The 288358-nt window shown below is 38.8% G+C and overlaps 1 protein-coding gene and 1 non-coding gene across 4 annotated transcripts; one reads left to right on the forward strand and one right to left on the reverse strand.

Annotated features, from left to right (window-relative positions):
* The first annotated feature begins 1549 nt into the window (after nucleotides 1-1549).
* On the forward strand, nucleotides 1550-157787 carry UBE3D (ubiquitin protein ligase E3D). 3 transcript variants are annotated; one of them, XM_066358963.1, is made up of 10 exons: nucleotides 1550-1700; nucleotides 9182-9378; nucleotides 13643-13733; nucleotides 33870-34095; nucleotides 40117-40186; nucleotides 49245-49314; nucleotides 50275-50383; nucleotides 54773-54936; nucleotides 99374-99512; nucleotides 157192-157787. In XM_066358963.1, the coding sequence occupies exons 1-10, from the start codon at nucleotides 1627-1629 to the stop codon at nucleotides 157210-157212; spliced, it is 1161 nt and encodes a 386-aa protein (XP_066215060.1). In that variant the 5' UTR covers nucleotides 1550-1626; the 3' UTR covers nucleotides 157213-157787. The 3 variants fall into 3 exon arrangements, with proteins under 3 accessions (XP_066215060.1, XP_066215058.1, XP_066215059.1); XM_066358961.1 differs by lacking the exon at nucleotides 157192-157787 and adding an exon at nucleotides 151556-151641; XM_066358962.1 differs by lacking the exon at nucleotides 157192-157787 and having other exon boundaries at nucleotides 99374-99542.
* A 72968-nt stretch (nucleotides 157788-230755) lies between these two features.
* On the reverse strand, nucleotides 230756-230862 carry LOC136390240 (U6 spliceosomal RNA). The gene has a single exon (XR_010748670.1). It is a non-coding gene; the product is annotated as a U6 spliceosomal RNA (small nuclear RNA).
* Between the last annotated feature and the right edge of the window lie 57496 nt (nucleotides 230863-288358).

Raw genomic sequence — 288358 nt, forward strand, 5'->3', positions numbered from 1 at the left:
CTATTGTGATGGATACAGGGATTTGTGAAGCAATATAATACACTTAAAACTCCAAATATCAATTTGAGAAAAATTGTCTTAAACTAGTGGTTTTATTATTTATTTGGAAAAATCTTTAGGTGAATGTTTGGTGTATAGTAATTATGACTCTGAAATGATAAAGTTGTTCTATCAAAAAATATACAATTTTCGGCGCTGGCCGGTTTGCTCAGTGGTAGAGCGTTGGCCTGGCGTGCAGAAGTCCCGGGTTCGATTCCCGGCTAGGGCACACAAGAGAAGCGCCCATCTGCTTCTCCACCCCTCCCCCTCTCCTTCCTCTCTGTCTCTCTCTTGCCCTCCCGCAGCGGAGGCTCCATTGGAGTGAAGATGGCCCGGGCGCTGGGGATGGCTCTGTGGCCTCTGCCTCAGGCGCTAGAGTGGCTCTGGTCGCAACATAGCGACGCCCGGATGGGCAGAGCATCGCCCCTGGTGGACCGGGTGGATCCCGGTCGGGCTCATGCGGGAGTCTGTCTGACTGCCTCTCCCAGTTTCCAGCTTCAGAAAAATACAAAAAAACAAAACAAAACAAAAACAAAAAACAAAAAAAATACACAACAACATACAATTTTCTGCGATCAATACAAGCATTCACTGTTTCTGTTTTTAAAAATTAACAGTCTCTTGTTTTTAAAAAATTCTTCTTATAATGCTCCTGTGGCCTTATATTTTAATATTTTCCATTATAAGTTATTACAGTATACTAGATTTTTTTACTGTGTCAAACTTTCCAAAATTACCTTCTGGTAGTAATGTGATTAGGACTCTTCTGGGTCAGCTTTTACTTCTGCAAAAGTGAATAGTGAAAATGTAAACATGGAATCATTCTCATCTCCCTTTTTTCAAAGGTTATAGGGATGGTTAACCCAGCAATCCATTTTACTGGTCTCACCCACACTCTATTCTGCATAGGGGACAGAACACTTGTTACATTTTTACAACTATTAACATGTTGGAACGATCGTGTCTAGCTTGAGAAGCAATGCCAAGTCAATTCTGGATATCTGTGGCCTCAGACAGAGAGGAGCCACCGATGGACCGACAGACCATAGTTCATAAAAATGAGATCATCGTTTATACCAAAACAAAACAAAACCCAGAAACAAGATAAAGTGGATTTGAGGTGGAGACTTTTCTCGGGACTCCAGGGTACCGTGTCTGCCTGTATTTTCGCTCTCTCCACCATCTGCTCTTCCAGCCTCATCCCTATCCACGCTAAACAAAGGAATGAACGCCCCGTCTGGTTCTTAAGGTCATTTCCAGGGACACTAACATCAGGTTACGCCCAAAAGAAGCAGAGTGGGAGGACAGTTTGGCTTCTGCCCGCCCATCCACTACAGCGCTCAGACTCAAAACAGGATTTGAAATTGCTCACGCCCCCCAAGGCCCAGATCCAGCCCTCGAGGCGGCGCGCTCTCCGTCCGGGAGGGGGCGCTGTGGGCTGGCTGGCTGTTTCAACCCGGCTGTCAGACCCGGGAACCCGCGCCGCCGCCACTGCCGTTTGCGCTGCTGTCTCAGGGCGCACGTGCAGAGAGCTGCTCCTGGGTCTGAGGGCTCAGGTTGGCCTGAACCTCTAGCTGGGCGCCCACCATGGCAGCGGCGGCGGAACTGCGCGTGTTCCTGGAGGTGCGGAGGCGGCTGCAGAGCGCGCTGCTGATCGTGGGGTAAGGCCAGGGGTGGGAGTGGGCGCCTAGGTGCAGTGCCTCGCTCGCTTTTCTGCTACCCGGAAAGCCTCCGCCTCCCTAGGAAAGATCGATTTTTTTTTTTTTTTTTTTTTTTTTTTTTTTTTTGCGCGTCGCCTTGGTTTTTCCTACTGGGGTGCCCCCTGTCCTATAGTCCGCCCTGGCCAATCTCGGCATCACCTGGGGGCTTTTTAGCAATGCAGTCTCAGCCCCACAACAGTCTTGCTGAATCAGAACTTACGTTTTAACATGCTTCCCAGGATTCAGATGCACATTCAAGTTTGAGGAACACATGTAAAAACACCGGTTGCAGTGCCCGGCGTTTCCCAACAAAACAGTGCAAAGGGGGGAAAAAAAAATGCTTTGTCTACCTCTTTTTGGGATCCTCGTTATAGGGACAGTTCCAAAGTGAGAGCTTCCTGCTTTGTAAATAAAGTCAGAGTTCCTCCCCAAACTGTTCTGAACAGAGAAACTGACTCAGCTGTGGAAAACGTGTGTTTAGTAACTAACAAAGGTTGCAGACTTATTGAAGTTCATGCTTTTATTCATATTCTGAGTCCCAATGAGAAGTCTGCAAACGTTTAACTTGTTATTCACTACGGAAACAAGAAACTGTTAGGAAAAGTGTTCTCTCTTTCTGTTTTGTAGTATGCGATCCCTTCCCCTGTGACCGTTTCCAGTAGAATAAATGTTAAGAATCCTAATATTTATTGCACAGCGCCACTCTGAGGAAGATTGATGGTTACTTAACTTTTACTGTTTTCCTTAAATTGGCCAGGTATCTGGTGTGGCCCTTTAGGATTCGGCATGAGAACTGAATTCAAATGCTAGCTTCTTCGCAAAGGTAGAATCATTTAATCGGAATTTTTTCAATTGTAAAATGGGGATGTTTATTTCTCATCTTTCTGTCTCTCAAACAGTGAGTTCAGATAAGTATCTCCAATTCCATTCCACTTTGTAGTGTTCTTAGGAACCGGTACTATACACAAAACAACCTCCTTACTTCTCATGAAGGGGGCCTTCAGGGTTCCTCTACGTTACTCTCCCTTGTTTATATGCAAATGAAGACGCCTAACTTTGCTGGACTACTGGGTTGTCCTGGTGGTTTTGACAGTCAAGCTTTCTCACAAGTCATTTCCCCCTATTCTAAAAGCAACCACTGTTCTGACTTAATTCAACAAAGGGTAGTTTTGCCGCTTCTTAAGCTATGAACAAATGGATTCATACAGTATGTGCTTTTATTGGTTTCTGACTTTTCCTTCAGCAGTGTTTCTGAGATTCGTGTTTCATCTCTGCCATTGCGTGTGTAAGTAATCCATTCCTTTTTTCTAGCTGAGTAGTTTTCCACTGCATGCTTATTATGAATAAAGCTGCCATAACATCGTTGTGTGTCTTTTTGTGGACATACGTTTTCATTTCTTGTGTGTAATTACCCAGGAGTGGAATTGCTGGATCATAGGGTAGATAGGGGCCTTACTTTATGAGAAACCCCCAAACAGCTCTCCAGAGTGGTTGTACCATTTTACTCTCACCAGGAAAACACGAGACTTCCAATGGCTTCACGTTCTTGTCTGCATTTAGTGTCAGGTATCTTATTGAAGTTATTCTAGTGGTATTTCATTGTCATTTTACTCTGCATTTCCCTGATTAACACTGTGGAGCACCTTTTTATTTGCTTTTTGGTTATTTATGTACGTTTCTTTGTAAATATCTTATAAATTTTTGGATTGAAAAGTCAGGTTGTTTGTCTTATTGTTGAATTTAAAGCAGTGGTTTTCAACATTTTTAGATTTGGGGACTGGTGAAAATAGAATTATTTGAGGGACCGCTACGGAAGAAATCACCCTGAGCATAAGCGAATTTGACTAAGATCATTGGGTCTGTAATCTTCATACACCATCAGGTGGTTAACACTTTCGCGGACATGCACGAAATTGCTTTCGGGGTCCATGGACCAGCAGTGTTTTTCACACCCAGCAAGATGTGACACCTGAAAGGAGATAAGTGAAAGTGAATTCAGAAAAAAAAAACAAAAACAAGTTATAAAAGGTGCCAACAATTAGAATTTCAAAAACTTTGTTTTGGATTGATAACAAACTTGTAAGTTGCTATCACACCTGAATATTATTACTGTAGATTTCCTGCAAATAAGTACATTTTCCTACATAACCGTCTTGCAGCCCTCAAAATTGGTAAATCTGTGACTATCATCTTCTACTCAAGTCTTATTCAAGTTTTGCCAAATGTCTACATAATATCTGTAATAGGGAAAGAATCCAGGTCAAAATCATGCATTGCATTTCATTGCCACATTTCTTTAGTCTTTTAAAACCTGGAATAGTTCCTCAGTTTACCCTCGACTTTCATCATCCTGACACTTTTGAAGATGACAGTTCAATTATTTTGTAAAATAGCCTTTATTTGGATTTGTCTCATGTTTCCTCAAAATTAGATTCAGGGTATATAGCAGGGGTCCCCAAACTTTTTACACAGGGGGCCAGTTCACTGTCCCTCAGACCGTTGGAGGGCCGGCCTATAAAAAAAACTATGAACAAATCCCTATGCACACTGCACATATCTTATTTTAAAGTAAAACAAAACAAAACGGGAACACACAAATACAATATTTAAAATGAAGAACAAGTAAATTTAAATCAACAAACTGACCAGTATTTCAATGGGAACTATGCTCCTCTCACTGACCACCAATGAAAGAGGTGCCCCTTCCAGAAGTGCGGCGGGGGCCGGATAAATGGCCTCAGGGGGCCGCATGTGGCCTGCGGGCCGTAGTTTGGGGACCCCTGGTATATAGCTTTGGCAGGAATATCTCAGAAATGATGCTGTGTTCTCATTACGTCCTATCAGATGGTGTGTGATTGTGATTTCTTCAGTTAAAGTTCACATTGAGTACTTAAACCATGTCTGCTAGACTTCTCTACCATCAAGTTACTCTTTTTCTCTTCAAAATCAGTAACTATTAATTGAAGGGTTCCTTTGCTACTGTACATTACCCTGTTCCTCATCAGACTTTTATTTTACTCATTCATTTATTTACATCAGTGTGGACCCATAGTCCTGTTTTTTCCATGGGTTACTTTTTTAATCAAATTATGCCAGATGTGGCCAGTGCTGGTCCCTTCCAGATGATTTCTCTGTCTTTTTTGAGATGTCCCTTTCATTTATTGATTTCTTCTTTGTTGTACAGCAAGCTATTCTAGGCTCAGGTCATGTTTTTCCTGTTCCAGCACTGCACGTAGTTATTTTTCCCAGGAACCCTGTTTTATTTTGTTTTTGTTCATTTGTTTGTAAGTGGGAAATGAACTTTACAAACCAAGATCTAGGCACAGAGTGTGCTGTTTACTATTGGGGTGTCATTTCTTCCAAGCCCATAGTGAACAGAACTAGATTATGTTTGTGTGATGTATATGTGATGTTCATGTATGAATGTATGTGTGTATGTATTTGTATCGATATCACATACACATCTCTATATACTTTTTAAAGATTTTTTAAAATTTATTGATTTTAGAGGAGTGAAAGAATGGCAGGGGTCGGGGGAGGTGTGGGAAACATCAAATCATAGTTACTTCTCATTTGTGCCTTGACCGGGTAAGCCCAGGGTTTTTAAACCGGGACATCAGCATTCCAGGTCAATGCTTTATCCACTCCACCACCACAGGTCAGGATGTACATCCATATTTATTACTGTATCTGTTTATATACCTTAAAAACCATGACTTCACATTGATATTTCCAGTTCTAGTCTACCACCATGGGTCCATTCTGGTTTTCTCCCTTTCTCTCTTTTTGTGACTCTTCTCTCATAATGACAGTCCTGGCTTTCAGTTTCCTCGGGATATATCACACACGTGCGCACACACGTGTGTATGGTCAGTTTCCATCTATGTAACTAATATTCCACTATCATCCTTTGCCACTTTCCTCCCACTCAGTGTTGATACTCTCCATCTGCTTGTGCTGCTTGGCTGTTTGTGTCTCCTCAAGATTCGTTATGTTGACACCCTAATCCCCAAAGTGATGATATTTGGAGATGTAAGAGCCACCATGATAGGAACCATGCCTTTATGAGAGGAGACACCAAAGCTTCCTCTCTCTGCCCTTGGAGGATACAGTGAGAAGGTGGCCATCTGAAAGCCAGGAAGAGGGTCCTCAATAAGGACCAAATTTATGGACACTTCGGTCTTGGACTTCCCCGCCTCCAGAATGATGAGAAATAACTGTTGTTTAAGCTCCTAGTCTATGGTATTTTGGTAGAGCAGCCTGAGCTAAGACAGACTTTGAAGCCCCATGCTGAGCTGCCCCCCCCTCCTCAGATTTTCTCGTCACCCCTCTTGGGATGTGACATTCCTGCAGGTGGCCTTCTCAGCTCAGAGGCTGTATGGGGGATGTCCTCTCCACCCTCCTGGGTTTCTCAAATGCCCCCCAGGCCACTGTGGCTCTCCCACCTTGCATAGATGGCTGCCTTGCCGGGCCTGATGTAGTTGGCTGAATTTTTCAGAAAAAGTTAGACTCATAGTAGGCCGGAGATGGGGGGGACATGGGGGCTTAGGAACTCCAATCCCTTAGGGCTCTTCTGAGTACCAACTGGAAATTTGAAAATCCAATTTGAAAATCATTGAAGTAGCAGAGTGGACAAATTGTGTATCTTTAGAGCAGTGATTGGCTATGGCCCACGGGCCAGGTCTAATCTGCCGCCAGTTTTCATTCAGCCTGCGAGGAAAGAATGGGTTTTACATTTTTTACAGGGTTGTTAAAAAAGAAAAGCACAAAGTAGAATATGAAACAGAGACAATCTATGGCCTGTAAAACCTGAAATATTTACAATCTGGCTTTTATATAAAAAGTTTTCTGACCTGTGCGTTAGACGATAATTATTTCTTGAATAATATTTCTTAAAACTAAACTTTTGACTCGGGAAAAGATTCAGGCTTTTGATGTTCTGTATTGTCAATCAAGTGTAGATCCATATACTTTGAAAAGGACCTAGCCAGATGTGGTCTTAAGATTTTCTAAGGCAAATTAAAAAGCCTAACCAAGATTCACATCTCAACACATAGTATGGCCCCTGTACACACATGTACAGACGACACTCGTGTGGTTGGCCTGCATTCTGAAATTAGGTGACACGAAGTGGATGGCCAGCACCTGCTGTCTGCCTTTAAAGAGGGAGTCAGGGTGTTCTGCACCTGTTCTAATGCTAAGCACATTTCAGCTTCATAGGACGATCACCTCTATGTGTTTGTTCCCCTCTATACTTTTGGTGCCTGGACTGGGTTTTATTCTTTACTCTTTTTTTTTTTTTTCTGTATTTTTCTGAAGCCAGAAACAGGGAGAGACAGACAGACTCCCGCATGCGCCCGACCGGGATCCACCCAGCACGCCCACCAGGGAGCAACGCTCTGCCCACCAGGGGGCGATGCTCTGCCCCTCCGGGGCGTCGCTCTGTTGCGACCAGAGCCACTCTAGCGCCTGGGGCAGTGGCCGAGGAGCCGTCCCCAGCGCCTGGGCCATCTTTGCTCCAGTGGAGCCTCGGCTGTGGGAGGGGAAGAAAGAGACAGAGAGGAAGGAGAGGGGGAGGGGTGGAGAAGCAGATGGGCACTTCTCCTGTGTGCCCTGGCCGGGAATCGAACCCGGGACTTCTGCACGCCAGGCCGACGCTCTACCACTGAGCCAACCGGCCAGGGCCGGGTTTTACTCTTTATTGCTTAGACTAAGGGATTTGTGCTTGTAGTCAACGGGATTAATAAATCCTTATAAATTATATATATATGTGTATATATGTATATATATATATAATGGTTTTTTTTTATTTCTTTCAGTGAGAGAGAGAGAAAGGGAGGGAGAGAGAGGAATGGAGGAAGAAAGAGAAAGAGAGAAAAGCATACATTTGTGTTTTACTTCATTGTGCCTTAGATGTGCCTTTGGTTGCTTCCTGTATGTGCCCCAGCCAGGGATCGAACTCGGAACCTTGGTGTCTTGGGATGACGCTTTAACCAACTAAGCTAACCAGCCAGGGCATAAGTCTTTTTATACCTGGTATTCATACTCACTAGATTTTCTTTCTTTTTTTTAACAGAGACAGAGAGAGGGATAGATAGGGACAGACAGACAGGAACGGAGAGAGATGAGAAGCTTCAATCATTAGTTTTTCTTGCGACTTAGTTGTTCATTGATTGCTTTCTCATATGTGCCTTGACCATGGGCCTTCAGCAGACCGAGTAACCCCTTGCTCAAGCCAGCGATCTTGGGTACGGGTGAGCTTTGCTCAAACCAGATGAGCCCGCACTCAAATTGGCGACCTCGGGGTCTCAAACCTGGTCCTCCGTATCTCAGTCCGACGCTCTATCCACTGCGCCACCGCCTGGTCAGGCCTCACTAGATTTTCTTAATGAATTATTTTTATTTTTAATATTTACAAGAAAGTTTTTTTTCTCCTTATAGCTTTCATTTCACATAATCCTGGTCTCCTTATCAAAATCCTGTGTATCAAGTAACAATACTTGAATTTACTGTAAGTAAAACATTGTAATGTTGGTCTCAGAAGCAAGAATATTTCACTTATCTCAACCATTCTTTATTCAAATAACAATTAGTGCTTAATCTATGATAGCCACTACGCCCTTTCATGTGCTTCTACGTACTCTGTATTTGTCAGGAGTGTGTAAATGTAATTTTCATTGATCTCTTTATCATTCCTGTTTACTTACCTGCCTCCTACTTAGGGTTGCTGGCAGAGAAAATATATTGTTAATTGTTACATTCCCAGTACCTAGCACATTATAGAACTCAGCAAAGGATGGTTTAAGTGAGTGAGTGAGTGGATAAACCCAAAGATGAGTAAACCACTGTCTTAGGTTGCCTTGTTGAATTCTATTTCCGAAAATATTTCAAAGAACAAGTGCATGACATTTGACAGGCCAGTGTTGGATTGTGCTAGTTGGAAGAAGCTGCACTTGGAGAGACTTGCGGGATGAAATAGGGGCTCAGGGAGTGGAACGGCAGGCTGTGCAAACATTGTATTTGGGAGCAACCCAGGAAGTCCAGGCTCCAGTAGATGGAGGAAGCTTTAGGATAAAAAAGAGAGTTGGGACTCAGAGTTATTACAAGGGGAAAAACGCACATTTTAGAGCACATCATTACCATAAAAAAAGGAAACAAGAATGAAATACATGTCCCAAAGAACTTTCATGTTACAGTAACAGTGGTAAGTACTTTAGGACCTGTTCTAAATCTAGTATAGACTAGTTTTGTTTTTATTTCTTTCCTTTAACACTGTTTTTGTTTTTGTTTTTACCGTTGGTTCACTTACTTTTCTGGGACAGTTGACTTCAGGGCCCTTACTGAAAAGGAACCAGAGAGATCCGTGGCCCTGTCTGTTTCTTTTACGATGTGGTTTTCAGCAATGAGAAGTAACTTTTTTGTGTTTTATTTTTAATTACCAGAGAGCCAAAAGAAGGAGGTATGCCCATGGATGTGTCCGTAACTGCATCCTCGTTCCAGGCCCGAACGCCTGCAGGCTGCACAGAGATCCGGCTTCCAGCAGAGGTCAGGCTTGTGCCTCCCTCCAGCCGGGGGCTGCAGTACGTGGCTGGGGACGGACTCCACCTGCGGCTGCAGGCCAGGGCCCAGTGCAGCACAAGTAAGGAATCCTAGCGCTCCTGTTTCTGCGTGTATGTTTTCACTGTAAAACAAAAGCGATATCATTCTTGACGATGTTGAACTTTACCCAGGTGAAAATGACTGCTCATCCGCGGCATGGAAAGATCTGGGGGTCCAGAAGATAGGGTTTCTTGCTAGCCATTTATCAATTGTGTGCGTGCAGCTGAACGTGTCACTTAACGTTTCTGAGGCTTTGCTTCTTCGGGGATTTTTTATTGTTTTGTATCCCCCTAATAGATTATGTGTTTTTTTTTAGAACAGTTTTAATCTCTCAGCAAAATTGAGCAGAGAGTACAAAGATTTCCCATATACCCCTGCTTTGTCTCTCTGCTAGTAAAATTACCTGGCTCACAGAACTGATATGAAGATTAATTAGATCAGATAGTTTGTGCAAGACCTAGTTTATTTTAAAGCATGACATACAAGTTCATTAATTCAGTGAACATTATACTATGGGCTAGGGCATTGATCTAGGTTCCAGGAACATCGAAGTGAACAGTCTGCCTCATGGAGCTTATATTCTAACGAGTGGGAATAGATAATGACTGGAGTAATTACTTGGATACAGAGAAAAGGGCTATGGCTAAGTAAAGCAGAATAATGCGATAAGGAGTGAGGGGTTACGTGGAGAGTGGTCAGAGAAGGCCCTTCGGAGGAGGTAATATTTGATCAGAGAACTGAATGATGGAAATGATCTAAATAAAACAGTACAAATACCTTTTTTTTTTTTACAATTTATTTATTGATTTTAGAATGTAAGAGAAGAAACATCAGTCTGTTTCTGTTGTGCCCTGACCAGGGATTGAACCGGCAACCTTTTGCGTATTGGAATATGCTTTAACCAGCTGAGCCATCTGGCCAGGGCAGAACAGTACAAATAAAGATTCTGAAATTGAGGGGCTTTTTTGTTTTTTGTTTTTTAATTTACTGATTTGAGAGAGAGAAAGAGAGAAAGGCTAGGGGGCTGGGAGTGGGAAGCATCATCTCGTAGTTGCTTTTCACATGTTCTTTGACCGGGCAAGCCCAGGGTTTTGAACCAGCGACCTCAGCGGTCCAGGTTGACGTTTTGTTCACTGCACGACCACAGGTCAGGCATGAAATTGAATTTGATGCTGTAATGACGGTTGTTGAGGCCAGACAGGTTCTCACTGGATTTGGGCAGACGGTAGAGGAATTGTGGAGGCCACAAACAGGCCATTCCTGTTTAATTGGGTCTCACAACAACGGAGGAGCAAACTGGCAGAGGAAAACCACTCCTCATGGCAGCAAGCGAATGAACAGCAAAACTGACCCCTCACGGTGGCTGGCAAATGATCTGTATTTTGCCATTCACCCTGAGAGCAAGCACCCACCAGCCTTATGTAGACTGTACACTCCAATAAGGCAAAGTACAAACGGGCAAGCCTAACACAGCTGTTTTCCCAGATGATGCATAATGTTATTTTGATTGTTGCTATGCCTCTCATATCTCCAGTATTTTATTACTGCCACGTTGATTTGGTAAGATAGAAGTATTTCTCAGAATAATTTTTTGAATAAAATTATTGGTTTATTGCATCTTACCATGTAAGTAATAATACTTTAGAGGATTAAAAATATGTAAAAAGGGAAACAGAGGCTGTAACCGGCTGATGCTATGCTCAGTGTCAGAGAAGAATTGTATGATAATTCTGGCTGTATGAGACTTCACTGCTGCCTTATTTTTACTAAGCCTTTCACCTGAGTTGCATGGAGCCTGGAGGTGGGGTCAGCCGGATTGTTTTGAAGGGTCATTTAAGAGATGGGAGTATAGTTCCGATCCTCAGAATCTCTTTGCTGGCTTTTCAAAGGAAAGAGAAAGTAGAGGGAATTTCTTTCCTTATTAGCTGGAGAGTAATTTTGCTCAAGTCCTGGATTAATGAACAACTAGACTAGTCTGAGTTGAGTAGAGTTGGTTTTAGGTATAAGAGGTAGGGAAGAAGAATGCCATGGAGCTTAAACAGCATAAAGTAAACACTCGCCATGACTGTTGGAATATTCATGAATAAAGAATCGGTCACCAGGATGGGAAACACACTAACAGACTCCCTGAATATACCTAATAGTAGGCAGAGGAAGTGGTGTTTTGGGGAAGGAGTCCTGAGAGTCTGGCCCCTGTCACGTTGTCCCCTTCTCTTTAGCAGCGATGAACAATAACAGTCACCACAGCAGGAAGTTTTTGTCTGTCCGGAACTTGGGGAAAGGAAGGCATGAGAAGCCACAGTGGGGTGTTTTCTGATCCGCTGCTAGTTTTCTGGGAGCGCGATTTTAGATCCCATACTGAGGAGATACAGAGATCTCCCAGAGGCAGGATTGGTTTATTGATTACCCGTATTCTGTGACAGTCAATATACAAATAGCAAAACTTGAACTGTTTAAAACGTTTTTCATTCTGCAAACATTATTGTTCAGTTTTGACTGGAAGAAGAAATAAATTGACGGCTATGTATTGGTTTGCTTATTTTTTGCATTCATTGGTCTCCTGTTTCTTTACATTTTTAAAACATACTTTACTCAAATATCTAAAAAGGAAAGCTTCCAAAGGCCTGTCCTGTAGTGTGTGAAAGGGGTATGCAAAGTAGACTCCTCAGTACTTAACTGCTTTCGTGCTTTCCACATAATAGGTGCTGAATGAATAAATATCAGATGCATTCTGATGTAAATTCGAATCAGACTATATTGTGGCAAGTGAGTTTTGAAATATAGGCATTTACCATTCATTTGTGACTCAGGTTTTTTTGAAGAGTTCACTTTTTCATTCTAAGAACTTTCTTCTGAGGACTATAGTAAACATATTGTTTTAATATTTTGAATATAACCTAGATCAGATCATGACCCTTGACATGAGAGGTAAAATCGGATGCAGCACAAGCACTGGATTTGTTCCCAGGAGGCAGTGCCATTCTAGGATTCTCCTGTATACAGATTTCTGACTTCTGCTTGAGCCAGAGTATCATGCCGGGTGACCAGCAGAGGGCAGTGTTTCACTGAAAATTTGTTTACTGATTCTGAAAAGAGTATTTTGAACATCTTACCCAGGTCTAGTTAGTAATACAATACATACAAAGTAACATAAACCAAATTTAAATTTCTTGATTTAATAGACATGACCTCACTTCTTTAGACATTTTAAATAAATGCATATTTCTCTTTGGGTTTTTTTTGGGGGGTGGGGATGAAAATTTTTTCTTAATGAATAAAATGAAGGAAACTGAAAACATACTACCTTATGCTGCACTTCACATAATATGAGGAGTATATGTTTTTCCACAACTTTAATCAGAAATTGAGTTTTGCTCTTAGAAGATTGAATTATTCTAGGAGCCATTCTATTCTCAGGAACCTGTCCAATAAAGACCAGTTTCAAGATACATTTTGTTTGTACATACTGGTAATATGCCGGAGTGGACATAAATCTTGTTTAAGTCAAATTAAACTTAAATTTAAGAGCTTTATTTACCTATTTACCAGCAGTCACACTGATGATAAACTACCTCAGACGTTGCAGAAGAAAGCTAGGGATGGTGAAACTCTGTGGAGTGAGCTCATGTGGAAGAAATAGCCTCGTTCCTCATTGTTCTATTTTTTCTTTTATTATTATTATTATTTTTTTTTAGTGAGAGAGAGAGAGAGAGAGTGACAGATAGGCAGAAAGGGAGAGAGATGAGAAGCTTCAGTTCCTTTTGCCGTACCTTAACTATTGATTGCTTTTTCACATTTGCCTTGAGAGGGATCCAGCAGAGCAAATGACCCCTTACTCAAGCCAGTGACCTTGGATTCAAGCCAGCGACCTTTGGGCTCAAGCCAGTGACTGTGGGGTCACATCTATGGTCCCCGCGCTCAAGCTAGTGACCCCATGCTCAAGCTGGTGAGCCCACACTCAAGCCAGCGACCTCAAGGTTTTGAACCTGGGTCCTCTGCGTCCTAGGTCAGACCTGTCCCTCATCTTTATCGTTGGTATTTATGGAATAAGAGAAATAACCCAACAGTATATTACATGAATAATCTAGGAAAATACCTACCTCTTAAAACACTTAGCAAACTCTATTGCTTTTGAAAACACTTCACAATCTTGACTTCTGGTTGAGTCATTAGATAATACTAATTACATGTGTGCTTCTGGATTTATTGATGATAATTTGTTGTGACTATTAATTTCTTTAGAGATATGTGTTAACATATTTGTCCTAAATCTCTAAGGTTTCTGTTTCATTGCTTTTCTTTAGAACTGATTCCATTGTTTAATCAAAGCTCACAAGCTCAAGACTGTTGCACATTTTATTGCCAATCCTGTGGTGAAGTCATAATAAGGGACAGGTAAGGAATGCATTTAACACTGATGAATTCTGTGCCTCGCAGTGGTTCTCTCTTTTCTATCAGAATTTTTGAGGTAATTGCCAAGGGAACAGTATATGACCTTAAAATGAGAGCCAGCTTAGCGTCTCTTTGAACACCATCAACCATAAAACTCTCCAGCAGTCACAGAGCAGGGAGGTCTTCTCAAGGTGACAGAAGGGAACAATAGGATGCTGGCTTTGAGGGAGGAAGGAAGACTTTGGGGGAAGAGTCTGCTGATCACTGAAGCGTCTCTCTTTTGAAAGGAGACATGGGACCTATTGATGTTTTATCCATCGTGTTGGTAAATGAGGTTTTCAACAGTAAGTGAAATTTCAAAATAACAGAAGCTTTTGCAGCACAACTTTTTACTTGAACTATTTCTATCTGTGCCTTTCTAAAATCCATTTCCTATTTCCCTGCTTATTAAAACAGAATATAGAGAACACAGATTAACCTTTTCTTGATGATTATGTCAACCTTATAACCTGTTCTTGCGATGTGCTGTGATTACCCCACTGAGATGGCAAGGGCTCTCTGCTGTCCCCTTTGTATTCCCAAGTTGTCTGTTAATTACTTTCCCATCTGCTCCCTTGTTTCCTGGGCACAGAGCCTTCCTTCTGAATTTTCAGCTTCTGATCACTCATAAGCTGGAAAGACAGATGAAAACCTTATTCTTGTTAACAATATTAGGAAAAAAAAAAGAACCTGGAGTTCTTTGTTCGGTGCCTTTCCTCTGAGACAGGTGCCTGAGACTTAACGTGAATGGATCCTTTTCCACATCGGAACCCTGCTCTGCTTCCAGGCTTCTGTCGCAGGGCCTGCCACCCCTCTGTCTGCGTCCTCCAGGTAGAGCTGTTGATGTCATCTTGGGTTCCTCCCTGTCCCCCATGGACAGCCGGTCACCGGGGACTTGTGCTACTTCCTTCCCCTCCTTTCTCACGAGTCCACTTCCCTTGTCCCAGTGCGCCACCTCAGGCCTGCCTGCTGTCTCCTCACCTGATAGCACTCGCTCCAGCTCCTTGCTGCTCGGCCTTCCTGTAGGCCAGTGGTCGGCAAACTGCGGCTCGCGGGCCACATGCGGCTCTTTGGCCCCTTGAGTGTGTCTCTTCCACAAAATACCACGTGTGGGCGCTACCTCGATAAGGAATGTACCTACCTATACAGTTTAAGTTTAAAAAATGTGGCTCTCAGAAGAAATTTTAATCGTTGTACTGTTGATATTTGGCTCTGCTGACTAATGAGTTTGCTGACCACTGCGTCTAGGTTCACCCTCTGCTGATCATGTTCTTACTACTGAGTGATTATTTTCAAATGCAGCTGGCTCCTGTTCAGACCCAATCATACCTTTCAAGGTAAATTCCGGAAGACTTAGCATACCGTGCTCAGTCCCTTCTGAGCTTGCTTCCATCCACGTTTCCACCCCCTTGTGTTTCAGCCATGCTTCCTGAGCCTCCTTCCTGGCCCCCCAAAACAACACACCCTTATGTACACACATTCTGAGCACAGCTCTAGTGATCAGCCTGCCTGCCCCGGCCTCCATGCTTTTCTCCACCCTGGCTGGCTCAGCGAAAGCTACTCCTTCTCTCGGAAGGCACCCGGGACCCTTATCTCCCTCTGTTAGCTCCTAAATTCAGCTGATAGGGATCTACGGCTGAGAACCGTCCCTGAACACTGGGTTGGTTTAGGTGCTCCTCCTGAGGTTTATTTGCCTGTCTTCATGATTACACTACAGGCTCTGGGGTTGGGGATAGTCTTATCGACCCCTATACCCCTTATCTCTACTCATATTCAGAAGGCAGTGTAGTGTAGCGTAGTGGTTCATAGTGCAGACTCGGAAGCCAGACAGTCTGGGTTTGCATCCACCATTATTAGATATGACCTTGGGCAAGTCAAGTTACTTAACCGCTCCATGCCTCAGTTTCCTTATTACAAATACGTAGGTAACAATAGGTTTCCACTCCATAAGGTTGTTGAGAGGATCGAATGAGTTTGTTTATAACCAAGTCTGGCACATGGTAAGCGTTCAGTATGTGGTACCATCATCATCACCGTCATTTCCAGCATCGGGCACAGTGCCTGGTGAATAGTGCACTTTCAATAAATTCTTGCTGGGTTGAATTGAATAAATGTTAGAGTGTTTATTTTGGCCTTTTGCCATCCGTGCTTGCTTTATGATTCCTGGCAGTGTCCCAGGTAGATGAGAAAACAGAAAGTTAACCTTCGTGGAAGCGGGGAGGTTGTGAATGGAGCATCCTCCAAATGGTTACCTTGGGAAAGAAATGAGGTGACTCAGTCTACAGAGGAGAGGAGACTGTCCTTGATCAGCTTACTGGGGGGCTGAGTTCCCGCAGGGTGCACACTCTGTGACAGACTCGCTTTAGCCTGAGAGCTCCAGAGGACCCTGGTGTACCTTGTGGTTTAACCAAGAAAGTGTTCCTTCTCTCGAGTCTAGTTCAGGCTTTGGTTTAATTCTCATGTCAAGTTTCTGAAACATACATGCCTGTTCAACAGTGAGGTGACCTAGTGGTCACAGTGGGAACAAGAGAGATTCAGTCGAACAGTATTTCCTGGTGTTGCTTACAGTAAACGATGTTTTTGTTTGTTACTGGCTAATGTTTGTGTCTCGTTGGAGAAGGATGATGGATATGCAAAACCTTTCCCTGTAGCCCCCATTTTCCTACTCAGGAATCCTGTGCTCCATTTTGTATTGGTCCTTTTTATAGTCATTGTACTGAGAAGGAGAAGGGCTTAGAGGCTAAACTGAAAGAAAGTATTCACCCTCCCTAATCCTGAACACTAGGAGGCCGTATGGTGTAGAGGGGAGAGCGGGACCGGGCTTTGAACTCCAGTTCACCACTTAGTAGCTGGGAAGCCTGTCTGTATCACTTCAGCTGTTCTTCTTTTATTAAAAAATTAAATTTATTGGGGTAACATTGGTTAAGAACATGTTTCAAGTGTGCAGTTCTACATATAATACATCATCTGTATATTGCAGTGTATGCTCATCACCCATAGTCTAATCTGCTTCTGTCACTGTGTGTTTGACCCTCTTTACCTCTTCATCCTTCCCCACCCCCTTTCCCTCTAGTTACTTTCATATACCATACTGTGTCTGTGTCTACGAGTTTGTTCATGTCTTGCTTTCTGATTTACATCCCATGTATGAGTGAAATCATGTGGTTCTTGTCCTTTTGCACCTGACTTCTGTCACTTAACATGATAGTATCAAGAATCATCCATGTTGTCACAAATGGTAGCATGTCATCCTTTCTTATGGCTGAGTAGTATTCCATTGTATCTATGTACCACATTTTCTTTATCAAATCATCTGTTCAAGGACACTTAGGTTGTTTCGATGTCTTGGCTACCATGACTAATGCTGTAATAAACATGGAGTACATTTATCTTTAGAAATATATATATATTTCTAATATATATATATTTGGGGTAGGTACCCAGAAGTCAGCTTTTTCTTAAGTAGGCATAAGGCCAATTTTCTAAACTTATGAAGAGAATTAAAGGCTGCAAAACATAGACTATTAATGCTCAACAAACTCTTTTTCATTGGTTCTATAGACTTCTTCCACTCCCTTTCCCATAATTGGTCTTATTAGCAAACTAGCAAATTACTTTGTTTAGTGTTTCAAACCTTTTGATTCCGTACTCTGTATTTTTTAGGTGTGCCAGGGAAATGACCTACCTTTCTCCCTTTTTCTTTCTGAGAAGATAAACAGTGGACTCGACTTAGCCCTTGCCTCACTTTAACAAGGTTACACAAAAGCCGTTTCTGTCACACATGTGTGTGCGTATGTGGTATGTGCAGACCTTTTGAGCAACGCAGAGAGATTTTAGTAGGCGATTGAAGACTTAGCTTACAGTTCACTCTGAGGCAGTATGTCCAGTGACTTTGCTTTATGGAAGAACATGTTGACCGTGTACATTAAGCCCTATGGTCTTCCCATTTCTCCCTCAGTTCTCTGTTTTACACAATTGATAAGGGCATCTTCTGTTCTCATTAAGTAGAAAATAAAACCAAAGGTATTTCAAAAGAGGCTTCTGTGTGCTATAATCAAAATCAACTAAATGTGGACATCTATACCAAGAAGGCACCTTCTGAATGTGTTGCTTTATCTGCACTGGAAGCACCTCCAATAGGAGCAGGGGAGCAGACTTGAGATCTGCTTACGGACTAGCCTTATTATCTGGGAACAAGTCACTGGAATTCTCTGGGCCTCAGTTTTCTTATCTGTAAAATGAGGAGGATAAACCTATGAGTCTTGCCAGCATGAAAATTCTCCTAGTGAACCTCATGAAGTTGCACCTAGGTTCTGTGGTTCATGTAATTTGGATACTGCAAGACTAATGCTGTGCCTTTTTTTTAATCGAACAAATTATAGAAGTAAGGTGCAGAGGACCGTTTAACCTATTAAGATTCATTAATGGCTTTTAGTACTTATTAGTACCAGCCATGTGAAATCTAAGTACAGTAGTCTTTTTTTCTTAATTTAGGATTACATGTTCTTAGCCATTTGTTTTGGTTATTTGAAAACAAATACGGCCTTATTTCCTTGCAATAAAATTTTTTGGTTTGCATTTTTATTAGTGCAGCTGAGTTTTTCTATAAAAATTGTTCTAACATGTACAGGTTTTTATTATACTCTTTCTGAGACTAATAGGCTTTAATATCAAGCAACAAGAATAACAAAATTTACTTCTTTGTGAACAGTCTCAGAAACAGCTACATAAATGGTCATTGTGCTTGGAATTTATGTCTTCTAGAAATAAGTTCATATCAGACTTGAATTACATCAGTTGGCCAGAATTTCAGCATATGCCTTTTGATTTCCAGTCCATTCGAGAGGTCTCCTGAGGTATCTGGACAGTCTTCCCGTTCCACCTGCACCAGCAGAGAGCTAGGTGGCAGCCCAGCAACTCATTCGGCATTGAAACTGAAAGGAAACACACAGAATGGACTTAGGGGGAAACATAAAGAGATGGCAGACTATCCAACCAGTTGATTTGTCTCATTGACAGACCAGCTGTAATTGTAGTCTGAAAGTACCTACTCCCATGGATATAGTCACTTCTCTATGACTGAGAATAAAGAAGTGAAAAAAAAAAAAGAGCATAGACACAAACTGTATTTATTGGTAGTATTTTGCAAACTTTGGGAATAAAATGACTATACTTTTATGGATCTAATTATGCTCTGTACATAATGATAATAAAATGCAAAGTTAGGTTCATAGGATTTGGAGCTTACCAGTTGGATAATGCCAGCTAAATTTATCGGAATTCCAGCAGCCATATTTTGAGCTTTAGCTATTTGATGTTATTCTTAAAATTCTTAATGTTCATTTGGTTATATTTCAATCTGTAAAAGTTCTATGTTGTTACCATTGTTATTCTCACTGATTAATGGTTGATTTTAGCATTTAAGGGCATTTCATTTTCTTGTCTGTATGTTTAAGTTTTAATTAAACATAAATCAGTTTTGATTAAAATCGTCTAAATTATTTTCCCCAAAAGCTTATGCTTAAGATGCATTAAAAATAACTAGAAAATTTTAATTTATTATAAACATGTTGTTCATCTTAGAATCTTAAGCTGACAGAAAATCCAAGAGCTCATTCCACTCTTTTTCTGAGCCTCCAGAGGTCTTACCGTAAAACAACAGTGGGAAAACATGGTGTCTATTTTATTGTGAAAGTTCTCCTAGGAAGTAGGTCAGATCCGAGTTTCGGTTTTCAATAGATATACTTTCAATAGAGCTGTGATTAAAATACATGTTTTGTTCTTAAAGGTTTTACGTTTTTTCAAAACATCAGAAAAATCTCTGCTGTACACGCACTTTCATCTTTGTAATGACGTGTGATTTAGGTACTTTCTTGCTCCTGAAGTCCTAGGTTGGTTAAGATATATCATAGCTTTTATTCACTGTGATATGGGGTCAAGTTAAGTTTAGCACATGACATTTTTGTAGTAACATACATCAAGTTCCCTGGGTCTCTGTGTATCTCGGCGCAATTTCATTTCTGTGATCGTGTATGAGATTTTCACACTGCTGTCTTTTGTAATGTATAGAGGATCTGTTTATTGGGACACCATGCAGTATGTCAAGAGACAGAGAATCTTAGTGATGGAGAAGATCTATATGCCCACTACATACTGGCATTTTTGTTTGTCTTCTTCCTCTTCTTTGTAAAAATTCAAATCTAGCCTATCGCTTTTCTGCTTAGAATTCCGTAAGGCATCCCACCTATCTGTAGAACCAAATCCCTGCCCCCTAGGTTGGCATGAACACCCCACACAGTGTGCCTCTGTCCCACCTTCCCGGTCTCCTTTACTGATGTTCCGCTCTGCCAGGGGAGGTAATATATTCCAAGGGAAAGAGTTTAGTTTTAGAGCCAGAAAGACTTAGGATAAGATCCTGCCTTCATTCATCACCTCAGGTTCTGTGAACTTGCACAGATTAGTTAACATTTCTGAGCCCACCTTTCCTACTCTGTAACAGAGGAGTGCGAATTCCTATCTCGCAGAGTTGTAGTAAGCATTACATGGAAAAGATGTGTAGAGCCTACCAGGGATCTTAAGTTTAAACGTTAGGACTCACCACCACAGTTCACATTTCTTGCCAGCAGGTCTGCATCAGGAGTTCCTCTCAGCAGGGGTCCAGCAACAGTTCAAACAAGTGACAGCTCATATCTCACCTGTATGGGGCCTCTAGACTCGCTGTGTGACATGATTCCAGGTACAGAACTCAAGATCCACATCAGGCGGGTTCGAGAGCTACCGTGAGAAGAAGCCTAATAGCCATTATCTTCTGTAACAATGCTTTGGCATAGTTCTCCACAAAGGACTACATTTGGGGAAGTGCAAAGCGTGGCATTCTCATCTGATTTTTACAGCTCACTCATATATCCTCCCAGTCCAGATGTAGTTTACCAGTCAGGGATCATTTTTACCATAAGCAATGTTGCCTAGCAATATAATTGATGCCTGCCATCTACTTAGTTTCCAGAGTCACAGCTAGGTGGTTAAACCAAAAGTCAGATTCTCAAGAAGCAAAGGAAAAGACTTGTTAACCCTTTCATCTCAGTGGGCAACAGACCCAGCCAGGTGCCTCACATATTAAAGTTATCAAATATCCTTGTTCATTCCTTTAACATACATATATTTAAGAGCTTACACTGTGAGCCGGGCATTGTGCCCAACACTAGGAATGCAGTGGTAATTTAAACAGATATGAATGGTGTCATCTTCATATTGTTTCTTCTACCCAGTGATGCCCTTAATTTCTTCCATTGCCTAGAGAACTCTTATTTATCCATGAGAGGTCAGCTCAGGTGTTACCTCTTCTCTGAAGTCCATGTATATTCTACTCCCTATTGCTTCATATATATTGCCCTGAATCATGGGTTGCTTTTGTGAATCCATGAACGGATCCCCTATGAACAATTTTGCATGCACATAAGAATGTTTGAAGGGGCTAGAAAGCTTTCATCAAATTTTCAGAAGAGTCTGAGCTGTTCTCTCCCCTTTTACCCTATAAAAATTTAGGACCACTACCCTGTTACGAGCATTTATTATATTATAGTATGGTTTTGTTTATAAGTCTGTATCTCCTACTAGAACAAGAGTACCTTGAGAGGAGAGACTATGTATTAATATCTTTTGTCAGCAGAATGCCTAATTCATAGTACACTTTTAGAAAATGTATGTTGAAAGAATTGCTTCTTAATATTTTTAACAGGCTCAGCAACCTGAATAATGCTAGTGGTGCAGCATTTCCTAATTTGAAAGGGAACTTTCTTCTTTATAATAAACTAAAGTCAGCCATTCCTGTTCTTAGCTCTGTTCTCTTGACTTCTAAGTTGAATGTCTTCCATTTTGTAATTGCCCTTTTATGAGCCTCATAGTTGATCTAGGAATCAAAGAAAAGGGGAAATCATTAAAAAGGTTACGTTTGCATCTGAAATACCTTAAATTAAAACATATAAATGTGCACTACTTTATTAGTATTTTGCTATGGAACCACTATATTTTTGTTGAATAGACTCCACTATTGTATAGGTTTTCCACTTAAGCCATCCAAAATTCATCATCTGCAATTTCACTCTTTAGAGTGAAATGAAAAGTTAGGTACTGTTAAAGCAATCTGATATCAGAATTCGTGTAGATTTTTATTTTTTCCTCCCTTTCCCCAGTGTTCTATAGTTAGTTACGTCTCCCACATCCCACTAGTAATTTTTTTTTCACAACTGGTTTTCATCTAGTCTGAAATCTTTAGTTTTCAGAGGAAGAGCAACAACCCATATCTCGTTGGATTACATTCTACTTAATTAATTTGTGTAACTAAGGAGCATGTGTAAGTGGCATAAACAGGTCGGTGATCAAGCACAGCTGACTTTTTTTTTTTTTGTATTTTTCTGAAGCTGGAAACGGGGAGAGACAGACAGACTCCCGCATGCGCCCGACTGGGATCTACCCGGCACGCCCACTAGGGGCGACGCCCTGCCCACCAGGGGGCGATGCTTTGCCCCTCCGGGGCGTCGCTCTGCCCCGACCAGAGCCACTCTAGCACCTGGGGCAGAGGCCAAGGAGCCATCCCCAGCGCCCGGGCCATCTTTTGCTCCATTGGAGCCTTGGCTGCGGGAGGGGAAGAGAGAGACAGAGAGGAAGGAGGGGAGGGGGTAGAGAAGCAAATGGGCACTTCTCCTATGTGCCCTGGCCAGGAATCAAACCCGGGTCCCCCGCACGCCAGGCCGACGCTCTACCGCTGAGCCAACCGGCCAGGGCTTACAGCTGACTCTTAGTAAGCACATGGTTCAATGGCTAGGGGCAGGAAGTGTGTAAGTATTCAGGGTGCTTTAAGCATTCATGGTGCTCGTAGACAGTAGAAGAAACACGAGCATGTTACTCAGTATGAATTATTTTGAAATTTCCTCATTATTCTGCTCTCATTTCTTTTCTCCATAGATAACTGGTCTTTCTAATTTAGAGTAGAATGGAAGTAAACCATCTTTGGCTTTCTTCTTGGTAGTCTCCGTTAACTATTGTTGCCCAAAAATACATGAGACCACTTAAAAAAACTGGTGGCTAATATAAAGGACTACTTAATTATAAGGATGTTCTAAGTATAAAAACTAATGAGAGTGGAGCTTAATTTATTTCCCCTTGAGTGTAGCCTGAACTTTATGACTCACTCCCAAGGAATAGAGTAAGCAAAGGAAGAAATAGTAGCTTTATTTGTGGAGAAATCTAGCAGAGACTGTCTTAACCAAGTGATCAAGATTAACATCACCAGTGATGAATCATATTGATAGGGTATGCCCTCTGCTATGATATGATAAGAAGGGAATTTTACTTCTGTGGTATGCTTTCTCCAAACCTATAACCTCAGTGTAATCTTGAGAAAATATCAGGCAAACTCAAATTGAGGGATATGCTACAAAACACCAAACCAGTACTCTTTAAAAATCTCAAGGTCCTTGTGCCTGACTAGTGGTGGTGCGTTGGATAGAGCATTGATCTGGGATGCTGAGGTCCCAGGTTTGAAACTCCAAGGTAGCCAGTTTGGGTGCAGGCTCATCTGATTTGAGTGTGGGTTCACAAGCTTGAGTGCAGGGTCGCCAGCTTGAGCGTGCAATCATGGACATGATTCTATGGTCGCTGGCTTGAGCTCAGCTCAGAGGTCACTGGCTTGAACAAGGGGTCACTAGCTCAGCCTGAGGCCTGCCCCCTGCCCCACCCTGGTCAAGGCACATGAGAAGCAATCAATGAACAATTAAAGTGCCGCTATTTTGAGTTAATTCTTCTCATCTCTCTCCCATCCTGTCTCTGTCTCTCTCTTTCTCTCAAAATGAAATAAAAATGTCAAGATCCTGGGAAATAAGGGAGACTGAGAAATTGTCATGGGTCAGAGGAGACTAGGGAAACATGATGACTAAATTTAGTGTGTTGTCATGAATTGGATCCGGAAACAGAGAAGAGGAATTAGAGGCAGCGCTAGGGAAATCCAGATAAAGTTAGTAGTTTCAACAGATCTTCCATGTTTATGTAAGATGTTGATGTTAGGGAGAGCTGGCTGAGATGTATATGAAAGTTATCTGTACTTTTTTTTAACTTCTGTACACTAAAATTACCAAAGAAAAAGATTTATAAAAATGATAGTGGGAGAAAACATAAAATAAAGGGTTAGGTGATTTGAAATTTAAGACATGTAAACCAAATTAAAAGGCAATAATAATGAAAAAATATTTGTCATAGGTGATATAAAAAGACTAATATTTGTAATATAGAATATAATTTTGCAAATTAATAAGGATATACTAATATCTAATTGGAAAACAGTCATTGATCACAATTCACAGAGGAAACACAGTATTCAATAAGTATAAATGCCAATTCAATCCGTTAGTAATTAAAGAATTGGCAATTAAAGCAGTATTGAAAACATTTTCACCTTTTTTTTCTGTGACAGAGACAGAGAGAGGTAGAGAGAGGGATAGATAGGGACAGACAGAAAGGAAGGAAGAGAGATAAAAAGCATCAATTCTTTGTTGCGGCACCTTAGTTGTTCATTGAATGCTTTCTCATATGTGCCTTGACCCGGTTTTGGGGGGCTACAGCAGAGCGAGTGACCCTTTGCTCAAGCCAGCGACCCTGGGCTCAAGCTGGTGAGCCTTGCTCAAACCAGATGAGCCCATGCTCACTCTGGCAACCAGGGGGTTTCAAACCTGGGTCCTCTGTGTCCCAGTCCAACGCTATATCTACTGCACCACCTCCTGGTCAGGCAACATTTTAACCCTTTACATGAAAAAAATGATACTATTCAATTTTGAAGAAGGTAGTGGAAGAATTATAGATTGGTATAGCCTTTCTGGAAAGCAGATTGCCAATACAGGTATTGGGTTTAAAAGTATGCATGTTATTTGTGCTTGTAATCTCATATAAGATTATTTTCCCAAGATATGTATGTATACAAACTTTCTGATGAAATATTCATCACAAAGTTGTTGATAATGAGAAACTCAAAACCTAAATATCTAACAGTGAGGGAATAATCTAAAGAGTTTTACCTTTCCTATGGAATAGAAGTCATTAAGAATTATGATATAACGCCCTGGCTGGTTGGCTCAGTGGTAGAGCGTTTGCCTGGCGTGCAGGAGTCCCGGGTTCGATTCCTGGCCAGGGCACACAGGAGAAGCACCCATCTGCTTCTCTACCCCTCCCCCTCTCCTTCCTCTCTGTCTCTTCCCCTCCTGCAGCCAAAGCTCCATTGGAGCAAAGTTGGCCCGGGCGCTGAGGATGGCTCCATGGCCTCTGCCTCAGGCTAGAATGGCCCTGGTTGCAAGAGAGCAATACCCCAGATGGGCAGAGCATCGCCCCCTGGTGGGCATGCCAGGTGGATCCCGGTTGGGCACATGCAGGAGTCTGTCGACTGCCTCCCCGTTTCCAACTTCAGAAAAATACAAAAAAAAAAAAAAAAAGAATTATGCTATAACTTAATAGCCCGACCTATGGTGGCACAGTGGATAAAGCATTTACCTGGAACAGTGAGGTCACCAGTTCGAAATCCTGGGCTTGCCTTGTCAAGGCACATGTGAGAATTGATGTTTCCTGTTCCTTTCCTCATTCTCTTCTCTCTCTAAAAATGAATAAATAAAGTATAAAAAATAAAATAAAAGATATGACTAAATAAAACAATGAAATCAACATAGTTTGTATACAGTGTGTCCGTAAAGTCATGGTGCACTTTTGACTGGTCACAGGAAAGCAACGAAAGACGATAGAAATGTGAAATCTGCACCAAATAAAAGGAAAATTCTCCCAGTTTCATACCTATTCAGTGCAGGTCGATGTGAGCTCACGCACAGATTTTTTAGGGCTCCTTAGGTAGCTATCCCGTATAGCCTCTACAGACTTGGCACTGACTTATGGCCTACCTGAATGGGGTTTCTCCACCAAACTGCCAGTTTCCTTCAACTGCTTATCCCACCGAGTAATGTTATTCCTATGTGGTGGCGCTTTGTTATAAACACGCTGATATTTACATTGCACTTTGGTCGCAGATTCGAATTGAGCAAGCCACAGAACACACTGAACTTTCCTCTGTACCATCCACATCTCGACTGGCATGGCCGTGGCTGCTCCACTGTATACATGGTGTTACGTCATCATCTGCGCATGCACACATGCTGCCACATCATCCTACAGAAACTGGGAGGGTTTTCCTTTTATTTGGTGCAGATTTTACATTTCTATCGTCTTTTGTTGCTTTCCTGTGACCAGTCAAAAGTGCACCATGACTACATGGACACACTGTATATCCTCTGATCCTGTACTTTGTATGCATGTACACAGCTATATCTCTTGACATAGTAAATATACCATCATGTACAAAGCATTTATTTATCTTTGGATGGTAAGGAAAGGATTTTTGTTTTCTTTATTTTTTAAAATTTTATTTGGAAAATTAACAGGGTGACATTGTTCAATAAGAGTACATAAGTTTCAGGTGAACATTTCTATAGCATTTGAACTGTTGATTATGTTGTATACCCTTCACCCAAAGTCAAATCATTTTCTGTCACCTTATATTTGTCCCTCTTTATACCCTCCCCCACCCCTTCCCCTCCCTATTCACTGAAGTCCCCTTCCCTCCCTTCTACATTCCCTTCCCCCGGTAACCACTTCACTTTTATCTATGTCCATAGTCTCAGTTTTATATCCCACCTATGTGTGAAATCATATAGTTCTTAGCTTTTTCTGATTTACTTATTTCACTTAGTATAATGTTCTCAAGGTCCATCCATGTTGTTGTAAAAGTCACTATGTCATCATTTCCTATGGCTGAGTAGTATTCCATTGTATATATATGTACCACATCTTCTTTATCCAATCCTCTGTGGAGGGACACTTTGGTTGTTTCCATGTCTTGGCCACCGTCAATAATGCTGCGATAAACATGGGAGTGCATGTGTCTTTATGTACAAATGTTTTCAAGATTTTGGGTTAGATACCTAGTAGAGGATTTGCTGGGTCATATGGTAATTCTATTTTTAAGTTTTTGAGGAACCATCATATTTTCTTTCATAACAGTTGTACTAATTTGCTTTTCCACCAGCAGTGAATGAGGGTTCCTTTTTTCCACAGCCTCTCTAACACTTATTACTATCTGTCTTGTTTATAATAGCCAACCTAATGGGTGTGAGGTGATACCTCATTTTGATTTGCATTTCTTGAATAGCTATTGAAGATGAGCATCTTTTCATGTATCTGTTGGCCATTTCCATGTCCTCTTGGGAGAAGTGTCTGTTCAGATCTTCTCTACATTTTTTAATTGGATTGTTTGCTTGTTTGTTGCTGAGCTTTGTGCATTCTTTATATTATATTTTGGATATTGACCCTTTATTGGAGATATTGTTTATGAATATTTCTCATTTAGTTGGCTGCCTTTTTGTATTGTTATCAGTTTTTTTGTTTTGTTTTGTTTGCTGTGCAGAAACTATTTAGTTTGATATACTTCCATTTATTTATTTTTGCCTTTACTTCTATTTTATTTAGGGGCAAATTCATAAATTGTTTTCTATAGCCAAGGTCTAGAAGCTTAGTACCTATGTTTTCTTCTATGTAATTTATACTTTCAGGTATTATATTTAGGTCTTTGATCCATTTTGAATTAAATTTTGTGCAGGGGGACAAACTGTAGTCAAGTTTCATTCTTTTGCATGTAGTTTTTTAATTTTCCCAGCACCATTTATTGACGAGGCTTTCTTTTCTCTATTGTATATTTTTGGCTCCTTTGTTGAAGATGATTTGACCATATATATGTAGTTTTATTTCTGGGTTCTCAATTCTGTTCCACTGGTCTGTATGTTTTTCTGCCAATACCATGCTGTTTTGATGATCATGGCTCTACAGTATAATTTGAAATTAGGTGCTGTAATACCTCCAGCTTAATTCTTTCTCCTCAGGATTGCTTTTGCTATTCAGGGTTTTGTATAGTTCCATAGAAACCTGGTGATTTTTTGTTTATTTCTTTAAAGAATGACATTGGGATTTTTATTGGGGTTGCATTAAATTTGTATATTGCTTTGGGTAATGTGGCCATTTTAATTAGGTTCTCAGTCCATGAAAATGGAATATTTTTCCATTTTATTGTGTCTTTTTCAATTTCTTTTGGTAATGTTTTGTAGTTTTCAGTATATAGGTCCTTTACATCCTCTGTTAAGTTTGTTCCTAAGTACTTTATTTTGTTGTTGTTGTAGTTGTAGAAGAAATTGTTTTGTTTTTGTTTTTTAGTTCATTTTTCAAAGTTTATCATTGGCGTATAGAAAAGCAGTAGACTTTTGTATATTGATTTTTTATCCTGCCACTTTACTGTATTGGTTTATTGTTTCTAAGAGCTTCTTGGTGGAATCTTTGGGGGTTTTTATATACAGGATCATATCATCTGCAAAAAGTGATACCTTTACTTCTTTCCTGATATGAATGCCTTTTATTTCTTTCTCTTGCCTGATTTCTCTGGCTTTACTTTCCAGAACTATGTTAAATAAGAGTGGAGAGAGTGGGCAGCCTTGTCTTGTTCCTGATTTTAAAGGAAAAGCCTTCATTTTTTCACCATTTAGTATGATATTAGCTGATGGCTTGTCATATATGGCCTTTGTTATGCTGAGGTACTTTCCTTCTATTCTGATTTTATTGAGTGTTTTAAACATAAAGGAATATTGTATCTTACCGAATGCCCTTTCTGCATCTATTGATAGGATCATATGGGTTTTTTTCTTTGTTTTGTTCATGTGGTGTATTATGTTGATCAATTTGCATATGTTGAACCATCCTTGTGCTCCTGGAATTAATCCCACTTGATTGTGATGTATTATCTTTTTAATGTGTTGTATTCAATTTGCTAGTATTTTATGTAGGACTTTTGAATCTGTATTTATTAGAGATATTGGTCTGTAGTTTTCTTTTTTGTGTTGTGTTTGTCAGGTGTTGGTACAAGGGTTATGTTGACCTCATAAAATATGTTGGGGAATATTGCTTCTTCTTCTGTTTTTCAGAAGACTGAGAAGGATAGGTACCAACTCTTCTTTGAATGTTTGGTAGAATTCACGAGTGTAACCATCTGGTCTTGGCCTTTTTGGGATGGGAGGTTTTTGATAGTTGTTTCTATTTCCTCCCTGCTTATAGGTCTATTTTTGGTTTCCACTTCTGCGTGGCTCAGTCTAGGAAGATTGTATAGTTCTAGGAATTTATCCATTCATTCTAGGTTGTTGTATTTGGTAGCATATACTCTTTCATAATATTCTACTATGGTCTTTTGTATGTCTATTATGTCTGGTGATTTCTCCTCTTACATTTTGGATTTTGTTTATATGAGTCCTTCCTCTTTTTTCCTTAGTGAGTCTAACCTGTGGTTTGTTGACTTTATTGATTTTTTCAGAGAACCAGGTCTTTGTTGTATTAATTTTTTCTATAGTTTTTTTGTTCTTTATTTCATTTAATTCTGTCCTAATTTTTACTATTTTGTTTCTTCTGCTGACTTTGGGTTGCCTTTGTTCTTTGTTTCCTTAAGGTGTGATGTTATGTTGTTTCCTTGGGATCTCCCTTGTTTCTTGATATAAGCCTGTAATGATATAAACTTCTCTCTTATTACTGCTTTTGCTGCATCCCGGAAATTTTGATATGTTGTGTTGTCATTTTTATTTGACTGTATATATTTTTTTATCTCTGATTTTATTTCTTTTTTGACCCAGTCACTTTTTAGAAGAATGTTGTTTAATTTCCACATTTTTTGTGGGTTTCTTTCCTTCCTTTTACAGTTGAATTCTAATTTCAAAGCTTTATGATTAGAAAATATGCTTGGTTTAACTTCAGTCTTCCTGAATTTGTTGATGTTAGTTTTTTGGCTCAATAGGTGGTCTATCCTTGAGACTGTTCCATGCCCACTTGAGAAGAATGTATAATCTGATGTTTTGGGATGAAATGTTCTATAAATGTCTATTATATTCATTTGATCTGGAATGTCATTTAAGGCTGATATTTCTTTATTTATTTATGTGTGAATGACTTATCTAAACCATCAATGGTGTGTTGAGATCTCCAAGTATGACTGTATAATCTGACGTTTTGGGATGAAATGTCTTATAAATTTCTATTATGTCCATTTGGTCCAGAGTGTCATTTAGGGCTGATATTTCTTTTTTTAAACTTCAATACAGTTATAGATATTGTTTAATTCTTGAAATTGGTAGATTATTTTTGCTTTAAATGAAAGCAGTAACAGTCTTAGGAGCCTATAAGATGGAACTCAGAGGAAAATTCAGATAAGAGAGTGTTAGTTTATATTGATCAAAATGTCAATCCACAACAAAGGTACATTATAAACTTCTATGAACCAGATACAATCTCATTAAAAAAAAACATAAAGCAAAACTCCTATAATCAAAAGAAATATACAAATCCATATATGAGTGGAGATTTAAAACTTTCATCCCTGTATTTGACAAATCCAGGAAACCTGAAAAAGCTATAGAGAAATTGAATAAAGGGGGAAAATTTAACAATAAAGGGGAAAAGTGGGGATGCCTAAAGTTTCACCCGAACAAGACAAAATCACCTTCTAAAGTGCCCCTGCTTCCTTCTGAGACTGTTCGGGAGAGAGCAGCACCACGTTCCATCCTCAACCTAGCTAGCCTAAGATTTTGTTCTGGAATTAAATCACACTCTCAGTCTAGGACCTTTGCACCAGCTTTCTGTGAGCTTAAAACAGCCTGGCCCTTGTAGGGCTGATATTTCTTTATTGATTTTCTGTTCGGTGATCTATCTAAAGCCATCAGTGTGTGTTAAAATCTCCAAGTATGATCATGGTTTTGTCTGCTTCTATTTTTAGATCAGTTAGTAGATGTCTTATATATTTTGGTGCTCCCTGGTTTGGTGCATATGTATTAAGAAGTGTCATTTCTTCTTGATACAGTGTCCCCTTTATTATTATAACACTAACTTAATAAGTTCTGATAACCAACTGCCATTGGACCAGCCACCCTTTATCATTATGAAATGTCCATCTTTGTCTGGTTACCTTTGTTGCCTTGAAGTCAGCATTGTCAGATATGAGTATAGGTACGTCTACTTTTCTTTGTATATTATTTACTTGGAGAATCATTTTCTAACCTTTCACTTTGAATCTACCTTTGCCCTTGCAGCTTGGATGTGTCTCTTGGAGGGAGTGTACAGTTGGATTTTGCTTTTTGATCCAATCTGCTACTCTGTGCCTCTTTATTGGTGAGTTCAGTCCATTTACATTTAGGGTAATTACTGACACTTGAGAATTTCCTATAACCATTTTATGTTTTGTTTTCTGGTCACTCTGTGTCTTATTTGGTTCTTCTGTGTTTCTGTCAGTTTATTTATTTATTTTTTGGTGGTATTCCATACTTCTTTCCCCTGTTTTTTCTTTTTTTAAGCTATGTGTTTCAGTAGTGGCTTTTTGGTGGGTGGTTACTATTAGGTTGTTAAAAGAAAAGTGTTCATATGTGCAAGAGCCTTTTGTATTGTGAGTGCTTCTTCACTACATCTTCCTTTGCTACTGCAGATCTTTATCTTTTCCCCTTTTATGTTATTGTTGTCACAGGTTATCCTTGTTTTATTGTGACCTTGCTGGAGCTTTTACTTGTAGTTTTGATTTGTTTTGTTCTTTGTATCTGGTTGAATAATTCCCTTGAGTATTTCTTGCAGTGTGGTTTTTCTGGTGATAAATTCTCCCGGATATAGTATTCTTGGCTGGTAATTCCTCTTTCAGTACTTTGAATGTTTGCGTCCACTGTCTTCTGGCTTGTTGAGTTTCTGCTGAGAAGTCCAATGATAACCTAATGAGATTTCCTTTTTATGTTATGGTTTTCTTCTCTCTAGCTGCCTTGAAAATTCTTTCTTTGTCATTGATTTTTGACAATTTTATTATGATATGCCTTGGAGAATGTCTGTTTGGGTCATGGTAACTCAGTGTTCTGTTTGCTTCTTGGATTTGAGGCTCTAAGTTTTTCCATGGGCTTGGGAAATTCTCATCAATTATTTGTTTGAATAGGCTCTCTAGTCCCTTCTCTCTCTTCTTCTTCTTCTAATATACCCATTATTCTTATATTGTTCTTTCTTATGGAGTTAGACAATTCTTGTAGACCTCTCTGAGTTTTTTTTTAAATTTGTGAGTCTCTCTCCTCTTTTCTCTGTAGCATCTCTAGTTGCCTGTATTTGATATCACTGATTCTTTGTTCTGTCTGGCTTGTTCTATTAGTTAAACTTGGTACCTCAGTTTTCAATTCATGTATTGAATTCTTAATCTCTGTTTTTAAAGTTTCAGCCTCCTTGATGAGTTTTTTTTTCTGAGTTCATTAAGTTACCTATTGGTGTCTTCTCCCATCTTCTTGAGTATTTTCAGAACTTCAGTTTTGAATTCTCTGTTATTTAACTCCTAGGTTTCCATGTGATTGAGATTTTTTTCTGGAGGTTTTTCACTTTCATTCCAAACTATATCTCTGTCTTGTGTAGCCATGGTGTTCAATTTCTTTTTCCTTGATTGCATTTGAGAGTGGTATTGTTAAGAACCCTAACAAAAAAGCAAGCAAACAAAAAAAACTAAAATAATGAAAAGTTATAAAAAATACAATAAAAATATAAAAATTTAAAAAATGACAAGTATAGAAGAACAACCACAGAAATAAACATCAAAAGCAAAGAAAAAATAAAAATAAAACACCCACAAAGAAAATTAGAATAGAAATATAAAAATAAAAAAATAAAATTTAAAAATGAAAAATAAAAAAGATAAGGAGGAGGCCTGACCTGTGGTGGCACAGTGGATAAAGCGTCGACCTGGAAATGCTGAGGTCGCCGGTTCGAAACCCTGGGCTTGCCTGGTCAAGGCACATATGGGAGTTGATGCTTTCAGCTCCTCCCCACCTTCTCTCTCTGTCTCTCTCTCCTCTCTCTCTCTCTCTCTCTCCCTTTCTCCTCTCTAAAATGAATAAATAAAAAAATTAATAAAAAAAAGATAAGGAGGAAATATAGGAAGAAAGGGGGGGGAAGGGAAAATAAATTATAAATTTTGGTTTTGAGAGGTTTCTTTCAGTGGCTGTCGCTGTATTACAACTTACAGCTCTGAAGTCCCTGGGCTGTCTGCTGAGATGTTGCTGTTCCAGTGATGTAGGTGGGGCCTCAGTCACGTTTGTTGGTAGGGCATATTGTGAGGGCTTTACAATTTGACAATGACAGTCTCAGGCTTCCAGGCACTTCCTTTCCACGTCTCAATAGATCTGGAAATCAGACGTGGAGCATCTCTATTCTTTGGTGGAGAGAGCAGCTCTGGAGAGCCATCTGTGGGGGTTTGTTTTAGCCACTCTCCGTACTGTGATGTGAGGAAGGTGGGATCCGGGAGGTTGAGGGCCACACTCTAGCTTTCTCTGTCTCTGCTGAGTGCATGCTGCAGGCAGACCACAGGAACACTGGCAGTTACTTGTGTTCTGGATGCTTTAGTTTATCTCCCCATCTGTCCCTCTGTTTCACCGCTCCTCTCGGTAGAAGGAGACCCAGTTACTTTGAGTTCCCCTCTCCATACCCCTCAGACAAAATCCTGACAGCCTGAGCTTCTCTCCTCCCAGTAGTCCAGCAGAGGTAAAAACCTAGTCACTCCAGATTTGTCTCCTTTCCTCTCCAAAGCCCACCGTGATTGTGTTTTATCTTCCACCCCCCTTTTACCCCATCCCACTTTTAGTCCATTCAGTGCATGGATCTTTCAGGCATGCCTGCAAGCCCAGCTGGATGGAGTTTCTTTGCTGTGTTATAGTTGTTCGATTTGTTGACATTTCAAGGGGAGGGATCAGGAGTGGCTCTCGTGCTGCATTATTCTGACATCAATCCTTGTTTTCTTTATATCTCTGTATTTTCAAAATAGTCTTTAGTGAGTATATATACTTTTGTAATCTAGAGAAGGAAATAAATACTGCAAGCAATGTGGTTTGTTAGGTTTTTTAAAAATCTTTCATGCTGATTTAATTAAGAAAATGTCACATTTCTATTCTATAAAAAAAAATTTTTTTTTCCTTTTGCTACTAGGAAACTCCGCAGGGTGCTCCCATTGCCAAGTGAGAACTGGGGAGCTCTAGTTGGAGAATGGTGCTGTCATCCAGACCCATTTGCTGATAAGCCACTTCATCCACAAGAGAATGACTGTTTTATTGGAGACTCTTTCTTCTTGTTGAATATAAAAAGTGATATGTGGCAGCCTCATCCAGCTCTAGTGGAGACTCACTGTCTTTCTTCTGAGGACCATTTTAAATTGGTAAAATATCTTTTCAGGTGCTAATTTAGAGGTTGGCTTAGAAACTGGTGCTCCAATCATTTCTTAATTCAGAGCATGTTACATACACTGTTCTATAGACCAAAATCCATTATTTTCAATTGCCTCTATTCTCTAGCTCTGCTCTATTGCTATAGGAAGAGCATATTGCCTTCAAGCAGAACATCCCACAGAGGCTGAAGGAAGATGGGGAAGAGGACCTCGTCATGCACAGAATTGAGAATGTTACCATTTCACAAACCAAAATGCCCTGCTTTCTTGTTTTAGTACGATATTCCATAATCCATGTACATTTTATTCTCAAAGTCTGATTTAAATTAAAAGTGTCCTCTTGCTCCAGGATAGCTACTACACAGGATAGCTGTCATCTAGACTTCTGCTCATGTCATAAAAGCAGATACCATCAAAGAAAAAGGAAAGCGAGGGTCCCACGCCTGGAAATGAGCTTGTGCTGCAAGCTCTATGTTGGTGTGGACGTGAGGTCACGTGGCTATTGCTAACGAAGTTGCTTCAGGGAGAAGGCAATTTCCTCTCCCTGCAGAGAACAAGTGGTTTACCTTATTTTAAAAGAAAATCAATGGCATTGACTTGGCCCTGGTGAGAAATCATTCTTCTGATGGCCAATCAATACAGATGTGATTTAAAAAGTAGGATCATTGCCAGGGAATTTTCAATTTAACATCTGATTATTGGCAGGAACAAAAGCAATGTATGCTAAATTTTATTTAGGGCTCATTTAATTTTTGTAATGAAAACTATGCCACTTCAGGAAATATGCAGCATTTGGGCAGCTCTTACGTTGTAAAATAGTTTATAGAACTATTTTCCCTTTTGAGGGAGATTAAGGAAGTTTATCAAATAATGAGGTTAAGCTGTTATCATAATTATTTACATGCCTCATCTCACCATAAACACAAATCCTTTTGCCTAAATGTGGTATATTTTAAATTATACTATGTTAGCATTCTATAATTTTATAAGATAAATGGTAAGAAGTTATTAAAAGTCTGTTATTATTTTTATATGGTTATATTGAAATTATATTTTAATTTAAAGCTATATACTAATACTATGCTGTTTTATCTTTCATTTTTATGATTAAGCTATACTTAAAAATATTTGGAGAGCGTTAGTGGAAGAGGAGTGGAGAAAGATTAAGAGAAACCATTAATTTCACTTTTTAGATGAATTCTGCACTCTATTATTGAAATACTCTTCACATTTATGTATTTATCGTTATAGGATACCATTTACAAGAATTTCTCTTAATTGTGAACACCTATTTGTTAAAGGAAGACCCTTCATATTCAGACTCTATGGTTTTCAGTATCAGGGATACTGGGAAATTACTATCAGGACAAGTTGCTGTTGTCAAGATTGTTTTCAAGTTAGCTTTGATGGACATTTCACTTTAATTGTATATTGCAGCAGTTGAAAGAGTATGCCTGCGACCAAAATAGTAACATAAATTTGGAGGGACTGCTTGAACAGTGCTCTCAAGGGTCCTATGGGAACAAGGCTGCTCTGTGCTATTGAAAACCTATTTCTCAGATCACCCAGTCTAGCCATCCAGCAGAGTTTTGAAATGTCACATGGTGACACAGTGTCTGTCCTAATGGTATCTCTTGGGAAACATTTTTTTTTTGGTGAGGCAATATCAAGGGTCCTTAGAAATTGAAACAATACAAAGGAAAATAAAAACGAGGACAGGAGACTAATCACCCCTGAGCAGCAGTGCCATTTCAGATATATTGATTTAATTAGCCCACAACAATGTCTTTGATGTTTGCTCTGTAGAGTTCCCACACTGTTAGACTATTTTCATTGCGCAACTTGCTTTAGACTTTTCTTTAAGCATGGGTCAAGAAAAATGTATTTCAAAGCAGAGTTTTTCTTGAAACAAAATTAAAATTTTCATAATTTTATAAAAAATCTGAACTTAAAAACAGCACAAACACACATATGATCCATGACACTTCTTCCCTTCAGCATCCTTGTGGAGTGCACAGTATGTTATTTGTGCTTCTGTTGATGCCGCAGTAATACATACCTTTTGTTTTCAGAAGATATCTGTTGAAGATGCCCGGTTTTGCATTGGTTTATCTCTTGTGCTATTTTTTCGTGTCTACAAACATAAAAACTTTGCATCTTCTAATAGGGTGATGAGGATGGCACCTCAGCCTTTTATAAGATTCATAAAATTATTCTCGAAAGTATAGCCACATTTATGAATTCATCCTATTTTTTAAGGAACAGATAAAATTGAACTTTAGTTATATTATAGCTGGCAATTATGACAACCAGCTTAACTTTTTAGTCTTTCTTGGGGTACTTAGCAATAATTTATTGATACTGCTAATTTGTTTTCTTAAGTCCATAAGGATGTCTTTTTAATTTTTCTTAGAATAATGTGTTGGACTTTGTAAACATTCACAAATGAAAACAATAGAATTATAAACTTCAGTATAGCAAATACCTTGATTCAGAAAGTATGCTTTTCTTGTCCCTTTTCTTATTTTTTATTTTCAGTGCTTTAAAGCAAAGCTCAGACATTATATCATTTCATCCTTATATGGTCTTCTTTTTTTTTTTTTCTGAAGTGAGAAGCGGAGCAGTAGAGAGACAGAATCCCACAGTGCTCTACCGGGATCCACCCAGCAAGCCCACTAGGGGCCAATGCTCTGCCCATCTGGACTGTTGCTCTGTTGCAACTGGAGTCATTCTAGCACCTGAGGTGGAGGCCATTGGAGCCATTCTCAGCACCCAGGCCAACTTTGCTCCAATGGAGCCTTGGCTGTGGGAGGAGAAGAGAGAGAAAGGAGAGGGGAAGGATGAAGAAGCAGATGGGTGCTTTTCCTGTGTGCCCTGACCGGGAAATTGAACCAGGGACATCCGCATGCTGGGCTGACGCTCTATTGCTGAGCCAACCGGCCAGGGCCTATATTGTTTTTCTTTTTTACATAACCACAGTGTCATTTTCACATCTGACAAAATTAACAGTGATTATTTGGTGATACAGTACAGCCTATATACAAATGTTCCTGGTTGTATTGAAAGTATATTTTACTGTCAATTTGTTTCAATCAAAATCCACACATTTGGTTGAGGGCATTTGCATTTTTTGGTCAGATTTTAAAATCCTGACTACCAGTGTCTTAGAAGTAAAATCTCATCTTAAAAGCATACTGACAAAACCCACATTTCCTGCTTCATTGAAAGGCAGTGGAAAATGAGCTATAAATAAATGAAATACGTAACAGAATACCTGATGAAAAATTTTCTGCTTCACATAGAAAAATCCCTTTTTACTCAGACATTGCTACTCTGATACCCTGTTTTTAGTAAAGCCCTTAGTTTTCGGCAAGGCTTAATGAGGTTGGTCTGACTTAACTTGTACAAAGTAGGATCCTTTATAAAGTGTCTTTAGTGCCAGTGTGAAGTCCTATAGATAGATTTTACTGTAAGAAAGCATGGAACTGCCAAAATGTCAAACGTTACAGCTGAGCACTCGCGGTGTCTGAGCTGTCTTCTCCCTGTGACCTGCCTGAACCTGAGCAAATTGGCACCTGCCTTGGTTTCTAGGTCTGTGGCTTTTGACTTTTTATGACTTCTAACTAAACTAAGAAACATTTTTTATATCAAGATTTAATCACACACACACACACACACACATCAAATAAAAGGTTCTTGAAGCAGTACTTACCCTATGTTTGAAACATTATATTTTCTTTTTTTTTTAATTCAGAGTATATCCTACTGAATTGATTTCTTGAATTGGTTTAGAAAATACTTGGCATAGAGCTTAGAAGCATAAGCTTTAGTATCTAAGGAACCAGGATTCAAATACTACCAGTATTCGTGGTTACTAGCAGCACATCCGTGGAGCTTAGTTTAATATGCTTCATATACAGTTTTTCAGGAGACAATTAAGTCAAGGGAAATATAATTGTAGTACATCCTTATACTAATCTGTTAAGAATTATTCCTTAAATTAATACATATGTTATCCTACATCAGAAAGTCACTATTTTCTCACTTCGACCAACACTCTATTAATGGTTTCCCAAGAGAGATGGCCTCAAGTGGCCAGGGCTGTGGACTGTCTTCTTCCCACCCACTTTTATATGACTTCTGCCATGTTGCAGAATATCTGGGTGAGAGAAATACTGTATGGCTTTAACAAGGGTATTACTATGGATTTGAAAAGAGATTTTTTTTTTTTTTTTACATTTTTCTTTTTAGCCGGTGGGAAGGACAGACAGGGACAGATAGGAAAGGAGAAAGATGAGAAGCATCAACTTTTAGTTGTGGCACCTTAGTTGTTTATTGATTGCTCTCGCATATGTGCCTTGACTGGGGAGCTTCAGCCAAGCCAGTGACCCCTTGCTTAAGCCAGCGACCTTTGGGCTCAAGCCAGTGGCCATGGGGTCATGACTATGTTCCCACGCTCAAGCTGGTGAGCCTGTGCTCAAGCCAGCAACTTTGGAGTTTCGAACCTGGGTGCTCAGTGTCCCAGGATGATACTCTATCCACTGCACTACAGCCTGGTTAGGCAGTTTTTTTATATTTTTAATATACAATGACTATCCAGTAAGTAAATAGTAAATGGCAAAAAATTGGTCCCTTTATGGAAGGTATGGATTTTCTGCCCATTTCTTAAAAGATGTGTTCCCAAGCATATTATATTTATGTAACAGCCATCTTAGTAGTTACTATGTACCCAGAACACTGCTTCATAATACTCTTTTTTAAATCCTAATAAACAACTCTGTGAGTTAAACACTACTATTAACTCCATTTAAGAGATGAAGAAACCAACACAGGATAGTTAACTTGCTCAAGGCTGGTAAAGAGTAGAGTTGGGATTTGAATTCAGCAAGTCTGGTCCTAGATTTTGGGCTCTTAACCACTTTGCTATTGCTTATAACATAACCTCTACAACAAATTACAAATTAGGAAGATTGTTTTATTTGTATGTGTGTGTGCGCGTGTGTGTGTGTGTGTGTGTGTGTGTGTGTGTGTGGTATAATTGACATATTACTTTCAGGTGTACTATATAATGACTTGATATTTGTATATATTGCAAAATGATCACCACTATAAGTCTCATTACCATCCATCACAATACAGTTACAGTTTTTTTTCTTGTCATAAGTACTTTTAAGATTAATTCTCTTTGCAACTTACAAATACGCAATACAATATTATTAACTATAGTCATCTTGCTGTACATTACATCCCCAGAACTTATCATATCACTGGAAGTTTGGACCTTTTGACTCCCTTCACTCATTTTTGCCTAACTCCCTAACCCCACTGATAACCACCATCATTCTTTGTGTCTCAAAGAACATCTTTTTGTTTGCTTAATGATTAGGTGAGTGCTAGCTATTTTAATCTGTATCCCAAATAATGAACGTGGGTCTTTGAAATTTAAGAATGTTTCAGGAATTTGCCCTGACACACTATTATCTTTTCTGTTACAGGGCATATCTTAAATGGAAAAATAAAACTTTGTGAATGGGTTAGATATTTTTAACTTCTGATAGGCATTTATGAATTATAGATTACTTTTGCATAAGTGGCACTGGACTAAGAGTCAAAAATGAGTTCAAGTTCTGATTCTTCTGTTTTCTAGACACATGAGCTGAGGCGGGTCACCTACGCTTTCTGCCTTTGTTGCTCACCATCCAATTATAAATTGTTAGGATATTTGGAGGTGCGATGAAGTGCTTCTTGTTCAAATTATTTGGACACATTTAGAGTATCAAGCAGTGGCTAGATTTGGGAAAAAATTAGTCTGTTCATTATTCTGTGTTAAACTTAAGAAAAATTATTTCTGTGCATGAGAATTATGCATACAAGCTAAATGTATTCCTAGAATTTAGGAGAGGGCAAAATAAAATGTAAAGTTCAAAGTGTACCCTAGAGACTATGTTAAAATTATCTATTCCTTTTAAGAAAAGCTGAATGACATTTAAATGACATTTTTCTCTTCTACAGAAACCAAAAGCAAATACCAAAGTAATTTGTAAGCGTTGCAAGGTAATGTTGGGAGAGACCATGTCATCAGGTAAGAAAAAGCCAAAAGCCAAAATGGTTGTTTGTTTGTAAAAAACTAAACAAAGCAAAAAAACCCCAATAGATTTTATAGGAAATATATTTGAAGAATAGAAGACTAATATATATTATAGAATCAATACTTTTAAAAATAGAAATCAACCAGCATCTTCTAATATGCTAAGAACTGTGTATTTTGACCTTTTTAAGTACATGGTATTGAGTTTTAAGCATTAAGAAGTTGGATCATTTTTAACATTTCATATTCTCTTTGTAGATATAAAGTAATTATATTAACTTTGTACGTGCATCTGTCTTAAAGAAGTTTAGGGCTTTTTTTTCTTACTACAACTCCTCAGTCAGAAGAGTTGGTTGCCAGAGGTGATGGAAAAGTTGCTTTTCTTGGCTCTCCTCTGCCTTGGGGCTATATTTGGAGGGCAAGGCTAGGAGAAAGCCTGTTGAAATGAAAGAAAACACATTCTGAGTTTTGTCCTCTGTTCCTTGTTCTTCCCAGTTTCTCCCAGTACTCTTAATTATATGTTATACTACTTTAAAATGTAATAATGAAAATCTCGATCATTAAAATGTATTACTATTTAAAGAGATAGTTTAAAAATATCTGGAGAGCTTCAACATACTGTGTTAGCATTGTGGGCTTGACTGATTGTTTTTAATATAATTAATTAGAAGACATGATTTAAATGAAGCTATTGTACTTAAGGTTATGTTTTGTTCTTTTAAATAATCAGAATCTTATAAGTAGTTACCTCCTAGGAGAATGAAAGCAAGCCCCTTAAGCAACAACTTAGAAAATTTAAGTTGAGTTAATTTTTAAAGATTCTTTTCACTCCTCCGTGAAGTCTAGATAAAATGTCTGTTAAGGAATAAAAAAGATACATCTGCAAAGTCAAAGGGGAGTAGAGAGAAGATAACGGTGATGTAAACAAGAGGTGTAGGCAAACGTTTTTCGAAGCTGTAAAGCTGAGAGACACAGAGGGGAATGAACTTGGCAGTGTGGGAGGAGCTGTAGCCTAGGTCTGCAGAAGATCATTTGGGTGAGGAATGAGCCAGTATTCACTGTAGAACTCTAGAACTGTTCACAATTTGGGGCAGCAAAATAGAGAAAACAGGCTGAGACAAAAGGCTGGAAGCAGGATGATTAATTCAAAGTTTATATATGGAGCTCTAAGACTCTTGCATCTTCTCCTCCATTTGTAACTTGGTTATACTTCAAGCTAGGAGATTGGAAAACCATTTCTTGGAATAATGAAAGAGTACCAACCACAGAACAGATTTGCAAACATTGTTTCTTAGGGATCATTCCACATAATGAGCTTATAGTCAGTCATCTTATAGTCCCCAAGCTTTGTACCTAAACCCAAAAGCTTCTTAGTGTTTTATTACCTTATACTTAAATATGTATGGATTGCTGGGAATCAACAAATATTTGAAGGAACCTCCAACATGAAAGAGACCAAAGTAAATAAACAATCAAGTAAGCATAGTAAAGGTGCTGAGAAGAAACAAATATTGTATAAAATAAAAGAAACTCTTAAGAAAAAGAATAATAAATATCCTTGGAGAATGACATAATACTGCTTCCATAATTCAGAGGATGTGGAGTTAAAGTTGTAATGGCTTAGAAAACTAATTCTTCCTATATGAAGAAGTGATTTCTCTCAAACCATTTTGTCAAATAAAATTAAGGAGCTAGGAAATCAGAACCAATTGACAAAGATTAAAACTTGGGAGAGGATTCATGAAAAAAATATCATGTAAGTTTTCTAAGGATTGGGATATTGTCTCTCATTTACCACTGTAACCTCAGCATTTAGAATACTATCTGCCACATGATGGCTATCTGGTAATATTTGTTGACTGAATGACTGAAGTGAGCCTTTTAGTAAACCAAGCATCTTGATATTAAGAATTTGAGAAAGAGAGAATAAAAATAGTAGGGTATAGGAAATTATCAAAGAATGAAAATACCAAAAACACATTACAAGGCTATTTTCCCAGAGCTAGGGCTTAAGTTTTTTGATAGAAAGGGTCCACTAAGTGTCAACTATAACTAATGGAGGGATGGCAGGGAAAATGCTCAAAGCCACATCACTGGGCAATTTCTGAACACCAAGCATACGTTTCCAGAGAGAAAAAAAGCAGGAAATGGACAAAGGATTATTGAATTAGAATGGCATTGAACTTAACAATATTGAAAGCTAAAAACCAGTGAAGCAATACCTTCATAATTTAGAAGGATAAAGATTTTCAACCCAGAATTTGATACACAGACTCACCATCAACCAAGTGTGAGGATAACAGCTACATTTCTGGAAATAACAAGATTTTAAAATATAGATCACAAAGGTATATTTTTCTTAGTAATCTAGCATAGGATATTTCACCAGAACTAGGGATTTAAACTCAAAAGAGAGGACACAGGATTTGGGAAACAGATTATCCAACACAGGAGAGCATGATAAGGCAGTCTCAGGGAGGTGCAGCAGGCCAGAGAATAACAGCCTGGAATGAATCAAGAGGAGAGAAGAGGCCCTGGCTGGTTGGCTCAGTGGTAGAGCGTCGGCCTGGCGTGCAGGAGTCCCGGGTTTGATTCCCGGCCAGGGCACACAGGAGAAGCGCCCATCTGCTTCTCCACCCCTCCCCTTCTCCTTCCTCTCTGTCTCTCTCTTCCCCTTCAGCATCCAAGGCTCCATTGGAGCAAAGTTGGCCCGGGCGCTGAAGATGGCTCTGTGGCCTCTGCCTCAGGTGCTAGAATGGCTCTGGTTGCAGCAGAGCGACGCCCCAGATGGACAGAGCATCGCCCTGGTGGGCGTGCCGGGTGGATTCCGGTCGGGCGCATGTGGGAGTCTGTCTGACTGCCTCCCCGTTTCCAACTTTAGAAAACTACAAAAAAAAGAGAGAAGATCGCAGTAAAGATGTTTTCAGTTATAAAGTGAAACTTGTAGATTTTTTTATTTGTTTGACCACATAGAACAAATTAATCTTGAGACAAATCACTTCATCATATGGAAAGAATTAGCTAAAGGTGCTCGGAAGAATAAACACATGGAAAAGGAAGCGGTGTGCACTGCAGGAAAACTGGAGATGGATCAAGAAAGGAAACATTGCCATGATACCATTACAGTCACAATAATGTAAACACTGAATATCGATTTAACCAAAAAATCTTTATGATGTAATATATAACTATATTAGAAGGTCAATATATGTTGAGTGTGTGTGAGGTGATATAAGAGCTGCATTCACATTTACTCTCAAATTAAATGAATAGGACTCCACTTCTGAAAGTAGTGGCATAAAGAAAAATGGACTGTTTCATTCTGAAGAAAACAATTCCAAGACTATAAGTTACAAAAAAAAAAATTGTCAAGGACAATCACTGGAAGACCAAAATGAAGCAATGAGTTGAGAAGTGTTTAGTTATGAGAAACTGCTGCTACTTTTCCTTAGAATGGCAAATTTGTGTCTTTGTTGTTGAGGGCTTTGCCATTTTTTCCTTCCCCAGCTTGGGCAGGAAAAACTCATAGATTTATTGTTTATAGGAGGTAATTTTGGTTCAGGGTAGACAAAGGAGAAACTAGAAATTAAAGAAGAAAAATTTGGGAGCAACATGGCCACAGAAGGGCTGAGATGTTAACTTCTTTGCGCAGCTCTGGCTGACTGCTAAACTGTAGCTGTGCACAGTAGATGCCAGAGACTCCGATAAGAATGGAAAGCTTGGGGAGCCCTGCAAATTTGCCATGTCTTGGATTGCATTCTGCAATCCACACACACCTTGAGCAGCAGAAGGTGGACGCTATACTGGCTTGAGATACTTGAGCAGAACTTCTTCCCAAATTTGCTGACAGCTGAAGCATGCAGGTAAAGTAAATACTCTGGGGAACCAGGCTAAACAAAATAAAACTGAGCAGAGCCATTAGTGGATACACACTGTGGGAAGATGTATTTCACAGTGTGAGTCCAGGCTAGTTAATTGACTGCTGTATCTATAAACCAAAAACTCTTAAAGGAACAAAAAAACAACCCAGATTTACTACAAGGTGTTACATACAATGCCTTACTTCCATCTGAAAATTGTACACATGGAAAGAGAACAGAGTGATTCAAACTGAAGGAAATGAACAACTCAATAAAGGTGCTGAATAAACACAAATACTAGATTTAGCAGACAAAGATATTAGCAGCCATTATAAATATGGCAAAGAATTTAAAAAGTCTCTTGAGAGCTAATGGCAAATCTCAACAATTTGGAAACTTAAAGACCAATTGGTAATTGAAGAGCTGAAAAGTATAGTTAATGGTACAGACAAATTAACTAGATTAGGTTATATATTTAAGGTGACAAATGAAAAAAAAATCATTGAAGTAGATCAGTGATTTTTCAACCTGCTTCATCTCATGGCACACATAGACTAATTACTAAAATTCTGCAGGACACCAAAAATTATATTTTTTCCAGTCTGATAAAAAATAGGTTTAATTTTCATTCATTCATAGCTGATGGCTGTTATTTGTGTTGGCTGTTGTCATTTTTATTGTCTGACAATCTAAGAGAAAAGAGGTCAGTACCCCTAACTAAATAGTCAGGTATTGTGAGTTTTCAAATTTTTTTACAGAACAGTGGTATAAAATAACTGAATAGCTTAATAGAAATTAACCATCTCAAAGAACAGATAGAAAAAAGTATAAAGCAAAATATAGAACCTCAGATATTTGTGGGGCAATATTGTTTTTCAATAAATGTGTAATCGGAATCTCAGAAGGTGAGAAAAACGAAGGTTGGGGGAAGATTTGTAGGAAAAAATGGCTAAAATCTTGGCAAATTTGGTGAGTAATATTAACTTTCAGATCCAGGTATTGCAATGAATCTCAGATAGGATAAACAAAAGAAACGGTTCACTCAGGCATATATTTTAGTCAAACTGATAAAAGCTAAAGAGCAAAAGAAAATATTTCAAGGAGTAAGAACAAAACAAAACATCACATATAGGGATTTTGTGATATATTTGAGGCGGACTGACAGAAATAATAGCCAGAGGCACTAAAATGAGATATTCAAAATGCTTGGGATGGTGGGGGACACCTGTCCACTAGCAATTCTATATCCAGCAAAACTATCCTTCAAAAAGGAAGACAAAATGATGACATTTTCATGTAACTGGATGGAAATAATGCTTACTAGCAGACCTTCTGTACAAAAAAAATGCTAAGGAAATTTCTTCAGGCTAAAGTAAAAAAAGATACCAGATGGTAATTGGAATCCACAGGAAGAAATGAGGAACAAGAGAAATAGAAAATATGTGGGTAAATTACCACAAAAGCAAACTCAAAAGAGTTTGGCACAAAATTGAAACCTCTTTTCCCTGCAACTTGCCAGATCTCCAAAATTAGAACTTTTATTTTGATTGCTTTGGGAAATAAGACAGAATCAAAGACTACACAAGATTGAAACCTTGTAAGGGGCCATACCTTCACAATGAGGGTGAATCAAAAGTGGAGCAGCCTTGTAGAATTACAGACTACAGACAACTATCAATACTTTGGAACTATAAGGAACTTTAGGTCTTGAAGTTGGTTATTCTGCCTTGTACTAAACGTAACATCACGCGCCTGGCAAAATAAAAAATGATCATATCTGAAAGATGTATCTTCATTGTAAAATGCATCTTATTCTCACAAGTATTTTGTCAAGTGCAGTGTTCACCATATAACCAAACATAAATAATAAGCAAACAAGTAAACTAGACTTCCATCAATAAGAAATAACAAAAATAGCAAACAATACTTCTCTTATTGGAAGTATCAGATGTAAACTGTGAAACAATCATGCTTACTGTATTTAATAGTATAAAAGACAGGTTTGAATATATCAAAAGGAAACTATAAGATTTGGAAAAGATTCACAATAGTATTTTAAAAATTTTTTCCATTGATTTGTGAGAGAGAGGAAGGAGAGGTGAAAGAGCAAGGGAAGTATCAACTTGTTGCTCCACTTAGTTGTGGACTCATTAATTGCTTCTCGTTACATGCCTGACCAGGGATTGAACCCACAGCCTCAGCAGCACATAGGGACGACACTCCATCTTCTGTGCCACTCAGCCAGTGTCCCCAGTAGAATTTTTTTTCTTTTTTTTAAGTGAGAGAAGGGGAGTTAGTGAGACAGACTCCACACATATGCCCTGACCAGGATCCACCAGGCAACACCTGTCTGGGGCTGATGTTTGAATCAACCAAGCTATTTTTAGTGTCTGAGGCCAACATTTGGACAAACCAAGCTATTCTTAGTGCCTGGGCCAACACCTTAACCAATTGAGCTACCGGCTGCAGGGGGGTGGGGAGGAGAGAAGGAGAAGAAAAGCAGATGGTCAATTCTTGGGTGCCCATACCGGGAATCTAACTTGAGATGTTCATTTGCCTGGCTGATGCTTTATCCACTGAGCCAACTGGCCAGGGCCACAAAATAGGATTTTTTAAAAATATAATTGAAATGTAAATTTCAGTGGGTGGTTTAATGGCAGACTAGGTACAATTTGGAGAAAACATTAATGAACAGAAGATAGATGAGCAAAGATATGTATAATCCAGCACAGACACAAGAAGCCAAAAAATGTAGAAGAGAAAGACATAAAACATACACTGAGTAGATCTAACCTGTTTAATCAGACTTCTAGACAAAAAAAGAGAAGTAGAATGGAGCATAGGCAATATATGAAGAGGAAATTGTGGAGAATTTTTACAGAAATGATAGAGAACAACAATCTGCTGATTCAGGAGGTCCAGTGAATTCTAATTAAATGAGGCCCAAGGAAGATAAATAAAAACAAATCTGTAAGTCGACACATTGGACTGATACTGCCGAGAAATAAAAAGTAAAGTCAGTATCTTAAAAGCAACCACAGGAAATGACAGAGCATCTTCAAAGGAATAGCAGTAATGGAAGTTTGACGACTGGAATGATAGTGTCAGTGTACTTGAAAGTCAAAAAACTATTAATGTATGATTTTGTATCAGGTGAAAATTTCTTGATATGAAAGAATTAAGAAAAAGATAACTATATTGTCTGACAAACAAAAACAGATAATTTACCTCTTGTAGTTTGATTTCTTATTAAAAAAAATTCTACCTGTGTATTAGTATCAGGTGGAAGAAAATGATCTCAGGTGGAAGATCTAACTAAGTTCAAGAAGGATTGGTAAAGAAAATGATAAATATGTGGGTAACACTAAATTAGTATTAACTGTATAAAACAGCAATAATAATACCTTGTGGGATTAAAATTATAGAATTAAATTATTTTAACAGCAGCTGAGATGAAAGGAATTACTTCATAATGTTAAAAGGTTTAATTCTACATCTAATAATGTGACTTTAAATAGTAAAGTGATAATTGAACTTCAAAGAGAAATAGATAAATCATCATCATGGCTCTAGATATATAATAATCTGTTAAACACAATTTTTTTTGCCTGTATTTTTGCTATATTTAGCAATTGAAAAATTTTCAGGAAATCTATTAGAAACAATTTACATCTTATTAAAACAAAACTAATTTGCTACACTATTTTTTTTTTCATTTTTCGGAAGCTGGAAATGGGGAGGCAGTCAGACAGACTCCCGCATGCGCCCGACCGGGATTCACCCGTCATGCCCACCAGGGGGTGATGCTTTGCCCCTCTGGGCGTCGCTCTGTTGCATCCAGAGCCATTCTAGCGCCTGAGGCAGAGGCCACAGAGCCATCCTCAGCGCCCGGGCCATCTTTGCTCCAATGGAGCCTCGCTGCGGAAGGGGAAGAGAGACGGAGAGAAAGGAGAGGGGGAGGGGTGAAGAAGCAGATGGGTGCTTCTCCTGTGTGCCCTGGCCTGGAATTGAACCTGGGACTCCTGCACGCCAGGCCGACGCTCTACCGCTGAGCCAACCGGCCAGGGCCTGCTACACTATTTTTAATGACTGCATAGTATTGTCATCCCAAAAAGTCTTATGGTGTCAAAATATATACGCAGTTTTAAGGCCTTTGCTAAGTAGCTTTCCAGAAATGGGTCATTTTCAATTCTGACAGCAGTATGCATATGTGTGTCCATTTCTCCATGTATTTATTCATCAGTGCTGCTCTTTATCATTAATATTATTTTATTTATTTGATGCTAAAAATACTCTCACTTTATTTTGTATTTCCTTCATTTCTAGTGAGGGCAAACATTTTTCATGGATTTAAAAATAATCCATAATGGTTGTATTTATGTTTACTTCTATTAAGTACTGTTTACTGTTTAAAATTTTCTGTAAACTAAGTAATCAGATAACCAAATTGAGGGAAAATTGTGCATTTATAGACTCAGTGAAATTCTGGGCAGATACTAATGTGAGGTTCACAACATCTGTGCAAGGGCATTGAAGTACTATGATTAAAAAACCTTTTCACTGACTGTGGCTATTCTGTAGAAATTAGGAAACCAAATGACTAATTTCTGGATAATAGGCTAAGCTGTGATGTGGCTAATGTGTATGATCTTCATACACCTGAGCATTCTTGCTGCGTCATATTCACCTGGATGAAATATAAATACAAGGAAATACAAATTAAAATGAGATTATTTTTAGCATCAGATGCTTTTCTGGAGTGACACCAACCTATGTGAAGTCTCAGGGCTGTCTCCTTATAGTCATCAAGGCTTTTTCTTCTTAAACTTAAGCCATATTAAAAAACATTTTGCCTGACCTGTGGTGGCACAGTGGATAAAGCGTCGACCTGGAAATGCTAAGGTCGCCGGTTCAAAACCCTGGGCTTGCCTGGTCAAGGTACATATGGGAGTTGATGCTTCCAGCTCCTCCCCCTTGTCTCTCTCTCCTCTCTCTCTCTCTCCCCTCTCTAAAAAATGAATAAATAAATAAAATAAAAATAAAAAAAAAATAATTTAAAAAAAAAAAAAAAAAAAAAAACATTTTATCAAATATTAGTTATACCAATGAATGCCATCATTTGGGAGCAGCAAGCCCACAATCAAAATGTTAGTGTATTAGGGAGATTTTTAATCTTGTTTTTTTGTTTCTAGAAACTGTCAAGTTTTATATGACAGAGATGATTATTCAGCCATCTGAGAGAAATTTCCCCATCATACCAAGGTACAATAGCAAATTAAATTTATTCTATTAATTTCAAATGAAGGAAAAGATACGTAGAATTGATTATTTGGGAATTCATTTTTATTATCCCTCTCTTTATTTGAAAAGGTTAGTTGGACCAAGCTACACAAGTAAAAGACTTGAGGATTTATTTATCTTTTGCTTACGTATGTTATACACAAATGTGCTCATTTATTCTAAGTCAGAAAAGCTTTGTGCTTCTTTCTGAGTGCCAGGTATCCAGGGTCTTATAATCATCAATAGGGTTTTGTTTAGTTATTCTTGTTGTAATTTGAAACATATTTCAATTTTTAAACTTAAAATTTAAAACATAGGCCAGTGTTCAAATGACTACTGTGCTTTTATTTTTAAATGGTACTTAGCCACTAAATCAATTAGTGTTTCTTTTCTTTGAATCTTTTTAGTTTGCAAACAAAAGTTTACTACAGTATGTCTTTGTCTTTATTTTAGTTCATTACTGATGTCTAAAAATCATGGCAATCTAAATAAAACCTTTGAACTTTATTCTTCTATACTTTGATTATATACCTAAGATCTGACACATTGAGTATCCAAGTAGAAATATTGTAGATAATACTGTCTCATATTTGGAAGGAAATCTCTTACCTTTCTTTAACCTAGATATTAACTGTTTAATGTGCTATAGTGCAAATGGAATATTGACTTGTCTAACATACTGTTTTTTATTCAGTTAGTATTAGGGTAGAAAATGTGTTAGGGATTGAAAAATAGAAGATAAGAAAACTAGAGCAAACACAAATACTTTAGAATATATTAAAATCCACATTAGCACAGACTGTGAGGGAGTGGACAGCATACAGAAAGGTCTGGCATGCCCAGGCCTCTGCCTTTGGGTGCCCTGTACGTATTTTTGGCTCATCTTGCCAGATTGAGTTATTATGAGAGGTACATTGTGAAAATTGATTTTTGTTCAAACAGGTCTCAGTTTGTACAGAGCATTATCGCCCAGTGTCTGATGGAACTCTCCTCTGCTAGAAGTACTTTTAGATTCAGAATTCAAGGTCATGACAGCAAAGCATACATCTTGGTAAGAAATTATTTCACTCAGCTTTTTGTAGCCCTAATAATCTGGAATCTAAGAACTTCTTTAGTTTTTGTCATTCTTTTTTCTTCGTTCTCCGGTGTGATATAAATGGCATCATGCAGAAAGCAGTTGATCAAAAACTGAATTTTTAGTGTCAGTTTAATTCACAAATTAAATTCCCTTAGTCTAATAACAAATGATCACGTGCCTCAACGTGCTAGGTACTAGGGATATAGAGAGAAATAAAACCTGATTCTTGCTCTGTAGATGCTCATACCACAAAATAAAGTTTCTCATCAGTTTTTAATGCTTTTCTTGGTCAGTATAACAGTCGTCTCTCAATTTTTTTTTCTATTTGATACCTGTGTGTTTTGTTTGTTTGTTTGTTAAGAACACTTAATATGATACCTACCTGCTTCACAGATTTTTTAAATGCACAATACAAGGGGTCCTCATGTTATGATACACTTCCGTTCCTATGACAGTGACATAACCAGAATTTTGGTGTAAGTTGAACCACACCCTAGCCTAAGTCACTTACCTATCCTAACACAGTTGTAAAATCATGGTCTAGAACATAAAAACACAACTAAGCCACAGAAAGAGGAAAAAGATATAAATGTACTGTACTGTCCACTGTACTGCGTATTCTTCCACCACACGCAACCAAACGATTCAGCCACATAGTCTATCAATATGACGCTAACAGCGTAAGCTGAAACACTTACGTCTCAATATTTTAAAGTTTTTATGGGAGTGAGCCTTGTAAACTTGACGCATCATCTGTCGAGACTGTCGTAAACTGAGAAGAACCCCCTATACAGTGTTGTTAATTAAAGGCACAATAGGGTACAGTAGATCTCTAGAACTTACTTGTTTTGCATAACTGAAACTTTGTACTCTGATTAGCAGCTCTTCATTTCTCCTTCCCCAGCCCTGACATCCTCCACTCTGCTGTCTGCTTCTATGAGCTGGAGAAATTTTGATTTCTTATATAAATGGGATCATGCAGTATTTGTGCTTTTGTGTCTGGCTTCTTTCACTTAGCATAATGTCCTCAAGGTTCATCCATATGCTCACATATTACAGGATTTCCTTCTTTTTTAAGACTGGATAATATTCCATTATATATATGTGCCACGTTTTAAAAGTCTTTTCATTTGTTGATGGACATTTAGATTGTTTCTACATTTTAGTTTTTGTAAATGAAGCTGCAATGAACATTAAAGTCAGATACCTCTTTAAGATCCTGATTTTAACACTTTGATGTTTGAGAAGTAATGCCAAGTTTTAGAGAAGTGGCTCTTGCCGTTAGCAGAGTCATCCCCTACATGTATCACAAGCATCTAATATCATACTGTTTCTGTTAAAAATAATGTTCTGCAGAAAAGAATTTGGGAATTTATGTGGAACTCCAAGAATCAGGACTCAAGTCTTTTTTTCCTGTTTTATTCCACCAGTAAACATATGTTGAGCACCTTTTAATTGAAAGGCACTGTTCCAGATGCTCACAGTAAAAGAAAAATACCTTCAAGAAACTAAAAATGTAATAGAGAAATAAGGTAGCTAAAAGGAGGGAGAAGGTTGAGATTATTAGGTGTGGCTTTATAGCTGGCATTCGTTATGGCAACACTATGTTTCTTTAATTCCAGATAATTTCTATCAAAAGCTAAATAAATTGTTTTCTGATTGAAGTTGATACTAAGTACAACTTGTTGTCATAGTCTGAAATCACTTTTAATTTTCTTTTATTGCAAGCATTTCAATTTAAGAATCAGGAGTGAGCCCTGGCCAGTTGGCTCAGCAGTAGAGCATTGGACTGATGTATGGAAGTCCTGGGTTCGATTCCTGGCCAGGACACACAGGAGAAGGGCTCATTTGCTTCTCCACCCTTCCCCCTCTCCTTTCTCTCTGTCTCTCTCTTCCCCTCCCACAGCCAAGACTCCATTGGAGCAAAGTTGGCCCAGGCACTGAGGATGGCTCTATAGCAGGGGTCGGGAAACTTTTTGGCTGAGAGAGCCATGAACGCCACATATTTTAAAATGTAATTCCATGAGAGCCATACAATGACCCGTGTACGTTACGCATTATCCAATAAAAATTTGGTGTTGTCCTGGAAGACAGCTGTGATTGCCTCCAGCCACCTGCAGCCATGAACATGAGCAGTAGGAAATGAATGGATTGTAATACATGAGAATGTTTTATATTTTTAACGTTATTATTTTTTTATTAAAGATTTGTCTGCGAGCCAGATGCAGCCATCAAAAGAGCCATAGGTTCCTGACCCCTGCTCTATAGCCTCCACCTCAGGCGCTAGAATGGCTCCAGTTGCAACAGGGCAACACCACAAATGGGCCAAGCATCGCCCCCTAGTGAGCATGCTGGTGGATCCTGGTTGGGCGCATGTGGGAGTCTGCCTGTCTGCCTCCCTGCTTCTCACTTCAGAAAAATACAAAAAAAGAAAAAGAAAGAATCAGGAGTGGGAATTTTTAGACCTACTAATATATATTTAATTTTTTTTAAAGATGCTCTTTTATAAAAGTAGTACATTCTTGAAACACATTCAGACAACATGAAGAACATTAAAGAAGTGGCAGTTTCCCCATTTTGTCCCCAGTCTTGTCCTGCTTTATCATACTATTTGAAGGTAAACATTATTGACAGTCTGGTATGTGTACTTCAGCATTTTTTCCTTATCTACATACAGCTATATGTATGTATACCCACAGGTATTTTTCAGTTTGTAAGAAAACCAGAATCATGTGATTAGCATTTCTCTTGAACATGCTCACTTCACACAGCAGTATATCGTTAGGATTGTGTCTTGTTAGTGTAAATACAGATCAGGATTGAATGCCTAAGATTCCATTGTATGGCTGTTAGATAGAGATAGTGCTGCAGTGAAAATAATCTTTGCACATGTATTTTAGTCCTTTAGAAACTGATCTTTCTAATCTAATACAGTATTAGACTTTGAGTGTTTTAAACTCTAATGATTATCACTCTTTAAAAAGAGTTGTACTAATTTATCCTTTATAGTGGACATTCATGGTGCCCCACCCACATCCCCCATCCATTTCCCAGCTGCTCTCTTCTCCAGAGACTTTTCCAAACCTAACAGATGCTGCCTTGACCAGGGAGTTTCCTGTCCTCCGCTGCCCCCCACCATGGCCTGGTCATCTGACTGCAAATGATTTGACCTTGAGGTACAAAAAGCTGGGGTCTCCTGTCTCTCAAGATGGGACAACTATGGGATACGAGTTCCCTGTGGAATCAGGTGAACCAGACTCCAGCTGAGCTCACATCCTTGCCGAGCTCCTTCCTCTGCTTATCCTGTTTACCTTGCCCTCTTTCTCCCGGGAGTGTTCCCTGCCTGACTCACATGCATCCTCGTCTCCAAGCACCCTTCCACCAGCAGTGTATGGGAGCACTCATCCAAAGCCATCTTCTTAACTGGGGGTCATCAATCTTTTTGTATTTATCATTCTAATAAGCAAAAACAGGTGACACACAAAATTCGCATTTATTACTAGTTATGTTAACATTTTTGTGTTTATCACTTATTTCTTCTGGTAATTCTGTTCATACTCTTTGCCTGTATCTCTATAGGTCCAGATTTCTAGGAGTGCTATATACAGGAGTGAGAAGTAGTAGGTTTAGAGTTATGAGTACACAAAACACCGAGTTTATTCTTGTATTATTATTTACTAATTATTATTTTTCATTACAACAGTAAACCTACTTTTGCCCACCCCTGTATTATAGATAATAACTTTGTCATATATGTATTAAATACTTCTTTCTAGTCTGTCTGTTTTGGGTTTTTTTTCCAAAGTGAGAAGCGGGAGGCAGACAGACAAACTCTCACATGTGCCTGACCGGGATCCACATGGCATGCCCACCAGGGGGCGATGCTCTGCCCATCTGGGCTGTTGCTCTGTTGCAACCAGAGCCATTCTAGCACCTGAGGCGGAGGCCATGGAGCCATTCTCAGCGCCCGGGCCAACTTTGCTCCAATGGGGCCTTGGCTGTGGGAAGGGAAGAGAGAGATAGAGAGAAAGGAGAGGGAGAAGGGTGGAGAAGCAGATGGGTGCCTCTCTTGTGTGCCCTGGCTGGGAATCAAACCTGGGACTTATACACATTGGGCCAATGCTCTACCACTGAGCCAACCAGCCAGGGCCTCATCTTTTTTTTATTATTATTATCATGTTGATTGCTCTCCCAAGGTTATTCTTTGAAAGACTAACTTTCCTTAAAAATTATATATATGAGTCTCGTATTTTTTCTGATATTTTCATAGTTTTGTTTTGTGTTTCTTTTTTGAATAGTTATATAAGATATGAATAGGGTCGTTCTATCACTATACTTGGACTTTTCTCTCTGTATCTTTAGCTGTGGCTTTTAAACTCAGACAGTTTGGTGATTGAATCTTTGGGAAGTCCCAAGAGTTTCAAAAAGTTTCCCTTGTTGGAAGACATATGGAAGGCAGACTTCAGTTCTGCTTGGAATGCTATCAAGGTTCTCTACCAGCCGTGCATCAAAAGCAGGAATGAAAAGTAAGTTATGATTTTGTTTTCTCACTACATATTATGTTTTAGTTTCTGTGCCATGTTGGTGTTAAGAAATTAATGAATTAAATGGTAATGTGCCACTTTTCTACTTGAAGCTTCTTGGAGTCTATTCCTAAATGTTATACTTTCAAAGAAGATTGGATTAGTACAGATGATTCATGATAATATGCAGAAAGCTTACTTTTACTGAAAACAATTGGTCTTCTAATCTCAGCTGTCTGTACATATGACTGCAGTACTAAATCAAACTCAACAACTATGAATATTTCCTGATAAGCACTTTCCAGACGTTGGGGATACAATAGGAAACAAAACCCAGCCCCTGCCTCCTGGGGTTGTCATTCTGATAGGGGAAAGGCAGATCATAAACCAAACAGACAAAAGAAAGACAAATGTGATTCTTACTGTGAGCCCAGCATTCATCTGAGGGCTTCTAGCTCATTTAAGCTTAACAGCACCCCTGTGGGGTAGGTATAATTATCACCCCCATTTAGAGATGAGGACTCCAAAACACAGATGTTAATATAAAACCTAGTGAAATACAAAGGTAGGTGAGATAGTTGGGGTGTTGTAGAATGGGTGTAGGAGGGCTCTCATTTTATACTGCAAAGTCAAAGGTTCCTTAGGTTAAGATGACAATTGATATTTAACTGGAAAATTTGAAGGATGTTAGAGAATTGAGCCATATTTGGGAGAAACATTCCCGGCAGAGGAAACAGAAAGTGTTCTTATTTTAACAGATTGGAAGTTTATACTTGTCCTGTATTATTTTTTCTTTTTTAACTTGTCCTGTACTCTTAAATGGATTCAATCAAATTTGTACTAAGAACAGAAAGATCCCAGTCTTTTTTTAGGAAGTAACTAAGAATTTTTTTTTTAATTCTTGCTTGTCTTTTCTTTTTTGAATTATGCAACAGTATAATTCATAAAATATTCAAACAGTAGAGACAAACATAAAGTAAAATATGAAAGTTCTCCATCATTTCTTTCCAGAAGTAAAAATATGTTGTGTATTCTGGTACCTTGCATTTTAACATAATTTGAACGATACGTGCATATTTTTTACACTTAAAGAAAAAAACGGCCTTAAAGATTCCATTTCAGTGCTTGGCATTTTATGAAGTGGATGTACTGTAAAGAATGTAACCATTTTTCTGTTGCTAGATATTTGGGCTGTTACTTTTTTGCTGCTGTAATGAGTATTGTACTGTGTGTGTGTACATTTGTTTTGTGGTTGTGTACTATTTTTGTAATAAGGAGTTCTAGAAGTAGAATTGCTGAGTCAGAGAGTATGACACTTAAATTTTTGATAGACAATATCAAATTGTTTTGCAAAAAGGCATTATGAATCTATATTCCCACCTGAAATTTTTATAAGTGCCCATTTCCCCGCACCCTCACCCAAACTGCCATTTAGATTGTTGGCCATCTGATGCCAGTCTAAATGAAAGAAGTTCACTTGACTTATTGAGGCATGGTCAGAGAGTGTGGCTTCTGTGTGTGTGATGTTTAGGGGGTTTTGTTGAGTGTGTGTGTGTGTGTGTTGTCTAACACATAGTAAACTTTTAAGCTGTTCATTGGTTATATTCTCTATTGACTAGTGTGTTTGTGTACGTGTGTGTGCCTTTATATGTTTAGATTTATATAGGCAAGTTTTTAAAACCTTTAATACTCATCTTTTTTACTTATTTTAAATGTGAATTTTTCAGAAGAGTGTGTTAAACCTCACAATGATTTTGAAGAAGTCATTTTCTTCTGGTTTTGATATCAGTTTTTGCATTATATACAGGGTTTTCTGCTTATCTTTGTATTTGATAATTACTGTTCATCTATTAGTGACTGTCTGTTCTTGTTACCACAGCCGTACTGTTCATCTATTAGTGACTGTATGTGCTTGTTACCATAGCCGGCCTTCATGGATTAGTAAAAGAGAACTCAAAGAACATACTAGTCTGGATGTCCCAATTTGTCTTTTGACAACTTTTGGGTATTAACAAAAAGGAAGTGGTGGTATATTCAGTTATGGTGGTAAATCTTGTATTCGTTATTATGAAGAATCTTTACACTGCCTTTCCTGAGGAGCGTTATAAGGATCAATGCACCTGTCCCATTATTTTATTCATTCCCTGTGTCATTGGAAATATAGTGACTATTTTAGGTTGTGTTCTGCTCTATTTGATTAGTGGACTCTTTCAAACCTCCGTATGTCTTGGGGACAAGTTGATGTCGAATAAATGAGGTTGATAACTTTAGTTTGCCTGTTTTATATGACTTCTTTTGTTGTGCTTTCCTCCTGCTACTGATAGACTCTTCCCCCATCCGGCCCCTGCCCCAAAAGGTAGAAAGAGAATTTTGCCAAGTTGTGTAAACATCTTGTGAGTTATTTACTTTTGTTTTCTAAGGACGTTAGTTCCCTTCTCTTTGGGCATGACTGAGCAAGCTGTAGACTCCTTGGCATATATTTGGCACATGGGGTGGTACAAGAACTATTTTAGTCCAATCGGCTAGAATTTTTTCTAGTGGAAGTATATATTGCCAGATGGCAGTCTAAAAGAGGAAAATAGCAAATGTAACTATGGTTTTATTTCCTTGAGCACACACAAAAAAGTGGCAGGTAATATTTTTAGAATGTTCTTTCTTTCTAGTAATAGACACACATGTCTCAACATTTTGAAGTCTACTTTTTTATCTCTCCTCCCCTTGCCCACAATTATCCTACAACGCACATTTTTTTAATTTGCATATCAGACTTTAGATACTAAATATTAACTTTTTAGCTTTGGACTTTAATTTATACAGTTTGATTTTGCTAACTCATCAGTTAACCTGTGTCCTCATTCTCTATACTGGGGGTAATTTTCCCCTCAGGGAACATTGGCAGTGTCTGGAGACATTGTTGGTTGTCACAACCTGGCAAGAGGCAGCTACTAACATCTAGTAGGTAGAACAAGGGAAGCTCTTACACCTCCTGCAATGCACTGGGGAACCCTACAACAAAGAATTGTCCAGCCCAAAATACCAATATGCCAAAGTGGAGAAACCCTGGTCTAGATTGTCTCCTAAAGTGAATCTGTGTCTGTCTTATCCCTCTGAGTGTCATAGCCCACAATTTTCTTGAAATTCTAGTTAGGCAAGCAAATAAGAGAAATTTTACTGTGGTGTGAGCCCAAATCTTTATAATCTTGCATGTTAACTTTGTTAGAAAATATAATCTGAACGTTCATTGTTACTCTTTTCTCATTTTTTAGGGGAACATGAAGAATAGATTTATTTTTATTAAATGATAAAAAATTTTATAGGTATCAAGTTCTTTTTTTCTCCTATTATTAAGAGAAAAGAACTTAGGGGAATATAATTATTAAGTGTAAATAAGTGTTGTTTTTTAAAAGCTAAATTGAATTCTCTTCATTGTGTAAGTTACATGAGTCCTAGTATTGCTGGTTGTTCTCACTTTTCTCAAAAGATAATCAAATTTCAGATTCTGGAGAATTTGAACTTAGAAGAATTATTCTTTGTTCTACTATTAATAGCATTTTCTTGCAAAATACATGGAGGGAAGAAGTGTTAATGATAAATTATATTCATTCCTATTTAGAGATTATATTTTATAAACTAGTTTTCTCTCTGTTGGTTATACATAGGTAATTATTGCTTCTAAAATAGTTTTATTTTTGCCTTAAGACAGTTTTTGCTTTTCCTAATAAAATAAAAACAAATATAAACCATATCCATTTCATATGTATAAAATAGTATTAGTGGTTGTTTTTATTTGTGAAGTTATATTTTCTTTTTATTACTTTATTTCAGCAGGAAAATTGAAATTCTGTTTATTTATTGTGACAAAAACCACATAACATAGAATTTACCATTTTAACCATTTTTTAAAGTCTACAGTTCAGTAATATTAATTATATTTACATAGTTGTAAAAGAGATCCCCAGAATTTTTTCATCTTGCAAATCTGAAACTGTAAACTCATTAAACACAGCTCTTCCCACTTTCCCCAGTCCTATACCACCATTATATATATATTTTTTGTATTTTTCCGAAGTTGGAAATGGGGAGACAGTCAGACTCCCACATGGGCCCGACCGGGATCCACACAGCATGCCCATCTGGGGTGTTGCTCTCTTGCAACCAGAGCCATTCTAGTGCCTGAGGCAGAGGCCATAGAGCCATCCTCAGCACCCGGGCCGACTTTGCTCCAGTGGAGCCTCAGCTGCGGGAGGGGAAGAGAGAGACAGAGAGGAAGGAGAGGGGGTGGGGTGGAGAAGCAGATGGGTGCTTCTCCTGTGTGCCCTGGCCGGGAATCGTACCTGGGACTCCTGCACGCCAGGCCGATGCTCTACCACTGAGCCAACCGGCCAGGGCCTATATTTTTGTTTTTATAAATTTTACTATATTAGTCTGCTAGGGCTGCTATAACAAAATACCAGACTGGATAGCTTAAACATGAACAGAAATATATATTCTTAGAGCTCTGGAGGCTAAAAATCCAAGGTCAATTTTCTGTCAGGATTGATGTCTACTAAGGCCTTTCTTTCTGATCCACGCCACAGGCGGCCAGCTTCTTGCTGTGACCTCACATGGCCTCTCTTTGCTCACGGAAAGAAAAAGAGAGAGTGATCTCTTGTGTCTCTCTTCTGATAAAGACAGCAGTCTTATCAGATTAGGGTTCCGTTCTTATAACTTCATTTAACTTAAGTACTTCGTTAAGGACCCTGTCTTCCAATGTAGTCACAATGGAGGTTAGAGTCCTACCTCCACTTATATTTAACATATGAATTTTAGAGGGACATAATTCAATTTATTTTATTTTATGTATTTTTATTTTTATTTTTTGTATTTTTCTGAAGTTAGAAGCAGGGAAGTAGACAGACTCCTGCATGAGCCCAATGGGGATCAACCCAGCATGCCCACCAGGGGGCGGTGCTTCACCCATCTAGGGCATTGCTCCATTGCAGCCGGAGCTGTTCTAGTCCCTGAGGTGGAGGCCATGGAGCCATCCTCAGTGCCTGGGCCAACTTTGCTCCAATGGAGCCTTGGCTGGAGGAGGAGAAGAGAGAGAGATAGAGAGAAAGGAGAGGGGGAAGGGTAGGGAAGCAGATGGGCGCGTCTCCTGAGTGCCCTGACCGGTAATCAAACCCAGGACTTGCACACACCGGGCAACGCTCTACCACTGAGCCAACAGGCCAGGGCAGGACACAGTTCAGTTTATAACATTGCTTTAGATACTTCTCAAAGTAGAATCATAAAGTACTGTATTTGTCTTTTCATGACTGGCTTAGCATAATGTTCTTTAGGTTCATCCATGTTATAGCATGTAACAAGACTGCTTTTCTTTTTAAAGATGCATTTTATATAAATTAGGAGTTATTTTATAGTTTCATATTAATTTTGAAATATCCCCTAATTTTTGTGATATATATATAGTTTTTTAGAATTCATTCATCCCCAACGGACATTGGGTTGCTTTCACCTCTTGGGTATTACGAATAGCGCTGCTATGAACTTGGGTGTAGAAATACCTTTCTGAGACCCTGATTTCAATTCTTTTGTAGTTTTGTTTTTAATTATTTGAGGCACCATGGTACTGTTTTCCATGCAGAGTGCAATATTTTATAATCCCACCAATAATGCACAGAGTTCTAATTTTTTCACATCCTCAAGAACAATGGTTATTTTCTGAGTTTTTTTATAGTAACCATTTTAATAGATGGGGTGGTATCTCATTGTAGTTTTGATTTGTGTTTTTCTGATGATTAGTGATATTGAGCGTCTTTTCATATACTTGTTGGCCATTTGTATATCTTCTTTGGAGAAATGTCTATTCAAGTACTCTACCCATTGTTAATTTTTTTAATTTTTGTTGTTGAATTGTAGGAGCATTCTGTATATTCTGATATTAATCCTTTATCACTCATATGACCTGAGAATGCATATATTTTTTATTCTGTAGGCTGTCTTTTAACTGTTGATTGTCTTGGCACACTAAAGTTGTTACATTTGATGTAGTTTCATTTGTCTATTTTTACTTTTGTTTCCTGTGTTATGTCCAATAAATCGTTGCCAAAATCTGCTTAATTTTGATGTTCTGTATCTGATGTGGCAGGGACTATCATTGTCTGTAATACTTTGGAAATAAAATTAAGTGGCTTTGAGAAGATTTAGATGAATTTGTTCTCTTGATTGATTAAAAATATAAACAAAATGTTAATTTATGCTAAGTTATATCTAGAAAGATTATCTAAGACTTGTTATTTGATAATTGCATAATCTGCTGAAACACTTCACATTAATTTATTTGGATAATGTTACCAACCACTAAAGAACACCTTATGAAATCATCTCAAGTAATGGCCTCTACTTCCTCACATAAGGGTGACAGGGTGACATTGTCAGTGTACTCCAGTTAGGGACATTGACTTTGCAGACTATAGTAAACTTGAATGTCCAAATCTTATATTTTATAAGTGACAAACTGAGGAGCAATAAGAAAAATTAAGTTAGTCAGTTAGTGTTGATAGAACCAGAATTAGAGCCAGGTTGTTGTGATTCCAAATTCAGTGCTTTTTCATTATATCATATAGTCCTTCGCTATAAAATTTTAGGAGATCTGAAAATGTCACTATAAATGTATATTTTTCCTCAAGAGCAATTTCCCTAGAGTTTAGAATATCAGCATTTTGATTACTCCCCAAAATATACTGCTTACATACACTATATTTAGTGAATATTTATGCATCTTACCCTGTAACATAAGTAGCAGAAACTTCTAATTTATAATATGTTCATATCTGAGCGGATAGATCAGAATTTAAGGATTAAATGTGATATTTTTTAAAAAATCCGTTGCCTTAGCTTCTTAGAACAAGAATCCATTGAAAAGAAATTAATCTAAAAATACAGGAAGTAATCAGATACCTCTGGGAAAATATAAATGCTTCCTTGCAAAACACTTTTACAAATTTGTCCGCTAGTGCCACATTGTCACAAAGACACATGCATCTAGAGACCATTCATCATTATGAAACAAGTTGAGCACACACGTCTTTGGTTAGTAATTGGTAAAAATCTTTCTGAGCGGACTGTTAGTACAGTGGCCTAAATTTAAGCATATTTTCTTTGGAATTTCTATACTATCCAAGAATTCACTTATGATCATTAAAGAAGATACAGGAAATAAGGCCAGACATATAATAAAAGTGAGCTTCTTTCTGAGGATTCCAGTAAAAAAATAGATTTCTATAAAAAGCAATAATCTCTTGGGATACTTACTTTCTTGGAGGAGGGAGAAATCTTGTTTTCTTCTGATAAAAGAATATGAGACAAATATAATTATGACCTATGATGACAAAAAGGGGTTAGGGGCAGGGATTGGATGAAAGGAGGAAGGGAAATGTTCTATAAAATGTGATACCAAAGCAGGAGAATGAAGATTTCTGCCATAAAGGAATTTACAGTAAAGTTAAGGTAAATGCACAAAAAAATATTCTTTCAAAAGAGCAAAATTTACATAGATGCTGAGTAACAGGTTTTCATGGAAAACAATATTCTTTAGCTGAATTGAAGAGAATAGAAAAAAAAGGTAGGACGTACTCTCCTCTGCTCCACCTGCATACACCCCAGTGAAAGCGTGCATGTGTTCATAGAGTGGATTCTACAGAACTCCGTCGGCTGCTGCTGACGGTTTGGCATATGGCTGGAAGAGGGGTTGGTGTAGGATGTGGGGGACAATCTTCTACCTACAAATAATGCTTCTGTTTATTATTTAGCATATTAGGTTCTCCTTAAAAGCTTTTGTTTGGAGAAAGGGTAGCACAGCTGATTTAAAAAAAAAAAGTTTGCCCTGGCCAGTTGGCTCAGTGGTAGAGCGTCGGCCTGGCATGTGGAAGTCCAGGGTTCAATTCTTGGCCAGGGGACACAGGAGAAGCACCCATCTGCTTCTCCATCCTTCCTCCTCTCCTTTCTCTTTATCTCCTTCTTCCCCTCTCACAGCCAAGGCTCCATAGGAGCAAAGTTGGGTCGGGTGCTGAGGACGGCTCCTTGACCTCCGCCTCAGGAGCTAGAATGGGTCCGATTGCAGCGGAGCAATGCCCTAGAGGGGTGGAGCATCACCCCCTTGTGGACTTGCCGGTGGATCCTGGTCGGGCATATGCGGGAGTCTGTCTGCCGCCCCCCACTTCTCACTTCAGAAAAATACTAAAAGAAAAAAAAAAGTTTGAGAACCACTCTTCTCTGCAAAGTATAATATATTTTGCAATACTGTGCTTGAATTCACTGTGTCACAGCAAGGGTACTACTTACAAAATCAACAACATTGTCTCAACATAGTGCTCATCGTTGGAATGGTTTTCCTTTCAAAGGGCTGAACTCCACCTCCTAGAAACTCTCACCCAGAGCTACCAAAAAGTAATCTGATTCTTGAACATGCGAGCTCTTCAAATATTCGAATAATCTGACACTCTTCAATTTTCTCTTTTCCAAGCTAAACATCCTCAAACGGAATGGTTTCAAGCATGCCTCTCCTTGTGCAGTCTCTTTTATACTTGGTTCCCTTTCCTGTTACCATCTTGATTGCCTGTAAGAAGCTGTTGCCTCAGCAACGTGTCAGCTTTGCTAAGAGAGGGTGCAATGGAGAGAAGCTGGAGCTAGGGATTCCTCCTGCAGGGCTGTTTTAGGTCATTTAGTTGTAATGGGAAGAAGCTGTTTTCAGTAGTATTAGACAAGAGAGACTGGATTTCAAGAATCCATTGAATTCCATATGAAATAGAAAAGTTTTCTCTTTTTTTTTTTTTTTTTATAAATTTTTATTAATGTTAATGGGATGACATTAATAATTCAGGGTACATATATTCAAAGAAAACATGTCTAGGTTATCTTGTTATTAAATTATGTTGCATACCCCTCACCCAGAGTCAGATTGTCCTCCGTCACCCTCTGACTAGTTTTCTCTGTGCCCCTCCCCCTCCCCCTAACTCTCTCCCTCCCTCCCTCCTGCGTCCTCCCTCCCCCCACCCCTGGTAACCACCACTCTCTTGTCCATGTCTCTTAGTCTCATTTTTATGTTCCACCAATGTAGTACAACCATTATGGAGGAAAGTATGGTGGTTCCTCAAAAAACTGCAAATAGAACTACCTTATGACCCAGCAATCCCTCTACTGGGTATATACCCCAAAACCTCAGAATCATTGATACGTAAAGACACATGTAGCCCCATGTTCATTGCAGCACTGTTCACAGTGGCCAAGACATGGAAACAACCAAAAAACCTTTCAATAGAAGACTGGATAAAGAAGATGTGGCACATATACACTATGCAATACTACTCAGCCATAAGAAATGATGACATCAGATCATTTACAGCAAAATGGTGGGATCTTGATAACATTATACAGAGTGAAATAAGTAAATCAGAAAAAAAACAAGAACTACATGATTCCATACATTGGTGGAAAAGTTTTCAAACTCAGGGCTTGAAGGTATTCCTTTATATGTTCCACAAATACTTGTTAAATGCATAATACTGTGCTAGGTGCAATATTGAACCAAAGAGATCTGATGCATCATAAATCTTATTAGAATCTAGTGGGAAGGACAAATAAATGTAAAATTGCAACTTAATCAGTGCTACAACAAAGAGATACGTGGAGCTATGAGAGCAAAGGATAGGCAGAGACCAACCAGGTCGGGATAGGATTCCAGGAGGAATTGATACTTGACTGCTGTCTGAAGGATGAAAATGAGTCAACTGTGTGAAGAGTCTCCAGGGAAGGGGTAAAGCAACGCAAAAGAACCCGAGCTGGGAGAGAGCACAGCAAGTAAAAGGGGTGGAAAGAAGGTCCAGGTAGCTACTGGGAAGAGTGAAAAATAGGACAAGTTAGGGAGGAGCCAGACTAATGCAGGATCCTAAAGGGCATTTTAAAAAGTTTTGTTCTGTGTTTGTTTTTATACTAAGAACTGTAAGGATCTATTAAATGGTTTATTTAGAGAGAAGGGTGAGATGGTTTAATTTGTGCTTCAGAAAGATTATTCTGGCAGCTATCTAGAGAACAACTGGATGTTCGCTAGATAAGATAGGAAGCTATTGCAGATGCCCAAGAGAAATGATTAGAGAGGGAAATGCTAGCTGAGATATATTTGAGAGGTACTTGGTAAGTAATATTGCAATGTTTGGTGATTGATTATATTTTGGGAATGGACCAGTATTTACTGGAATAAATAATATTTATAAAGATCAAGTTTGAGAGATGATCATGAAGTTCAGTTTTATAATACATGTTGAGTTTGAGTTACATCTGAGTCATTCAAGAGAAAATAATGAACAGGAAGTTAATATATAGACTTGGAGTTCAGACGAAAGATTTGTAAATTTGTGAGTCATCTGCATATTGGCCATAATTAAAGCAAATGACATGGGTGAGATATAGTTGCATTGTCTGAATAAAAGTGTTGGGTTGAAATAAGGTTTATATAGACACTATAGATAGCCGTTTTTATGTTTATTTTCCTTGTGGGAAATATCTCTGTTTTCTGTGCATCTATTTACAATACTTTTTTTGTAAACTTGATATAAAGCCCCTGCTCTTTAAAAATTTTAAGGATAATTATTGGGGGTTTTAACAATCTAATAATAACTATTGTTGATAGAGCTTTTATTATGCGTCAGATGTGCTAAGTTTTTTAATATATTATGTCATTGAATGCTCATAACATCTCTGTGGGGAAGTGGATGCTCATAACATCTTTGTGGGGAAGTGAATGCTTATAACGTCTCTGTGGAAGTCCTCTGGTTACCATCATTTACAGAAACTAATGTTACTTATTCAGTGAGGCACAGCTAAGATGTATTAGGCTTAGGATTCAAAAACATGTCTGTCTTGAAAACCCTTGGTTATGTCTGCCACATGTGTTTCTTCTGTCAGTATTTTCAGACTGGTATCTAAAACAACTACCTGTGAAGCAAAAGTATTGGTGAAAATGATTTTTTTACTAAGCACTACTTTTGGACTCTTCAGATTTATACTATCAAGCCTCCTGTAAGCCCCCAATAGGAGTAACTAATCCATTCTTTTAATCTTCCTGATGGAGCCTAAACATGGCTATTGCCTCTAAACCTAATTTCAACATCTACTCTTTTTTTCTCTGCTGGTTGCAAACCCCAGCCTGAATTGTCTGTCCTCAGGCCCATCTTGGTTTATGTCTCTATCACCATGCACGCTTGAGTGCTTTCAATCCATCTTAGCTCTTGTTGGGTTGACCCCTTCCCTTTCTTGTCCACATTTAACTCACATACTGGGATCATTAACAAATATTTTATTTTATTTTTTTGTATTATTCACATTGAGCTGTCATTTGGAGCTTCTACTTGATTTACTTATCTGGGCTTCTTTGGACCTAATTCTAATAGTTACTTGTACACTCACTCTATCCACCCTTTTCCCAGGGGGGTAACGGACTTAGTCATTGTAAAACCTCCGGGTCCGACCTGCCTTACCAGCCACTTCTTTCCTCTTTGATGAAATAATTTAAAAACAACTGCAGCAAAAATAACTTTAGGGTAAGAGATTGTTTATAAATGCCTTGTTCTTAGCAAAATTCTTACATAAATAGTTCTTAAAATGTTTCTAGATATATTTAAATTAAGGTTTGCATATAACTCAGCAAATATGTTATAGAAAAAAAGAGAACCTCAAACAAGGTTAAAGTGACTGTGCTATCTTTTAATTGGAAAAGTTGGTCATGGAACTTTGTGATACAGTTGTAGAGTAGAAATGTATTTCTTAAATTTAAGAATCTTATCTGGCCTGAGACTTCTGCACATTGAAATAAGACAGTCACAGGAATGATTCCCCCATCTATATTGAGGGGTGATTGTTACAGCATTTTTTATTGACAGGACCTGGAACATTTGAGGCACTTAGAAGTTGTAGCAGGACATTTAACATTTTATAATGGGGAGAGTATGGCATGCAGTCTAGTCCCAGATTTTTTGTTGACATTGACTGGCTACATTGCCAAGACAAGTGACAGCCTCCTCTCTGGCCTTTAATGTTTTCATTTTGGGGACAGGTATACTTAACAATTTCTAATTCCACAACTTTAGAACACTTATAGCATTTTAAACAGTGTGATCTTAAGCTCTTTATTGTATTTAGTTTGTCTTATAAACAGAATGAAGGTTTAGTTCTCTTTCCCTATAAGTATTTAATGAGTATATTGCTTAGCCTCAGATTCAGTTCATTTGGCATTCACTTAGACTTTCTGTGTGTAAAATTTGCTTTATGTTATAGAAGATAAAAATATAAGTAAGACAGAATTTTTACTTTTAGAGTCTCAATGTTTAATCTTGGAAACTGACAAATTACATAAGAACTCTCAAAAGTATACACTATGCCCTATGATAGACAAACAAGGGGCTTTTCTGATTAATTCTAATTAAAGGAAATTTCATAGAGAAGGTAGCATTTGATCTGAGAATTAAGAGTGGAAAGATTTTGGGAGCAGGAGGTTAAAGAGGAACCAGCCTGAGCAAAAGTGGGAAATTATAGGATCTATTTCTAAAATATATTTCAGAAGATATCACTGGGGAACAAAATTTTTGTTGAATGTGGACAAGGCCCACCGGGGGTGAGGACCACAGAGACGCAGAGACCTGACTTTGGAGACCAGGTTCAGTGATGCAGATCCGATTTATTCAGGAAGTAAGCTAGCTCATATACACAGGTTCAGCCTATCGGGTGTTATAGCGTGTCCTTCACAGCCATTGGCTGAAAAGGTCAGGGAGCTGCCTGGTTGGTGCTGAGTTACTTCTTTATAGTGGGCGAGCTCCCTCCTAGGTGTGCCTAGGAGGGTTTCAGGTGCTGGAGTGTTCTCACAGCATTGCATCAGCCACAGCTGCTAGGAATGCACTCTGTGCTCTACCTACATTTCCCCCTTCTCTTTTAATTAGGGCCAGTTGGACTTGATGAATGACAGCTGCTGTTGTTGTCTCTATGGGCAGGATAATGCCAGGGTGGGGAAAAGCAGCCCAGATGTGGGGATCTGCCCGCATCTGGGAGTTAGTGGTTACTATAGCACACATAAGCAGGAACAGAGCACCAGGGCCTGAGGGCCCGTCAGGGGCCATTCTCTGGTCTTGCTCCACTAAAGCTTTCATATCCCCCCAGGTGATGGGGTGCACACATTGGCCGCGAGGTCTTCTTCTGGAGACTCACCATCTCCTGGGTTGAGGGGTTCGTCGGAGGGGTCATCTTGGGACACCGGGACTGGCCTTATGTTTCGTCCTGGAATCCAAATTGGCTGAGGGCTGTTTTCTGGAAAGACACAAGCATAACCTCTCCCTTGCATTAGAAGGGGAGTGGGCCCCGCCACTGTGCCTTGTCTGGGTCCTTCCAGCGTACCAACGGTAAAGGGGTTCGGGAGTGGCAACTTCCACTTCTTCGGCTGGCGGAGCCAATGGCGCAGTTAGCAATTCAGTTGGTTTCATTTTTGCACGCTTAGCCGCGAGTGTGTTAAGCTTGGAGGCTAAGCCACTTTCCTCCTCAGTGGAGGGGGGCTAATAGGGAGGTAGGGGCTCCTCAGGGAGAGGGGTAGCCTGTAATATTTTTGGAATAGGGGGAGGGTCCTCAGCAAGAGATGGCTAGTAGGGCAGGAGTGAGACCAAGGAGGAAGGTTTGCCCTTCATGTACTTCCACTGAACAGATGCGCTGGAGAGCTAGGGCCCAAGTATCGGGGTCCCAAAAAGGCGCGTTTAGAAGCCAAGGGTTGAAAGCTGAGAGGATTTCCTAGTAGGTACAAAGATCTTTTTCATTAACTTTAACTCGCCTACTCTGCAATGCCTCCCATTACAGAGGGTCACTTACCCGTCCCTTGGATGCCAGTTAGGTCCCTGTTCAGGAGCCAGTTGTGGACACGGCCCACCGGGGGTGAGGATGATGGAGATGCAGAGACCCGACTCCGGAGACCAGGTTCAGTGATGCAGATCCGATTTGTTCAGGAAGTAAGCTAGCTTATATACACAGGTTCAGCCTATAGGGTGTTACAGCGTGTCCTTCACAGCCAGTGGCTGAAAAGGTCAGGGAGCTGATGGTTGGCGCTGAGTTACTTCCTTACAGCGGGTGAGCTTCCTCCTGGGTATGTCTAGGAGGGTTTCAGGTGCTGGAGTGTTCTCACAGCATTGCATCAGCCACAGCTGCTAGGAATGTGCTCTGTGCATCTACAAAAACACTTCTTCTTACCTAATTCAAGTTTGCTGATCTCAAATCTGACATTAGTTTTTCTCTGTAAGCTACAGTTTTTTAACAATTCAAGATTTTAGGTTTTCATCTTATTGTAAAATTTTCAACATTTAGTTTAACATAATGAAGTAGAATGTCTTCTTGGGCATCATCTTTGTGAAAATATAATAATTTATATAATGCAGTAAATACACTAATACACTAAAAGATATGATTGCATCAGAATTTGTCTATAATTTCAAAATAGAACATATTAAAACACTTATTTTAATCATAAAATTTGCACAAAATTTATTTAAATTCTATTTAGGCAAAAATTTGCATTTGTAGCTCTTGCATTTGTGTACTTGTTGAGGACAATCTCATTTGATGCTCCAGCAATAGTCTGCCATCATTTAGAGCTGTCAAGAAATAGCCGCCATTCTGTTGGACTGTAAGTGGTAACACCTAGCTGGCTGAGAAGACTATTGATATCATGACATTAAACAAAGTGTTTGTCTTCGGAAAAAAAGTTCACAAAAATTTGTTCACTCTTCCTGAAATAGGATTCTTTAGCTGACCAGAAAAAGAAGTACATTCTTTTCTTGAAGCCTGGAGGCTAATAACTCAGCTGCTTTCTTTGATAGGCCCAAATCTCTTACTAAGTCATTCAGTTCAGGTTGGCTATACTGCTGAGGGGTTAATGACTGCTTGGCATCAGAAGAAGACCCTTCAGATTCTACAACCATTTCCCTCATGCATCTCATCAAAATACATTTGATCATCATGTTCACTTTCTTCATCCTTAGAAGAAATAAAACCATTGAAAACTGGAACCGGGAGTGTCTCAGAATGTGGGATAGGTCATATTCCTGAAGGAATATTAGGATATGCGAACATATGCCGTTTTTTCTTGTCGATGCCCTTTGTATGGATTAGATAGAAATAATAGTCACTGCTGTGGTCCTTAGGTTCACGCCAAACCATGGGAATACCAAAGGCATTCCTTTGAGTTTTCCTTTTGTCCAGTCACGAAGCATTTCCTCACAATTATGATACACAATATGAGGAGCCCAATTCTTATCTTGATCACCAAGGGGAACTTGAAAATAGGCAATATATGCACGTGTCACAAATGATGAAATATTGTGCCTTTGATGTTGAAGTGTGTAACAGCCACATATATAACGGAAGCTGTCAGGACTATTCTTACATTTACACCTACTCGAAGAAGCCATGATTCAATCTTAAAACAAAATAAGAGGGTGTTTTTATCAGATAATAATTTTTTACATTTAAAAACAATTAAAATTATGTAAAAGTGATGTTTGTAAAACATTAATTGCCTTGTGGTTCTGTTCAATCCAAGAGTCGTTGCCCTTTAACTCCAAATTAAAAACCAATGCATGCCATTAACTGTAACAAAAAGAAATTAAAATTGCATAAAAACTAGAGCATGCACCAAAAAACGGATTTCAGATTTGGAATCAGCAATGCAGAAATATATAGAAAAAGTTCTAAAACCTGATGCAACAGAAAATGAAAAAAAAAATATTCCCCAGTGTATTTAATAGGGTTTTCTGTTTTGTGGGAGAAAAATGATGCCATAGAGAAATAACACTAAACAAGGTTGTTACTGTGCAATAATTTTTGCTTACTTTTTGTTATCATTTTGATATTAAAGAAATGTATGAGGCCCTGGCCGGTTGGCTCAGCGGTAGAGCGTCGGCCTGGCGTGCGGGAGACCCGGGTTCGATTCCCAGCCAGGGCACACAGGAGAAGTGCCCATCTGCTTCTCCACTCCCCTCCCCCCCTTCCTCTCTGTCTCTCTCTTCCCCTCCCGCAGCCAAGGCTCCATTGGAGCAAAGATGGCCCGGGCGCTGGGGATGGCTCCTTGGCCTCTGCCCCAGGCGCTAGAGTGGCTCTGGTGGAGGCAGAGCGACGCCCGGAGGGGCAGAGCATCGCCCCCTGGTGGGCAGAGCATTGCCCCTGGTGGGCGTGCCGGGTGGATCCCGGTCGGGCGCATGCGGGAGTCTGTCTGACTGTCTCTTCCCGTTTCCAGCTTCAGAAAAATACAAAAATAACTAACTAACTAAATAAATAAATAAATAAAAAGAAATGTATGAAGTATTAGGCTTTGTGAAATTGTATATAGGCATTTTACTACTATACTGCTAAGTATCTTAATATTCTAAAAAGTTCACTGAATTATTAAGAGGAACATATAGTACTTAGCATTATGAATGTTACTTACATGATCAAAGCACCCTTTTTCATGAGAACATCAGATCCAATGACATACTTTTGAGAAGTTCTATAGGAAGTGATATATATACACTTCCTATGGAAGTGATGTGAATATAGCAAGAGAGATCTGATACTTATTGAACCAGTTGGAAAATAATAATTTAATCATTTTCTATGTCCGCCAGTAGGTGTCAGTGTATGCCAAGTATAGCTTGGTTATTTCTAGCAAGGGAACAGATTAAAGGAGGATAATACATTGATAATTGCTGAGAGTGCCTGTACATAGAAGGAGGAATTCATAAGAGAATTTATATTTATTGACAATTTTAAGGTTAATATGTTTTAAACCATTGAAATAATGAATTATATTTTGCAAACACACACACAAGAGCCCTGCCCTTTTGTACACACAGCTAAGGTGGAAGGTTTATTTATTTGTGCATATATTCAAATAATAGACAGTGTGGCAGGTGATAGGTACACATTAGTGAATAAAAACTCCAAAACTCTTGCTCTTATAAAACATACAGTTTAGGAATGGGACTAATCTATGTTTAGTATTACGTATTAAAGAAGATCACCACTTACCTGGTGACAGCAGGAAAAATACCCAGAAGGCAAAGTTAGTTCTTAGTAAAGGCCTCACAGACAGACTGACTACAGATCTCATTTCTTTACCGTGCAGACATAATCCATATATGTTGGAGGACTTACGTGACATCTTGGAATATTTATAAACTCTGAATGTTTGCTCTGAAATCTACTGACAAAAGAAAATTTAAGAAGTTTAACTCACAACTGTTTTTATACATGGAGATCTTAATTTTTTATTGATGCACTTGGGACTTTTGCAGGTGACACTAATTAATGCTAATATGAAATGTACATCTAACTCCTTCTATGACCACATTGATTATGCGTAACACCTCTGCCTCCTGAGGCTGTGTGCTTGGCAGGTTCATAGATAATCAGAGCCTTGGTGAAAACCTTGAGGGAAAATTCTAAGAGTTGGGTATTCAGGAAATAAATGCTCAGGGAAGAAAGATTTTTTTCAATTATTTTGGAAGGGAAAATTTAATTTGTTAGGTATTGCTGTGTTTTCGTTTTGGGTTGTTTTTTTAATTTCAGAATTACAAATCTTATCTATAAAATTTATCCTTTTAACTTCCTTATACAATATCTTCCTTAGCTAAATTGTTTGTGGAGCAAGATTTACATGTAAGCTGTGAGAACATAGTTCAGGCATCATCATTCATTCTTCATATTATAGTTTAATTCATTTGTGACGGCCCTGGCTGGTTGGCTCGGTGGATAGAGTGTCAGCCCAACATGTGGATATCCCAGGTTTGATCCCTGGTCAGGGTACACATGAAAAGCAACCATCTGCTTCTGTTCCCCTTTCTCTCCCCTTTCTCTCTCTTTCTCTTCCCCTCTCACAGCCAGTGGCTTGATTTAAGCATCGGTATGTGGCGCTGAGGAAGGCATGGTTTGTCCGAGCGTAAGCCTCAGGTGCTGAAGGTACATAGCTCAGTTGGTCTGAGCATTGGCCCCAGACGGGGTTTTCTAGGTGGATCCTGTTAGGAGGCACGTGCAGGAGTCTGTCTCTCTATCTCTCTTTCTCTCACTTTAAAAAAAATCATTTGTGAAAGTTAAATAACTAAAGATTCTATTTAGATACTTCTAAAACTGCTTTGCTACCAGATTCACAGGATATTATGAAAAACTACCTGATTCCTGCCTAATTTGGTGTATTAAGGAGCCAGTGCCAGGTATTATTTATTAAGCATGGTGCTAGGAACAATGAGATCTTCCAGGAAGGGTAAATATAATCCCATCTTCTTGGTATCATTGGATTTTTGAAGGTGTGTCAACATTTTAAAGTATGTCAACAAATTTTTTATTCAAAGGTAGAGTTTAATTCCTCTGTCCTTGAAATGTGGACTGGACTTAATGAATAAAACAAAGTGGAGGTGACAGAGTGAATTCTGAGAGTAGATCTTAAAAGGCACACGGGGTTCCCTCCTTGCTCTTTCAGATCACTCTCTGGCAGTATCCAGCTGCCAGCATAAGGACAGTTCAGTCCCAGTGAGCCATCAGATGACTGGGGTCCCTACTCATCTCGACTGCAATCTCATGAGACACTGAACCAGAGCCAGCCAAGAGAAGTTGTTTTCAGATCTCTTTTGCAAAGAAACTGAGTGATTTTCACCTTTTTCATTTCATGGCGCACACAAACTAATTAGTAAAATTCTGTGGCACACCAAAAAAATATATACTATTTGCTGATCTGAAAAAAATATATATATTATTTTGATTCATTCACACTGGACAGCTATTGTTATGTTGGCTGTTGTCATTTTTTAATTTGATAGGCTAAGGGAAAAGAAGTCAGTGCCCCTGACTAAATAGGTATTGCCTATTTTAAAAATTCTTGCAGCACACAGATTGAAAACCCCTGCTTTAGATCATTGTAAATAAAATTTTATTAAAATACAGTCATGCCCATTCGTATACATATTGTCTATGGGTGTTTTTTCCATACAACAGCAGAGCTGAGTAGTTGTGACAAATGTCCTACATGTCTAAAATACTTATTATCTGGGCCTTTATTAAAAAGTTATGCTGAGATGAGGTTGGTATTCTTGTGGCATAAAATGCATCTTTCTAGCTGATGAGTGAATGTATTAGAACTCATGGAGCAGACTGGCCTGCAGGTAAGTAATATATTAACATTTACCCTCCAAGCCTCGTGGGAATAATTGCTGTCCTGGTCTAAGGAAGAAGTGGCTATCTGGACACCTTCCCGGAGAAATGAGATTTATAGAGCTGAGGGCAGGGGTTAATGATGCCGGATCAGAGAGAAACACCCCAAGGGCTTGGTACTGGTGAAGGTGGCTCCTTAGCCATGAGGGGTAGAGGTAGGAGAGACTTGCTGTAATTTATTACTATAAAGGAGCTCTTGCTTTCTTTATCTTTGCCTCGAAGACTTGACATTTTTCCTTTTTATTCAAAGAATTTTATAAACCTAATCTATAAGTGACGCATATGTTCTTTTGAAATGAGAGGCTTGAGGGCTCGATTCTAGTCCATTTTCTTGTTAATTCCATTTTGTAGAGTATTGTGAAGTCTCTACACTCTACAGTTACTGATTGATTCTTCCAGGTAAAGTGACAGTCACTTTAGCATTGGGCTTACTTCTGGGACTTCAGGTCTGATTTCGTTTTCCTGCAGTTAATCTCCTGACAACTGCTAGTTTTGCTTTGTAGTTTTGGTTTCAATGTGTTAAATGTTTATCCTTTAATATCTAAGACGTTTCTCAAGCTTTAATAATATCTAGTTTAGAACGTCTAGAAAAGAAATGGCATGTAGTCGATCATGTCCGTGTTTTATACAGTCTTTCCTCTAATTTCTGCCAAGCATGACTGCGCAGGTGCTCTACCACAAGCCTAGTGTCTGATAAACGCTCATACAGTCCTCATGTGAACACTCGTGAATGTCCTCAGCAGGGAAGGGCCGTTTATCCTGATCATGCATCTCTGTTCAAAGATAATTGTTTCAATCACAGTTCTATGTTGCTGGTTGTGTCAGTGAAAGATGTGTTTTGTCACATACCGTATTTCCCCATGTATAAGATGCACCTTAATTTTAGGGCCTGAAATTAGAAAAATATATATATATTACATAAAGTTATTGAACTCAAGTTTTATTCATCATAAAATCCATACAACTCCTCATCACTGTCAAAAACTCCCATCCATTAGCTTGTCCTCATCTGTGTCTGATAACGAATCACTGTCTTCAACAATGAGCGCAAAAACAAGCACAAAAAAGTGGGAAATGCAGGTAAAAGAAATCTACAACCAGTGTATAATACGCACCCAGTTTTTAGACCCCAAATTTTTTGAAAAAAGGTGCATCTTATACTTGAGGAAATACGGTACTTTAGTGGGGGACCAGTCTTAGAGTACTTTAGCTAATTTTCTTTCTAAGAGTTCCTACCAACCTTATAATCTAATTAATTATCTTTTGTTATGAGCTATTTTGAATTAATAGACAAATTAGAGAATAATGTATTGAACATCCAATTTCTTTTCAGTTTTTTATAAAACTTACCATAGTGCTATATTTGTTATACATGGATAATTTTTAAAAATAAGGCATTATTAATACAGTTGCTGTTTCCTTTGAATCTATCTTTTTTATCCTTCCACAGAGAAAATAAGGTATTTGAAATTTGATGTTTATTATTGCCATGCATAGTTTTTTAAAGATTTTTTATTTATTGATTTTAGAGAAAGTTGAGAGAGAGAGAGAAAGGTGGGGAGGAACAGGAAGCATCAACTCATAATAGTCGCTTCTCATATGTGCCTTGACTGGGCAAGCCCAGAGATTTGAACTTGCAACCTCAGCATTCCACATTGATGCTCCATCCACTGTGCCACCACAGGTCAGGCGCCATGCATATTTTTAAAAATAAAAAGATTGGGGGAGTGAACACATAATACAGTGTACAGAGATGTGCTGTAGAATTGGGCACCTGAAATCTGTAGAAGTATGTTAACCAATGTCACCACAATAAGCTCAATATAAAAATAAGTAAAAAAATTACATACTGTTGACTACTATGCATACTTTTCCTAAAAGTGAATGTTTACTAAATGTAAATACTAAGACTACATGCTATTAATGTCCATATTTTTAAATGCTGTATGACTAATATCATGTTGTATGTATTCTTTTCTAAATTGCTTTTTCCATTTAACACTGTTTTTATGACTTTTCCATGTTTATACTTGTAGTTTATTTATTCATTTTAATTACCGTAAGATATTCCTTTGTCAGAGTATACTGTGACTTATTTATCTATTATCCTTTCAGTGGACATTTAAGTTGTTTTTATTCTTTTCCATTATAGATAATGCATCAGCAAGCATTCTTGTTTATTTCTCTTTGTTAATATATATGAGCTTTTCTCTTTTTAACACTAAGAACTGAAATGATTGGGTCTTAGTGTACATCTTCAATATTAGTTAATTCCAAATAGCTGTCCAAAATAGCTATGCACTTAAACCTATACCAGCATTATAAGTATTTTCATTGCTTCAAATCATGTTCAACACTTTTTTAATTTTTCCAATTTATTATTTTGTTATTATAAACAATATTTTTATAATTACTAGTGTGATTGAACATTGGCTTTAATTTATTTTAAAACTTAAAAATGTTTTACTTTCTTTTCCCCCAAACACTAATTCAAAAGAATATATGCACCTCCATGTTTATTGCAGCATTGTTTACAATAGCCAAGATCTGGAAATAGCCTAAGTGTCCAACAATGAATGAGTGGATAAAAAAATTGTAGTACAGAGACACAATGGAATACTACATGGCCTTGAAAAAGAAGAAAATCTGACCTTTGACACAGATGGACCTGAGATTATTATGCTAAGTGAAATAAGCCAGCAAGAGAAAGACAAATATCATATGATCTCACTTATTATGGAATAATAAGTGTGACATTTGAATCCATGTCAACATAATAAATTTGAAATTTTATGAGACTGATGCGCTATCTACTGTGCTAATGAGGCACCTAAATTAAAAAACTTAATAAAAATAAAATTAAAATTTTAATTTTTTTTACTTTTTTGCCTGACCTGGTGATGGCACAGTGGATAGTGTCAACCTGGGATGCTAAGGTCCCTGGTTCGAAACCCTAAGGTCTCCCTTTCCTCTCTTGCTGAAAAATTTATTTTTACTGTTTAACATTGTGTTGGGGATATTAACCAATCCAATTAGATTAAAAAAGCAATCATGGGCATAAGAAATGAAAAGGAAGAACTAAAACTCTTTATGGGTGATATGATTATATATCAGGAAAATCCAGAAGCATCCATGAAGATATTACTACAATAATAAGACAATTGATTAAATTAGCAAGTTTAATAAATATATTTTAATATGCAATTACAATCACTTAGAATTCATTATGAAAAAACATACCCCATTTACAATAGCAAAAAAAAGGATATACATAAACTTAATAAATGTTCCTATTCTATGAGGAAAATTATAAAACACTAAGAAAACACTATAAAGTTGCCTTAATAAATGGAAATATATACCATATTCTTGGATAAGAAGCCTAAATACTATAAAAATATAAAATATTCCTAATTTAATGTATAAACCTAATAAAACTCAATAAAAATACTATCAGAGTTTGTTTTGTTTTCAACCAGACCAGTTAATTTCAAGTTTATTTGGAAATATACAAAAATGGAAAATCCTGAAAAATAAATCAGGGGAGAGTCTAGCCCTTCCAGATACTAAAGCATATTCTTAAGCTCCTCTAATTAAAATATATAGAATGGTACTGATCTATGAATTGACAGGTCATTGGAACTCAATATAAATAAACCTGACCTCATATGAAAATAAAATATATAATAAAAGTGGCTTGTCAAATCAATGAGTAAATGTAGATATATAATAGTGTTGGGATAATGGGATAGTGTCAAGGAAAAATATAAAATTTTTAATCTTCACATCATACTCTAGGATACATTCCAAATGGATCACAGGTTTTAAAAAAGGAAACCATGAAAGTACAAAAAGAAAATATGGGTGATTTCTTCCTTCAATTTGGAATAAAGGAAACTATTATGATTCTAAATCTAGAAGCAATAAAGAGAGTGATGAATTTGATTACATACACATAAAATCAAACAAAAATGTAATTAATGAAAGTAAACCAAAAAAGATTAACTATAAAAACTCTTTGTAAACTAAACCAGAGACAAAGGCTTATAGCTCTTAAGTATGAAAATCTACAAACAGGAGAAAAACGCTAACAACCCTATAGAAAAATGGATTAGAGACATTCACAGATATTTTATAGGAAAAGAAATGCAAAGAACCCTTAAACATATAAAAAGATATTTAATCTGACTTCTAATAAAAGAAATTCAAAATAACTTCTGAGTTTTATTAAATTGGCAAGAGTTTCACAAAATGTTTTACTGGTTAAACTGGGGAAATAGGAAATCTCATACATTGCTGGTAATGCAAAATAGTACAATCTTTATGAAGAGGAATGTGGTAAAATTACAAGTACATTTACTTTTTCATGGAGGAATCCTACCTTTAGAATTTATTCCAGTGACGCAGTGACAAAAATTAAAGGACATATGCACAAACTGTTCAATGTAGTACTATTTGTACCATTAGCAAGCTAAATGAATGAATGAAACAAACAAACCCAAATGTCGATAAGGGAATGGATAAATAACTTACAATACATTCTTGTAACTAAGAACCACACAACTCTAAAAAGTAACGACAGATATTACTATGATGAACTTAAGAACAGTGTTGGAAGAAAAAATGAGGAAATTTTTTGGTAAAGAAAGTATTTAGTATGCTATGGTAGAGAAAAGTGTGTATGGTATACTATCATTTATTGAAGAATGATAAGAATATGAGTGTATTTGCTTATTTTTTTAAATGTGATAAGCCATAAAATTTAAATTGCATGTAAAAGGAAGAAGAAAGGAGGGTGAATAGAACAAGAATGAGAAGTTAGACCTTCAGTGCACATGCACTTGGCAGCATCTATGTATAAGGAAGTGCTCCAGTAGACTATAAAACACTGATTTTATAATACAAGAAAGAGAGTTATATCCTAATGAAAGAAGAAACTACAAAAACATTTTAAAACCTTTTTAATGATCATATTATTGGTGATAATGTGGTACTAATATATTGAGACTATTGCATTTGTGTTTTAGGATAGATCAAATGAGTAATTATATGGTATCATGAGAACTGGGATTTTTGGCATGAGAAAAAGATGATCAATAAAAGATTGATGAGGTAAAATAACTGTAATCCTGACTAGAAATAGAATATTAGAATGAATACATGATTTATTTTAATCTTAATGAAATAGTAATACTTTTTAGTTTTGTTCACTGAAAAGGCCTAGGTACATTGACTAACTCAGTGGCAATGCATCTGTAGAATCCAGATATTTCTGGAAAATGCTTTCTAATTGAATTAAGAACTCCAGAAGATGAGTGACTGTCCTATTCCTGGATTATTCAGTTGCCACATGCTATGCATTCTAAAAACAACTAACAGTTAACATTCCTTTTACCTGTGACCTGAACTTTTCTCATTATAAATTAAATACTTGAAAGAGCAAAGATTATCTGCATATGAATGATCTCAGTAATAAAAACATGCCTTTTATGATTTTTTCAGATATTATCTTATTTGATATTTATAAGAAACTATTGAGGCTTAAAGGATAAATATTATTACCCCCATTTCACAGCTAAAAGACTGAGGTTCCTATGGATATTGTAACACCCTTGAGAGTCAAAGGAACTGGATTTGAGTCCTGGTTCTTCTATGAGACCATGGCGCTTAACCTTTTTAACTTCAGTTTGTAAAAAGAACATAATGAAACTCCATTTACAATGTTATAAAGACTAAGTGAACTGATATGTAAACAATGACATATTAGGTATTATGCAAAATTTTATTCTGCACTAATGATGGAGATCATGGTAGAGTATTGTGTGTGTGTGTGTGTGTGTGTGTGTGTGTGTGTGTGTGTGTAACAGAGACAGGGAGAGGGACAGATAGACAGGAAAGGAGAGAGATGAGAAGCATCTATTTTTTTTGTGGCTCCTTGATCTCCTTCGTTGTTCATTGATTGCTTTCTCATATGTGCCTTGACTGGGGGGCTGCAGCAGAGCAAGTGACCCCTTGCTCAAGCCAGCAACCTTGGGCTTCAAGCGAGTGATCTTTGGGCTCAAGCTAGTGACCCCACACTCAAGCTGGATGAGCTCATGCTCAAGCCGGTGACCTTGGGGTTTTGAACCTGGGTCCTCCATGTCCCAGTCTGATTCTCTATCTACTGTGCCACTGCCTGGTCAGGCGCTAGAGGTATTTTAATACATTATAGGTTTCTATATTGAAAAATTGGAATGGTAAGAAGACTCATCTAGATAACATGAGGAAATGGAATGTTCAGGATATGGGGAATGTTTAGCTTAGGGAAAGGTCAGGAGAAGGGTTAGATGTTGATATATTTTCTGAAGGGCTCAACTTAAAGAACTTCTTTGCAATGAGTGTCCCTGTTACTGGAGTTTTTCAAGCAAAGACCACACAGTCGCATGTTAGGAATCTCACAGAGGGCCTTCCTTCCTTTAGGTCAGTTTCTAGCCTGAAGTTTTATTATTGAAATCTAACAAGTTTTTAGAGTTGGGTAAAGATTACTGGTCACTGATTATAAGGTCAGAGATGCATTAATGATGATCATCCTGTAAGAACAGAAAAATGGTAGAAAATGAGCTGTAAGCTAATTTTTTAAAATTCATTTAGTAAATATTTATTAAGCACTTATCACTTTGCAAGCATTTTTAAAAAACCATCTCTAGTGTTTCATTAGAACATAAAAGATTCTGTTTGTTTTCAATCATCCTCTCACCTTTTAAATGTGCTCTGTCAGTCTTAATCTTCCCAGGTCTGGTAAGGGAAGTGATAAAATGTTAACATTGCCCACTAGTTCTTGTTATTCCAACTGATTTAGTCTCCTGCACAGACTTTAATTCTCCAGGGTAGAGTCAAAATGTGTTGAAATGACCTCCTAAAAAAAGGGAAAATTGATCACCTGGTACAAAATACATTTTTGCATCCTAGGCTCTGAGGATAAAATGTGGTTAGATGAGTCATGTATCAGAACCTTAATGCTGTTTAAACACACGGCTGAGTGCACTGTGTGTATTTTGTGGATTTAAAATTGAGATTTTCGTTGGAACGGTGTCTTTCATTTGGTGTACTTCATGGTGATTTATCATAATAGACTGCTTTAAATCATCTGAAATAGGAAGACATATGAATTTCCACAATAACTTCCCCAAGGCTAGAGAAGTCAGTGGGAGCTCAAACTGCTAGGTAGACTTTTTTTTTTTTTTCCCAAACTCATATGCAAGTGTAAAACTTTTATGAGGCTGCTTTAACAAGGCCCTTTGGGATTTAGGGTTATTTATCTAAACTCTTATTAAAAAATGAAAACTTTTCTGTGTTTAGCCCAGTTAAGCAAAACTGATCCTAACAATATTGTAAACTGGAAGAACGAATACTGTTTCTGCAGATTGACTCACAAATAAAGTTCGGAGACTTTGGGACTGGTGTCTTCAGCACGAACATTGTGGTCATGGGATAGTGACAGCAGAGCCAGTATTTCAAAGTCTTTAATTAAAAAAAAAAATCTTAGCTTTACTATGTTGGTAATTTAGGGTTTGTCATGACTTATTAAAAATAACTTTCAGTGCTTGAGCCTCGTTTCATAGTCCTTGGGAGTCCAGTTGGCCCAGGACTGTTAGCTGGTACAAGGTCAGTGAGCACCTTTTTATTTATGGTATCTGCACTTGTTGAAGTATATCTGTGACTTCCGCCCTCCTTTACTGAGAAGTGGGGCATAGGAGAGAGGTTGTTTCTAAGATTAATGTGTCAGAATCACTCTGTACATAACCCAGGGGAAGAGCTGGAGCTGCTACAGGAAAAATTTTGTAATCTTGAAATGTGTTCAGCTTCTTTGTAGGTGTGTTCTAGTTTGATGAGTCTGGATCCTACAGTCAATCTATTCTTAGACAGACCCTGGGAGCTAGGAATTTAAATGATCTGTAATGCAGTATAATTTTAGGGAGTGAGGACATTATGAGGGGAGAAAGCAAATGCTGCAAAATCAGGGGCAAGATCTTTTACAGTCTTTCAGAACTCTTCAGAGTCAGTTTAGCTTGGGAGTGTCCATTCCAGTTGGGAAAAATTTTAAGATGAGAAAATGGGTTGATAAATGGATGAATGCATGGATAGAAAGGTTGAGTAACAAGATGAATTGACAGATAAAACCACTTAATTGTTTTTGTTAATATGAGTTTTGGTGAATAAATTCTATGTTACCAAGTGACTTAAAAAGGGGGGCGGGCAAACACATCTGAATGAGATCATGATGAATGCAGAATTTTGAAGACATTTAATAAACTGACCAAAATGAAAACTGTTAGCCAAGAGTATTTTTTGATATATATTTTTAAAATATTTCTTTCATTCTTTTTTTTAAATTCATTTTAGAGAGGAGAGAGAAGGGGGTTGGAGCAGGAAGCGTCAACTCCCATATGTGCCTTGACCAGCAAGCCCAGGGTTTTAAACTGGGGACCTCAGAGTTCCAGTTCGGCTCTTTATCCACTGCGCCACCACAGTTCAGGTGTTCGATATTTTTTAATGGTCTGACTTCAACAGTTAAACTTAATAGGACTATTATAAGTCATTGGAAGTAATATATCACTTAGTGGGGTCCACGAACTTCTGAGTTACCACCTCTGTTTCACGGGGAGTGAAAATGATCCCCAGAAAGTAGAGAGAGAAAGGAGAGTGTAAAGCACACTGATGGTATTTCTAAGGAGGGAAGTGTAGCACCACCAGCTGGCTCTTATGGTGTGTATAGACTTATGAAGGAGACAAAGAGCAGACACCAAGAGCGATGGTGTTGGTGGAAATATTGGCTGAAGGCCAGCAACAGAGGCAATACAAGTATAAAAGTTTAAACAGGTCAGGAAATGTCAAAGTGAACTGAAGTTTAACAACTTCTATTCTGAAAGAACCTCAAAGCAGTTGCAAATGGAAGACTGCCTGTGCCCTTGGCTTTAACTCTTCTACTGGAGCAGCTGTTTTAGCAGTTGAGTTGCTAGGCACTATCAGGAATAGAATATTTTAATTTTGGAGAAACCCAACTGTTAAAACAGCTGTTTGGTCTGATTAGACTTAAGCTGGTTCTGCTTAGGTCGCAAGACCTAATGGGATCACAACACTAGGCAGATTGGCTATTATGATTTTATTGGACATTACAAACATATATATGAACAGATCCTAGGTTCAATGTTGTGTTGGATGCTGATTTCCATAGAAGCTGGATTTCCTGGTTTTTGTTTTCACAAAGTGGTAAGGCAGATAATGTGGACTTTTACCTTGTTTCAGGTTCATGAAAATTTCCTGAAATAATTTTGCCTTACATTCCTTGAAGGCAAGCTTTTTCACTGGCACTTTAAAAAGGAAAAAAAAAAGAGGAAGCAGTTCCCTAGTTTTATTATCATCTCTTAATATTAGGTAATATCCCTGCTGAAGTCGCCTCAATTAGTCAATCATTTATATTATTTTCTATCTTTTCTTATCTAAGTAAAGAATCCTGCTAATAGCAAGCACCAAATTTGTCAGTTTGTAAGTAACACATTTTTTTCTATCTAGAACAACTTCAGTGATGCTCACAATGATAAAAATCCTCAATGCCCAGTTTACCTCTCAAGTACCTTTTTCACAGAAAAGACTACTACTGATTAGGTTGGTTTCAGGTAAATTAAAGATTTAAAGAACTTGTTAAGATGGCTTGATTTCTTGTATAAAAAACAAATTTTACTTAATGTAATGTTAATATCATACATAGCTTAAGCATTCAAAGATAGGTTTCATTTCATATATTTTAAAAATGAAAATAGCTTTACTTTTTATATGCTCATCAAAATAGTCATAGTAATGTAAACATTTCAACCAATATAGGAAAATAAAGAATTCTTTTCATCTTGGTTTCCACAGAAAACTACTGTCAGCATTTTGGCACTCTTCCTCGCATTCATCTCTTTATGTACACATACAGGATGGAGCAAAAGTAGGCTTACAGTTGTCCATATGGAAAATAATGTGATAATTAAGAAATAATAATACAAGAATCAACTCTCTGTTTCAAGTACTTACAACTGTAAATATGCTTTTGTCCCACCCTGTATTCAGAAGGATATGGTTAAAATACTGTATTTAATTTTACATAAATTAATTTTAGCTGTATATATTGTTTTTACCTTTTTTTTTTTCAAGAGAGAAGAGTAGAGAGAGAGAGAGAGAGAGAGAAGCATCAAACTTGTTGTTCCACTGACTAGGCCATTGATTGCTTTTCATATGTGCCCTGACCAGGGCTTGAACTGGCAGCCTTGGAGGTTGAGCCAGTGCCCTCTGGATCTAGTGAGCAACCCCAGGATCCAGCCAGCAACCCCGTGATCAAGCCAATGCCCCCAGGATGGACCTGGCAACCTCGGTGCTCTGGGGCAACACTCGATCCACTGCACCACTAGCCAGGGCTGCTTTTTCTTTTTAACTTGTCAAAGTACCGTGACTATCTTTTCATGTCAAATAGTTCTGCAGTCATCATTTAGGTTTTTTTAGGGGATTCATACTTCATTTTTTTTTGTTTTTTGGTTTTTTGGGGGTTTTTTAATACTGTGATTTTTTATTTATTCTTTTTTTAGAGAGAGGAGACAGAGACAGACAGACAGACAGACAGAAGGAGGGGAGGAGCAGAAAACATCAACTCCCATATGTGCTTTGACCAGGCAAACCTGGAGTTTCGAACCGGTGACCTCAGTGTTCCAGGTCAATGTTTTTACCCACTGAGCCACCACAGATCAGGCAGGGGATTCATACTTTGAAACATTGACTTATTTTTACAAGTTTCTAAGACTCAATGTTGTAAGTAATTAGAAAGCAGAATTAAAGATGATGTTTGGGATGTTAATTAAAGATGAACTTAGGCTCTGGGCCGATAGCTCAGTTGGTTAGAGCATTGTCCCAAAGCCTGAAGGTTGCCAGTTCGATCCCTGGTTAGGGCACATACAGGAACAGATGTTTCTGTCTCTGTCCTGTTCTCATCCTTTCTAAAATCAATAAAATAAACATTAAAAACATAGCCCTGACCAGCTAGCTCAGCAGTAGAACATTAGCCCGGCATGTGAATGTCCCTGGTTTGAATTCCGGCCAGGGCACACAGGAGAAGCGCCCATCTGCTTCTCCACCCCTCCCCCTCTCCTTCCTCTCTGTCTCTCTCTTCCCCTCTCGCAGCCAAGGCTCCATTGGAGCAAAGTTGGCCTGGGCACTAAGGATGGCTCCATGACCTCTGCCTCAGGCCCTAGAATGGCTCCAGTTGCAATGAAGCAACAGCCTAGATGGGCAGAGCATTGTCTCCTTGTGGGCATGCTGGTGGATCCCGGTCAGGCGCATGTGGGAGCCTGTCTCTCTGCCTCCCTGCTTCTCACTTCAGAAAAATACCAAAAAAAAAAATGAACTCAGGTATCAAATAGTTTTGTTACTTTCACTGGAAAATATACATGTTTATTTTACTAACTAAAGTGAGTTTATATGTTTTGAATGTTTATTGATAATTTAACAAAAAGTACTTTGGTTATAAGTGAAAGTTTTTATAATTTTAAAATAAAAAATAATGGTTTTTTGATGGATCGCTAAAAAACATTGTTTTGTTTTTTTCTAATTTTCCAGGCTAAAAATTGTAAACTTACTCATATTAACATTCACAAAATTTTTTTAGTATAATATGAATTGGTTCAGAGGATGACTATATTTTTATATTGACAGTATGATATATTACTGTTAAAACAAAAACAGAACAAGTTAGCTTTTCTAGCTCTCCTAATACTGTTAAATTCAGATGCTTAAATACCTTTCTCCAGCTTCTGAGAATAACTTTAAAACCTTAGTGTTGGAGTGGAACGCGGAGGACCCAGGTTCGAAACCCTTAGGTCGCGGGCTTGAGTGCAGGATATCTGGCTTGATTGCGGGCTCACGAGCTTAGGCGCAGGGTCGCAGGCTTGAGCCCAAGATTGCTGGCTTGAGCGACGGGTCACTCGCTCTGCAGTAGCTCCCCTCTCCCCCCGCCCGGCCAAGGCTCATATGAGAAAGCAATCAATGAACAACTAAGCTGCTGCAACAAAGAATTGATGCTTGTCTCTCTCCCATCCTGTGTCCCTGTCTATCCCTGTCTCTGTCTGTCTCTCTGTCTCTGTCACAAAAAAATCTATTCTACCAATTTTTAAAATTACACTTGACATACAATATTATATTAGTTTCAAGTGTACACAACTCAATAATTAGACATTATATATCTTCCTAAGCAATCACTTTGATAAGTCTCATACCCATCTAATGCCATACATAGTTATTAGAATATTATTATTTTCACCCATATGTACTTTATAGCCATATGACTGTTCTAGAGTTAACAACCAATTTGTACTTCTTAATCCCTTTACTCATCCCACAAACCCCCTCCCATCTGGCAACTGTCAAAATGTTCTCTGTTTCTATGAGTTTGTTTGTTCATTTATTTTATTTTTTTAGATTCAATTGTTAATATGTATTTATTGCCATTTTATTGTGTATAATTTTATCTTTATTTTTTCTTCTTCTTAAAGAAGAATCTTTAACATTTCATATAATACTGGTTTGATGGTGATGAATTCCTTTAGCTTTTTCTTCTCTGGGAAGCTCTTTATATGTCCTTCAATTCTAAATGGTAGCTTTTCTGGGTAGAGTAATCATGGTTGTAGGTCCTTGCTTTTCATCACTTTGAATATTTCTTTCTAGTCCCTTCTGGCCTGCAAAGTTTCTTTTGAGAAATCAGATGACAGTCTTATATGAACTCTCTTGTAGTAACTAACTGCTTTTCTCTTGCTGCTTTTGAGATCCTCTCTTTGTCTTTAACTTTTTGTCTTTTAATTATATGCCTTGGTATGGGCCTCTTTGAGTCTCTCTTGATTGGGACTCGCTGTGCTTCCTGGACTGGTAAGTCTATTTCCTTCACAAATTTAGGGAAGTTTTCTGTCATTACTTTTTCAGATAGGTTTTCAATTTCTCGCTCGCTCTTCTCCTTCCAGCTCCTCTGTGGTGTGAGCGTTGATATGCCTGAAATTGTCCCAGAGGCTCCTTATACTACATTTTTTGCATTCTTTCTTGTTTTGTTGTTCTGACTGGGTGTTTTTCTGCTTCCTTATAGTCCAAATCACTGATTTAATTCTTAGTTTTATCTACTTTACTGTTAATTCTCTGTAAATTATTCTTCATTTCAGTTAGTGTATCCTAAATTTCTAACTGATTCTTACTATGGTTTCTATGTCGTTTTTTATGCTCACTATTTCTTCATTGTTAAGTTTATTGATACCCTTATAACGAATGTTTTGAACTCTGTATCTGATAGATTGCTTGCCTCCATTTCATTTAGTTCTTTTTCGGGAGATTTTTCCTGTTCTTTCATTTGGGACATGTTTCTTTGTCTTCGCATTCCTTGCTGTTGAGTCTCTGTGTTTGTTTTTACATATTAGGTTCTCTGTGTTTGTTTCTATATATTAGGTAGAGGTGCTGCATCTCCCAGACTTGGTAGAGTAGCTTTGTATAGTGGGTATGCTGTAGGGCCCAGTGACACAGCCTCCCCAGTCACCTGGGCTAGACGCTACAGGTGCACCCCAGATGGGTTTTGTGCGCTGACCTGTTGTAGTTGAGCCTTGATTGCTCTTGGCTTCACTAGGAGGACTTACCCCTAGGCTGGTGACCTTTACAGGCTGGCTGTGACTACAGCAGAAGAGCTGCTGTGCAGGAGTCAGCCCTATGGAGCAGGACTAGTGCTTCAGTGGGGCTTTGGTGCTCACTACGTCCACCCTTTGAGAGTTTTGCTCATGGAGGTGGTAGGGTTATATTCCAGCATGGTCTAACGCTGTCCGCCAGGTGCACTGGCTCTGGAACCTCACTAGAGGTGCAGGGTGAACCACTGCCTGTGTCCTACCTTAGCTACCTGGCATAAACTACAGAGTGATGTGCAGATGGCTGCTACTTGTGCTGGGAGTAGAGATGCCCAGCTAAAGCCAAGCTGTTACTATTGCCAGGCCTGGAGCCACTTAGCAAGAGGTATGGGGTACATTGAGGCCAGATGCTGCTTGTTTAAGAGATTTTTAAGGAAGTTGAAAGCATGAGCCAAGACAGGCTGTTTGTATGGAAAAGCCACTGAAAATAGCTTGGGTGGGCCCACAAGTTGGGTGGAGTGGGGTTTCAGGGAATCATCTGTGCAGGTTGAACGGTGTGAGCCAGGTTGATGGAAACTCATATGGCACATGCCTGCCAGCTCTGTGGAGGGGAGGGAGCTTCAGAAAAGGAACAGTGGTCTCTGCCAGCTCTTTTGTCTGACAGAAAGCTGTCCCCCAGCTCTCGCTTGATGCCAAACAATTCAGTTTCTCCCCATATGTCCCTGGTTCCTTTACAGCCCCAGTGCTGTAGCTCAGAGGGAGTGACTCCAAGTTAGTCTGAGTGTGGGCACTTTGATAGGAGCTGGTTGGGACTCCCCCTGAACGAGTTCTCCATCTAATTAAACCACAGTCCCTGTTGATTTTTACAATCAGAAGTTATGGGGACTTCTCTTCCTGGCTCTGGAACTCAGGGCTGGGGGGCCGGGTATGGGGCTGGGACACCTTGCTCCTCAGAAAACTTCCACAACTAAGATGCTGCTTCCACTTTTAAACTGCCACCTGTGGGTGTGGAACCAGCCCATTACGAATCACTGCTCCTCCTACTAGTGTCAATGTGGATTTTGTAAATTCCTACTTGTAGGACTTCCGTTGAGCTAGATTTCAGGTGGTTCTGAATGATGGTTGTTCTGTAGTTTAGTTATAATTTTGTTACGGCTGTGGAAGAACTTGAATACTTGTTTACCTATGCTGTCATCTTGACTGGATGGAAGTCCCTGATTTCTTGAATATGACATATTTAACATGTGCCCCTCTCACCCTCAGTTATACACAAATATATCATACAACGATGATTACCCACATTTTAAGTGTCTTTTTCATACCTTGGTACCAAATATTCATATTTATTCATAGGGTCATATTTGTTCATACTTGTTCTCAACCCTCACATATTGACATCCAGTTACTCAAGAAAGTGATTAAAAGATTGAAAGTACATCTCTCAGCCTTCTTTTAAACGGATTTTCTCTAGTAATAGAATGTGGTAAAAATGTGAGCCAGGAAACTTTCTCTTTGAAAGCTTTTCTTAAATGACTATACATATTAATATGTTAACACGACTATTATGATATGTAATTAATATAAAATAGAACTTTTAAATTTCTTATCAAAAATGATAAATTAAAGGTTATATTTTAACTTAAAAGCATTGGTTCGGCCCTGGCCGGTTGTCTCTGATACAGATTCGGCCCGGCATGTGGAAGTCCTGGGTTCGATTCCTGGCCAGGGCACACAGGAGAAGCGCCCATCTGCTTCTTCACCCTTCCCCTCTCCTTTCTCTCTGTTTCTCTCTTCCCCTCCTGCAGTCAAGGCTTCATTGTAGCAAAGTTGGCCAGGGCACTGAGGATGGCTCCATGGCCTCTGCCTCAGGCGCTATAATATCTCCAGAGCAACGGCCCAGAAGGGCAGAGCATCACCCCCTAGTGGGCATGCCAGATGGATCCCGATCAGACGCATGCGGGAGTCTGTCTCTGCCTTCCCACTTCTCACTTCAGGAAAAATAAATAAGTAAATAAGTAAATAGGTAAATAATAAAAATGCAATGGTTCTTACTCTGAGGTCCATGAATCTTGGAAATGTGGTAAGTGAAAAAAGCCAGACAAAAATTAGGGCGTGAGTGCTCTTGGGCAGTGGGTGGTCTATGAAATGCTCAAATATATGTGCAAATTTTTATTTGTATAAATGATTATTTCTGTGGAGAGAGTCTATAGTTTTAATCATATTGTCATTGAGATCTGTGATCCTCAGATGGTTCAAAAACCACTACAGGCAGTCCCTGGGTTATGAATGAGATATGTTCTATAGGTTTGTTCTTAAATTGAATTTGTATGTAAGTTGGAACAGATACACTTATTACAACTAGACAGATATTTGTCTTAATGTAGTATTTATTTTTACCTTTCTGTGAATATAAATACTTAAACATTTTTAAATACAACTTTAAACAATCTTGGATGATGTAGAAGATGATGGACTTGTTGGAGAGGATGGGACTAGTGTTGCTGCTGGACTCAATTTCTTGAAATAGGCATTAAGGGAGGTTTGTACAGAGCTTTTCTTTTTCTCATCATAAATGGCCCTGTGGCATCTCAGGCCTTTCGTAACTGTACAGTCAACTTTGATGAATCTCTCTATATCAGGATCTTGCTCCTTTAACTGACATTTTGGCATCCATGAGACAAAAAGTGTCAGCTAACTCTTATAGAAAACTTTTTCAGTTCTGGAGTTTCTAGTTCCTGTTTTCTTCCCTAAATCCTATCATCTGCTGCTCTAGTTCCATAATCTTCATTGGTTAGTTCTTTGCCATGGGAGTTGAGTACTCTGATCTCATTTTCACTGATGTCAAACTGCATTTGGTTACCAATAGCCCTCATGGTGCTGTGTTTGTAGGTATTTTAAGTTGTATATAAATCAGATGTTTGTAACTCAGAGACTGTACCTGAAAGCATTTTTAAAAATGAACTTGTTCTTTGTCCTCTTTTTATAAATATCTAGGAATTCTACCATAAAGAATCTATCTGCCTTTGGCTAATGATGTTTTAAAAAATATTTCTTGTTTTTTAATAATGCAGTTTTTAAAATTATAGGGCTAATGGGATTGTTGTAGTTTCTTAAATTTTCTGGAAATATTTTTATTGATTTATTTTTTTTATATTTAGGCCTTTAATACATCTTGAATTTAATTTTGAATATGGTACAAGATAGCTTTTAAAACTATTTTCTTCCATATATACTTTTGTTTATTTGAAATTTTCTACAGCAGAAATTTAAAAATCTGAAGGAATAGCTGGCCTCTTGAGATGAACTTTTGTTTTTGTTATATTTCTAATGATATCACTTCTAATTATGAAGTTTCTGGCAGGCATGTTTATTGGGTCATTTCTCTCCTTTAATGAAAATGTCAGTCTAATTCCTTTGTTCTCAACTACTAGTATCTTGCTATAAATAAAGGTATTTATGAAAAGCAATGTCTTTTATTGTTAATTTGGAGATTGCCTTGTTGGTATCATACTTAAAGCAGAACTGTTTTCCCCCTGCTTTCTGATAAATGGGAGAGATCTGTCTTCACAAGTTTATAGGTCATATGGGCTAAGTTTGAAAGTCAGCTTTCAGGAATTCTGTACCTAAATTTTTCCTCTCAAGAGCCTGAATTAAAATTCTTTTAATTCAGAGAATTTGACACTGTGATTAAGAAGCTAAATTTATTTTCTGTAACTTTCAAAAATTACTGTAATTTCAAAGAAATACTGTTCATTATTTAATGAACCTTATTTTGAAATTTATAAGCATTAGTTGGTATGTATGTTTTTCAGGTTCTATTCTTATGAGTTAGTACTTCTAAAATATTTTAATATATGGAATTAATATAGGTTGTCAAAACAGATATACCAGTACATTTATTTGTTTCAGAATTTTGTGTTCTTGACATTTCATAAGAATTTTTAAAACTTTGATTCTTTCTCCAAATTATATATTAGTTGTATGTTTATAATAATTCTAGCACTAAATTGTGGTTTTTGCTTGTAGTATTTTGAGAGAATTATTTTTTTACTTTTATTAGTGTTTATTTTATGCAGAATTTATTCCCAGGCCATAAGTTTTTATTTGTTCAGTTTCTTCTGGGATATCTTTCTCTTCTATACAACCTCCTTTTCTGGTTTAGGGACAGTCTACTCTTTTTTTTTTTTTTTTTTTTTTTTTTTTTTAGATAGGATCATCTCAGTGTGCCAAGGAGAGCTCATGTAAGAGTTCATCTGCCCATGAGCTCTGTAAGTTCTGCAATGCATCTTGAAAGATTTGTTCACCTGGTTGTGCCCAATGACCAGAGACTCTATATCTAAACCCTTAAGTTCAGCATTACTCTCTGCAATTTTAGGCGTGTGTTCAGCACTCTTTTTGGGCGACTGACCCTGTGTCCAGCACCACTGTTTGGCCTGGGCACACCTTCTAACTCTATCTTGTAAGGACAGAATGACACACATTGCTTCTGTAAAATGACTTCCTTCAGCTACTTGGTGGCTTTTTGGATATAAATACTCTCTCTTTTTTTTTTCTGAAGTGAGAAGTGGGAGGCAGAGAGACAGACTGCCCTACTGGGATTCACCTGGCAAGTCCACTAGGGGGCAATGCTCTGCCCATCTGGGCTGCTGCTTTCTTGCAACTGGAGCCATTTTAGCACCTGAAACAGAGGCCATAGAGCCATTCTCAGTGCCCAGGACAATTTTGCTCCAATGGAGCCTTGGCTGCAGGAGGGGAAGAGAGACATAGAGAGAAAGGAGAGGGGGAAGGGTGGAGAAGCAGATGGATGCTTCTTTTGTGTGCCCTGACCAGGAATCAAACCCAGGACTTCCACATGCCGGGCCAATGCTCCACAGCTGAGTCAACTGGGCAGGGCTGGATATAAATACTCTTGATGGAAGTTTCACAAGTGTTCTTAAAGTGAACATGAAGATTTGATCCTCTTGATTTGCATGATTTTGTTGGGTTTTTGGGGTCAAGTGAATTACAAACCATTTTCAGAGGTTACCTCAAGCCACTTTCAGGAAGAGGAGAGCATAAATTGATGAGCTTACCATTGTGATAACTTTGAAATTGAATTTTTAAAATCCACAGGTATAAACAATGTTCTAACATTGTTAATAGGTTCTTTGCTATCCTAGGCCTTTCTAGGACTGAAGGGTCTAAACCAGTCATGGCCAACATATGGCCCGCGGGTCGCATACGGCCCATGTAATGAGTTTATGTGGCCCGCGATTAAATTTTTAATATTCTCCGCTACATTAAAATCTCAGCTACTAAGAAGCAGAAGCGTCTTTGATTATTGGAAATCGAGATATTTAAGAAGATAGTGATACGTGGAAAAGAATTCCACGTTTGACTAATCTAGGGTTAACTTCCAATAATTGATCGAGTGGGTTCGTGATACTTCTTTATTTTTTAAAAAAATTCCATTATAAAGATTTACAACTTTCGTACTCTCTGTACTCGATATGAACTGTTTGACATTTAGCAGCGATAGGAAACCCACATTCTTTTAGGTGGAGTTTGCCAGTGTGCACCCAAGGTCAAACAATTTGCTATTTTTGTGGTCAAGTGTGCTGAATCAAGTGGCATTGTAGCATAGACAATAGCTGCAGTTGACAACTGAAAACATGTCCAGGCTGTTTGTAAAATGAAATAATTGTTTTATTTGCGATATAACCCCTTCGAGCTCATTCTATTAATTAAATATTGTTTTGATTGTGATACAGTTTGGATATTTATACGATATATAATTATTATTTTTTATTAAAATAATATTATATATTAAAATTTTTCCACTCACTTATCACTTACATTTATTCATGAACAAATTACATAATAAAATTTTGTTTACTTACATGAATCGTTTTTGTATTTAACATTTTTTAATTTTAATATTTTGTCCAGCCTGTGAAAAAAGTTTTCTATCTAATTTGGCCCAGGGGCAAAACTGTTGGCCACGTCTGGTCTAAACCAACTACTAAAATATGAGAAATATAAAATTTAAGTTAAACATTTTTATCTTGAGCTCTCCTACAATACTATATTATTTTTTCCTATACAATTATGTTAGACTCATGTGAAATAGAGTTGTGATATTATCTGTGTTTGTTATTTTCACCTGTTACATTAAGCAATCTCTGTGTTTCCTAGAATATTGTATCACTTTTCTATTTTCTCACATTCTTTTTGATATTGATTGGTGGTTGATTCGTTCTCAATTTCACCACTTCTGTTAGGAGTGATGATAGTGACGTTCTTTTCCCCTTGTCTTTGCCTCTTTAAAAATAGATAGGTCATAGTTGCTTCTCTGAGGGATTTTGTCAAGGCAAAAGTTTGGAAATAAGGATGGTGTGTCCTCTGCTTGCATTTTGGTCTGTTAGACTAAGGTCACCTGGCTGACAGCGCTGGTCTCACAGGAAAGCTTTTCTTCTCCCAGTACTGTAAAAGTCATAGAAGTAGGTTTGAATTGATGTTTACTTCATTGTTCCTTTTGAAGTGGCTTTCACGTTGATTTTATAGTGGAAGATTACTGATTTAGGTCTAATAGTCTGTAATATCTTTGCAGGAAATATCAGAAATCTGAATTCTGGATTATTATAATCCTATGTTTTTAACATGTTTTTATCATTAACAGAAATTTTTACTGATTTGAGACATGGGTGGATAGTCTCAAATATCACCTCTGGCTTGATCAGCACATGCCTGAAGTTCCACATAACGAGTTTGGTGATTGGTTTAAGATGAACCGAATTTTAACTGTAACAGGTCATTTCGTCCTCTTTCCTTCCTATTTTCTTTATTTCTTTCTAACTAAATTTTTTAAAATATGAAAACATTAACTAAAATTTTGGGCACAAGTTACCTATAGTTCTACCTTTCCAAAACAGCTGATTTTTCACGTATAACTTTCTATCTCAATGTTTTATGTTATTAAAATAATATTTTACACAACACAATCAACAGTTCAAATGCTATAGAAATGTTTACCTGCAACCTATGTACTCTTATTGATTTATGTTACTCCATTAAAGTTGATTTTCTAAATAAAATTAAAAAAAATAGAAATAATAAAATATTTTATATAATCAAAATTAATGTTTTAACCTTAAAAAATAAGTCTTAGGGCTAGTGAAAAATACACTGTGGGAAAAGGACAGGATGAATATTGGGAAATTTAGCCATATTAGGTCTAGCTAGGTTGTCTAATTTCAAAAATAAGGTTTTCAAATTATTAAAAAGGGTATTTTAAGATATCTAAAATTTGTCCCATTATTTGCCCTTATGTTTTTCAATTTTATTGGATAAAATTGGTTCAAAAATACCTGTATACTTCTACTTTGTTTACAGTATATTAAAAAGACGAGATTTAGGTGGAGATCACACTGAGTTTCTTTTCCATCCCTTACTATGTGATCAGGACAATGTTCTTCATTTTTCTGAGCTCCAACAGGGATGAAAATTGTTAGGTTACAGAACACTTTAAGGATTAGATTTAAACACTAGTGTTGGATTTGCATATTAGGCTAATGTTTGTAATTTACATAGAGACATTAATAACTAACATGTTTAAGTAATTTGTCTTTTCTTTGATACTATGCTATTATTAGTATGATGAATGTCCTTTTATATAAATTTTGGTGGTTTGATACATTGGATAGGCTGTGTATGAACTCCAGGATCTTATGAGGAAATTAGACCTGTCCAAGAATGCTTATTAAAGATCATCTGGTTGTGAATGATAAGCAGTGCTAATGTATTTTAATTTCTATTTGAGTGTCCTTTTTGGTAGATCATACCATAGCCTTTTAACAGCCTGCTGACTCCTTTAAGCAGTGTTGAGACATTCCTTTTTCTATGCCAGAAATCATAGCTACATCATACCATTAACTTGTTTCTGATTATGAAAATAATACTTGGAAAATTAGAAAGCATAAAGAAAATGTGTAAAGCAGGTTATTATTTTCCTCTAATAGAAATAATCATTTCTATTTATTTATTGTATTGCCTTTTAACCTTTTGTTCTCATTACATAACTATTTGGCTTACAATGACACTTGTCCCGCTTTACTCCCTTTCTTATTCAAGTTTTAGAATATATATAATAAAGTAGCTGCTTAAGAAGGATAAAACTTCTTATACAGAAATGAAAATATTCTTAAGTATTAAAATACTTCTCAAGCTAAAGCATTAACACAGAGATGAAATAGGCATTAGCGGATAGAGTTATTGTGGTTTACTTGGAGAGGATGATGATATGTATGGAGTCCCCAGCGATCAGTGTGGTATGGTGGGCAGAGCACAGGCTTGGACTGGGGCAGAACTGAGAGAATCCTAGTTCCGTCACCTAGTAATTGTGTGATGCTGGACAGTCACTTAACCTCTCTGAACCTTTGGTTTCCTCACCTTACAGTGAGATGAATAACCCCTGCCATTCAGGGCTATTGTAGGTGTAGAAACGTGGCTATAAATAAAGTGCCTGGCCCATTTTCAAGTTAGGCAGAGAAGAAACAATAGTCAGAAGAAAGCTAAGACCTAAGACTTATAATATTTAAGCATATGTTACGGAGAACATGTTGCAGCCATAATAAAATAACTATTCTAAAAATATTTGTGTAATTCACTATTTCCCTTTTCTCTTATAAATATACAGTGCTCACAAAAATTAGGGGTATTTCAAAATGAATACGAAGCAATAAAAAAGAAAGCATTTGATTTTTTTTTTTACTAAACAAGAACATCAGAAAAATAAACAAGTCAAAGAAAGTTGTCCAATTATGCAAATGAGATGCAAAACCAACTTTTATTTCATTGGTGAAAATGCACTATACAGAGGCTGAAAGTACTGGAGTATGTGCACGTTCCTCGATCCTCTAATTTTTGTGAGCAGTGTATTACTGCCAAAAGAGGAGTAGAAAATGATGAAAGAGTGATACTGCCTCGAAGGTGACCTCTGCGCTGGCAGGATCCTTAGCTTGAGTCCAGCAAGCCCCACCTGGACTGCAGCATTCACTACAGCTTCGGACACCCCTCTGAAGGGGCACCAACCTGGGTCCAGGTTAGGTTGCACAGATGGGTTCCCAAGGGATATGCATTCACAATCCAGGGCACTGTCACATGACCTTTGCTGCATGATATCCAATTCAGAAAAAGCAAAAACCTTTTCAGGGCACTTTTAAAAATATCAGAATGAAAATAGCTTTAATAAGCCCCGTTGTGGGTGCTAGGGTAGAGGATGTGAATTCTAAAAATGGGAATTACTTTATTGACCATACAAATAGAAGTGAAAAATTGGTATTTCTAAAGCCAGTAACAGACTAAAGCCTGGGTGTGTTTAAGGAAAAACAACACTAATCTACTTTTTTTTCACAATAGTCTGCAAATTTAGAGGAATTCACAGGTTATGGATGCTCATGTCTGATATTGGATGAGTCAGAGATATAGACATAGCCCAGTTAGTAACACTGTACAGGTAGGTGATGGTAGTGTTGTAATAGATACAAGTATGGTATTTAGCATTTAGCAGTCAGTTAATTCTTATAAGGGAAACAGGACGACAGCTCCAAGGAAATGATAATGAAGTGAGTCTTGCAGGATGAACAGAAGTTCACCAGGAAAGCTAACAGCCAACCAACTCCAGAAACTGAGACAAAACACAGGGTATGTAGTGCAGTGCTGTCACCAGTGAAGCAACAAAACCTCGATTCTTGTCTTGCTTGAGAGAAAGAATTCAATCAAGAGGCAAAGTACAGCAAGCAAAGCAAGGGTTTATTGGCCTTGCAGGAATACACTCAGGAAGGCCTGAGCGGGCAACTCATTCGTGAGAATGAGTGCCCCTTCTAGTTACAGAATTTAGGTGTTTATGGGCTTTACTTCCTAGATTTTCCCTTTACCTTTTTTTTTTCTTCTTTCTGTCTAGCTGCTTCTTCTCGTTTATTTGTCTTCCTTGTATTGCTGTGTGGCTGATTCCGTATCAGGGAACTGTAGGCCATCAGTCTGGGGGTGGTACCGATCCTGCATACCAGGAACGCATGGGGGCAGTTCATCCCTCCTCCTCCTTTACCTGCCCTGGCTCGTGTCTAACTAGCTACCTGATCGCCCCATTCAGGTCAGAGAATGGAAAGTAACTGGTTTGTGAGGGCATAAGGAGGGTGCCAGGAGAATGAGCTTGGAGCCACTGCACTAGTAGTACATTTGACTTTTACCAAAGGTGGCAGGATTTTTATTTCTATTCCAGAGAAATGTCAAAAATGTTATGTTATTAGTAAAAGCAGAAAGAATAGCAGAGCCAACCAATATAAAACAATTTTTATAACTGAAAGGACACAAAAAAAATGTACGCTTGCTGAAACAAACCATTTTTTTTAGGAAAGTGCCAGTCCAGCTAGAAGACAAATCTTTGAAAGAAGAGTTAACGCCACACTCCACATCAGAAATCTATTAACATAATAAGTAACTTGAGGACACAGCTAACTGATCTGCTATGACTTGTCATAAAAAGTGTTAAAATCTATTATGCTCTCAACCACGGATCCTCCCTAAACTTTCAGAATTCACCACTGACTTGGTTTAAAGTCACTTTTTTAAGAGAGAACTTTACAGAAAGGCAAAAACACACACACATTTCTCTTTAAAAATTAGGCCAGTAGTAAGAGACCCTTTGGTAGGGGCAAAGGCCGGAAATACTCAAGAACGGGGAGATCAGGTAGCTAGTTAGACAACTGTTAGCATAAGACTCATGTTATTATGTTTTCTCATAATGATTTACTGATTTTTTTTCCCTTTTCTCTAAGCACTAAATGGGAAGGCAGGAAACCAGGGTCAAACCCAGCTATATTGTTCCCTAAACATCTGCCTCATCTCAGACAAGTCCCTTGACTGTTATAGCCCTGTTTCCTCATCTTTCAAATGAAAGGATTTTCAAATAAAGCCCCTGCCAACCCTTCCCCTTTTAACAGCAGCTTTGTGTTTATTTGTATTCTAAATGAGAGCTTTTACAAGAGTTTTGGTAAAAGGATTGGATCACATTTTACAAGTCTGAAAATCACTGAACTGGATGTTCCAAAGGGCACATCCAGCTCAGAAACAATTTCCACATGTGTGCAATGGGAATGACATCAGTTTTATTTTATACGCATTGGAGGGTTGCTCGCGCCACACTTGTCGAGCAGCATAGGACATAGGAGGCTTGCGATGTGTTAGCTATTATTCTGCCCAGCTCCAAACTGGTCCCTTATGAGTTAAGATTGCATTTCATGACTCTTAAACTTTGAGTATAAACTGTTGACCAGGAAAAAAAAAAAAGCCTAATCCATCTGTTTTATACCAAAAACACTATAAAATGACTTGGACATTTAGTCTGTGAATTTAGAGCACAACCATTGTTTATTTCTATTTTATGTACATTGCTTTTTCCTCCCCCAACTGGAAGATTTCTTCTTCTACATCAGATGTTTAAAATACTTCTGACCAAATGCAATTATGACATTGCACATATCGATGTGTTTCAGGCTTGCCAGCTCCTGGGAAAGTGACATCAGCGTCCACTCTTTAACCCTGCCCTCTGCAACCTGCTTGGAGCTGCTGTTGATACTATCGAGGAATAACGCCATGCTGCCTCCGTCCCTTCGTTATATGAATTCCTTTCAGGTGAGGAACTGCTCCCTTACCAGGGTGTGATTTCTCAGTTTTACTTGTAGTCATTTTCTAAAGAGCCTGTCTTTCACAGGCAGTAGTACACAGAAACCCACATTTTCACATCGTAAAAATAGTAAGCATTGTATTGCCTTGTCTCTTTTTGTTTTGAATTTTTCCATTAATTTGAGACAGAGAGAGAGAGAGAAACATCAACTCATGGTTTCACTTAGTTGTTTCATTTCGTTGTACACTCATTGACTGCTTCTTGTACATGCCCTGACCAGGGGTTGAACTTGCAACCTCTAACACACCAGGTCAATGCTTTGTCCACTGAGCTACCCAGCCAGGGCCCATCTCTTTGTAAATAAATGAACAAATGGAGGCTCAAAATTGACTAGGTAAATAAATAAATAAATAAATTGACTAGGTAATTGTATAGTAGCGGCAGAGTCTATGTCTCTCTGAATCCAGGGTTTGTTCTCTTAGTCTTCACCTGTTCTGCCTCGGAGAGTAAAGGCAAGGAGATTTGGCAGACACTTGCAAATGCCACTTCCTCTTTCCAAGATTTGCCCTAGAACAAGGATTTTCAACTGGCAGTCAAATCACCAAACAGATGTTTAACAATAACAGTGTCCAGCCCACTCTCAGCACCAGTTCCCTCTCTCCTTGGTCTCTCTCTCCTCACTTTCCCACTCTCCTGGGTGTTTATCCATGCTCCTGGGAAGGCCAAGGTCAGAACAGAACAGGAGAAACAGAACAGCAGATGTGGACTGATCAGCAGGAAGACCCCCTCCCTGGTGGTAGGCGGCTAATTGCCACTGAACTGGCAAATGAGAATAAGGTGTTAATTAGTCACGGAAGTTGTGACCCAATAGCTACTGAGTGTAATTGAACATATCTGTGACTTTTGATAATGGAAAAATATTCATAAGCTCTCTGAGTCTGGTGAGCAGACCACGTGCATTGGTGAGAAGTGAGTAAACACGGGTTGGTTCTACTTCTGAAGGGTTTCTGATGTATCCTAATCAGGGTATTTTTCTTGGCGCACCTCTTCGTTCAAACAAGACATGGATTTTCCTATGAATTATAACTCAGGAAATTGATTTAAAAAACAACTGCTCCAATATAATTTGCATCCATATTCTCCTGATAATTTGTTACATTGATTATCTCTGAATTTTCTTCCTGATACAAATTTTAGCCTTTGACCATGGTGTACCTGTTTGTTTTGATTAGTCATTACTCGATTATCATCTTTAATCTTGGACTCAGGGGAGCTTAGAGAACACCTCAACACCTTATGATTTTATGGGAAAGGAAACTGAGACCCAGAGAAATGCAGTGATCTGGCTAGGGACCACCCAGCATGTTAGAGACAGAGCTAGACTCCCCAGACTTACGCCTGGATCTCTGCATCTGCCACCTAAATGCAGTGCTCACCCAAGTCCTGGGAGGTGGAGGCCAGTTGTATCTATCTTGGAATATCTACAACATCCCTTATTCTGTAGTAATTTATAATTTATTTATTTAGTTATTTTTTTTTATTCATTTTAGAGAGGAGGGAGGGAGAGAGAGAGAGAGAGAGAGAGAGAGAGAGAGAGAGAGAGAGAGAAAGGGAAGAGGAGCAGGAAGCATCAACTCCCATATGTGCCTTGACCAGACAAGTGCAGGGTTTTGAACCCGGTGACCTCAGTGTTCCCAGGTCGACGCTTTATCCACTGTGCCACCACAGGTCAGGCCACTTTATTTATTTATATACTGCCCTGAACTAGCAATGATTTAAAACTTAATCCTTATTTCTTCTAAGTATTCCTCTTTGGATGGAACATTGAATAACAAAAGTTTGTATATACCCACAAACTTTAATGGTGAGAGATAAGAAATTTAACAGTCATGATCTTTGGGGAGTGAGGCTGAAAGACAATTAGATTTTATTTCCCTCACTCATGTCCTGTGTGAAATTTTTATACGATGGGTGAGTAGGGAGCAAGCGAGATGACTGACTTCAAGGATTTTATACTGTGTGTTGGGGAAGGTGGAGCCATCGTCCGAGTGGGATATAAATTGAGAGCAATTGTATTAGAAAGTAGCCTCAGTGCAAGTCTTAAAGAGATTAAAGGTGAAAACGTCATCTAAATTGGGTGTGGGGGATTTGAGGAGGCCCGGTCTGTGTTTCTTCCCCAGGAGAGAGGCGGATGGTCTTGCTCCTTCGAGGATGTCAGCTCAGGTCCCTTGTACACACGGACGTGCCGCCCTTGGTGATGCCTGTATTTCCTCCTCACTCCTTCAATCACAGGAGCTGTTAGAGCTGTCAGGGCCGTAATTACTGCACAGCTCTCTCTGTTCGTGATTGTACTTCCTCTTGTCTCCATCCATTTGCTGAATGTTGTTGTCAGGAGCACATATACTTTCCCAGTTTCAAATGTACAGAGAAACTTGTCACAGGTTCATGAACAGTGTCTGCTAAAGGCAGTTTTCCCTGCTGCTTGCCCTGGAAAGTTGCATTTTTATTAAGAGTATACCAGGAATCAACTTCCCTATGCAGGCCTTCACTCCAAAATAAAGGGCTAGTGGGAGGGGGGAGGGTGTCTGTCAGGGTTAGAAAGCGCTGCTCCGCTCTTCACCTTGGTGACTCTTCCTTAACCATTTATGACAGCAGCCAGGACTGGTACTGCTCATTCTGCCTGTACTGGGGACTGACTTTTTCATGTGGGACCTCACTTTAATTCCAGTTTTTTAAAGTACCGTGTTGGAAAGGGCTGTAAAATAATAGAATGACATTTGTTAAAGATACCATCTTTACATTAACAGTTCTCTTATGTTCCAGGCTGAGTCAGTTACTGTGAGCAATGCTTCTTTTTTGGTAAAAAATGTGATTTTCAGTTTCTGAGGACTCACATGGCACTCACTGCTTGAGCTGTTCTCATGGCCAAATCCCAAAAGGAGAGTTTAATCTTAGAAATTAGAACTATTAACATATATGAAATTCTAATTTCTTAAATTATAGTGTAACATTTCCCTCGGGCCAACAGGGATATCTTTTGGTGGATTTGTCATCATTTTAACTTGCACTCTGTTACAGTACCTTAATGTCCCTGGCGTGATTAGGAGCAAACAGAATGTAGGACTGGGTTGAGAATCACTGATGTGTTGCAAGACACACACTGCAGTTGCTGTTGCAGCCCCAGGAGGAAGGATTGGTTTACCATGTCACCCTCTGCGTAGAATTTCGTTCCATGAGTTTTTATTGCAGTGAGAATAAAATCCAACATTGTAACCTGGCCTTCAGACTCTGGCAACATCTGGCTCCGCCCTTGACCTCATGTCCTGCTCTGCCCCTCTCATTCCGTTCCAGCCACACTGGCCTCATTTCCTACTCCCTCTCACAACAGCTGGTTCTGGCCGCAGAGTCCATGCCCCGGCTGTTTTCTTTGCTGCCAGGAGATATTCTGGACCCGGTCTTTGCATGTCTGAGTCCTTCTTTTCTTTCAGGTCTCAGCTCAGGTGTCCCCTCCTCTAAGAGACCTAACCTGATCCTTCTCATCGAACACCACTCTCTCCCATCAGCATATTCTATAACTTCATCTTGTTTTATTTTCTTCATAGCACTTTTTACTATTTAAAATGATCTTGTTCATTTATTTGTCCTTTTGTTGCTACTAAGATGTATGTTAAATGAGAAGAGAAAAAATGTCCTGTTTTGTTCAGTGTTGTGTAGAACTTAGAACAGCGCTTGGATGTAGGAAGCACTTGGCCGTTTGACATTCTAGAGAAGTCCAAAAGACTGAGCTAGGAGGAAACAGACATGAGCAGTACAGACTCAGGGGCAGAAGCGGAGCCCTTTCTCTGATGAGATGGCGTGGACTCAATAGGTAAGGTTCAAATTTGCGAGATATAGACAGAACTGAGCACAGAGGGGTATCTGCATTGTAATTACAGCCTGGGGCTTTGTACAAATGAGACAGAATGGGAAAGGAGTTTTCAGCCTGTGGAGAAAGCTGGCAAGATTCCAAATGAGCAGAGTGACTAGTATATAGGGCTGGGCTCTCTCTGGGCATTGCAGACCATAGTAGGGGAAATAGGAATGATACCCAACCTTTAGTGCCACAAACCAAGGTAAGGGGATTGACGGTCCTCTGGAATGGGCAAGTGCAGTCGGCTGTCATCATGACTGCTCCAGTTTGATTGCACTCTGAGTGCTTCAGAACCCTGGGGTGAGGTGGCAAGGGCTGTTTCCATCCATCCACCTTGCTGGGTGGCAACGAGCATCTTATCCTGCAGTCTGGGAATAGCAACTTTAAATCTGGATGGTGTCTAGAAGGTAGAGCCTTAAGAGAAACCAGATTGGAACCAGGATTGGACAGGGCTACTGATCTCAATTACTATGTCTTTTAATTAGAATCCTACACTGCTGTAACTAGAAAGTCTAATGACCTTATTTATATAGATAGGAAGCAGAACCCAGAAGGATAAATTGATATTGGAAACTATAACTCTGACTCCTGTGCTATGCTTTTAGTGCTACACAGGATGCTGACTTCTCTTCAGGTATAAAAGAGATATTTTTCTTTTTAAAAATATTTATTTTATTGATTTGAGAGAGAGAGAAAAGAGAGACAGGCAGACAGGCAGACAAGCTGTTCCTGCATGTGCCCTGACCCGGGATTGGGCAACCTCTATGCTTCGAGACGATGCTCTAACCAACTGAGCTATCCAGCCAGGGCAAGGGATTTTTGCTTTTACTAGCATTTTTCTATTCCATAGGACACAGGTTTCTTAAGATATAAATGTCATTTAATCATTATATATTAATAATGCAAACTACAAAGGCTAATATTTTTTAGTGCTTTCTGTTGTCCAGAAACGGTTCTCGATGATTTGCACTTATTAGCTCATTTCATTTTCATGAAAATATACCATGAGGAAAGTATCTTAATTTTATTTTTATTTATTTATTTATTTTTAGCAGGGGGTGGGGGAATGGATCGAGATGAGAAGCATCAATTTGTAGTTCTGTCACTTTAGTTGTTCACTGATTGCTTCTCATATGTGCCTTGACTGGAGGGCTCAAGCTGAGCTAGTGACCCTTTGCTCAAGCCGGCGACCTTGGGCTTCAAGCCAGTTACATTTAGGCTCAAGCCAGTGACCAAAGGATCATGTTGATGCTCAGGGTTGCAACCATGTGCTCAAGCTGGCGAGCCTGCGCTCAAGCCTGATGAAACCGCTCTCCAACCAACGGTCCTCGGAGTTCACCTGGGGCCTCAGCATCCCAGATCGACTCTGTCCACTTTTCCACCCCCGGTCAGGCAGGAAGGTGTATTATTATTCCTGTTTCTCTGGTGTAGAAAATTAGCCAGCAGGATTAACTTGCCCATGCTCACACAACTAGTAAATGTAGGAGCATAAGGTACAAAGCTAGAATCCCCTCTACTTAACTGCCAGGTAATGTTGCCTTTTAAAATAGGTTTAGATAAACTAAGTTACACTCTTTTTTTTAACCTGCAGGACTTTTCAGGGCCTTTCATATGTGTGTAGGAGCAATGTGATCTTCCTAGTTGAAGAGTATAGTACATATTATTTCCCAGTTGTACTTGCTGCTAGAAAAACTTTCCCAGGGACAGTGAAAGGACTCAGTGCTCTGAGAACACAGATGGGGAGACACTATTCTGTGAGATATAAAGACTTGATGCACACTCCTCGTGGTAGTCTTGTTTATCTCCAGCAGCAGTGCTGCAGATTTAACTGGTGATTATCAAGAGGATTTTTTTTTTTTTTTTTTTTTTTTAGTAACTAGATAGCTCTGTTTCGGGCCACCCTTCTCAGATGGCCCAACAGGAACGAGATCTGCCTTTGCTCTTTCTTAGTACACAGTGAGTCACAGGAGAGGCCCAGCAGACCTGGCTGGGCATTGCTTTCCCAGTCTGCACCTGCTTCCACTTCTATTCCAGTTGGGTCTCATCCACTCTAAACACAGTGTAACTAGGTAGTAACATGGCAAAGGGTTCCATTAATAGATTAAGTCATCTGGCTAAAAGTTGTCTCTCTCCTAACTTATGGCTTGGTTCCCACTGAGAATTCCTAAGGGGAGTCTTCCTTGGCAACTTACATTGAACTGAGCGATAAGGAGTGTTCCACAGCCTTGAGCCCTGGGCTGAGGAAACATTCGTGTTCATTCCCATGCCTCACCTCCTTAACTCTTCCTATATCCAGCTGCTCTAGGCCACCCAAGCAGTGTGTGGATGGGGTTGTTGAGAGCACAGGCCCCAGAATTGAAGCTACTTCTTTCCCACAGGTAAACTGCTGCATTCTGAAATATTATAAAATGTTTTTACAGACATTGTATTTTTGTCTAAACCCTCACAAAAACCCCCATTGTAAAGGGATGGAGAGTAAGTGATGTAGGCAAGGTCATGTAACTACCGAAAGGCAGGGCTGTGTTTCAGACCTAGGTCTTCTGGTTCTGCATCTTTTATTTATTCCATTTCATGACAATTACATCAAAGAAAATGCCAGTTGGCCCTATTTAACAGTCCTAGGCCTAGTACATATTATTTTTACCATAAGGCAGCAACTGTATCTGTTTTATTAATACCATCCTTTAGAGAACCACAGCCTTCAGCTGCAGGAGAAGTGTAACATTCTCCAGCGTTATATAATACATTCTGGCAAATCAGCTGAGGTTCCTCAGATTGGTTTTATTTATGTGCTGTATGGTTGAATAATATGGTGAAAATATGTAGAAAAGAAGGACCACAGATGTACAGAGCTTAGCTATTACCATAATAGGGTTGGTTGGGGACATTTCTTCAGCTCTCTTTGAATTTTAAGTCATACACTATTCAGTGGGTAAGCGTGAAGCAGATGAACCATCTTGAGGAAGGGGCTCATATTATTCTAGAGAAAGAAATTCTTAATTATTTTACTTGTACATAGTTAGATTTTAACTGGAAAAACTATATATCTAACTTCTCAGTTGTTCAGAAATGAATGGTTTTACAAATAATTCTCCCATTTGGCTACTTTTTCACTACCTGTTAATACCTATATCAAAAGAGAGGAAGAAAATAATGCATGAAAATTTGGTTTAGTCATTTGGCCATTTGTTGGCATCTCAGGGGGAAAGCTTTGATTGTACAGAAATTGGAAATTGTAATTTAAGAACTTTTTTAAAAATGTATAAAAAAAAAAGTATATAATTTGCAGGGGGCTTCAAGAAATTTGTAGGCAGAGGCCTGGGAACTTTACAGATCAGTAGCAACAAAGGGGCCACAGAGAAGAGAAAGTGAAAATTTTACCTCTACACCAATTTCTTTCTTTCCACTTTTTAGACATTACACGGCATAAATGGCCTTATCTGTTATATGCCATATTCCTCTCTCAGTAAATTAAAGTTATAATTATCTTTTAAAGTAACATTTTATAAAATGATTATAAGATAGTTCCATGATAAAAATTGGAAAATACAAGTGTAGAGAAAATTAAAGCCACTGGGAATGAAATAAATATTGAAATTTTAGAGTAATTCTTGTGTTTTCTATTATGCTTGTACATATACACACAAACACATACAAATACATATATGTTAGTATAAAATTGGTCTTGTTGTAGATGCTAGTACTCAGCTACTGGCAGTATTCTGTTCTTTTCTCTGTTTCGTCTTGCATGAAGACAGTCTTCTTTGAGACTGTCAAAGGCACTTGGAGACTTCTTGTATAAAAGTCCTGTTGTTAGGTGAGCGTGGATGGGGAGGGAGGCGGTGTGAGCCATTGCAAACGTGCCAGGGTTGCTGCAGCTGTAACCAGGAGGCAGACGGTCCAGCAGAAGCTGGGCAGGCACTTGCTGGAGCTGGCTCTCATGGTGAGCTGTGCGCACACTCCAGCGAGCTGAGGGGGAAGTCGTGTGGACGCCCTCAGCCCACGAGGCGAGTCAGTCTTCCTTCCTGTGGATGCCTTTGTCCCCTCAGTGGGCAGAGATGAGCAGGAGTTGAATCCTACTCATTGTATTTAAGGAGTCCAGTCTCAAAGGTAGTGATTACAGCTCTATTTTCAATTTTCTCCTCAAAACAGTTTTCTGAGAATGGCCTCAGCAATTTAGGTGTGAAAGGATGTGCCCGCCTGCCCTGCAAGTGCTCTGTGGTGTGGGGAAGAAGCAGGTGTCCTGTATGTCCATGTAGTCATACAGAGCTGTAGACTGCATTTCCTGCCTCTGCTTCCTTTCATACTGGGCTCTGTTGTTTTGCCGTATTCTCGAAAAATGTGGAGGATGGGGCCAGGCAGAGAGGCAGGCCACGTGGCTGCCACCTCATGTCTTTCAGGAGGGGCCCGCCCTACACGTCCTGCCCCTCGGAAGTTCAGCCTCCCAAGGAGTCGGGCCTGTAGACAACGCGGGATGGTTCTGCAACTTGTGAGGGGACCCTGATTAGATGGGGGTCTGGCTGTGGCCTCACTGAGAGAAGCAGGAATGAGGCAGAGCCCAGAGTCAATGGTTCTGTCTTTTGTTTTGTTTGCCTGTTTTTAGTAAGTTAGCTTTTTTTCTCCTGACTTTAAAGGAAATACATACTCAGGACAGAAAATGCAGTGTGTTTTTCATTAGCAAAACAATACTTATTTCACTTTTAGCCTAAAAACATAGAATCTTAAAGTTAAGCCAGGAATTACCTAGCTAGCCCAATCAGTCCTTCATGCTTGTTGGGGAGAGAGACCTGGGGATGAGGCTGCAGAGTCTGAGCAAGCTTTGTGACCTAGGGGTACTCACTGTCCCTGTACCCCAGTGTCAGGTGGCAGGAGACGGGAGGACACATGGGGTTCGTCTGATTCTGCAGTGATGGGAATAGGGAAGGTCCTGGTCATTAAATGTCAGTGTCCTGGGAAGCTTGTTTAAAATTCAGGTATCTGAGTGTGAGCCCGAGAGATTCGGATTCCGTTACTCTGCAGGAGAGCCCAGGATCTGCGTTGAAGCAAGCATCCAGAATGTTTCTGAGAAAGGTGTTCAAGAACTAACGTAAGAAACACTTCTATGGCAGTAGAATATATTCCCACTAAAATAAAAATGTAAAGTAAATTTTAATTATGACAAACACTAGTCACTAGTTCGGATAGCTTAAATATTTTCCCCTTTTCTTTGCTTTTCCTTATTAACCTGCATGTAACACAGCCCTTGACTCTGAAGTAAACTGAATCACCAAGAAGCTCGGTGTTTTTTTTTTTAATTTCCTTCTTCTGCCATGACCTTTCCCTTTTACAGTGAGAGGCTTAGGAGAATTCAGGTGTTAGTTACCTCTGTAAGTCATCTTTCTGTCATTGGGTGTGGACAATAGAACCCCAGCGTCTCCCAGATCCTGGGCTTCCTCCTTCCCTCGGGGATGTTCAGCTGCCATAGCCGTTCTCAATCTCACGGCCAGTCACTCACTTTCACAGAGGACACTCAAGGTCTAGTCTGAAAGCTGCCCCCCACTGGACTTGTGATGCTGATCTAGTCAAGCAATCTCTGTGGGTCCCAGTTTCTTTATCTGTACAGTTAGGGAGTTGAGCTCAATTTTAAAGTTTTTTTTTTAAAGTAGAAGCACACAGAGTCAGTTTGTCTTTTCCCAGCTGTTCTTACTTTATTCACCCAGGCTAAATAATATAAATTTAGTTGTTAAAGGGACTAGGTCCCTATTTCTTTGGAACATCTTGAAAATGTTTAGGTTAGCGGTTCTCAACCTGTGGGTCGCGACCCCTGTGTTTTGGTCGTTCGACCCCCGCCGGGGTCACAACCCACAGGTTGAGAACCACTGGTTTAGGTGATTAAAAGCATAGATAAAGACACATTACCTCTATGTGGATTTTTGTTGTTGTTTTTGTTTTTGCACTCCAAGACAATGGAGTCTAGGTAGCATCATTTCCCTAACAGCCACAAAAAAGAGGGTCAGGAATGATGGGATGAGGGTGCTGGCCCTTGGCTCTTCCTGCCTGGGAAGCCGGGTCCTTCCTTCAGAGCCGGGTGAGCTGTGTGTCACAGGAAGGGAAGAGGGGGAGACTGGGAATGTTGTCGGGACAGTGCTCGGCGACCTCTCTGCCTCCCTCCTCCTTCTCACTCTCCCTCAGCCTCCGCCCCTTTCGGTTTCACTCTTTGTTTCTGGCTCTGGATCCTGGTCCACATGGAAATGATCAGTGGCTTAGGAATTTTCCAGTGGTTTTGCATTTGCATATTTTATTTGTAGATATGGCAATTCTAAGAAAGTTTTCTAAATGGTGAGCCTCTGTCCTTAACTGGAGCTATTAACAAAAGGACTTGGTTCTTTCCCACCCACTGAGCCTGGGTGGGTTCAGTCAGGCAGCTTCCTGGTGGAGGATCACGCTTCCTTGAAAAGGAGGCTAAAGGTATATGTCTGCTTTTAGAAGCAAAGTGCTATCAATATTGAAATGACCGAACTCACTTCTTCCATGAAGGAAGCTACTGTGTTTGCAGAAGCTTTCCTGGCCAGAGAGGGAAACAGCAGCCTGGGGAGGATGCCAGCCTTGAAGGAAATGATGGATCAGAAGGTGGAATTATTCTAAGCCTTCACTGAAAATCTCTTACGAGCCCTTCTAGTAACAACTAATCACTTCAGCAAAGCAAAAAGATTTAGAACAGAAAGGCTGTTGGGGAACTAGGCTGAAGGAATTATGAGGAACAAGAATGAAGTCAATCTATTGGCCTTTTGGTCCTCACTCTTGTAGACTTGATATGTGACTTAGCAAGGAAAAGCTCTGGCATGGAGGTGGGAGTTGAGTCTGGTTTCCGGTCTTGGCTGCTGTGACACCTGCAACCAGTGTGACTGGGTACAAGTCACTTACCTGCCTAGATCCCCAGTTTCTCATTCCTCCAGCTCAAAAATCCACTGATTCTACATTTTACTAGTTGAAGGATTCACAGTAGTGTGAGAGCTTCTGGATTAAGTTAGCCTGGAGGAAAAAAGGCTGGCATCCAGTCTAAGGTTAGCATCCCCTTAAAGAGTAGGCTGGAAGTTGCAAATGGTTGTTACAGAGAAGTGATTATGTTGTGGCAGCAGGGAAAGTATTTCTGTGTTTCAAATGGGACTTTATGCTGTTAGTGCCCGCAGTTAGCTTTTAATAAAGTAAGGCAGTTGTGTAGCAACAAAGGTTATCTGGTGCATTGTTCAAAGCTGTAATAACAGAACACAGACTAAACTGGAATAAAGAATTGGCCGAGTAATATTTAGGTGCTGATGCCTTTTCCTGTCTCTTTAGAGCTAAATGTAATTTTTTATCAATAACATTTATCCATTGTCTCAATGTTTCTGACTCCCTCTGCTGATCATAAATTATTGTTCTTTTTTCTTAACTTCAGCTTGAAAATAATTTTGTAAAGGCAAAGAACATTTGAGACATTGTCCATTTGAACTGTCAGCTGCTGTTCAGCATCAAGCCCCCCAAATACACAAATGTTTTTAGCAGAAATTAGACTACTGCAAACAGAAAACATGATATTATTTTTAACAGGTGAATTAAATCTGCTTACATTATTTTGATTTCTAATGTAGTTGAACCTATGTCTACCATCTTTGTATGTGTGTGTGGAGGGGGGTATGTGTGTTTTGGTTATCTTAATATCTTTCCTTCTTTTCTTCTTATTTCTCCTCTGTTGTCTTGATAGTTTTTTATCTTTTAAAAAAATATTTCTCTGATGACTTGGTAGCAATATTATGCAGTTTTCTTTTTCTTCGTGGTCACCCTTAACTTTTTTAAACATATAAAACATAAAGTTTCCCAGTAACAAAATTGTTCAGTATCTTTACCTTTTTCAAACAGGCAAGAACCTTACTATATTTAACATTTCTTCCCCTCACCAAACATTTTCCCCATTATTCTCTGCTATTTTTATTTCACTTAAAAACAAATAGGTTAGTTATTAATTTTAAATATTGTAATGTTCACCTACCCTGTGGTGGCGCAGTGAATAAAGCATCGGCCTAGAATGCGGAGGTTGCTGGTTCGAAACCCCGGGCTTGCCAGGTCAAGGCACAAAGGAGAAGCAACTACTATGAATTGATGCTTCCTTCTTCTCCCCCCTCCCCCCACACATACTTTCTCTCTCTCTTTTTCTCACTAATAAATATATACATACATACATACATACATATATACATACATACATTGTAATGTTCATTAAATATATCCATAACAGATTTAGTGCTTTTTGTTATTTTTCTTGAATTCCACATCCTTCAGTATGCTTTTCACTGGTGGTCTGTGAATGGTAAACTCTCAGTGTTTCTATGTCTAAAATCTCTTTATTTTGTTCATAGGCTTGTAAGCTAGGTATAGAATTCTGTACCTCTTCACAGTCTGAAGGTCCATTGTTCATTGCCTTTTGTTAGCTATTTCTGTTGATAAGACAGCTGTTGTAACCTTATTTGCTGTTTCTCTGAAGATAATTCATCCCTTTTTTCTGACTGGTCTATAAGATTTTATCTTTGTGCTTCATGTACTATATAGTTTTACAGTAATATCAAGGTCAGATTTTAAAAAAAAATCTATTCCCTGAGACCATTCTATCTGAGAGTTCTTATCTTTAATTAGTTCTGGAAAATTGTTAACCATTAGAATAAAATCTCCATTATCCTACATTTTCTTCTTTTGAGCTTGTATTAGACATATATTGGAGTCTTTCAATCTATTCTCCTTATCTGTTAAATGTTATTTCAAACATATATCTATTCAGAATTAATTCCTTACTACTAGATTTTGTAATCTCTCATTCTGGTGCTTATCCCAATTATTGAGTTTTATTTCAATGGATATATATTAATTCAGTGGACATATAAATATATTAATTTCCAAGATATCAAATATTTAAGATCTTTCTGGAGGATATGAGACATACCTGCTTCTACATTTTTTTCATTTGTTCTGATTTAATTATGTCTAGAGTTGCTTAATCTTCTAGTTGGTAATTTTCTGGCTGTTTAATTTAGAGTTCTATTTCTTCCTGTGTTTTAGAATCTCGGTTAGCAAGCTCACCTTGTGTAAGTTCTCTTTGCTTCTCCTCAGTGCTTGCTCCCCACAACTCAACCCACCTCCCTGGTGGTCCTGCGGCTACTTCAGCCTGCCTCCCTGGCTCCTGTCCGGTACCAAGTCTGTAGTGGTGGGTCTCTGGGATGAAATTGGGGCTTCTAACAGATCTCTCACTGAACCAGCAGACAGCTTGGCTTTTCATGTTTCTCTAACTGTAGAGCTCCATGTACATTGTAACTCTTAGCAGTTGTCAGCTGCAAGTGTCTTCGGTCTCCTGTGATGAACACTACTCCACCCTGGAGCCCGCCCTTGACTTCAGCTCTATCCACCTCATAGTTCCCCTACTTCCTGCTCTGGTCCAAGGAAATGCTTAGCTTGTTTGGGGGGCTTTAGCTAGGATTTGGAATTTTCTTATGTTCTATTTCATCAGACATTGCCATATATTTAAAGAATTCATGGCAAGGACTTTTAGTGTCATCTTTGGCTCTTTCTGATTTAACCTTGGTTTTTGCATCTACAGAAGGAGAATAATAATGACTCTGCCTGTCTGAAAGCACTTTGTAAATACTAAAGGTAATTTTTATGATTAATGTAATTGGTGTACCACATTTTATCACTACTCTCTTTGGAGTCAAATTTGTTTAGGATGGGTAGGTGGCATGGGGAGGAAGTTAAATACCTTGTATCATAATAGAATTAAGCATTCCCAGATTTTTAGTTGTCTGCTAAATGTAAGTGGTTCAGGTCACAAATTACAAAGTGGTTTCCAGAGGCAAATAGATAGTAGCTTTGTTTTTGCTTTTAGAGTTGCATGAAATAGAAAGAAAATTGTGTTTAATTACACCAGATCTAGCTCAACCATTCATTGGATTTTTTTTTCTTAACTCTATTTCTTTTTATTTATTTGTTTGTTTTTAACTCAGTGATTGTGTCCAGAATAATTTGTTATATAGTATTCAGGCACTTTTTAAAATCCATTAAAACTAAACTTGTGGAAATATGAGTTTATTTAATTTTGTCTTATAGTTGATTAGTACTTTCATTTTATGATGCTTGCTTAGAGATTTTTATTGTGAAGATGATGTTTATTTTTAGTTTTATAACCCATTTGTGTCCTTCCCCACCAACCACCATTACCATCCCCAAAATACCCAAGCCATGCCTGGTCAGGTTTTGAGAATCAAAGAGAGAGGTCACAGCCTGAGTCTGACCCTGGATACACAAAATTAAAGGCTTCACTCTTCCTGTTGCCACATTCTTGGCAAAAGTCAGCTAGAGGACCCTAGCCGGTTGGTTCAATGGTAGAGCATTGGCCCCACATGTGGAAGGCTCAGGTTCAATTTCCGGTTAGTGCACACAGGAGAAGTGCCCATCTGCTTCTCCACCCTTCCGCCTCTCCTTCCTCTCTATCTCTCTTTCTTCCCCTCCCACATCCAAGGCTCCATTGGAGCAAAGTTGGCCTGGGTGCTGAGGAAGGCTCCATGGCCTCTGCCTCAGGTGCTAGAATGGCTCCAGCTACAACGGAGCAATGCCCCAAATGGGCAGAGCATCACCCCCTGGTGGGCATGCTGGGTGGATCCCTGTCGGGCACATGCGGGAGTCTGTCTGACTGCCTCCCTGTTTCTAACTTCAGAAAAATACAAAAAAAAAAAAAAAAGTTAGCTAGAGCCCAAGTTTTTCCCTTCATCCGGCCATTTTTTCTGTTGTAAATACATCTAAAGGTTTTATGTCAGTGTTGCTACAGATGCATCATTTCCTGTGTCAGCTGTTCATGAATAAATTCTTGTTTAATTATACTGCTCACAAAAATTAGGGGATATTTTCAAAATGAATATGAAGCGATAAAATATCCCCTAATTTTTATGAGCAGTATATTTTTAAAGGAAGAAGCAGAAATGGCTTGTATGTATAAAATAACCAAGGCTTAAATAAGGTATTCTTTTGCTTGTACTACCTTAAGTAACAATAATATCTACCAGTATTAGGTAATAAATTTGCAGGTATTGCATTTGAGAAAAAAAGTGCAAACCTATAGTATTTAGCAAAAATAAGAATGCAGATAGCTTAGTGTAAAATATCACCTACTAATGAAAAAACAACTCAGAGCCAAATGACCATTTATCAGATACTGTAGGGGGGTCTTTGAGGGTGTGAAATGGGTTGCACTCCTAAAGGTTCAAATCAGCACATCCTTGGTGACTGACATAACACTTGTTCTATAGACAGTAGGTGGGTGATAAAGAATACCTTGTTCTCCTCACTCTCCCCAAAAAGAAAAAAAGCCTGATAAACCAGATGGTAAGTAGTTAAGTTGGTTTTTTGTTGTTTTTGTTTGTTTGTTTGTTTGTTTGTTTGAGAGAGGCAGAGAGAGAGAGAGAGAGGAACATTGAGCTGTTCCTGTATGTGCCCTGACTGGGGAATTAAGCTGGCAACCTCTGCACTCTGGGACAGTGCTCCAACCCACTGAGCTATCTGGCCAGGGCTTGCTTCTTATTGATTTTTAGAGAGACAGAGAGAGGAAGGGAGTGAAAGGGGAGGGGAAAGGGAAGCATTCATTTGTTGTTCCACTCAGTCATGCATTCTTTGGTGGTTACTTCCTGTGTGTGCCCTGACCAGGGATCAAACCCACAACCTTGTTGTTTCGGGTCGGTGCTCTTAACCAACTGAGCTAACAGGTCAGGACCAAGTAAAGAACATTTAAAAAGGGTAAGTACAAAGACAACCACTCGAACAAAAATAAGAAACTTTCCTAAATATCAACATATACCTGTTCTAGGGAAAGAAACATAGAAAACATTTTTTAAAATTCATGGTTATAAAATAGGTTTGTGACTAAACATAACAGCTATAACAAGAAAATTTATACTTCATTTACACACTAAAATTTGGCTCACATTATAAAACTTAAGTATACATTCTATATCAGAGACCTTGCTAAAACAGATTAAGATACTCAAAATTAAGGATGGACAAAAGTGGAATTATGTTTGTACTGTGTAAATGGAAACAAATAAGATAAGTGATAGTGATCCTCATAGCAGGCATAATAATTTTTTTAAGCCACAGAGAATTAAACATAAAAGACACTTTTTAATGCCAGAAGCCAGTTTATCAATAAAAACAAAAAAAAAGAAAGGCCCTTATATCTAGATTTTGTAAATTCTTTAATTACACAATTCCTGAGTGAAAGGAGACATATAAATTGGAATTAAAGTTTTTAAAAAATTATGACACTGTGGTCTTTGTGACCAGCTCCTTTCACTTAGCATAATGTTTTCAAGTTTCATTCATGTTGTACACTGCTCACAAAAGTTAGGGGATATTTTATTGCTTCATATTCATTTTGAAATGTCCCCTAACTTTTGTGAGCAGTATAGGATGTATCAATGCTTCATTCCTTTTCATGCCATTGTATGGATATACCACATTTTATTATTTCTTTATTAGTTAATGGATATATATTTTTTGTTTTTCTATTTTTTGGCTATTCTGAATGCTACTATGAGCAATTAATACACCATTTGGAAAAAGATAAAATTAGATCCATAGCTCACAGCCTACATAACAATAAACCCCAAATGGAAATAAAAATATTTTATGAAAGGCAGGAGACTAGATCAAGGCTTATTCTTTGGAACATACTGGTACCACCGAGGGAAGAGAGGTGCTTAGAAGGCAGCCAGACTTTGCATGCGAGTTATGGCTGGGCTATAGCGGGGTACAGATCAAGAAATCATCACACTGATTGCAGTTTACTTCATTCCTGTAGTATGTCAGACAACATGTATAATACTTGAGGCTGAGATGACAAGTCATACTATATCCACAATAATTAATTGTTTTTTAGTGTGGCCACCATTTATTTCAAAGCTTTGAAGCCTGTTGGTAGTGTGAATTCACATTTTGAGGGATGGAAGGATGGATAGAAAATGCTGACGAAGTAAATATTGGTTATCTTTATCTTAAGATATCCTTGCCTAAACATTAAGATTTGAGGTATATAGCCAGTTCAGTAGTGGTACAGTGGATAGCACATCGACCCTGAATGCTGTAGTCCCTGGTTTGAAAACCCAAGGTTGAGCATGTGGTTGCCAGCTCTAGTGTGGGATCGTCTATCAGTGGTAGTCAAACTGGTCTCTACTGCCCACTAGTGTGCATTCCAGCTTTCATGGTGGGTGGTAGTAGAGCAACCAAAGTATAAATAAAAAGATAGATTTAACTATAGCAAATTGTTTTATAAAGATTTATTTTGCCAAACTTAGCAAAAATAAAGTACTTGGTAAGTAATTATTATTATATGCTTTAACTTGCTGTAACCCTACTTTATAAATCACCATTACTGTGGAACCGGTGGGCGGTTAGAAAATTTTACTACTAACAGAGATACAAAAGTGGGCGGTAGGCATAAAAAGGTTGACTACCCCTGTCTACATGATCCCAAGGTCACTGGCTTGAGCAAGGGGTTACTGTCTCAGCCTGAGCTCTCTCAGCTGAGGAACATATGAGTAGCAATCAATGAACAACTAAAATGAAGCAATTACAAGTTGATGCTTCTCATCTCTCCTCCCTCTCCCTTCCTCTCTCTCTCACTCTCTCTTGCTCTCTCTTGCGCTCTTGCTCTCCCTCTCAAAAAAAAAAAAAAAGATTCAATGTATAGCTGGTGGTATAGAGGAACTAGTATATTTTTAAAATCAGATATCTTCTGGTTTTTAGTTAGAGAAACCCTTTATATAATTCTTTAATTATAAAAATGTTTAGCAAAAATGACATTTTTACAAAAAAAACATTTAAGTGATCATTTCTCCCCCCAAAATATCTTAGTTTCGCAATAGGGCAGACATTTCTATTAGATCAGGGTTTACCTCCATCAGCTGTGATTAGAACCTAGGTGATGCAGGACAGACTTGGCTATTGAAAAGCCACACCTATGAAATAAGAAAGTTCTTAAGAAAAAGGTTGTTGGCTTGTGGATTGGATGGACATATTATATTCACCCAAAGAAAGAGTTGTTAGTTCTTCAACCTTTGATTTTTATCAAAAAAATCTAGGAAGAATTATAGTAGGCATAGTTTGATTATTTTGGTTGCCTTATTGTTTTTTGGAATTATGTTTGATGTAGAAGAGTTGATTATAATAAGTTGTGATAGGTTTAGTTATGCAAGTCTTAGTTGGGATAGTGTTTTTAGAAGAAAATTAAATTCATATTACATCACCTGACTTACAAGTTTTTGTTCTCCCCCCAAGGACATCATTTATCATATGTAAAGACTGCTGCTGTTTGGATTCCCATGGCTACCTTTATTCAGCATTTTGTCAGAGGGGAAATTGCCTTATCCCTAATCTGAAATAATTGAAATAATTGGAAGTATAGTAAGAGCCAGCACTTAGAAGCTCCCTTGTGCTTCTTTCTCTGCAAAATAAAATTATCACTGAATGCATTCATGTTTTAAAATTTAAGCAGACTTGATAAATGAATCTTGTTTTCTAAATGTGCAGAGGGGTTAATATAATGGGGTTGGTGTCCCTAAGACAGGTGTTAAAAGATCTTTTTTAAGCTTCCCAGTACATTTGCTAATTAACCGTGATGGAGTGGTAATTTGCAATAGAGAGTTGATTACAGAAATCAAGATATAGTTGAACCATATTTTTAAAAATTCATGTTATTTTCTGTTCCTCCGCTTTTTATGATACATGTAACATCATTAACAATATTCTCAAGTGCCCCTGACAAATTTGTAAGTTTGTTTATAGTGGTAGATAGGAATTGGCTTAAAAAAGAAAGTCATTCATCTGTGGCTGCCAGGATCCATTTTAGCATCTGACCAAATTTTGTATTCTTATTCACTTTTTACATGGACTCCACTCTATTTCGATATTCAAATTTAGAAGCCACAGTAAGATGACTGAAAAGTCTGAGAAAGAGCATGAGTAAAGCAAGCTGGGATTTTCTTCTGCGGGAAATATTTTTGAAGAATCATCATTAGACGTTTGTATTAATCTCCTGTTGAGGTGATGGGGGCAGGGGAATTCCATGGCAATTATAAGATTTCAGACTCTGGAGTCAGAAATACATGGATTTGAATAGCAGCCTACCATGTACTTTGCTGTAATGTTGGGAACTTTTCCCTACCTGTAAGTGAGAATTTAGTCTCTATTTAATGGGTACAAAGTAAAGAACCAACTAATGAAGTACTAATTATTTAATATGTTATGTTATTCCTCATATTTTAGGGGCTCTATTTATTATCATTCCTCATATTGTCAGAGTTCTTTGAAACAACAATACCCGCCCTGGTTAATTTGAGCAGAGGCAGAATTTATTGAAGGATATTGGGTAGTTAAGCATGTAGCTGGGAATGAAGTATAATATGCAATCTGCTGATTTAGGGAAAATATCACTATATTGCTTATACAGGCTACTGCCCTACTGTCCTCAGAAACACTGATACTTCCCTCCGTGACCACCACAGAATGGATCCTCCATGTTTCTACCTCAAATTACTCACTTCCAAAGCTAAGTCCTGAGCAGGGTGTCTAGTTGGTGGATCACAATGCTGCCCTGATCACAATGCTGCCCTGGCTTTGTAGAGGCTGGAAATACATTTTATGGCTTCTGACTTAAGAAAGTAGGAATAGCCGTGGCTGATTAGCTCAGTCAGAGCGTCGTCCCGGAACACCAAGGTTGTAGGTTCGATCCCAAGTTAGGGCACATATGGGAAATGACCATTGAACAATAAAAAAAGAAATGTCTCAAACATTGCAAGGGTGTTCAAAGGTGCTGGGCAGGAGAAAATGTGATAGCACTCCAGGGACATTTTTGTTACAGTAGATTCGCAATGACAAAATAAAGACACGAAACATGTCCAAATTAAAAAGAAAGGTGATTTTGGTTTATTAGTTCTTCTTCAAATCGTATGTTTTATATTTAAAGCAGACATTTTTCTCCAGGCATATCTGTGTCACTTGCCCTTATCGTTCACATTTTTGTCCCCATATCACAGGACATCTTGACTTTGATAGGCCATAAAACACAAAAGCTTAGCAAATTAAACCTAAAGGGATTGAAAACTCATTCTCCTTACCCCCAACTCTGTGCTGGCTTTTAGCATGAGTATCATCAGTAGCTAACCTGTTTCTCTACATGGAAATATTAAAATTATTTTTCTCCTCAGTCACTTGAGAACCTGCCAATTTTTTCTTTCTGATATGTATTTTTCTTTAGACACCATTCTGATATTTTTTTCTCTCAGTCATCATTATCTTACCTTACCTACTAACCTAAAAGTTACGTGGCTAACTTGGATCTTTGTGAAGAAAATTAATATGCTAGTCTGAGGACTACTGTGATTGAACCAGAAGAAACAGAAGTGTTTTCTTTTTAAATAAGTATTTCTCTCTAAATTTAAAAGAAATATACAATGGTTGTTGGAAATTTAAAAAGTCAAAAAAGGAAAATAGTTTTTCTGAGCCCTATCCTTCAGCATTAGAATTTTGGTGTGTTTCCTTCCAATTTTTCTCTGCATACCTGCTTGGGGGGAAGGAGTTAAGATAGAAAAAAAAAAAAAGCAATTGGTTTTACAAAACTGGAACCATATTGTATATAATGTTAAATACAGCTTTCTTTATGTCATAAATGGTTTTCTATATCATTTAATAATAGCTAATATATAGAGTGTTCTATGTGCTAGTCTCTCTTCTAAGCACCTTATACATATTAACTCATTTAATCCTTTCAAGAGCCCTTCATAAAAGTATTAACATTATCTACATGTGTCATATGATGGAACTGAGTCACACAGGAATATTTAAAAAGTTGTTCACATTCATGTTCACAGAATAGTGATAGACATGGGATTCAAACCCAGATCTCGTTACAGAGTCTGTGCTTTTCACAGTTATGCTATTGGATTTTATCATTTTGAAACGTGATTTGTAGTATCTATATGATAATCATAAATGGTACTGATTTTGCTTTTTTCCTTTAATGTTTTATTTTTGTGAACAGCTTCCCTGGCCATTAATGTGATTTTCAAATATAATATTTAATGGCCACATAATATTCATTTGTATGACTCTTTGTATGAACCCTGAGGCTGTTCATAAAACCTTGTTTTTAAGATGGTAAACAGTGCGACAGGAGGGTACCTTTCTGGGTCTGGGGTGTAAAGTGTCTTTGGGACTGGAGTCTTACCACCATAGCTCTGACAAAGACCCTGTTTTAGGAGTCTATGCCAAAGGAAAGGAAAGGAAGCTGCATCACAGCTTACAAGGACAGGAGATGATTCTGATAAATTGATTTCTGGAAAGTTGAGACAAATTTGATCATTCTTAACCACCTCTGAAGGGAGGCAAAACATGAACCTTTTATGGCCTGCCTCCTGGCTTCTTTAATATCCTGTTATCCTAAGGGGAAAAAAAAGCAAATGAAATAAATGACCAGGAAAAGCAGAACGAAGACAAAGAATATATCAGAATTTCTCTTGTAATAGAATACAGGCAACTTCATGACAAAGAGAGCTCATCTATGGAAAAGAATACATGGAGAGATGCCCAGGCTACAGTGGAAAGAGCACTTCTTATTCTATCTGAGTATGATGTCTGAAGCATAAAAAGAAAACTCATATTTGCTCAGCTACAAGGAATTGGGAGTCAGCAGGCTTGCTAGAAAGGTGTCCTATCTGCTTCTGGGTGGAACTTGGCCTCTTATTTAATGAGCCTCCAGCCAGTGAGGTGATGCCTACCATATTTTCACAGATTGGCCAAAGGATATAATGAACGTCCGTCTTGGAAATTCACTACAGAGGGTTGAGCTCAGTGCAAGTAAAGTTGCCCCTGGTATTTGTGGAAAGGGAATTTTCCTATGGCTCTAGTGGTAATTCTGTCAAGTCTGACTTGGGAGGAGCTACTGTATCTTCAGCCTCTGTGACTGCTGCAAAGCTCAACTTGCCAGTTAAAATAATAGATTTGGCCCTCTTTGTGAATAAAAGTCCAGACATAAGCCCAACGAGCCAGGAGATGTCATTAGAGCAAATATAGGAGACCACACAATTTTATCCCATCAGTGCTGAAGGAGGGATCTTGTTAGCTGATATCCTCTGTCATGCAGCACATTTTTAATCCAAAATTCATCAGGATGTTACAACCTTAACAATTGCCATGGACATAGCTTTGAGACTGGTATAATTAGAATTTTTCCAGTTTATACTGGTGGCATAGCAAACTCTCTGAGGTCAGCACTGAAACAGGGGGCCATATCTGGAGGATGGCTCCTTCCCTTCTTCCCTTCTTCCCTCTTTTCCTCTTTCCCTCCTTCCCTTTCTTTACACATTTACACATTTAAACATTATACAAAACAGGTTTCAGATTGTCAACTCGCTGATGTAAATAACATTGGACAATGTAGACCCATGCTGTATGTACAGCTACAACACAACTGAACACATGTGACGCATTCTAAGTAGGCCGTTTGGACATAGCAGGTATGATGACCAATAAAGATGAGATTATACATCTTAGGAAAAACATGACCAGAGGCCAACAAAGACTCTAAAATTCTTAGTAGATTCAGTCAAGGCAAGGACACTTATTTAATTTAAATACTATGAAGTGCCTACATTCTGCCCTAAATTGGACAATTAAACTTTAAAATATTTTTGAATAAATGGATAAAAATATTTTAAAAGAAATAAATGGTAGTATTTTTTAAATGTAGAACAAAATGAGGTATGTATACGCCTTTATTTTTTCAATTTCAGTAAAGATTCGCTGATTTTTTTTATTTTATTTTATTTTATTTTTAAGAGGGAGAGACAGGAAGTGGTAGGAGAAGAGAGATGAGAAGTATCAACTCTTAGTTGTTTCACTTTAGTTGTTTATTGGTTGCTTCTCATATGTGCCTTGACTGGGGGCCTCAAGCTGAACCAGTGACCCCTTGCTCAAGCCAATGACCCTGCACTCCAGCTGGCATGCCTGTGCTCAGGCCCGCAAGCCTCTGCTCTAGCCAGAGACCTTGGGGTTTTGAACCAGGCCCTCAGCGTCCCAGGTTGTTGCTCTGTCCACTGAACCACCATTGGTCAGGCAAGATTCAGTGTTTTAAAGATAAAGCTAATGTCATGCTTGGCAAGGATTTTTTAGATATTCTATAAATGGTAATCAATTGTTTTTAAATTACCTAGTCATTTTTCAGTGTGTACAATTAAACTGAGAGAAAAAATCCATTGTTTTGAATTTGTTATAGTAGAACCTATGAACAAACTAATGGTTACTGTACAATTCTCATAAGGCTTAAATTCAACTTTTGAACAACAAATAAATTGTGCTGTCAAAGAGAGTCTTGTCCATAAACTTGGCCAAATCTCTAATAATTTAGTAGGTCAAAGGTTATGATATTTTTGAGGTTCTTGATACATTTTGCCGAATTACTCTCCAGATTGTTAATATTAATTTACTTTTCCACCAAAGTATTTTGTTTTAAAGGACTATATTTATCTTTTAATGCACTTTTATTGATGGTTTTTGTTGTTACTACTATGCATCTTGTTGAATACAGTGCTTCACCATATAGTAGGGACTCAGTAAATATTTTCAAATAAATGAGAGAAATTGTGTTTAATGTCTACTCTTTGTGGACTTGCAAGTATTTTTCTTCTTTTCTTGGCTTCTTTCTATGCTACTTTCGCATGTATATGTTTCTGCTTTTAGAAAAAGTGTCTTTATACTGCATTTTCCTATCTAGAAATACCAGGTATACAGTATGATTGTCCTATAAAGAGTATTACAAAGCTTAGTTTCTTTTTACTCTACACTGTTTCAATACAAAATTATTTTTCTGCATTTAATCTGTTAATATGGTGAGTTACCTGAATAATTTTCAAAAGTTTAACTTACATTCTTAAGTAAAACTCACTTGGTTATGATATAAAGTTCTCATATTTTGTTTATGATCTACAGTTATGTTCAGAAGAGGTAAATACTTTCATTTTCCTTTCTTATACTGCCTTTGTGGGTATTATTGTCAAGAAGTTGATACCCACTTAGGTTACTTGGAGGGAGGGTTTTTTAGTTTCTTGCTTTTGTTTGTTTCTGAAAAACTTTATATAAAATTGAATTGATCTGTTTGGTAAAATTTATTTGTAAAACTGTCTGAGCCTGGGCCTGACCTGTGGTGGTGCAGTGGATAAAGTGTTCGACCTGGAATGCTGAGGTAGAGGGTTCAAAACCCTGGGCTTGCCCGGTCAAGGCACAAACGGGAGTTGATGCTTCCTCCTCCTTCCCCCTCTTCTCTCTCTCTCTCTTTCTCTCTCTTCCCTCTCTATATTAATAAATTTTAAAAAATCTTTAAAAAAAAACTGTGAGCCTGATATTTTCTAAATTGCAAGAATTTTTAGCTTCTGATTCAATAGAAGTAAATATTTGAGATGCTTCAGGCTTTCTATTTCCTCTTAAATCATTTTCAATAATTTATACTTTTCTAAGGATTTGTTTATTTTATCTAAATTTTCAGAATTTTAGAAGTTGTTAAGACTATGTCCTTTATGTCTGACATAATTATTAATTAGTAATAATCACTAATGTTTCTCCAGTGATGTCTAATCTCATATTTACCTTACCTGTTGAATTTCTTCTATCAATTTTTATAGTTTTTTTATTTCTAGAAATACTGTTTGTTTTTTTAAATCTGCCTGTCAGTTTTGAAAGTCTCACAAAGGCATACTTTTGGTACTTCTCTTATTTCTTTAGGCATGCTTATATATTCTTCTATAATTAAAACACCTGCAGTTTTGTGGGTCTGGTTTTCTATGTTGTTCCCGTTGAGCTGCTGATATATCTGGTTATCTTGTGATAGTGAGTGTGTTCTCCTTGGAACTTTATCTGTGGGAGTTCTTTGAGGCCTGGGTTGACAGTGTGGTCTCACAGAGGATTGTTTGTGAGGCCCCATGAATAGGGTGAATAGGTAATCTCAAATGTGCAATGGTTTATGACTAGGAATTCTCAGGGATGTCTTTCCCCCTACCCTCCATACCAGACCCTAAGTCAATACTGAAGCAGGCAAGTATAGCCACCCACTGTCCACCGCTAGAAGACAGATTTCTTTTGCAGTTCATTCACTGTTGGGGAGTAGCAGGGTCTCAGGAGTTCCTGATCCAACCTCCTGTTTCTCAGGGCCCCAGGCTTGTCTCTGGCCCCAGCATTCCACAGTTTAAAGATCACACTTTAATCTAGATTTTCAAGGATGGGCAGAGGCCTCAGGGAAAACCCTTTCCTCAGACCTGGTTTACCAAGACACTTCAGGATTCCTTTCTACCTGTAAGGATTCAGTTATTCTCCTGATAATTTAGCTATGTGTTTAAATACTTATTTAAGATTTTAGATACTTATTAGCATTTTTAGTCTTTTGTATTGAGAGGGTTTCTTCTAACATTAGGTCTATTGTACTAGATGAAATGAGAGTTAGACTTTTTTATTTCCTAAAAGAGAAATAAATATCTTACATTTTACACCTTATGTAGTAACTTCCTCAGAAGTTGCCTAATGTAAAGGGCTCTATGCTAAGTGCCTTACAGGGATGCTCTTATTTAATCCACCATCACTATTCTGTGGAATAAATAAATTCACTTACATAGTAAAGATGAGGACATTGCAGTTTAGAGAGGCTTAGGGTACTTGACCAAGATCATGCAGCTAATAGATTATTCTTCCTGCTAATCTTGATCATCGGGAAAAGGTTGCTATACTTGAGATATTTTTAGGCTTGGTGCATTGCTATTTTAAATGGCAGCAAAATGTGTAACATATCTTAAATTTACATTTAGATTATGTTTTTGCAGATCAACGTGGTGTTACCATATTAAAAAGATAAGTGTACCAAAGGAATACTGAAAACAACTTTCTGTACCCTCCTTGCTGCTTTGCCTCCTCTGAGAAAAATTACTCTTAGAATACCTCTCAAGGACTTTTCTAGATATCAAACTTCAAAACACATGTGTCAGTCTGGATAGGCAAGGGAACTTTGACCAAGGACTTGAGAGATTAATTGATAGACATGGATCCTGTTTGTTTCGTCATTCATCACAAACACTTCTCTTCCACAACTTCAGCTAATTCTGTGATAATTGGTTTTAATGTTAATATATACCTCTCTCTATGAAAGTTCTTTTTTTTTAATTTATATATTTCTTCCAGTTGAACTTTAATGTTATGGATGGGACTTGGAAAATGTGACTTTCTTAGTACAGTAATTTCATATGATGATGTCTCAACTAGTAAGGTTTACAGTGAACCTCTTTCCATGTGACCTTGTTTATTGTTTGTCAGTTTAGGGATAGATATTTAAACTACAATGTCCATGTGTTTTTCTTTTCTTTTTTATTATGTGAGAAGCAAAGAAGCAGAGACAGATTCCTGCATGCACCCTGACCTGACCGGGATCCACCCGGCAAACCCCTACCAGGCAATGGTCTCTCTGTCTAGGACCATTGCTCTGTTGTTCCGCAACCTAGCTATTTTAGTGCCTGAGGTGAGGCCATGGGGCCATCTTTAGTGCCCAGGGCCAACTTTGCTTGAGCCATTCAAGCCATGGCTGTGGGAGGAGAAGAGAGAGAGAGAGAAGTGAGAGGGGTAGAGAAGCTGATGGTCACTTCTCCTGTGTGCTCTGACCAGGAATGAAACCTGTGACTTCCACATGCTGGGCAGACACTCTACCGCTGAGCCAACCGGCCAGGGCCTGTGTGTTTTTCTTAAGCAAGTTTTCTTTCTCCTTGAGTAATCAGTCAGTTCATTCTCTTAAAGGAACTGGTTTCTGTCAATCCAGGAAAATCAGGAGAAAGATTACCAAGAAGACACTCTTTGCCCAAATCTACAAGTAGGTAGTGTCCTTGGGGTTTTGACTTTGTCTCTGCCAGGCCAGTCATTGAGACCTGTGCTGCTGCCTCTGGGATCTCCGCTAGCATCCTTATACTCACCTGCTGGCCAGGTCCTGACATTTCTAAGGCCAGGAATGGGAAAAAAGGGCCATGAGTTGCCACCACATCTCGAGAATTTACCAACCCATCCCTCCCTGACTTGCATCTCAAGAAGTAGACTTTCTCCTTTTGGGGTGGCCCACTTCCCTTGCTGGAGGCTCTAGCCTTGAGGAGGGGCCAGGGAGGCCAGGATTCAAGCTCACTAGGGTCTTTCTGTCCTTTCTCTGCTGGAGGGAAGGAGAGGAGAGGGGAAACAGTCACACCTTTGTGAATCATCCACAGCAGCAAAGAAGGCAGTGCACTAGTTTCTCTCTCATTAAGTCATCCAGTTACTTCAAACCTTAGGTTTCGTGGTACTTTAATTCTCTAAGCTAAACTAAGAACCTACAGTATTTGGGAACATGCGTTTATCTTTCTTCCAGGAAATAAAGGCTTTTTACTGACCCTTTACTTTTATTTTCCTGGTAGAAAGGTAAATGAGCATTGTTCCTTTAGAAATTAAAAATTGACCTGAAGAGAAATATAAAACTATTGGCAAAAGTAAGGAGTTAATTTCCTTTCTTTCCTTTACTGATTGCAACTCTGTTTGCACTAATCTTGCCTTCTCTGTCCTTTTCTGCTTCCCTCTTTCCCTCTTTCCCTCCTTCCCTTTCTTTCAAACTGGGGTTCTGTTATCTCTCAGGAGAAAATGGAAATTAATTTCCTTATACGAATTTACTCATTTCAATGCTAGAAATAAGAATTACAAAACAGTTCTCATTTTGAACTATCATTTTGTTCTACATCTTTTAGAAAAGGAGGATAAAGTGAGATTTTTAAGGCAGAACCTTACTTCGCCTTTTCCTAGTTCTCTAAGTGCCCTGTGCATCCCTCTTCTACAGGCATCAGCATTAGTTTTCAGATTCAGTATGAAATGGCTTTTAATAACTTCAGTGTCTGATTTCTTATGGGATGCTGCAAGTGCAGGGACCTAGGTAGATAAAATGAAAGATTCCTTCTGTAATATAATAATCTCAGCCTAAATTAAGATGGCTTCGGAGGGAATATGCAGCTGAACATACACAGGTATTAAACTACCCCCCCCATAATGAGTTGCCACATCTAGAAGTGACTGTACCTTTAGCTGACTTCTCCAGGTAGCTGGTGGTACCTAGATAAGTGCACTTTCCTTTCCTGGAGATAGATCCAAGTGTACTTGTTTTTCCTGTTTAAAAGGTATAATTGAAATGTGTGTAGGTATTACAGTGATTTTCTTATAACAGTACTTTTCTTTTTAATGAGAAGGGAGATAGAGAGACAGATTTCTACATGCACCCCAACGGGGATCTACCATGCAACCCCCATCTGGGGCCAATGCTTGAATCAGTGGAGCTATCCTCAGCGCCTGAGGCCAATGCTCTGACCAACCAAGCTATCCTCAACGCCCAGAGCCTATGCTCAAACCAGTCGAGCCACTGGCTGTAAGAGGGGAAGAAAGAGGGAGAAACAGATGGTTGCTTCTCATGTGTGCCCTGACTGGGAATTGAACCCAGGATGTCTGTACACCAGGCCGATGCTCTAACCATTGAGCAAACCAGTCGGGGCCATAATAGTATTCTTAATCTTTATCAAATTTGTATCTCCTTTTACTCACCAACACTGATTTTATCCATACCAGTATTCCAATTTAATTCAATGTTCTATTCATCAGAGCTAAATAAAATACCTGTCATTAGTAGATTCTCATTATACCAGCCTTCAGTATAAACCTATGGAAATTAAATATAATTGTGTGTGTGCTATGGGTCTTGTATGTTGTTATCTTATAGCCGCTATAGTAATGGCATTTAAGATATGATAATGTGAGTAGAAAATTATTACATACTTATATATTAGTAAAATTCCACAGAAATGTCTGAATACTTTATGAGCTTTGCAATACTTCATAATTGAATAAGACACCATAACAGGGAAGCTAACACAGATTTACAGTCCCAGAAAGGACAGGAATTAGGAGTCAAGATTGGAGCATGGTCTTAGAAATCAGACAGGTGTGGTATGAAAGTTCAACCCCTCTATATGCTGGCTGAGGGGTCTCAGGTAATACATGTCTCTGGGCCTCAGCTTATTCATCTGTGATATCAATAGAATTGCTTACCTATGGGTTTGTAATGGTAACAGCATGAATATGTGAGAAGTACTTGGAATATATTAAATGCTAAATAAATGCTTGTTACTTTTATCCCTGTGACTAGGTCTTCTGTTTCTAATTCTAAACATCTACCCCTATTAATATTAGAGACCTGCCCTCTTATTTCCCATTCCAGTGTTCTGTTACCTGTGGCACTCTGGTTCAGTGCGCTGAGTACATACCTTATGTCAGGCACTATGAGGAACACCAGAGAAGACAATAAGATGAGCATCTCATTCTCATGGCTCCTTGTCTGGCTCCCATCACTTATTGTGACAGACAGCTGCTTAAATATATATTATGTCCAGGATTTTCAGTGAAATGAGTTTCTTGAAAACAGGAACTTCATCTTCCGCTTTTATAATGTAATTCCCAACACCCAGAGCATTACTAGGAGTAGGCCCAGCTACTCAATCTCTAGCAGTTTTAATTCTGGGGGCCATATTAACGAGTGGAAATGCTTGTGCTTGTGGAGAGCGGGAGGGGAAGAGTTGAATCAGCTGACCTCTCGTCACTCCCTCTAACCCCAGGGCTCTGCCATCCTTCATAAAAACCCAAAAGTGAGGGGGTAAAAGGAAATGAAGAGAATCATTAAACCCCAAATATAAAAATGTCCTGTGGGGTGGCCATTTTTCAGTATGGTATTTCTTTTTTGCAGTCATATATTTATACTTAAATTGTGTACAAACTCACACAGGCCCAAATTGTTACCCTGCTTTTATAACTGAATCTCTAAGAGTGATTGCTTGCCAACACATCCCTGCTAGCTGCTGCTAATGTTATAACTGTGCTTTGTGATCCCCAGTAATCTGCTTCTGCCATATTATAGCTTAAGGTTAATGCAGTACGAACAACATTATTTAGGCTTGTGTCTTAGGGGCATGAAGTTCTAATTTTGGGTGAAAATGACCAAATATGTTGTTTTCTAAGCTTTATTGCTTTTTTTCTAGTTCTCATTTTTCGCCATCCCAAATTATTGAGCATTCTCTAAAGGTAAAACTTTTGTTTCTAAATCTCTGACCTCAACTTATTGTCTGAGGAAAATGAAGGGCAGAACATTTCTCAAGTTAGAAAAGAGAAAGAAAAGGTAGACAACCCACTTGGGGTTTCTGATCCATCTATAGCAGCACGTCAGCCTTGGGGACGAAGATCAGCCTGTGAGAAACCAGGGGAACAGAAAAGGTAATTTCCCTTATCCTGTCACAATGAGGAAGGATGGGCTCAGGTCCTTCTTTATAGCCACTTCAACTCCTGGACCTTATTCTTCTGCCACCAGCAGGCATTCATGAAGATGTTGGGAAGGCAAGAGGTATCGTCTGGATTGTTAAACATGAAAGGAACCGAAACAGGAGAAGGGACTCTTAGCAGAGTCCTGTAAATCATTTTTTTAAATGAGAGAAGGTCACATCTTTGTAGAGATTTTATAGGATATGGTCTAACAGTGGTTTTCAGCAGTGGAAGCCTTTCCTTCAGCAAACTGGGCAGAATGCTAATTTAGAAAGCAAGTGGAAATTCAAGTCATTGTGCTTGAAGCTGAGGTGGAAGCAAGGAGTTCGCTCTGCCAGCAGCTTCTCCCACAGCTCCAAGTCTGCACTGCCTGCAACAGCTTGGAAACCACCCATCTTACCACCCTGTCTCTGCCCAGTCCACTTAGCTTCGTTTTGCTCGCTAACACTTAGGAAAATCTGCGAAAGGTTTAGACCCTATTTCTAGAGAAATGCACGACCTCTTAAAACTGCACATAATTTCAGGTGATTTGTGGATGGCTCCACTATCATAAGTAAACATATCATGTAAATCCCTCAGAACCAAATACCTCTTAAAAGGCAGGCTGCGTCTTTTGCATACTAAACAAAGCAACAACAAACAAAACCAAAATCTGATAACATCAATCACCTAAAAGTACTGTGCGCTATCATTTTAAATTCTTTTTGGTATAAAACTGTAAGAAATCAGGATGCTGGTTCTAAGTCTGCAGCAATTAGCTGGGTTGCCTTCAGCAAGTCATTTAAGACTTCTTTGGGCCTCAGTTTCTCTCTCTAAAAAGATGGGGTTTGAACACACAATGCAGTGTACAGATGACGTGTTGTAGAATTGTGCACCTGAAACCTGCATAATTTTGCTGACCAGTGCCACCTCAATAAATCCGATTTAAAAAATCCTATAGAAAGATGGGATTTGAATAAACTGTTTTTGAGATGTTTTTCAGCTCTAGCGTTCTGTAATTCTGTGAGCCAAATTAAGGTAAACACATGAAATCAGTGGTCCTCTCTATGACTGAGCACCAGATTTTGTTGTTAAGATCATTAAGTCGCTAGGTTTTGGAGTGTCTTTTTTGATCCAGTTATTCCTATTTCCTTGTTATCCTCTCCCTCACATTCTCATCATCTCTATTCCCAAGTAAAAAGATAGTTATCTTCTTCCCTTTCTTTGACTCATTTAAAGTGGTTAACTGCTTCCCTGAGTGAAGCTAGGTCTAAGTCTGGGCTAGAGGGAAAGATAATGGAGACTGGCCCGTGGGAGGGGAGTGAAGGTGGAAGGGCAGTTAGGGAGACGTTGCATCAGTGAGGGACCAAGGTGAAGGCTGTAGGAGCCTACTCAGGAGCGACAGGGCTAGTACAAGGGATATATTAATTTTCATCCTGGTTCTCCTCAGCTTCCTTGAAATTAACCCTTTTAGAAAAAAAGTAAGTCCTTTATTTGGGGCTGTTATTTCTCCCAGGCTGTAAACCCTGTTCATGATAACAATGCTGCTAACATTACAATTTATCAAGCATTGACTTTACTACAGACACAATTAAAGAAACTTGGTGGATTTTTATCTCATTTAATCCTTACAATTACACTATGGAACTGGCGCATCTATTTCTTTTTCTCACAGGAAGAAACTGAGGGACAGCGAGGCTAAATCAAAGCCACATAGACAGCAAATCTGAGCAAGAACCCAAGCCCAGGTTATTAAAATCCAGAGCCTTTTTGCCCCTGCTGTGGTGTGAGCCCAGTGGGCTGCCAGTTAATAACCAGTGGGACAGTCCTGGGTTCCGCGGAGTGCTGTAAATCCACACCTGCCTCAGGGAATCCGCCCGCAGGTGGGTTCACTGTTACTGCTCCTCACTTTCTGTTGGGAAATACAATTTATGAGATAGTCTTTCAAGTGCGTGTCATGCCTAGAATAGAGGATAAACAGTGACATTTCCCAGAATGAAAAGATTGTTTTTGTATTTTTTATTTTGATTTTAAGTTATCACTCTGCCTGACGCAGTGGAGGAACCCAATAAGTGTCAGATGGCTAACTACACAATGCATGCCTGAATGAAAAGCAGGTCGTTCTTCAATGTCTAAATGAAATGTGTATCCACATTCATTCATATCCAGAAAGCAAAGCCAGCCTTCTACATCAGTATGACGTTTTTCTACGTTGCAGGAGCAAAATATCGTGTAACTTTGCACATAACTCTGTAAAGCTCTTGATTAGTTGTTTATATTCCATTTTCTAAATCCCTTTGTGCAGTTACAAGTAAAGTATCACACCACTTTCTTTGGAAAAGGGACTAATTTTACATTGTAATGATGGCACCTCCTCACAAAGCCTTGATGTGTATTTTGTTGTTGTTTTTAACCATTTTCTAATTTAATAGCTCAAGGAAGAAGATTGTTCCTGGGGGAACTGTGACACAGCCTTACAGTTTACTCATTGCACAACTGTCCTTCAGTGCTAAAATAAGGAGGGGGGGACAAAGGATGAATGTGGAAGGAAAAAGCATAGAATAACTGGCTAAGCTTGAAGGTCGTTAATGACACCAAGAGGAGTAAAAATGATGAAGTGAGCACACAAGAACACCATATTCTGTGTAAAGTGAGAATAGAACTGCTCTTAGCACGATTAGAAAGTAAGAGAAGGGGGAAAAGGATGGGGGGAAACTTTTTAGTACATTTGGGGGGAAGGAAGAAAGGACTACACCAAATCAGTAACTCTGTGTTGGAGCCAAAGAATAGATGCTAGCCCTTAAGCAGAACCTCCGAATAAATGCCTTTAAAAACGGAGGTCGATAAGAGCACGTAGTTAGGCGAGAAGCCTGGTTTCCTGGAGACATTTTATCTGTTCCACAGGAAGAAAGTCCGGTGTCAGTCAGTGAACCCGAGTATCTGATTGTAAGGAGACAGCAGCAGTAATTGGAGAAAGCTGCTGCTATAGGAAGTGCGGTGAGCCTTTCTGACCGGTGACAGGACAAAGCGTGAGGGCTGGTGGATTTCAGCCCCTCTGATGGCATTTCCTGAGATTACAAAAGTATCAGTGTGAATGTCATGGCCCTCCTTCCCACTACTGTATACCTCCTTTTTCTCCCCTCTCCATCCTCACTGGGTGAGCTATTCATTATTTAAAAGGCAGCAGCCCTGGTGAAATGGGCCTAGCTCTGATTGTTTATGTAAGGCCTGACTGTCCGAGTTTAAGTAGAAGTCTCTACAGAAATATGCCTTCCCATACACGGACCGTTTGCTGAGTTTACAAGGTTGCTGCGGGAAATGCTATAACTTTTTAGCCTCTATGCCTACCTATACTGTGCCTTGCTCAGACTCCTGAAAAGTGTGCTAATTTATGATGAAGGATTTTGTTTTCATCTCACTGGAAATTAAACAACAAAAACCAGTGGCTGCCTCAAATATATGAGCTCTTGTTATTCAATTTGGAAGCTGTATTCTGGTAAATGGGTTTTTGGCTGTGCCCCCAAATACTGCATTTCAATGCCTCATTCTGGTCCTATTGCTGTGTAGGAAGGTGGATTAGAGTACAGAATAAACTGATGATCAATTCTGGCACTGAGGTGAAAAATGAAAAGATTGTGTCACAAAACCCATTCATGGCCACTGCCTCTTTTTTTTTTTTTTTTTGCCAAATGTTCTTGTTGCGACCTACTTCTGCAGATAAGAAAAATGATTTTGCCGTCGTTCTATGACATTATGGCTATGTGCACTGTTCTGAGTGTCTCGGCGTAGGCGGGCTTGCGAGGATAAGCATTCATTACTTTCAGGATGCTGATGCATCACTCCTGTGGTGTCTATATTTGTCTTCTAAGAATGCATCATCAGTCTCTAATTATAGGTGATCTTGTGGGATTAGATCTTTTGAGTTCAACAGACTAGGATGACACAAAATATGCACGGAAAGCAAACACTTGAAAAAATTGGGGAGCCAAAGTCATTGTTAAGATCCAAACTATGCCTCAGTGTTTAGAATAATATTTGGAACAATCTTCACATTGCCAGTGTCACCACCTGACTAACTCCTATGTTATAAGTCACTTGGTGATTGAGTTTATCTTTAAATTTTTGTTTTCAGCATGAAAACTGTCATCACCTGATTATAATTCTTGAAATCTTATGGTATTATCCCAACAAATAACTTGGTAAGAAAATTGCCATGAAATCCTCAGGACCCCATTCTGTAATGTTTGCCTCTTTACAGAGCGAGGAAAAGCAGTGAGAGCTCTCTGTCCCTGGTCTCAGCTTTGAGGCCTGTGGATAAAGGCTGGGCAAAGCCATAAGCCAAGTGTTCTAAGTCATTTTCTGGCCAGGATGTTTTGCCAAATAACATGGAAGCATCAGAGCACTGCGGTTGAAAATATCAAAGTTTCCAATCTCTTTGGCTTCATCTCATGAAACATTTTTTTTTAATTTTTCAGTTGCAGTTTACATTCAATATTATTGTGTTAGTTTCATAATGGTTAGAAAATCATGTACTTTACAGAGTGGTTCCCCCAATGTTTTAATTACCCACCTGGCTGCATACATAGTTATCCTGACATAGTATTGCTGACTGTGTTCCCTATGCTATACTTTACATCCCCATGACTGTTCCGTAAGCACCAATTTGTACTTCTGAATCTCTTCACGTTTTTCACCCAGTCCTTCAGCCCCCCTCCCTTCTGACAACTGTTGGCCTGTTCTTTGTGAGTCTGTTTCTATTTTGTTTGTTTATTTACTTTGTTCTTTAGATTCCATGATATAAGTAAAATCATATGGTATTTGTCTTTCTCTTTCTGACTTATTTTACTCAACATAGTACCCTCTAGGTCCATCCATGCTGTCGCAAAAGGTAAAACATTATTGTTCTTTATGGCTGGGTGATATTCCATTGTATATGTGTGCCACTGCTTTTTCATCCACTCATCTATTGATGGGCACTTAAGTTGCTTCCTTAGCTTGGCTAGTGTAAATAATACTGCAGTGAACACAGGGATGTATATATTCTTTCGAATTAGTGTTTCTGGTTTCTTCAGATATGTACCCTGAAGTAGAATCACTGGGTCATAGGGCAATTTTATTTTTAATATTTTTGAGGAAACTCCGTGCCGTTTTCTACAGTGGCTACAGCAATCTGCATTCCTACCAGCAGTGCAGGAGGGTTCCCTTTACTCCACATCCTCACCAACACGTGTTGTTTATTGACTTGATGATAATCATTTGACATGTTTGAGGTGATATCACATTGTGATTTTAATTTGCATTTCTCTGATGATTAGTGATATTGAGCAACTTTTTATGTATCTATGGACATCTATTTGCCTGTCCTTCTTGAAGAAGTGTCTGTTCAGGTCTTCTGTCCACTTTTTAACTGGGTTTTATGCTTTTCTGGTGTCGTCTGAGTTCTTTATAAATTTTGGATATCAACCCCTTATCAGAGGTGTCCTTGGTGAATATCTTTTTCTTTTCAATAGGTTGTCTTTTCGTTTTGTTGATGGTTTCCTTTGCTGTACAGAAAAATTTTATAAAACATTATATTTTAATACTCCCAATAAAAGTACCCAACCTGGATTCCAGTCATTTAATTCATTAATTCAATCATTTATTCATTCCACCCAACAAATATTTGTTGAAAGAGTCCTTTGTGCAAAACCTCACGGAGGGATAGAGATTTAGATAAAAGCATTACCATTCCACAGGCAGGTTTGGCTCTTTTGGGGAGGTGGGGATGGGTAGGTAAGAATAGTTTATATTGGGAAAACTGAAATGCTGGATATCAGCAAGAAGAGGCATGTGGTCCCACCTCTCAGTGTCTGTACATGAGCAAGGTCATGTACATCAGTTTAGGAATTAAAATCCACTGATGCTTTGTCTCCTATCTCGAATCCCACTCAAAGACGTAGGTCTCTGGAATCAGCAGTTCAAGTGTTTAAAAGATGATGACTGTAATGCTGGAGCATTGGCATATGTCAAAGATGGTGATCAAAGTGTTGTGTGGGTACCTTTCTTGTCTGCTGCCTACAACTTCTAAAACTCAGTGTCATTTTCAACAGTAGGGTTGGGAGGTGGGGGAAGGATTGCATCCAATTTCATTCGCCTACTGTGCAGCAGATGTGCCCACAGGAACAACTGCACAGTATGAGGCTGTCACGTTTCCAAAAGAATTTAGCTAATGGCCTTCATTGCTCGTAGACCTCAAATCCTGGAGAATCAACATGAAACTTAGAGACAAGTATAGAACTTGAGACTTCTGAGAGTGAGTGAGTGAGTTTTTGTAGACAGTTTTTCTAACTTGTGAGTTCTAGTTTGCCTAACCCAAAGTTGAAACAGTTACTCCTGCATAAAGAGAAAGAAAGCAGACGTGAGTGCTCATGTTAAAAATCGGTTCATTTAAAGTTAAGGGAAAAGTTCTTGGCTGAGGAGAGGGCCAGAATATTGAAGGAGCTCACAGCATCTCCTCCAGAGGCATTTCTGAATAATATCTCCCTTGAATGACTTAGGTGTACAGGTAATGGGAAAAGCTGACTCAGGGCTGCCTCCAGGCTTAGCAGAGAATATATTCTGGGTACCACTGTAAGCATTAGAGAAGGCCCGAAAATCACTGGCAGGGAGCCTAAATTATACAGTTCAGGTTCCCCCAAGGGAAGTATGTTTGTGATACTCAACATTAGTAACCAGATTCAGGAGCTACTTGTTTTCTGCAAACATCAGTGTTAATAGTACCTGCACCATAAACTAGTTCATGGCATAATGTTTTTGAATCCATTTTTCTCTCCCCGTAAGAACAACTTTTCCTTTGTACTAGAAATTTCCTCTGAGATCAGAGAGAAACAGAAGTCAGTTGCCAGCTTGTCACTGTTATCTGTGGGACAAAGTCCTCACCCAGTTCCTGGCCTGCTGCTTCCTGTGGCTGCTTCACCCCAGACTCCGGGTGAGCTGAGCACAGTGTCGCCCAGGAAGAGCGGCGTTTCCGGGATAGGTGAGCTGACGCGAAGGCTCACTGAGAAACCCTGGCTGACTCACCTTTAGCCTGCGTGGGCCCTGCTCCACGCCCACACCGCTTTCTCGCCCTAGGGCTGTCTGTGCGCTGAACTGTTTAAAACTTTCCATGACTTAAAAGTTTAACTCCTTCAGGAAGTTCTAAGTAGAGTGGTCCAGGTGTTAGTTGTACAAATGAAAGAAGGGAAGACAGGAAGGGTGAGCTTGAAAGGAGAGTTGAAATGATATCCCTTATCCCATCCATCTTTCCCTTTTTTTTTTTACATTTTGTAGTCAAGTTTTTGTTTTATTTTTCCTCCATCTCAGATGGAAAAAGGATGGCTAGAGCAAGCTGGAGTTGTAGCTCTCCCTTCTCCCGGGGGAAGGCTAGAGCTAAGTGGAGTTAGGCATTTCCCTCTCCCCAGGTAAGTTAGGCTCTGATAATACCCAACAGCTTAGGCTTTGGTTACCTAGTTTCCCCAAGGGCAAGTCTTGATACTAAGAACAAGGTGCTCTGGCATATTTTCCCCTCCCCCACCAGAAGCAGAAGGGGTTTTTCTCCAATATCTACTGAAAGAACCTGATAGAGCCCCTGGAGGCAACCTGTGGGGCCGTTACCACTGGGTCCCCTGCAGTTTTTAATTCTTGATCTGTCCACGCCGAAGCTCCAGCCATTCCTCAATTACAGGTTAGGGTCTCCACCCTGGCATTGGTTCACACAGGGATTTCTGCCCGTAAATCTCAGCTCTAGTAAGCAGTGACTCCCTGTATGCTGTCTCCCATCTTGGTTTGCACTGTGTCTTTCTCTCTGATGGATCCGAGAAGAGTTGATTTTTCCATCTGATCAGCTTCTTATATATTAGAATGAGTGGGAACTTCTAAGTTCCTCACATGCAGAAACAATAACCAGAAGTTTCCCAGTATTTTTTTATTTCAATGAGCATTATTAATGAGCATGGTTTGGATATGAAATACATGTATTGAATAATTGAACACATACAATTATCAAATGATTTTTATCTTTTTTCTAGTCTTTTCAACTATACTTAGAATAAGAGAGGTGTTGTTGAATTATTTTTCTTTCTTTCTTTTGGTAATAATTAACATTCAGTAACATGTGCAGATTTTAATTGTGCATTTTGATGAGTTTTGGCAATTGTATATGCACTACATTTTGCAGCCTTAGCACTATTGACATTTTGGACTAGCTAAGTCTTTGTTGTAAGGAGATGTCCTGCTCATCCCCAGTCTCTACCCATTGGATGCCAGTGGCATCCCCTAGTTATGACAACCAAAAGTGTCTCCAGACATTGTGAGATGTCCCCTGAGAAGCAAAATCACTCCTGGCTGAAAACCACTAATATGTACCCATGTAACTATCATCCAAAAAGAAAGGTATAAATCATATCCATTCTTCCAGAAAGTTCCCTTCAGACCTTGAAGCCATCATCTCTAATTTCCATAATCACAGAATTCATTTTGCCTATATTTGAACTTTGAACAAATTAAATCATACAGTGTATACTCTTTCTTTTGTCTGGTGCTTTTCACTTAACGTGATGTGTTTGTGATTTATCCATATTATTGCATTTATCAGTGGTTCATTCTTTTTGATTGCAGAGTAGTGTTCCATGTATGAGTATACCACCATTTGTTAACACATTCAACTGCTATGAATACTTGGGTTGTTTCTGATTTAGGGCTATTTGGAACATGGCTGCTCTAAATATCATGGTAAAGTTTTTTTGTGGACATGTTTTCATTTCTCTCAGTAAACATTTAGGAATGGAATTGCTGGACTGTACGGTAGATGCATGTTTAACTTTTAATAAACTGCCAAACACTTCTGCAAAGTGATTATGCCATCTTATACCCCCACATACACAACTGTCTGATCATTGCAGTTGACCCATGTCACTATCACCAACATCACTATTGGTGTTAACAGTCTTTTTTATTTTAGCTATAATAGTGAGTATCGCACTATGATCTTTGTTTGCATTTTCCTGATGACACAGGATGCTGAGCATCTTTCAGATGGTTTTGGTCATTTGTCTTCTTTTATAACATGTCTAAGTCCTTTTATAGTTGATATGAAGAGGTTTCCAATACATCTGTAGCCTCCAACCACCCAATAACAGGTTCAAGGTTTATAGGAGCCTTGCTGCTTTGCCTCAGGGACTGAGAAACCTTTTGCCATCTGAAGATATGTGGTCTAAATTATCAAAACTGCTCTGAAACATGCCCTTCTTTTAGTTTGTTTGTTTCCTTCCCTGTTTCCAAACATGCTGTGAGGTTATAGCATATTTTCCTTTAGTGAGGTCAGAAATATTCCTAATTAGCCAGACAAGTATATAAAACTACTTTTATTTGGGACAGCCTTCCAATGCCTACAGGCTCTACACAGCCGATAGGCCCTATCTCATCTCTCCACAGTCTTGACAAACAAATTAACAGCAGAAACCTGTCCCCCACACAAGGCAGTGAGTCACCTTTATAATTCCAAGCCCAAGGGAGTTTCTTAGTGAGCCTTGTTCGGGAAGCATGTTTCTTCTACTCATACAGAAATATCTTTACCTAGTTTTAAAAAGTTCTCTATTTAGAAAGATTCCTTTTTCCATCTATGTTCTGATCACAGAAACTAAAAATCTATAGTGTTTTTATGTAGATGGCTTAGCGTGAAATATCACCTGCTACTGAAAAACAACTCAGAGCCAGTGGTCATTCATCAGATATTGTAGGGGGGTCTCCGAGGGTGTGTAATGGGTCACACTCTGACAGGTTCAAACCAGCACATCCTTGGTGACTGACATAATCCACCTTAGAAATTCAGCCCCAAATCCAGAATTACTGTCTAAACCAGGGGTCTCAAACTCAACTCAGCATGTGGGCCGCAGAGCAAGATCACAGCCGTTTGGCGGGCCGCACTAGGTCTACAAAAGGCAACTGTTACGCAACACTTTTCAGTGTCACAAAACGACCAGAAACTGTAGTTCGTGGATTAGTCTGCGGGCCGCACAAAATTGTTCGGCAGGCCACATGCGGCCCGCGGGCCGCGAGTTTGAGACCTCTGGTAAACCATAGGTTTTTAAGGCATGAAACTCTTTGGCTCAATTTACAATGATTTACGCCCTTCATAAAATATCCAGCTCGCATCACAACATTAACTAGAAAGAAGAATCCTACTGGTTGTTCATCAAGAGAGTCTGCAAAATGGTGAGAATGAATAGATGGATATTAGTGTGACCTATAACCACTCAGATAATAGTGTATCACCATGGGGCAGGGCTTTTCTAGCTACTGGAGCATCTGCTACTTGGAAGTAACCAAAGCTCAACTACAATATTTTTGTTGGGAAATGCCAGCCTCCTTTAAAACCAGCTAACTGCCGTTAAATGCTGGCCTCCATCCCACCGTGAAATCAGGTTATTGCCATCTTTCCACAGACATGCATGTTCTATGACCTGGCATGACTTATGGGCAGAAGAACCACCTATTTCAGTGCAAGTCAGAGCTGGCACATTGCAGAACTGAAGGAGGCAGTCTGGCTAAAGAAAAAAGAACACGTGTCTTTTCCAGAGAAGAGATAACATGGTCAGATAACCCAGCCCTCCTGCCTTAGTTTCCTCATCTGTAACAGGGGGCTTCCCCTCTCCTTGAGTTGGTCAAGGATTGTAGCAGGTATACCGACACCTGTGACTCGACCCAGACAGGCTATCTCTGCCCCACACTCCTGTCTGGGAAAGCTGACTGGGCCTAATGCCTTCGTCCGCCTGCCTGAAAGGGGTCTGAAATTTATGACTGGTGAGATGCAAAATTGACATTAATTTCTAGGAGTCCTTTGTAGCAAAATATGGAAAGAGTTTCTTCAGGATTATAGATGTTCTGAGAGGAGACACAGAAATATAAGCTTTGCCCTGATTAGAGTAAGGACTACCTCTTTTCCAAGTCATAAAGCCATGAGAAAAAGTACACTATGTTTTGATGGGGAGTCGAGAACATTTTGAAACTCATATATTGTTTCAGGTGTCATTAACACACCTAAATTGCTAATAGACTGTGAGGATAAACAAGTATTCTACTGAGTCTGCTGTGCTCTCAGAAATATATCATTTGGCGTATTTAAAGATAACGCCTCTTGATTTTCCATTGATTTAGGGATAAAAATTTCTTTGGAAAGACATATTGTTTTTATTTCCCCAAATTTGTTTGAGGTCTTCAACTTTCTTATGTATGAGAAATGAATGAATAATGAATGAAAAAGGTTCCCAATAGGGGTCCCTCAAGAAAGGAGTTTTGGACAACCAAGACCCAGTATAAGAGAAGCACATATACAATCTCATTTCCTTTCTCCAGAACCCTAGGTTCATAACATTAGCATGATGCTAATAAACCAATGTGAAGAGAACAGTGTTGGGGGCAGGTCAGACATCAGTGGGATACTCATCTTTTCATTTTGACAAACCTATAAAGAATCCCAGCAAGATAGGGCTCCTCACTCAAGCCTAGTGATCCCCAGCAGGATCAAACTTCTGCCAGTTAACCCATGACATCAATCTGCTGGGCACTTAACTGTGTTTTGTTTATTTTTAAATTATAAAATCTTCAAATGTTAATGTAGTCTTTAGTAAAGAAGATAGTATAATAAAGCAGAACTTAGTTATTTCATTTCAATTCCAGAAGAAACTCATGAACTTTCTTTGGTTTTAGTTTCTGTCCAACAAAATAATTTGTAACTAAGGTGGTATTTTTCTAACATGTCCTTTTAGGTAACTAGACAAAAGAGAGAACAATAAATAAATCATCTCTGAGTAGTTTAGGACCTAACTGCTAAACAGGATCTGAGAGTACTTGAAACTTGGAAAAGGGAACGTGGTGAGCCCTGAGGGCAGAGGCTTGCCCATGGATGTGAGGTGATGTGCAGAACTATGTACACAGCAAGGCGATCCCTAGTTGTGATCTCTAAGCACCATTTCCCATTAAAGGAATCGGGTTTTACGAGAAAATGGCTGATTCCTTGTCTGTGATAAGAAATGTATAAGATGAGGCTGAATCTTATCATACCAGAAAAATAAAATAAATAAAAGAAATAACTATTATAACATGTTAATAGTACTGAGTCCCAAGTTGAAGAGGTTCTCACTGACAAAAATGAAATGATTTTAAATATCAGTAAGAATAATGATTAAAGCAGATTAAAGCATATCATAAAATTTTAATGCATGTGTTCATAATGACACTAAAAACACAAAAATAGTCAACATACTTCAGTCAATGAAAAACCCTATGGGGCCAAAGCAAAGATGATTTCTTTTATTTTTTAAAAACACTTTTTTCTTGAATTTACTAAGGTGACACTAATTAATAAAATAATACAGGTTTCAGGTGTACAACTCTATAACACAGCATCCGTATTTGGCATGTGTGTTTTCTGCCCCAAGGCAAGTCCCCCTCCATCACCTCCTTTCCTCCCTCCACCCTCCTCCCCTCCCCCGCCTGCTTTTCTCCCTGCAAACCCACACTGTTGTCTGTGTCCATAAGTATTTCTTTTGTTGCTTTCTGATTTCTCTAAAACATAAAAATCAAAGGGAGAAAAAAACAGAAATGAGGAACTTATGATTTAAAAGATACTTAAAAGATATATGAATTAACCCAAATATTTGATCTATACTGGATTCTGATTTGAGCCAACACCAACTGTTAAAAAATTTTATGAGTTTGTTGCGGAAATCTGATCACTGACTAGATATTTGATTATGTTAAGAAATTATTAATATATTAGATGTGATCATGGCACTGTGACTTTATTTTTACAGTAGTCTTCTTTTAGAGAAACATACTGATTTATATACAAATAGTTGGTTTGGGATTTGTTTCAAAGGAGTTCTGCATCAGAGGTGTGGCAAAAACAAAAATAGCCATGAGCTGGTAGTTACTGTTTCTAGGCAATAATTGTGAATTTATCATACTATTTTCTTTATTGAAAAAAATTTTAATATTTGAAATATTTCATACATTAAAATCAAACAAAAAATAGTTAAGTTGTGCTGCAGATTGATGCCATGGACTAACTGGCGGAGGCTGGACTGGGAGAGATGGCTGTGAGGAGCCCAGTCTTGCTGGGTTTCTTTATAGGTTTGTCAAAATGAGAAGATGAGTATCCCACTGATGTCTAACCTGCCCCAACACTGTTCTCTTCACATTGGTTTATTAGCATCACGCTAATGTTATGAACCTGGGGCTCTGGAGAAATGAAATGAGATTGTGTATGTGCTTCTCTTATACTGGGTCTTGGTTGTCCAAAACTCCTTGCTTGAGGAACCCCTATTGGGAACCTTTTTCATTCACTATTGATTCATTTCTCATACATAAGAAAGATGAAGACCTCAAACAAATTTGGGGAAATTAAAACAATATGTCTTTCCAAAGAAATTTTTATCCCTAAATCAATGGAAAATTGAGAACATTTCTGAGAAGTGTCCATAGGCCTTATCTTTAAATACACCAAATGGAATATTTCTGAGAGCACAGCGACTCAGTAGAATACTTGTTTATGCTCACAGCCTATTAGCAATTTAGGTGTGGTAATGACACCTAAAACAATATATGAGTTTCAAAATGTTCTCAACTCCCCATCAAAACATAGTGTACTTTTTCTCATGGCTTTATGACTTGGAAAAGATGTAGTCCTTACTCTAATCAGGGCAGAGCTTATATTTCTGTGTCTCCTCTCAGAACGTCTATAATCCTGAAGAAATTTTTTTCCACATTTTGCTATAAAGGGCCTGTAAGGCCAGTATTTGCGACCATTGCCACCAGGCACTTGCAGATTCCTATTAGACTAGGACAGACACTAGAGAAACAGCGGAGCCAAAAACTGGTGGGTCATTTCTTTATTCTAGCCTGCAACAGGCGGGCGAGAAACACACAGGGCACCAAAACCCCCTCACACATTTTCTGGTTCCATACCAGAGAATATTTTTCAGTTTTTCCTAGAATCAAAGGCCCCCAGCAGCTCAGTCACCTCTGGTTCCCCATCTGCACACCTTCTCCCTTCTCCTCTCTGCATAAACTCTGCAAAATCATGTCTTCGTTCTGCTTCTTTCTCCTTCTTAAAACATTTTGGCGTGAAAACCCCTCCTCCAGCTCATATTAGCATAACAATGGCTCTTTCCAAGCAGGAAGGCAATCAGCAGCCTCTCCTGGACAGTGCCATTCATGTGGGCAGTGGCAATTTTTTAACAATAAAAGTGAGCAACATAAAAATTACATTTTACAAACTTATTTGCCCTTCAGGGCCCCTAGAAATTAATGTCAATTTTGCATCTCACCAGTCATAAATTTCAGACCCCTTTCAGGCAGGCAGACGAAGGCATTAGGCCCAGTCAGCTTTCCCAGACAGGAGCGTGGGGCAGAGATAGCCTGTCTGGGACGAGTCACAGGAATTGATATACCTGCTACAATCCTTGACCAACCTGAGGAGGAGGGAAGCCCCTATTACAGATGAGGAAACTAAGGCAGGAGGGCTGGGTTATCTGACCATGTTTTCTCTTCTCTGGAAAAGACATGTGTTCTTTTCTCCTTAGCCGGGCTGCCTCCTTCAGCTCTGTAATGTGCCAGCTCTGACTTGCACTGAAATAGGCGGTTCTTCTGTCCATAAGTCATGCCAGGTCATAGAACGTGCATGTCTGTGGAAAGATGGCAATAACCTGATTTCAGGGTGAGATGGAGGCCAGCATTTTACGGCAGTTAGCTGGTTGTTTTTTTGTTTATTTTTTTTGTATTTTTCTGAAGGTGAAAACGGGGAGAGACAGTCAGACAGACTCCCGCATGCGCCCGACCAGGATCCACCCGGCACGCCCACCAAGGGCGACACTCTGCCCACCAGGGGGCAATGCTCTGCCCCTCCAGGGCGTCGCTCTGCCGCGACCAGAGCCACTCTAGCGCCTGGGGCAGAGGCCAAGGAGCCATCCCCAGCGCCCGGGCCATCTTTGCTCCAATGGAGCCTTGGCTGCGGGAGGGGAAGAGAGAGACAGAGAGGAAGGGGGGGGGTGGAGAAGCAAATGGGTGCTTCTCCTATGTGCCCTGGCCGGGAATTGAACCCCGGTCCCCCACACGCCAGGCTGACGCTCTACCGCTGAGCCAACTGGCCAGGGCCAGTTAGCTGGTTTTAAAGGAGGCTGGTATTTCCCAACAAAAATATTGTAGTTGAGCTTTGGTTATTTCCAAGTAGCAGATGCTCTGGTAGCTGGAAAAGCCCTGCCCCGTGGTGATACACTAATGTCTGAGTGGTTATAGGTCACACTAATATCCATCTATTCATTCTCGCCATTTTGCAGACTCTCTTGATGAACAACCAGTAGGATTCTTCTTTCTAGTTAATGTTGTGATGCAAGCTGGATATTTTATGAAGGGCGTAAATCATTGTAAATTGAGCCAAATAGTTTCATGTCTTAAAAACCTATGGTTTAGACAGTAATTCTGGATTTGGGGCTGAATTTCTAAGGTGGATTATGTCAGTCACCAAGGATGTGCTGATTTGAACCTGTAGGAGTGCAACCCATTACATACCCTCAAAGACCACCCTACAATATCTAATAAATGGTCATTTGGCTCTGAGTTGTTTTTTCATTAGTAGGTGATATTTTACACTAAGCTATCTGCATTCTTATTTTTGCTAAATACTATAGGTTTGCACTTTTTTTCTCAGATGCAATATCTGCAAATTTATTACCTAATATTGGTAGATATTATTGTTACTTAAGGTAGTACAAGCAAAAGAATACCTTATTTAAGCCTTGATTATTTTATACGTACAAGCTATTTCTGCTTCTTCCTTTAAAAATATACTGCTCACAAAAATTAGGGGATATTTTATCGCTTCATATTCATTTTGAAAATATCCCCTAATTTTTGTGAGCAGTATAATTAAACAAGAATTTATTCATGAACAGCTGACAGAGGAAATGATGTATCTGTAGCAACATTGACATAAAACCTTTAGATGTATTTATATTAATATATATTTGTATTAGGGGCCTCAACTGTCCCTGGGTCTACTGGGCCATTTATGTCCTTTATCAGTGACCTCCACAGCGCCAGTGGGTACATCTGGGGAAGCTGAGGCTCTGAGGGGCCATTCAGCTTGTAGGCATCAGGGAGGGGGTTTAGTCTCAGTTTATCCATAGTCCAGAGCGTGCATCTTTGCTTCTCCTAGGACCCGTGGCTGTGTAGAGTGTTTCCTTCTCGCACTAATCTGTTTGTACTTCTCTCTGTTCCATTTACTCTTATCTCCAGCTTTTCTTTCCTTTTTATATGAGGTTCCCTTTCAGTACCTCCCTAGTATCCATCTGGTTTCTTCTGGCTTCTAATGGAGCTTAAATGTGGGTGCAAACCTACCACTTTGAACAATGAGAGCCCTTGTTCTCTGCATGTCCTTTTCTAGTCCCAAAAGCTGTTCTCAACTTAGAGAAGCTCCTTAAGCAGTTCTGTATAAAAGGGCCCCTCTCTGCTTTCTGTGTGGCTTAGAGTGAAAAGCGGAGGCTGATGGTAAAACATCACATGACAGTGTCCTTTTCAGTGTGTTCCTCTGTCAGTCTGAGCGTTTATTTTCATTTCATGTTGTAGTTTTAAATCCTCATAAGTTCGTTTCTATCCCTTCTTTAGAATAAATAAATGAATTACAGTTTTATGATCACTGTTTATTTCCCACAACTCCAAATAACAGGCTTAAGAAATAAATGGTGTTTATTTAAAAATGGATACATTAGCATGTTTTCCTTTGAAGATTTGCATGTTTTTAAATATTATATTTTCAAAGTAATTCCTAAGTAGTACTAGCTAGGGAAAATAAGCATCTGGTTACAATTTGATCCCTTTCTCACCAGTCCTTAACTGTTATTTAATTATTCCAAGTCATAATCTTTTTTACTGAACTGGCTAAACTAGACCAGTATAATCCATCCTGCTTTCTGAAGTTGGGGACAAAAATTTCTTTCTGAATTTGAGGCCACTTTCTCATCTATCTTGTTGGCCCTCCTCATTTGCCAGAAGCTTTCCCTTCTAATCAAAGAATTATTTTCTTGTAATAGGAAGGGCTTTAATTTGCTATTCTATCTTCTCTCTCCTTCATCCATCTAATCCAAAAGAAATGATCTACTCTCTTCTTAAAAAATAGTGTGCCTGTGTCATTCCAACAGCCACTAAATCTGACTTAAAATTGGAGTAGTATGGATTCTTTCTTCAATTAGAGTTACTGTAGCAATTATCTCTCACCATAATTAGATGGAAGGGAGCTTTTATGATGGAGGAACACTAGGCTGGGGAAGAAAGATCTGGTTGTAAACCCAGCCTTGTTTTATTAGCTGATAGCAGTGGGCTAAAGTTACTGGACTTCTCTGAACCTTGGTTCCTCATTTATAATCTGGGGACACAATTCAATTAGACTTTTACTTGAAGTGGATTCTGTAAGGATTTAATGAGATGAGCCCAATGCCTGGCACTTAATTTCTTCACTGCATAAAAAACATTAACAGTTACTGAAGAGCTTATATGGACTATTAAAAAAAAATTAAACCCTCTGTTGGTAGGTTTAAAAAAAGGATGTGAACTCACAATTAACCAATTCACAAGAAAAACAATTATTAAACAAACATTTGGGAGAATGTTTAGACTCAGAGCAATTAAATAAATTTAGAAAGTACTGATATGTTATTTTTTTTTTATTTAATTAGCACTAATTTTACAAGAAAGACCTAATGCTGATGCCATTGCCTGCTGGTACAGCTCACTGGAAAAAAATACGCATCAAACTATAATGATATTCATATCTTTAAATCTAATAACGCCATTTCTGGGACTCTATCCTAAATGAATATTCTAAAATGTAGGAAATATCTATAAACACCACAATAATTATTTTATTATTACATAGGATCTTAACAAACCTGGGAACAACTCTTGTTTATAATGGATTAAGTTATGATGGACTGTTTTCTAGCTTTCAAAGTAAAAATACTTATTGAGAGGCATATCAAAATGTTTATGATATAAAAAAAGGTAGATATGATAAGCAATATAAAAACTTATCTTAAAACTGTCTGAAAATAGACCCAAGTAATAATTATGTTATGGCATTATAATACATTTCTTTTTTATACTTTTTTCTGTTTCACTGAGTCTTTTTTGTAAGGTAATATTACTTTTCAGGTTAAAATTATAGTTTTAGTATAATGTATTCAGTCTGAAAAAAAACTGAGAGTCTAGTATGAGTCTGGAAAATTTAGGATTAAAAACAACAACAGAATCTTTTGTCATTATTTACTTCAAGGCAAAAGAGAGAGAGGGGGGAGAGAGAGAGAGAGAGAATGCTCAGTGGACTATTTAGAATAAGTGCTTCATGTAGAACCTAAGATTTAGGGTACTATTTATTGTATGTAACCTAAGCGTTTAATGCCAGGCTGTCAGCCCAACCTATGTTCAGTATAATGGTGCTCTGTCTCACCATAGCCATCTGCTTTATATAACTTCCTGGCTTACTCAGGTCATTCCACTGAGGAAAATGGGATCTCAGTGATACATTCACCAGAACATCAAGGTGAGCAAGACTTTAAATAACGCATCTCTAAGCTACATCTAAAAGTAACTCGATAAAACTAAGCTCTACAAGATGATTTGTCAAGTATTACGTGACATGATTTTTAGTTGAAATTTTTAATGAAATAGTTGTAGATTTGCTTGTAGTTATAAGAAATAATACAAAAGATCTCGTATACTTTGTCCAGTGATAACATTTTGCAGAACGATAGCATAATATCACAGCCAGGGTATTGACATGGTACAGTCCCTTCCATCTTACTCAAATTTCCTGGGTTTGCTTCCACTCATTTGTGTATGTGCGTGGGAGTATATAAAGTATTATACAATTGTGTCACCTGTGCATGTTTGTGTTTCTCCTACCACAATTAAGACACTGAACAGCTGCATCAGTACAGGGAACCCCCCCCCCCCAGTTACCCTTTTATACTCATACCCTCTCCCTCCTCTCCACTGTCCCTACACCCTGGCAACCACTACCTTGACCTCTGTTTGTGAAATTTTGTCATTTCACAAATGTTATATAAATGGAGTTATACAATATGGAACCTTTTGATATTGCCTTTCTAATTTTAGCCTAATTCCATGGGCATTCTGCCAAGTTGTTGCTTGTATCAACAATCTGCTGGTTGTTACTGCTGTGTAGTATTCCATGATATGGATGTACTGCAGTTTAACCACTATAGTGGGCTGTTAAAATAATGTCACCATTGAACATTTGTATACAGCTATTTCTGTGAACATAAAGTTTTTACTTCAGGGATAAATGTCCAAGCCTGTAATTGCTGGGTCATATAGTAATTGCTTGGTTTTTTTTTTTAACTGCCAAATTATTTTCTAGAATGTCTATACAACATTATATTCCCCCAAGGAATGTATAGGAGATTTTGTTTCTTTGGCAGCTGTGGTGCCATCATGGTAGCTTTATTTTGAAGTCAAATTAATGACAATTTCCTTTACCAGAATTAATCAAATAATTCTGCTAAAGCACATACATGAAGTAACTAGATTTAGAAAACATAACCATATCGGCACTTACCCACCCCCTGTCTCCACCCTCCTTAACCTCCCCCCCCACATACACAAAAAAATTCATTCACTTAATTATTAGCAGACTAACCCTACACCATAGTTCAGTTTGCGTGAGATATTTGGCCCCTTCAGTCTTTAGATAACCAACAGAAAAGATTCAACTCTCCCTCTGTCTATGTTGGGCCAGACCTCCTTTATCGATTTCAGGAAATATGACCGGAGATAATACGTGTCTTTCCGGACCAGTGTCTTCAGTTTGCACTGCTCTAGAAATGAAATCGCTGGATTGACTTAGAAGGCCTATGTTCAAACCTCTCTTCTAATTAGCTGTGTCACTGTAAATAAGTTATTTTCTTCAAGTTTTCTCAGCTCTATAAAGTGGTTGGACAAGAACAATGACTCTCGAACTCTAGCATGAAGTAGAATCAGGATCTATTAAGACACCAGTTGCTGGGTTCCACCCTTAGAGTTTCTGATTGAGCAGGTCTAGAGCAGGACACAAGAATTTGCCTAACAAATTCCCAGGTGATGCCAGTGAAATCACATGAAATATCCATGAAAACCGCTAAGCTAGATTACACTAAAGGGTATTTTGGACCCAACAGTCAATACCACATCTTCCCCCTCAAAAACCTTAAATTTAATTTCCCACTGAATAAGTTATGCATTTGTCCTTTTCTTCCTTAAGTGATACAGATATATAGTGGACTAGAAGAATATCCATTGTCACTGGAAGATTACCAGAATATATTATTAGGTTAAAAGAAGGATATATTATAAAACAGCATATATAGAGGATTGGGGGGAGGTAGATGAGGGTAAAGGAGGATAAATACTGATGGAAGGAGACTTGACTTGGGGTGGTGAACACAGTACAATGTATAGATGATGTGTTATAGAATTGTACACTTGAAACCTATATAATTCTATTAACCAATGTCACCCCAAAATATTCAATACACTAAAAACAAAAAACCCCAGCATACATAGCTTGACCTGTGGTGGTACATTGAACAGAGCATTGACTCTGAATGCTGAGGTACCTGGTTTGAAACCTGAGGTTGCTGGTTTGATCACAGGCTCATTTGGCTTGAGAGCAGGCCTGCCAGCTTGAGTGTGGGATCATCAGCATGACCCCTAAGTTGTTGGCTTGAGGCTAGAATCCCTCCCTTCCCCATCACCCCATGAAGGCAGTGAACAACTAAAGTGATGCTACTATGAGTTGATGACTCTCATATCTCTCCCTTCCTATTTCTCTCAAAAAAGAGAAAAACCCAGCATATATAGAAATTTATATATATATATATATATATATAGAAAATAAAAGTCTAGAAATATATATCCAAGATTGTTAAGTTGTTATTGCTGAGTAATAGAGTTTCAAAATTTTTATTTTTATTTTTTGTGCTTTTCTGTGTTTTCTAATTTTGTTTATAATTAATATATTCATAAATCAGTTATTAAACAAATATAGAAAGCAATACAAGTTTTGTATTACTTATTATATTTCTCTGAGTTTTAATAATTGCAGTAAAGAACTTGTTGAATATCAACCAACAGAAGTAAGGCTGTTCAGTATGAGATAAAATTATCTGGGACAGTTTATGGGGCAGCTATGACTCTTCTTAGCCCTTTTCCTAAAAAGTGTGATTGAGTACCTTTGCCATTCTTCCTGCTTGACAGAGCTCTGCACTCACACACACTGACTAGTCCTGGCCCTAGGACCACTTGTTACAGCCTCTCCTTGCTGCCTATATAATGTTTTCATGGCACTTGCCCACTGTTAACTAGTGGAATGCACAGCCACACCTTACAAGCTAGTCCCTCCTCCATCCTTGACGGTGAGGCAGAAAGTCTTTTATCTGGATGAAGCAAGTTTCTTCCTTATGTCTCTGTTAGAAGAATTAATATTTTCAACTAAAACAGGAATTTAAAAATATCATAGAAATAGATCTTTGTAGATGAGAAAAACCATTCATCTACTATGGAAGGCTATTTGTTCCTCATGTGGGTTCATGTTTCCTTCTGGGATTTCTAATTACAATAATATCCCAAATATATTGTCTTCTTTTTTTTTAGGTGAGAAGAGGGGCAATAGTGAGGCAGACTCCTTCATGCGCTCCAACCGGGATCTACCCAGCAACCCTATGATGGGTGGATGCTCCAGTACCGAGCTATTTTTAGTGCCTGAGGCTTATGTACTCCAACTTAGCTATCCTTAGTGCCCGGGGCCATGCTCAAAACAATTGGTCCACTGACTGTGGGAAGGAAAGAGGCAGAGGAGGTCACTTCTTCTGTTTGCCCTAACCGGGGATTGAACCTGGGATATCTATATGCTCTATCTACTGAGCCAACAGCCAGGACCTGTATTGTCTTCCTTTTTTTTTTTTTTTTTTTTTTTTTTCATTTTTCCGAAGCTGGAAACGAGGAGGCAGTCAGACAGGCTCCCGCATGTGCCTGACCGGGATCCACCCGGCATGCCCACCCGGGGGGCGATGCTTTGCCCCTCTGGGCGTCGCTCTGTTGCATCCAGAGCCATTCTAGCACCCGAGGCAGAGGCCACAAAGCCATCCCCAGCGCCTGGGCCATCTTTGCTCCAATGGAGCCTCGCTGCGGGAGGGGAAGAGAGAGACAGAGAGGAAGGAGAGGGGGAGGGGTGGAGAAGCAAATGGGCGCCTCTCCTGTGTGCCCTGGCCGGGAATTGATCCCGGACTCCTGCACGCCAGGCCGATGCTCTACCGCTGAGCCAACCAGCCAGGGCCTTGTCTTCTTAATATATCCATGCTTTGCACCCTTGAGATAGATAAACATGAGCATAGCTTCCTTGAAATATTATTTATTAAAACAGTTTGCTGCTAAATATTTCAATTAATACTGTAGAAAGACTACATTTCCAAACTCTAGTAACTCTATTTCTGAATAAACTTCTTTGGTCAGAGCCATGTCGCCAACAGGCCAATGCAGTAGTGATTTTCAAAACACCATTCCGGCCCAGAGCTTCTGTGGTACCGCCGGTTCCCTCTGCCAAGTTCCCTCATGAAGATATTCCACAGGAATGAGAAATTAAAAGGACATTTTGACTTATGAGTGATAGTGTATTTATTGTGGTAGCACTGTTTTATAGAATGTATTCCAATGCCCACTTGTAATCCTCTAACAAAGATGTTTTGTGCTTCAGGCAGTATATTATTGTGTAACACCTGAAGACTATTGTCTCCTAGGTGTGCTATCATTAGCAAGACTGGATTTCCTCTATAGACCTGGAAGTGTTGGTGCTTGCATCACAACTGGTTGTTCGCTACAGCAGCACCGTCCAAGGCCAACATTACTTTCCAGAATCCGTTTATTCTGGAAGAAGTGATGAGAAGCTTATGTCTAGAAAAGGGGTCAGGAACCATTTTGGCTGAGAGAGCCATGAATGCCACATATTTTAAAATGTAATTCCGTGAGAGCCATACAACGACCCGTGTATGTTATGCATTATCCAATAAAAATTTGGTATTGTCCCGAAGGACAGCTGTGATTGGCTCCAGCCACCCGCAACCATGAACATGAGCAGTAGGAAATGAATGGATTGTAATACATGAGAACGTTTTATAATTTTAACGTTATTATTATTTTTATTAAAGATTTGTCTGCGAGCCAGATGCAGCCATCCAAACAGCCACATCTGGCTCGCGAGCCATAGGTTCCCGACCCCTGGTCTAGAACTTCCTGGCTTTGTTGAAGAATAGGGTCAAGACCCAGTAACATATTTCCACATTTTCAGCCCCAACTAGAGATGGAGAGGCCCCAGGCCTCTCCTCTCTCCCCCCCACACACCCCTCTTCTGGTGTTCCACTTATTGCTGGCTTTTGACCTAGTGTCCACTAGAAAACATGACTTCATCCCAGTGTTATTTAAGATGCCAAATATATTTTATAAATGCTTGACAAAATTATTTTCTTCTGCTTATATTTACATTTTTATTGTCTCTTTTATTTTATAAAGTTTGATCATAGAAACTGTAGTTTATAAATTATAAACTCTCTTTTCCCTGCCCTAAAAGCATACTATTTCAGAACATAACTGAACATGAGCTATACTTTGAAAAAAAACACATCTTTAAGGCATAGTTTTATATATTTCCTTTCTTAAGTCTATGACACCCTTTAAAAGGAACAGTTGCTCAGTTGTGACTATGCTACTTATTCTAAAGTCTGCAGTTATTATGAAACTCACATTTCCCAGTGTTTTACAGTTTTATCTGTCTTGTTTAGCACACCCTAAAGCAGTTGTGTAGCTTTTTATAAAATTCTAAGTTTATCTTGTGCAGTCTGCTTGACAGCATACCCTCTTATTGATCGAAGTTCCAAATCTATGTTGAGGAAGAGAATTTAATAATATAAATTTGTTAACTATGATAAAAGAACATTGAAAAGTGTGTTTGACAGAAATGTACTGAAGCGCTGTAAACTTAACGTTTGGTCAGCTATGACATCAGCCTGGCCCTGTTTATTGTGGTTTAAAGAGATTGTTTTTAGATGGTGACTCACAGCACAGACATATTTAGATATCTCCCTCTCTCTTGCCCTTTCCATTCCCAAGTGTCCAAACTCAGGGAACACGAAGGACCGCATAGCCAACATCAAAGAGTCCTGTCTTCCCTGTTTTTAAAAATTATTTATACTTCTGTAACTATGTATATCAGAAATTTAACAATGGGGCTTAAAGCTGTAACTGTACTCATATTGTCTGAAAAGCTTTAAGACTTGTACTTTTGGGAATAAAACTAAAAAGATGAAATACAGAGATTTTTCTCCGTGTAGTGGAACAACATAAAATTATCCTCTCAAAATAAATGGCAGTTAGGGAAAGCAAATTTTCCTGTCATGGTTAAAAGCTGGGGAACACAAATCAGCATTTCAATGTTAACTCACAATGTTTGAAATAAAAAGATGCTAAAATGCATTGTATACTATCTGTTCCCAAGGATGATTGCAGATTCTTGTTATTATGTCCTGTAAAAATACATAATGTACTTGGCAGGTGGAACTGTAACAACTAGAGGTGAAAAAAGAAATATTAGGTCAAATTTTAACGATTTCTTTCTTGAGCGACCTCCATTTTGTGTTACTTCATTTAATCAGCCCAGCCTCTGATACATTTGTTTTCTATCTTGAAATTATATTCAAAGACATGCAAAAGAAAATAAATGTTTGATATTTGAAGCAATAATGAAGATTAAAAGTCCTAAACATCTTCAGTTTTATCTCATTCATCTGTAGAGAAAGCATGGGTTAGTAATCAAAGTTTCTTCCTTAGCCTGTCATCAGTATCAAAGATTTGTATCCTGAGCAAGTCACTTAATTTTTCTGAGCATCTCTTTCTTCATTTGTAAAACAGTTTCAAGTGTCTGCTTTATTTAAGTCACTGTGCTGAGGATGAAAGGAGTCTAAATAGGCTTTATATCCTATAAAGTGTTTTACATGTTTTAGAAAGGTCCTGTTATAAATCCCACTTTGCAGATGGGAAAAGGCTGAGAGAGGCTAACAAGCTTGTTGAAGGTCACACAGCTAGTAAAAGGGAGATCTAAAATTAAAACCCTATGTTAAAGTGCAGCACTTTTCAATATGGGCACTATTGATTAGGGGAGCTGGCCTGTGTATTTCTGAATGTTTAGCAGCATCCCTAGCTTCTGTCCCCTAGATACCAATAGCATCCTGCAAGTTGGGACATCAAATATATGTTTACACCTTGCCAAATGTCACCTGATAGGCAGATCACCTCAAGTTGAGAATCACTGGTCTATATGATTCCAGAGTTACAGTTCTTCACTGTAACTTTTATAATGACATTTATTGGTGTTATTGTTATTCTGAGTAGTTCCTGGTTGGAATATTTCATAACGTAGCATTTCAGAGTTAAAAAAGAGATAACTGGTTTCATCCCTCATCTCTCTGTTTCTGAATATTGGTAGTGGTATTGTCTTCTTTGGAAAGTCTTTGCAAACTTCTTGTAGAGCTATCACCTGATAGGGACATTATTGAAAATGAGACAGAAGTCAGATTTAACAACCTTTGAATTCTATGACCATTCCCTAAGGAACCCAGCTGGTCTCTCTTGAACAGCCCCTTAGCAACTGAGATATTGATGGACTCCTACTATCTATTATCATCTGAGAGGCCAGAGAGAGAAACACATGTATTTTCATAACTTTATCTCATTTAATTTTCACAATAAGCCCCTGAGGTTTGTATCAGTTGTTCATGTTTTACATTCTGTTTAGGAATCTCAGCCTTTCTTTTTGCCTGCTCCTTCAACGTTGGTGTTCTCACTGCGGAACTTGATATAGCAACTCAGGAAGTTGATATGGAAACGCAGCAGGTGCTTTTCGTATCAGCACTTTACGAAGAGTAACATCCTTCTGAATTACTCAACATAAAGCAGATGCTTTCTGCCCTGCATGACCCTTCCTTTTTTCTTCCCCCTTAACAGAGTTCATTAAATACATACCTCCTTTGGCTGCATTTGGAGACTCAAGAACCAACTGTCAACATGACTGCTTTTACTTCTATTGCTTACTCTTTCCTCCCGGAAAAGTCTAGGATAACCTTCCCCATGTCCCTCATCCTCCCCCATCTTCATCTCTAATCTGCATTCCTCTCTCCACCTGATATTGGCACAGTCCCCAATTTATTATCGTCTCTGAACTAAAACTTCCTAAACATTTACGATTGACTTTGTTATGTTTCTCTATTATTTAAACCGATTGTGAAATTAGATGCATTTGATCTGGGCCTTATTAAATAGTCTGAAAATGTTTTGTACCTAGGCCTATATGAAGTAAAATTTTTTAAAACACTGAGTTTTAGCCCTGGCCGGTTGGCTCAGTGGTAGAGCGTCGGCCTGGCGTGCAGAAGTCCCGGGTTCGATTCCCGGCCAGGGCACACAAGAGAAGCGCCCATCTGCTTCTCCAGCCCCCCCCCCTTCTTCCTCTCTGTCTCTCTCTTCCCCTCCCGCAGCCGAGGCTCCATTGGAGCAAAGATGGCCCGGGCGCTGGGGATGGCTCCTTGGCCTCTGCCCCAGGCGCTGGAGTGGCTCTGGTCGCGACAGAGCAACGCCCCCTGGTGGGCAGAGCATCGCCCCCTGGTGGGCAGAGCGTAGCCCCCTGGTGGGCGTGCCGGGTGGATCCGGTCAGGCGCATGCGGGAGTCTGTCTGACTATCTCTCCCCGTTTCCAGCTTCAGAAAAAAAAAAAAGAAGAAAAACACTGAGTTTTATTATTGATTGCTGCTGACAAGTACAATAAATATTGTACAACTGAGTGAGAATAGAAGCATTGTCGTGACCTGAGGAGAGGCTGGGGTGATCACCAGTAGTGATGAGCAGCTGGGGCTGCTCAGGAACCTTTAGACGCAGAATTCTGCTTTGGGAAGGTCCAAACAGCCATTTGAACCAGTGGGAGAGAGAACTGGGTTACTTCACAGTCCTACAGCTTTAGTATCAATTAAATATTTTTTTCTTCAAAGTATATGTGAATCATCTGAATGATTTATTTTAAATGGACTAATTGGCTCTTCTGTAAAATGGCAGTGTCTGACCAAAGAGTTATTTTTCTTTTTAGATCAGCATGCATCCTTACTGACCAGACTTACCTGATTCGGATTTGATATGCATTCAGCCATTTCATTATGTTACATAAGTAAAAAACTGGGGGGGTTCTTCCTTTTCCAGGTGGCCTTCTTGAAGATGTAAGTGTGGGAGCCAATGCCTTCCCAGCGTGGAGCGCACAGCAGGCTGTCGGTCAGATCCTGGAGCCGTGATTCCAGACAGGAACCAGCGCTACAGAATGAGGGTGCTGCCTTCAAGTTTTGACTTTCACTCACTTGCATATTTCTCTAAGAAAAGAGGTCACTTCAAATCTTCAAAAAAGCAAGGCTGTGAAGAAAGTCACAGTAGCAGGTCGAGATCAGAATAGAAGTTACATCTCTATTTCACACGGAGAAGAATATTCCAATATGTGCTGTGTCGGCACCACGCGGAAGGATATTAGCTAGTGGAGACCCATCTGTCTGTGCTGTGACGGCACCACGTGGGAGGATATTAGCTAGTGGAGACCCATCTGTCCTGTGTGGAATGCAGAAAGGCGCTTCACTGGTGGAATTGTGTGTCAACGGCCATACATTTTTGGAAATAAATTTTCAAAGCACTTCTCAGGTTCATTTAAAACAAACTTTAAAAAAGAAAAAAATAGAATTTTGTATACCTTATTTAGAGGAGATGCTCAGTAAACAAATGTTTGTTGAATAAATGATTATCAAATTAAAGGTTTTCCCATTTATGCAAACCTGCACGTATTCCTCTTGTTCCTTATTTCCGTTACCAATACTTTTGCAGATCTGTATCTATATATCTCCCTGGCATCCTGTTAGAGTTGTCAGGATCCTTGTGTGCCAGAGCAGGTGGTGAAGACGCCACTGAGTGAGAATGACAGACCTAGAGGAAGTCCCGCAGAGCACAGGCCCACTCCTGATGTAACAGAGACGCTCTGAGACTTGCCCAGTGTCACATGGTAGCAGTGAAGCTGGACCTGGAGCCCGGAAGCACCTCTTTCCTCACTGCGTTCAGAAGGAGGTCTCTGGGTTTGCAGCTATGCTTGCTGCTTATCAAGCCTATTGGCGTGAATCCTAGCCTACGGACCACTTTATTTAAAAAGTCCCAAGTTTTCTGTTCCCTAATTTCCTAACTTAACACAAGTGTCACTGCCATTGTGATTTAGTCAAATTTTCACGATTTCTTCTTCCTTGTACTTTAACCAGAACATGTGTCCTTGCACAAGGTCTAGCACTTAATTCTGTAACTGGTGGACTGACATAGGATTAAAACCCATCCGTTTAATCCAGCAGTGTCATTTTATTAAGCACAGTTTGAAACATTGAAGTTCTTAGTAATATGCCCAAGACTCAAAGCCATAAAGGAGAATTTGTTTGGCTTACCACAGCTGCTAAGCTCCCAAACACCATGCTGATTTTTCATGCTTCTCTCTGTCCTCTATTGATATAGAACAGAGTTTCTCAGCCTGGTCTCTACTTACAGTTTGGGCCAGATAATTTTTTGTTGTGGGAGAGTGTCTCATGCTGTTAGGAAGAAAAATCTTTTAACCTGTGCCCTCCCAGGCTCAATGGCTAGGCTTACAACTCAAGCTGATAAAAGACAGATTAACAACAGAAAAAGAAAATTTAATTACCATATTTCCCCATGTATAAGATGCTCCCATGTATAAGACACACCTTAATTTTGGGGCCTGAAATTTGAAAAAAATGTATTACATAAAGTTATTGAACTCAAGTTTTATTCATCACAAAATTCATACAACTCATAACTCCCATCCATTAGCTTGTTCTCATCTGTGTCTGATAACGAATCGCTGTCTTCATATTTTGCCTTGTCCTCAGTTCCATCTATGGGATTTGAAATGCCACAACCACTGTATAAGACGCACCTAGTTTTTAGACCCCAAATTTTTTGAAACAAGGTGCTTCTTATACATGGGGAAATATGGGTCATACATCTGCACAGGAGTTTCGAAAGAAATGAGACTCTAGGATGTGATAAGAAAATTCAGGTTTATATTATCATCATAGACTAAACAAAGAAAAGCAAAGTTTCTAGGCAGGGAGAGGCAAGCTATAGGAGGTGAGTGGAGGAAATGTGTGGCTCATAAGGGTTGTCTTATAGTGCAGGTGAGTTTCCCAGGTGATGAGTCATCTTCAGAAGTAGCTTTCTGCCTGGTGCAGAGGCATCTTTACCAATGGAAATTTATGGCTGTAAATTTACTTTACAAAAGGGGAAATTTATTTTTTGGCATTTAAGGGTAGGTAAAAAAAGCTTTTCTTGCTTTTGTTGGTTCTCAGTTGTCTTTGGCTCAAAATAATTCTTATGCCCAAATGACATATTTTGGGGTGACATCCTAGCCCCCTTCAGTGCCTTGGAGGAGGTTTAGCAGCAACTCACCACATGCCAGTAGCCTGTGCCCCAAGTGTGATAACAAACACTGTCTGCAGATATTGCCTGGCATGCTGAAATCAACCCCAGCTTAGAACCACTGCTATATCAGATATGTCTGAGAAACCAGATTTGGTGACTGCTGGAGCTCAAGGAAGGTTGACCCAAAGTAGTGTAATCCATAGAAACTTCATTTCTTTAATATGTCTTTTTCTCCTTTCTTTCATTATGATTCAAACTGGCCTCATCCAGCACCCTGACTCACCTGCCTCCTTTCCCTTGCAGTACCACTCCCTTAATCATTAAGCCATCAGGACACTGAGGTTCTAGTCAGCATCACATAATCTTACGAACAAAGCCTCAGGTCTATTGACCCCAGAGACTGAGTTTCAGTTAACTAGAGTGAACATCTAGGCCTCAGTTATATTTTCACTCCAGGCCCCAAGATAGGGAAACTATGGTGATGTCATGGCTGACATCAGGGCCAGTTGTACTGATTGGCTACCCCCTGCCATAGTACAGACCAGTCAGTAGAGACCATAACCCTGGCCACGACCCTAACTCCCTTAGTCACCATGGTGAATGACTTCCCCCCTGTATAATCATCCCCTGGAAGCCACGTCTTTGAGTATCAGCTAACCTATATCTGAGCCTGGGCCACTTCCTAAAAATCAACTTACTTTCTTTGCTGCAAACTCCTGTTTGGGTCTTATTGGGCTTTGATGTGCGCAAGCAAATGGACCCCTTTTGTCCAGTAACAATATGCCGTTTTGGCATATTGATTATTTTGAATTAAAGTTACTTAAGAAATGGCCAGTACAAGAAGGACTAAATATTTCTTGAGAGTTAAGTTGTATTGATCTAATATCGGAGACAAATAAATCAGATGAAGCAGGGGTCAGCCAATGCATAAAATAGAATTTTCTTCTGAGAGTATTTCCCTTCCTGGAAATGAAAGAAGTCATTACCATACTAATATTTGCTTACAGTTTAGATGGTGAAGGTGCTCATGATTCAAAAGAGAACTCTACCACTCAGCCCAACTAAAAATACTCTAGTTTACTAACCTTGTCTAAGTCAAGCTACATCAAATATAGTTAGACCCCATTAGCTCTGTCTGGGGTCTCAGGAGGAACTAAGCTGATGAGAGTTAAGATCACCTCCTTTCTGATGGCACAGGTAGGGAGGACAGATGGAGTGGCAATGAGAAGCTCTGAGGGAGGGGCAGGAGTAAGAAGAGGTCACATGCATGACAGATTTCTAACTAGAGAATGCAGCTGCCCTGTGTGAAGTTGTATGTATCATGCAACTTAGAATCTTGTCATGGTGAAGTTCTCAAGCTCAACAGGCCTTTATTGGTTCTGAGCCCATGCCCAAAGTGAGCTGTTAATATCTAGTCACTGGTAGTGAAGTTATATGAGGTAACAGATCTGAACCTGTGAGAGTCTACTTATTGGCCACAGGGAATGGGGAAAGAAGGGAAATGAGACCCTTTCTATATTTTTGTCTGAATGAAGGAAAAACTGCTTCTTTTCTTCTTTTCATTATCCTCCCCCCACTCCCCACCCCCAAAGAAAGAGGCAGAGACAGAGATAGCCAGCATTAAATAAATTTAAATTTAGTTAAACCACATTAGGTGGGCTAGAGAAAATAAACAGGCTGTACAATCAGTGTTGGCCCTTGGAAGTCATTCTACATTAGCCTCCTGTGTTTTGTGAATATAATTCTAGAATGTATACAGTAATGTTCCTAGATAGTGGTACTACAGAATTTTGATATGCCATTTAGAGATTATCAAGGACCAATGGCAAAGCAAAACACCACCAAATCCATTTTTTAATATTTCTAAATATTTAAATAATTTAAATGTATTATATAAGTGGTTATTAAATAACATTAATTAATTAAATGATTCAGTGAATTTATTCTCACTTAGTATAATTAGAGTACATAGATCCTGTTGAAAACTTTTATTGGCTACTCGTTATCACAAACCAATTTCTTAAAATTCATTTATTTACAAACAGAATTTTTTTTATAAATACACTTTTCAAAATGGAGAAATTTATACTTTATTTTGGTAGGTAAGGGGAGGTAAAAAGCTTTTCCTTTATGAATAATTATAATTAGTGCAGCTATAACATTACGGAGCTTACATTCTTTTTTTTCTTTTTTTTTTTTTTTTCCTGAAGTGAGAAGCAGGGAGGCAAAAAGACAAACTCCCTGCAAGCACCACACCGGGATCCACCCAGCATGCCCACCAGGGGGCGATGTTCTGCCCATCTGTGGTGTTCCTCTATTGTAACCAGAGCCATTCTAGCACCTGAGGCGGAGCTCAGGGAGCCGTCCTCAGTGCCCGGGCCAGCTTTGCTCCAGTGGAACCTTGGCTGCGGGAGGGGAAGAGAGAGACAGAGAGGAAGGAGAGGAGGAAAGGTGGAGAAGCAGATAGGCGCTTCTCCTGTGTGCCCTGGCTGGGAATCAAACCTGGGACTTTCACACGCTGGGCCGACACTCTACCACTGAGCCAACCAGCCAGGGCCTGGAGCTTACATTCTTATGGTGAGGGGACCAAAAAAATATATATTATATTATAAAATACTATGTTATATCATAAAATAATATAATTTTGGTAAATAATAGATACAATAAGAAAAAGCAGGGTAAAGGGAGAGTAAAGGGATGTGTGCTATTTCAGACAGGGAAGTTTGAGTTGAGTTTAAAGTATACTGCTCACAAAAATTAGGGGATATTTTATCGCTTCATATTCATTTTGAAATATTCCCTAGTTTTTATAAGCAGTATATTTGTATACTTTTGGTACTATACATTGTTACAGTATTTCAATTCCATTAAGAGTGTGGAGATAAATTATTAAATGTCATTACAGTGAGTAGAAACCACAACCTTGCATCATTTTGTTAAAAGTAATTTAACCCCTTTTTCTCTGTCCTCTCTCTAAAAAAAAATAAACAAAAACAAAAAACAAAGATATACCAATATTAGCAAACTTGTTTGATTCCATTCATCACAGAATATCTGACTAGAACCAGGCACTCAGATGTCATTAGCCTTACACTACCGGCTTTGGTAATTAAATCCCACAAGTAGCCCCTACAGTAAAGAGTGCTGAGAAGGTTAAATAGTTTTTTACGATAAATAAAGCCAACCTAGTTGTTGTCCTAAAACATTTGTTCTCAGTCTATAACAAAGATGAATTGTGACCCACTCTTCATTGTAATTCAGGAATGTAAGGATGACTGGTACATCTTAATCTGTAGTTAGGAAATTGTTAATATTTATCTTATACATCAGAGGGGTGGTTCCCACTAATTGCTTATCTAAGAGTTCCACATATTCTTAAATTATCTTAAATACTCAAGAGCACTCAGTGTGACAATATAACCATTTCTCCATTGCCTTTTCAGAAATGCTTCAGGCTTTCATCTACTGAACCAGAACTCATCATCATCCCTTAATCTGGGGGGGAAGTGGGAGGAAGTTAGTTGGAAATAAGTTCTTTAAAGAGGTGTTCCTAGCCTGACCTGTGGTGGCACAGTGGATAAAGTGTTGACATGGAATGCCAAAGTCACCAGTTTGAAACCCTGGGCTTGCCCCATCAAGTTACATATAAGCAGCAATTACTATGAATTGATACGTCCTGCTCCCCCCCCCCCTTTTTCTCTGTCCTCTCTCTAAAAAAAAATAAACAAAAACAAAAAACAAAAAAAAAAACAAGACAAGATGAAAAAAAAAAAAAAAAGGTGTTCTCTAGTTCTAACAAAATTGACAGAGAAACACTTGGTTCAAAAGCACCCAACCTTGAATACTGTTCTTTTTAAAATATGGCTTCAAGCCCTGGCTGGTTGGCTCAGCGGTAGAGCGTCGGCCTGGTGTGCGGGGGACCCGGGTTCGATTCCCCGCCAGGGCACATAGGAGAAGCGCCCATTTGCTTCTCCACCCCCTCCCCTCCTTCCTCTCTGTCTCTCTCTTCCCCTCCCGCAGCCAAGGCTCCATTGGAGCAAAGATGGCCCGGGCGCTGGGGATGGCTCCTTGGCCTCTGCCCCAGGCGCTAGAGTGGCTCTGGTCACGGCAAAAGCGACGCCCCGGAGGGGCAGAGCATCGCCCCCTGGTGGGCAGAGCGTCGCCCCTGGTGGACGTGCCGGGTGGATCCCGGTCGGGCGCATGCGGGCGTCTGTCTGACTGTCTCTCCCCGTTTCCAGCTTCAGAAAAGAAAAAAAAAAAATATGGCTTCATTTTCATTCAGGGATAGACTAAGACAGTGTGTTTACAGTATTGTTATAAATAAATTAAGAAGCCCATTTTCAGAGCCTCACATTTCTAGGGCCCTTTTGTGACAGGTGTAATAAACAGAGTGCAAGATTTGTGTCCCAGCTCTGCTTAATCCTAGACCCACCTGTGTTACCTGCCAGCCTTTCTGGTCAGAATGGGAACTAATGACAAGATGTCTGCATTTTTGTTATTCATTTTTCTCTCCTTTCCACAGCCTGATTAGTTTTTGTCTATAAATCAATGTTATTATTTTCCCACTTTTAATATTTCCTGGATTAAAACATTTGTCTGTTATTTTAGTACTTGTTTTGGAGGCAAGAGAGAGAAAGAGAGAAGTATTTCTATCACCACAATTTGTTTATACACAGTATTAATATAATGGTTACAAATGTCAATATATCTACCAAAAAGACCCAAAGCAGCAACACCACAGTGGGAAACTTCATTTACAACAGTCCGGCAGTAGAGTGCCTATTGGATGCTTATTTGGAGTTTCTGGATGAACCTTTCCTAAGTCAAGAAAAATAGGACTTGTTGCCCTTTGTTCAGAACTTTTCAAGGCCTGATGGTGCCATGTGGGCTTTCTGCAGAAATAAGCTGGGAAAGGAATGCTAGAAACAAAGCACTTTATAAGTGCACACAGAATAGAATCTATTTCTTCACTGATTCTTAGGAAACCAGTGCTTGGGAACAGGAAACAGATCTCTGTCCTGAACCTCCCTTACATTTCCTACCTCCTCCCCATCCTCTCTAACCAATTACATCTCCAGGCAAATGAGCCAGAAGCGCCGGCTTTGGCGATTCCTGTACTCCCTTCCAGAATCAGAGTCTAGACTTTAAGCCTTGGGAAGTTATGTGTCCTCTTCACTGGAAACCTTCTCCTCATTCAAGGTTAATCATCATTAATTTTATGTTTCAGTTTATACAGGGGTGGACAAAAGTAGGTTTACAGTTGTGAGTATATGAAACACAGAGTTTATTCTTGTATTATTATTTATTATTATATTATTTTTTATACAAACAACTGTAAACCTACCTTTGCCCACCCCTGTATCAAACTTATAAGGTATACCATCCACTTACACATCCTGAAAAAAATTACATAGTTACAGCTCCTCCCTCCCCCAAATATTCTGAATAATGAACTTAAGGGTACTCTGAATTTTCTCAAAGGTACATGTGATTATCAAGTTTAGTGTAAATGTTAAGAAAGAATTCTTGAGATAAAGTAACAAACAAATTAAAATAAATGCCACCTTTTAATTCAATAAAATCTGAGAAGCAATGATGCCAAAAAGGAGAGAAAAAATGGCCAAGATTCTTCCTCATCTAGCACAAATAGAAATATATATATTTTTTAATTTAAAGTGCTCACCAGTAAGTTGGGAATGTATATGTTAGAAATCACTAGGAGTAACAAAGAAAAGCTGATCAAATAAAACACATTTCCTGTGTATTGTTCCAACCCTGTGATAATTGTTCAAGGCAATTTTAGAAGAGCATGTTTCACTCTATGTGTTTATTTTTTTCTCTACTTTTTTCTCTCAAGCCAAGGATGTTCTCTAAATAAGGTTGCTGCTTATGGAACATTTGCAGTTGTCTTCTTTACACTGTCAACAAAGTCCCCCTGAAGCATATACTGTTATTATGCCATGTTTTTGAGGGAATTAAAATTTAGAATGGAGGTGAGAAAAAACACACGAGAAGAGAACCCTACAAAGCAGTGAGTGATGATACCAAAGCATTGATTTGTACCCCAGCAGTTACAGGAAACCAAAGATGTCCCTCCGATGAATGTGGTCAGAGAAGATGTGCTTGCTATGATGAGGCAGGATTTACTGTGGGCTCTAAGTGATAGTGATGCTTTGGAAAGACAGAAAGTCAGAAGGAAGAACAGTATTTCAAAATGTGAAGAATGTTTTGCTAGATTAAAAGAGTTGAGACAGGACAGTGACTAAGACAGGAAAGAGTTCCCCTTAGATTGTGAAAGGCACATGAAACCAGAGAGCCTCATACTCCCTTTTGACTTCTCAGAGATCAAGAACAACATTAACAGAAAGCATATTTTTCTTTTGTGCCCCTGAGGTCCTCTTGAGCACTAGGATTTAGACAGAGTGGTGAAGAGTGTGAGGGCTCTGGATCAGACCGCCTGAGTTGAAAGGTCACCTGTGCGATCTAAGCTAGTTCCTAAACCTCATCTTTAAAATGAAGTTTTAAAAAAATGGCATCTATCTCTTAGGGGTTTTGAGTGTTAAATGGGTTAATGCATGCACAGTGGTTGGAACAATAGCTGGCACACCATGTGGGATATATTTTAGCTATAATTATTCTGTGAATTTGCTGCTCCTTGCCACTCCTCTTCCCTTCCCCATTAAATTTATGTCCTGAGATTTTAAACAGAATGACACAAGGAAACTGATGTATTAGAAAAATTGGTCTGGTGGCAGAGCAGGAGGTAGACTAAGAGAAGAAAAGAAGACCTATTATAGAACAAGAAGAGGTTTCCAATTCCAAAAAACTGACAAAGCATGACTTGACCAAGTAACTTTCTCAGTGCATTTTCCTGTTCTGCTTTTAACTATTTTTGAAGGCTATTAAAAGTGCAATAAGATACATACATTTTCATTTGTGGTCAGCTCTGATCTAACATGGGTAAGATAACCCATTCTGAGCATTTTCACATAGACGTTTTTAAATTAGTTTTTTTTTTTCAGAGTCCTCTCTTGAAAAGCAGAAAAGCTTTTACAAAAATCTTTAAATGAAGAAAGCATTGATTGACCCAGTGTGTGGATGTCCCGGGTTTGGGACACACAGAGCACACAGGAGAAGCAACTATCTGCTTCCTCTCCCATTCCCTCCTTCTTCTCTCTCTCTCTCTCTCTCTCTCTCTCTCTTTCTCTCTCTTCTCTTCCTACACCCATGGCTCAATTGGTTTGAAAGCATTGGCCCAGGCTCTGAGGATGGCTCTGGTGCAGCCTCACCTCAGGCACTAAAAATAGCTCGGTTGTAAGCATGGGCCTTAAATGGGCAGAACATTGGCCCCAGATGGGGGTCACTGGGTGGATCCTCATCGGGGCACATGCAGGAGTGTTTCTCTATCTCCTCTTCTCTCACTTAAATTAATTTATTAATAAGGAAAGTAATCCAGCCTAGAAGTTTCTGAGCAGTGTTCCTACAGGGGTGCAACTAGACAAATTTCAATTTACCCTTTATATAATTTCCAAAAGTCCCAGGAACCTTTCTGCATTGCTCAGTGTTACTGGTCCTCAGGAGAGCAAGTCAGGGTCTTCATGGTGAACAAATCTACTTTCCTTATATTCTTTTTTTTTTTTTTTTTTGGTATTTTTCTTAAGTGAGAAACATAGAGGCAGAGAGACAGACTCCCGCATACACCCGACCTGGATTCATCCAGTAAGCCCACTAGAGGGTGATACTCTGCCCATCTGGGACCATTGCTCCATTGCAACAGGAGCCATTTTAGCACCTGAGGCAGAGGCCATGGAGCCATTCTCAGTGCCTGGGCCAACTTGCTGCATTGACACCTTGGCTGTGGGAAGAAAAGTGAGAGAAAGAGAGAGAGAGAGAGAGAGGGAGAGAAGGGAGAGGAGAAAGGGTGGAGAAGCAGATAGTCACTTCTCCTGTGTGCCCTGACTGGGAATTGAACACGGGCCCATGCTCTACCACTGAGCTAACTGGCCAAGGCTCCTTATATTCTTAATTCTCTTGTGTGTTTTTTCTTCTCACTTTATTTCAGAATTATGCTGTGGGATCACAACAGTATAAAATATGAATAGTTGGCCAGAAATAGTGCAGGTGGGAAAGAAGTTGTTGAATTGAAGAGCACTAAATTATAGATATACGATGACTTTTCTTCTGAGAGAATAATTCAGTATATACTTGAAATGAATCAGAATCGAATGTTTGACTAATTTATGTTTTTATATAGTCTAGGAATCTACTCCAACATTGGAGAACAGACAGAAAGGATCAGATGAGCAGGAATAAGCAATATTTCTCTGGTTCTTATCTCTACCTACTATTGAGAGTCCTGTAGCTCCCTGCAAAATACTCTAATTATATCTAGGGTTCCCTAGGGGGTGCTCATATGTATCACCTACCATTTGTCATCTACCCCATGGCATCTGCCATTCCCTTTCTTTTTTTTTTTAAGTTTTATTTTATTTATTCATTTTTAAAGAGGAGAGAGACAGAGAGGGAGAGAGAGGAGAGAGAGACAGAGAGAGAGAAGGGGGAAGGAGCTGAAAGCATGAACTCCCATATGTGCCTTGACCAGGCAAGCCCAGGGTTTTGAACCAGCAACCTCAGCATTTCCAGGTCAACACTTTATCCACTGTGCCACCACAGGTCAGGCCCCCCTTTTTTTTTAATGCAGCATCATTTGGTGCTGGTGATCTCCACTGTGAAGATGTTCACAGTGGGGCTGTTCTGTGGGAAGGGTGCGACCTCTCCTTCCCAGATGCCACCGACGGAGCAGAAGGGTATGATAGTCTCAGAAACTTGGATAAGCCGAAGTTTCACTGTGGAGGGTGCAGAAATGGGGGAATTGTTGCTTCTTTACATTTTATGTTACCCTTGTGACATGGATCCCAAACAGTGTTTCCCTGTACCCCTGTGTCTATTATTATGGAGTTTTTAGTAAAAATTGCTTTCTCAATTTTAAAAATTTGAAATCTCCATGCCAGCCCAGTGGGCTAGAAAATTTTGAGTCCCATACAGTAAAATGATATATTTGAACCCAGCCCATGTGCAGAATTATCTCCTTTTTAAAAAATGTGTCCCTCCCAGGAGGTCATTTGTTACTCGTATAAACAGACTTAAGTGAAAAATTCCAGATATTAGCACTAGTTGGGTTCCAGCTGGGACTCCGAATACATTTAGATTTTTGACTCTGCTACCTTTACAGAAGTACTTTAACGTAAGTATTTACCTTTTTTTTTCTTTTTTAGTTTTCAAGCAGTTATATTGAATGACTAAGTTTGTGGCTGTGGTTATGGTGAAGGGAAGGTTTATTGCGTTTGGTGGATTTTTGCAACTATATCCTGTCCTAGAAAAAGCTGTCTTCTTTCCATTTCAGGTCATTCAATTTTATTTTACAGAGAAAATTGCTTTGAAGCAAAACTTTCATGGAGAGTTCCCAACTGAACTTCAAGATCAATTTATAATGATTCTTGTGTTTTATTTTGTGTCATAAAATTAAACAACAGTTGAACTTTTGAAGGGCGAGAGCCCCTTGAGGGAAGCAGGTCCAATGTTTTATTCATCTTCTTAACCCTGTGCCTAGCTTAATGCCTGATGCAGAGAGTGCATTCAATAAATATTGGCTTCATTAATTACTCTGTTGGGGACATTAATATCGGAAAACTAGAAAAGTTGAACCAATAGGGCATGATCCATTGCAGTCAATCCATTCTTACAAAATGTTTCTGCATCGCTGTGACTATTAAAAGGTCCTGTGTCCTTCAAGGTTTATTTCCAATATCAATTTCTCTCAGAAACATGCTTCTTATCAATCCCAGCTCAGAAAATTTTTTTTGAAAATATATTTTTCAAAAGTAAAATGATTATGTCTTTGGTCCTTGGAAATGAATTCAATACATTTACCTATGGCCATTAAATGCAGATGAAAAGTCAGGATTGATGTTCTTAGATGAATATAATGACCAGGTTTACAAATCCATTCCAAGTCCCGACTCTTTCCTGTTCTACTTTGTAAACTTTGTGTAAATTGGCACTTTATCTCTTATTAATTCCAAAGATGACAGACACAGGATTTCATTGTCTAGTTAGTGGAAGCTGCATTCTCTGATTAGCTGCCTTGCCCTTTTTGAAGCTTTGATTTATTGGGGCAGAGCAAGCACTGGCTTTTGTATGTGCTGAAAGGAAACTAGGGTAAGGGATAATTTATAGTTCTTTCTTCACTGCTGAAAAAAAATAAAGGTTACTTTCATTATATTGCTATAGGAACTGTTCTAAAACAAAAGAAAGATACTGTAGTAAGACCCATCAAATAACATTGAGCTACTGTTTCAGTTAACTTGAAAAAAAATTGTTAAAATTATATTTTGAAGCAGAATGGCCCTTCTGAACTCTTATCTTAATTTCACAGAGAATAATGTCTCTTCCAATTTGGCATCAGGGCTGTGCAGAGTAGCATTTCTGCAGCTCCCAGGCAAGTTGCATTTGCTAAAACCAAGCCTGAGTGGAAGGTAGCAGAAAATAACTGGCTGGTAGCACTTTTCAGCTGGGACAAGGCTGCCAGAGAGGAAAAAGCTGCCAAATAAGAGGTGCCAGGGAAAAAGTTCCCAACTATTCTCTCTCTCTCTCTCTCTCTCTCTCACACACACACACACACACACACACACACACACACACACACACGCTAGCTAACTAGACCTTACCAAATTTTATTTAGCTTCCCAAGCTTTTGTTTTTATCCTATTTATATTCGATAAAGGCTGTGTTTTGGCAAGATGTTTTGCAACATGATCCCTCCATTAAAACATACTAGGGAAAATGTTGGCCGTATTGGTTGGAGCATCATCCCAATGTGCAAAGGTAGCAAGTTTGATCCCTGGTCAAGGCACATATAGGAACAGATCAATGTTTCTGTCTCTTTCTCTCTCTTCTTTCCTCTTTCTCTAAAAATCAATAAATGAATTAAAAACAACATGTTAGGAAAGCCTCACAGAATCAGAGTATTTTTTTGTAATAGAATCAGGTCCTGAGTTCCCCTTTTGAACCAGTCAAAACTGTTTAATCATCACAATGAGTGTGCAAACTCTTTCATTATGGTGGATAACCCCAAATTGCAACCCTGGCTCCTGGAGTTAAGAGTAATTAGAATTTCAAGATCTTGAGCAGAGAGTAAGATGAACACTAGGAGGGAATTCTACTGGTGGATGGGGTGAGGGGAGGGGAGGAAGCATTCCAAGCAGAGATCAGCATCAGGGCCAATAGATGGGAGGTAGGAAAGCTCAGGGTTTGTTTGGCAATGACAAGTCATCTGGTTTACTAACGGCTAACATTTTTAGGCACTTACACTAATGCCATGTACTGATTTATTGGTCTAAACAACATTATATAGAAGATATTTTCATCATCACCATTCTCTAAATGAGGAAACTGAAGCTAGAGAGAGCCAGTGACCTATACAAAGTCATACATCTAGAGAGCGACAGAGCTAGTATTTGAGTCTAGCTTGGATCTGGTCCAGAATGCAAATTGTTGTTGTTAATTGTTATGTATTTATTTTAGCAAAAGAGGAAAGGGGAGAGAGACAGACAGGAACATCAAGCTGTTCCTGTATGTGCCCTGACCAGGGATGGAACCGGCAACCTCTGTGCTTCCAGACAATGTTCTAACCAACTGAACTATCCCGCCAGGGCCAGAGGGCAAGTTTTAGCCACAGTGTTTTCTGTAACCTTTCAGTTGTGACAGAGAAGAGGGCCTTTCTCAAGGAGGAGAGGGGTGGTAGAGAACTAAAATGACATCTGGAAATTTTAGAGCATTCAGCCTCTTTTTAAATAGCTTACTGGAAATAAGTATCTGCCCTTGAAACACAACTGGTCTAAAAACCAAGCTCATCATTACCTCTGTCTTCCTGGACCACCCAGGGTTACAGCATCATCACCTTGCTTTCCGTCATCCAGGTCACAGCCCTTGGAGTCCATGTGCACCCTCTCCCACTCAACCCTCCTCCTCTGTAAGCCTCTCCCTCCAGCCTCGTATTCCACTCCAGCTGCTGCTGCTGTTCTGCTTCCCGCCTCACTAGTCTCACCTAGGCTAGTACCAACAGCTATTAATAGAACTGCCTTTCTCCCTACTTCCTCCTGACCCTCAGTGCATCCTGCAGATGTCAGCCAGAAAATTTTACATACCAGGGCTCAGAAATGTCACTTTTCCTCCAAACTTCTTTGCTCCCTGCCGAATCACCTGCAGAATCTTGTCCTGACTCCAAGCCTTCCTTTCCAGGCTCCCCATGATGGAATCCCAATCTACTCTTCCAGCCTTACCTTGTCTACAAGTCCTCGCTAATGTTAACTTTCTAAGATCAGTGACCAGACTCTCCCATGACCTTCCTTATACTTTCTAGTTTCTACTTTACCCCTTGTTAATGGAGTGTCCCCAGTCTGAAACACCCCATCTAACTTGTTAAAGCCTTTCCTCATTCTCCCATTTAAGCTTTCCCATAGTGTTTGGCTTATACCCCACACTTCAGATTTTTTTATTCCCTGCATTACATCATAGGCTTTTGAGTTTAAGACTTTCTCCCCAATTAGATTATAAGCCCTTTATGGTGAGGAACACTGTCTTACTCATCAATGTAATTTTACTACTTACTAGTAAATTCACTGAAATTAATTATGTTGAAATAAAAATACACTCACTTGGTCCTGAGTAGAGACTATCTTTTAGAAATGGGTCCCTTTCTTATCTAAACCAGAGGATCATCTTTGATAATGGACCACATACCTTGAGGGAGTTGATGGTTATGAAGCCACATGAGGCAGAGTGGCTTAGCCACATAACCAAAGTTTTCACCACGCAAAGCCCAAACCAGGTTAATTCACTGAAATGAAGTAATAATGAGTATATAGACATTTTATTTTTATGTTGTGATATTCTTTTCTTTTCTTTCCCATTGATTTGAGAGAGAGAGAGAGAAAGAGAGAAGCATCAATTCATTATTTCACTTAATTTGTTCCATTTGGTTATATAATCATTGACTGCTTCTCATATGTGTCCTGACTGGGGGTTGAACCCGTGACTTCTAGCACACAGAGTCAATGCTTTATCCACTAAGCAACCCAGACAGGACATGTTGGCATACTCTTTTTTTTTTTTTTTTGTATTTTTCTGAAGCTGGAAACGGGGAGAGACAGTCAGACAGACTCCCGCATGCGCCCGACCGGGATCCACCCGGCACGCCCACCAGGGGCGATGCTCTGCCCACCAGGGGGCGATGCTCTGCCCCTCTGGGGCATCGCTCTGCCGTGACCAGAGCCACTCTAGCGCCTGGGGCAGAGGCCAAGGAGCCATCCCCAGCGCCCGGGCCATCTTTGCTCCAATGGAGCCTTGGCTGCGGGAGGGGAAGAGAAAGACAGAGAGGAAGGGGGGGGGGGGTGGAGAAGCAGATGGGCGCTTCTCCTATGTGCCCTGGCCGGGAATTGAACCCGGGTCCCCCGCACGCCAGGCCGACGCTCTACCGCTGAGCCAACCGGCCAGGGCCTGGCATACTCTTAATGTGGAATATCTTTTCATAAAAAAGAGAGCTCATGTCATTCTCTAGTGTGTGTGTGTGTGTGCAGTTGTCAGAGGGCAAATTTGACAGGCAGATTAGGATACTACACCAAAATTAAATCAATAGATTTTTATAACTTACACACACACATACTTTTAAAAAATAATAATATACTGACTTTAATACAGAGAAAAAAATGAAAGAAAGGGATTTATAATAATAACCTGCATTTCAATGTGTAAATGATCAGTTCAGGACTATACTGGGAGACCTATTGAAGTCATTTGTGCTTGTAACATGAGTGTGACAGCCATACATGCAGATTCATGCAGGTGAGTAATCTCAGTGACTCAAACACATGAGTGGCATTACTGGGAAACTGGCAAACAAGATAACATGCAATCTTTCCTCAACTTATACTGCAGTTCTAACTCTGGAAAATTCCATGTGTATTAAAAGCACACCCAAACATATATTATTTCATGTATAAAGTTAGATCCTAGGCTCAGATAATTCTGAACAGATGTCACCTAAACAAAGGTCTGATACCAAAAATTGTGCAGGATATGAAACAATTCTTTTTTTGCAAGTTCTGTTATGAACCAATTGAAATTTTTGGCTTCCCATTAATAGTAAATCCAAATGTTATGACTACCAAAATAGGCCCCATTAATTTTCAAAATGGTAGACAAAGTCACCCCCAAAGAGATCCCTTGACCTAAGTCACTAGGTTTATGAGAAAGTAAACTTAAATAAGTAGACTTTTCCAGAAAGTATAAAGTCAGAACTACAATTATAATCCATGTCTCCTAATTGACTCCTAATTCAGTGCTATTTTGTCAGTGAGATATATTCATACATACATTTATATATATTACATTTATATATATTTATGCATATATGATGACCTTTTTATTAAAAACCATTTAGACAGTATTTGACTAAGTCTGATTCTTAAAAGCCTGTCTTGACATTTTGATTAAAATTAGTTCAGTCACATGGCTTAAGTCAAGTAAATGGTTGTATAATGTAAACATGGAGTAAAGTCAGGAAGATGCATTTCCTAATTATTACAGACTTCTTTATCTATAATCATATGTCTGTCTTGGTAAGGAAATTTCCTTTCCATTGAAAACAATAACCACTGAAAACAACTGCAAAGTTAAGGAAATCTCTAAGACCACCTTTACTTTTTTTTATTATTAATTTTATTTTAACGTATTAACATGTTATGTGCCCTGAATGGGGATTGAATTGGCAATCTCTAAGAGTCAGGATGGTGTTCTAACCAACTGAGCTATCCAGCCAGGGCTGACTTTTACTTCTAACACCACATTTGTGGCTCCCCAAGCATGTTTGTTAAGTTGCTAGACATACAGTGGCCTCATGAGATACGAATTTAATTTGTTCTGTAACTGAGCTTGTAAGTCAGTCAACTCGTATATCAAACTGGACCCATGCGCCAACGTGCCAACTAGTGGCAGTTTCCTGAATCACAACTTGTATCTCGGAATTTCGCTAGGATCTCGAACAAAATTACAGACCAAGCTGCAGCTCATATCTTAAAAAAAATTCATATGTTGGTCTGTTCGTATCTCAAGGTACCACTGTACTCATATAATTCCCTGAAACTTGTTACATTCGTGGTTATGGTTTATTTTAGCAAAAGGATAAAGGTTAAAATCTGCCAAAAGCAGACACATGAGGCAGGTCCAAGGTAGTTCCATGTGTGACACTTTCATTGTCCTGTTCTAGATGAGTCATAGATAGTGCTAACTTCTCCCTGCAGACATGTGGGACAGTGGTCCCTCATTTATCACAGGGGTTAGGTTCCAGAATGCCCATGATAGGCAAAAATCCGTGAAGTAGCGACCTTATATTTATTTTATTACTTATATATATTTTAAGGCTTTATAAATTCTCCCCACACTCTTATAAACCTTTCCCACACTGTTATTAACCTTTCCCACACTCTTATAAACACTTCCTATGCTCTTAAACACTTTCTACACTCTTAAACCTACATAATTTTAACAGCATAAAATTCTATGTGTATTCACCAGTGAATATATAGTAATATTCTTTTAATATGTTTTAATTAATATTTTTATACTTTTTATATTGTTTTTTTATTTTTTAGGCTAGAAAATGCTTATTTTACCACAAAAATAATAAAAATAATAAATATGTAAAAATGCATATATACCACAAAATCCCGTGATATAGTGAAAAATCAACGATACAAAATTAGATATACTGTATACAATTTAAAAATTCACAATACAGTGAGACCACGAAAAGTGAACCATGATATGGCAAAGGACAACTGTATTGACAACCGGGATTCTTACCTGAGCCTTGGTGTCCAGAGTTTTTATTGGGGCTTAGTAATTTACATGTGGTTGAATTCTTGTGTGGCTCACCCCTCCAGAGCTGATAACCAGTGAGTGACTCAGAGCCCTCACCCTAAATCACATTGTTAGATTATTAGTACGACCCAAGGCCCTTAGATAAACCAAGATACTCTCATCAAGCAGTACATTCCAAGGCAGGGGTCCCCAAACTACAGCCCACGGGCCACATGCGGCCCTCTGAGGCTATTTATCCGGCCCTCACCGCACTTCTCAAAGGGGCACCTCTTTCATTGGTGGTCAGTGAGAGAAGCATAGTTCCCATCGAAATACTGGTCAGTTTGTTGATTTAAATTTACTTGTTCTTTATTTAAATATTGTACTTGTTCCATTTTGTTTTTTTACTTTAAAATAAGATGTGTGCAGTGTGCATAGGGATTTATTCATAGTTTTTTTTTTATAGTCTGGCCCTCCAACGGTCTGAGGGACAGTGAACTGGCCCCCTGTGTAAAAAGTTTGGGGACCCCTGTTCCAAGGGCTTAGAGATCAATTCCCAGGAGGCAAGACAAAGACCAGATTTCTTTTTGAGTAAGGATAATTCTTTATTATACAACAACTTAGAAAGTATTTAAAAGCCCTCTTTTTAAGAACACTAAAGAACTGACAAAATAACAGAATTATTAAGTCAAAATTAAATGAAAGGGACCCAAAGAAGTAAGCAAATCAGTGGAGGGATTCAAATAATTTAACAACTATTTCTCCGCCCTAATGGCCGTTTTAAGTATAAAATAACCCCAATATACCAAAAGGTAGTTTATTTCATGCATTTAATATTTAAATATGGAGATTCCAGGATGGCAAACATTCCAACTGCCAACTCCCAGGACCAAATTGGATTACAATTTAATTTAAGAATAATCATCTTGAAGAACCAACTTTGTACTAAAAAGAGTCTATAACCAAGGATCACAGAAGAAACCACATTGAGACTGGTAGTAAGAGTGGAGATGCAGAAAGGGCTTCCCTGCTCCCAGGAACGAGTGGTTATGGAGGGTCTGAAGGGATTGTCACTGTGGGGAGGTTCACCCTAAGAGGTGTGGGTTCTAAGCCCCAGGTCTGGCACTCCAGTCTAAAACCCAGAGCCTAAAAGAGGTACCCACACAGCATTTGGTGGTAAAAACAGCTGAGGTTTCTGTCTGTGAGGAAGAGATGGAGCTCTCAGAGATGCAGGCTCTATCTGAAAGGGCCAGCACAGAACATCTTGTTCACACCCAGGACTCTGGCACGGAGGGAGGGCTGAGAGCACTAGAGTTGCATGAGGAAAGTATAAAGTTGGTAGCCTAAGGAGAGACACTGTGGCGGACAGCCACCAAAAACACTGAGTTGAGACATTTATCAAACTGCAGTCCTTTTCTTTCTTGGGTGGAGCAGTCCCCTCTGTGAGGCATCAGCCCATGGGAGGGCAAGGGCTCCAACCTTGGGAATCTCTCCTGCCCCACCCTATGGAGACTGAGTCCTTCTGAGAAGTAAGCCGGAAAGCAGAGAGTGCGTTAGTGACTCAGTTTTCTGGCCTTGAGGCTGGAGTTTCACCCTTTCCCCCCAACCCTGCACTCTCTCAAGTCTAGTCTATGACTGGTGTTTCAACCTCCCGGGAGACTCAGTAGTAACTGTGGACAAGGCCCACTGGGGGTGAGGACTCCGGAGACACAGAGACCCGGCTCCGGAGACCAAGTTCAGTGCCATAGGTCCACTTTATTCAGGAAGTAAGCTAGCTTATATACACAGGTTCAGCCTATAGGGCGGTGTTTCCCAACGTGGGGCCCATGCCCCACAGGGGGGCAATTTGATAGTTAAGGGGGGCAATTTAAAAATGGACTTGACACGACTTTAACTTTTTCGCCCCGGGCCATTTAAATGCAATGCTAGATATCAGTGCCAAATTTAACAAAAAATGCAATTCTTAAATAATTGCGGTAAATAATTATTAAGTATAATTTCATTTGACGAGACCAAAATATCAACTGGGTGATTGGCGTTGTCAAGTAAACTTCGTCCTGGGTTCACCGCGAAGGGTGCTGTCGTCAAGTAAACTTCATCCTGGGTTCACCACGGAGCGTGCCGTCTGCCGCGGGGAACCCCGGATGTTTTAAAAACTCGCTAAACAACGCAGTTTTTCTCACCTAGTTGGCCCATCACAACTTCTGTAGTGTTTCACATCATTCAGTTGGTGTTAATTTGAAATAAGTGTCAGTCAAAACTGTTGTAAAAGCTCATTGATTTAATAAATATATATATAGTATAGATATAATTGGTAAGTATTTGATTTTATTTTTATCAATATTAAATTCTTTATTAAGTACTTCTTGCATCGGGGCTAGAAAGCAATAATATTTTATAAATATTATTGGGGCTATAATAGTGCATGCACGACAATTTTAATTTTAGAAGCATAACTTTCCAGAAAATTTTGTCAAGTGGAAAAAATATAAATACCTTTTGATTTGCGGTGGTAGTGTAGTAAATGTGTTATATACATTTAAATAAATATGAATTTTTAGTATACGTTTACTCTATGTCACATTGAATATATTTTAACACATATTTAAATATTAGTTTTTAATTGATCTTATTTTTATTATAGCCCATAGTAAAATGAGTGGTGCAAGCAAGAAAAAACTCATCAATATTCGGAGGAATATTTAAAATTTGGGTTCATACCCGCTGTTCACGATGAGCGGATTCATTTTTGTCTTTTATGCCAGCAATGCTTGACCAACAAATCAATGAAATGAGGTCATCTTGAGGCACATTTGAAGGCGAAACATAGTGCTCATATTAATTCAGATTTGAGTTACTTTAAAACTTTAAAGAAAAATTTTAAAAAAAGAACAACATTAAAGTCTCTATTTACCGCTCATACTTCAACTAATAATTGTGTTCTTGAGGCGAGTTATCAAATTTCTTTATTCATCACTAAAACTGGAGAAAATCACACTATAGGAGAGAATTTAATAAAACCATCAATATCAGCATTTCTTAAACACGGTTCTTGAAAAAGATGACAAATGACAATGATGTAAAAGCTATGCCACTAAGTAACAATTCTGTTAGCAGAAGAATAGACGAAATGAGTGAGGATATTGAAAAACAACTTATTGAAAAGCTGAAAACAAGAAAATTCTCCTTGCAAATGGATGAATCAACTTTGAGAGACAGTGAGGCAGTATTGATAACTTACGTAAGATATATTGATAAAGGACATTTTGCTGAAGAAATGTTCTGTAAAAGATTAGAAAGCACCACTACCTCCAAAGATATATATATAATAAGCTAAAAAACTACTTAGATGTCAATGATATACCAATGAAAAATATAACATCTTGTGCTGCAGATGGTGCTCCCAATATGATGGGCAAGAAAAATGGCTGCTTAAAATTGATGAAAGATGCGAATCCAGAAATGATTCTTGTGCATTGTGTTATTCATAGGGAAAACTTGGTAGCTAAAAACATCTCGCCTGTTCTGAATGAAGTATTACATACAGTAATAAAGTGTGTTAATGCTATTAAAGCTAGTGCCAAATGTGAGCGTCTTTTCAAGCTATTTTGTGAAGAACAAAATGAAGACCATGTGAGACTTTTACTTCATACTGAAGTCAGATGGCTATCTAAAGGAAACTGTTTGAAAAGATTTATGGAACTGTTTGATACTCTTAGTGATTTTTTAAGCGACAAACCTGAAATGAAGTATCTGTTAACAATAGATGGTAAAGCATTTGTGAGTTATTTAGCCGATATCTTTGAAAAACTAAATATATTAAATAAGCAACTTCAAGGAACAAATAAAACTCTTGTCGATGCAAAAGCAAATATTTGGTTTCATTACCAATATTGAGTTATGTCAGAAACATATTAACAAAAACTTTAAACAGTTTCATTGGCTCCAAAAATGTGAAGTAACTGATACCGCTTTACTTGTTATTGTCAATCATTTGAATATTCTATTGGCTGATTTAAAAGAAAGATTTTCTGATTTAAAACAAATTGATTTTCCAACATGGATGATGCAGTCAATGTTAGTGGATTTGTCTGATATATCAAATATGCAGTATCAAGAAGAACTCGCAGAATTGCAAAATGATGATTCAGTTAAAGCTTTATTTAATATCAAAGGAATGATGGCATGGCTTTGTGAGGAAACAGAAATCAAATACCCAAATTCAACCAAATGTGCAAGAAAACTATTGCTACCGTTTCCATCTTCATTTTTAGCTGAATGTGGATTTAGTGCTGTAAATGATTTACTGGTAAAAAAAGAAATCGGCTGGATATAACACAACGTGGAGACTTGAGACTAAAGCTAACCAAATTGGAACCTAATATAAAATCTCTGTGCAGCAAGCATCAAGCGCAAGGATCACACTAATTAAAATAATAAATTAATATAGGAAAATCTGTATTAAAATTATTTGGAATTTAAATTTCTGTTTTTCATTATATGTTTTAAAATTTTACTTACTGTGTTTTGTTAACAATTTCATAGTGATTTCTTCCTAGAACCTATCATTTATGTTTATTAAGTGAACAAATCAATTTTTTAATGTTAAAAATTATGTATGTTACATGGGGGGGGGACATAAAAATTTTAAAATGGTTAAGGTGGGGCATGGCACAAAAAAGGTTGGGAAACACTGCTATAGGGTGTTACAGCGTGTTCTTCAAAGCAATGGCTAAAAAGATCAGGAAGCTGCCTGGTTGGCACTGAGTCACTTCCTTACAGCAAGTGAGCTCCCTCCTGGGTGTGTTTTGGAGTGTTTTCGGCACTGGAGTGTTCTCACAGCATTGCACCAGCCACAGCTGCTAGGAATGCGCTCTGCGCTCTACCTACATGTAACTGTCCAGATTGTATGCAGACCACATCTCTGGGTCTCAGAGGCTGCAAACACAGGACTCCTGGGGCCCGCATCTTACTGAGTTCTATGAAAGAAGTCTGGATAGACTGACTGACACCTGGGGCCAAGGGTTGGGAGCCACACCCACCATCCTTGCTAATCCCTGAATTGCTGCAGGCTCTAGATTCTACCACAGGCTTTTTTAGGGGCTGAGCTCAACAAGCAGCCAGCAGACAGATGCTTCATGAAGTGGATCTCAGGCAACCTTGGCCTTTTGCTGACCATCCCCCAGGTCCAGTGTGAGTAAATCCAGCTGTAAAGCCAGTAGCCGCAGCCACCATCACAGCCTCCTGGCCCGTGCAGGTTCACATTTGATGAAACAATAGAGCCAGGAACTGGTGGGCCATTACCTTTAATCCTAGTTTACACCCAGCAGGCAAGAAATACACACAGTGGGAAAACACTTCCCTTTCCATTCAGGGCTCCCAAAGCCACTGACTTATCCGACTTTCCTAGAATCAAAGGTTTCTAGCTCACCAGCCTTATTCACCTCTGTTCCCCATCTCCTTCTCTCTGCACAAACTCTGCACAAACTGGCTTCTCCTTCAGTACTCCACCATCTTGGCTGCTTCTTCTCTCCTCCATGTGGCCTTTCTCTGCTTTTCTCCAGCATGGGCTTCTCTGCTCCATTTTATAGTGTAGAAACCAAAACCTTTAATCCAATATTCAAACAAGGAAGTCTCTGATACAAAGTCACTTATCTGAAGCATAATGGGATTCCTCATAAGAGTGCACCACCCCACATCATGCAACAGTCAAGGGTGTGGGGAAAAGCTTAGTTTTAAAACTAAACCTTAGGCTATAATGACTTTGCCAGCTTACAGCCTGTCTTCCACACCCAAAGCAAACTATAAGTGAGCAAACATATATATCATATTTACAAACTTATTTGACCAACACCAGCCTAGGTGTGCAGCTTGGTATTTCCATGTGCACCTAGGCCCAGCAGAGGCAGCCACAAATTCTGAATTGCTTGTAGCTCCAAAAGGGTTGCTGAAGGCTAGTCATTGGCAGTGTCCCCACTGGTCTGTGCCAGGTTCCCTCTAGGGAAGCCCAGAGGCAGCACATCCAGAGGCCAGCTCAGAGACCATCAGTTCATGACCTAGAGAGCCTTGCCATTGGCATGTCCTAAGGGAGGATTCATCGGACCCTAGGCCAAGCTGAGGTGAGTTCCACTTTCTGTGATCAACACTGGCATAGTGGTTCATGCACATTGGACAGGGTGGTGTTTCACATTCAGCTGGCCCAGATTATGGATATCCTGCTCTGCTGAGCTAGGTTTCTTAAGGGGAAGGGAGAGGCTTGGAGCAGCCTGGACATTCAAAGAGTTGGTCCCTGCAAGCCTATTATTTGTCTGATTGAGGGGCTTAGCCACTTTCTTGGAAGGCACAGTCAGCCCCAGGAGAGGACTCTCTCAGTGTTCCTCACTGACACCAGGTGCTCACCAGCTGGAAGAACTGCAGAGGGGACTGGCATCCCCACCCAATCTTAACATGTGGCTTCCATCAGTGGGTAGAAACAGAATCGGATTATTCAGCAGTGGCTGAGAGATTAGGCTCTGGAGTAGGGGCCACTTTCCCCATACAGAGCTCCTGACCAAGAGAATCCTGAAGTAGGGGGTACAACTAATGTTGTATTCCCAAACTCTGCCCTAACCCACCAAGCTTTTAACCTGTAGAGAGGTTGTTGAGATGAGGCCAGTCAGAGCCCACACTACAGTCTTTCTACAGAAGACTCTGTGGAAAGACCAGGTACCTGCAAGAAGAGGTGGAGCAGCTGAAAAGTGGAGCCAAATCTTATAAAGTTTAGGGCTTTTACAGAGTTGCTCTCATCTCTAAGCAGGACAAACCCGATCCTTATACACAGGTTGGCACCTCCCACACTACCCAGGAACAGAAAACACAGATACAAACCGTGAACAGAGCAGTAACTCCAGACAGATGGTCCATGGCAGGTTACAAACAACTGCTGACACCAACCCAAGAAGACCAGAACCAACACAACTGCAACAGTAGTGGGTGGAAGACTGCATTAATGCTAGAGTCAGCTAGCTATACAAGCAGCACACCCAAAGGAGAAGTCCAGCAGGCTCCAGACACTGCAGAGAATAAATACATCAAATGGGACAGACACTACACAGTGTCTGATACAAATATATGATCAAGGTTGGCCACTAGAGCTAGCCAGCCTGAAGGGATAACCCTACTCATAAAAGGACCAACTACATTCAATACTCACATACAATAGGAGAGTAAATCCTACCCTCAAGAAGCATTCCTAGAGAAAGGAACTCAGGTGGTCTGGAGGTCAGTACCACTGAGCCCATGTTCCTCATAAAGATGCCATGACAAATTTCAGTCAGACAGCACTACCTAATGCAGACAAAATAGGCAAAGAAATATGACCAAAATAAATCAATAAGAGAAATGTCCCAAAATAGAACTAAATGAAATGGAAGTAACCAAAGTACCAAATGCAGAGTTTAAGTAATGATTTTTAAGAGGCTCAAGGATCTTAGAGCAACAATAGATTATCACAATGAGAACTTAACAAAAGAGATAGCAAGCATCAAAAAGGACATTGAGTGGAGTGACGTCAGAGAAATGGTGCCATGAGGAGCGCTCCCGATACCTCTCCCCAAAATTTCAACAAGTTCTACAACCAGAGACAAAAAAATCTATCCCTGGAGCCTCTGGAAGTCCCACACGCTGAACAAGAAGGTATGATTGGGTGAAAAGTTGGATAAATATATAATCAACCCTAAAGGAAATAAGATGGAGAACGGAACACTCACCTTCCTCACTAACCTGAGCAAGGGCTGCTTTCACTTGGAACTGAGAGAGAGTGGAGGCTGGGGGCATGGAGGGAGCTGGCTGGAGCACAGACATTCAAGCCGAGGAAAGAGTGTGCCTGCAGTGACTCAGCCCACGTGAGCTAACACCGCCGCCAGACCCCAGCAAAGGCGGGCGAGAGGCAGCCGCCATTACCCCCCCCCCCCCCCATATCCTGGTTGGCGAGCGTGGACAGTGTGCGAGAGGTTCCTCCTATCACCCCGGGCGTGGGCGCCTGTGTTCACAGAAAGAGGGGCAGGGTCAGAGGCTTCAGCGTGGGCTGCAACCAGAGTCTCGGTGTGGTCCCTGTTCCCCCAACAACAGCAAGCAAGGAGTGTGTTAAAGCGAACTTCTCTATGCCCGGACTTCTTCGAGGCAGGCGGGGCGCCTCACCCAGCCATTCAGGCTAACATCCTGAGGAAGAAAAAATATGGAAGCGCTAGGGGGAGGGGTGCACAGGCAGCTTGCAGACTGTCTCTGGTGCAGATCTGCAGATCCAATCACTGAAATTAGCTTAACCCACAGTCTGCTCACCACTCAACTGGCTTACGTGGCTCCAGTTGACAAGATCTCTCTCAGATTAGCGATCTAAGAAAAGAGACATGATAATTTTTAGTGCCTCTTGCTCTGCACGTAGGGGTGGGAGCAACTTCCTGTCAGCCGACACAGGGTGAAAAACACATTCCTACAGAACAAACCTCAGAGAACACTGCAGAAGTTAGGCTAGGCTGTAGGCTTTTTAACAAGGAAGAAGCCTTCAGAAAGCAATCCCATGGAACACTAAGGAAAATTTAACTAGATATACCGGGGAAACTGAACAGAAGTCAACACGCCCCTCTACCTGCTTAAACTGGTGGCTCTGATTAGCAGAGCTTTCCTACTCAGTGCTGTGCACTAAAAAGAGGGACTTGGCAGCTCTTAAGACCTCCTGGTCTGCAGGCAGCGACTAGGGCATCTTCTTCCCAGCCAATACAGGTTACAAAGTGCAAAAAGCCTGGGGAAAGTGGTCCCACAGAGTGCTGAGGCATATGGGACACTCCTGGAGGCTCATAGAAAGATACCTTGGAGCAATTGGCTCCCAGCCCTCCCTGATTAAGCTGGTGGCTCTGACTGACAGAGCCTTACCCAGAACCCTGTGCTGAGTGGGGATAGAGTGGGGATCTGCCAGCTCTTTGAGTATCTTAATCTCCAGGCAGTGGCAGCAGCAACCTCATAGCTGGATCATCAGGCTGCTAATTCAGGAAGGAGAGACTAGGAGAGAGGCTCCAGGAAAATGGACTCTCCCATTGTTGGAGCCTGCAAATGCTAGCAAGCCCTGACTACCAATGAGGCTGAGGCATAGTATATGACATCATCATAGAGACACATCAACTGCAAATCTCTACCTAAGCATACCACAGGGGCAGAGCCTGGGGTACAGAGCTACCAACCAGGAAGAGGGAGAGGAAAGAAAGAGAAAGAAGAGAACCTCTCAAAATCAAGAAAAATCCAGTCTATAACTTTTTCCACTTTTTTGTTTCTTTCATCTTCTTACCTTTATTTTTTCTTCTTCTTCCACCTTGGTCCCTTTATTCTCTGTTTATCTTATTCTTTTCTCTTCATCTTGAACTACATTACCCATAAGTGTTACATTTCTTTTTTTCTTTCTCTCTATGAGGGTTACACTCCAAAACCCTTAAGTCTCTTCTTTTTTCCCCCATTTTCTTTTTTCTCTATCTCTCTTGGATTCTTCTTTTCTCCTTACTTTTCCTCTCATTCGATCCTCACTCATGAACAAATTATTTTATTTTGGATTCAAAATTTTCTTTGTGGCATTTTGTGTGCTTTTTACTTCATTTTTTAACTCATTAGCATTCCCCCCAACCCTGGCTCTCCATTCTATGTAGTTCTTGTTCCACTTAATACAATAATATTTTTTCCTTTCTTTTTCTTGTTTCCCTCTTATCCCTTTCACTATATCTCTCAGTCAACCATCATTTATAAGCAAATTATTTTATTCTTGATCCAAATTTTTTTCTTTTTCTTTTTGCATTTTGTGGGTCCCAACCTCCTTTTTGCCCCTTTATCACTTCTCTCCAACTCAGGCCCTCTGTTATAGATAGTTTTTGTTCTATTTAGCACAATATAATTCTCAGTTTTTCATGGTATTTTCTCAAAGAAGGAAGGAAAAAAGAAATAATAATTTTTAATTATTTTTTATTGTCTATTTTTTTCTTTTTATTCTTTACTAATTCTCATTAGTGGTATTAACAAAACCACTCTCAGATGCCATTAAGGAAAAGAAAATCGAATATCATGGATACAAAAGACAGAGTCGTAGCATAGATAGATGAAGAAAAATCCATAGAAAAAAAATTTAATAGATTGGAAACCTTGGAGTTAAATGACAGAGAATTTAAAATAGAAATCCTAAAAATACTCAGAATTATTATTATTATTATTATTATTATTATTTTTTAAGATTTTATTTATTCATTATAGAGAGGGGAGAGAGAGAGAGAAGGGGGGAGGAGCAGAAAGCATCAACTCCCATATATGCCTTGACCAGGCAAGCCCAGGGTTTTGAACCAGCAACCTCAGCGTTTCCAGGTTGACGCTTTATCCACTGCGCCACCACAGGTCAGGCCACTCAGAATTTACAAGAAAACACACAAAGGCAACTTAGGGAGCTCAAAAAACAACTCAACGAACACAAAGAACATATTACCAAGGAAATTGAAACTATGAAAACAAATCAAACAGAGATGAGAAACTCAATTCATGAACTGAAGAACGAGGTAACAAGCTTAGCTAATAGAACAGGCTGGAGAGAAGAGAGGATTAGTGACATAGAAGACAGGCAACTTGAGGCACAACAGAGAGAAGAAGAGAGAGGCTCAAGAATTAAAAAAAAATGAGAAAGCCCTACAGAAATAGTCTGACTCCATCAAAAAGAGTAACATAAGAATAATAGGTATATCAGAAGGAGAAGAGAGAGAAAATGGAATGGAGAACATATTCAAACAAATAATAGACGAGAACTTCCCAAGCCTGTGGAAAGAACTAAAGCCTCAAATTCAAGAAGCAAACAGAACACCGAGTTATCTTAACCCCAACAAACCTACTCCAAGGCACATCATAATGAAATTGGCACAAACCAATGATAAAGAAAAAGTTCTCAAGGCAGCCAGGGAAAAGAATACAACATATAAAGGAGGCCTATTTGATTATCATTGGATTTCTCAGCAGAAACTCTACAAGCTAGAAGAGAGTGGACCCCAATATTTAAAGTTCTGAAAGAGAGGAACTTCCAGCCAAGAATACTATACCCATCAAAGCTATCCTTCAAATATGAAGGAGAAATAAAAACATTCACAGATATAGAAAAGATGAGGGAATTTATCATCAGAAAACCCCCACTTCAGGAAATACTAAAGGGGGTTTTCCAACCAGATACAAAGAACAAAACAAAACAAAACCACAAGTAAAAGCTCCACCAAGAACACAATAAAACCAAATTTAAACTCTGACAACAAAAACAAAAAAGGGAAAGAAGATGAAGAGTAACAGTAGCAAAGGACGATGGAGTGCAGAAGCACTCATAAGATAGTGTACTACAATGAACATGGTAGGTACCCTTTTCATTACTTAATGGTAACCACCCCTGACAAAACCACCACAGAAGCTCATGACTTAAAAAAGGTAGTAACAGAGGAAAGAAGTATGGATTACAACCAAACAAAAACAAATGATAGAAAAACAAAAGAGAAGAATCAAACAAGATACAAAACTAACAGAAAGAAATATATAAAATGGCAGTAGGGAACACTCAAGTGTCAATAATTACACTAAATGTAAACAAATTAAACTCACCAATAAAATGACACAGAGTAGCAGAATGGATTAAAAAAGAAAATCCAACTGTATGCTGCCTACAAGAAACACATCTAAGCAACAAGGATAAAAACAAATTTAAAGTAAAAGGCTGGAAAACAATACTCCAAGCAAATAACATCCAAAAAAAAAAAAAAAGCAGGTGTAGCAATACTCATATCTAACAATGCTGACTACAAGACAGTAAAAGTAATCAGAGAGCCTGACCTGTGGTGGCGCAGTGGATAAAGCATCGACCTGGAAATGCTGAGGTTGCCGGTTCAAAACTCCGGGCTTGCCTGGTCAAGGCACATATGGGAGTTGATGCTTCCAGCTCCTCCCCCTTTCTCTCTCTCCTTCTCTCTCTCCTCTCTAAAAATTAATAAATAAAATTTAAAAAAAAAAAAAGTAATCAGAGACAAAAATGGTCATTTTATAATGATTAAGGGGACACTGAATCAAGAAGACATATCACTTCTTAATATATATGCACCAAACCAAGGAGCACCAAAATATATGACAGCTACTGACTGACCTAAAAACAAAAACTGACAAAAATACAATCATACTTGGATACCTCAATATGCCACTGATGGCTCTAGATCGTTCATCCAAACAGAAAATCAATAAAGAAATATTGGCCTTAAATGTAACACTAGAGCAATTGGATATGATAGACATCTACAGGACATTTCATCCCAAAGTGACAGAGTACACATTTTTCTCTAGTGTTCATGGAACATTCTTAAGAATTGACCATATGTTGGGCCACAAAAATAACATCAGCAAATTCAGAAAAATTGAAATTGTACCAAGCATATTTTCTGATCATAAAGCCTTGAAACTAGAATTCAACTGCAAAAAAGGAGGTAAAAATAACCCCCACAAAAATGGGGAAACTAAACAACATACTTTTAAAAAATGAATGGGTCAAAGAAGAAATAAGCACAGAGATCAAAAGATATATGCAGACAAATGAAAATGATAATACGACATATCAGAATCTCTGGGATGCAGCAAAAGCAGTAATAAGAGGAAAGTTCATATCACTTCAGGCCTATATGAACAAACAAGAGAGAGCCCAAGTGAACCACTTAACTTCACACCTTAAGGAACTAGAAAAAGAAGAACAAAGACAACCCAAAACCAGCCAAAGAAAGGAAATAATAAAAATCAGAGCAGAAATAAATGAAATAGAGAACAGAAAATCTATAGAAAAAATTAATAAAACAAGGAGCTGGTTCTTTGAAAAGATCAACAAAATTGACAAACCCTTGGCAAGACTCACCAAGGAAAAAAAGAGAAAGGACTCATATAAACAAAATCCAAAATGAAAAAGGGGAAATCACCACAGATATCAAAGATATATAAAGAATTATTGTAGAATACTATAAAAAACTATGTGCCACCAAATTCAACAATCTAGAAGAAATGGATAAATTCCTAGAATAATACAACCTTCCTAGATTGAGTCATGAAGAAGCAGAAAACCTAAATAGACCAATAACCAAGTAGGAAATAGAAAAGACTATTAAAGACCTCCCCAAAAGTAAAAGTCCAGGGCCAGACGGCTATACTAGTGAATTCTATCAAACATTCAAAGTAGACTTGGTTCCTTTCTACTCAAAGTCTTACAAAAAATTGAAGAAGAAGCAATACTTTCAAACACATTTTATGAGGCCAACATAACCCTCATACTGAAACCTGGCAAGGACAGCACAAAAAAAGAAAACTACGGACCAGTATCTCCAATGAACACAGATGCTAAAATACTAAACAAAAGACTAGCAAATCGAATACAACAACATATTAAAAAAATAATACATCATGATCAAGTGAGATTCATCCCAGAATCTCAAGAATGGTTCAACATAGGTAAAACGGTTAACGTAATACACCATATCAACAAAACAAAGAACAAAAACTACATGATCCTATCAATAGATGCAGAAAAGTCATTCAATAAAATACAACAATTTTATGTTTAAAACACTCAACAAAATGGGTATAGAAGGAAAGTATCTCGACATGATAAAGGCCATTTATGATAAACCATCAGCTAACATCATATTAAATGGCATAAAACTGAGCCACAACAATCAAAACAGCATGGTATTGGCAGAAAAATAGACACTCAGATCAATGATACAGAATAGAAAGTCCAGAAATAAAACCACATATATATGGTCAAATAATTTTCAATAAAGGGGCCAACAACACACAATGGAAAAAAGAAATCCTCTTCAACAAATGATGCTAAGGAAACTGGAAAGCCACATGCACAAGAATAAAACTCGACTACAGTTTGTCTCCTTGTACTAAAATTAATTCAAAATGGATCAAAGACCTAAATATAAGACCTGAAACAATGAAGTACATAGAAGAAAACATAGGTACTAAACTCATGGACTTTGGTGTTAGAGAGCATTTTATGAATTTGACTCCAAAAGCAAGAGAAATGAAGGCAAAGATAAATGAATGGGACCACATCAGACTAAGAATTTTTTGCACAGCAAGAGAAACTGACAACAAAATAAACAGACAGCCAACTAAATGGGAGATGATATTTTCAAACAACAGCTCATATAAGGGCCTAATATCAAAAATATACAAAGAACTCATAAAACTCAACAACAAACAAACAATCCAATAAAAAAATGGGAAGAGGACATGAACAGACACTTCTCCCAGGAAGAAATACAAATGGCCAACAGATATATGAAAAGATGCTCATCTTAATTAGTTATTAGAGAAATGCAAATCAAAACTACAATGCGATACTATCTCACACCTGTTAGATTAGCTATTATCAACGAGACAGGTAATAGTAAGTGTTGGAGAGGCTGTGGAGAAAAAGGAACCATCATCTACTGTTGGTGGGAATGTAAAGTAATACAACCATTATGGAAGAAAGTATGGTGTTTCCTCAAAAAACTAAAAATAGAACTACCATATGACCTAGCAATCCCTCTACTGGGTATATACCCCCAAAACTCAAAAACATTGGTATGTAAAGACACATGCAGCCCCATGTTCATTGCAGCATTGTTCACAGTGGCCAAGACATGGAAACAACCAAAAAGCCCTTCAATAGATGACTGGATAAAGAAGATATGGTACATATATACTATGGAATACTACTCAGCCATTAGAAGTGATGACATCAGATCATTAACAACAAAATGGATGAATCTTGATAACATTATATGGAGTGAAATAAGTAAATCAGGAAAAACTAAGAACTGCATGATTCCATACATAGGTGGGACATAAAAACAAGACTAAGAGACATGGGCAAGAGTGTGGTGGTTGGGGGGGGGAAGAGAGGGAGGGAGAGGGAGGAGGGGAGGGGCACAAAGAAAACCAGATAGAAGGTGACAGAGGACAATTTGACTTTGGGTGACAGGTATGCAACATAATTGAATGACAAGATAACCTGGTTATGTTTTCTTTGAACATATGTACCCTCATTTTTTAATGTCACCCCATTAAAATTAATAAAAATTTTTAAAAAGAAAAGAATAAAGGCAGTATACTTTCAAAAAAAAAAGAAAAAGAAAACAAGGACATTGAAATCACAAAAAAGAACTAGTCAGAACTGACAAGTACAGTATCAGGAATGAAGACTGCACTAGAAGGAATCAACAGCAGCCTGGATGAAGTGGAGAATTGAATCAGCAATTTAGAGGATAAGATAAATTTAAGCACAGAGGCAGAGCAGCAAAAAGAAAAGAGGCTCAAAAAGACTAAGGAATTTCTAAGAGAGCTCTGCGACAACATGAAGAGATGCAACATTCACATCAAAGGGGTTCCTGAAGGAGAAAGGAATGAACAAAAGATAGAGAACTTATTTGAAGAAATTATAGCTAAATTTTTTCTTAAATTGATGAAGGAAAAAGTCACACAAGTTCAAGAAACACAGAGAGTCCCATTAAAGAGGAGCTCAAAGAGGCCTACACCAAGACACATCATAATTAAAATGTCAAAATTAAGAGACAAGGAAAGAATACTAAAAGCTGCAAGAGAACAGCAGTTAATTACCTACAGAGGAGCCCCCATAAGGATGACATCTGACTTCTCAACAGGAACACTTCAGGCCAGAAGGGACTGGTGAGAAATACTCAAAGTGATGCAAAACAAGAACTTACAATCAAGACTATTTTATACAACAACACTATCATTTAAAATTGAAGGAGAAATAAAAAGTTTTCTAGACAAAGAAGGACACAAGAAATTTATTACAGCCAAACCAGTACTGCAGGAAATGTTCCCATCTATAAAAAAGAGAAAGGGAAAAAGGAATTGAGAGAAAGAGGATTATAGATTTGAAGAATAAAATGGCAAAGATCAATGAAACCAAGAGCTGGTTCATTGAAAAGGTAAACAAGATTGATAAACATTTAACCAGACTACTCATCAAGAGAAAAAGAGAGAGGATCCAAATAAACAAAATTAGAAATGAAAGTGGAGAAGTAACAACTGACACCACAGAAATACAAAACATTGTAAGAAAATACTATGAAGATCTATATGGCAGAATATTGGACAACCTTGGTGAAATAAATAAATTCCTAGAAACACACAATCTTCCAAAACTGAATCTGGAAGAATCAGAAACCTAAACAGGCCAATTTATAAAAAATGAAATTGAAACCATTATCAAAAACTGCCAGCAAACAGAAGTTCTGAAGTGGATGACCTCAAAGGTAAATTTTAGCAAACATTTAAGAAGAACTAACACCTATTCTTCTCAAGCTACTTCAAGAAATCAAAGAGGAAGGAAGACTTCCAAGTTCATTTTATGAGTCAAGCATTTTCCTCATTCTAAAGCCAGGTAAAGACACTACAAAGAAAGAAAACTATAGGCCAATATACCTGATGAACATAGATGCTAAAATTCTCAACAAAATATTAGCAAACCAGATCCAGCTACTCATTGAGAAGATCATACATCATGATCAAGTGGGATTTATTCCAGGGAGACAAGGCTGGTACAATATATGCAGATCAATAGATGTGATTCATCACATAAACAAAATAAAAGATAAAATTCACATGATAATATCAATAGATGCAGAAAAACATTTGATAAATTCCAGCACCCATTTATGATCAAAACTCTCAGCAAAGTGGGAATACATACCTCAACATGACTAAGGCCATATATGACAAACTCACAGCCAACATCATACTCATTGGGCAACAATTAAAAGCAATCCCCCCCCCTTTTTTTTTTTGTATTTTTCTGAAGTTGGAAACAGGGATGCAGTCAGACAGACTCCCGCGTGCGCCCGACCGGGATCCACCCAGCATGCCCACCAGGGGGCAATGCTCTGCCCATCTGGGGCATTGCTCTGTTGCAACCAGAGCCATTCTAGCACCTGAGGCAGAGGCCATAGAGCCATCCTCAGCGCCCGGGCCAACTTTGCTCCAGTGGAGCCTTTGCTGCGGGAGGGAAAGAGAGAGACAGAGAGGAAGGAGAGGGGGAGGGGTGGAGAAGCAGATGCGCGCTTCTCCTGTGTGCCCTGGCTGGGAATCAAACCTGGGATTCCTGCACACCAGGCCGATGCTCTACCACTGAACCAACTGACCAGGGCCGCAATCCCCTTAAGAGCAGGAACAAGACAGGGGTACCCCCTTTCACCACTCTTATTCAACATAGTTCTGGAAGTCCTAACCAAAATAGTCAGAAAAGAAGGATAAATAAAAGGCATCCAAATTAAGAAAGAATTAAAACTGTCATTATTTGCTAATGTACATAGAAAACCCTAAAGTCTCAGTCAAAAAACTACTAGACCTGATGAATGAATTTGACAAGATGTCGGGATATACAATTAACATTCAGAAATCAGTGGCATTTTTATACACCAACAATAAACTGTCAGAAAGAAATGAAGGAAACAATCCCCTTCACCAATGCAACAAAAAAATAAATTACTTAATAATAAATTTAACTAAGGAGGTAAAATACTTGTTGTACTCGTACAGTTATAAGACATTGAACAAAGATATCAAGTAAAATATAAACAAGTGGAAATATATACCATGTTCACTGATAAAAAGAATTAACATCATTAAAATGTCTGTACTACCCAAAGAAATCTATAGATTCAATGCAATTCCTATTAAAATACTAACAGTATACTTCACAGATCTAGAAAAAATATTCCAAAAATATATATGGAATCAAAAACGAACTTAAATAGGCCTATGAAAAAGTGTTCAAAGTCACTTATCATCAGAGAAATGCTAATTAAAACCATCATGAGATACCACTTCACACCTGTCAGAATGGCTCTCTTTAACAAATCAACACACAGTAAGTGCTGGCCAGGGTGTGGAGAAAAGGGAACCCTCCTACACTGCTGCTGGTGGGAATGCAAACTTGTGCAATTATTGTGAAAAACAATATAGTGTTTCCTCAAAAGTTAAAAATGGAACTGCTTTTTGACTCAGCTATCCCACTTTTTGGAATATATCCTAAGAATCCCAAAGCACTAATTCAAAAGAAGATATGCAACCACATGTTCATTGCAGCATTGTTTACAATAGGCACGATCTAGAAACAGCCTAAATATCCATCAGTGGAAGAGTGGGTTAAAAAAGCAGTGGTACATATATGTAATGGAAAACTATGTGGCCATGAAAAATAAGGAAATTTTACCTTTGCAATGGCATAGGTGGATGTGGAGATTATTATGCTAAGTGAAAGAAGCCAGGCAGAAAAGGACAAATATCATATGATCTCACTTATATGTGGAATCTAATGAACAAAGTGAATTGAGGAATGGAATAGGGGCAGAGGTGGGGTCATAGGGAGCAGAGGGACAGCAGTCTGAGGGAAGGGAGATGAGGGGACTAGATTAGAGAAAGTGAAGGGATTAGTGAAATTATATATACATAACATAGATACAGATAACATGATAGCAAATCCCAAAGGGAAGGGGGGAGGGAGTCACAGGGAGAGGGGGATAGGTGGTATACTGGGGTCATGTTGTTGGGGGGTGCGGGTGTTATATTGAGTGGGACACTTCATGTTAATACAGTAAATTTAAAAACTTAATCAAAAAGACTAAAAATACAAACAAACAAAATAATACTTAAATAAGAACAATAAAAGAGGTACACAAAACTAGATTATTTTATTTAAAATTTTTTTAAAATATTAATAAAATATTAAATAATACCTGACAAAAAAATAAAACTGTTATTTAAGATATTTTCATATTGTTTCTTGATTAGCATCCTCCATTGCAATTTTCTTTGCTTTTATCCCAGGATCATCAGCTGTATGATTTATCCTTGACCATCTTTTCACTGTAGCAGTAGAATCTCATTCCATTACCTATGAATGGAATGAACATTACTATGGCACTTAAGATATGCTGTTGCATAGATGAATGTTAAAAAAGAGTCAAGAATGAAAATGTGTGATTTCCACATTGGGCGGCTGCCCAGGCACCCACCTTAGAGAGAACTCTGATTACTGTGCCCTTTTTAACAACTGGTTTGCTGAACTCAACAAAAAAATTAGCTATCAGTTCTGCTGAACCAGTGTGAAGTGGCTGAATTCCACCACTGAAGCAAATTCCTAAAGCTACTCTTGCCTTAGAGATAATTGCAAGTCCCAGTAGGCTTGTCCAACTTGCCTCAAAGATGTGAGGAACAAGACAAACTCCAAGATGGGAAATTTAATAGGAAAACAAGACAAAATTCAAGAAGAGATATTTAACAGGGGAGCCTCTTGGGACCTCAGAGTAAAGGGGTAAACCAGAAAAATTCATATTCTCCTAGAAGTGGATACAGGGATATTTACCTTGGCACCAAGCAGTGATGCAAGGAAGAAAACATTCCTGAAATGTAACAACAGCAAGTTCATCCTGACACAGATTTGCAGCCCAAACTCCCGTATTTGCAGTCCAGTAAAACTCAGACTTTGATTTTTTTTTTTTTTTTTTGTATTTTTCTGAAGCTGGAAACGGGGAGAGACAGTCAGACAGACTCCCACATGCGCCTGACCGGGATCCACCCGGCACGCCCACCAGGGGGCGATGCTCTGCCCCTCCGGGGCGTCGCTCTGCTGCAACCAGAGCCACTCTAGCACCTGGGGCAGAGGCCAAGGAGCCATCCCCAGCGCCCGGGCCATCTTTGCTCCAATGGAGCCTTGGCTGTGAGGGGAAGAGAGAGACAGAGAGGAAGGAGGGGGAGGGGGTGGAGAAACAAATGGCACTTCCCCTATGTGCCCTGGCCGGGAATTGAACCCAGGTCCCCTGCACGCCAGGCCGACGCTCTACCGCTGAGCCAACCGGCCAGGGCTGATTTTTTTTTAAGTGGCCTTCAAGCACTTGACAGAAGTAAATTCCAACACTTTATGGAGGTATTCACCTTCATCCTAGGCCCCCAAAATTTTTACACATAATTTTCTGAAGGAAATGAATATCAATAGTAAACAAAACAAAACAAAACAGAAAAACTATGCCCCCCAAAGTCAGATGCACAAGTAAGAACCAACAATAAGTGACAGTAGAAAAAGAATCACAAATACTTCAAATACTATTTGAAGAGAGATTATAAAACAGCTATGCTTCCTATATATAAAGAAACTTAAATCTCTAGTTACTATAAAATATATTAGGGAAGCTTAGAAAAAAAAATCTAATACAAATGGCCAACAGATATATGAAAAGATTCTCATCTTTATTAGCTACTTGAGAAATGCAAATCAAGACTACAATGAGATACCACCTCACATCTGTTAGATTTGCTACTATCAGCAAGACAGGTAATAACAAGTGTTGGAGAGGCTGTGGAGAAAAAGGAACCTTCATTCACTGCTGGTGGGAATGCAAATTAGTACAACCATTATGGAAGAAAGTATGCTGGTTCCTCAAAAAATTAAAAATAGAACTACCATATAACCCAGCAATCCCTCTACTCTGGGTATCTACTCCCAAAACTCAGAAACATTGGTACATAAAGACACATGCAGCCCCATGTTCATTGCAGCATTATTCACAGTGGTCAAGACATGGAAACAATCAAAGTGTCCTTCGATAGAGGATTGGATAAAGAAGATGTGGTACATCTATACAATGGAATACTACTCAGCTATAAGAAATGTCATAGTGCCATTTACAACAACATGGATGGACCTTGAGAAAATTATACTGAATAAAATCAATAAATCAGTAAAAAGTAAAATTTTACACATAGGTGGGATATAAAACTGAGACTCATGAATGTAGATAAAAGTAAAATAGTGAACTGGGGAGAGGGATAGGAGGAGCGGGTTGGGGGAAGGGTGTAAAGAGGGACAAATATGAGGTGATGGAAAATGATTTGACTTTGTGTGATGGATATACAACATAATCAACAGCTCAAATGCTACAGAAATGTTTACCTAAAATCTATGTACTCTTATTGATCAATGTTAAATTTAACTTTCTAAATAAAATTTTAAAAAATACACTTTTAATCAGAGTTCTCTCTAAGGTGGGTGCCTGGGCAGCCACCCAATGTGGAAATTACAAATTTACATTTCTTACTCTTTTCTAACATTCATCTGTGTATCTTAAGTGCTCATAGTAATGTTCATTCCATCCATAGATGAAAAAAAAATTGATGGAACTATGCTTGTGATAGTTATATATTTATTTTATAAGTCTCATTATACCTTTGATAAAATACTACATTTTAATTCCCTTGCATTTGTTACTTCAGTAAACAAACATATAATATAAAGAGAAAAAGTGCCAAACTCGATTCCCGGCCAGGGCACACAGGAGAAGCGCCCATTTGCTTCTCCACCCCTCCCCCTCTCCTTCCTCTCTGTCTCTCTCTTCCCCTCCCGCAGCGAGGTTCCATTGGAGCAAAGATGGCCTGGGCGCTGGGGATGGGTCCTTGGCCTCTGCCCCAGGCGCTAGAGTGGCTCTGGTCGCAACAGAGCGACGCCCCGGAGGGGCAGAGCATTGCCCCCTGGTGGGCAGAGCATTGCCCCCTGGTGGGCGTGCCGGGTGGATCCCTGTCGGGCGCATGTGGGAGTCTGTCTGACTGTCTATCCCTGTTTCCAGCTTCAGAAAAATAAAAAAAAAAAAAAAAAAAAAAAAAAGTGCCAAACAACCAGGGAGTGACTTCTATTGTTTTTTGTCAGCTATTATATAATATTTTTTCATTAGTATTTTAACTCTTTTTTTATAACATAATCTAGTTTTGTGTATCTGTCTATTGTTCTTATTTAAGTATTAAATGCATGAAGTAATTTTAAAAATTATTTAATAAAAAAATTAATCTACACCTTGGAATATTCCAAGATTTGAGCCTTTCCTGTAAATCTTACACATACAAAGGCACAGAAATCATTGACCTTATGGAAATATTTACAGAGATGTGCATGAGCTAAGTTGGTTATAGTTAAAAGTACATTCTCTCTAAAATTTGACCCTTTGAATGAAAAAAGTGGAAATCTTATGATTTTTATTACTCAGGGTTATTGAAAAAAGAAATATAAATACAGCTGGTCCTTAATCTGCCTCACTTTAAAAAGAAAATATATAGTTGAGCATTTATTAGCTCTTTGCCTTAGGAAAATTATTTAATATCTTTAAGTCTAAGTTTTCGGTGAAACGAGACAATAATAGCAAGGACCCAATTTTTAGAAAAACGAGGATGAGAATACTATTGACTTCATAAGGAGTACTGTGAGAAGTAAATGAGACAATACATGTAAAGTGCTTAGCACAACAGGCATATAGGAATTGATTAATACATGCTGGTTTTTTATTTTTATTTTTGAAAAAGGTAAACGTAGTGTTTAAAAGAGGATAAACTATAAAGTAACAATTTGCTTGAGAAAACAGTACACTATGGCAGCAGTCCCCAACCCCTGGGCCGCGGACCGGTACCAGTCCATGGGCCATTTGGTACTGGTCCACAGAAAAAGAATAAATAACTTACATTATTTCCGTTTTATTTATATTTAAGACTGAATGATGTTTTATTTTTTAAAAATGACCAGATTCCCTCTGTTACATCCATCTAAGACTCACTCTTGACGCTTGTCTTGGTCATGTGATACATTTATCTGTCCCACCCTAAAGGCCGATCCGTAAAAATATTTTCTGACATTAAACCTGTCTGTGGCCCAAAAAAGGTTGGGAACCACTGCACTATGGCATTCCTTTAAACTGTGGTAGATCTAATGCACATTGATTAAAATATTCCTTTTCTGCTAAATAGACTGGTCTACCACTAAAACAGGGTAGAGAGTTAGCAGGGCCAATGTTTATTAGTTTTTACCTTGTCAAGCCATTATATTTTTCAATTTCTATTTCTTCCTCACTTCTGACTTTTCCCTTCTCTTTCATTTCCATGTCCATCCACTCAATGAACATTGAAAATAGTTACACATATCCTTGTCAAAATAACACTTATAACACTTCAAACACATGAAAAGTATGTTTTTAAATTTTTTTCTATTGTTCAAGTTGAATAACTCAACTTCTTAAACTTCTCAGTTGGTCAGAGTATTCCAAAGCTATAATCATCACTATTTTAGAGCCTATGCATTTTAGGGTAGCTGAATGAATAAGGAACAAGACCCATATATCTGTTGTCTATAAGAGACCCACACCAGAACAAAAGATACATACAGACTAAAAGTAAAGGGATGAAAAAGAAATTTCAGCACATGGAAAGAAGAGCTGGGATACTAATACTTATATCTGACAAAATAGACTTTAAAACCAACACTGTAGTAAGAGACAAACAAGGACAGAACATAATGATAAAGGTAAAAATTCAACAAGATGATATAACCCTTGGAAACATTTATGCACCCAACATAGGAGCACCTAAATATGTAAAGCAAATCTTGATGAACATAAAATAAGAGATTGACAGTAATACAGTCATAGTAGAGGATTTTAACACACAATTAACATCAACGGGTAGATATCTTGGACAGAAAATCAACAAGGAAATAGCAGCTTTAGATGACACAATAGATCAGATGGATATAACCAAATCTTTAGAGCATTTCACCCCAAAGCAGCAGAATATACATTCTTTTCAAGTGCACATGGAACATTTTCTAGAATAGACCACGTTAGGGCATGAAACAAGTCTCAAAAGTTTTTAAAGATTGAAATCATATTGAGAATCTTCTCTGACTATAATGGTATGAAACTAGAAATTAATCAATCATAAACACACACACACAATGAAAAACACACAAAGACATGGAGGCTAAATAACATGTTGATAAACAATGAATGGCTTAACAGTGAGATCAAGGAAGAAATCGAAAGAAGAAAACATAAGCAGTAAAATCTCAGACATTCCTCAAGGCAATATATTTTATATATATCTCCTTGGGCAAGGGAAACAAAAGAAAAAAACAAACAAATGGGACAACATCAAACTAAAAAGATTTTGCATTAAAAAAACCATCAACAAAATAAATATACAATCCACAAAATGGAAGAACATATTTGCCAATGATATATCTGATGAGGGGTTAATATCCAAAATTAAAGAACTGATCAAACTCAACACCAACAAACAAACAAAACAAACAATCCTAGAAAATATGAGAAAAAAACCTAAATAGATACTTTACCAAAGAGGACATACAGATGGCTAATAGACATGAAAAGACATGGCTAATCATCAGAGAAATGCAGATTAAAACCACAGTGAGAGATCAATACACACCTGTCAAAATGGCTATCATCAATAAACAAACAAGTGTGGGTAAGGATGTGGAGAAAAGGGAACCCTTGAGCATTGTTGGTGGGAGTGCAAATTGGTATAGTCACTGTAGAAAGCAGTGTAGAGTTACCTCAAAAAATTAAAAATGGCCTGATCAGGCGGTGGTGCAGTGGATAGAGCGTCAGACAGGGTTGCCAAGGACCCAGGTTCAAAACCTTGAGGTCGCCAGCTTGAGCGCGGGCTCATTTGGTTTGAGCAAAAGCTCACCAGCTTGGACCCAAGGTCGCTGGCTCGAGCAAGGGGTTACTTGGTCTGCTGAAGTTCCGTGGTCAAGGCACATACGAGAAAGCAATCAATGAACAACTAAGGTGTCGCAGCGCGCAACAAAAAACTAATGATTGATGCTTCTCATCTCTCCATTCTGTCCCTGTCTATCCCTCTGACTCTCTCTCTATCTCTGTAAAAAAAAAAAAAAAACAACCAAAAAAAAAAAAATTAAAAATGGAACTACCTCATGATCCACAGATTCCGCTTCTGAAAATTTATCCAAAGAAACTCAAAACTCTAATTTAAAAGAATATATGCCCCCTAATGTTCACTGTAGCATTATTTAAAATAGCCAAGATTTAGAAGCAGCCCAAGCACCCACCAGTAGAGGAGTAGATAAAAAAGCTGTGGATTACTACTCAGCTATAAAAAAAGAAGAAAATTTTACCCTTTGCAACTGCATGGATGGAGCGGGAGAGCATTATGCTAAGTGAAATAAGTCAGTCAGAGAAAGACAAGTACCATATGATTTCACTTATATGTGGAATCTAATGAACAACAACAAAAAACTAACAAACAAAACAGAAGCAGATTCATAGAGAGCAGGCTGACAGCTGTCAGAGTGGAGGGGGTTTAGGGGATAGGTGTAAAAGATAGAGGGATAAAGAAAAAAACCCCCGTATACACAGACAACAGTATAGTGATTACAAGAGGGACAGGGAAGTGAAGGGAGGAAGAAGAAGGTATAGGAGGGATAAATGGTGATGAAAGGAGACTTGACTTGGTGGGGTGAACACACAACATAATATACAGATGATGTATTATAGAATTGTATACCTGAAACCTGTATAATTTTTTAACCACTGTTACCCCAATACATTTGATAGAAATAAATAAATAAATAAGTAGAACCTATGCATGTTTAATCATAACCCACATAAGTGTGGAGTTGAAGGAAGACATTTTATTCTTCCTGACTAATGCTGATTCACTTAAAAGATAGGTTCCTGCTCCTTAGGTTTCCAAGTACAGTCTCAGACTGCTTTGACTCTTTTAGGGCATGGCAACTAAAAGAATTTGGCTTACTGGCTAGGTCCATCCACAGCCTGTTTTGGTAAATAAAGTTTTATTGGAACATGGCCACATGCATCTACTTAAATATTGCCTATGGTTGCTTTCTTGCTACAGCTGGAGAGTTGAGTACTGTGATGAAGACCGTGTGACCCACAAAAGCCTAAACTAATTATTAGCTGGCTCTTCACAGGAAAAGTTTGCTTATACCCTGCTTTAAAATGTATTATACTGCTGATGCCTGTTTACCTGGATACCTTTTCTCCTACCTCAGCTCTCTCTGAAACTCCCGCTTGTTCACTATGCTCCAGTGACACTTGTCTTCCACCTCCTAAGTCACACCATGACCCTTTCTGCCCAGGAAATTACCATGGGATGTTGTCCTAGCCTGGAACAGTCCACTTCCCAAAGCTGACTGCTTCTCCTCCTTTATGCTCTAACTCATATCACCTCCTCAAAGAAGATCCCTAACCGCTCTACCTAAGTAGTCCCTTTTTCATACACCAAGCTGTTCCATTTCACATCACTCTGCTCTTCTCCTTCAAAGCATTTATCACGATTGGATATTAACTTTTTATTTGTTTATTGACTTAAGGCCTCTCTCCCCTCTTGTATGGGAGCTCCATGAGTGAGGGACTGTTGGGAAAACAGCTGTTAGGCTTGCTCACTTGTACTGTGCCTGATTGGTGCGTGAGGCCATAGCAGCACCCTGTGTGTATAGTCTATGTAAGGCTACAGGTGCTTGCCCTTAGCAGGGATAGAAGATTGCTTGCTGGGCGGGGGATGTAGCGCAGTGGGAGAGGATTGCTTGCCCACCATTGTGAGGGGCTTACCATTTGTTTGCCCGCTACTGTGAGAAGTTGTCCCCTGCCTGTATGCTCGTCGGCCATTGCATATAATAAAAATATATTAAATGGGAATGGCCCAATGCTTTCTGCCTCCATAGCTCGTCTACCATCTGCCTGAACCCAATGTGAACCTGCCTGGTCTAGGTCACCAGCATGACATCTGGCGTAGTGGGCAGGATTCGGATCAGACCAGTACGGAGCCGCCAACACCTTTGAAGGGTGGGATAAAGGAGTGGCGATTGTTCTCCAGCATTTGGATCCCTGTGGCTCTCCTTTTGGGGACGGTGGTCTGAATGTTTTCTACAGCCCTGTGAGAAGAAACTGAAAGCTCTGTGCGAGAGGCTGCACGAGGTCAAAAGCTCCAGGATGAGCTGTAGACTGAATGCCGACAGTGGCTTAAATACAATAGATGCTGGAGAAAGAGACTGAATGGGTCCAAGAGCTGCAGTTTGCCCTAGAAGCTGAGCATTGGCAGTAACAGTTACTAGAGATTTACTGTGGGTTCAAGAGCACAAGCATCAGGCCAAGAGCTGGCGGCCACAGGAACTGAAGAGGGCGCTGAAGGAACTGCATTTGTGCTGACAAGAGTGGTGCTGACTCGGAAGGAACAGGCATTTCCAACTACTCCTCTTCTGAGGAGATTCAGGCTGAAACTGCAGTTGACAGACTCGGAGCCTGGCTGGTGGTCACCTAGAAAGTAAAAACTGAGCAGCCAAGAGTGCCTCAGGGGCAGGTACAGCCCTCTCCATAGGTAGTTGAACACTCTGTGGTCCAAACTGACACCCAGGCAAAGCTGATGGAGTTGGGGGCAAAGTGCAGGCAGAAACCTACTAAGTCCCAGCAGCTTGGTTGCTGTGGTTCTAGGACATAGGGGCAGATGGTATCATGCTTTCTGGAACAGAGATGGAGAAACTGGCCACCGTTATCACACACTACTCCCCGGGGCAGCGTCTTCAGAACTGCCGTGACAACCCAGGAAACCATATCCTATCATAATGGGTGACGGCTGCCATTCCTAAGGTCTGCAGAATGCTGGAGGCTTGCCAAGGGCAGTGAGTTGGTGGCAGTGTATAGTGAGCTGCAGCAGATCCTCCAGGAATGAGTTACGAGGAATGCTGCTTTCAACCTGCGGTCTCATGGGCCAGATGAGAAAGTACAATATTTATAGCAGGGATGAGGGACCTTATTCTCTGTAGTGCCCTGTCAGCCTTTTTTGGGTCACTAGTGGCTATCTTGAGCCCCTATGTGGGGCAGCCCATCAACATGGTTACACAGATGGTGGCAGATTTGGGGGAGATGGAGGAAGCACAAAATCATAAATCTGTGAGGGCTGCTGCCCCCCAACTATTAAGAGAAATGAGCCTGTAAAAGTTACCTGAACACAGATGTGGGTAGATTTGATTGTGGCCAGGGCAGATGGGGAGAAATTAGATGGCAGATCTAATAAGGCTCTTTTGGAGCTTTTGCAGTAGCTTAAATCAGAACAGAGGTTCCAGCCACTGAAACAAATGGTACCAGCAACCGCCAATAAAATGGTTGGTGTGCAGGTGGCATGGTTACAAGATTATATGACAAAGATAGCTGAGGAAGAGGAGACCTGTTATTCCAGTTTGAATAGGGGGAAACGGAGGGACCAGTTCAACAGGGTTGGGCAAGGACCAGAGACCCCATGTGGAACTGGCAATCCACTGGTCCCCTCACAATGTGCAGCAGGCATTAGCATTAGAAGATAATAGGTGCTTCTCTGCAGCAGCAGCAGCTAGGAAAACTGTCAAGGTGGCATAGGCCTTGAATGTGTTTGACCCTACTAACCCCTGTAAGCTTGCTGGGGGGTTTGGATGAGGCTTGTGGAAATGCATAGAGCACTTATGAAAAGGTGGTAAAGTTCACTGTCAAAGAGCTGTATGGCTAGTTGTCTGTCATGGACTTTCACCTTGGGTAATTTGCACAGACAGCTAGTCTGTCTATCATGGACTGATCATTGAATGGTGTAATGGACTCTTAGACTGAAACCAGAGGGGGCACGAGCTTTTTTGCTGGATGGATATGCCCTTTGTGGGCAATACTACAAAAGACCTTGATGGGGGAGGGCTGCAGCATCTGTGGAGGCCCTCTTGCCCAGGGCAGCTGCTCCAATCCAGTTGCAGAGATGCACCAAGGACACTTAACAGCTTCAGTGGACATAGCCCTGGACTATGCAGGCCCTCCCACCTACAGTGGGGTAGGGGGCTAGAGGTGGGCATCCAGTTAACTCTCTGGGCAGAGTGCTCAGGGAGATATAGTGAATGGCACCTTTGTAATTACTGTCATTTTTGGAACAGCTTGTGCTGTTTCTGTGGTCTCTGTTTATGTAATGTACCTCACTCCTTGCACAGGTACCATCGCAGAAGATACCTGTCACATAGATTGTGAGGCGAGCAACCCTAAAGGGGTGGAATGTTGGGAGAACAGTAGTGTTAGGCTTGCTCGCTTGTACTTTGCATGATTAGCGTGTGAGCACGTGGCAGCACCACATGTGTATAGTCTATGTAAGGCTGTGGGTCCTCGCCCTTGGTTTGGATTGTGGATTGCCTGCCCAATATTTAAGGCAGGGGTCCCCAAACTATGGCCCGTGGGCCGCATGTGGCCCCCTGAGGCCATTTATCCGGCCCCCGCCGCACTTCTGGAAGGGGTACCTCTTTCATTCGTGGTCAGTGAGAGGAGCATAGTTCCCATTGAAATACTGGTCAGTTTGTTGATTTAAATTTACTTGTTCTTTATTTTAAATATTGTATTTGTTCCCGTTTTATTTTTTTACTTTAAAATAAGATATGTGCAGTGTGCATAAGAATTTGTTCATAGTTTTTTTATAGTTGGGCCCTCCAACGATCTGAGGGACAGTGAACTGGCCCCCTGTGTAAAAAGTTTGGGGACCCCTAATTTAAGGGGTCCTTTTTTCCTGTTGATTCATCTGCTGCTGTGAGAAGTGGTTTTCCCCTGTGGGTTTGCTTGTCTGCTATTGTGAGACTCAATTAAACAGGAACGGCCCAATGCTTTCTTGCTCTGCAGATTCTCCACTGTCTGCCCAAATCTAAAGTGAACCTGCCTGGCCTTGACCACTGGCATTACATAAGTGTAATCAATTTTGGCTTATGGGAAGGCTTTTCTAGAAATCAAAATGCATACTGGCATCAACATACAAATATTCCAGCAACAAACATTATGCAATTTACAACATATTCATTAATATTCTAATATACTATTTTCAGCAGCTCATTCAAGAATGAGCTAATACACTCTTTAAGAAGGCAGTATTTCTATTACTGAAATGACCCAAAGGCAGCAGAGTAGTCAGTACAACTTACTTCTTCATTCCGCTCCTACCCACATAAATGACCAAATAGCATTTGTAATGCCAGTGGTCGAGGCCACACAGGTTCCCACTGAATTTGGGCAGATGGTAGAGGAAATGCAGAGTTAGAAAGTGTTGGGTCATTACTCATTTATTGAAGGCTTGCTGAGAGAGGTGAGGAAATAAGCAAAGGAAAACCACTTTTGGAGTGGAGGGCAAGAAATCAGGAACACCGTCCCTTCCAGTGATGACTGAGGGAGTCAGGGAACCACACTTCACAGTGGCGGGAGAGTGACCTGGGAGAATCGCCACTAGGGAAAGCACCCATAGCTTTTCATAGAGACACACACGTGGCTTGTGCCACGTGCTCATGCACTAATTGTGCTAAGTGCTTGCAGCCAGGAAACCAGTGAGCAAGCCTAACTCAACTGTTTTCCCCACAACATTCATTAAATTTGCAGATGGCATCAAGCTAGGAGAGGAACTACTCAGAAGGAGAGAAAAAATTTAAATATAGCATGACCTTGATAATTTGTAGCAAAGGAGAAAAAAATATAATAAACATTATCTGAGCAACTACTCACTGAGTGATGAAATCCAAATGGCAAAATAAAGGTCAATATACATGCACATTTTCTATTTTTTTAATTCATTTATTCAGCCATTAATTATTGAGCACCTGTTATGTGGTGGGCTCGGGGCATAGAGTGGTAAGCAAAACAAACATTGTTCCTGTAATGCTGGTGGCTGAGGCCAGGCAGGTTCACCTTGGATTCAGGCAGATGGTAGAGAAACTGCAGAGCCAGAAAGCGTTGGACCATTCCATTTAGTAGTCTCACAATCGCAGACAAGCAAACCGGCAGGGGAAAACCGCTTTTCATAGTGTTATAAAGAACTGTACCTCATTTCTGCGCGTTCATGGAGACACCAAGTCCAATATGAATTTTGAGGAGTTTTATTTTAAAAAGCTGGCAGCATACACAGGGCAATCCTCCTAGCCAAATCATGCAGCCCTGATTACCTGTCAGCGGCTGCTTATATACCCTTTGACCACATACAGGTGGGGGGAGGCATAACATCATGACACAAACTTACAACTACATACAGGTGGGGATTCACAAGACATACATTTCACAGATTCTTCCAATGTCTCTCCCCTCCCTACATTGCCTAGGGGCATGCTATTCCTAGGATTCAAAGAAGGGGAGAAAGAAAGCAATATACAAATTCTATCCCCTATTGAAAGAGCAAGGAAGTTCTTCAAATACCTTACTCCAACAGCAGCAGGCAAACACAGCAAAAAACAACCCCTTCAGAAGTGGGCAAGTGATCCAGTGTGCCCTGAGCGCAAGCACCATAGTCTTACATAGGTTCTACACACGTGGTGTTGCCATGTGCTCACACACTGATCAGGCGAAGTACTAGCGAGCAAGCCTAACACAACTGTTTTCCCAGCAACTTATAAAAAGTATTCTCTAATTATAAATTTTTTTTTAAAAAGTGTTTGCGGTCAATGCCTCTTTAGAGTAAAATGAGATGCAGCAGAGTAAATGAAAATTCTTATGCAATGTGTCAAATTATAGCTCTGATTAAACTGTGCTTTTGTTTTGCAGTGAGGCCCCTGCTGAAATGAAAGCTTTGCTATCTCCAGTTTCACTGTACACATCCCCTCACCTACCTCACTCCCTGAGGGCTAGCCTCGGGTAAAACCAAAGAGCCCCTTTACAATTCAAGAACAATATGCAGAGGGGTAGATCTTAGAGTGGTAGGTAGGGCCAGTAGTTGTGAGTGTGGTTCCCGACCGGCAGCAGCATCACTGGGAACGTGCTACAAATACAAATTTTTGGGCCCCACCCCACACCTACCGAGTCAGGAATTGGATCAGGGCATGGGGTCAAGGAGAGAAGTCAGCAATCTATTTTAACAAGCCCTCAAGGAGAATATGATGCAGGTGAACTACGGAGGTAAGCCGAAAACAATTACCTCCAAGTAAACCCAGGTGATGTTTAGGCAGTTGTTGGTCAAATAAGTTTTAAAATATGATATGTATGTTTGCTCACTATAGTTTGTATTGGGTGTGGGGACAGGCTGTAAGCAGGCCAGGTCATTTTAGCCTAAGGCTTACTTTTAAGACGAAGCTTTTCCCCACACCCTTGACTGATTGCATGATATGGGGTGGTGCACTCTCGTGAGGGATCCAGTTATGCCTCAGATAAGTGACTTTGTATCAGAGACTTCCTTATTTGTATATTGGATTAAAAGTTTTGATTTCTACACTATAAAATGGGAATAGACTGGGAGCTTGCTCTCTCTCAGTTCCTGAGATTAGTATTGGAGGAGAGAGAGAAGAGCAGAGAGAAGAGCAGAGAGAGGCCACATGGAGGAGGCCAGGAGAAGCAGCCAAGATGGTGGAGTGCTGAGGGAGAAGCCAGTTTGTGCAGAGAGAAGGAGATGGGGAACAGAGGTGAATAAGGCTGGTGAGGTAGAAACCTTTGATTCTAGGAAACTCGGATAAATCAGTGGCTTTGGGAGCCCTGAATGGAAAGGGAAGTGTTTTCCCATTATGTGTATTTCTTGCCCACCAGGTGCAAGCTAGGATTAAAGCTAATAGCCCACCAGTTCTTGGCTCCTTTGTTTCATTACTGTCTGTCCGAATCTAATGCGAACCTGCATGGGCCAGGCGGCTATGATGGTGGCTGTGGCTCCTGGCTTTACAGCAGTAAACTTTGTTTTTTCACTTATATAAAGTGCAGAGCTTCATCTGTTGTAAGCTGAAGCGTGAGTCTTTCCATTTGGATCAATTTTCTCCTGATACCTGCTAAGACTGCCCCTGGGATGACTTTTGAAAAGTCAGTGAGTTTCTTCTCTGCTTTGGAGAGATCTTCTGCAAATTGGCTTTATACTCACTTCTGACTCCGATGTCAGTGGTAACTGGGTCAGCGAGACCCTTCTGCTTTGCGTTCTGTGTTACACACTTACTTGCGAGACCTATGACCATTTCTACTTTTTTTCCCAATAAAATTAAACTCAGGTTACCCTAGTTGTCTTTCCCTATTTGACTTCTTTCTCTACATTGTGGGTAAAATGGAAGAGAGATTTTTAAATTCAGGACAGCGGTTCTCATACTTTAGCATGCATCAGAATCACCTGGAAGCTCATTAAAACAATCTTTGCTAATCTCCCCATCACTGCCAAGTTTCTGATTCAGCAGGTCTGGGGTGGGGCCCAGGATCTTCATTTGTAACAGTTCCAGGAAGAGCTGATGCTGTTGGTTTGGAGGCCACATTTTGAGAACCACTGATTGTGAAGAACAAAACATCAATTCAAGTCATCTAACAGTATGTGAGTGTTTAAAACAGAGATATGTGTGTCCTAGGTATTCATCCAAAGCTAATCCTAACAGGAAGGTTTTTTTTTGTTTGTTTGTTTTGTTTTAATGCTCTTTTTCAGTTAATATGAGGAGGAGATGGTGTTAGTCTCTTAGAGTACACGGGTACTAGATACATTAAGTCAGTGGTTCACATCTCTTTCCAATTCTGGGTTCAGGGACATCATCTTGGGGGCTTAAATTCATCCATGGTAGCAGAATTTATATCCTGAAATCAGATGAACACTTCAAATCCAGCTCCTCTCACAGCCCCACCCTGAGTCGATTGTTTTTTGTTTGTTTTGTTTTGTTTTTATTTATTCATTTTAGAGAGGAGAGAGAGAGGGAGAGAGACAGAGAGAGACAGAGAGAAAGGAGAGAGAGAGACAGAGGGGAGGAGCTAGAAGCATCAACTCCCATATGTGCCTTGACCAGGCAAGCCCAGGGTTTCAAACCGGCAACCTCAGCATTTCCAGGTCGACACTTTATCCACTGCGCCACCACAGGTCAGGCTGTTTTTTTCTTTTTACAGAGACAGAGAGAGAGAGTCAGAGAGAGGGATAGACAGGGACAGACAGACAGGAACGGAGAGATGGGAAGCATCAATCATTAGTTTTTCATTGAGTGTTGCAACACCTTAGTTGTTCATTGATTGCTTTCTCATATGTGCCTTGACCGTGGGCCTTTAGCAGACTGAGTAACCCCTTGCTCAAACCAGATGAGCCTGCGCTCAAGCTGGCGACCTCGGGGTCTCAAACCTGGGTCCTCCGCATCCCAGTCCGACGCTCTATCCACTGCACCACCGCCTGGTCAGGCAAGTCGATTGTTAAATGTTTACCAGCACACCGCTGAGAAGAACCATAGTAATGAGCATAAACGGTAAGTTCTGACATTTCCTCGTGGGATCAGGGATGTGAATTGGAAGGGATTTGGGGAGTAAAATTAATAAATGTGTGTCTTCCAAGGAAATGTGAAAGGGGATGGTGAAGTTAAAAGGCTGCTTAGCAGTTTTTTAGAAAGAAGACTGTGCCCCGGCCGGTTGGCTCAGTTGTAGAGTGTCAGCCTGACGTGTGGAAGTCCCGGGTTCGATTCCCGGCCAGGGCACACAGGAGAGGTGCCCATCTGCTTCTCCACCCCTCCCCCTCTCCTTTCTCTCTGTCTCTCTCTTCCCCTCCCACAGCGAAGGCTCCATGGGAGCAAAGTCGGCTCAGGCACTGAGGATGGTTTCATGGCCTCCTCCTCAGGCGCTAGAATGGCAATTCTATAACAAGGGGACTGTTTGTCTGGTTTTCCATTCTTGCTACTGGAATATTGACAGAAATAATGATGTGTCTATTTTTTATGATAGTTAGATGAGTTCTTTAACATAATTGTATGAAGATATAAAAATAATGCAGTCAGAATCTGAGTCCACTCCCTGTAAAATGAGTGACATATTTTACTATATGTTTTTAAGCTTAAATATATTCATTAGCTATACATATGTATTATTGAGTGTGGTTCTGATGTCAGTATTATGGGTTTTTTAAATTAAATACTGGATGATCATTCTTATACAGATATCTAAGCGAAGGGTTTTGGATTGCTCCTCTTCTTGTACTGTTCAAATTCTTCTTATGTCCAATGACTACTTCTCATCCCATATGATTCTGGGCCAACCATGTAGGCTTTGTGTTAAAACCACCTGGAGTCTGTCATATATATACTCTATGAATTTTTGCCAATTTACTTAACCTCTCTGAACCTCAGTTTCCTCTTCTGTGAGATTGTTAAAATAATTCAATTATATAGGGTTGGTGTGAAAATTAAGATAGTGCTATAAAATATTTTGTATCTGCCCAACACATGGTGAAACAATAAATACTGGTGGAGTTTGTCTTTTTTCTCCTTTCAGGTCCTTATTATTAGTTGTAAATTATCTCCAGGCAATGACTATGTAAATGATAGTTGTTCACATTAAGTACAATATTTATAGAGGTTTTTCCTTTACTATGCTCTGCAAAATGCTAGCTGCCTGACTTACTAGAAAACTATAACTTGAAAAATTGCCTCTTGATATTGTTAGATTCTGCTGTAACTCTCTCTCTCTCTCTCTCTCTCTAACCAGAATATATTCTTGAGTTGGGTTCTAGGGCTGGTTCTGGATCTTGGTAGGAGTTTTTTCTTTCTAAGGAATTTTTCTTTTGATAGGCTTTAGATAATAATGTATGTCCACAACATAGGTTCTAAGACTTCCTGAATCATGGCATTAAATATCCCTGCTGTATTCCAGAAGCACTTGGGGGAAGAAATAATCAGAAGACTTTGTATATTTGTAGCTGCAGAAGCATTTATGAAGATGGAGGCGATGAAATGTAAGTTAAAATAGTAAAAATTAAAGTAGAAGTGACAAGTTTGGATAGAGCCATAGAGATGAGAAGAAAAGTTCAGGCAACAATAAAGACCCCATCCCTAGAGTCTGTGAGGGGCAGGAAAAAGCAGGCAGTGATGTAGAGAGAGAAAGAATGGAAAATGAAGAGAGTGCCAGGAATGATGTCAGGAGAAAGAAGTACAGAGGATATGGCTCAAACTCTTAGAGGGTCTGAGGAAAACAGAGCTGCGAGGTATAGATATTAGGCAGTTTGTGAGAGGGATCATTTCTTAAAACCATACCTAGTGTTCTCTTTTGCACTGCCTCTGCACTGTTCTGGAGAGTGTCTTTGGCTTGGGAAGGATGCAGATTGTCATAGCAGGAATACAAAGTGGAAGAAGGGGGTATTGAGGTGCAATGGGGTGGGGGAGTAGGGGCTGGGACTGGACTAGGGGAGAACAAGATAAAAAGAGAAGCAAGAAAGTTTTAAATTAGCTCCTGAAATCTGAAATAGGATTTTGCAAGAAGACAGAGCTCTTAAAAGTAAGACTGTTTAATACAAAGTGATTTTCTGATTTTCAAAATTACCATGACTATATTGAGGCCTAGTGTACTTATCCACAGAGGTGCATTTGCTTGGAGTCCCTGCAGGTAGAAAGAGGGCCTGGGTTGAGTTTGTGTTAAGAAATCTTGGGTCTTTGTGTGACCTGGAGGAGACAGAGAATTCCTGCTAGCTCCTGAGGAGTGGTACAGGGGTAGGGATATGGCCCGGTGGTGCCAGTGGGGTGGAGGGGACTGATTCTGTCACTCAAGACTTTGGGGCACAGACTGGTTCAGGGATTTGATAAGCATCATAACTATGTCTTTGAGGTTGTGTGGGCTGGTGGGAGCCAGGGTGGAGCAGGCTGAGCAGAAGGGCCCCATCCTGAGAGGCTGAGAGAGAATAACCCACAAACTGTACCAGACCCCATCACTGCCACAAAACTTAAGGGGACTGCTTTGTAAGTGGCATGCAGAAGAATGATGAAATGCCCAAGAGATCAGAGCAAAGTTCTTTGTAATGATAAAATTTTTAAAGACCAGGGGTGATATTTAAATTCATGGGTATCAATTTTATTAAAATTAGTTTTCTAGATTTTACAGAAGTTATGCTTCAGAGATAAATATCTGAAAATACAGAAGGCATGATATGTAAGATCCAGCCAGTGCATTGGGAAATGGGAATCAACTTTGGAGAAATTCCCGGGTATATCAAAAGAGTGAGACAACACTCTTTATTACAACATCAAAGCCCATGACTATTCATGGGAGACAGATCTTTTTCTCTTTCTAACCAGGTAAAAATGCAGTATGTCAGATGGCCTAAGTGTATAGGTGTTGAGAGCCACTGGTTCCCTTCCCCACCCCAATCAGCATGAACAGAAAGTTGCTGAGGAAAAACACTTAGGTAGTGGAGGAGAGCTGTTAATCAAGGCCACTCATGAAACATTTACTGTGGACTCTTCTGTGGAAATGTTCACATCCAATCTGAAGGTGATGAGAGAGGAGGAAGATAAGAGGAAAGCAATTTGAAGATGGAATCAATCATAGCTCATGCAGACATCATCACTGGTAAAAGCTCAGGAAGGGTTGACTTACCAACCGTCCTATTCAACATAGTTTTGTTTGCTAATGAAAACTGCATATCGGTGAAGGAGATTCATGTACACATGGGGTCTAACAGGGCACTTCTTCCAGGGGTACAGGGCTTTGGGGCTTTGACCAATCCATTTGCTAGAATTACCCCTTCCCAAAAAAACCCAACCAAAGGAAAAAAAAAGGAGAAAAAGCACAAAAGCAACAGAAGAGCAGCAACCTCATTTATTAATCACATGACATCCCCCCACCACAGAGGTGGGCACCTTGCTGTTTCTGGTCACTGCGGGGCTGTTGGAATTCAGTAATCACTAGCCATTTCCTGAACTGGATACAATACAGATTCAGGAAAGGGTTAGCCACCCACCCAGTCTAAGACTCTTGGAAGGTAACACTTATTTGAGCAGTAACTTTCCATAAGGGCAGCTGGAGGTTTACTTTTTTTTGGGGTGTGTGTGTGTGTGTGGCAGGGGGTGTGGGTAAATAAACTGCTTGTCAAATGTTTGTAGAAGGTGATGCAATTTGGTAAATACCCAAGTGTGACAGGTGTTCATTTTGTGTTAAGCTGGAATAATTTGTTATATGAAGTGGACCTGGGATATGAAAATGGCCTCAGTTCAACTTTCAAACCAAATATTTGCAATTGAAACTAATTACCAATTAGAACAATAACACCTGGTTCGGGCATAGGTTGTGGGCATATTTCAAGAAAATTTATAGTCATAGGCTCAGTGACATTTATTGAACTCTGTTAGCCCAGTTGCAGATAACAGCCTGCTCTGGCTCTGCTGATTGGAAAACAAAAGCAGGAAGAGGGCAAACGACCTGCTCTGGACTGGTGGCTTAGCGGCACGGTCAGGATTAGAACACAGAGAAGCTGATCTGGTCCCAGGGTTCTGACTTTTGAGGCGTAGCAGAAGCTCCATTGCAAACAACACCTCCTGTTTGCAGTGATTGATATCTGGAGAAATCTGTGACTTTAAGGACATGATGTTGCTTTCATTAATAATATCTACTCGGTTGTTTATTCATGGGTTATAGATTATTCATGGGTCATATCTGTGAGTGAAGCCATTGAAGCTGATCATGCTGTGGTGATTAATATTACATTAGTGCACGGATGGTAGAATAAATACAAGCACATTCTGTCAATAGAGGATGTCGAAACTGAACAGACAGTGCGCACGACTTCTAGAAACGAGGATTTGCCAGTCCTTTCTTCTAGGCCTTGCAGTATGTCAGGGAAGCCTGAGGCACAGATAGGGATGGGCATAAAAAAGAGCTGCCTATAAAGAGAGCTGACTTCTCCTTTGTAACAGGAATAACTGACTATATTCTGAGCTTGAGGCCTTGAGAGAGAGGCTTGCCTGTAGATAATCTGCATACTCTAATGCTTCCCCATCCATGCATCACATTGAAGGCCTTTACTTTTTGTCCTCTCGTCCAACCATGGAGAAAACCTGCATGCATTATTGACTCAATGGTAATTTTATCTTGCCGTAACATGTACAGATATTTTTTGGCAAAACACCTCTCAGGGCTGTTTTGTTAGGAAAATGAAGGCCCCCTGCGCTAGAGTCTCTAAGAAGTACCTCGTCTCTTTTGTTCTGCAGAATCGAGCTGCTTTGTCCTCTCTCACTTTCAGCGAAAAAGCAATTTTGTAAACGGTGCACTGAAATGCTCTGATGAAGTTCTAACTGATAAAAGCACGGAGACAGAGATGCTGCAGTGAAAAATGGGGCACGTCAGAGAAAACTGATTTGTAATCATAAATGTGAACAAGGTGGTATAAAGCGGGGGGTGTGTGTCTCAGGCTGTCAGTTGCCCCCTTCAAGGTTTGTCCACAGCCTGAGGGTACTATATCTTGTCAGAAATGGTGGTGGATGCTCATCTGTCAACACTTGTTCAATGTCAAACTGTATCAGAGTCTTCAGTCTCCTTTTGGACTTGAACAGTTGCCTTCTGGCTCTATTATATCTCCTTTGGTCAAATGAACTTTCATTCTAAAACTGCCAGGATTTTTTTCTCACATCTCTTTCCCCATGGAACTGGAAGTAAGCGTCGATTCTTCAAGCCACATGTACTATCTATTTTTTTGAACAGTAACCTGATAGAGCTTTGATATAAAATTCGAGTCGCCTCCCAGAAGACACACAATCGAGCAGACTCCATCTATTCTGTGCCTCTTTATCTAACAGCCCTTCCTGCTGGGGTCAGTGATTTTCCCTTCAGTCATGAAAGCCACTGCTCTCCCTCTTCCTGTTGTGGGCTCTTTACCAGTGCTGTTCTCCCGTCTGAGGTGCCCTTCCCCTCTTTCCATTAGTATATGCTTCTCTTTCCCTTGCTCAGCAAATTAAACCCTGCCGTAAAAGTCATCATCTCACAGGCTTTTCAGTTTCTTATTCCCCAAGACTTTAAGACTTGCTTCTAAGACAATATTTAATATGAAATAAACTGCAGCCTGACGGGTGGTGGTACAGTGGATAAAGCATCGACCTGGAATGCTGAGGGCCCTGGGTTGAAACTCGAAGGTCTTTGGCTTGAGTATGGGGTTACTGGCTTGAGCTCAGGAACATCAACATGACCCCATAGTCACTGGCTTGAGCCCAAGGTCATTGGTTGAGCAAGGGGTCACTAGCTCAGCTTGAGACCCCCCTGCAACAAGGTTAAAGAACAAGAAAAACAAAAATATATGAAATAAACTGAAAACCATGACAAAATACCTATAAATTCTGAATAAAACCCTCCTTTAAATGAATTGATGAATTCACAAAACAGTCTCTAGGAGCAAGTGAATTAAAACACTATATCTGACATTGTAGCAGCCACTGCTATCGCTGTATGTGTGTGTGTGTGTGTGTGTGTGTGTGTGTGGAGGGTGGTGTCAGTAATCTAAACTAAAGGTTTAGATTATGATACCATGGAGGGATAAATGACAAGGTTTAGGGCCTGTAATAAGCAGGGATTGGAACTGACACCCATATATAAAAGTGGGACTCTTGAAAGCAACACCTTCTTTAAAAGAATGACTAGAAAATAAATCAGCTCACCCACACAAGGAGATTTTAAATAAAAACCGCTTTTAAAGCTAAGCCTGGTTGCTGGGGGCAAACTGTCCTCTAAAGAATTTTGTAAACACAGGTTTGTCATCTTGTATGTCTGTGGATCAGTTGTATACTATTCTGTATGTTCATGAACCGACAAGCTGAGAATCAACATACGTGGTCATAGGTCGGTGAAACCCATGAGTATCTGGAAACATCAAACATCCACCTCAAGCCACAGAGATTTCTCACAGAAATAGACATTCTAAAGATGAGCTCAAAATCTAAAATTACCACATATTTAAGGAAATAATTCACCTTGAAGTAGAATCATTAAAGACAATAAATATTAGGATCATAACCTGAAGAAATTCAGATGTCACATTTACCTGTTAAGACTTTAAAAAAAAGTATTAAAATGATTAAAAGAAGTATAAAAGAGCAAGACATGGATAGTATCAAAGAATGAACAGAATCTCTGGAAATTTTAAATGTAATCATTTAAGTAAAATCTCAGTGAGTATATTAGACAGAATATTAGACACAGCTAAAAAGTGAGTTAATGAACTGGAATATAAATCTGAGAAGAAAACGATTTGTAACAACTCATAAAATTATGGATTATATAAACCAGAGGTAGCTATAAAAGAATAGACTGAGATGCTCTAACATAAGTCTAACAATTTCCAAAAGGAACAGATTAGAATTCTCCTTAAAATAAAATATCACATATATTTTTTCTTTGCTATTATCTATTACCTATTCATTAATCCTTCCATTTATTCACTCAATAAGCATTTATTCAAGCATATACTCAGTGTGTGTTTTTTTGTGTGTGCTATATTATGTGCTGTGTACACAGAATAAAAATCTAATCCCATACTTATGCTCCCCCCCCCAATTGCTTAATGTTGTACAATCATCCTTTGAATGATCAGAATCTCTCAAAGGGAGGAAATTAAAGTTTATTTAGTATTTCAGGCTGGATACCATCTTAAATTCTGCAATGCATATTAAAACTGTAAAATTAACTAGAGTGAGGGAAAAGGAGAGAAATGAGAAGGGCATTTATATAGGTGTATGAATCCATACATAACACAGCAAGAAGAAAATCTGTAACTGGCATGAGCCACGTTTGATGTTGCCTTCAGGAAGCACCTGAGGTTGTTGGGTTTCTCATTGAAAGCTTCACTCCTGAGGAATCTGAGCTCTTGATGTCAAAGTTATCTTGGATTACAGGACTTTTTCATTAATCTTGACCTCTTGACTTGATTGAGTCACCTTGTGGTCACCTGGGTGCTAGCCATACTCCTTCATGTCTCCATCTAGTAGCAGTTACTCTATTTACTCTAGGGGACCAGCATTTTAGTTGTTTTACTTAATGATCCCAGGAGAATTAAATGGACAGATGGCAATTACCACCTCCAATTTAGTGGGATTATTGTTAAATTCCTTGTTAGAAGCATTTTTCCTTTGGATATTAAAAACTGTAAGTCAGCAGAGTAAAAAGTCATGGAGAGTGGGAGCAAATATTTTGTGAATGAATCATTGGGTATAATTGTAAGAGGTGCTAACCCCCTTCACACCTTGGTACTGAGACCCAGGTCATCAAAGCCATAAAGTGATTCCTTTACAGACCATTTACCATTATTCTGTAGGGCAGTATTTCAAGCCTCTTCTCTGCAATGATAGCATTGTAATCAACATCAATGTGAGACACAGATATTCTTATCATCAGTCCTCTGATTCTGTCTCTTCTAAGAACTTGACAACCCCTTCAGTCTAAGTTATCAGGATTTTCTCCTGGGCAATGCGAACCAAAAAATATACTTGAAGATCATCCCATGAGGAATATTTCTCTCCTTCTCTTTACTTTTCTTCAGGGCCATCCCAGAGTGGGTTCTAATGTCACGGTGGTCTACCTCTGCCTGTTGTCAGCTACAGGTTTCTCTTCCACATCACCTAGTTTGGAAAACTTTCCATGAAGCAGCATGAGTCCACAAAGTGAGATGAAAGAGAGAGGGCAGCATGGGAGGTGTAGCCCCAGAGAAAAGTGGACAATGTTCTTTCTCAGTTTTTTTCCTTAAGGATCTTCCTAAATCTATAATATACCAACTTTTACTTGATTGCAGATTATATTGCTTACGGTCAGTTTCAGGGCTAGCCGCCTAAAAATCTGAGTTTGTGAAGGTCAACTGAGGTTTCAAATCAGAGATGTACTGTAGTTAGCAGGACTCAGTGGCAAACAAATTCTTGATTGCCAGAAAGAATAATGGTTACATGGCTTTCTTCCAAGTTTTGGGGAGTTTTCACTGACTCTTTTACTGGGATTTGCCACAGGCTTACTACTTTATCTTAATTTTCCAAAGGCATTTAATCTGCCATACCTTTGAACTGGATGAGTCATGAGGATCAAAGAGTTATTAGCAGTGTAGTTTGGACAAGATAAAGACTCTTCTGTTTTGGGCCATATTAAGTTAGATAGAGTTTCAGCTCATCCAATAAACAAGTTACTTTGGAAATATAGCATATCTAGCTTTCAAAATGCTGCGATCCCACATGGAATTATATGTACAAGATACTGCAATTTGCCCTGGCAGATAACTTGGTTGCTTAGAGTGTCATCCTGAAGGGCAGAAGTTGCCAATTCTGTTCTTGGTCAGGGTACATACAGGAACAGATTGATGTCTCTCTCTCTCTCTCTCTCTCCCTCCCTCCCTTCTCCCAAAATCAATAAATAAACATTCAAAAAAGACATATTAAAAAAAAGATACTGCCTTTTAATTTTCACTTTGGAGGAAATCTACTGCCTAATGCTTGGCTACTGATCTAGCAGAAACTACTGAGCCATCAGATCCCTCTAATTTTGTGGAGCACACCTCCCACCTTCTGATGAGCATATATCTAACTTGGACATCGAGGCAACTTGCTGCTTTCTGCTCTTCAGGCTTTATTACTGTTACCATCACTATGATGAACCAATGAAATATGGTGTGATCTGAGAAACAGTCAATATCTCTGAGAACTAAATTGTGGGCCAGAGTTAATCCTGACACAGGATGACAAAGATCCTTCTTTCCAGAGGAACCTAATGGTTTGTGGTGCTATCTGTGTGTTGAGATTGAAAAAAAAAATCACTGAATCAAATAGCTGGTTACCAGGTGCCATTGGCTAAACTGATTTAGTCCATTAAAAAGATTACATCTGGAGCAGCAGCTTTTGTTGGCTTCATCAACAAACTTGTTATGAAAATTCACTATTACTTTTTGAGAATTAATGATCCTTTGCATTAACTAAACTAGAGAATTAAATTAGTCATGTAAGAATTACTGCCCTGCATTTTTCAGCTTTCAGTGGTAGCGATAGTCTCTGTGCTTCTCCTGAGGGTGTAGTATTGCTCTTGACTTACTATTCTGCACAAGAAGAGAGATGCACAGGCTCCTCGTGGACCTATTTTTCTATAGCTCTTACTCCTTGAGCTGGGACTCTAATGTGAGTATTTTTTCACCTACTGAAATGTATTAAACATTATGTTCAGGACCTGGGGAAATAACCGGTAATGGGTTGAGGGTCACATCTAGCCAATTGTGAGGGAGATTTAGATAAAAATTATTTCCATAAATTATGGCTGTGGGAGTGTAATGGGTTGAATACTTATGTGTATGTGTGTGTGTTTGAGGGGAAAGGTCTTCTCACTAGGGAAAAATTCTAGACACTGCATGACACATAATTTTTGGTATTTTTTGGGTTTGAAGGAATTAAGGGAAATCTCAAAGGGTCAGGAAAAAAATTAAGGAAAGGCAAAGCTGTGAGGAGTTAGCAAACCAGAAACACATATGAAAGGAGGAATTCCTTCAAAGTCAGGAATCAAATTGTCACTGCTGCCAAGACACTGTGCCTAGGCCTGATGACAAGGTGGGGGTGGGAAGTTGCTAAATCTAAGTGTCCCTTATTAAGCCTATAAACCTTGAAGGTGGTTTAAATGGTGGCAGCTGGGTAGCCTATCCTGGCTCATGGCAGAGGGAAACCAAATCTTCTCTGGTAAAAGTATCCTCATTTTAGGCTCTCAGGTTTTCCACTGATTAAAATCAACCAAATATAAGCCCACAATCAAAGATGCCAAATATGCAAAGGGACTAAATGACATGAGTAAGAGTTAGCATAGGTGACCTACAAAAGATCTAGGCCTCAAAGTCTTAGGACATGGGAATCACAAAATATAATTCTATAAGATATGGGGCTTAAATGACATTTTAAGAAATAGTGAAAGAAACAGAAGATAGAATAACAAAAATGTGCAAGCTACACAGCACTATTTTAAAATGTCTAGGCATATATAAAAAAGTACAAAATATAACTTTTAGAAATCAAAAAAATAGTTGTTGAAAAATGAACAAATAGGTTAAAGAGAAGATTAGATATAAGGGGAGAGAAATAAGTTAATTAGGAGGCAGACCTGATTAAATTAACTAGAATGTAACATAGAAAAATAAAGAGTTGTAAAATATGAAGGAAATATTAAGAGATGTGGAGGGTAGAAAGAAAAGTTCTAGGCCCTGGGTGGTTGGCTCAGTGGTAGAGCATCACCTGGAGTGTGGATGTCCCAGGTTCGATTCCTGGTCAGGACACACAGAAGAGGCACCATTCTGCTTCTCCACCCTTCCCCCTCTACTTTTTTTCTGTCTCTCTCTTTCCCTCCCGCAGCCAAGGCTCCATTGGAGCAAAGTTGGCCTGGGCGCTGAGAATGGCTCCATGGCCTCCGCCTCGGGTGCTAGAATGGCTCTGGTTACAATGGAGCAACACCCCAGATGGGCAGAGCATTGCCCCCTAGCGGGCAATCCAGGTGGATCCTGGTTGGGCACATGTGGGAGTCTGTCTCTCTGTCTCCCTGCTTCTCACCTCAAAAAAAAAAAAAAGTCTAATACTATGTTACTTGAAGTATGATGCATGGAATAGGAGCAAAAGCCTCACTTAGGAAATTGTTAGCAATTCAAACTCAGCCTCATTGCTGATCTTGATTCTTGTATGATTCTTGAATCAGAATCTGCATTGGTCAAGAAACTCCCCATTTTATTCATATGTACCCACAAATTTTCAAGGCACTGGGTGAACAAATTTATAATTAGAATTTTAGAGAGAGAAAAGAAAGGGAACAGAGAAGCAGCACTATTTGAAGAGATAATAATTATATGTTTTTCAAAATTGATTGATACATTTTCAGAAGAAAGTATATCTGGAACAGTGCATAACTTCCAGTTTGATTTAAAAATAAAATTGTTTACATTCATTTTAAATATGTCCATTATGGAATCAAAATATTATAACATTTGAGGTACAGCATCACCTTTTTAAAAAGTACAAGTACAAGATTGTCACTAGCCAGAAATTTTACATTGTTCTAGTTTTCAATTTAAGCTAGCTTTCTCTTTTACTTTCTTTCTTCGAAAGTTATAATAATGTGATCCACTTCCTGCTAGAAGGTTATTAATGGATCACTCTCTCACAGCTCTTCCAAAAAAGTATGAATAGATTAAAACTAAAGTAATATTTTATTTCTATATACATGCCTCTTATTAACTTTTAAAATTTAACAAAACAACAACAAAAAACAATCTCATAGACACAGCAGTGTAGTGATCATTACTAGAGGGAGAGGGGTTTAGGGAGCAAGTAGAAGAGGGTGAAGTGGGATAAATAGTGACAGAAGGAGGCTTGACTGGGTGGTGAACACTCACCACACTATACAGATGATATCTAGAACTGTACACTTAAAACCTATGTAATTTTATTAACCAATATAATCCAAATAAATTCAATAAAAATTTAAAAAGTTTGTTACCATTATACTCATTATTATTTACAACACATGTATTTGATCAACATAATTGGATATACAAAGTAAAATTTTATGGCAACTGCATCGCTTATTGAGGCATTTAGTGCTGCTTGATTTCAATCAGTTCATGTTTCCAAACTTTTGCTAGAAAGATGGAAGATTCAGAAGTAATTATATTCCTACTTTGTGTTTTATAATATGTAAATTCTCAGAAATATTTTCACACAAATAAGTAGAATGGACTGAAAGGAGTTTTATAAAAAATTACCCACAGTGAAATTGCTTTAACACAACTTGATGATTTCCAAAGAAGGGAAGCTAATCTAATCTCTCTTTTCAATATTGCAGTAAAAAATATGTAACTAAGATATAATTTACTATTTTAACTAATTTTAATTGTATTCACTGGCATTAAGTACATTCACATTGCTGTGCATGTGAATTACCACCATCCATTTCCAGAACTCTTTCATCTGAAACAAACTTATACTCATTAAACACAAACTTCTCATTCTTCCTCCCCCAACCCCTGGAAACTACCATTCTACTTTCTGCCTCCATGAATTTGACTACTGTAGATACTTTCCATAAGTAGAATTATATAATATTTGCCCTCTTGTAACTGATTTATTTCACTTAGTATAATGTCTTCAAGCATGATGTCATCTATTTTATAGTACATGTCAGAATTTCTTTCCCTTTTAAAAGCTAAATAATATTCCATTGTATGTATATACCACATTTTGTTTATCCATTTATCTGTCCTTGGCCACTTGGGTTGCTTCTTCCTTTGACTGACTGTTGTAAATAATTGAATTCCTTTTAAATAAGATCAGCAATGGACAGTTATACTATCCAATTGCAACCTTCTGCTTCTTATTTGGTACATATCCAAAGGAGTTTCCTTTAGTCTCTAATGAGCAAATTACAAAGTAACAAGCAAACAGAAAAAAAGTTATACAAATGTTTATATTTCTATTTCATTCCCTTGTTGAATGTTTGTAAACTGTCTGTGGGGAATAAAATTAAATGATCATGCCTTTAAGCTACAGATCTATAGGAATACCAACGACAGGTGAGCAAGACCAAGATTTTTCAAATGAAGTCAGGATTTCACAAGGCTGAGAAGTCTCCTGGTTAGCAATGCTGCTTTTCTGAGTGTTGACCGAAGAAACATCCAGACCTCTAGAGAATTTTTAAAAGAGTTTATTTGAGCCAAACTGATGACTTATGCAGAGGAGCAAAGATTTTTTTAAATTATTTATTTATTTATTTTTTACAGAGACAGAGAGTGAGTCAGAGAGAGGGATAGACAGGAACGGAGAGAGATGAGAAGCATCAGTCATTAGTTTTTCATTGCGCGTTGCAACACCTTAGTTGTTCATTGATTGCCCTCTCACATGTGCCTTGACCGCGGGCCTTCAGCAGACTGAGCAACCCCTTGCTGGAGCCAGCGACCTCGTGAGCCTCGCTCAAACCAGATGAGCCCGCACTCAAGCTGGCGACCTCGGGGTCTCGAACCTGGGTCCTTCCACATCCCAGTCCAACGCTCTATCCACTGCGCCACCACCAGGTCAGGCGAGGAGCAAAGATTTTAAATGCTGTGGAGAATAACAGTTTTACAGATTTTTAAAATGTATTTGAAATTAAAGAAGGGACATAAGGAAGCTCACATGGAGGTGGGACAAAGCAAGGTGAGAGTTGGGTTACAGGATAGTTAACAAGATTATGTGTTTTCTTGAGGGTGGCTACAGCTTCTTTCAAAGGTGTGTTAACCTAGATGCACAGAAACAATCAACAAGGCTTATTTCAGGCAAAGAAAACCCTTTTACAAAAGAAGTTGTATGCCTGGGGTGTGACTATCTGCCATGACCTGCCCAGTTAGGAATTTAGGATCAGATCACTCTGCGAGGTTAATTTCCACTGGACCCTTTAAGTCATTCACACAATCATCTCCTAGCATAATACATTACTTACTACATCCCACTCCTGAAAAACATGCTGACCTCCTCTACTGCACGAATGAATCTTATCAGTCCTTGTATTAGTTTTCTATTGTGCATAAGAAATTGCTACAGATTAGAAGCTGAAAACATGTATGTATATTTATGAAACCAGAAAAATCAGCATTCATGCTCCCTGTCACCACTCAATCAAATAAGTAGTGACAAGGTTTGAATCTTCATGGGCACTTTATTCAGATTGCTGGTGATCTGAGAAAACAGCAGGCGATATATCCTAAAAACTGTCTTAACATTTCATCTCAAGCTAACCTTTTTTATAAGGGGAAGAAAAGGGTAGCTACGGCATTTGGAATTAAGGGAAAAGTTAATTAGATAAAACTTGCAGTCCAGAGATTTTTCTAGCATTTCTTCATCTGCTGCCTAGTAATTCTTTATCTGCATCCTTGTCAGGGATGCTCCATCCCTGGAGCATCAAGGGTTAGATAACATCTTGGTTGCTTGCAGATCTCCTGGGCCTGCGGCACAAAGGGTTGATTGCTTGCAGCCCTTGTGAAGTCATGTAGGCTCGTTCCTGTGTCCCAGCTCATGGAACAAAGCTTTTTACTTGCATTATTCATTAAGCCTACTTATTATAACTAAAAGCTACTATTACTAAAGCTAAACTTTTAACTCTTGATTTCTCTCTATCATTTATGAGTGTGAAGTTCTGTAGATTGGAAGTCTGGCTGAATTCAGCTAGGTCCCTGTGTTTAAAGTCTCATAAGGCTAAATTTGAGGTATTGGCTAGGCTGAGCTGGGCTATGCACTCATTGGAGGCTCTGGGAAATACCCTGCTTCCAAACTCGTACATATTGTTGGCAAAATCTAGTTAGTTCCTTACCTATTAGCATGGGTTGCTCCTAAAGGTCACTTGCATTCCTTCTCATAAGGGTATATGCAGTTTTTTTTTTTGTTGTTTTGTTTTTTTTGAGAGAGAGAGAGAGAGGGAGGAAGGTCAAGAGATGAGAAGCATCAACTCATAGTGGCAGCATCTTAGCTGTCTATTGATTTCTTTCTCATATGTGTCTTGACTAAGGGGAAGACTTGCTCAAGCCAGCAACCTTTGAGCTCAAGCCAGTGACCTTGGGATTCAAGCAAGAGATCATGTGTATGATCCCATGCTCAAGCCAGTGAGCCCACGCTCAAGCTGGCTATGCAGGGTTTCAAACCTGGGTCCTCAACATTCCAGGCTGACACTCTGTCCATTGCTCCATTGCCTCGTCAGGCAGGCTATCTCCATCTTTAAACTAAAAACTGCACATTGACTTCTCCCCATGTTTTAAGTTTCTCTAATTTCCTCTTGTGCTATTACTTGGAAAAAGCTCTGCTTTTAAGAGTTCATGTGATTAGTTCAGGCCCACCTGGATTATCATCCTATTTTAAAGTGAATGATGCCATAAAATGTAACCTAATTACAGGAATGATACCTCATTATATTTATAGTTTTTAAGGATTAGAGCCTTCTATAGTCCACTACCTCACCTCCACCCAAAATTCACATTTCTCCAAAATGCAAAATATATCTATTTTGTTTCAAGATCCCTGAGGATCTCATTCTGCTATAGCATCTCAAAGTTGAAAATCTGCTAAAATTGTGGGCAGTGTGAAACCATTGAAGAGTTTTAAGCATTGAAGTCATAAAACCAGAATTGTTCTTTAGAAAGTTTAAGCTGTGCAGAGAGAGAATTTCACAAAATCTGACACTGTTTTAGGATTTAAAAAGAACACTGAATAAACTAGGAATGGGAGGAAACTTCTTCAACCTGATAAAGCCCATCTATGAAAAGCCCTCAGCAAAAAGCAAAAATGGTGAAAGTCTGGAGGATTTCATTCTAAAATAAGAAACGAAATTAGAATATCTATGCTTACCACTTCTACTCAACACTGTACTGGAGGTCTAAAGAGAGAAATTAGGCAAGAAAAAAGAAAAAGGCATCTAGATTAGAAAGGAACAAATAAAGTTATCTCCATTTGCAGATAACATGATTTTGTATGTATAAAATTCTAAAGAATCCACTAAAATTGTTAAATAAATGAGTTCAGCAAGGTTGTACAATACAAATTTAATTGTATTTCTATATTCTATATTAAAAAATTCAAAAATGAAGTAAGGAAACAATTTTATTTACAAAAAATCACAAAGAATAAAGTATCTAGAAATAAATTTTACAAAAGAAGTGTAAAATTTGTACTCTGAAAATTAGAAAACACTGTTAAAAGAAATTAAAGAAGACTTAAATAAATGGAAAGATATTCCATGTTCATGGATTGGAAGACTTAATATTAATATTGCAGTCCTCCTGAAATTGACCAACATATTCCAATGGAATCTCTATCAAAATTTCAGCCAGTATTTTTTTCTAAAAATTGACAAATTGACTCTAAAATTCATATGAAAATGCAAAGGACCCAGAATAACCAAAATAATCCTTTTTTTTCCATAGAGACAGAGAGTCAGAGAGAGGGACAGATAAGGACAAAGAGACAGGAAGGAAGAGAGATGAGAAGCATCAATTCTTCATTGTAATTCCTTAGCTGTTCTTTGATTGTTTTCCTATATGTGCCTTGACAGGGGTAGCAGGAGCTACAGCAGAGCGAGTGACCCCTTGCTCAAGCCAGCAACCTTAGGCTCAAGGCAGTGACCCGCACTGAAGCTGGTTAGCCCGTGCTCAAGCCAGTGACCTCGGCATTTTGAACCTGTGTCTTCTACATCCCAGTTCAGTGTTCTATCCACTGCACCACTGCCTGGTCAGGCTAAAATAATCTTGAAAAATAACAAAGTAGGAGGACACATCTTCTGATTTAAAACTTACCATATATCTGTAGTAATCAAGACTCTGAGGTATTGGCATAAAGATAAACACATAGATCAATAGAGTACAATTGAGAGTCCAGAAATATACCCTTACCACTATGGTCAACTGATTTTCAACAAGGGTATCAAGACAATTCAATGAGGAAAGATTAGTATTTTCAACAAATGGTGCTGGGACAACTGGATATCCACATGCAAAAAAATAAAGCTAGATCCTTATATCATATATAAAAATTAACTCAAATGTAAGATGAAAGCTATAAAAATTTTACAAGAAAACATGGGAGTAAGTCTTCATGACCTTGGATAGTCAATGATTTCTTAGACATGACACCAAAAGCACAAGCAACAAAAGAAAAACCAGATAAATTAGAATGAATCAAAATGAAAATCTTTTGTGTTTTAATAGACAACATCAAGAAATTGAAATCACAACTCAGAGAATGAGAGAAAGTATCTGCAAACCATATCGAATAAGTGACTTTTATCTAGAATATGTCATGAACCCTTACAATTCAACAATAAAAAGACATTTAAAAACCAAAGACCCAAGTAAAAAATGGGAAAGGATTTAAACAGACATTACTCTAAAGAATATATACAAATTGTCAAAAAAGCGCATGGAATTAGTCATTAGGGAAATACAAATCAAAACTGTAAGCCTGACCAGGCAGTGGTGCAGTGAACAGAACATTGGCCTGGGACACTGAGCACCCAGGTTCACCACCCTGAAGTCGCCAGCTTGGATGTAGGCTCCTCTGGCTTGAGTGCATGCTCACCAGCTTGAGCAAGGGGTCACTGGCTTGAATGTAAGATCATAGACATGATCCTATGGTCGCTGGCTTAAGCCCAAGGTCTCTGGCTTGAGCAAAGGGTCACTCGATCTGCTGTAGCTCCCGGTCAAGGCACATATGAGAAAGCAATCACTGAACAACTAAAGTGCCACAACTATGAGTTGATGCTTCTCATCTTCCTTCCTGTCTGTCTGTCCCTCTCTCTTAAAAAAAAATGAGGTAATACTTTAAACCCACTAGAATGGCTATAATAAAAAAGATGGATAATAATGTGTTGACAAGGCCTGACCAGGCAGTGGTGCAGTGGATAGAGCATTGGACTGGGAGGCCGGGGACCCAGGTTTGAAACTCTGAGGTTGCCTGCTCTAGCGTGGGCTCATCTGGTTTGAACAAGGCTCATCAGCTTGTGCTAGGGGTCATTCGGTCTGCTGTAGCCCCCCCGGTCAAGGCACATATGAGAAGGCAATCACTGTAGCCCCCCGGTCAAGGCACAACTAAGGTGCCGCAACAAAGAATTACTGCTTCTCATCTCTCTCCCATCCTGTCTGTCTGTCCCTACCTGTCCCTCTCTCTGTCTCTCTTGTCTCTGTCACAAACACACACACACAAAAATAAATAAGTAAAATAAACTCCCTTAAAAAAATAAAATGTTGACAAGAATGAGAGATTAGGCAAATCCTTAGAGACAGAAAGTAGATTGCGGTTGTCTGTGGCTGGGTGTGGGGGAAAATAGGAGTAACTGCTAATTGGTATAGAGTTTCTTTTTGGGCGAAGAAAACATTTTCTAATTGGACAATGATGAAAGCTGCACAAGTCTGTGAATATACTAAAAACCATTGAATCACACTTTTAAAGTATGAGCTTTATAGAATGTGAATTGTATCTCAACAAAGTTGTTACTAAGATAAAAAGAAAACTTAACCTGGCATCAGTCTGTGAGTGAATTGGGGTGGATGAAGGAAGTAGAAAAACAAGTTAATAGATTATTGATTGACTATTGCTTAAGTTCGGTGTCAGTGTTGGCAATGGGGTAAAAATGCAAGAATCATTAAAAAAGGTAGATTTAATGGATATAGCAACTCAATAGTAAAAAGAATGAGAATGAGAATAAAAAAATTAATAGGCTTTGTTCCTGGGTAACTCAGAGAATGGTTATGCTATGGAGAAGTGACTGAGAGGCTGGTAGGGATGGGGGAGGAAGGAAAATATGATGTTGGGTTTGGAGTTCCAGGTCAAATGTGAAAAACCACTAAGTCCTTTACTTAAAGCAACAGCTAGCATTTATATAGAACTTGCTGTGTGCCAAATACTATGCTAAACACTTAACATGATTAATTCAATTTAACTATTACAACAACTATTGTATAAGGTAGGGACTACAAATATCTCCATTTTACAAATGAAGAAACTGAGGCATCGAGAAGGTAAATAATTGCCCCAGGTAGAATATGAACTTATGCCCTTAACTTCTATACCCACACAGCCTTTTTAGACAACAAACAGACATCAGTCATTATATAAATAATATCCATCTCCTCAATTCACAATTATTATTAATTAATTGCCTATTTGAAAACAATAAACAAGTCATCATAAAGTATTTTAGTCTTGGTTTATGTAACTTGATTTTGGAACCTATCCCAAAAAATAACCAGCCACCTTGATGGCAAATAAACTATTGTCATTGGTGTTTGGTACTCCAGGAGGATGTGAAGGACAAGTTTTAGAGGGATTCGCATATCAGCCAAGAGCAGGACCCAGGTCTTCTCATGGCCCCTCTGAGACACCACCATGCTTGGTGAGAGAAGTTCTGCTCTGTTGGACTCCCTACAACTTCTGGAATGTGTGCAGTGTTGCCTTCTTGAGAGCTGGAGAATTTACTTCTACTAGGTATTATTAGTTTTGCAGCTATCTTTCTGTCATAATCTCTAAAATTTAATTTGCTAAAGTAATTATTTCTCTAATAATAGTGGCTCATTCTATACCCCTGATATTTAAAATGACTTACTGCTATCACTTACTATGAAATAATTATATTTCCTTTACCTCCTTTTTCAAAAGGAGGTTACACTATCTGGTGTGTTTTCCTCTGAATGAGGGGTTTCAGGAAAGGCAGTCATGCACAGCTGCTGACCCTTCCAGGGCTGCAGAAAGTGTGTGCCTTGAGCCTGGGCCATTTCCTTACATGAAGCTAATGAGCCCTTCACAGCCTGTGCTGGGCATATCACCTTGTCTGAGAATCTGTTCCCTGTTCTGGGCTTGATGTGTACTTCTTTGTTCTGCTTAAAATGTGTGCATATGGCACTCCACTGATATATCTGTTTCTAGCAGGGAAAAAGGGTGTTCTTCACCTGTAGCACCAGAGATGTGTGCAGACCTGTGTCAGCGGTGGGGCAAGGCACACTGGCCTTCTGGGATCAAAACTCCCTACTGAGGCTGATCTTTCTCTGTGTCTTCTCTATATGAGTAATGTTATTCCATCCAGTTTCTGTTGGAGTTATGTCTTTGTTGGCAGCTCTGACACATGCAAACCATGCTGTGGGTTGACATCCTGGGATTGCTGCGCCTGGTGGAGGGATCCTCGATGCAGTGGGACTACAGCCCTGGAAGTAGTGACAGGTGTCACTTGCTTAACAAGGGCCAAAATTCTTACAATCTGAAGATGCAAAAGACCAAATGCTAAGGCTGTTAGACTAATGTCAAGCCTTCAAGGGTTAAAAATAAAAATCTAATAGTATTGTTCTTTAAATATTGATAAGCAGAAAAAAAGCCACTTGTGTTCCCATCACTAACAGAAATCACTGATAAGGCTTTAGGGCTTATTTTTCCAGTTTTTTCTCTTCTCTTTTAAAAAATAGTTTTAAAAAGTTTTATATTTACAAAAAAGTTGCAAGGAAAGTATTGAGATTTTTCATATACCCAATACCCAATTCTCCTAGTATTAGTATGATACATTTGTTATAATTAATGAACCAATATTAAGACATTATAATTAATTAAGTAATATACTCTATTCAGATTTCCCTAGTTTTTGCCCACCGTCCTTTCTCTGTTTCAGGATTTTATCCAGGATGCCACATTACCTTTGGTTGTCAAGTCTCCTTCGGTCCTTCTTGGCTATGACAGTTTCTTACCTTTTCATTGTTTTGGAGCAGTACTGGTCAGGCTTTTTGTAGAATGTTCCTTAACTGGGATTTGTGTGATTTTGTTTTTATCATGATTAGACTGGGATTATGGGTTTTCAGGGGGAAAAAGAAGAGCACAGAAGTAAAATGCCTTTCTGGTGTTATCAGTGTTGATGTTGACCTTGATCGCCTGGAAGAAGTAGTGTTTTCAGTTTTTTCCACTGTGAAGTGACTCCTCTCCTCCTTTCCAAACTGTACTCTTTGGAAGAAAATCTCTATGCACAACCCAGATTTACAGAGTGGGGAGTGATGCTCCGCCTCCTGGAGGGTGGAGTATCTGTATGAATTATTTGGGATCTTCTGCATAGGGAATTTGTCCTTATTTATTTCTATCAATATAAACTCTAGATATGGGTTATTATCCAATACTATTTTATTTCTTTTAAAAATATTTTTACAGTGAAAAGTCATGATTGTGCTATTGAGTGTCATACATTATAATTTGACTCATATTTCCTCTAAGCTAATTAAAGGGTATGCGGATGCCCACTAAGACCCTACCCAGAATGTGGAATGCTTCACGGATTTGCATGTTATCCTTATGCAGGAGTCATGCTAATCTTCTCTGTATCATTCCAATTTTAGTATATGTGCTGCCAAAGCAAGTACTGCTTTATTTTATCTTGCTCTAATTTTCCTGACTGACCATTGGGATCTCTTTCAGTTGGCTCTCGTGTCCTTGTGCTTTGACATGCTTCCATAACTGTTAGTAGTTTCTTTTTTGTTTGTTTGAGTACTTGCTTTACATTCTGGTGCTGCAAGATGACTAGGCTCAACTTCATAGCCTTGGTCTTCGTCAGCCATTTCTCCAAGAGGTCCTAGTCCTTTTATATATTTAGAGACTGGTATTAGAAAGCAAGATCTGAGTGTCAGATGTGCTCGTTGATACTGGGGTGTCATTGCTTTCCACCCTTTCCATTGCTAATGGAGCAAGGACATAATGATTCAGTGGTAGTATAAATGTTAACAGGTACTCCTATGGGAAAACCACTTTATTATCTAGACTGCAGTATTTAATATGTAGGTTCTTTTGCCTTTAGTCTTCTTGTTTTCACTCATTTCTAAAGTTACTAAGTCAACTACGCTCCCCAATGACTTTCAGTGAAGTTGGTTTATATTGTAATTGATACAATTGGGTTCTTTTGTCATGTTCTGCATTCCATGTTGGATCCCCAAGACCTCCTAAATGATTTTTATGTTAATTTGAATTTATTGAGGTTTATTCTTTGTGCTGTAAAGTTTCATGATTTTTGACAATTATGTTATGTATCCACCATTAGAAGTTCATATAAAATTGTTTCACTGCCCTAAAAATCCCCTATCAATGCTCCTACCTTCCCTCACATCTCTGCTAACAAGTGGTCTTTTCAGAATGTCATCATCAGAATCATATACAGTAGTACCTTGAGATACAAACAGACGAACATATGAATTTTTTAAGATACGAGCTGCGCCTCGGTCTGTATTTTCGCTCGATATCCGATTCAAATTCTGAGATATGAGTCATGATTCGGGAAGCTGCCACTAGTTGGTGCAGGGGTCTAGTATCAGCAGTTTGATATACGAGTTGACTGACTTACAAACTCGGTTACAGAACGAATTAAATTCGTATCTCATTGTACCACTGTAGTATGTTAGCCTGTTCAGACTGGCTTTTTTCATTTAGCAAAATGCCATTAATATTCATCCATTTTTATTATGTCTTCATAGATTATTTCTTTTTACCACTGAATAATATTTCACATTTTGTTCCTGAATTATTATATCAAAATTTGCTTATCTATTCATCTTTCAAAGAAGAATTTGGTTACTTTTAATTTTTACTTTATAGCTGCCATAAACATTTACATGCAGGTTTTTGTGTCGATATAAGTTTTCAAATCTTTTGAATATGTACTGAGCAGTGCAAGAAACTGTCAAACTCTTCCAAATGGTTATATCATTTTGTGTTCCTACCAGCAATGAATGAGAATTCTTGCTGTTCCACATTCTCAATAGCCATTGGGATGGTTAGTTTTTGGATTTTAGCCATTATAACAGCTGTGTAGTAGTATTTCATTGTTTTAAATTTGTAATTTCTTCAAAATAACTAATGTTGAGCATCTGTACATATACTTATTTGTTGTTTACATATCTTATTTGGTGAGGTGTATGTTCAGATTTTTTTTTACCTTTTTAATGATCGAGTGGTTTGCTTTCTTAAAGTTGACTTTTAAGAAATCTTTAAATAAGTTTTTTTTTATTATTATTCAGTGAAAGGAGAGGAGGCAGAGAGACAGACTCCCACATGTACCCTGACCAGGATCCACTGGCAAGCCCATTAGGGGGCAATGCTCTGCCCACCTGGGGCATTGCTCCATTGCTCAGCAACCAAGCTCTTCTTAGTGCCTAAGATGGAGGCATGGTGCCACCCTTAGCACCTGGAGCCAACAAGCTCCAATTGAGCCATGGCTGCAGGGGGCAGGGGGAGAGAGAGAGAGAGAGAAAGGAGTGAGAGAGGGAGGGGTAGAGAAGCAGATGGGTGCTTCACCTGTGTGCCCTGACTGGGAATTGAACCCAGTACATCCACATGCTGGACCAACGCTCTACTACTGAGGCAACTGGCCAGGGAAGATAAGAGTCTTTATTTAGATATGTGTTTTGCCAATATTTTTTCTCTTTGTGATTTTTCTTTTGATTTTCTTAATTTTGACAGAGAAGAATTTTAAAATTTTAATAAAGTCAAACTTTTTTCTTTCATGGACCATAATTTTGACTTTATATCTAAAAAGTTATCTAAGGCCACAGAGATTTTGCTCTTCAGTCTTTTTTCTTAGACCTATATAGCTTATTAAAATGAAATTATACTGTGTGTATTGTACTGTAATTAATAGTATATGTAAACTTTATCATGTTGTTAAATATTCTTTTAGGATGTTCTTATATTTACTATTAAATATTTTTCTCAAAATTTATTTGATTTTAGAGAGAAAGAAAGGGTGAGAGAGAGATAAACTTAAGTATTATATTATATAGACATACCAGTAAGCATTCTTTAATGAGCCCTTTAATGTTGCATAATATAGTTTTAGATTTATTGAATCATTATAATATAGATATTCTGAGAAGTTGTTTTAGGTTAAACTTTTGGACTATACTCTGATTTCTCTTCAGGTCGCATAAATCTTTCACCTTTTAAAGTTGTTGGACTAAATAAATGGTATTTACTCTCTGGATTAAAGAAAATTCTTTATCCATTTTTTCTTCTCTTTATTTACCTTCCTTCCACAAATATTTAATGAATCTATGCTATGTGTGAGTTTATCAGAGGTTCACTCCATTAGCTTCTGGGAATGCCTCACTAAACTAAAGTCTCTGCTCTTAAGGAGACTATGTTGTAGAGGAAGAGTCATAAAACAAACAACTAATATTATTTCTGATAGTAACCAATATAATTAAAGATATAAAGGAGCTAAAAGGGTAGTGATAGACCATGTATTCTGAGACTCAAGACTGGGAAGAGAATAATACATTAAAAACTGATAGATTGGAAGAGGATGGTCTTAGGGGAGTAAAAATTTTGCTGAAGTTCTGAACTTTTATAGTGAGAGTAAAGAAAGGAAGGACCAGAAGGTTAGAGAGAGTAAAAGTATGAATTCAAAAGAGGTGTTCTGCCTGGATAGCTCAGTTGGTTAGAGCATCATCCGGATACACCAAGATTATGGGTTTGATTCCTAGTCAGGGCACAAACAAGAATTAACAAATGAATGCATAAATAAATGGAACAACAAATCAATGTTTCTCCCTCTCTCGCAAATCAATAAATAAATATAAATAAAAGAGGCTCACCTGGGTGATAAAGGTGTGATAAAGGTGTTCGCATTATGACCATAGGAAGGAGCGAATGATATGAGAATGGCCATAGTCAGTGGAACTCTGAGCAGCCATGAAGCTAGACTCCGGATGCTCTGTCACGTGAAGTCACACGGTACAGACATGTTGGTGGTTGTACTTGGAGTGTTGAGGAAGAATTTAAGCCAGGCCAATCACTATTCAGAATATGGTAGAGTGGCTGGAGATTAAAATTGACAGAGATGAGGATGAGTAAAAATGGTATAAGTCAAAATGCAGGGTCCTAAACTGAGCAGGGATTACATAATAGGAAAAAATAATAGTCTGAAAGTGGTTAAAGAGTGCTTAAAGAAAATGCTGACCCCACATCCTAACCCTACGCATAGATTAAGAAACTGAGCTAGAATAATCTCCTGATGCTTGGGATCTTCAGGAGCAACAATCGTAGACTAGACAGGCTTTAGCAAAGACAAAAAGGTGAAAGGAGTTTTCTATGAATAAAGCATAGAGGAGAGCTTGTTTCAGAGGAAAATTTTGGGAAAGAGAGAAACAGTAAATTTGGGAGGGGGGAGAGGAAGCACAGAGAAATACTGGGACTTGCATGGAGAATATAGAAGATAAGAGTTGCTTTAGTTTGGGGGCATGGTCAAGGAAAACAACAGGCCTTGAGGTTTGAACAGAACTCTGAGATGAAGGGCCTTGGTCAGTGCAATTTGAGGCTCAAGATGAACTTCATGGTTGGCATCCTGATGAGGCAGAGCCCATGTCAGGTCAAGCCCATGGAGGCCATGGCTGGGAGAGTGGCAAAGAAAGCTTTATTATGGTAATAAATGATACAAAGAAAATTGTAAATATTTACTGATATTTGGAGAACAAAATAGTTTAAATACCCTGAAGCACTTCTGAAATAGTCAAATAATTGATCAGTTACAGCTCATTCAGATTTTATTTACAGCAATTTCCTTAAAAAACTATCTACTTTAGTGTCTTGCTCTGTTTACTGGTACTGTGTATCTGAAAATAATTTATTTATGTTTTCTACAGACTGAATACTTGTACCCCACCACTAATTCATATGTTGAAATTCTAACCTCTGATGTGATGGAATTAGAAAGCAGGGCTTTTGGGAGGTATTTAGGTTGTGAAAATGCTGTTAGTGCTCTTAAAATATATTTTTTTAAGTGAGAGGAGGAGAGATAGTGAGACAGACTTCCACATGCTCCCTGACTGGGATCCACCTGGCAACCCCTGTCTAGGGTCAATGATCAAATCAACCAAGTTATTTTTAGTGCCTGAGGTGGACATGCTTGGACCAACCAAGCTATCCTGAGCATCCAGGGACCACACTAGAACCAATAGAGCCACTGGCTGTGGGAGGATAAGAGAAAGAGAAGGGGGACAGGGTGGGGAGAGAAGCAGATGGTTGATTCTCTGTGTGCCCTGAGAATCAAACCAGGATGTCCATATGCTGGGCTGATGCTCTATCCACTAAGCCAATAGGCCAGGGCCAATTTTTTTTTTTTAATTTAGTGATTTTAGACAGGCAAGATGGGAAAGAGGAACAGCAATCTGTTCCTGTATGTGCCCTGACTGGGGATCGAACCAGCAACCTCTATGCTTCAGGTGCGGGTGCTGCCTCGATAAGGAATGTACCTACCTATATAGTTTAAGTTTAAAAAATTTGGCTCTCAAAAGAAATTTCAATTGTTGTACTGTTGATATTTGGCTCTGTTGACTAATGAGTTTGTTGACCACTGCTAACCAACCAAACTATCCAGCCAGGGCAAGACTAGTGCTCTTATGTAAGAGGCTCCACAGAGTTTCCTCACCCAGGGCACCATGTGAGAACACAGTGAGAAGATGGCTGTCTGTGAGCCAGGAAGTGGGGTCTTACCAGACACCAAATCTGCTGACACCCTTGACCTTGGACTTTCCAACCTCTAAAACTGAGAAATCAATGTTTAAGCTACCTGGTCTATAATAATTTTGATATAATAGCCTAAATAAACTAAGACAATGCTTAATAATTTAAAAATTACCCTGATACCTTCTCCTGATAACATGTACCTGCTACTCTACTCCTTTAATAGCTATTTCCCTTAGCCTTGGCCCTAAAACAAAGCAAGACTTATCTTCTGTGTTCTCTACTCATGTCTCACTATTTCTCTGTGCTTCCTCTCCCCTTCTGCAGTGTCTGTGGCAGTGTAGCAGGACTTCAGGACCTGAGCAGAAGCTAATCTCACTTCCATAGGGAGAGGCGGTATCACTGCCCAAGGGAATGATAGATCACTCTCCCCCATGGCCAGGAATGGCTGGTATTTTGTTTTCTTTTTTTTAACCCACAAAGGGTTCTTTGTTTGTTTATTTATTGTTTTTTGTTTTTTTTTGTTTTTACCTATAAAGGTCCTCTTCATCACATAGCAATGATAGATATTAAGCCATTTTCCAGTGCCTAGAATCAACCTTTGGGCTCACTAAATGCTACTCCAGTGTTAGAGAAGTGTTAACTGGAAAATGGTTTTGCCCCATTATGTGGAAATCACATCTGAATCTAAATGCACAGTTGTTGTTATAAGGTTATTATGTGAGGAAAAGTTATATCAAAGATTTATGTTTTGTGAAGCTCTTTGTCTTGGAAAAGAATATAACATTAAATATAGCTAAAATATGTATAAAACAGATAAAATAGTAGTTATGAATTATTTTTTAAAAAGTTAAATATGTTTAAAAATAAATATTAAAAAATATATAAGATGTACAAATAAAATATAGTCCGAATCATTAAGAAGGCCCTGGCTGGTTAGCTCAATTGGTTAAGAGCATCACCTGAAACAACAAGGTTCTGGGTTCTATTCCTGGTCATGGCACACACGGAAAGCAACCAATGAATATACAACTGAGGAGAACAACAAATGAATGCTTCTCTTCCCCTCCCCTCTCTCTCCCTTATCTCTGTCTCTTAAAAAAAAATTAAGCCCTGGCTCAATAGCTCCATTGGTTGCAGCCTTGTCCTGGAGCACGAAGGTTGCCAATTCAATTCCCTAGTCAGGGCACGTACAGGAGCAGCTCAATGTTTCTGTCTCTTTCTCCCTGCCGCTCTCAAAAATAAATCATTAGGGAATCTGGTATATGTAGTAAAATTAAAAAAAATTTTTAGGAACAACATAGTATAGTAAAAGATTAATATGTCAGCTAGTAATTATTTAGAAATATGGTGTTTTTTAGATCAATCAATTATATGTAAATTAGTTATCAAGAGTTTGGTGTAAGTGCTGTAAACATATTGTTGCTTCCAGTCAGTATAAATATAACCTTCTTTTCACTTTTATTTATTTAAAAACAATTTTTTTTAAGTGAGAGGAAGGGAGATAGAGAGGCAGACTCCTGCATGCACCGTGCCAGGGATCCACCTGACAACCCCCATCTGGAGCTGATGTTTGAATCAACTGAGCTCTCTCCTCAGCACCTGAGGCCCATCCTCAGACCAACAGAGCTATCCTCAGCGCCCAGGGCCAATGCTCGAACCAATCGAGCCACTGGCTGCTGGAGGAGAAGAGTGAGAGAAGGGGGAGAGAGTGGAAGAGAGAAGCAGATGGTTGATTGTGTGCCCTGACTGGGAATCAAACCTAAGATGTCTGCACACCGGGCCGACTCTATTCACTAAGTGAACCAGCCAGGGCCCCGTTTTTTCACCTTTAAAAAAATAATTTTTAACTGAAATGATGGTAGTCTTCTCACTTACATAAACCTTGAAAGAGGCTGAGCGTTGTCTTGGAGAAGGGGAAGAAGCCCCTAAACAAATATAGTAACTTCACATATGAATGAGAACTCAGGATCTGAGAATAGAAGTTCAGGTTCAGGTGGTGAATAGAAAAACTTCTTGAGGTTTGAGAAGGTAGGAAAGAATTAGACTTATCTGGGGGAAAAATAATTTGTTAAAGTGGACTTGCTATATTAAAAGTAGAAAGGGAGTAGCAAAATGGAAATGCAAATATTACAAAGTTTATGTGGGGAAACTCTACTTCATTTATGTTTTCTTTTGACTTGAAAGTTAAAAATACCTTTTTGTGGGTGACAATGCCCAGAACACAATAAGGGTAACAAGTACACTTATGATTATGTAGTGCAATGTCCAGCATGCCTAAAGAACATTTTACAAGGTGACTCAGAATCTTGACTCTGTTGGCCAAGGAGGTAGTCAATAAATTCAGGTATCTTATTATAATAATTTTGTTAAGACTAATGGAATGCATGCTAAAAAGTGAAAATTATATACATATAAAGAGTCATAAGTAGTCTGAAACTGAGACTTGACAGAAAGCCCTGTGTGAAATGTGTAATTCCCTCAAGTAGTTGTTTACCCCCAGTGATATATATATAGGGGCTGAGGCATCTGGAAACAACAACCACCACCTGGCATGAACTGACTTCCTGGGAAGTTCAGATATGTGTGGACATGTCTTTTGGAAAATGAGGGTAGAAGACAATGGAACTCAGGTTTCATGCAGCAACATAGACAATGAGAGTTTGCAAAGATGTAATTTCAGATATGATAATGCTACACATACTTCTGCCTCTCTACTTGGGGGAAACATTTGTGGTTCTTTTTTTTTTTTTTCTTTAAAGAAAAGAGAGAGAGAAGTGGGGGTAGGGGCATGGAACGGGAAGCATCAACTCGTAGTAGTTGCTTCTCATATGTACCTTGACTGGGCAAGCCCAGGGTTTTGATCCAGTGACCTCAGCATTCCAGGTTGACACCTTATCCACTATGCCACCATAGGTCAGGCATATCTGCGGTTCTTACTTCAGAAAAGTGTAATGATGGTCCACCTGCTGACCATCCTGTTGATCTTTTAATGCATCCAGAGAATCATGAGTTCCCAGGAGTGTTGTAAGATTATCCCCGTAATTTTGTGAATCACTTGACTAAACAATGTTAAGCAGGTTCCTTTACCGCAAGATTTTTCTGGATCTTTAATATGCCAATATCAATTGGAAAAAAAAGAGAAGATGATAGAGTATTCATGGTGTCACAAATTTATTTGAATATTTCTCACAGAATACTTATTAACATTCTTTTTTCACATAATTCTTTTTAATAACTTGGAGGACAGTACTGTTCCAGAAAGTACAGTTTGAGAAATATTTTTTTACAGAAATTAAAAAACCTTAGTGTGACCTTATGAATTAAAAAAAAATTCTATCAATTTCTGGCAGAGCTGAGCTATTATATCTAGGTGAAACGCCAACTTCATTAATGAGATTTTATTAGCCAAATAACCTCTCTGAGCCAATGGGGACAATCTGTCACCTCCTGTTTCAAATTTTCAAATGATCCCATTGGGAATTAACATTTAGTTCACTATAAGTAAAACAAATTCTTCTCAATGGAAGAATTCCAACTGTTTTGTTATATAGTCATGGTTACATATTTTTTCTATTTTTATTTTTATGTTTTAAAAAGAACTATAATAATAGGACACTTTCTAGATCTTACTGTTGTTTTAAAAATGAAGTTTATTATAATTTGGTATAGTAGAACAGTCATTTTCCAGGAGAATAATTATCTGAGTCAGATCTTTCTTCTAATCAAATATAGGAGCAAGCAGCCAAGACCAATGCCACTCCTGTTTGTGATGGTATGATTTGCCAACAAGGGGCCATTGAATGCCATGTTCTCATATGGGGGCAAGAAATGCACCTTGAACTTTCTGGTGCTTTAAAGTTCATGTGGGATTGAGAGAGAGTTGGGATCATGGGTCTCTAGCTGACAGACTCTCATGACCTCCCAGTATTTGTGGTTGGGAGACAATGATTTCCAAGGTACATGGATAATGTAATATATGATATAAAGAAGGGCAAAAAATGAGCATGTGTTTTCTGACTGGCAGATAAGCCTTGTTGAATATGCATTTTTCAGGTAGTATTTGTGATCTTCAACTGTTGGTCTTCAAACCTTGTTTACCTATAGTATCTATCAAATGATTACTTCATAAACATAAACACAAAGCAATACAACACAGCTTTTGGTATGATCTTTTTTGAAAACCAGATTAGCCCGACCAGGCGGTGGTGCAGTGGATAGAGTGTTGAACTGGGAAGTAGAGGACCCAGGTTTGAAACCTTGAGGTCACCAGCTTGAATACGGGTTCATCTGGTTTGAGCAGAGTTCACCAGCTTGAGCCCAAGGTCTCTGGCTTGAGCAAGGGGTCACTTGCTCTGCTGTAGCCCCATGATCAAGGCACATATGAGAAAGCAATCAATGAGAAACTAAGGTGCCACAACGAAAAATTGATGCTTCTCATCTCTCTCCCTTCCTGTCTGTCTATTCCTATCTATCTATCTCTCTGACTGTCTGTCTCTGTAAAAAACAAAACAAAACAAAAAACAAACAAAAAAACCCCCAGATTAAACATGTAATACTTAATCTAAATATTTTCAAAGTACTCATAAACTTTTTGCTTCTATGAAATGATACTGGGAAATTGGATATTGCATAAGTTAGCATTGGCTAGGTTTGCTGCATTAACAAACAACTCCAAAATCTTGATGACCTACAACCCAAGGTTTAATTTTCATCCAAACTACATTAACAGTATACGCAGGTTTATCATGGGTAAGCTATAACTCTGCTCCCTATAATCTTTCTTCTAGTCAGGCTGGTGCAGTAACCTCTTTCTGGAAGATTGCAAGTTTTGTGACAAGAGAGAAAGTGCCAACAAACCATGCAGTGGCTCTTAAAACTTCTGTCCAAAAGTGACGTGTCACTTTCACACATTTTAATGGTCAAGAATAAATCACAAATGCAAGCCTGACATCAGTGGTATGAGATAGTATAGTCCTCCAGACAGGAGCAGTGAAAATTTTTGAATAAGAATTCAGTCTACCACAAAGTTCCTGAGGTTGTTTTAGAGAGTGTGGGTTATAAAGGGCATGGGAGAAGACTCAAGGAACTCATCACTAATCTAGAAGCTTTCTGGGTACCAACTCGCAATGCAGAGGCTCTTGAGTTGGACAGTTTAGTACTTTACTTCTCTAACACACAACACTCCTTCCTATCAATGCTCCAGAGTGTTCTAGCTCCCAGTGGTAGATCCAGACAGATACCACAATATAATCTTTGCTTTAGAGGCTTTCTGTACCACTAAGACAACTATGCAGCCTGGAAGGGGATTGAAGACTAGTCTTGAAAGGCCAGCAACATCCAGATGTCAGCGTCACCTCTTGTTAACATAGTACCAACCCTTTGCCATGGTGATTCCTCTGACCCATATCTATGCTCATGAAATCCTCGGTGCATGTTGCGATGAAGACCTAAAATCTACACAGCTCTTTCTCAAGAGCCAAAGGAGCCCTCATAGAAATACATAGTTTGGAGACATACCAGAATCCCTGAGTTCATGAGGAAAGAAAGAGATAGGTTGAGTGAACATGACTTTATTTCATCTGGGACCATTATTTTTATCCCAAACAACTCCATTTCTACTTGTTTACAGAAGTGGGGGCCCCCACAAGACTGAGTTTGTAAATGGGGAGCCCCTGGAAAGAGTTTGAAACCTGCATTACAGAGGATAAAAAGCAAATGCTTGAATCAGTTTATGGGAATAAAATTTAAAGAATTTTTTATTTATAGAGAACTTTAGAGCCTATTTTATTAAAAGAAGATTATACACATTTCCACCAATAATATATTTAATCTTTCAGGTTAAACCATGTCCTCTCAGCCTGTCATTGGTAGTGATCTGGAGCAGCTGAGCAGCACTTTGTGTCGAAAACAGCACGGAGTTTACCCCTTCTGCTCCTGTCTCAACTCTGCAAATACTTCTTTCAGGAATTTTAAGTTTGTATATACATTTCTATTTCTATATACATATATATGTTTTATATATTATATATGGGCACATATTTATTTTGAAATAGTCACAAACTTGCAGAAAATTTATAGGTTTAGTTCAATTTTTTTTTTCTTGAATCATTTGAGAGTAAGCTGGTAACCTAATACCTAAGTCACCCCTGTTGTGTGACTTAACTGTTTTATAAACAAGGACATTTTTTTTTTACATAACCACAATATAACCATTATATTAGTTTGCTAGGGCTGCCATAACAAAATACCACAAACTGGGTACCTTAAGCAACAGAAGTTTATTTTGCTCACAGTTCTGAAGGCCAAAAATCGAAGATCAAGGTGTTGGCAGGTTTGGTTTCTTCTGAGACTTCTGCCTTTTTTCCCTCTGTGACTTCACATGGCCTTTCTCTCCATGCAGGCAGCCCAGGTGTATCTTGGTGTGTCACAACCCCTTCTTCTTATAAAGCTATCAGTCATGTTGGATTAGTCCAACCCCAACAACTCCATTTTAACTTAATAACCTCTTTAAAGGCCCTTTTCCCAAATACAGCTACTCTCTGAGGTACTAGAACTTCCACTTATAAATTTGAGGAGGGACAAAGTTCAGCTCATAACAACTATCAAAGTCAGGAAATTAACCTGAAAAAAGTACTGCTATCTAATCTTCAGATCTCATTTGTCAAATGACCCAAGCACGTTCTTTATAGCAAAAAAAGTCAGTTCAGAGTCAGGGGTTGCTTTCAGTTACCCTTTCTTTCGTCTCTCGTTCTCTTTGGAACACTTCCTCAGTTTTTTTCCTCGACTCTCATGGCCTTGATACTTTCGAAGTTACAAGTCAGTATTTTTGTAGAGCTGTCCCTAAATTTGGGTTGTCTGGTATTTCTTCATGATTCGATACAGATTACGCATTTTTAGTAGACCTATCATAGAAGTGTTGCTGCTGCTTCTTGTTGCATCCTCTCAGGTGGTATGAAGGCTGATTTGTCCCATTGTTGACAGTGCTAACTTTTGCCACTTGATTAAGGTCGTGTCTGCCAGGCTTCCCCATGTCTTAGTCTTTTTTCTTTTGTAAATATCAAATGTTTTGTGGGAATATATAGGGATGATCACATCATAATTTATCTGTTTAATCACTATGTTGTACACCTGAAACTAATATAATATTGTATATCAACTGTAATTAAAAAGTAAAATTTTTTAAAATTTGATTTTTTGGTCCTTTCGAATGTCTTATTTATTCTCTTATTAATTTTTCTGGCCCAAGATGTTCTGGGATCATCTTATGATTTTCCTGTTCCTACCCTGGAATTAACCATTTTACCAGTGAGCCCTAGTTCCTTTCAGTGAGGAGTGGTATTTAAGTTTATTTTGACAACTATATGTCTAAATCCACCTGTTTTAATGATATCCTACTGTAACAATATAAATACCATCATCTATTTATCTTCTATTTGTGTTCTGAACAGATTAACACTAATCTTTTCTGTTTGGTTGTTTATTTTAGTATTTTTTATGGGGAAATTTATAAAGGAAAGAATAGAATCAAATATCTACACAAAAATTAGCATAGATGAGTCCTAGTTCTAGAATTTACTTCTGAGAAAGAAATGACTCTCATTTATTTCCAACTGGGCCTATTAGATAAGAAATCCAATTAGGTTTCCAGATTCTGCTTTCATCTCTCAAATCAATTCATCAGAGATGTCGCCTTGTTACTATCAGACTCCACTGCTTGGAGTTGATGGGAGAGCCAAATGTCTAGCAGGCTTGTATGGCAACTCCCAAAACGAAAATGTAAAATGTAATCTATATTTAGAATTCAATTTGAAAACATTGGCCTAGAATGCCTCTTTCCACACAAGCACAAGTGCATTTAAATTAAAAACACTTCATTCTGAAGAGGTGCTTCCTTTTCTTTTACCACGTCTTATTGAGAAAATATTTCTGATTTTTATAAAAAATTCTATTTGTATTAATATTTGGGGCAGTGGAAAAAGACAACTTATTTCTATTCTTGGTTTTGAAACTGTTATTTTTCTATTTTTCTTTCCTTCATTATGCTTCTCACTTCCGTTTGTCCTTCTCTTCCCTTGTCTGTCTCAGTTTTGTTAATTCCTGTTTTCTCTAGGTATGGTCAGAGTGACCAGTGGTGGAAAATGTGACTGCAAGGAAGTCTACCTTCATTTTTAAAACTAAGTAGCTTGACAGCCTTTCCTTTATACTCTTGTCAGAGATGGCATGGAACATTTAAGCTTTGTTACTGATTTCTGCCATTTAACTCTGTTGAACAGTGTGGAAGATGAAACTCAGGAACTTCATATTGGAAAAAAAAAAAAAGACAATAATTTTGTTACAATACATGTCTTTTAAAGTTTTTCTTTCAGGAGCTGTGACCATGACCTCCTAGAAATGATCTTTTTGAGAAGTATAAAATGTGTATAAAATGTGAAAAATGACTTACTTCTGGAAAATTGGACAATTAGAGAAAGCCTAACAGGTATATTACCTACAAATGTGACCTTGAAATTCTAATATTTATGAACAGATTTCTCATAGTTTATGATAAATGATGTTATATGAACTAATTAAAAATAAGCAGATTTTTAAATTACTTTTCATTTTTGCACTTTGGACTCTGACTCAGGAATCATCTTTCTCTCATGTGGTATTTGCTACACTTCAATACATATTCTGTAGTTGATATCTGACATTAGACTCGTTCTTTTAAGTTACCTAGGATTGTGACGCATAAACAGTTTAATTTAAAAGTCAATGGAAATTTGAAACTCAAAATATACAATAGAAAGTATAATCAGATAGCAAATCAGAATTCCTTTCTTATTATTTTCCATCTTCATTTATTTTAAAATATAAACCAGCTCCTTAGGTTAATAGACACAGCGAATGTATATTTGATGTTAGCAATTATACAAACATATTACCATCTATTATAATTCATTTCTTAATATTTACAAAGAAAGTTTTTGGTTCTTGTACATTCAGGCTGCTATAACAAAAATCCACTGATGAGCTCATAAACAACAAATTTATTTCTCACAGCTTTGGAGGCTGGGATGTTCGGGATCAAGGGATGGGCACATTTGGTGTCTGATAAGGGTCCATGTACTCTTTCATAATAGCTGTCTTATTGAATCCTTTATGATGGAAAGGATGAGAGAATTTTCAGGAATCTCATTTATAAGGGTATTAATCTTATTCATGTGGGTTTCACTCTCATGACCTAATAATTTCCCAAAGGCCTGACCTTAAATACCATCATATTGATGATTAGGTATTAACATATTTAATACAGTTACCTATTCACAGAAAGCTGACTAGTAATGATTATAGCTCAATTATAGCTGCCATATATTGAAAATATAGTACATACTTAGCTTTTTTTAAAAAAAGATTTTATTTTTATGTATTTTATTGAGGGGAGAAAGGGAGAAAGAGAGAGGGAAAAGGAGGAGGAGCAGGAAGCATCAACTCCCATATGTGCCTTGACCAGGCAAGCCCAGGGTTTTGAACTGGTGACCTCAGTGTTCCAGGTCAACCTTTGATCCACTGCAGCACCACAGGTAAGGCCAGTAAGATTTTTCATATATATAAATATTTTATTTAATTCTCAATGGTAACTACAAAATAAATAGTTATGTTTCTTTTACAGAAAACTAAGGCTCACTGAGCCTTAAATAACTTTCTCATGTTCCCACATATAGAAAATGATAGGGTGATAAAGAAACTCAAATCTCACTAATTAAAAATTCCATAAAAGCCCCTTTTGATTACACCCCACTGACCCTGCACAAATTACAATGCACTTTGACATATATTTCTCTCAGAATTGCTTTCACTGTCCATATACTGAAATATGAGAATCCTAATAGCTTTGCTTATGCTTTCACTTTTCAGTATACAGGGGATCCTCAGGTTATGATAGTTTCAACATACATTTTGAATTTACAATGCTCACTCTCATAAAAACTTAAAAAAGTCGAGTTGTAGCCTGACCAGGCAGTGGTGCAGTGGATAGAGCATCAGACTGGGATGCAGAGGACCCAGATTAGAAACCCTGAGGTCACTTGTGATAAGGTGCCAAAGAACTGTAAAACTTAGTATTGGCAACACCATTTTATTTATTTATTTATTTTTTATTTATTTTTCAATTAAAACTTTTTATTTTGAAATAATTATAGATTCACATATTTGTTAGAAATACCCTTTACCCAGTTTTCTCCCAGTGGTAATATCTTGCAAAACTATATGTAGTATAATATCACAACCAGGACATTGATATTGATCCAGTCAAGATACAATACATTTCCATCATTTCCATGAACACAAGAATTCCTCAAGCTACCTTTTATAGATAGACCCATTTTCCCTAATACCATCCCCTCCCAAATACCTCTGGCAATCTCTAATCTGTAATCCATTTCTATAATTATGTCATTTCAATGAAATCATATAATATGTAACAATTTGGGATTGGCTTTTTTCACTCAGCATAATCCTCTGGATATTTATCCAAGTTCCACTTTTTTTTTTTTTACCTCCACATCCATGTTCTTGTGTGTACCAATGGTTTGTTTTCTTTATTGCTGAGTGGTATTCTATGGCATGGATTATCACAGTGTGTTTAACATTCACATGAAGGATATTTGAGTCGTTTACAGTCTAGGAATATTATGCATAAAGTTGCTGTAAATGTTCATGCACAAGTATATTTTTATGAATATTCTTTCATTCCTCTGAGATAAATACCCAGAAGTTTGATTATTTAGTTATATGATAGTCCACATTTAGTTTTTTTAAGAAACCATCAAATTGTTCTCCGGAGTAACTGTACTTACATTCTCATCACCAATATATGAGTGATATTTTTCCTCATCCTCACCAGCATTTGGTGCTGTCACTATTTTTTATGTTAGCCATTCTAATAAGGATGTAGTAATATCTCACTGTAGTTCTCTAATGGCTAATGATGTTGAAAATCTTTTCATGTGTTTATTTGCCACTCGTATATTATTTGGTGAAAATTCTTTTTTTTTTTTATAAATTTTTATTAATGTTAATGGGGTGACATCAATAAATCAGGGTGCATATATTCAAAGAAAACATGTCCAGATTATCTTGTCATTCACTTATGTTGCATACCTGTAAAGCCAGTGGCCAGGGCCAGGGCCACCATCACAGCCGCCTGGACCATGCAGGTTCGCATTGGATTCGGACAGTCGGTAAAGAAACCATGGAGCCAAAACCTGGTGGGCCATAGTCTTTAATTCTAGCTTGCACCCGGTGGGCAAGTAAAAATACACACTGGGCTCCAAAACCCACTCACATTCAGTACTCACAAAGCTACTGACTTATCCGAGTTTCCTAGAATCAAAGGTTTCTAGCTCACCAGCCTTATTCTCCTCAGTTCCCCATCTCCTTCCTTATCCCAGATACAAACACTACACAAACTGGCATCTCACTCAGCGCTCCGCCATTTTGGCTGCTTCTCCTGGCCACATGGCCTCTTTCTGCTCTCTGCTCTGCTCCTTCTGCTCTCTCATGCTAATCATCCCAGGAACCAAGAGTGCAAGCTCTCATTCTGCCCCCATTTTATAGTGTAGCTTCACAACCTCTAATCCAATATACAAAGTAGGGAAGTCCCTAATACAAAGTCACTTCTCTGAGGCATGATTGGATTGTACCACCCCACATCAAAAAAGGGTGGGAAAGGCTTAATCTCAAAACCAAGCCCCAAGCTACAAGGATTCTGCCTGCCCAGAGACACACATTAATATCACCTGGGCAATGGCCTCCACGTGGGCAGCGCCACTTTAACAAAGTGAGCATAATACATATTATCTGCTCAACAATACCCATCACCCAAAGTCAGATTGTCCTCCATCACCTTTTATCTAGTTTTCTTTGTGCCCCTCCCCCTCCTCCTCCCCCTCTCCTCCTTCCCTCCCACGCCCCCCCCCCCCAGTAACCAAACAAGACTAAGAGACATGGGCAACACCATTTTAAAGAGGAAAAAATCAGGCATCTTGCCCCTCCATTCTGTGGAAAATGGAGGGAGAAGAATGGAGAAGCTTTCTGGCTTACAAGGACAAATGGGTCATTTAGTCATAATTTAACTATAGTTCTCTGGAAGGACTGAGGCCACTACTTGCTAGACAACAAAGAAGATAAAGGTTATCTAAAAACTTCCTTTCCCTTTCAATAAGAGACAATATTTACATATCCTACACTGATTTTAACTCTTCCTCCCTTCCTGGAATCCTGAGAATAACATATACCTCTAGACAAAGGGATGGGAGGTAGACATTAAAGATTTGTGAATGTCTTTGATATGTAAAACAACATCACTATTGTGTTACCTTGTAAGTTTTAATATGTAGGAATGTTTTTTATAGATCCTATAGACCCATGATAGCAAACTTTTTTATAAAAACCACCCACTTTTGCAGTGCTGGTCAACCTAGTCCCTCCTGCCCACTAGTGGGTGTTCCAGCTTCATGGTGGGTGGTAGCAGAGCAACCAAACAGCACTGTGATTGGCCCACCATGAAGGCTGGAACGCCCACTAGTGGAAGGTTGACCAGCACTGCAAAAGTGGGTGGTTTTTATAAAAATGTTCGCCATCATGGCTATAGATCAATGTTATAAGCTTCTTAATGATTGATTATTGTGTTGTGCTCCCCCTCCTTTTCCCCCAACCTATATGTGATCAAGTCTATATAACTAGCTTCAGGGCTATTTTTCACACACACAATTTGGGTTAGCTATACCCTGTGAAGTCAGATGTAGCCGGCTTATTAATAAATCTCCTCCTAATAATTCTTCTGTATCCTGCCTTGGTGTCTCTACATCAGTGGTCCCCAGCCTTTTTTGGGCCACGGACTGGTTTAATGTCAGAAAATATTTTCACAGACCAGCCTTTAGGGTGGGATGGATAAATGCACAAAATAAAATTATGCGACCAGCGTAAAAACTGTGTTTTGTTTTTTTTTTTTGTATTTTTCCGAAGCTGGAAACGGGGAGAGACAGTCAGACAGACTCCCGCATGCGCCCGACCAGGATCCACCCGGCACTCTCACCAGGGGGCGACGCTCTGCCCACCAGGGGGACGATGCTCTGCCCCTCTGGGGCGTTGCTCTGCCACAACCAGAGCCACTCTAGTGCCTGGAGCAGAGGCCAAGGAGCCATCCCCAGCGCCCAGGCCATCTTTGCTCCAATGGAGCCTTGGCTGCGGGAGGGGAAGAGAGAGATAGGGAGGAAGGAGAGGGGGAGGGGTGGAGAAGCAGATGGGTGCTTCTCCTGTGTGCCCTGGCCAGGAATTGAACCCGGGACCCCTTGCATGCCAGGCCAATGCTCTACCACTGAGCCAACCGGCCAGGGAAAATTGTGGTATTTTAAAATATAATTCTTGAATTTACAAGACAAGCATCAAGAGTGAGTCTTAGACAGATGTAACAGAAGGAATCTGGTATTTTTTAAAAATAAAACATCATTCAGACTTAAATATAAATAAAATGAAAATGTAAGTTATTTATTCTTTCTCTGCGGACCGGTACTGGTCCACGGCCCAGGGGTTGGGGACCACTGCTCTACATAACCCATGGAATTAAGTTACACTACTTTACAACAGCTAGGTTGAGTGTGGGCTCATCTGGCTTGAGCGTGGGCTTGCCAGCTTGAGCACAGGGTCACTGACTTGAGCGTGGGATCATAGACATGACCACATGGTTGCTGACTTGAGCCCAAAGGTTGCTGGCTTGAAGTCCAAGGTCACTGGCTTGAGCTCAAGGTTGCTGGCTTGAGCAAGGTGTCACTCACTCTGCTGTAGCTCCCTCCCCCCATCAAGGCACATATGAGAAAGCAATCAATGAACAACTAAGGAGCTGCAACAAAGAATTGATGCTTCTCATCTCTCTCCCTTCCTGTCTGTTTGTCCCTATCTGTCCCTCTCTCTGCCTCTCTCTGTCTCTGTCGTGAAAAAATAAAAAAGGAGGACCAAGATGGCAGCAGAGTAGGCAGACGCACAGACTCTCAGCTCACAGCACCAAACTGGATTACAAATTAATTTAGGAACAATCCGCATGAAAAACCAACGTTGGATTAAAAGAACAGGTCTCAAAAACTAAGGAGCAAAGAAGAAGCCCCACCAATCCTGGTAGGGAGTGCCAAGGCATGGTGGGTCTTCCCTACTTCCAGGAATGAAGGTGGGGTGAGACTGAGAGCTCAGACGGGCTCTCCTCACAAGAAGAAGAGCAGAGAGTATCGCTCACAGCCATATGCCTGCAGACCTGGGAATGAAGTGAGCTGAGAGGGCTGGCTTGTCTTCCAAAAGGAAAGTGGGGAGAGGGAGAGAGAGACAGACGGTGATGGACAGAGGAATGCATGGGATGACCTGAGAAGTGGACTCATCCAGTGTGGAGGTGGCCTTGGCTGGGGGAGGGGTTGAACCCTTAACAAAGCACAAGCCTAAAGTGGTTCCAGGTGACCGACCTCCAGAAAGCTCTCCAGCTCCTATCAGAGCAAAAAGACACAGCTGAAAACAGAAAGTGGGAAGGAGGGGCAGTAACTCAGGTCTCCGTGAAGATCTGAGATACACCTCTCCCTACGAATATGGAGAAAGCACCCCACCCCTGGAGAAAAGCTGGTGCAGATCAGGCCTTCAGAGTCTCAGGTTACACCCACTGCATTCCTGGATACAGCTCCAAATAAGCCCCCTGCTGAGATCAGTACACAAGACTACCACTGAGTTAAGAAAACAAACAAATCAAGACATCAAAGAGGCTCTACTAGGTAAGGAGATCACAGCTGGAAGAAGCCTACAAGTCATAGAGAATAATGGGTAAGCAGAGAAGCATAAGTCATATGCTTCAACAAGATAAATCCTCTGATAAAGTCTTGGATGAATCGGAAGTAATCAAATTACCAGATGCAGAGTATAAAATAATGATTTTTAGGATGCTTAAAGATCTCAAAGCTACAATGGATGGAATTAATGAACACTTCAGTAAAGAAATTGAAAGCATCAAAAAGGAGACAGAAATCATAAAGAAGAACCAGACAGAAATGACAAACAAATATCAGAAATGAAGACTACACTGGAAGGAATTAAAAGCAGGATGGATGAAGCAGAGGATCGAATCAGTGACTTAGAGGACAAAATAAGTGAAAGCACAGAAGCAGAGCAGCAGAAAAAAAAGAGACTAAAAAAATCTGAGGAAACTAAGAGAGCTCTGTGACAACCTAAAGAGAAACAACATCCACATCATAGGGGTTCCTGAAGGAGAAGAGAAAGGACAAGGGTTAGAGACTTTGTTTAATGAAATCATAGCTGAAAACTTTCCTAAATTGAAGCAGGAAAAAGTTGCACAAGTTCAAGAAGCACAGAGAATTTTATTAAAGAGAGCCCCTCCTCCCAAAAACCTACACCAAGACACATCATAATTAAAATCTCAAAGCTAAGAGATAAAGAGAAAATATTAAAAGCTACTAGAGAAAAGCAGTCAATCACCTACAAAGGAGCCCCCATAAGGATGACATCTGACTTCTCAACAGAAACACTTGAGGCCAGAAGGGAATGGCAAGACATATTCAAAGTAATGCAGAACAAGAGCCTGCAACCAAGACTTCTTTATCCATCAAGGCTATCGTTTAAAATTGGAGGAGAGCCTGACCTGTGGTGGCGCAGTGGATAAAGCGTCGACCTGGAATGCTGAGGTCACCGGTTCGAAACCCTGGGCTTGCCTGGTCAAGGCACATATGGGAGTTGATGCTTCCAGCTCCTCCCTACCTTCTCTCTCTGTCTCTCTCCTCTCTCTCTCCCTCTCTGTCTCTCTCTCTCCCTTTCTCTCTCCTCTCTAAAATAAATAAATTTAAAAAAATTTAAAAAATAAAATAAAATAAAATTGGAGGAGAAATAAAAAGCTTCCCAGACAAAAAAAAACTCAGGGAATTCATTACAACCAAACCAATGCTTCAAGAAATGTTAAGGGGCCTGTTGTAAACAGAACAAAGGGGGGAAAACAATATAGTAAAAGAGGAATATAACTTTAAAGAATAAAATGGCAATAAACAACTACATATCAATAATAACCTTAAATGTAAATGAATTAAATGCTCCAAACAAAAGACATAGAGTAGCTAAATGGATAAGAAAACAGGACCGGCCTGATCAGGTGGTAGCACATTTGATACAGCATCGAACTGGGATGTGGAGGACCCAGGTTTGAGACCCCAAGGTCACCAGCTTGAGTACAGGCTCATCTGGCTTGAGCAAAAAGCTCACCAGCTTGGACCCAAGGTCACTGGCTCAAGCAAGGGGTTACTCGGTCTGCTGAAGGCCCGTGGTCAAGGCACATATAAGAAAGCAATCAATGAATAACTAAGGTGTTGCAACAAAAAACTGATGATTGATGCTTCTTATCTCTCTCGGTTCCTGTCTGTCTGTCCCTATCTCTCTCTCTCTCTGACTCTCTCTGTCCCTGCAAAAAAAAAAAAAAGAAAAGACAGGACCTTTACATATGCTGTTTACAGGAGACGCAACTCAAAACAAAAGATGCACATAGACTAAAAGTAAAAGGATGGAAAAATATTTCATGCAAATGGAAATGAAAAAAAAGCTGGGGTAGCAATACTTATATCTGACAAAATAGACTTTAAAACAAAGACTATAGTAAGGGATAAAGAAGGTCACTACATAATGATAAAGGGAGCAATCCAACAGGAAGAGATAACCATTATAAATGTGTATGCACCTAATATAGAAGCACCTAAATATATAAAGCAGATTTTGATGGACATAAAGGGTGAGATCAACAGCAATACTATAATAGTAAGGGATTTCAATACCCCACTAACTTCAATGGATAGATCCTCAAGAAAGAAAATTAACAAAGAAACAACAGAATTAAGAGATACACTAGATCAACTGGATTTAATAGATATCTTCAGAACCTTCCACCCTAAAGCAGCAGAATATACATTCTTTTCAAGTGCTTATGGTACATTCTCTAGGATAGACCACATATTAGGGCATAAAACGAGTCTCAACAAATTTAAAAAGATTGAAACCATATCAAGCATCTTCTCTGACCACATTGGCATGAAACTAGAAATCAACTATAATAGGAAAACTGAAAAACACTCAAACACTTGGAAACTAAACAGCATGTTATTAAACAATGACTGGATCAACAGTGAGATCAAGGAAGAAATAAAATATTTTCTTGAAACAAATGAAAATGACCATACAACTCAAAATCTGTGGGACACAGCAAAAGCAGTCCTGAGAGGGAAGTTCGTAGCATTACAGGCATACCTAAAGAAGCTAGAAAAAGCTCAAAAAAAACAACTTAATCCTGCAACTAAAAGAACTAGAAAAAGAACAACAAATAAAGCCTAGAGGAAGTAGAAGGAAAGAAATAATAAAAATCAGAGCAGAGCCCTGGCCGGTTGGCTCAGTGGTAGAGCATCGGCCTGGCATGCAGGAGTCCTGGGTTCGATTCCCAGCCAGGGCACAGAGGAGAAGCACCCATCTGCTTCTCCACCCCTCCCCCTCTCCTTCCTCTCTGTCTCTCTCTTTCCCTCCCACAGCCAAGGCTCCATTGGAGCAAAAAGATGGCCCAGGTGCTGAGGATGGCTCTGTGGCCTCTGCCTCAGGCACTAGAATGACTCTGGTTGCAACAGGTGTGAAGTGATATCTCACTGTAGTTTTGATTTGCATTTCTCAGATAGCTAGTAAAGATGAACATCTTTTTATATATCTGTTGGCCATTTATATGTCTTCTTGGGAGAAATGTCTGGTTAGGCTCTCTCCCTATTTTGTAATTAGATTGTTTGCTTATTTGTTGCTGAGCTTTGCTAGTTCTTTATATATTTTGAATATTAACCCCTTGGAGCTTTTGTTTGCAAATATCTCCCATTTAGTTGGCTGCCTTTTTGTTTTGTTGTCAGTTTCTTTTGCTATGCAAAAGTTTTTTAGTTTGATATAGTCCCATTCATTTATCTTTACTTCCCTTGCCTTTGGGGTCAAATTCATAAATTGTTCTCTATGACCAGGTCCATGAGCTTAGTACCTATGCTTTTCTTTATGCAATTTATTGTTTTGGATCTTATATTTAGGTCTTTGATCCACTTTAAATTATTTTTTTTGCAGGGAGACAAACTGTAGTCAAGTTTTATTCTTTTGCATGTGGCTTTTTAATTTTCCCAGCACTATTTATTGAAGAGGCTCTCTTATCTCCACTGTATGTTTTTGGCTCCTTTGTTGAAGATAATTTGTCCATATATATGTGGTTTTATTTCAGGGCTCTCAATTCTGTTTCATTGCTCTGCATGTCTGTTTTTCTGCCAACATTATTCTGTTTTAATGCTTGTGGTTCTATAGTATAATTTGAAGTCAGGTAGTGTGATACCTCTGGATTCATTCTTTTTCCTTAGGATTGCTTTGGCTATTCAGGGATTTTTATGGTTCCATACAAACCTGGAAAATTTTTGTTCTATTTTTTAAGAAAATGATATTGGGATTTTAATCAGGATTGCATTAATTTGTATATTTCTTTGGGCAATGTGGTCATTTTAACTATGTTGATTCTTCCAATACATGGAATATTTTCCCATTTCATGTGTCTTTTTAAATTTCTTTCAATAATGTTTTGTAGTTTTCAGTATATAAGTCCTCACATCCTTTGTTAAGTTTATTCCTGATATTTTATTTCGTTTTGTTGCAATTGTAAAAGGAATTTTTTTTAGCTCATTTTCTAATGTTTCATTGTTGGCATATAGGGAAGCAGTGGACTTTTGTATATTAATTTTTTATCCTGCGACTTTACTGTATTGGTTTATTGTTTCTAATAGTTGGTTGTGGTTTTTTTTGTTTTTTTTTTTTGGTGTAGTTTGGGTTTTCTATATACAGGATGATATCATCTGTAAAATGTGATACCTTTACTTCTTCTTTCCTGATATGGATCCCTTATATTTCTTTCTCTTGGCTGATCACTCTGGCTAATACTTCCAGAACTTTGTTGACTAAGAGTGGAGAGAGTGGGCAACCTTATCTTGTTTCTAAGTTTAGAGGAAAACCCTTCATTTTTTATTTCACCATTTTATATAGTATTTGCTGATGGTTTATCATATATGCCCTTTATGATGTTGAGGTACTTTTCTTCTATTCTAATTTTATTGAGTGTTTTAAAGGGATTGTATCTTATTGAATGCCTTTTTTCATCTATTGATAGGATCATATCATTTTTGTTTATTTGTTTTGTGGATGTGGTGTATTATGTTAATTGATTTGCATATATTGAACCATTCTTGTGCTCCTGAAATAAATCTCATTTGATTGTGATATATTATTTTTTAATGTGTTATTGTATTCAATTTGCTAGCATTTTATTTAGGATTTTTGCATCTGTATTCATTAGAGATATTGGTTGGTAGTTTTCTTTTTATGTGTTATCCTTGCCAGGTTTTGGTATGAAAGTTATTTTGGCCTAATAAAATGTGTTAGGGAGTATTACTTCTTCTATGTTTTTGGAAGTCTTTGAGAAGGATAGGTACCAAATCTTCTTTGAATGTTTGGTAGAATTCACTAGTGTAACCAGACCATCTGGTCCTAGACATTTTTTTGGGGGGAGGGGGTTATAGTTTTTTCTATTTCCTCCCTGCTTATAGGTCTGTTATGGTTTCCACTTTGTGGCTCAGTCTAGGATGATTATATAGTTCTAGGAATTTATCCATTTCCTCTAGGTTGTTGAATTTGGTGGCATATAATCTTCCATAATATTTTACTTTGTTTTTTTTGTATATCTATGATGTCTGGTGATTTCTCCTCTTTCATTTTGGATTTTCTTTATATGAGTACTTCCTTTTTTTTTCTTAGTGAGTCTAGCCAGGGTTTGTCAATTTTATTGATCTTTTTGAAAAACCAGGTCTTTGTTGTATTAATTTTTTCTATAGTGTTTTGTTCTTTATTTCATTTATTTCTGCTCTAATTTTTACTATTTTCTTCCCTCTGCTGACTTTGGGTTGCCTTTGTTCATCTTTGTCTAGTTCCTTTAGGTGTGATGTTAGGTTGTTTACTTGGAGTCTCTCTTATTTCTTGATATAAGCCTGTAATGATATAAACTTTCATCTTATTATTGCTTTTGCTGCATTCCAGAAATTTTGATATGTTATGTTGTCATTTTCATTTGTCTGTATATATCTTTTGATCTCTGCTTTTATTTCTTCTTTGAACCAGTTATTTTAAAAGAGAATGTTGTTTAATTTCCACATTTTGGTGGGTTTCTTTACTTCCTTTTTACAGGTGAATTCTCATTTCAAAGCCTTATGATCAGAAAATAAGTTTAGTATAATTTCAGTCATCCTGAATTTGATGTTAATTTTGTGGCTAAACATAAGATCTATCCTTGAGAATGTTCCATGCACACTAGAGAAGAATGTGTAATCTGATGTTTTGTGATAAAATTTCCAAAGATATCTGTTATGTCCATTTGCTTCAGAGTGTCATTTAAGGCTGATATTTCTATTGATTTTCTGGTTGGATGATCTACCTAAAACTGCCAATGGTGTATTAAAATCTCCAAGTATTATCATGTTTTTTCTGCTTCTATTTTTAGATCAGTTAGTAGATGTCTTATATATTTTGGTGCTCCCTGGTTCAGTGCATATATATTTAGAACTGTTATGTCTTTTTGATACAGTGTCCCCTTTATCATTATGAAATGTTCATCTTTGTCTCTGGTTACTTTTTTGTCTTGAAATCAGCATTGTCAGATATGAGTATGGCTATACCTGCTTTTATTTGTATATTATTTTCTTGGAGAATCATTTTCCGACCTTTCAATTTGTATCTACTTTTGTCCTTGCAGCTTATATGTGTCTCTTGAAGGCAGCATATGGTTGAGTTTTGCTTTTTGATCCAATTTGCCTTTCTGTACCTCTTTATTGGTGAGTTCAGCCCATTACATTTAGGGTAATTTTTGACACTTGAGATTTCCTACAGCCATTTTATAATTTATTTTCTGGTAGATCTGTGTCTTGTTTGGTTCTTTTCTTTTTTGTTTTTGTCAGTTGCTTTTGTTTGGTGACATTCCATACTTCTTTTTTCTGTTTATTCTTTTTTTAAGCTGTGTGTTTCAGTAGTGGCTTTTTGTTGGGTGGTTACCTTTAGGTTATTAAGAGAAAAATGTTCATATGTATAAGAGTCCTTTGTCTTATGAGTGCTTCTGCATTCCATCCTCCTTCACTACAGCAGATCTTTATCCTTTCCCCTTTTATGTTATTGTTGTCACATATTACCCTTGTTTTTTATTGTGACCTTGTTGGAGCTTTATTTTTTTTGTATTTTTATGAAGCTGGAAATGGGGAGAGACAGTCAGACAGACTCCCGCATGCGCCCGACTGGGATCCACCCGGCAGGCCCACCAGGGGCAATGCTCTGCCCACCAGGGGGCAATGCTCTGCCCCTCTGGGGTGTCGCTCTGCCACGACCAGAGCCACTCTAGTGCCTGGGGCAGAGGCCAAGGAGCCATCCCCAGCGCCCGGGCCATCTTTGCTCCAATGGAGCCTTGGCTGCGGGAGGGGAAGAGAGAGACAGAGAGGAAAGGGGGGGGGTGGAGAAGCAAATGGGCGCTTCTCCTATGTGCCCTGGCCAGGAATCAAACCCGGGTCCCCCGCACGCCAGGCCAATGCTCTACCGCTGAGCCAACCGGCCAGGGCCCTTTGTTGGAGCTTTAACTTGTAGTTTTGATTTGTTTTGTTCTTTGTGTCTGGTCAAATAACTACCTTGAGTATTTCCTGATGTGTGGGTTTTCTGGTGATAAATTCCCTCAGCTTCTGTATGTAAAAGTTTTTATTTCTCCTTCATACATATTTGAAGGATGACTTTGATAGATATAGTATTCTTGGCTGGTAATTCCTCTCTATAATACTTTGAATGTTTGCTTCCACTGTCTTCTGGCTTGTAGAGTTTTTGGTGAGAAGTCTGATGATAACCTAATGGGATTTCCTTTATATGTAATGTTTTTCTTTTCCCTAGCTGCCTTGAGGATTCTTCCTTTGTCATTGATTTGTGGCAATTTTATTATGATGTGCCTTGGAGTCAGTCTGTTTGGGTTGAGGTAACTCAGTGTTCTGTTGTTTCTTGGATTTGAGGTTTTAACTCTTACCATAGGCTTGGGAAATTCGCATCAATTACTTGTTTGAACAGACTCTCCATTCCCTTTTTCCTCTCTTCTTCTTCTGATATGCTCATTATTCTTATATTGTTCTTTCTGATGGGGTCAGACAATTCTTGTAGAGCTCTCTCAGGTTTTTAAAATTGTGAGTCTCTCTCCTTTTCTCTCTGTAGCATCTCTGCTTTTCTGTTTTCAATGTCACTGATTCTTTTCTCTATCTGGCCAGTTCTATTAGCTAAGCTTGCTAACTTAGTCTTCAATTCATGAATTGAGTTCTTCATCTGTTTTTCAATTTTCAATCTCCTTGGCAAGGTATTTGTTTTGTTCATTAATTTGTTTTCTGAGCTCACTAAGTTGCCTATTGGTGTCTTGTTGCATCTCTTTGAGTATTTCAGAACTTCAACTTTGAATTCTCTATCATTTAACTCCAAGGCTTCAATGTGATTAGATATTTTTCTGGAGATTTTTCATTTTTTTTTCTGAAATATGTCTCTCTTTTGTGTAGCCATGATATTTTATTTCTTCCTTGATGGCATTTGAGAGTGGTATAGTTAAGAAACCTAAAAAAAAAACACTAAAAAAATGAAGAATTAAAATAAAAATACAATAAAAATATAAAAATTAAAAAATTACAACAAGAAGAAAAACCACAGGAAGAGATTGAAAGCTAGCAGAAAAATGAAAAACAAAACACCCATCAAAAATATAAGTAAAAAATATAAAAATTAAAAAAAATAAAATTCAAAAGAGAAAATGAGAAAAAAATATAATAAGAAAAAAGAAAGAAGAGAAAAAGAAAGAAAAAATAAATTTTGGTTTTAAGAGGTTTCTTCCAGTAGGTGTTGCTATATTAGAACTTTTAGCTCTGTGAAGTTCCTGGGTTGTTCTCAGCTGTTTCTGTTGCAATGATGTAGGTGGGGCTGCAGTTGCATTGGTGAGTAAGGTGTGTTGTGAGGGCCTTATGGCTTTGGCTTTATGGCTTCAGTTTACAGCTTCAGCTTTCTGGCTTTATGGCTCTAGTAATGGTGATCTCAGGCTTCTGGGCACTACTTCCCATGTCTCAATAGGCCTGGGGACTGGACATGGAGCACCTCTGTTCCTCAAGGGAGAGAATGGTTCTGGAGTGTTAGCTGCGGCATTTGTCTCTGCCATTCTCTGTACTGTGAAGTGAGGGAGGCAGGATCTGGGAGGTTGGGGCGGCACTTTAGCTTTCTGCCTCTTTTCCGAGTGCAGGCTGCAGGCAGACTATGGGAACACTGGCCATGAACCTGTGCTCTTGCAGCTTTGGTTTAACGCTCTCTCTGCTTCTCTGTCTCACCACTCCTCTCAGCAGAAGAAGACCCAGTCACTCTGGGTTTCCCAGAGAGCCCAATCTTCACTCCTTCCCATAGTCCAGCGAAGTAAAAAACAACAACTCTGGATTTATCTCCTCCCCAGAGCCAATCTCAAATAAATTTTATCCTCTGCCTCCCTTTTCAACCCATCCCACCTTTAGTCCATTTGGTGCATGGATTTTTCAGGCAAACCTGCGAGCCCAGATGGGGTTCCTTGGTTGTGTTATAGTTGTTCAATTTGTTGAAATTTTAAGGGGAGAGATCAGGAGTATCTTCCACTCCATCATTACTCTGATGTTTCCACAATAGGCTCTTAATAAATATTTATTGGTTGTGTGCAGAATTAATTTCAGAGCAATATCATTTTTTTGTCTTTAGAGTACAATGGCACCTTAGTAAACACTGATGTGTGGAGTGTTGTGTGTGATGGAAACATTGGACAGCTTTGTTTTCCTGATCACTACAGTAGCATCAAAAAATAAGACATAAGCAACTTCCTTGGCCTCCATCTTTCCTCGGGGCCAGGGAACCTCGCTGGGCGGGATGCGTGCTCTGTACTCAATAAAGCCTTTTATTATTCCACACTTTGCGGCTCTGGGCCCCTTCCTTCCTTCCTGGCGGGGAAAAATACCTTACATTTTGGTGCCAAAAACCTGGGAGGAGTTGAAGTCTGCAAGGACCGCTCCTCTTCCTCATCCCCTCTGAGAAAGAACCAGGATCTCCAACCTTCCACCCACTTCGGCGCACGGTGCGGTAAGTCCCCTGCCTCTACCCACCCTTGAGTTCTTTCTGCCGAGACTCCCTGTCCAAAACCGTAGCTAAGTCAGGGAAGTCTTTTCCGTTCCGAGAGTGTGTTTGCGGAGATGTCCCAAGCATATCCACTTTGCCTTTTCCGTCTGTGGCCAGACCTTGAGATTTAGGATGCTAATACTCAAATCTGACCACTCTGAGGACTGAGGGTGGCCGTGGGGGCACAGGAATCTCCCTCCCTAAAGAAGAAGAAACTGTTCTTCTTCTCCGCTGTGGCCAGGCCACAGAACCCACTGAATTAACCTCCTGAAGGGACTTTCGGTTTTAACATCCTCACCAATTTAACTATCGCCAAAAATGCTGGGAACTGATTGGAGATCTCTTACATACATGGCTTCTAATTATTTGCGCACCTGTCCTTAATCTCTGTGCCACCTGTTCCACCACACAGGCCTTTTTCTGGCTAGAGAAACCTCACCTAAAACCTCCACTCCTGATTTTTCCTTCTCTGCAGACTCCCAACTCTCTCTCCCTCCTGTCTGACCCCCGGGGGCACCTCTCTCTCTCTCTCTCTCTCTCTGTTTCTCTCTCTCTCTCTCTCCCTCTCTCGGGACTTTTCTCTGGACCATCTGCAGACCTCTTTTGTGCTCGGGTCTCTTCCCTCTGAGAGCCCCCTCCCCTCCCTTCACAAAAACCTGTAAAAAAATTTAAAAAAAAAAAAAATAAGACATCATTCCTGAAACAACTCCTCCTCAAAGTGTTGCTCCCCACAGAGCAGCTTTTTGGCCAAAATAGCATTTTAAAAATATGATATGATTTGGCCAGTTATTTTTCGTAATGTGTAGGGATCTGACTGCAGATTATATTTGTGCAAACCTGATTATTTTTACACCTGAAAAGTAAACTCAGTAACAGTTGCTATAAATGTCTCAACTTTTTTTTGAAAGGTACCTCGCCAGGGTCAAGAATTAAGAAACTAACTTTTTGTTCCCTTGGTTACTGTCATGAGAACCTGAAGATAAATGAGATTTGTACTGCACAAAGATTCAAAGCAGCTTCTGGATACTACCTGTTCTAATATAGTTTCTATCTCTGTAATTCTGTAAAAACTATACATCTATTGAAACACCAGTCTAACAACTTTTTAACTGGAAATACTACCATTGTTCCAATTATGTTGAGACAGTGAAGAATACCCTTTGCTCCTCATTGCAATTGCTTTTGTTATTTTTTTTGTAATTTTCTCATTTTCTCCCAAATAGGTATGCTTGTTAAACAAAGCAATTCTTTAGCATTGTGAGATTTGTGCTTTAATTGGAGAGAAGAGTAAAATGCAGATTATTAAAACATGACATCTTTTATCTTCACAGATTGAAACCAAAAGGTCTGTTTATCTCAAGTACTCATCACAGAATCTTTTCCTTGCCTGAAGACCACAAGTGATTGAGAACGAAGTTTGTTCTCCTGATACTTCGGAGCCTAGATAATTGCTCTCTCTCTGTTTGTATTTCTGTACTCTGTTCTAGGTGCTACTGAAGGCTGGCAGGAAGCAAGTTTGAAATAGGACTAACACTTTTCATTTCCAGTGGTAACTGAGAATCCTAGAGGTAAAAGCAGCCCTTGAGAGCCCATTTCATCTTATAACAAGATTCTGCAGCTCATCCTGCTGGAATCTGGGTTGCCTCTGGAAACTCAGCTCATTACCTAGAGATGTGAGAAATCTTGATTGACCTGTCCTGATTCTACAGCTAATAGATCTGTCAGCTCTCCTGTCATTTGGCCATCACCAGCCCTCAAATGTAATAAAGGCCTTAAACGTAATACGGGAAGTTGAATATCCCAAGGGCATAACCTTCTCAAAAATGAGGTTGCTTGTTGAACTAAATACTCTACTTCAAATATCTGAATTCATAGCAAAGGGGACTGAACATGATACAGCCTTTTTTCTGGGGGTTTTTTCATCAGTATAATTTTCTTTTCCATCTCAGCATGTTCATATCACTTCAATCTATGAATGTCCCAAGTGTAGCAATGTGCAGTTGAAACTGGCAAGGTCAGAAAAGGTCACTCAGAGAATGCCATGATTTGTGTGGTGTTGGAGAATGTATGTGGATAATAATGGTTGGTTGTAAGGGGTGTTTTGTCTGTTTAAAGAAAAACTAAAATACAGCTTTCAGTCAATAACTATTAATTTCTATTGAGCTTATTAAACATATCAACATATATTGAGCTGCTGATTTTGACTGGCATTCTTCTCTCTGCTGAGGTTCGGCATAGAAGATGCTCTGATGGAGCTGTTAATGCTCACAAAACATCAATGTTTCCCTTTACATTTCCCAGACTCCCCTGTTATTATGTTTAGACCATGTGACTAAGTTCTGATTAGTGAGATATGAGCAGAGATGATGTAAACTACTTCCAGACCTGACCCCTGAAAACATTTTCACATACTCTCTAGGTCTCTTTTCCCTGACTATGTGACCTTGGAAACCACATGTTCCAGATGACATTACTATAAGGCAGTGGTCCCCAACCCCCGGGCTGTGGACTGGTACCGGTCCGTGGGCCATTTGGTACCGGTCCACAGAGAAAGAATAAATAACTTACATTATTTCCATTTTATTTATATTTAAGTCTGAACGATGTTTTATTTTTAAAAAATGACCAGATTCCCTCTGTTACATCCGTCTAAGACTCACTCTTGATGATTATCTCAGTCACATGATACATTTATCCGTCCCACCCTAAAGGCTGGTCCGTGAAAATATTTTCTGACATTAAACCGGTCCATGGCCCAAAAAAGGTTGGGGACCACTGCTATAAGGTACAAGCAAACTGTATTCCTGGGATTCTGCTTAGAACACAATGCCCCAGAGAGCTACTGGCCCACTTAGACTTTGATTAAGTGAAAATAAATTTTCATTTTATTAACCCATTGGGATTTTAGAGTTTGTTGTTATCATAACATAGACTATCACAGTGGTTTTTAAAGTGGAGTTTACTGACCAGCAGCATCAACGCCTGGGAACTTGTTAGAAATGCACATTCTTGAGTCCCCCGGAGAGCTTCTAAATCAGAAACTCTGAGGATGAGGTATAGCTATCTGTTTTAACAGGCCTTCCAGGTGTTTCTAAGGTACACTGAAATTTGAGAACCATGAGTCTAAACTATCTTGTCAATACCGACATAATCTTTGATCTCAAAAACCTCACAGTCTGATAGATGCCTTTATATTCTAACCTATTCTCAGTTTTCCCATGACCCTCTTACCTTAATCGAAATCAGGCTTTCCCTTGATGATAGGGCATTTCTTGTAACCATATCAAGATGGTGCTATTTACTTTTTTACCACTCACATTTCATACCTTGTGGTTAAAGATGGAAATGATGTTTACTTTGCTTTTTCAAACTTAGTGTACTCCTTTACTCTTTTCCTTTGAAGCCCATGCCATTCAGCTGTATCTCCCCATATTTCCCCTTCCTGGATCATGTTATTTGGCAGCCCTGGGGGACTCTTTCATTTGTTGATTTTGACATCTGGATCAAAGTCTTCACCTTTACCAAAATATAGATAATTTCTATGTACATTTATACTTGCTATAGTCTTTCCTAGGTAAAATAAATCCTTGAACTTCATATACCACTGTAAGTTTCTATCCTATTTCTCCTCTCCCCGTTCAGAACCAAATTTCTTAAAGAGTTGTCCCTAATTATTGCTCCATTCTTTACTCCTTTTAAAACCATTACAATCTAATTTATGCCCTCAACATTCTACTAAAATATCTTTTGTGAATCTCACCAGTGTCTTGCATGTGGCCAAATTCAATGGGTAATCTTGGAACTCAGATGACCTGACTCTGATGACTACACTCCCCTTTTAAAATAATTTATTTGTTCAGCTATCCTAATATCATTTTATATACTTTTGTTTGCCTCTTATTTTTCTGGTCAGTTTTGTGTCCTTTATACAGACTCATCTTCAAAACATGAGCTTGCTGTCCACCCTATATTTTTTCCTGCTGCATCTCTTCTCTAAGGATACTCAGCTAGAACTATAGTTTAATTACTGTGAAATATCAGGTAATTGACAATTTATATCTTCATTCAAGACCTCTTCTTTAAGTACGGTCCAAAATGTTCAATTGCCTACCAACTGCTCTCAAAGATACCTTAAACTCAACATTTGCAGCCCTAAACTTAAAATCTTGCCACCATTTCCAAACCTCATCTTACTTCAGTATTTGTTATTTCATGATTCTATCATCAGTCCATTTTTTTATATTTTTTATTTTATTTTTTTGTATGTTTCTGAAGCTAGAAACGGGGAGAGACAGTCAGATAGACTCCCGCATGTACCCGACCGGGATCCACCCGGCACGCCCACCAGGGGGCGCCGCTCTGCCCATCAGGGGACGATGCTCTGCCCCTCCGACCAGAGCCACTCTAGCATCTGGGGCAGAGGCCAAGGAGCCATCCCCAGCGCCCAGGCCATCTTTGCTCCATGGAGCCTCGGCTGCGGGAGGGGAAGAGAGAGAGAGGAAGGAGAGGGGGAGGGGTGGAGAAGCAGATGGGCACATCTCCTGTGTGCCCTGGTCGGGAATCGAACCTGGGAACTCTGCATGCCAGGCCGACGCTCTACCACTGAGCCAACCGGCCAGGGCCATCAGTCCATTTTTATAAGCCAGAAACCCATGAGTTATTCTTGATGCTAACTTTTACCTCATTCTCTTTATCCAATAGATTACCAAGTCTTGTAAATTTGATTATGCTGAATATCTCTTGAAATATTTCTGTTTTCAACCCTTCCACCAGCATCACTGTTGTCCAACCCATTACCTACCCTTGTCTAGACTACTATAATTGCCTTCCAAGTGGCCTATCCACATTTATTCTACAGAATGCCATCCCATTCTTCATCTTAAATTCTTTCAATAGCTTCACATTGTTCTTAGAGTAAATAGTAAAATCCTTTCATAAATTGGTCCTTTTTACTTACAACTCACTTCACACACTTTCTATCTTCCCTGTAGCCACAGAGTTTTCTTTCAGGTTCCCAATCCTTCCATCCTGCCTCCTATTACAGAGCTTTTGTACATTGATGCCTCTCCTTCTGAAAAGCTCTTGCTCTACCCACACCCTCTTTATATACTTTGCACTGTATCATGCTTATGAACATAACTCAAGGGTCCTTTCCTCAGGAAAGCCATCTCTGAATGAATCATTTGTTACATGCTATCATATATTCTTATTCTTTCTATAGTCCTTTTTCTTAGTATTCTTAATTTTTTTGTGTGTATTTATGATATATGATTATTTTTGTTAAATATCTTTCTTGCTCACTAGACATGTTCTATAAATGCAAGAACATTTTCATTTGCCTACAATTGTTTCCCCCATGCATAGAAATAACTGACATAAAGAAGGTACTCAATAAGCATTTGTTAAATTAGTGAATATCAAGAAAAAATTACCTTTTTATTAATGTTTTTTTCTCTACCACTTTCCTAACAGAGTAATAGCTAAATTGCTTACTTTAAATCCTGGGTATGAGGCTCATAAGCAAGGTAAGGCTGTAAAAATGTTAGGTTATATAATTTTATGTTTAGACGTAGATGATTATTATTTGGTTTCTACAAAGGAAAAGACTTGAGGAAGATAAAATTAGGTCAAGTCTCTAAGTAACCTAAATTTTACCTGCAAAAGGAAATGTGTGTGTGTGTGTGTGTGTGTGTGTGTGTGTATGTTTGATTAGGGAGATAGAAGAAAAGATGATAGATACAGAGAGGCTAAGAAATACACTGAGAACTCTCCAAGGTATCCGAATAGAACCTAAATACCTTTTCCTCTAAAAAAGTTGAGGTTATGCATTTTAATTGGTCTGGTAGTTCTTTCAGAGACTGGCACAGACACTTGACTTTGTTTCAGTTCCTGTGGGCTTTACCTGTAATGTTTATTGGAAAATTTAAGGAGATACACATACCTTCAAAAATTTAATCTAGACATTTAAGGAAATTTCTGTTAGGTTATAGGCTGCCTACAGAGTTAATGGAACACAGAATTTTCAAAAATGGTTTGGAATAGTCACTATATAAATGGACAATTACAATCTTCAATAAATAACAAAAAGCTATAATTGAAGAGAGAGAAAATCAGATTTCCAGAGTCAACCACATTATAATATATTATAATACTCAAAGTGTCTGGTTCTCAACAAGAAATATTACAAAGCAAACAAAGAAACAGGAAAATATAACTTATTCACAAGAAATAAAGGATTTGACAGAAGCTATATCTGAGGAAGACCATAGATTGAGAATGCTAATCAATTATCTTAGATATGTTGAATGAGCTAAATACAATGGAAAAACAACTAAAGGAAAGCAGGAGAATAATGCATGAGTAAGTAGAAAATGTCAATAAAGAGAAAAAGTATAAAAATGAAACTGAAATTGTGTGACTGAAAAGTACTATGGCTTAATTAAAAATTTACTACAGGTGTTTAATAGCATATTTGAATAGGCAGAAGAAAATACCAGTGAACTTTAAGGTGAGACAATTGAAATTGTCCAGTCTGTTCCTCAGAATGAAGAAAAATGAACAAAGCCTGTAAGATACCATCAAATGTACCTACTTATTTATCATAGAATTCTCCAAAGGAGAAGCTATAAAGAATGGAACAAGGCCCTGGCCAGTTGGCTCAGTGGTAGAGCATCAGCCTGGCATTTGGAAGCCCCAGGTTTGATTCCTGGTCAGGGCACACAGGAGAAGTGCCCATCTGATTTTCCACCCTTCCCCCTCTCCTTCCTCACTAACTCTCTCTTCCCCTCTTGCAGCCTGGGCTCCATTGGAGCAAAAGTTGGCCCAGGTGCTGAAGTTGGCTCCATGGCCTCCACCTCAGGTGCTAGGATGGCTTCGACCACAACAGAGTGGCACCCCAGATGGGAAGAGTGTTGCCCCCTGGTGGGCATGTCGGGTGAATCCTGGTCAGGCACATGCAGGAGTCTGTCTGACTGCCTCCCCGCTTCTAACTTCAGGGGAAAAAATAAAGAATGGGACAAGAAGAATATTTGAGGAAATTTTGATTAAAAATGTCTCAAATTTGGTTAAAGACATAAATCTACAGCCTGATCAGGTGATGGCGCAGTGGATAGAGTTTCAGTCTGGAACCCAGGTTCAAAACCCTGAGGTCACTGGCTTGAGCACGAGCTCACCAGCTTGAGTGTGGGGTCCTCGACTTGAGTGTGGGATGATAGATATGAGCCCAGAGCCTATGGTCACTGGCTTGAGCCCAAGGTTGCTGGCTTGAGCAAGGTGTCACTGGTGCAGCTGGAGCCCCCTCCCCCCCATCAAGGCACATATGAGAAAGAATCAGTGAACAACTAAGGTGCCACAAACCATGGGTTGATACTTCTTACCTCTCCCCCTTCCTGTCTGTCTGTCTCCCTTGCTAAAACAAAACAAAACAACATAAAGTTACACATGAAAGAAGTTCAACAGACTCTAAGCAAGATAAACTTAGATATACATATATTATAATCAAATTGTAGAAAGCAAAAGACAAAGAATCTTGAAAGCAGCAAGACAGAAGTGACTTGTCACAGGCAAGGTACCAGCCATAATATTAACAGCTTATTTCTCATCAGAATCATGGAGGCCAGCAGGCAGCAGAAGATTTATAATAAGTACTTAAAGAAAAAAATAATTGTCAACAAAAAATTCTATACTGGTAAAATATCTCCAGGTAAATATAAGCTAAAGTAGTTAATTACTAGTAGATCTCTACAAAGTTGCTAGAGGGAGTCAATCAATTTTTCTTTTATGGTTCATACTTTTTTTGTCCTATATAAGAAAGCTTTGGTCAATGAAAACTCATAAAATTTTACTCTTATGTTTTCCTCTAGAACTTTTTTAGTACTAGCTTTAATGTTTTGGTCTATGATCCATTTTAAGTTATTATTTATTTTTTATTTTTTGTATTTTTCTGAAGTTGGAAATGGGGAGGCAGTCAGACAGACTCCCACATGCACCCAACCAGGATCCACCCAGCATGCCCACCAGGGGGCAATGCTCCACCCATCTGGGGCATTGCTCTGTTGCAACCAGAGCCATTCTAGCACTGAGGCAGAGGCCATAGAGCCATCCCCAGCGCCCTGGCCAACTTTGCTCCAATGGATCCCTGGCTGCGGGAGGGGAAGAGAGAGAGAGAGAAAGAGAGAGAGAGAGAGAGAGAGAGAGAGAGAGAGAGGAAGGAGAGGGGGAGGGGTGGAGAAGCAGATGGACGCTTCTCCTGTGTGCCCTGGCTGGGAATTGAACCTGGGACTCCTGCACACCAGGCTGACGCTCTACCACTGAGCCAACTGGCTAGGGCTTAAAGTTAATTTTTGTACATAGTATGAGGTAAAGTTTGAGATTCATTTTTTCCATGTTGTTATTGAATTGTTTTAGTACTATTTATTGAGATGACTATACACTTTTTGTTGAATACTTTTGCACCTATGCAGAAAAAAGTTCAATCAGTCATATACATATAGGTCTATTTTTGGACTTCATACTCAGTTCCATCAATCTCTATGACTTCCGTGTGCCCATGCCATGCCATCTTCATCAATGTAGCTGTAGAGTAGGTATTTGAATCAGGTAGTGTTAGTCCAACATTTTCCTCTTTTTCAGAATTGTTCAGCTATTCTAGATCCTTTGCATTTCTATATGAATTTTAAAATTGACTTGTCGGTTCCTACCAAGTTAAAAAAAAACTGGTGGGATTTTTATTATAATTCCACTGAATCTAGAGATCAATCTGGCAAAACTGATACCTAATAACATTGAGTTCTCTAACCCCTGAACAGAGTATCTCTCTCCATCTACTTGGGCCTTCTCTAAATTCTCTCAGAAATGTTTTATAGTTTTAGTATGTGAGTTTTGATCATATTTTGTTAACATTGTCTTTAAGTATCTCATATTTTTTGGTGCTGCTTTATAAACTGTCCATCACAAGTTATAAAAATACAGTTTTTAAAGAAAAGTGACTTTGTAACCTATGATCTTGCTGTACATCTAGTTAGCTTTAATAACTTATTAGTAGATTCCTGAGGATTTTTGACATGGGTAAACATGTAAACTGTGAATAAAGGCAGTTTAATCTCTTTCTTTCCAATCTATATGCCTTTTTATATTTTATATTTTTCAATTTACAGCATGGGCTAGGGCTTCCAGTACAATCAGTGTGACTACTGGGCTCTGTTTGAGTTCTTCTTATACTACACCCTGGAAGGTATAGTATGCCTTCAGCCAGTAAGCTGGGGGAATGGTAGAGCCTTCTTTTGTATTTTCTCTATGATCACAGATCTCCACTGCTTAAATGGCTAAAAATGACTCCTGTATTTTGCCTTGCTTTCTAATTGTTATGATGGGATAGCAATTTTTATAGTGGTTAATATTTCAAAGCCAGTGTGAAATTTCTATCCAAGGGACATTTTAAACAATTACTTTTATATACTCTAAACTTTATACCTCTCTTAGTATAAAGTTTAGTGATCTGTATTATGCCAGGTTACTAAAAAATTCTGTACCCCTAGAAATTCCTTCATAGGGTCATAATTTAACAACCCAGCTTCAACATTTTTTGAAGACTGATCTTAGTAATAGTAACATAAGGAGGATTATACATCTTTTATAAAGCTGTAAATGGAAGAAATTTTGTTTAATGCCCCAACTCTAACCATGGACACAATGACATTTCCTTAGACTTAGTTTCAGAAAACCTAATGGCTTTCAAATTACTGCTCTGTTTCCTTTTATCTGATAAAAGTATATAATGTATGTTTCCTTTTCTCCCTGAGGGCTATCTAGGAAATCATATATATTTTAACAGGGCCCTTTTGGTAAAATGATCTCCCTCCCTTTATTACTTTTCTTTTATCATCTTAATAATTGTATTACACTTATTCCTTTATTGGGAGCCACTTTAGACTCTCTTCAGAAATTAGCAATATATAAATAATTTTTTAAAAGAATGGGGCTGCATAGAAGAATATTTATGAACATAGACCTTGGAAATCAGGCAGACTTGTATTTGTTTTTCTTGTGTTTTTTTTTGTTTTGTTTTTACTTTTTGACTGTATGACCCCATTGAAAGTTATTTAATTTTACTGATATTCAGTTTCTCTATTGGGAAAACAGTAACATTAACAACAATTTCATTTGGTTTGCTGGGAATTTTTTTTTAGGTGAGAGGAGGGAAGATAATGAGTCAGACTACCACATGCGGCCTGAGTAGGATCCATCCAGCAACCCCACCCGGGGTGATGCTCAAATCAACTGAGCTCTTTTTAGTGCCTGAGACTGACACTTGGACCAACCGAGCTATCCTTGGCACTTAGCACTAATGCTTGAAACAATTGAGCCACTGGATGCAGGATGGAAAGAGGGAGAAAAGGAGGAAAGGACAGGGGGAAGAAGCAAATGGTCACTTCTCCTATGTCCTGACCAGGAATCAATCCTGGGATATCCATACGCTGAGCCAATGCTCTATTCATTGAGCCACTGGCCAGGGCCTGCTGGGATTTTCTGTGTCTGGAACACACCATACCATAGATGGTAATGGGGTTTCTCGTCATTATTAAAGCATTTCAGCAATTCTAATTCTATCTGAATTAAAATCCCTGTTCAAATAGATTGTTCAGTACAAATCACAAAGATATCATACTACATGTCATCTGTCAGTGGTTTTTGAAGCCTATTTGTGATAAGAAATGTAGTTCTCTTTTTTATTTATTTTAATTTATTGTGTTTACATAGATTCTAGTGTTACCCCAAATGCATCCTCCCTCCCCCATATTCCCCTCAACATCTCCCTTGCCCCCTCCCCATAGCACCCTCCCCCCTTCCCTTCAGGTTTATCCCATCCTTTCATCCCCTTTCCCTCTGTTCTCTTTTCCTCTGGTCCCTTTGATCTCTCCTCTGTCTCAATTCCATTCCTCAGTTCACATTGTTCATTAGATTCCTCAAATGAGTGAGGTCATATGATATTTTTCTTTTTCTGCCTAGCTTATTTCACTTAACATAATAGTTTCCATGTCCATCCATGTTGTCGCAAAAGGTAAGATTTCCTTCTTTTTCATGGTCCCATAGTATTCCACTGTGTATATATGTACCACTGCTTTTTAGTCCACTCCTCTACTGATGGACACTTGGGCTGGTTCCAGATCTTTGCTATTGTGAACAATGCTGCCATAAACATGGGGGTGCATTTCTCCTTTTGAAACAGTGCTATGGTGTTCTTGGGGTATATTACTAAAAGTGGGATAGCTGGGTCAAAAGGCAGTTCGAATTTTAATTTTCTGAGGAATCTCCATACTGTTTTCCACAGTGGCTGCACCAGTCTGCATTCCCACCAGCAGTGCAGGAGGGTTCCCTTTTCTCCACATCCTTGCCAGCACTTATTCTGTGTTGTTTTGTTAATGAGCACCATTCTGACTGGTGTGAGGTGATATCTCATTGTGGTTTTAATTTGCATTTCTCTAATGATTAGTGATGTTGAATATTTTTTCATATGCCTATTGGCCATCTGTATGTCCTCTTTTGAGAAGTGTCTATTCATTTCTTTTGCCCATTTTTTGACTGGGAAATGTAATTCTTAAGGCATCTTGAGTGGATCCTTGAGGTATGCAATTCCTTCTTGCCTTTCAAATGCTACACAGGACAAGTAAGATACATTCTTAAGGGACTTTGTTGTAAATCCTCCATGGTCAGTTAGCTGACAGATTTGCGGATTTTTAAATTCAGTTTTTTCCTGGGTTTCAGTTTGGTCCCATTGTCAGTGACGCATAACAAAATCATTAAAAGTTAGATTTCCATCATAAAAAGGCAATGTAGATGCCTCATATGTTAGGTGCAATTAGATTACCTGAGCTCTTATGGTAATTTTAAAGGGGATGTTAATTTTATGTTGATCATATCGTTTCAAGCTTGAGAAAATGTTATTCTTGGGTCTTTAGGTCTAATATGTATGTAATGTTTAATCCAAGCGAATCTCATGGTTGGTGCTTGTTTGGAAAAGCTAGCTGAAATACATTGTATCAAAGGACCATTGACATATGAGATGCCAAATGAAGCCTTCACTATTGTTCTTTAAAGAGAGTTCTCTTCCTTTTTAAAAGATACAAATTTGAGGTAAAATGAATAGAACTAATAGGCATCATCATACCACATTAAAAGGAATTAATAAATTGGCACAGACAAAGCATGCTGTTTCTGGTTTCTCTGGTGAAGTTCACCTATCAGATCTCCCAAACCAAAGTTAATTCTCCTGGACACCTACCTCCATGTGTGAGCAAGATGCCACACTATGTTCATAACATTAATTGGCTTCTTCCTTGACCTAATAGAATAATTGGTTTTCTGGCATTATATATGTTAGCCTTCTTTTTTTGTTCTAAAAGAGGCAATTCAAAATCATGTTCAAATCCATAAAAACATAATTTGCCAAACATGCTATAACAATAATGATGCATGTTTATTTATTTATAAACTGGAACTATAAATGGGAAAGAGCTCAATAAGTAAGAATGATAATAATGTCCTTGGATGAGTTCTGGAAGCACTCCAACCAAAACCATGGGAACTAAAATTATTATTATTCACTATGGCTTCCCAGCTCTATCACACTGTACAAAATGAAACACAGGTGTTCACAGGACAAGAACGCCTAGTGGATAAACTTAATAAAAATACAAAATAAAAATTATGAAGGCCCAGATACAATATTTTGAGGAATCCATTCTTTATGGATAGTCATGGAGCCTACTAGGAGGAGAGTTTCAGTGATAAGATGCTCTAAGGATTGTTTTGGCAACAACTGTCTTGCTGTTAACAGAAATGTTTTGTCATCATTGCTAGGTGGTGTGTTTTTTTTATCACACATCGGTGAAATATATTGACACCCCTACAAGTATTTATTTGACATCTATTATATAGGGACTAAGAAACTAGAATATAGCATCGTGAGGCACATATCAACTAGGTAGGGAGATCTGACATATGATGACCAAATAGCTAAGAGCAAAAGGCCATAAATAATTTTCTAAATCAATGATGTATGTATATATGCTCTAAGTATTGACAGGTATGAGAAAACCACCAGATGCAGAATGCTGGAGAAGTTTTCATGTATAACAGGAAATTTGAACTGAATCTTGGAGAACAGATAGACTTGAGTAGGATGAGAAAAATGACAAAGATAATTTTTAAATATTTGATGAAGAGCAGCTTGAATAAAGTCACTATGATTAGGTAGAGTAAATCTGAATTTTCAAGACATGAGAATAATCCCCTGGTTGTAGTGAAGTTTTGAAAGTTTTAGTCAAAATTACATTACTAACAATTTTTTTCTTGGTTTAGCAGGTAATCTCTCCTCTCCCATCACACTACTTCATCAATCCCCCAAATTTAGTTCAAATCCATTTCTATTTTCTGTAAGTCTCTATTTCACAATGCGCTGTGCAGACCCAAACCTAAATTAGCACAGCTATTTATTATGTGCTCTTATCCAAGCCCTGTATATAATGGTCAAGGATGATCCCTAATGAAAGCTGAAGTTGATGGCTTTTAGCTACTTTCTACATATTAGTACTTATGTGTTTAGGGAAAAAATAATTTGAGTTCTATCCCCTGGCTACTTGACTCTAAGGAAACACGGAAGTCTTATGCAATTGCTTGTCCCTCATCCATGATGGTTCTGCACATAGATTTAATATTTTCTGAATAAATGAGTAGGTGAATGAATACATTTAGACTTCTTTAGCAACTTCAATCTTTTTAGAATGATTAGCATGCTGTTGTGATTCTGGTTTTTATAGTGAATATTCTGAGGGGATTTTAAGTTGTTTAGTAAGTGAGACTCTAGAACACTTCTTGGACAACCTGGCTCCTCACTGCTATAATCAGAAGCAGATTTTATTTTTTAAAAAGTGGATTTTCAAGGTCCATCCATGTTATTGTAAATGATCCAGTGTCATCATTTCTTGTGGCTGAGCAGTATTCCATAGTATATATGTACCAAAGCATTTTAATCCACTAGTCTACTGACAGACACTTGGGATGTTTCCAGGTCTTCGCTATTGTGAACAATGCTGCCATAAACATGAGGGTGCATTTCTCCTTTTGGAACAGTGCTATGGTGTTCTTCTTGATAACATTATACTGAGTGAAATAAGTAAATCAGAAAAAATTAAGAACTATATGAATCCATACATAGATGGGACATAAAAATGAGACTCAGAGACATGGACTAGAATGTGATGGTAACTGGGGGAGGGGGAGGAAGAAGAGGGAGGGGTGGAGGAGAGGAAGGGCACAAAGAAAACCAGATAGAAGATGACAGAAGACAGTTTGACTTTGTATGATGGGAATGCAACATAATCAAATGTCAAAATAATCTGGAGATGTTTTCTCTGAACATGTGTACCCTGATTTATCAATGTCACTCCATTAAAATTAATAAATAAAAAAGGAAAAAAAAGTGGATTTTATTAATATTATAAGTCAAATTATAGAATTATAGAGAAGTAATATTTACCTAGCCATAAATTGGAACACAAATCTACTTCCAAAATAAATTAAACTGTCTCACCCACCTCTGGCTACATGGATAGAAATCACTTTCTAAGACACTTAATTGTCTTCCATCCAATTCCTTTTAAAACCTAAGTTCATAGTGTGACTTTTCTAACTGAGGTTTTATGTTCCTTTGACCATCAGTAAGTTCTAAGTCAAATTTTCAACCCAATTCTGAAAATTACTCAAGCTGTACATTTTTGTTTGACCAGAGTTTTTAAAAATGCATTTGTTGTATGGTTTTGTAAAATGCCTCAACTCAATTTTTAAAAATGATAAAGTAAAAAGGAGAAAAAATTCTCAAATACACACTCTGTTCTAGGTACTGTGTTAGGAACTGCAAATGTAAGTCAAAATTCAGTTAGTTAATTATAGTAGAAAACATTGAAGCCTAATGAAAATTAGTAAAATTTCTCTATCCCTTAAATATATGGCAATTCAAAGACATAATATGACAAATAGATACAACCATCAACTCTTTTATAGATCTAGATGTAAAAAAGGACTAAAAACAGGTACATAACATAGCTTTTTCCAAACATATTTTGTGTAACACTACTGCAGAAGGTAGTAGTAGTTTCAAGAAATAAACATTTCCTGTGTTCAAATAATGATGGTGCAAAATCAATGGTGGGTTATGTTCAGTGGTGGGTTTCAAATAATGTAACGACTGGTTGTCTGCCCTAATGACCGTTTTAAGTACAAAAAAAAACAATATACGAAACCTAGTTTATTATTTAATGCATTTAATATTTAAGAACAATTAAAGAGGTACACAAAACTAGATTATAAAAAAGTTTTAAAATATTAATGAAAATATATTAAATAATACCTGACAAAAAGCAATATAAATTGTTACCCCCTGGTTGCTTGGCACTTTATCTCTTTATGTTACATGTTTGTTTACTAAAGTAACAAACACGAAGGAATTAAAATATAGTATTTCATCAAAGGTATAATGAGTTTTATGAAATGAATAAATAAATATTACAAGCATAGTTCCATCAATTTTTTTTCATCTATGGACAGAATGAACATTATTACTACGGGTGCTTAGAATACACTGTTGAGCAGATGAACATTAAAAAAGACTAAGGAATGTAAATTTGTGATTTTCACATTGGGTGGCTACCCAGGCGGTCACCTTAGAGAGAACCCTGATTACAAGTGCCATTTTAACAACTGGTTTGCTGAACTCAACAAAAAATTAGGTATTGGGTCTGCCGAACTGGTGTGAACTGGCTGAATCCCATCACTGGTTATACTGCTGGTGTCTTAGCAGAAATCAAGGGAGTGGCTTCAAACTGTAGAAGTGGTCATTGTATTCTTCATTGCCACACACTTGCAGTTCAAAAACAGCAACAACATAAAGAAACAAAACAAAAAGCCAGTTTTACTTTGTAATGTGTTTGATGGAGAATTTAAAATATTAATATTATTAAATCTTTCTCTTGCACAAATATTCTTAATCTATGCGGAAAGTGGGAATTATGCATAAAACACTTTTAAACTGCATATGAAGTAGAGTTATCTTGAGGAAAAACATTTATGGAGTTGTTTGAATTATAGCCGAATTAGCCATGTTTTTCCTGGAACACCAGGAAAAGTTTTCTTTCCACTTGGAAGAATGACTGACAAACAAACAGTTGGTATTGGGACATGAATATTTAGCTGACTTTTTTTTGAGAGGGAGAGAGACAGAAAGAGAGAAAGAGAGAGTGAAGCAGAAAGAGAGAAGCATCAACTCATTGCTTCACTTTAGTCGTGCATTGATTGCTTCTCATACATGCCATTACTGGGGATTGGACCAGCGATCTCCAGCTCAAGTCAAGCCAGGGACCTTGGGATTGTGTGAACTAGCCTGTACTCAAGCCAGCGACCTTGCACTCAAACTGGTGAGCCTGCACTCAAGCTGATACCCTTGGGTTTTGAATCAGTGAACCCAGTGTTCCCTGTTAGCGCTCTACCTGGTGTGCAACCACCAGTGAGGCTAGCTGATTTTTTTTTAAAGCATTAATTGATCCTGTTACTTCAAGGAAAACAACTCAAAACTTTTGTTTTCAATAATGAAATTTGAGCTTTCAAATGAAAATCTGAATTTTGGAAAACATGTATCTGCTACCATGAGTTTGATAGAAGTTTTCTAATATGTAAAAACTTTTCTGATGAGATTGGTAGTGGTATTAATGGATATATATATATATATATATATATATATATATATATATATATTGCTATTATATAATGAAATGTGTCAACACTTGGAAGATCTCCAAAACTCAGTGTAATATCTCAAGATCATGCATGGGTAAAAGCTCCATTCAAAGAGCAAGCTAGACCAGTGGGTTTCAGTGTAACAGAATATAAAAAGTTCATTGATATAGTTTCTGATTTCCATTTCAGTTTACCTTTCAAAAATGACTACTTGTTGAGTTTTGCCATAGTATCAAAGGAGAATATCCACAATTATCTGAATATTAAAATACTCCTCCCTTTCCAGAGCATAAATTGCGATGCTAGATTTCTACATATGCTTTCTCTGATACAACAGATCCCAATGGATTGAATGCCGAAGCAGATCTGAGACTCCAGCTGTCCTCTAGGAAGAGAGACTCAAAAGAGATGTTTAATAATGTAAACAAAAAAGAGAGAATACTCTTTTGCTAAATATTTTTTATTTTGGAAACTATACTATTGTTATTCTCAAATGAATTAATAAATATATAAAACTTTTTAAAGTTTTAATTTCTAAGGGTAAATGTCAACAGGAATAACCAACACAAACAAATGCAGTTGTATCTTCAATAGTTTTTTTTTTAAGTATAGAAAGGAGTCCTAGGACAGAAAAAATTAGAAAACACTGTATTAGAAAAAACCTCCAGAGGTCATATTTAAATACTTTCATTTACACATCTTTTATTTGCCAATATGAACATTAAAAATAGCATTTAGATTTTTATGATGTGATAAAAGAAATCAAGGAAGATACAAACAAGTGGAAGCATATACTGTGCTCATGGCTAGGAAGAATAAACATCATTAAAATGTCTATAATACCCAAAACAATTTATAAATTCAATGCAATACCAATTAAAATACTAATGACATACTTCAAAGATATAGAACACATATTCCAAAAATTTATATGGAACCAAAAAGAACACAAATAGCCTCAGCAATCTTGAAAAGGAAGAATAAAGTGGGAGGTATCACACTTCCTGATATCAAGTTATACTACAAGGCCACTGTACTCAAAACAGCTTGGTACTGGCATAAGAACAGGCATATAGATCAATGGAACAGAACAGAGAACTCAGAAATAAACCCACACCTTTATGGACAACTGATATTTGACAGAGGAGGTAAGAGCATACAATGGAGTAAAGACAGCCTCTTCAACAAATGGTGTTGGGAAAATTGGACATCTACCTGCAAAAAAATGAAACTAGACCACCAATTTACACCATTCACAAAAATAAACTCAAAATAGATAAAAGACTTAAATGTAAGCCGTGAAACCATAAGCATCTTAAAAGAAAACATAGGCAGTAAGCTCTCTGACATCTCTCACAGCAATATATTTGCTGATTTATGTCCATGGTCAAGTGAAATAAAAGGATAAACATATGGGACTATATCAAACTAAACAACTTTTGCACAGCTAAAGACAATAGAACAGAATAAAAAGACAAGCCGCACAATGGGAGAACATATTCAACAATACGTCTGATAAGGGGTTAGTAACCAAAATTGATAAAGAACTTGTAAAACTCAACACCAGGAAGATAAACAATTCAATCAAAAAATGGGCAAAAGAAATGAATAGACACTTCTTTAAAGAGGACATACAGATGGCCAATAGGCATATGAAAAAATGCTCAACATCACTAATCATTAGAGAAATGCAAATTAAAACCACAATGAGATATCACCTCACACCAGTCAGAATGGCGCTTATCAACAAAACAACACAGACTAAGTGCTGGTGAGGATGTGGAGAAAAGGGAACCTTCCTGCACTGCTGGTGGGAATGCAGACTGGTGCAGCCACTGTGGAAAACAGTATGGAGATTCCTCAGAAAATTAAAAAATCAAACTGCCTTTTGACCCAGCTATCCCACTTTTAGGAATATACCCCAAGGACACCATAGAACGGCTCGAAAAGGAGAAATGCACCCGCATGTTTGTGGCAGCATTGTTCACAATAGCAAAGATCTGGAAACAGCCCAAGTGTCCGTCAGTGGACAAGTGGATTAAAAAGCAGTGGTACAGAGAGAGAAGATGGCAGCGGAGTAGGCGGATGCACAGACTCCCAACTCTCAACACCAAACTGGAATACAAATCAATTTAGAAAAAATCAGCATGAAAAACCAACACTGAACTGCAAGAACAGCTCTCAAAAACCAAGGAGCAAAGAGGAAGCCACAATAATCCTGGTAAGGAGTGCCTGAATCTCCTCTGCTTACAGGAACGGAAGGAGGGGGGTGAGGCTGAGAGCCCAGAGAGGATTTCACAGAGGAAAAAGAGCAGAAACTACTGCTCACAGCCACTTACCTGGCGACCAGGGAGCAAGGTGGGTTGAAAAGACCAGCTTATCTCCCAAGTGGAAAAGACAGGGAGAGGGACAGACTGTGAGGGGCTAAGGTATGCAAGAAACGAAATAAAAAAGCTGACTCATTCGTGCTGGAGGCGGCCATAGCTGGGGGAGGGACTGAACCTTTCACAAAACAGAGCTGAAGTGCTTCCGGATCAGAGATCTCCGGACATCTATCCAGCTCCAATTAGCACAACAAGACACAGCTGAAAACAAGAAGTGGGGAGGAGGGGCAGTAACTCAGGTCTCCATGGAGATCTGAGATACACCTCCCCCTACTGAAGCTGAGAAAAAACCCTGCCCCCAGTGAGATTAGTTGGTGGAAGAGACCTTCAGCGTCTCAGGTTACACCCACAGCATTCCTGGATACAGTTTCAAGGAAGCCCCCTGCTGAGATCAGTTAACAAGACTATCACCTGTTAAGAAAACAAACAAATCAAGACTTCAAAGCTGCCCAAATCCGAAAGTGGATTACAAATAATAGCTGATACCAACCCACGAAGACCTAAAAATAACACAACTGAAAACTGGAGGCAGACAACACCAAGCCTAAGCTCAACCAACTCTATAATTAAAAAAAATAAAAAAAAGATGAGAAGACAAAGGAGTGCAATCCAAATGAAACCACAAGAGACACCTTCGAGAGATGAACTGAGTGATATGGAAATAATCAAACTTCCAGATGCGGAGTTCAAAATAATGATTGTAAGGATGCTTAGGGATCTTAGAACAACAATGGAGGGACAGTTTGAAAACCTAAATAAAGAAATAGCAAGTATAAAAAAGAATCAGTTGGAGACGACAAATACAATATCAGAAATAAAGACCACAATGGAAGGAATTAAAAACAGGATAGATAGAGCAGAGGATCGAATCAGCGAGTTAGAAGACAACTGGAATGAAGGCATGAAAGCAGAGAAGAAAAGAGAAAAAAGACTCAAAAAGTCAGAGGAAACTCTTAGAGAGCTCTGTGACAACATGAAGAGAAATAACATCCGCATCATAGGGGTCCTGAAGAAGAAGAAAAAGAACAAGGGATAGAGACTTTGTTCAATCATATCATAGCTGAAAACTTCCCTAAATTAATGCAAGAGAAACTCTCACAAATCCAAGAAGCACAGAGGACTCCATTAAAGAGAAACCCAAAGAAACCTACACCAAGACACATCATAATTAAAATACCAAAGCTAAGCGATAAAGAGAAAATATTAAAAGCTGCAAGAGAAAAAAAGTTATCACCTACAAAGGAGCCCCCATAAGGATGACATCTGACTTCTCAACAGAAACACTTGAGGCCAGAAGGGAATGGCAAGAAATATTCAAAGTAATGCAGAACAAGAACCTACAACCAAGACTACTTTATCCAGCAAGGCTATCGTTTAAAATTGAAGGAGAAATAAAAAGCTTCCCAGACAAAAAACAACTCAAGGAATTCATTACAACCAAACCAATGCTGCAGGAAATATTAAGGGGCCTGATGTAAACAGATAAAGTGGGAAAAGAATACAGAAAAAAAAAAAGAAAAGGAATACACCTTTAAAGAAGAAAATGGCAATAAACAACTACATATCAATAATAACCTTAAATGTAAATGGATTAAATGATCCAATCAAAAGACATAGGGTAGCTGCGTGGATAAGAAAACAGGACCCATACATATGTTGTCTACAAGAGACACACCTTAGAACAAAAGACACACACAGATTGAAGGTAAAAGGATGGAAAAAAAACGTTTCATGCAAACGGAAATGAAAAAAAAGCTGGGGTAGCAATACTTATATCAGACAAATTGGACTTTAAAACAAAGGATATAGTAAGAGATAAAGAAGGCCACTACATAATGATAAAGGGAGTAATCCAACAGGAAGATATAACTATTATAAATATCTATGCACCTAATATAGGAGCACCCAAATATATAAAACAGACTTTGATGGATTTAAAGGGCGAGATCAACAGCAATACTATAATAGTAGGGGATTTCAATACCCCACTAACATCACTAGATAGATCCTCAAGAAAGAAAATTAACAAAGAAACAGCAGACTTATTGGAAACACTAGATCAACTCGATTTAATAGATATCTTCAGAACCTTTCACCTTAAAGCAGCAGAATATACATTCTTTTCAAGTGCTCATGGTACATCCTCTAGGATAGACCACATGTTAGGGCACAAAAGAGCTCTCAACAAATTTAAGAAGACTGAAATCATATCAAGCACTTTCTCCGATCACAACGGCATAAAACTAGAAATGAATCACAGCAGAAAAGCTCAAAAATTCTCAAACACATGGAAACTAAATAGCAGGGTGTTAAATAATGAATGGATTAAGAATGAGATCAAAGAAGAAATAAAGAAATTCCTAGAAACGAATGACAATGAGCATACAACAACTCAAAATTTATGGGACACAGCGAAAGCAGTGCTGAGAGGGAAGTTCATAGCACTACAGGCACACTTTCAGAAGCTAGAAATAGCTCAAATAAACAACTTAACCCTGCATCTAAAAGAATTAGAAAAAGAACAGCAAGTAAAGCCCAAATGTAGTAGAAGGAAGGAAATAATAAAGATCAGAGCAGAAATAAATGACATAGAGGCTAAAGAAACAATACAGAGGATCAATGAAACTAGGAGCTGGTTCTTTGAAAAGGTAAACAAGATTGATGAACCTTTAAGTAGACTCACCAAGAAAAAGAGAGAGAGGACTCAAATAAATAAAATTAGAAATGAGAGAGGAGAAATAACAACTGACACAACAGAAATACAAAATATTGTAAGAAAATACTATGAAGAACTGTATGCCAAAAAACTAGACAACCTAGATGAAATGGACAAATTCCTTGAAACATACAATCTTCCAAAAATCAATCTGGAAGAATCAGAAAACTTAAACAGACCGATTACACCAAAGGAGATCGAAACAGTTATCAAAAAACTCCCAACAAAGAAAAGTCCGGGGCCCGATGGCTTCACAACAGAATTCTACCAAATATTCAAAGAAGAACTAACTCCTATCCTTCTCAAACTATTTCAAAAAATTTAAGAGGAAGGAAGACTTCCAAACTCCTTTTATGAGGCGAGCATAATTCTGATTCCAAAACCAGGCAAAGACAACACAAAGAAAGAAAATTATAGGCCAATATCTCTGATGAATATAGATGCTAAAATCCTCAATAAAATATTAGCAAACCGGATCCAACAATATATGGAAAAAATCATACACCATGATCAAGTGGGATTTATTCTGGGGAGGCAAGGCTGGTACAATATTCGTAAATCAATCAATGTGATTCATCACATAAACAAAAAGAAGGAGAAAAACCATATGATAATTTCAATAGATGCAGAAAAAGCATTTGATAAAATCCAGCACCCATTCACGATCAAAACTCTCAGCAAAGTGGGAATACAGGGAACATACCTCAACATGATAAAAGCCATCTATGAGAAACCCACAGCCAACATCATACTCAATGGGAAAAAATTAAAAGCAATACCCTTAAGATCAGGAACAAGGCAGGGGTGCCCCCTTTCACCACTCTTATTTAACATAGTCCTGGAAGTCCTAGCCACAGCAATCAGACAAGAAGAAGAAATAAAAGGCATTCAAGTTGGAAAAGAAGAAGTAAAACTATCATTATTTGCAGATGATATGATATTGTATATAGAAAACCCTAAAGTCTCAGTCAAAAAACTACTGGACCTGATAAATAAATTCAGCAAAGTGGCAGGATATAAAATCAATACTCAGAAATCAGAAGCATTTTTATACACCAACAATGAACAGTCAGAAATAGAAATTAAGCAAACAATCCCCTTCACAATTACAACCAAAAAAATAAAGTACCTAGGAGTAAACTTAACCAAGGAGACTAAAGACTTGTACTCGGAAAATTACAAAACATTGATAAAAGAAATCAAGGAAGATACAAACAAGTGGAAGCATATACCGTGCTCATGGTTAGGAAGAATAAACATCATTAAAATGTCTATATTACCCAAAGCAATCTATAAATTCAATGCAATACCAATTAAAATACCAATGACATACTTCAAAGATATAGAACACATATTCCAAAAATTTATATGGAACCAAAAAAGGACATGAATAGCCTCAGCAATCTTAAAAAAGAAGAATAAAGTGGGAGGTATCACACTTCCTGATATCAAGTTATACTACAAGGCCATTGTACTCAAAACAGCCTGGTACTGGCATAAGAACAGGCATATAGATCAATGGAACAGAACAGAGAACCCAGAAATAAACCCACAGTTCTATGGACAACTGATATTTGACAAAGGAGGTAAGGAAATACAATGGAGTAAAGACAGCCTCTTTAACAAATGGTGTTGGGAAAATTGGACAGCTACCTGCAAAAAAATGAAACTAGATCACCAGCTTACACCACTTACAAAAATAAACTCAAAATGGATAAAAGACTTGAATGTAGGCCGTGAAACCATAAGCATCTTAGAAGAAAACATAGGCAGTAAGCTCTCCGACATCTCTCGGAGCAATATATTTGCTGATTTATCTCCACGGGGAAGTGAAATAAAAGACAGGATAAACAATTGGGACTATATCAAACTAAAAAGCTTTTGCACAGCTAAAGACAACAAGAACAGAATAAAAAGACAAACTACACAATGGGAGAACATATTTGACAATACGTCTGATAAGGGGTTAATAACCAAAATTTATAAAGAACTTGTAAAACTCAACACCAGGAAGACAAACAACCCAATCCAAAAATGGGCAAAAGAGATGAATAGACACTTCTCCAAAGAGGACATACAGATGGCCAATAGGCCTATGAAAAAATGCTCAACATCACTAATCATTAGAGAAATGCAAATTAAAACCACATTGAGATATCACCTTACACCAGTCAGAATGGCGCTTATCAACAAAACAACACAGAATAAGTGCTGGCGAGGATGTGGAGAAAAGGGAACCCTCCTGCACTGCTGGTGGGAATGCAGACTGGTGCAGCCACTGTGGAAAACAGTATGGAGATTCCTCAAAAAACTGAAAATCGAACTGCCTTTTGACCCAGCTATCCCACTTTTAGGAATATACCCCAAGGACACCATAGAACGGCTCGAAAAGGAGAAATGCACCCGCATGTTTGTGGCAGCATTGTTCACAATAGCAAAGATCTGGAAACAGCCCAAGTGTCCGTCAGAGGACAAGTGGATTAAAAAACTTTGGTACATATATACTATGGAATACTACTCAGCCATAAGAAATGATGACATCGGATCATTTACAATAACATGGATGGACCTTGATAACATTATACGGAGTGAAATAAGTAAATCAGAAAAAAAACTGAGATGAATCCATACATAGAAGGGACATAAAAATGAGACTCAGAGACATGAACAAGAATGTGATGGCAACAGGGGCGGGGGTTTGGGGGAGGGGGGATGGGGTGAAGAAGGAGAGAGGGGTTAGGGGAGGGGAGGGGCACAAAGAAAACCAGATAGAAGGTGACAGAAGACAATTTAACTTTGTGGGAGGGGTATACAGCACAATCAAATGTCAAAATAATCTAGAGATATTTTCTCTCAACATATGTACCCTGATTTATCAATGTCACTGCATTAAATTTAATAATAATAAAAAAAAAAGCAGTGGTACATATATACTATGGAATACTATGGGGCCATGAAAAAGAAGAAAATCTTACCTTTTGTGACAACATAAATGGACATGGAAACTATTATGTTAAGTGAAATAAGCCAGGCAGAAAAAGAAAAATATCATATGACCTCAGTCCTTTGAGGAATCTAATGAACAATGAGAACTGAGGAACAGAATTGAGACAGAGGAGAGATCAAAGGGAGCAGAGGAAAAGAGAACAGAGGGAAAGGAGATGACAGGATGGGATAAACCTGAATGAAGGGGTGCGGGCACTATGGGGAAGGGGGCAAGGGTGATGTTGAGGGGAATATGGGGGAGGGAGGATTCATTCGGGGTGACACTAGAATCTATGTAAACATAATAAATTAAAATCAATTAAAAAAATTTTAAAAATAGCATTTAGATTTTTATGATGTGAAAAGTAGCCCCAAATAAATAATGTTATAACTGAAAAAAATATGTCTTTTGGGGGTATTTTTTAGTTACAAATATCTATGGATAATGGAAATCCAGAAATATTATACTTGATTTTACCAAAAATATCATGTGTTTGGGTATCAAATAAGAGATCTCCAAAAACTTTTATGATATTAATACTAAATAAAGTTGCATACAGATAAAAGCTGAGACTCTGAAGAGTTATCAGCATAAGTAGAAATTCGATAGTAAGGAATACATTCATTACACTCTCCCAAGGGCTTCTTCTTTCCATAGCATTATGACACATGACAAATGGCTGCAGGGAAAATGTGCCAAACGAGTTCCCCAGTTGTTTACAGCTTGTCTCAGGCTGGTACGATACAAAAAGAAGACGAATGCATCTCCCCCTCTCCAGACTGTCTCTACTTATTGTTCTCTCCCCACCCCAGTAATGATTAGCTTAGATCACTACAACAGATCAGTGATGTTGTGGTTACTTGATGAGTTTATGGAAACAGAACAAGGAAGATGAAGTCCCACATGGGCGTTTCTCTGCAAGGTGACCTACACTAGCCAAAGCTGAAGAAGTGTGGTTTCTATAGGTGCCAATGTTTTTTAATTCAAATTTCCCTTTTGGTTCTTCTGATTCAATTATTGCTAAACTTACATATTGCTACCTACTAGAGCAGCGTTCTCAACCTGCTGCCATCGGAAAATACATAATGCATATCAGGTATTTACATTCCGAATCATAACTGTAGCAAAATTACAGTTATGAAGTAGCCACCAAAATTATTTTTTGGTTTGGGGTCACCGCAACATGAGGAACTGTCTCGCGGGGTTACGGCATTAGAAAGGTTGAGAACCACTGTACTAGAGTCTTGCTGCTCCAAGAGTGAGACACAGACCAGCAGATACCAGGGTGTATATCAGATGTTTTCAATCATGATGGAAATTTGAAATCATCTGAGGAGTTAAAAAATAATCCTGATGCTTAAGCAACATTGCAGAGCAATTAAATCGGAATCTCTGAGGGTAAGGCACTCTGTGAAGAGTAAACATTCTTCAAACTCTGCTGCAGCTGTACTCATAGATGCACCTTTGATTTTATTATAGAAGTCAGTGGGTAAAATACTCCCCTTATAGGCAACTTTTTAAAAACATCTTTACTGAGGCATAATATTAAAAACCAGACATATTTAATTAATACAGTTGGATAAGTTTGGACATATGTAAACACCCATGAAACAAATGAAGTTGACATAACCATCAACTCCAAAAGTTTCATTGTATTCTTTTGTTTGACTTATATTCACTGTGGTAGGAACATGAGATTCATCCTCTTAACAAATTTTTTTTTCTTTTTGTATTTTTCTGAAGCTGGAAACCGGGAGGCAGCCAGACAGACTCCTGCATGCACCGGACCAGGATCCACCTGGCACGCCCACTAGGGGGCGATGCTCTGCCCATCTGGGCCGTTGCTCTTGTTGCAACCAGAGCCATTCCAGCAGCAGAGGCCACAGAGCCATCCTCAGCACCCGGCCCAACTCTGCTCCAATGGAGCCTTGGCTGCGGGAGTGGAAGAGAGAGACAGAGAGGAAGGAAAGGGGGAGGGGTGGAGAAGCAGATGGGCACCTCTCCTGTGTGCCCTGGCCGGGAATCGAACCTGGGACCCCTGCACGCCAGGCCGACGCTCTACCACTGAGCCAACCGGCCAGGGCCTCTTAACAAATTTTTAAGTGCACAATACAATCTTGTTAACTGTTGGTACTGTTTTGCAGGAGATCTCTAAAACTTACTCATCTTGTATAACTGAAACTTTATGCCCATTGAACTTGATGAGTTTATGGAAACAGAACAAGGAAGATGAAGTCCTACACGTGCGTTTCTCTGCAAGGTGACCCTGCACTAGCCAAAGCTGAAGAAGTGTGGATTTATGTTTTCTACGGGTGCCAATTCTCAGTTTTCAGAAACGTGTTGTTTAATTTCCTCCTATTTGTGAATTTTCCAATTATCCTCCTGTTATTAATTTCTAGAAAGATACTTAGTATGATCTTCATCTTCTTGAATTTGTTAAGACTTGTTCTGTACACATGTGAGCTATGAGGCAGAATGTTCAGTGCATGCTTAAGAAGAATATGTATTCTGCTGTTCTTTGGTGGAATGTTCTATCTATATCTGTTAGGTTCATTTACTTTATAGCATTATTCAAGACTTTTGTTTCCTTGTTGATTTTTTGTCTGAATATTTTATCCTTTGCTAAAAGTGGTATATCCAAGTTTTCTACTATTTTTGACTTGCTATCTATTTCTTCCTTCAGTTCTGTAAATGTTTGCTTAATATATTTAGATGCTCTGATGTTGGCTGTATATATATTTATAATTAATATAATATTTTTGTTTTTAAAACTTTTAAAATTTTTCTTAGGGTGGCACTAGTTAAAATTATATAAGGGCCCTGGCTGGCTGGCTCAGCAGTAGAGCATCCGCCTGGCGTGCGGGGGACCCGGGTTCGATTCCTGGCCAGGGCACATAGGAGAAGCGCCCATTTGCTTCTCCACCCCCCCTCCTTCCTCTCTGTCTCTCTCTTCCCCTCCCGCAGCCAAGGCTCCATTGGAGCAAAGATGGCCCCGGGCGCTGGGGATGGCTCCTTGGCCTCTGCCCAGGCGCTAGAGTGGCTCTGGTCGCCGCAGAGCGATGCCCCGGAGGGGCAGAGCATCGCCCCCTGGTGGGCAGAGCTTCGCCCCTGGTGGGCGTGCCGGGTGGATCCCGGTTGGGCACATGCGGGAGTCTGTCTGTCTCTCCCTGTTTCCAGCTTCAGAAAAATACAAAAAAAAAAAAAAAATTATATAAGTATTATATGTTCTGATGAAT

This window comes from Saccopteryx leptura, chromosome 1 (genome assembly GCF_036850995.1).
Source record: "Saccopteryx leptura isolate mSacLep1 chromosome 1, mSacLep1_pri_phased_curated, whole genome shotgun sequence".
NCBI classification, from domain to species: Eukaryota; Metazoa; Chordata; class Mammalia; order Chiroptera; family Emballonuridae; genus Saccopteryx; species Saccopteryx leptura.

What these genes read in the sequence shown, in the direction of transcription:
- UBE3D (XM_066358961.1), top strand. Translation starts at nt 1,627, where the DNA reads ATGGCAGCGGCGGCGGAACTGCGCGTGTTCCTGGAGGTGCGGAGGCGG. An exon ending in AGCGCGCTGCTGATCGTGGG is followed by an intron (nt 1,701 to 9,181) that starts GTAAGGCCAGGG and finishes TTTAATTACCAG; the next exon opens with AGAGCCAAAAGAAGGAGGTA. An exon ending in AATTTCCCCATCATACCAAG is followed by an intron (nt 49,315 to 50,274) that starts GTACAATAGCAA and finishes TTGTTCAAACAG; the next exon opens with GTCTCAGTTTGTACAGAGCA.